The following is a 207,376-nucleotide window of genomic DNA, read 5'->3' on the forward strand; positions in this document are numbered from 1 at the left end:
CCTTCCAGAAGACCCTCTTCACCCTACGCTAGAGATATCACTTGATATCAGCCTACCCCGTAGGATTCAAGTACAGTCTCGTCCCCGATCTAGATGCTTCTACAAAGCGAATTTCATTATGCTCAATGATCTGTTGGCTTCCCATGATTGGTCGGATCTCTATGCTTGCACTGATGTCGATTCGGCTATCTCTATATTTTACAGTACGCTTGATGGCTTCTTTGATACCTGCATTCCTACTCGCTATACCCTATGTTCGAATAAGCCCCCTTGGTTTTCAAGGCTACTTATCAGACTTAATAACATTAAATCTAGGCTTTATAAGAGATTCAAGAAATCTGGAGCATCTGCAGACCTCTCTAAATATCTAATAGCTCGTTCTAAATTTCATCGTCTTAATCAGCTTTGTTATAAAAATTACTTGAGTTGTTGTAAAACCCAATTTTTTAGAAATCCAAAAAAGTTTTACAGTTTCGTAAATTCAAAGCGGAAAACTTCTGGGTATTCTTCCTCATTAACCTTTGGATGTAAAAAAGCTTGCACTGATGACGACGTTGCTGAACTATTTTCTGAATTCTTTAAGTCCACGTATTCATCCAGTGGTTTTCATTCCGGTCAATACCCCTATCGCTTAGATAGCTCGAATTCCATTAGGAATCCTGCTATTGATGGTAATATTGTTCTTCAGAGTCTTCAATCTTTGAAGCCCACCTTTTCTCCGGGACCGGACGGTGTTCCTAGTTGCGTGCTTAGGTACTGCGCCGAAAACATGTATGAGCCTATTTTAAAATTATTTGAGCTATCTCTGGGATCTCCGTCATTCCCGGCACTTTGGAAACAGTTTTTTCTTATACCCCTGCATAAAAAAGGTAGTAGGTCAAAAGTTGAAAACTACAGGGGTATTGCTAAACTTTCAGTCATTCCTAAAGTCTTTGAACAGATTGTTACTAGTCAACTCCAATATCAGTGTTCTAGTATTTTATCTCCATGCCAACACGGTTTTATTCGTCAAAGGTCAACCACTACAAACTTGCTTGTATTCACCTCTATAGTTATGGAAGGATTTTTAGCGTACAAGCAAATGGATGTCATCTACACAAACTTCAGCAAAGCATTTGATACCGTCAACCATGAGTTGCTTATTCATAAGCTTGATTTACTGGGGTTTCCGTTTCACCTATTAATGTGGCTGAAAAGCTATCTTTCTAACCGGACCCAAAAAGTCCTATTCAAGTGCAATCTGTCAGAATCGTTCGGAGTTTCCTCCGGCGTACCCCAGGTAAGTCATCTAGGCCCTTTGCTCTTTGCCCTTTTCATTAATGACTTGCCACAGACAATATTATATTCCATACTATAATTTATGCGGATGATGTAAAACTTTGCTACACTTACTGTCCTACCGATTTGAATTCCTTGGATCTTCTTCAGGCCGACTTGGACTCGTTCCAATGTTGGTCCACAACAAATTTACTAGCTTTAAATTGCTCTAAATGTAAGCATATGATATTTCACCGTGTGAAGCCAGCATTGAAATCTTATGTAATAGATGGTACGCCTTTGGAGCGTATATCTATTGCAAATGATCTAGGTGTCCTTTTTGATCCGAAATTGAATTTTAACATGCATATTTCATCTATAGCCAACAAAGTGTTGGGTTTACTTGGATTTCGTTAAAAGATGGGCTAAAGAGTTCGATGATCCGTACCTCACTAAGGTTCTTTACACATCGCTGGATCGTCCAATACTCGAGTATTGCTCATGCGTTTGGTCCCCTGTTTCTCAAATGCATTTAAAGAGTTTTGAGTCAGTTCAAAAGCAGTTTTTGATATTTGCATTGCGCGGCCTTAATTGGGACTCAAGTCTCCACCTTCCTCCATATAGAAGTAGACTTCTTCTTATTAACCTACCCACTCTGGAAAATCGGAGAATATTACTGGGGGTATTGTTCATCCATAAGCTCATTATTGGAGAAATTGATTCTGCGGACCTCCTCAGCCGCTTGTTTTTTGCGGTTCCCCCTAGAGTATCCAGACACTAGTTTCCTTTCTATTTACCCCTTTGTCGACGAAACTTTGCTAAAAATAATCCTCTTCTTATCTGGTGCGCGCACTACAATGACTTGTATAGCTGTATGAGTCTTGAATGTACTTTTGCCACTATACGTAATGCAATACTTGCCTATCTAATTTAAGAGATACAAGATAATTTAATTTGGCGGCATTTTATTCCTTCCATAAAAGACAGGAACTATCTCGCTTAAGGATGGAGGAACATTTATCAACATGTGTCATTAAGAAGGAACAAGAAAGTACTGTGTTGATTGGAATCTGGTGCATTCCAACAACGTAAAAAACATGCTTTTTCATGAGTCACTGACCGGAATCGTATGCATTCCGGCAGTATAATCTTATGGGTCAGGCATCGAGCTGATTGGAATCCGGTGCGTTCCAACAACACAGGTCATGTTACTTTTTTATGCCTTGTGATGGCGTATCCTCATTACACTACTCTTAGCACTGCCGGATTCCCATGACATGCTGATTGGAATCTTGTTGCATTCCAACAGGAAGATTGGAATCCACTGCATTCCGAAATCATGCTGAGCGGAATCTGATGCATTCCGCCAGTATAAGATTTCGGCATAAGTTCTTATTTCTGCTCATATTTCTTATTATTATTATATTCTGAAATTAAAGGTTAATGTTCATTAATATTTCTTTGTTTGTAATATAAGATTGTTGAAATCTCGATATATCTTAAATTTTATCTTTTGAGTTGTATATTTATATATCTTTTATATTATGCAGTCGACCATAGTTTGTCGTCGACTTTAAATAATAAATAAATAAATATGACCCTAACGGGATTACAAATAAGTTGAAGCTAATTATAAAACCATGTTAATAAGGCAGCAGGCGCGTTGGAGCGAATGAAAAGTTACAAAGAAACATACAGGTAAAGCTAATAAAAGCGTGCTAATAAAAACAATTGATGGAGGTCGGATGGCGGGAGGAGATGGAGAGCACCACGTATCGTTTTTCCAAAATTGGTTAGATCTCGATCTCTATGAGCCAGATACCAAAAATTATTGATTTAGGAGAACATTTATATTGAGTTATAACAATTTATAGATTTTACACCAGAGGGTGAGAGAAAGGAGAAGAGGGACGTAGGTTGTCACTGCTCATTTTGTAAGCCCTCGACTTATTTGACCCATTGAGTTTGTAATATTGGTGAACGTCAATATAGGTAAAGTTATAATGTGTAAACATTATTAAATAGTATTTGTTCGAATGGGTCGTGGGTCCCCTACCCCCCTTTCCATGTTCGAAAAAAATTTCGCTGGTAGACTATTGTCTGTGTCCCAAATTTCATCAAGATCCGTGTAGCCGTTCTGGCGTGATTCAGTCACAAATACGAAAAAATAAAATAATTAAATTATAACTGTTTCTAGGGGGCGGGGACCTCCCCCCTTTTCAAAAAAATATAGCTAGTAGATCCTTCTAGACTATTGGCTAAATATGTGTATTTCATCCAAATCGGTCCAGCCGTTCTTGTGTGATTGAGTCACAAAGACAAAGGTCTGGACAAACATACAAACATACAACATCCAAACTTTCCCATTTATAATATACTAGCTTTTACCCGCGGCCCCGTCCGCAAGGAGAAAATTACATATATGGGATATTCACGTTAGCCTGCTTATCAAGTTATCTGTTTAAAAAGATGTTTCTGTCTAATACATTTTATTTTTGTAATTGAGTAAGAAAAGAACTAAATGAGCTGATAACCTGATAGGATCCCCAAATAATCACGAAATTATCCAGAAAAATCCACGAAATGACCCCGACGCTATCGCGGACAGATCCCGAAAACCATCTAGAAATGCCACGGAAGGGCCTCCAAAAGTTTCCGGAATAGTCCCAAAAAATCCGAAATGACAACGACACGATTCTAGATTTATCCAGAGAACCACAAAGAAATGATGCCTGAAGGGTACCAAAATGATCCCGGAATAGTCCCGAAAAAGTTCCGAAATGACCCTGGCGGACTCCCGGACTGTACTCAAAAACCATCCTGGAAGGGTTCCTAAATTATCCCGACATAGTCCAGAAAAAGCTCCGAAAAAGTTCCGAAATGACCCCGAGGGATCCACAACGGATAGCGAAAACCATAAAGCAATGATTCCGGAAGGGTCCCAAAATGATTCCGAAATAGGCCGAAAATGACCCCGATGGAATCCCGCACTGATCCAAATGTGATCCCGGAAGGGTTTCAAAACTATCCCGAAAAATTAACAAAAAAATCTCAAAATGAATCTCACGGCATCCTGGACGGATCCAGAAATGATCCCAACATGGTCCCGAAATGACCCTGATGGATCCGACAAACTATCAAGAATTGATGCCGGCAGGGTCCTCAAATGATCCCGAAATAATACAGATAAAGTCATGGAATGACCCCTAAATGGTCCCCAAATGATCCCGAAATAGTCCCGAAAAAGTCCCGAAATTACCCTGATGGGTTCCCGTACAGATCCCGAAATCCATCCAGAAGTGATGCCGGAAGGGTCCAAAAATGATCCCGTATTGTCCCCGAAAAAACCCCTAAATGACCCCGACGGGATCCCGGACGGATCCCCAAAACTATCTAGAAATGATGAAGGAAGGTACCCAAAATGATTCCGAAAAAGTCGTGAAATAACCCCGACGGAATTCCGGACGGATCCCGAAAACCATCCAGAAATGATCCCGAAATAGTCCCGAAGAAGTCCCGAAATGACCCTGACGGGATCTCAAACGGCCCCCTAACTGACCCCGCCGGGATCCCGGACAGATCCCGAAATCCATTCAGGAATCATTAGGGCCCAAAATGATTCTGAAATAGTTTCGAAAAAGTCCACAAATTACCCTGACGGGATCCCGGACGAATCCTGAAAACCATGCTTAAATGATCCCGAAAAAGTCCCGAAATGACCCCGACGGGGTCTCGGACGGATCCCCAAAACTATCTAGTAATGATGATGGAAGGTACCAAAAATGATTCCGAAAAAGTCCTGAAATAACCCCGACCTGATTCCGGACGGATCCCGAAAACCATCCAGAAATGATGTCGAAAGGTGCACCAAATGATTCCGACGGGATCCCTTACGGATCCCGAAAACCATGCAGAAATGATGGCGGAAGGGACCCAAATGATCCCGAAAGAGTCCTGAAATGACTCTGACGGGATCCCGTACGGATCCCGAAAACCATCCAGAAATGATGTCGGTAGGTACCCAAAATGATTCCGAAATAGTTCCGAAATGACCCCGTTGGGATCCCGGAAACTATTCAGAACTGATGCCGAAAAGGTCCTCAAATGATCCCGTATTAGTCGAGAAAAAGTGCCGAAATAACCCCGACGGGGTCCCTTACGGATCCCGAAAACCATCCAGAAATGAAGCCGAAAGGTACACCAAATGATCCCGAAATAGTCCCGAAATTACCCCAACGGGATCCCGGATTTATCCCGAAAATTATCCAGAAATGATGCCGGAAAGGTCCTCAAATGATCCCTTAATAGTCCCGAAATCACCCAGAAGGGATTCCCGACGGATACGGGAAACTATCCAGAAATGACGTCGGAAAGTTTCCCAAATGATCCCCAAATAGTGCCGAAATTACCCTGACGGGATCCCGGACGGATCCCGAAAACCATCCAGAAATGAAGGCGAAAGGGTCCCCAAATGATCCCGTATTAGTGGCGAAAAAGTCCTGAAATGACCCCGACGGGATCCCGGACGAATTTCGAAAACCATCCAGAAATGATGTCGAAAGGGAACCCAAATGATCCCGAAAATGTCCCGAAATGACCCCGACGGGATCCCGAACGTATACCGAAAACAATCCAGAAATGATGCCGGAAAGGTCTTCAAATGATCCCTTAATAGTCCCGAAATGACCCTGAAGGGATCCCCGACGGATCCCGGAAACTATCCAGAAATGATGCCGGAAAGGTTCCCAAATGATCCCTAAATAGTGCCAAAATGACCATTACGGGATCTCGGACCGATCCCGAAAACCATCCAGAAATGAAGGCGAAAGGGTCCCCAAATGATCCCGTATTAGTGGCGAAAAAGTCCTGAAATGACCCCGACGGGATCCCGGACGAATTTCGAAAACCATCCAGAAATGATGTCGAAAGGGAACCCAAATGATCCCGAAAATGTCCCGAAATGACCCCGACGGGATCCCGAACGTATACCGAAAACAATCCAGAAATGATGCCGGAAAGGTCCTCAAATGATCCCTTAATAGTCCCGAAATCACCCAGAAGGGATTCCCGACGGATACGGGAAACTATCCAGAAATGACGTCGGAAAGTTTCCCAAATGATCCCCAAATAGTGCCGAAATTACCCTGACGGGATCCCGGACGGATCCCGAAAACCATCCAGAAATGATGGCGAAACGGCCCCCAAACGATCCCGTATTAGTGGCGAAAAAGTCCTGAAATGACCCCGACGGGATCCCGGACGAATCTCGAAAACCATCCAGAAATGATGCCGGAAGAAAACCCAAATTATCCCGAAAAAGTCCCGAAATGACGCCGACGGGATCCCGGACGGATCCCGAAAACCATCCAGAAATGATCCCGGAAGAGCCCCCAAACGATCCCGAAATAGTCCCGAAATGACCCCGTCCGGATCCCGGACGGATCCCTAAAACTATCCAGAAATGATGCCGAAAGGGTCCCAAATGATCCCGTATTAGTCGAGAAAAAGTCCCGGTATGACCCCGACGGGATCCCGGACGGATCCCGAAAACCATCCAGAAATTATGCCGGAAGAGCCCCCAAATGATCCTGAAAAAGTCCCCAAATGACCCCGACATACTCCAGAGAAAGTTCCGAAATTGCTCCGAGGGGATCCACGACGGATCGCGAAAACCATACAGAAATGATTTCGGAAGGGTCCCCAAATGATCCCAAAATGGTCCCGAAAAGACCCTGATGGATCCGGCAAACCATCAAGAAATTATGCCGGAAGGGTCCCCAAATGATCCCGAAATAATACAGAAAAAGTCACGAAACGACACCTAGAGGATCCCCAAATGATCCCGTATTAGCCCCGAAAAGGTCCCGAAATAACCCCAATGGGATACCGGACAAATCCCGAAAACCATTCAGAAATGATGCCGGAAGGGATCCCAAATGATTCCGAAAAAGTCCCGCAATGATTCCGACGGGATCCCGAACGGATACCGAAAATCATCCAGAAGTGATGCCGGAAAGGTCCTCAAATGATCACCTAATAGTTCCGAAATTACCCGTAAGGGATCCTAAACGGATCCCGTAAACCATCCAGAAATGATCCCGATATAGTCCCGAAGAAGTCCGGAAATGACCCTAACGGGATCTCGAACGCATCCCTAAATGACCCTGACGGGATCCCGGATAGATCCCGAAATCCATCCAGAAATGATCTTGGGAGGGACCCCAAATGATTCCGAAAAAGTCCGGCAATGATTCCGACGGGATCCTGAACGGATACCGAAAACCATCCAGAAGTGATGCCGAAAAGGTCCTCAAATGATCACCTAATAGTCCCAAAATGAACCTGACGGCATCCCGGACTGATCCTGAAATCCATCCAGAAATGATCTTGGGAAGGTCCCAAAATGATCCCGAAATAGTCTCGGAAAAGTCCAGAAATTACCCTGACGGGTTCCCGGACGAATCCTGAAAACCATCCTTAAATGATCCCGACCCCGACGGGATGCCGGACGAATCCCAAAAACCATCCAGAAAAGATGCCGGAAGGGACCCCAAATGATCCCGAAAAAGTCCCGCAATTATTCCGACGGGATCCTGAACGGATACCGAAAACCATGCAGAAGTGATGCCGGAAAGGTCCTCAAATGATCACCTAATAGTCCCAAAATTACCCTGACGGCATCCCGGACAGATCCCGAAATCCATCCAGAAATGATCTTCGGAGGATCCCAAAATGATCCCGAAATAGTCTCGGAAAAGTCCAGAAATTACCCTGATGGGATTCCGGACGGATCCCGAAAACCATCCAGAAATGATGCCGAAAGGGTTCCCAAATGATCCCGTATTAGTCGCGAAAAAGTCCCGAAATGACCCCGACGGGATCCCGGACGGATTCCGAAAACCAGCCAGAAATGATGCCGAAAGGGTTCCAAAATGTTCCCGTATTAGTCGCGAAAAAGTCACGAAATGAACCCAACGGGATCCCGGACGGATCCCGAAAACCATCCAGAAATGATGCCGGAAGAGCCCCCAAATGATCCCGAAAAAGTCCCCAAATTACCCCGACGAGATCCGTGACGGATCCCGAAAACCATCCAGAAATGTTGCCGGAAGAGCCCCCAAATGATCCCGAAAAAGTCCCCAAATGACCCCGACGAGATCCCGGACGGATCCCGAAAACCATCGAGAATTGATGCCGAAAGGGTTCCCAAATGATCCCGTATTAGTCGCGAAAAAGTCCCGAAATGACCCCGGCGGGATCCCGGACGGATCCCGAAAACCATCCAGAAATGATGCCGGAAGAGCCCCCAAATGATCCCGAAAAAGTCCCCAAATGACCCCGACGAGATCCCGGACGGATCCCGAAAACCATTCAGAAATGATGCCGGAAGAGCCCCCAAATGATCCCGAAAAAGTCCCCAAATTACCCTGACGAGATCCCGGACGGATCCCGAAAACCATCCAGAAATGTTGCCGAAAGGGTCCCCAAATGATCCCGTATTAGTCGCGAAAAAGTCCCGAAATGACCCCGACGGGATGCCGGACGAATCCCGAAGATCATCAAGAAATGATGCCTAAAGGGACTCAAAATAACCCCGAAAAAGTCCCGTAATGATCCCGGAAACCATCAAGAATTTATCTCTCGAAGGTACGCAAATGATCCCGAAAGTACCCCGACGGGATCCCGGACGGATCCCGAAAACCATTCAGAAATGATGCCGGAAGGGTCCCCAAATGATCGCGAAATAGTCCCGAAATGATTCCGGAATAGTCCCGAAAATGTCTCAAAATAACCCCGACGGGATCCCGGATGGATCCCGAACACTATACAGAAATGATCCCGGAAGGGTCCCAAAATGATCCCGAAATAGTCCCGAAAAAGCCCCGAAATTACCCCGGCGGGATACCGGAACGATCCCGAAAACCATCCAGAAATGATCCTGGAAGGGCCTCGATATAACCCTTACGGGATTACAAATAAGGTGAAGCTAATTATAAAACCATGTTAATAAGGCAGCATGCGCATTGGAGCGAATGAAAAGTTACATAGAAACATACAGGTAAAGCTAATAAAAGCGTGCTAATAAAAGCAATTGCAGGATGGCGAAGGGCGGGAGGAGAAGGAGAGCACCACTGATCGTTTTTAACACGCTTTTATTAGCTTGGCCTGTATGTAACGGAATCTTTGAGCTTAATTTTCACCGGTTTCTAGAAGTCTGATTAATTTGGCATACGTATCAAGGACCGATGACAATGCATTAATGTGATGGTGTGGTGACATAAGGTCAACGCCCATAAGGTCAATTGGCCTTATTACCACTTTGAATGGCCATAAGTTTGATTGAAACTTTGCACACGTATCAAGGCTCGATGCCAATGCAATAATGTGATGGTGGGGTCACATAAGGTTAACGGACATAAGGTCAATTGAACTTGTGACCACCCCAAATGGCCATAAATTTGAAACCTTGCACATAATGCGAAAAACGCATTCCTTTATTAATGATAGAAATGGATGCATGGCACATCTACGAAAGAGCATACTGGAGCCCTGTTTATTACGCTTTTATTAGCTTGACCTGTATCTATATATGTATCTATGTATCCATGTATGTATGTAACGGAATCTGAAGTGGAGCCGAGAGCCCCTGTAATGCAGAGCTCCAAACTAAGTTGCAACTTTTGAAGCATCACTCCATAATAGCTTCCTATCCAGAATGACTCCCAAATACTTGACTTGATCGCTAAACGCTAAGAACGTACCTCCAATTCTTGGCGGTGTAAGATTTGGTACTTTGTTCCTCCTCGTGAAGAGAACAAGCTCGGTTTTGTCCCGCTTAACTTCCAAACCTGTGGTGGGTTGTACTCCTGGAGCAGCTACACGATGTCAGCTGGGTCCGTTGGCGTCGCTGGAACCCAGGCTCTAGCCCTTGAGCGTGAGGGGATATCACGCACCTCCACTACCTTGATGCGCGCGCCCCGAAAATACCACCCCTATCAGAGTGACGGCGGCCCTACAGAGGTTGACCGACCTGTCGTCGTCACAAGCAATTAGCTTGACATTGCCCTGGAACCACCCTGCATCGGTGCAAGATGGCGGTGGACCAGGGTTGGTTTTTTAACCTTAACGGCCACCGTAGCGAGCGCGGTCTCGATCAACTTCCACTGTTGTTTGGGGATTCTGCCATCTTTGCTGCTCTCGTCTATAATGCTAATGATCTACCGACCCTTGGCAATTTCGGCGAAAGACCGCGTCCAGCCTCCCTGTTTCTAGGCCATTTTCGGTGCCGTGGGGTTGGATTCATCCATGGACCGCTGGCGTTTCGAGGTTTCATCACTCTCGACTAAAACTTTTAAAATTACTTGAACTAAAAAATTAAACATAAATAATAGTTTAAAAAAACTAAAAAAACACGCTTTTATAGCAAACCGAACTAAAAAAGAGAAAATAATTTGTAATTAAAAAAAGGTTATATAACAGTAGTAGAAGGTCAAACAATCGTTTATAGTTAATCACCTCAAAATAAAATTATAGTAAAATTTAAGTTATTAACAGAATAATTTAATTCACACTAAAAAGCGTGGGGTGCTTGATATTGAATGTTACAATCATTCTATTGGCAACTATCTGAGAGGAAAGATATGAAATTTAGTCAAATGCACCCCACGCTTTTTACTCTGAATTAAATTATTCTGTTAATAACTTAAATTTTATTTTGAGGTGATTAACTATAAACGATTGTTTGACCTTCTACTACTGTTATATAAACTCTTTTTAATTGAAAACTATTTTCTATTTTTTAGTTCGCTTTACTATAAAAGTGTGTTTTTTTAGTTTTTTTAAACTATAATTTATTTGACTTTTTTCTTTGATTTTTAAGGTTTTTTTCATGACCTACTTAAAAAATGTTCATGTATACCCTGTCCGACTTAAAATTGTCCGCTAAAAACTTTGGCGATAACAGATTTTTGAAAAAAAAAAGAAATATATTTTTTGGGTTTTGAGGAGTGTTTTGGTGAAAAAATTCAATTTTTTGCCAGTTTTTTTTTAAAGGTTTCTTTAGAAACGTGCAAAAGTGTTGCCGATGAAAGCGAAATTGTCTCATAGTTACCATCCCACTTAAAATTATGCGATAGAAACGTTGGCATTAACCGTTTTTAAAAAAATTTATTTTTTTTTTGGTTTTTTGGTCAAATCGATTTTTTTCATTTTCAAGGCTCCAAATCATTTTTTATGTATATGTTTCCGTTAGACCCATCAATAAGTATACCAAAATGATCAGGAGACGAGCTGAGTTGATTTAGCCATGTCCGTCTGTCTGTCCGTCTGTCCGTTTGTTTGAACGCAAACAAGTCCCTCAATTTTTGAGATATCTAAATGAAATTTGGTAATCAGGCATATTTTGATGGGGGATTTTACATTTGTCGGAATCGACCGGATTGGACCACTATAGCATACACCTCCCGTACAACCGATTATTCAATAAGAGGGTTTTCGCCTTGTCTGCGCCATTTCTGCATCATTTTAACAGCTAGCAACATCAAATTTTACCACAAGCTTACGTATTGGGCATAGATGGTTGTCTGAAAAAATCTTCAAGATCGGACATAAAAAATTCTTTAATGGAGTTTTAGAAAACAAAAATTCTCTCAGACAACCATCTATAAGTAAGCTTGTGGTAAAATTTGATGTTGCTAGCTGTTCAAATGAGGCAGAAATGGGGAAAAAACGGCGAAACCCCTATTATTGAACAATTGATTGTATGGGATATGTATTATAAATATGTCCGATATTAACGATTTTTTCAGACAACCATCTATGCCCAATGCGTAAGCTTGTAGTAAAATTTGATGTTGCTAGCTGTTAAAATGAGGCAGAAATGGGGCACAAATGGCGAAAACCCTCTTATTGAACACTCGGTTGTATGGGAGGTATATGCTATAGTGGTCCGATCCGGTCGATTCCGACAAATGTCAAATCCCCCATCAAATGGCGATAGAAACACTTTCTTGGCTGGAGGGTCATCATTCATTCGCATAGGCCTAGCCAGCCCAGCCGCTGCGTTTCAATTCGCTGGACTAAGTTAATGTCTGCATATAGCTCGTACAATTCATCGTTAAATCTTCTTCTCGGTACTCGCCATCGCCAATGCGTAGAGGTCCATAAATCTTTCGAAGAACTTTTCTCTCGAACACTCCCAGAGCCGCTTCATCTGATGTTGTCATGGTCCATGTTTCTGCACCATATAGCAGGACGGGAACGATAGATAACTTGTAGAGTATGATTTCCGTTTGCCGAGAGAGGACTTTACTTTTCAATTGCCTACCTAGTCCAAAGTAGCATTTATTGGCAAGAGTGATTCTTCGCTGGATTTCAGAGTCAAAACTGCGCTTATTTGTATGGCCACTCCAATAGATGTCACAATTTTTTATATTCCTTCTTCCTTGCTTCGTCCAACGCATTCCTTTCATGGCGGTGATGCAAGATTTTGCTTTGACAAGGACATCAACCAGACGGGCATCTGCACCCTGCTAGCCCTTAAACCGGTTATGTCTGAGTGTCCTAGCCAGGTTTTCACATTCTCACATTAGTGGCTACCCAGAGGATACTTGGCCGCAGGCGACCGGAAGTAGTGAGCTGCTTGAACCGTATGCAAAAGAATCGCTCTGGTTATTCCCAGGTGAATGGCGATCAGAAGTTTTCCCCACTTTCGTGGCCTTTTACACATGACTCCATCCACGCACTTTATCAGTCCTTGTTAATGCATTGTCCCAGTTTTTTATATCTCGAAACTTTCGATATCGAAAGACAGATGGAAGACTGGGTATAAGAAGTAAGCGTGATTTCAAATTATTTCCACCTATTTTTTCCATAAACAGTTATTGTTTTAACAACAATGTTCTAATCAAATATTGTGAGAATTCGTGGATAATTTATTAATAATTTGGGAAAGATTTAAAAACGTCGCATCAGGACGGACAATGTGACAGGTTTGTAAATATCTTCAGAGCCTTTTCTCACGGGAGACTGATTCGAATCAACACTCCTCCGAAGTCTGAACCGTTAGAAGCACATTCAGTAAAGGCTATGTCTTTTTTGTTATGCAACATGTCCCAATTGCCTTCCTTGCATAGTTTATTCTGTACACACTTTGTATGTTAGCTTTGGCTCAAGGATTTTTTTTGTTGGTGGTTAAAAGGACTGGTTTCTAGGAATACAATGAGCTTTTTTTTTATTATTTTATTACCTATTATTAGGCCTTGATGAACTGCCTTTATTTAGATCTATTATTTGTGCTTGGCCTCTCAACCTTCTACTATATGTGGAGGTTTTTAATGTATTTAAGTACTTCTTCAGGATTTTTTGTTCAAATCGCGAAGGAAATAAGAGACGCGCTACCTAGGCGGGAGTTTCTCTGCCATAACAGAGCTATGTATACGCAGAACCAGCGTTTCATCCTCCAGCTCACAAAAGTGACGTATTTGTGTGTCGGATAGATTTAACTTACTTAGGTGATGTCGTTGACTATAGTGTCTCGTAAAGTACCCAGTGAGAGTTCTCTCACCTTAGATTAATGAGTGGGCTAATACTTTCATTGCTGGGGGCATAAACGAATTGGTCTGTCTTTGCCCTGGGCATTCAATCCAGTGTTGTCTGAACTATTTTGCTTCCCAGTTACTTATGGCTTTCCTAGTATGTGCATCTGTGAGCTAAAAAAAGGGCTTTAGACCATAGACATAGAATTTACCAAAATTGTTTATTGATATTAATTAGGCGAGGATTTACCTCATTGATATTCAATGTATATGAATAAGGGAGATTTACTAAAAAAGTGGCGGTATTTTCACACATTTTCTAACTATCGAACTTTGCTCCATTATATCAGTTTCATTTGACTGTATATCGTAGTTGAATTCTTTGTTACCAGCAAGCTTGAAAAAACTGTGAAGTGGGCGTGGCCTTCAAACACAATGTAAAAACTAAAAAATAGTTTAAAAAACTAAAAAACACGCTTTTATAGCTAACCGAACTAAAAAATAGAAAATAATTTTCAATTAAAAAGAGTTTATATAACAGTAGCAGGACCTTCTACAACAACACAAGATTAAAAAGCGTGGGGTGCATTCGACTACATTTCATATATTTCCTCTCAGATAGTTGCCAATCGAATGATTGTAACATTCAATATCAAGCACCACACACTTTTTACTGTGATTTAAATTATTCTGTTAATAACTTAAATTTTACTATAATTTTATTTTGAGGTGATTAACTATAAACGATTGTTTGACCTTCTACTACTGTTATATAACCTCTTTTTAATTACAAATTATTTTCTATTTTTTAGTTCGGTTTGCTATAAAAGCGTGTTTTTTAGTTTTTGTAAACTATAATTTATTCCAAAATTGTTTAGATCTTGATCTGTATGAGCCAGATACCAAAAACTATTGATTTACAACATTTATATTGAGTTATAACAATTTATAGATTTTGCACCAGAGGGGGGGGAAGGGGGGTGAGGAGATGGAGGGTGTCACTGCTCACTTTGTAAGCCCTCGACTTATTTGGCCTATTGAGTTTGTAATATTGGTGGTCAGTAAAGGTAAAGTCTTAATGTGTAAAAATTATTAAAAAGTAATTTTTCGAAGGGGTCGTGGGACCCCCACCCCTTTCCATGTTCGAAAAAAATTTCGCTAGTAGACTATTGTCTGTTTCCCAAATTTCATCAAAATCCTGGAAGCACTTCTGGCGTAATTCAGTCACAAAGACGAAAAAATATAATAATTAAATGTTAACTGTTCCTAGGCGGCGGGAAGTTCCCCCTTTTGAAAAACATATCGCCAGTAGATCCTTCTAGGCTATTGGCTATATGTGTGCCAAATTTCATCCACATCCGCCCAGCCGTTCTTGAGTGATTGAGGCACAAAGACAAACGTCTGGACATACAAACATTCAAACTTTCCCATTTATAATATACTAGCGTTTACCGGCATCCCCGTCCGCAAGGAGAAAATTAAACATATGGGCTGTTCACGTTAGCCTGCTTATCAAGTTATCTGTTTAAAATTTTTTTTCTGTCTAATGCATTTTGTTTTTGTAATTGAGTAAAATTCCGAAATTTGCCCGATGGGTTCCCGTACAGATCCCGAAAATATTCCAGAAATGATGCCGGAAAGGTCCCCAAATGATCCTTAATAGTCTCGAAATGACCCCGACGTGATACCGGGCGGATCTACAAAAACATCTAGAAATGATGCGGGAAGGTACCCCAAATGATACCGAAAAAGTCCTCAAATAACCCCCACGGGATCCCGGACGAATTCCGAAAACCATCCAGAAATGATGCCGTAAGGGACCCCAAATGATCTCGATAAAGTCACGAAATGGCCCCGACGGGATCCCGGACGGATACCGAAAACCATCCAGATATGATGCCGGAAAGGTCCTCAAATGATCCCCTAATAGTAACGAAATGAACCTGACGGGATCCCGGACGGATCCCGAAAACCATCCAGAAATGATGCCGAAAGGGTTCCCAAATGATCCCGTATTAGTGGAGAAAAAGTTCCGAAATGGCCCCGACGGGATCCCGGACGAATCCCGAAAATGACCCGTCCGTATCCCGGACAGATCCCGAAAACTATCCATAAATGATGCCGGAAAGGTCCCCAGATAATCCCTAATAGTCCCGAAATGGCCGCGATGGGATCCCGGGAGGACCTACAAAACCATCTAGAAATGATGCCGAAAGTTAACCCAAATGATACCGAAAAGTCCTGAAATTACCCCCACGGGATCCCGGACGAATCCCGAAAAACGTCCAGAAATGATGCCGGAAGGGACCCCAAATGATCCCGAAATAGTCCCGAAATGGCCCCGACGGGATCTCGGACGGATCCCGAAAAATATACTGAATAGATCCCGGAAGTGTCCCAAAATGATACCGAAACAATCCCGAAATTACCCCGACGGGATCCCGAACGGATACCGAAAACCATCCAGAAATGATCCCGGAAGTTTCTCGATATGACCCTGACGGGATTACAAATAAGGTGAAACCAGAGAATTTATACACAATGAGAAGGAGTCTTTTTGGCATCCACTGGTTACTACGATCCATTTGCATGTGACACGTCTTGCACTTCACCACTATTCCCCAAATTCATGTTAACTTAACAGGATGCAAGACGTAACGGAAAATTCTCTTAACGATTTTCTCTGTTAGTCTGTTACTAAAAAATTCTCTGATCAGAGCAAATATGTATAAATATTATCTTCCTCAATTCATGTTACCTCACAATTCATGTTACCGTCTTAATCATTTGCATACAATCTGATGCAATTTTATTCATATCGAATTTCCCCATTTCCATATTGTCTTGTCATCTTCCTCATCTGCATACAATTTTATTTTTCCCTCTTCCTCCCTAACGCCCTATCCTTCTTACTATTAAAATCATATGGTATATGGTTAAGTGCCTTATGCTGCGCGCACAACTTTTATAAACTCTGAGTTCGACTACCGCGTCGACTCCATGATATTTATTTATTTTTATATTTTTTCTGCTTTGGTGGTTGAAAATCAATCAAAATCAATAAAAAGTTTCTTTTTATGTAGCTTATAAAAGAGGGAAGCAGAAAATTTGAAAAAGAGCCCGATTCACCAGGCCATCATAAACATTTGTAGCGTTACTGGAGTAATATAAATTGCATTTGGCATCTCTAATTACTAAATGAATGCTGCTAAGTAAAAAGTACTATACAAACTAAAGAGGATAATAGAGCTATCTCCTTTGTACAACATATAAATATGTTTCCAAGTCAGAAATTACCGTTAGTTATATATATTTCCCACGCACTCACTCACCACTCACCACTCACTACATTGAAATTCATGCCTGTTAGTCTATTAAATGATATAAGCTATTGTGGCACAGCTGTATAGGCACTGAGTTGTTATAGTTAGATTTATTTTTTTTTTTAGCTGAAATTAGAAAAATGCTGATAATGCTCCAAAATAGCAAAATTTTGCCGATAAGCGCGTTTTCTTACAATGCAATATCAAAGCAAAATTTTTTGCAAGAATAAAATAATGTGCTAAAACCATTTGACAAAATCAAAAGCTAACCAAATTCAAACAATTGTTGAATTACTTTAAATTGTTAGAAAATTGTTCTCAAAGCTAAAAAGGGCATTTCAAGACCGTCGAAAACTGGCATGGTAATAGGCGACCATATAAAATAGCAAATGTCGCTAAAATATGCAAGCATTTTACCTAACTTCCATACCCGCCTTCGCCTCATCAACAAGCACAAAAGTCAAACCAGAGACAACATCTTAAAATTTGATTTGGTGTCGATTCTTATTACCAACACATTCAAACATTTCGTCCGGCCTCGTACATATAGGCCAAAACTAACCCAACCTTAGATTTTGGCGAGGAAATCTTACATTCCCGCCTACGTCTCATCAACAAAATCGCAAACATAAGAGGAAGAATAAAAAATCGAAGTCAAACAAAATTTTTATTTCTACTTGGTTCCGCTTACTAACCCATTCACAGTTTCTGTCTGGCCTCGTACATATAGGCCAAAACTACTACAACGTAAGAGAAAAACTTCCATTCCCGCCTACAAAAATTGCCGTGTGTGTGAAATGTATGAAAATAGTTGTTTGGCTTTCGTACGCACATATGCCATTCCTTTTACGCATGAGGCTATACCATACAAAACTTCATATTTCCATTTCTGTTCTGATATTTCGAAGTTTCGAATGAGGAGAAAAAAATCTTCTTTTTCCTCTCCGCCTTCACCCGACCCACAAACAAAATAGCAAAAGCGAAATATTTTTGAGGTCGTTCGCACTTGCTCTGGTACTTGCAAGCGCAATGTATAGAGTTGGGTCGTTTCGTTCTGAACTTGTTTAATTGACCGTGTCTCTCAACTGAACAGGTGAACTAGATCTTCGATTTCAGTTCTATTTGTTCTTTTATTTCGTTTTATATAATGTTATTCTTTCTCTCTTCTCGTTCACGAACATTGTAAATTCATACATACATACATACGTAGAAATTCACAGTGAGCACGAATGTCGATGATGCCACTTATGCGATATCTAATATATAAAATTCTCCTGTCACGGGTTTAGAGGCTTAACTCCTCCGAAACGGCTGAACCGATTCTCATGAAATTTTGTGAGCATATTGGGTAGCTCTGAGAATCGGCCAAGGTCTACCTTTTTTTCGCTACTTGCCTATGGTCTTGAGATCAAAACGTGGACCCGGGTACTCCTAGAATGTTTTTATACAATATGGATATCAGATGAAAGCTGTTGATGAGTGCTATAGTACAGGATAATTTTAATCCAACTGGGAGGCTAGGGTCTCGAGATATAGCCAAAACGTGGACCCGTGTACCCCTAGAATGTGTTTATACAATATGGACATCAAATGAAAGCTGTTGATGATTGCTATAGTACAGGATACTTTTCATACCACTGGGAGGCTAGGGTCGAGATATAGCCCAAAACGTGGACCCGGGTACCCCTAGAATTTGTTTATACAATATGGATATCAAATGAAAGCTGTTGATGAGTGCTATAGTACAGGATAATTTTCATACAACTGGGAGGCTAGGGTCTCGAGATATAGCCAAAACGTGGACCCGTGTACCCCTAGAATGTGTTTATACAATATGGATATCAAATGAAAGCTGTTGATGAGTGCTATAGTATAAGATCATTTTCATACAACTTGGAGGCTAGGGTCTCGAGATATAGTCCAAAACGTGGACCCGGGTACCCCTAGAATGTGTTTACACAATATGGATATCAAATGAAAGCTGTTGATGAGTGCTATAGTACAGGATACTTTTCATACAACTGGGAGGCAAGGTCTCGAGATATAGCCCAAAACGTGGACCCAGGTACCCCTAGAATGTGTTTATACAATATGGATATCAAATGAAAGCTGTTGATGATTGCTATAGTACAGGATAATTTTCATACAACTGGGAAGCTAGGGTCCCGAGATATAGCCCAAAACGTGGACCCGGGTACCCCTAGAATGTGTTTATACAATATGGATATCAAATGAAAGCTGTTAATGAGTGCTATAGTACAGGATAATTTTCATACAACTGGGAGGCTAGGGTGTCGAGATATAGCCAAAACGTGGACCCGTGTACCCCTAGAATGTGTTTATACAATATGGATATCAAATGAAAGCTGTTGATGATTGCTATAGTACAGGATAATTTTCATACAACTGGGAGGCTAGGGTCCCGAGATATAGCCCAAAACGTGGACCCGGATACCCCTAGAATGTGTTTATACAATATGGATACCAAATGAAAACTGCTGATGAGTGCTATAGTACAGGATACTTTTCATACAACTGGGAGGCTAGGGTCGAGATATAGCCCAAAACGTGGACCCGTGTACCCCTAGAATGTGTTTACACAATATGGAGATCAAAAGAAAGCTGTTGATGAGTGCTATATATAGTACAGGATACTTTTCATACAACTGGGAGGCTAGGGTCTCGAGATGTAGCCGAAAACGTGGACCCGGATACACCTAGAATGTGTTTTTACATTATGGGTATCAAATTGAAGCTGTTGATGTATGCTTTAGTACAGAGTAAGTTTTACACCGCTGAGTGACTAGGGTCTCGAGATATAGGCCAAAAATGGACCCGGATACATCTAGAATGTGTTTTTATATTATGGGTATCAAATCGAAGCTGTTGCTGAGAGCTCTAAAGTTCATTGTGATATTCGATTTAGTCGCATCAACCTGGCAAAACTGATAAATATGCATGCGAAGCCGAAATAAATAGAAGAATTAATAATACCCACATACCTATTTACATATGTCCTATTCGATTTGCCTGAAATTTCGTATATAAATTTGCCTATATTAGTATTTACGATGCTTTTTTCGGGGAAATATACTAGATACGGACTGGGACTAGGATTAGGACTAGGACTGGGACTGGGACTGAGACTTGGAATGGGACTGGAACAAAATACATACAACCCTCTGGGACTGGCAATAAGAGATGAAGAAGAAGGAGAAAAACTTGAGAGAAGAGAAAAGAGAGAAGGAGACTGAGGCGAATATGGAGATGAAGCGAAAAATACGGAGGGAGGAGTGAATAAAAATATTAGGAAAAAGTGTAGATGGGTAGGGCTGAGTTAGACGGAAAAAGCTTATTAAAATGTATACAGATAGGCCAAATTTAGGGCAGAACAACGTCTGCCGGGTCTGCTAGTGTGTGTATATATTTATGAAAAACATCTTTTGTAAGAAACTAATTATTACATATATTAAACTTGAAAAGTTCATATTTACAATTTGTGCCTGTACTCTATCAACTTCCTCGATCTTCCGAAATTTGTAACTTTTTTTGAAGTTAATTATACATATGTGCATATATTAACTTATTTATTCATAACACATTTAAATATACCTACACAAAGCATTGCTGCATACACACCCCCAGTGCTTGAAAAAAAGGAACAGATGAACAAAAAGAACGAAAGAACCGAATCTCTGAAATGACCGTAAAAGCGCACCTCTAGCAATGTATTTGTAATTATAGTCCGGGAGGCAGTGACATTTTCGAGCTTGTTATTTTATCATCGTTGGTTTTTTTTTAATAGTAGTTTAATCTGCGTACATGTACGAAACAGCGGTCAGCTGCTCTGGTAGCGGTGGATGTATGCGCTGGAGCGCCTCCCACGCGTAAAAAATCTTTTTAAATAAAAATATATTACCATAGCTGAAACTTATTTTTTTATTAAATTGTATTATAAAATAATGAAAAATGATAGTCAGCTGTTGATATGCAAGTGGAAAATGCATCAGCTGTGAATATAAAGAGTGTAAATAAAAAATAAAAATATTTTACCATCGTTAAAATTTGTTTACATAACAAGAATTATTATTTAAGTGAGGAAAAAGTAAGTCAGCTGGCTGTTAGGCGGGGGAAAGACCGTCAGTTGATGCAATAAACATCATTCGCGGCGAGCGAAACCCAGCGTCCCGCATTGTTTTCTTGGCATCAGCTGACTACTTTTACCTTGCATAACAAGCAGCTGACGAGCATTTTCTTTAAATACATGTTAAATAGTATAACATATTTCATTTTCAACGATGGTAATATTTTATGTACATAAATATTTGCACAATAATGTACGGTACTGGAAGGTCAGTAGCGTGGGGACGCTCTCAGATCGCAAGTAACTGTTCCTCAGTGTACAACGTAAAATCAAAATGTCTAAAGTGCAACGGTTTTGTGGATTTTGTTTGCAAAAATCTGGTAATTTAATAAACTTTAATGAGACAAATTTATTGAAATGCAATGACATCTTAAGTGTGCGTAAAGAAAATAATTTGTCGTCAAAAAATGTAGTATTACCGAAACAAATAAACGACTTTGAATTATACCATGCCAAGTGTTATAGAACATTAACAGCTTTGCCGCCAAAATATCGCAAACGTGAAGAGATTGTGAGTGAAATCGAAGAAAGCGAAGCATCAACATCATCAGCAAAGGAAAATGAGTAAGTACATTGAAAACTACTGAACTGTTAATAAAACATAAATGAAGAATCAAATAAAAAAAAATTTAAATTATTTTGTACTGTTAATTATATTTGTGCATTTAGTTAATCGGATTGCAATATAAATTTAAATTATTTGTGAACATTATTAAGAATTTATAATTACCGTTAAAATAATTGCAAAATATACATTTGAAAGTTTCTTAGTCAAAGCGTATACAGTACGATATACAGCCGAGAGTATACCTGCTTATTTACCTGTGAAGACGGAGAGAAGTGCGTTTAGGGTCTGCTTGAACTCTCTACCTGGAATAACTTTCTGGTTACATTTGCCTCTAAAATCGCTCTCTAAATAATAATAGTTATTTCTTAATGTTTAGTAATATTTTTTTTTAGTAACAGATTTTATTACTAACTATTTTAGTGCATAATAATTAAAATAATTTTTAATTAAAAAAATGTTATATTGAAGGAATTATAAAATTTTACACCTAAGCATATTTTTAATATGTTATGCTTAATTATAATTTTTTAATGATTTTTTAGACAAGAAATGATTCCAAATCCTGCTGAAGATGTTACTATGGAAGAATGTGCGCAAACTGAATCCAATGAAGATGTCCAACAAGAGGAGGAGTTATTAAATGAAACTGTATGTATATTTTGCGATAAAAAACGGAAAAAGGTTAAAAGCCGTGAAGAAATATTACGCATGTGTAACGAAGAAACAGTTGATAATTTAGAAAGTTTAGCTGTCCAATTAGACGATTTGAATTTTTTTAATAAAGTTAGTATTATTCGTAAAAATAATCACATCTATTATCACTCCACTTGCAAAAAAACATATGAAAATAATTTATTTCGCAAAGTCTCGGCAAAACGTGAGGAGACAGACTGGCATAAAGTTAGAAATGTAAGCAAGAAGGCCTATGAAGGAGTGTGCCAATTTATTTCCGAAGATATTATTAAAAAGCAGCAGTCATTTTTTCTTTCTTTTTTACACACACTTTTTATGGGAAATGTTCAAGACGTGAATAAATTAGAGTATTCGTACATAAAGCCATATCACTTGAAAAAACTATTGGAGAATACATTTACAAAGAAAATTGCAAAAGTAGAAATAGACAATAAAAAAATTGTTAAACCTTACGGTGGCAGTTTACTGCGGAGTGATATTTTAAAAATAGAAAAAAATGACGTTTTGGAGAGATCAGCCCTCATTTTTAATGCAGAAGTGAAAAAAATGGAACGTAAAAAGTTGCCCAGTCAGTTAACAGCTACTGATTTAATGAAAGGGAAGTGTAATGTTCCAGAATCGATTATTCAGTTTCATTTAAAATCAATTTCTGGTGGAAATTATCGTCGTGTACGTAGTACTCATTGTCAGCGACTAGCAAAATCATTTTCTGAAGATTACATATATGCGATTTCTAATGGCAACATAAAAACATCAAAGCACATTTCTCTTGGAATAACCATAAATAGTTTAACAAGGAGTAAAAATTTTTTAAATATTTTACACAGATATGGTCACTGCTGTAGTTACACAACAGTAGAGCAGTTACAAACAGAAGCTACTTTCACTTCTTGCCTTCGCACTGATATTTGCCCAGAAGATATTTTTCGTAATAAAAATTTAGGCACTGGATTGGCATTTAATAATTTTGATAGATTTGTAGATACAGCGACTGGAAAAGATACGTTGCATGACACTGTCGGCATTATATTTCAAAATATTAGTAATGTTTCTGAAAGTAGCGGAAGCAATGATGATACTCGCTGCGTTGATGTAGAAGAACCTTCTGAAATTGCAAAGAAAAGACGGAGAACATTTGACGTAGTTACCTCGGAAATAGAAAATTATTCAAAAAAACCGAAGCTTAGTGAATATTTGCAACCTTTAAATAGTCCAATACGGTCGTTTATTCCAGAAAATTTGACATCACTGAAGCAAACAAATACGCCGATGTGGGTTGGTTTCAATAGCCTCATTTTTAACGATCTATCGCCAAAACAAAAAATTTCGTATTTAACAACAATAAATTTTTCACCAACAAACGCAAGTGTTGTATTAGAGATAATGAAACAGTCCCAAAAAGTTGCTTTGGAGAACGATGAAGAGCATATGCAAGTGACATTTGATTTAGCGATAGCTAAAATTGCTCTCCAAATACAGACTTCCGAAAAACCACGTTTCGATAATCTTTTTATACACGTTGGCACATTTCACGTGATGATGGCTTTTTTTAAAGCCGTAGGTAAATTTATTGACAACTGCGGCCTACCAACCATTATGGTCAATAGTGAATTATTGGCGAGAGGATTTGTAAATAGTTTCATCAGTGGAAAGCACTTTAATAGATGCAAACCATTACACACAGTTTTATCAGCTTCTATTCAAATATTGCACTTTGAAAGTTTCCTGGAATTGTGCAACTTTGAATTTACGGATGAGATGAAAAATTACTTAATAAATTTTACCAAAGAAAAATATAGTATGCCAATGTTACAAAATACTGAATTAATAGAATTATTTCAATTGTATGAAACATATAAAAAAGAAACGCTCGAAGGAAAATATGGAAAAACAGCGCAATTTTGCATGATATATATAAATTTAATAGATTACTATTTCATGTTGAATAGCAGCATAAGAGCGGCAAATTTCGAGACATTTCTGATGTTTTACCAAAAATTAGTAACTTATTTTTTATATTTAACTTACAAAATTATTCTCGATATTTGGTTAAATATCATGACAATCTAATGAAGGTGGACGAATCTCATCCTGGTTTAGGAGAACAGTTCCGAAAAGGATCGTTTGGCATCAAGAGGACAGAAAAACCGTTTTCCAGACAACCTGTCGATTTAACATTGGAGCAAACCATAAATGCAGATGCTGCAATTAAGTTAACAGGCATAAGTCACATGACGAATTCTATTGCAGCCCGTCAAAGATGGTGTAAAAGCCACAGTTTTAGATCGACTATAATTGCTTTTGTTATGGAAGAGACAGGCATAAGGAAGCGCCAGGATATTACTGCTGATCTTGAAAAAAATCTTATTCAAAAAAATTCTACGCAAATTTATAAGTTAATTGAAGCGATTAATGAAAATATTAATCCTTTTTAAAATAATATCGATCGTAATTGTTTATTTAACATTTCCACGCGTGAATCAGTACCAGATAATATTGCGACATTTTTATTGAACATCGAGAAGAATGGGAACGAACAGCGAGAAAGATTTATTGAAGAATGCGCTGCAGATAAAAACAGGTTTGAAAAAGTTATAAAACAAAATAAAATTTTAAATTTCAGTAATACTGTACAGAAAAAGAAGATGTCAGTTTCTGGTAAAGTTATAGAAGTCCGTATGGAACGAGATTTATTCGGCCAATTGCTGTCCGTATCTTTACAACAAACTTTAGATATTGATAAAGTCTTGACATATCCATTAACACCTGTACCTTTTTCATTGTGCCATTTAGATTGTAATATTTGTACGACCGCTAAATCAGCTCTTTTAAAATTATTAGAAAAAAAAACGGACAATATACCTCCTGCACATACTAACATCATAGTTTTCGATGGTTTTTTTATTCTCCATTTAGTGAAAGAAGTACCGTTAACGTTTGGCAACGTATCGGAAAAAATTTTGCAAATGTTTCTCATGAACAAAGCCTCTATTGTTACAATAGCATTTGACCGATACATGTTTCCATCCATAAAAGATCATGAGCATATTTTACGAGGAATGAGACGCTCCAACTTTCGCATTACCGGACGTGATCAAATTCGCCCGGCCGACTTCGTAGCTGAGTTAAAAAAATGTTACTTTCAAAGAGGCTTTGGTTAATTCTATTATCGACGATTGGAACAGTGATTACATGGCTCCTTTTATAGCAAATAGGCAAATTTATTTAAATTTTGATAAATGTTATAAATATGAGGTCGTAAATAATTGCGTACAAAGAACGGAAGATTTTAATTTAAATTGTCCAGTGCACGAGGAGGAAGATACAAAAATAGTATATCACATTTGCAAAATAAATTTTGAAGCTAATATTACTATAAGATGATCAGATACTGATGTTGCAATTATAATGCTAGCAAATATGGAAAATACCCATAAAGACGTTAATATTTCAATGGAATTTGGCGTAGGAAATCATCAACGATTCATTAATATAACAAAATTCTACAAAAATTTGGGTCCACAGTTGAGCGCCGCATTACCAGGTTTTCATGCTCTCACAGGTAAAACTGATAAACTGTTCATTAATATTACAAAATATATCTTCTGAAAAATGCTTTTGTTATTAAATATTTAATTCTCTTCTTAGGTTGCGACTTCAATCCAGCTTTCTTTCGAAAAGGCAAAAACCGACCATTTCAGTTGCTACACAAAACACAAAAATATATAGATGCTTTTAAAAAAATTAGTAATATTTCTGAAATAGATATTAACAAAGATTTTTCAACAATTGAGGAATATGTTTGCCGCATATATGGCTTCACAAAGATAAATTAGATTAACAAAGCGCGTATAGCGAGTTTCGTAAAAACTTACAAAATACTGGACAACGATGACGTCTTTCAACTACCAAAAAAAAGTATCGACGGATCTGCAATGCCACCATGCCAATCCGAATTGCGGCAACATTTTCTAAGAACGTGTTACATTGCACATCTCTGGGCTCATGCTTTTTGTAAAAATCCTTCTCCATTTTTTCCAGAAAATTATGGTTGGGAAGAAAAAGAAGAGAAGTACATTTTCAAGTGGTTCGAAGGCACGCAATTGCCATCACAAGTGTCAGAAATTACACTCGACTCAACTGAAGATAATACTGAAGGTATTATATTTTACGTTATATATTTTAATAAACTTTACTTAATAATTAATTTATTAATGTTTATTTTATTTATAGAAAATGATGAGAATCAAATAGACACCTCAGAAGCCTTACCTTCGAGCGACGAGGAGGATAGCGGACAAAGTAATAATGAGTCAACTGATTCGGAAGATGAATAATTATTATGTAAAAAATTATTAATAATTTCATGATCAAAATGTTAATATTGCTGTTCTCTCAAATTAAAATATTTTAATAAAAAGACTTTAGTTTTACAAATAAAAAATAGAATATTTCTCATTTACTGCATATTTTAGAACCTTTGTGTGCAAATATTTAAGCGAATTAAATATTACCATCGCTGAAAATGAAATATGTTATACTATTTAACATGTATTTAAAGAAAATGCTCATCAGCTGCTTGTTATGCAAGGGAAAAGTAGTCAGCTGATGCCAAGAAAACAATGCGGAATGCTGGGCTTCGCTCGCCGTGAATGATTTTTATTGCATCAGCTGACGGTCTTTCCCCCGCCTAACAGCCAGCTGACTTACTTTTTCCTCACTTAAATAATAATTCTTGTTATATAAACAAATTTTAACGATGCTAAAATATTACAATTTTAATTTTTCATTTACACTCTTTATATTCACAGCTGATGCATTTTCCACTTGCATATCAACAGCTGATTATTATTTTTCATTATTTTATAATACAATTAGATCAGAAAACAAATTTCAGCGATGGTAATATAGTTTTATTCCACACGATTTTTTACGCGTGGGAGGAGCTCTACCGCCTACACCCACCGTTAGTGTGCCAGCTGACCGTCGTTTCCTGAGCGTACGCACAACCAACAACCTTATATGTGAAAGCCAAGGGTAGTAACTTTTGTGCCAAAAATGTGTCGCTGCCTCCCGGACTATTATACATGGCCAGTTGATAAGGTCAGAATAAGGTAATCAAAGATTTGAAACGCAAAATATGCAAAAAGGGAAAAAATAGCAAAAAATCGGCGGAATTTTCTATAAACTTGACATTTGCACTTTGTTAGGGTAGAATTAAAAGGGCTATAAAACTGTATACTTGAAATATTTCAAACTACAGAAAACAAAATTCACACTTAATAAATATAATTAACAAATATAATAAGCAAAATGACATCGACTTTTAGGCCTTTGCTTATCCAAAATTCGATATTTTAGTGGGATTTTCCAAAGAAAAAAAAAAAACAAAAGAAAAGCTTTACTTTGTTGAGGCTCAAACCTGAAGCACTTGCAGCCTCAAACGAGTGCCAAAAGAAGTGCGCAAAACATACTGTATTTTGCCTGTTGTCTTATCTGCTACTTAGACTGCGTATACGTATTTGCAACACTGCAAGGCCATTTTCAACCCTCCATTTCCCATTGAAATTAAGCTGTTTTACCTTTTTTAAAATTTCTAAATTAGTTTAATTAAATTCAAATTCATATTACAACATAAAACATGCAAATATATTGCTACAAATAATAACCAAGCGAAAACCAAGCTTTAGGTTGTTATAACGTGGATTTAGTCATTTGCAAAAGATTTAATATTGGGAATAGATGAGAATTTCTACAGGTTAAATGCCACTTTATTTATTTTTCAAGTAATACTTCTTTGTTTACTATTGAACAGGTGAAAAAACAATATTTTTTTTTCACATAAATAGGTGATTAATTGTCAAACCTCACAATTGAAACCTTAATTAATGTGCTTTGTTTGCTTTGTATAAACAAATGACAAAAACTAGAAAAATAATAACTTAAAAATAAAAATGAAATTTCGCAGGGTCGAAAATTATTTTTTTGGGTATGCGTAGTAGAACTTTTTTTCCTGAGGCGTTGTACGTTGTATGGAAAATAAGCAGGAAGAAGCAACCAGCTGTTGGGATAACAACATCTGGTACTGAATTCGCCTTGGTTTTATTTGATAGGTATTTCCAATAATTCACAACAATTTTTCAACTTTTCAATAGGTAGGTAGGTTGAACTGGCCGGTCCATGAGGACCTCACATAGACTGATTGAGTCCGTAGTGTTACCAGAAGTTTGTTTTAACGACCAAACTGAAAAACCCTATCAAAAACCAGGACCTATGTTATAAAATAACTCGGTCCTCTTGGCAAATACTAGAAGCTTCCTAGGACTTAAGCCACTTGCTGCTTCTAGATCTGACAGCTGTATCACTCCTAATAGCTGGAGTCTTAGCCTGGCAAGTGCAGGGCACGAGCACAGAACGTGCTCGATCGTTTCCTCCTCCAACCCGCACTTCCTACATCTGTTATCACTGACCAAGCCTAGTTTAAAGGCATGTGACGCCAGAAGGCAGTGTCCAGTCAGAATACCCGTCATGAGTCTACAGTCCTCTCTTTTTAATGATAGGAGCAACTGTGTTAGTCTAAGGTTGTAAGACCTACACATAATCTTCGACACTTTACAGCCCCGCGCTTGAACCCACGCCTTTCTCGCTTGGTCGATCATGTGCACCTCTCGCATTCGCTTAATCTCGCCCAATCTAATTGGGACATCTACGGAGCAAGCTTCAAGGGATGCGCCCTTTTTAGCTAGTTCGTCCGCTTTTTCATTCCCATCTATTCCCATATGCCCTGGGACCCAATATAGATGTATGCTTCTCCCTGTCCCGATTCTCTCCAGAGACTGCTTACACTCTAACACGCATTTAGATGCTGCGCTATGCGAGATTATTGCCTTAATTGCTGCTTGACTGTCAATATAAAAGTTAACACGGTTGCAGCTTAAACTATTCTCTTCCAGGGTTTCTACTGCTTTGGTTACGGCTAATATTTCCGCTTGGAAAACGCTACAGTAATCCGGCAGCCTGTAGAATCTGCTTATTTCCGGATCAGCGCAGTATACCGCAGACCCTACTCCTTCCACTACTTTAGAACCATCGGTGTACACATGTATCGCCTCGTCCGCCATTTGCGCACCCTTGCGCCAACCGTCCACCTCTATTGTGGCCTTAAGTTCGCCCTCGAAGCGCAGATAGGGAATCATGTAGTCTGTTCGTCGTGTGATTGATGACGCTATACTACTATGGTCATATGGTCGGCGCTCAAGCTGCCCTGAAGCACCAAGCCTGGTTGCGGACGATAACGCTTTGTTCGCTGCTACCAGGTCTACAGGTGTGATGTGCAAAATGACATACAGTGCAGCCGTCGGGGTTGTTTTCAGGGCTCCCGTAATGCTAAGCATCGATAGTCTGCATACCCCCTCTAATTTTTTGAGGTATGTTGTTTTTTGTGTGGCTTTCCACCAAACAAGAACTCCATAGTATAGAATAGGGCTTACAATCGCTGTAAAAACCCAATGAGAAAGAGAGGCCGATAGGCCCCACGTACTCCCCAGCATTCTTTTACATACATAGAGTGCCGTTGAGGCCTTCTTGACCCTCTCCTCCACGTTGAGCTTCCATGACAGCTTACTGTCTAGGATGATTCCTAAATATTTTGTGCAAGGTTTCTCCTGTAAGGTCACCCCTCCTAACTTAGGCCTGGTCCAATTTGGGAACTTGTACCTCTTTGTAAACAAGACCATATCCGTCTTCTCCGCATTGACGTTCAACCCGACATTAGATGCCCAGGTATGAATATCGCGAAGCGCCCGATCCATCAAAGAACTAATCGTTGGAAGGCACTTTCCACTTATGACAATTGCAACATCATCTGCGTAAGCCGTAAGTTTTACGGGTCCCTCATCGAATTGCCTGAGCAGTTGGTTGCTGACCAGCGACCACAGCAGAGGTGATAGCACCACTCCCTGCGGCGTGCCCCTGTCCACTGATTTCGTGGCCTCGTACAATCCCCATTGTGATGTAATCTTTCTGCAATTTAACATGCAGCCGATCCATCTGATTAAGGCAGGATGTACTTTAATGTAATTAAGACCATCCATAATCGCCCATTTTGCAACATTATTGAAAGCCCCGGCAATGTCCGAGAAGACTCCTAGAGCATACTCCTTATATTCCAGGGATTTCTCTATGCTTATTACCACCCTATGCAATGCGGTGTCTACCGACTTGCCTTTAGCGTACGCATGCTGTGTTGTGGAGAGCAGCTTTCCATCCACGTTGGACTTTATGTACACATCTATCAGCCTCTCAAAGGTTTTCAGCAGAAATGATGTTAAGCTAATTGGTCTATAATCTTTGGGATTCACGTGACCGATCTTCCCCGCCTTTGGTATAAAAGGTACACGAGCAGTTCTCCAAGAGTGCGGTACATGATTCAGTCGTATGTACCCATCGAATATTATTTTAGGCCATTCCACGACCGCCATACCATCTGGGCCCAGCGATTTAAACTTAGAAAACGTCTTCACTGCCCACTCGATCTTGGTATCGGTCACTAAGCCCGGCACTGCTAGCTCCGTGATCGAAGTGTGAGTGATGTCAGCTGGCTCCTCTAAACCGTCTCCCGATGGGAAACGTGTATCGAGAAGCACGTCAAGGGATTCCTCACTATTACGTGACCATTCCCCGTTCTCTTTCTTTATTAGTCCCTGGACTATGTTTCCCTTTGCTAGAACTTTTTTCAACCGTGCTGTTTCGCTGGAGCACTCTATGTCCGTACAGAAACCTTTCCATGAGTTTCTCTTCGCCATGGTAATTTCACGCTTGTAGATCCTCAGTAGATCCCTGTACTCGTCCCGAAACGCTTCGCTTTCCGGGGTCTTTGCGAGCTTAAACATTTCTTTTACCTGTCTTCTTAGAAGACTCAGCTCATTGCTCCACCATGGCGGCTTTGCTTTTCCTCTGAATCTTTTTAGAGGGCAAGCTTTGTTATACGCAGTCATAAGCGTCCTTGTTAGGAATTCATTCGACTCCTCCAGTTCCTCTACATTAGCAACCTCTTTTGATTGTCCCAGTTTTGTTTCTACATGTTTCTGGAATTTAGTCCAGTTCGTTGAACTAGGGTTTCTAAAGGTTCCTCCCTTCTCTACCCTCTTTAGGGGGATGCTGGAGCTGATATACGCATGGTCGGAGAAGGATGGTCTATCAAGAACCATCCAATCATACCTTGATATATCACGCTCGGGGCTCAATGTAATATCCAGAACATTGCTGGATGTTGGACCAATGTATATAGGGACATTTCCCCTGTTGGCTATCTCCAAATTGGTTTGCAGGATGTAACAAAACAGAGATTCGGCTCTCTCGTTCGTATCTGCTCTTCCCCACGCATTGTGGTGCGCATTTGCATCTGCGACTATGATCAACCGCCCTTTGCGCCCTTCCTCCTGTACTAGCCATTTGCACTCCATCAGTGGGACCTCCGCAGCATGGGCCATGTAGGAGGACGCCAGGATAAATGCCTGCTTATTCTTTTGCTCAACGGCCACCGCTACGAGATCCTCAGTGGTGTAATTAGGCAGCATATATGAATGCAGCTCTTTCCTTACCATTACTACAGCTCGCACCCGTCCTTCCGTTTGCGCGTAATAAACGCCAAACCCGCGCGCGCTAAGTCCAGAAACCTTTCTTCCCGATGAGAGCCACGGCTCCTGGATCAGCGCCACGTCAAACGAACCCTCCTCAAGGGTTAGGAGGAGTTCGCTCGACGCCACTTTACTGTGTTGGAGGTTTATCTGTAGGACTCGCAGCTCCATTGGGCTGTTTGTCCCCCTCCAGCACCTTCGTCTTGACGTCATCGTCCTCCCCTTGCCCTTTTGGTTTAGAGTATTCGAGGCCCCGTTCAGCCTCTCGTGACTGTTGTGCAGGGTGTTCCTCTGTGCGAGTCACAGCACTATTTAGCGGTTGATTCTTTTCTAGCACGTTCGTGGTGACGTCGGGGACCTCCACCTGTATTTTTTCCCTTAGGCTTTTGGGGTCCTTTTCGACTTCGCCCACCTCTAGCGTGTTAGGGTTTTTATCCTCGGGACTTCTTTTCCTGAGTCGCATGTAAATTTTGCCAGTGCCAAAGGACATTTTACCAAGCTGCGTGTACAAAATATCCTCCGCCTGCTTGTTTATTCGTAAGATGTAGAACTGACCATCCTCGGTAGGCCGAGATACAGTAAGCACCTTCCAATCCTGTGTCGGTATGTTCGGATTCTGATTCTGCAGAAGTCGCAGTGTATCCTCCGACTTCATCACGCATGGTATCCATACCTTAACTTTTGGTACCGTGGGGATTTGCGCTAAATAAACAATTTTGCAATAAATAAAACAACTTTTTAGAATGAGATGAAATGAAATGTCAGACTGTTGCTTAAAAAGAGTCGCCGTGCGTTAATATGATAAGCAAATCTAAAAGATAAGTTGCCGATAATCAGCAAGCAATTTAATTATCGCTTTTGACGTTGTATGACAATTCGTTTTTATTGATTTGACCAAAATTGTCCAAGCGAAAACCAAGCTATAGATTGTTATAACGTGGATTTAGTCATTTGCAAAGGATTTGACGTTGGGAATAGATGAGAATTTCTGCAGGTTAAATGCCACTTTATTTATTTTTCAAGAAATACTTCTTTGTTTACTTTTGAACAGGTGAAAAATATCTTAAAAACAAATTTTTTTTTTTTTTTTCAAATAAATAGGTGATTAATTGTCAAACCTCATAATTGAAACCTTAATTAATGTGCTTTGTTGGCTTTGTATAAACAAATGGCAAAAACTAGAAAAATAATAACTTAAAAATAACAAAATGTTTCCCAATGAACCCATAGCAAAAAATCGTTCTGCGGTCAGTGACTAAAGTTGAAAGGGTTTTGGAACATTCTTTAATTTGTTTGTATCCTTGCACTGATCCCTTTCTTGTTTATAACTAAATCCTTTACTGTACGAATGCATTAGGTATATTAAGTAAACAAATGTAAGCCCTAGATACTAAGGCATTGAGAGCCGGGAATGCCCATCCCTTCACAGCCTTCTTTAGATGTTACCCAACTCAATAATAGATACCCAAATAGATAATAATAATAATAATCACTCATAAGGAACTGCATTATCGTTTTTTTTTTATTTCACCTTCGCTGACAACGCACATTCGTATGTGTAACCCGCAAACTTTCATTATTTCGTCGCTGATCCACAAATGGGATTTGCGTCTTGTCATTGCAATAGTGCCTACACGGAGCGCAAACGTTCGTAATTCAATGAATTTGTACATTGATTTCAATGAAAGCATTCATTAAAAACGTGCCAACGAACAAAATCATAATAATTTAATGATCGATATTCATAAATTGTAAAATTTATGAACGTTATTTATGATTATGAAAGAAATTAACGAACGCTGTTTATAAAAATATTATGAACGGGTTCATAAAATTTAATGAAATTTTTCATAGATTTTGTGAATTTATCCGTAGATTTTAATGAACATATTCATATTTTATATGAATTAGTTCGTAGATTTTAATATATATTTTTTCATAGACTTTAATGCAAGTATTCATAAGCTTTATGAATCTTTTAATAATTTTCACCCCCAAAAAACCAGCAAAATCTTTTATTTGTTTACAAATTCATTTTATTTACCCCAATACAATTATTTACATATTTTTCAAGGTAGTTAATTAAAAAAATAAGGCAAATCTTACAAATACTATATGCAAAAAAACTGATTTAATTTATCACATTGTTTACATATTTCTATTTCCTTAGAATGAGTTTTAAAAATATATATATTTTTTTTGTAAAATTGGTACATACACGGACTAGCGATGAATACTGAGGGTTCAATAATTAATAAAAACTAAATACATAAAATAAGTCTTCTTTAATCCATAGAAATTTGTTTACAAATGCCAAGAAAGAAATTTCAATAAGGGTGCTCAATTTTTACAAGACTATTACTATGGATTAAAGTAGACCTAAAATAAAGTAGTTTCACTCTTCAAGCTCTTGAATGAAAATATTGATTTTGGGAGTTATTTTTCCGCGTGCTTTAGTAAATTTATAAAAATATGTTTGAATAAATGTCCAAAAAGTAGTACTCGCTTTAGGATACTCAACATTAAATAAGTGGAATGACTTAAAGCATACATCGACGCATCAATGAAAGTTCGTAAATAATATTTTGGTATCATCCAAGTATAGGAAAAACTAATCGAATTTTGCATAGTTTTTGTCGCCCAGCGCTAAAATTAGAGCCTGAATGCTCTCACAGTGTTGCTTCAAAAAATGAATATGATCCTCGAGTTGTTGAAGAGTTTGTCCAACGAAAGCAAACGACTCTTGTAAATCTTCAAAAGTGAATCTGCAGATATCTTTTTTTGCCAGCGTTCGTTTTTCTGACTACTTTGACTGTAGGATAAAGATATCCGTGAAGGCACCACAAAGTTTTGAAAACAAATTGTGTTTGGTCTAAAAAATGAAAAATTTTGTGTTTATGTATATGTGTGTATATAATAATGATGTAGACGGAAAGTCGATTAAAATGATCTTTATTTCACGAGCTTCACTTTACATCTGATCTAAACCGAAATTCGAATGGAGCTTATGCCAATGTCCAAAGAGTTAACATTTTCGAATAACGGTATCCTTATAACTAATTAAAGTTAACTTCTCTCTTAATACTAAATTAAGAGAACTTAATACTACTTCTAACACAAGCTCATATGTGTATCCTTCTATACATAACTCCTCCACCCTTAGATGTTTGCGTCTCTGCAAACGTTATCAATAAAAATTAAAAATGTTAACACAGTCTTCTTATTTAAGAAAAGAAATGTTAAAAACAATTCGACAATGGTAAGATATTAAAAAAAATAATAATTTTAGTTACATATATTTTAAAACATTGTTAATATTTCAAAATTCTCTTGTTTCTTTAACTAGTGGTTTGATAATTATATTTTCTTTTCAATTGTGATTTATAATATTTCTTATTTTGCTTAGTAGATGTATCCAAAACATAATTTCCTTCCTTAATATAGTTATCAAGTTCTTTATATTTTGGTTCAGCTTTTGCAATTTTTCTGGTTTTAACAAGGTTATCTTGTTGGTCAGTTGGTTGATTTCTATTTTCGTTAAGCTTATTTATTCGTTTAGCCTTCTCATCTTGATATTTTTTACATAAGTCTTGAATGTAATCTTTGTCAAAATTTTTAATTATAAAATCGATAGGACGTTTCTTTGTTGTAGTGTGAATTGTATTATTGTAAATATTGAATATTTGAAAAAGCTTCTCCTCTAACTCTAAACCTTTCTTCTTTTTATCCACGTTCATTATTCTCAGATGCTCATTTAATGTACCATGCAACCTTTCGATATCGGAATTGCCTGTTTTAAGGTATGGCGTAGTTTTATGAACTTCGATATTATTTTCTTTCAAGAACAAAGCGACAGCACTGTGTAACATACATCTTTCGTTATCAAAAACAATTGTATTCATTCTTCCTAAAAACTGTATACGCTGTCTTAAAGCGTCCAATATCGCTATCCAATTCCTATCATTTAACTTGTGAAAAGTTGCATATTTGGAAAATTTGTCTATTGTGGTTAAAAACATACAATTTCTATTTGGATACCAAATGTCAATGTGCACAATATCATTAAAGTGAGTTGGATTTTTCGTAACTTGATACGGAATTTTTAGTGGTTTTCTATCGTGTTTAGCGAGCTGACAAGTTTTGCAATTATTAATTACTATTGTGATCAATTTATAAAGTTTGGGATAAAAATACCGATCTTTTAATTCGTAAAAAACTTCTTTAATTCCTCTGTGATTGTTTCGAATATGTTCGTTTTCAATTAAACTTAAAATCTCGTCTTTGTCTGTAATTTCTACTAACTTAGTAACTGATCTGTACAAAATTAAGCTGCTGTTTTGAAAATTATTAATATAAATATCTTGAAACTTTATGAAAAGATCATCATCTTCGCAATATATACACATTATGCCCTTTTTCAAAAGTATTTTACTAAATATATTTACTAAATCAGAAGACTCGTTAATGACGACAAAAGTATGACTTTTTTTATTAACAGTTTCTGTAAAAATATTTTCTGTATCACCGTAACTAAGATAAAGTTGGTTTTTGTAATAATTTACACTTTTTTCCGTAATAAAAATGTATTTTAAATTATCCTCAATACCACTGTGGACAGTTGCATCTGTAGAGCGAATATCTATGTTAGTATCAGCAAAATCAATTTGCTCGTTATTAAAAATGTCAACGCTATTGTCGTCGTTTGATTTTCTTAAATATCTGCTTAATGCGTCAGCAACCTTATTATCTTTGCCTTTAATATAGCAAATATCAAAATTATATTCATTTAGAAAAATTTTCCACCTTTGTAATTTCATATTAGGTTCTCTAATATTATGTAACCATGTCAAAGGCTTGTGGTCTGTTTGGATTAGAAATTTTCGTCCATACAAATACGTCCTAAAATATTTCACAGCCCAAATTACAGCTAGAAGTTCCTTTTCAATGGTTGAATATCGTATTTCATGTTCAGCTAAGGTGCGCGAGGCATAACAAACTGGATGATTTTTCTGACTCAATACAGCACCTATGGCAAATTGGGACGCATCCGTGGTCAAAATAAATTTTTCCGCGAAATCAGGTGGCTGTAAAACTGGATCACTAGTCAATAATTTTTTTAAAGATTCAAATGAACTAATATAGTCTTTATTTTTAACGTCAATTACTGCATTTTGCTTTAAAAATTTAATCATCGGTAATGCTACTTTCGCATAATCGCGAATAAATTTCCGATAATAGCCGGTTATACCTAAAAATTGTTTAATTTCTTTCTCAGTTTGCGGTAATTTCATGGAACTAATTGCCTCAATTTTGGAAGGATCGGGTTTGATTCCGTCAACAGAAATGATATGACCTAAGAATTTCGTTGATATTGCAGCAAAATGGCATTTGTCAAACTGTATTTTTAAATTTGATTTGCGTAGCTGATTTAGAACTTTTTGTATAGAGTCGATATGCTCTTGAAATCCAGTAGAAAAGATTAATATATCGTCTAAATATACTACGCAAATTTTATTTATGTATTCCCTCAATACGTAGTTTATTAGCCTCTGAAAGGTGGCTGGAGCAGTTTTCAACCCAAATGGCATGCGATTGAACTCATAGTGACCATCAGCGGTTGAAAATGCAGTTTTTGCCCTATCATCTGGATGAACTTCAATTTGGTGATACCCTTTCGCGAGATCAATTGTACTAAAATAATTACATTTACCTAATTTATCGAATATGTTTTCCATATTCGGAATAGGAAACCTATCATCTACCGTTTGCTCATTTAGCTTTCGATAATCAATAACGATTCGCCACTTTGGAGTTCCGCTGCTATCGATTTTTTTTGGTACAACCCAAAGAGGCGCGTTGTACGGGCTATTACTATGAACTATTATCTTTTGATTTAGCATATCTTTAATTTGCCTATCGACTTCTGCTCTGTGTACAGCAGGATATTTATAAAGTTTGCTGTATATCGGGACATCTGTTTTTGTGATAATCCTGTGCTTAATCTCGTTTGTGAAGGTCAAATTCTCGCCTTCCTTATAAAAAAGATCAGTGTATTTATTTAAAACAGATTTTAGCATCGCCTTATCTTTCGAATTTAAGTGTTCAGAAAATAAACTATTTAAGGACTTTTCATTTTTTTCTTCCTCGCATGTAAAAACCTGTACCAATTCATTATTTAAATATTTATCATAAGAAGATTCTTCTTCTTCGTTGAAATAAATTGGCACACTTGCACTGTCTGTTAACAACATTCTCTTTTTATAATCAAATATTATATTAAGATCAAACAGAATATTATTTCCAATTATGCCATCAAAGTATGTGTGAAATGGTACTTCCAAGAATTGAACAAAAGTATTTGGTTTATTGAATTCTTTAAATAGTGGTATCCTATATAAAGTATTAGTACTGACTTTTTTATTTAATACTTTTAGTGTGAAATCCGGTGAGTCCATTTTCCATTTAGGGCTACAAACTTTAGGGTTTATGACACTGAATTCTGCACCCGTATCAATAATAAATTTAAGTTTTCTTATCTTTGTATTAATTATTATATAGGGTAATCTTCTAGGCTTAGTGCTTGAAAATTTTTGCATCATTTCATTTGTACCTATTTCCATAGACTCGTTATCATTGCGATGTTGAGTATTATTCATGTATGAATTTTGTGAATTATTTGTGTGTCCAAATGTATACCTACCCACGTTTCTGTTACCATTCACTGCTTGCATATTAGAATTATGCGCTCTCCTTGACTGCATAGATGTTTGTGTATTTGGATTTTGTCTCAATTCACGTCCATTTCCGTTTTCGATTTCATTTCCTCTGCTTGGATACTCATTAAAATACCTGTTGTCTTGCATGTGTTGTTGGTGTCTGTTACCTTCCAAATTGTTTCGTACATTTGCTCTGCTTCCGATGTCATTAAAATACCTATTGCTGTCTTGCCTGTGCTGTTGTCGACTTCTGTTATGTTCCACGTTCCTATCTGCGCTTTGTACATTACCTACGTGCTGTGCTCTGTTACTAACAGAATAATGACTGTTGGTTGTGTACATTAAATAACCATTTTTTTTTATAACATCAAAAGCTTCTTTAAGGTTTGATGGATTCCTGCTAATTATAATGCTCTTAACTGGCTCTGGTAAACCATGTTTAAATGTATGTAAAGCAATTCTGGCATTGCTGCTACTATTTATTACTGCATTATTTTCGTTGCTAAAATATAAAGCATTGTTTAACCTACATAATAATGTATTTAATTTTTTGTAAAAATTTTCGATTGTTGAATCACAACGGCAAGTTCTAATTTTATCAATAAGGTCATCTACGGAATCTTTTTCGCCGTGATTGTCAATTAAAATTTGTTTAATATCTGGCCAATTATCCGCATTTCCATTGACCAACAAAGATCTCCTTGCATCACCTACAATTTTATCTTTAACGCTACCCATAATTAAACAACGATAATCTAATGGAAACGAATCGAGAATTGGAACCATCGAATCTATTCTCTGTAGGAAAATTAGGAGCGCATCTCTATCGCCATTGAAACTTGAAATGTTATTAATATTTGCTGTTATTAACTTAAATCTAACATTTATGTCCAGGCCTTCCATTTTCGGTTTCTTGCAGCTTCTTGCCCTTCGAAATTCTAAAAAAATGATGTTTTGATGTTCACTTGATTCCTTCGTGATCGTCGTTAACCTCGGTTGGAACGAATTCGGGAGTAAAGATGAGTTTAAACTTACCAAGTTGTTCGTGTACTTCTCATAAGTCTATGTTGTAGATGTTGCTGCTTCTCAATTTAATTGGCTTCTCTCTACCTATGCTTGCTTGTTGTTGTTTGATTGGAAAAGGAAGTTCTCTGCTCTGATTTACTTTAGCTGGATTGACTGATGAGTTTTCCCTCTAAACGACTTTGTGCCTTTTAAATCTTTGACTATTTTCGAACTTCTATTAAAATTCCTTTGACCTTTAAATGACTTTAAATGATCAATTCACTGAACTTTGGACTGTCCTTTAAATTTTGTTGTAGCTTTTGTTTCTTGTTTTTCGATTTAAAACGCTACTTCGCTATACGGGTTATTATTAACGTTAATTTTTCTGAATTTTTTTTTCACAGCTTTTTGTTAAAATCAATGTTTGAAATTATATAAAGTTAAATGAGCCACAAACTTATACACTTCTTTTGTTTTTCTCATTTCAGTCTGTATTTCAAAATCATACGTTTGGTTTCGTTAAAGTTTTTTTTTTTTTTTTTTTGTTCAAATAACCAACAGCACTTTTGCAATTAAAATATACTTTATTTCTTTCCGAAATTTAAATACATGTGGTTTATTAATAACTAATTTTCCACGAGCCGTAAGTTCAACCGTTGACTGCGCCAATAATGATGTAGACGGAAAGTCGATTAAAATGATCTTTATTTCACGAGCTTCACTTTACATCTGATCTAAACCGAAATTCGAATGGAGCTTATGCCAATGTCCAAAGAGTTAACATTTTCGAATAACGGTATCCTTATAACTAATTAAAGTTAACTTCTCTCTTAATACTAAATTAAGAGAACTTAATACTACTTCTAACACAAGCTCATATGTGTATCCTTCTATACATAACTATATTATGCATCCTCTTAAGAAATACCTTTTTTTAAAATCTTTCTCTTGTTGACAGCTAAGAAAATTGTGGGTATTTGGGAACATTACTGCGAAATCAAGATCGATCTGAAAAAAACATTTAAAGTTTTTGTTAGTAAATTGCAAACATAAAACCTATGATTCAAGATTTATTCACCAGACGATATCCATCAGGTTCCTTATATTCTGGCCACTCGCGAAATATTTGGTGTATGTTTTGAAATTTTGTTTGGGATTGATTTATTCTATAATTGGCGCAAGCTTGCCAAGCGTTTTGAAACTCCTCCGCAGTCAAATTGTCGAACTTCACACGCTGAAGCATTTCTTCAGCACAAATTTCCGGAACTTGAAATGAAATAAAAATTAAATAAACGAAAAATTAGGTAATATACTGCAACACCTACCGCTTTTCTCGACCTCTGGAGACTCCATACGGCGCTGTTTAGCTTCCGAACTGCAGATTTTGATACTTTTTTTTCATGTTGCAAAATTTGGTGTACAGTTTTCCTCTCTTTTCGTTTCGATAGAAACTTAATTTCTCGTTTGGGAAAATTTCCAGAATTTCACCTTCTAAGCAGTGGCTACTTTGAAGTGACATATGGATGTCGTAAATCCTCTTCAAATGTCCAACAAAACCATCAATACTTTCATATTCCTTCTTACACAAAGCACAGATCATTTTATTTCACAAATAAAATACAGATTTTATTTCACAAACAAATGTATGCAGTTCTATTTTACCTTTTTTCACTCAACAACTGATGATGCGAAATTCAGTGACATCAACTTTTGAAAAGTTTCCCCTTTTGTGTAGTTCTGCAGCATAAACACGACGGGATTTGCAACTTTACCCGGATTATTTGCACAAACTAATTGATTGGCAATACTAACACCATCAGTTGTATGAATAAATTCTTTGATTTTATGAAATGTTTCATAAACTCAATGAATAATTTCATAGAAGTTTATGAAAAGCATTCATAAATATTGTTCATAAAGCATAAAAACTGAATTTTGTTCTAAGACTACTTCATGAATTTGCATCCATTACCTTTATGAGCATTTTCATAAATTTCTATGAAATTATTCATTAATTTATGAAAAATTCATTAAAATAAATGAACTTATTCATAAAACCCAGAGCAGAATGTTTATGAACGCTGTTCATGGAAAATTAATGATTTATTTTTATCCGTATATGCATTAGACTGGGTCGATTTATTAACCGATATCGCGCCATCGATTTTTCGATAGGATTTGGGCTAAGGAAAACAAGTTCCACTACGCCTGAGAAATTACATTTTTGGGTCGGACAGGTTATATATATAAAATTTTTTTAGTAGGTCATGAAAAAAACCTTAAAAATCAAAGTCGAAAAAAAGTCAAAAAATGAAATTTCGCAGGGTCGAAAATTATTTTTTTGGGTATGGGTAGTGGAACTTTTTTCCTGAGCACAAATCCTATCGAAAGATCGATGGCGCGATATCGGTTAACTTTCGTCCATACAAATCGACCCACCCTAATTAAATAAAATAAAAGAAGTATTATTTTTTATCAAATAAAAATTTTTCCGTGTTAAATTCGCTGAAAATTTCCTGAAAATTGAAATTAAAACAAAACAAAAACAATAAAAAGCATTGAAAAAGAAATCAAAATAAACATATCTAATGCTTGTTTTTTATTAGGTCAAAATTACTGACATAAAAACTGCAGCTTGACTGACCCTGACTGACCCTGTGGTCAGTTGGGGTCAAAGCCGTTTAATTCTGACACATTACTAACTCAAAGTCGATAAAGGAGTTCATGGTCAAAATCCACGCTAAAATTTTGTGTTCATTTATTTCACAATCTATTTCATTATTTTCCTTTTACACGCTGTGTCATTATATGATGATGGGACGACAGTCGGCAAACGAAAATAAAATGGCAACATGTTAGCAAATGAAATTTTAATGGTAAATGGGCAAGTGTTGTTTTCAAATCGACGGCACACCATTTGTCATTGTATAAAAACCGTTTTTGTTGACATGGTCAAACATTACAGTATTTACCAAATTCAGTTGCATGTCGGAAAAGCGAACTCACTTAAATTTGACACTGCCTTCACTTCATTGATTTCGTCATGGCTTGACTTTTAAAAAATTCATTTTGCATATGGGATAGCCCGAATCCGTATTCTCTTTTTCATTTTATTAGTTAGTGTGCACTTACTTCAACAGAACGTAGGGTTGTTGATTTACGAATCACACAATCATACTTCTAGTCACTAAGTGCTGTAGTGCGTTCCTTTGCAGCAATGTTGTGCGTAGTGTAAAAAATTGTAAGGCTCATTTTTCTTTTAAGTAGCTATTTCATAGAGCTACATTTAAGATTTTTTTTAAAGCAAGTTGCAATCCAATACGTTTAGTATTGTATCAGATTACATCTTTCCGACTTCAATTTATGATATATCTATATCCATATATAAATCTTTTAAAATAAAGTCCCTAATGTCATTGTAGGCCCATCACTTCACACAGAGTGCTCCGATTTTAAAACGGTTTTATGCATTTCAAAGCTAAGCTACGTGAGATTAACATTTTCGATATAATTTGATTATATATATTATAGTGGCGGGGAAAATTTGCAAAATGTCCGGTTCCCGCAACATAAATGGTTAGAGGTTCATCATTATTTGAAAAACACTCTTTCGTTAAAATTTTTTAACATTTAAAATTCTTAAACAAAAGTTAAATTTTTTTGTAATATTTGTGCACTAAAGAGATTTAATCTACTTTTAAATATACTTATAAAGAAGGATGTATGTTTGCATACAACTTATGTACTCCGAAATCATTCTCCGATTTTGATCAAATTTCCAGGTTCGCTTCATGGCAAAGCGAAGAGAATTCCTGTCAAATCCGTTTCTGGAAACGGGACCCAGGAACGATCCATTCCAACTAATTCTATTCACTGTGCGATTTGCCTGAATTAGGTATTTAAGCAGACCTTTGTCTGGATTAGTATTTACGAGACTTTTTCCGGGGAGCGGACCAGGGACTGACTGGGACTAAAACAGGGTCTCCGGCGGGGACTTGTTCTTTGACTGGGGCTGGGACTGTAACTGGAACTGGGGCTGGGAATAAGGGATGGTGAAGAATAAGAACTATAGAGAGAAAAGAATGACGGAGAAAGAAACTGAGAAAGACATGGAGTTAGACGAAGATAGAGAAGAAAATACGGAGAAGGAGAAAGGGACGTATAGAAAGAGAAAGGCAGAGGGACGAAAGAGGGGAGGAAGAGCTAGAGATAAAAGCTTATGAAGATAGATCAAAGTTAGGGCAGAACAACGTCTGACAGGTCTACTTATATTTATAGATAAAAGAGATGAAAATTGACTTTTTTTACTTTTTGGAACTTTTTATGTACTGCTTGCTTGGCTCATTATCAATATATGCAAAAAGTGTACGAATGAGATAAATTAAACAACACGTGTCTCTTATAGGTAAATAATTTAATTTTGTAGCTTATAATTGCGTTTTCAAAACGCTTTACGGAAACTAAAGTAGTATTGTGTGTTACTGAATTATAAAAATCAATAAGTTTTAGAACAAAAATGAATACCCAGCCGAAAAAACGAACGGTGCTGAACGGGGACAAATCGGATGAAGAGCGTGACATTTAGTACTCACGCTTGTACCAGTAGCGCTTAGGGTCGAGCTAGGTTTATATATTTAAATAAATTAATTAAAGGCTGCGACTATTTCAAAACCACCTGCGACTGAGTTAGTTAACAACGCGTTCAAAAGGCAAGTTCAGTGTAGACACTTTTAAAGCATTCATAATTGGTTCAGTCTCCCGATATTCATCCGATTAGCACCAGTTCGGAGGTAGTCATTAAGCGCCTTTTTACCATCTCCAGCTAAGTAAGATCTTATCTGGAGGATAACTACCTATCAGATAGATTCATTTGACACTTATGTTTTGACCAACACAGGGTGACCTACCAAGGGTTAAATCGATAAGTAGGACAATTTTGTACAACTATACATCTTTTGTGAACACACGAAAATTGGCCAAACAGTTAACTTTTTTACAATGTGTGAAGAAATGCTCATTACCGAGATGCGAGTATGTAGAAAATGGAAATTTGTATATGTAAATAAAATAAATGTAAGGCGCGATAACCTCCGAAGAGATCTAAGGCCGAGCTTCTCTTCTAATATGCGTCGTGCTCCTCTTGATTTTCTCTACAAATTGGCCGCATGGGACCTACTTGTTTTATGCCGACTCCGAACGGTATCTGCAGGCAGATGAGTTTTCACTGAGAGCTTTTAATGGCAGAAATACACTCGGAGCGCTTGCCAAACACTGCCGAGGGGCGACCCCGCTTAGAAAAATTTTCTTCTAATTGAAAAACCTTATTTCTAAAATTTTGATGTTGCTTTGCCCGGGATGGGAACCCAGGGCATAAGGTGTGGTAGGCGGAGCACGCTACCATGACGCCACGATGACCGCCAATTTGTATATGTATCTTAAAAAAAAGGGGCGGACCTAAATCTATTGCGAAACTGTCGCTTTGCGTGATTGTATCTCATTTTTTCTGTAGAGTCTATCCAATATTACCCGAACTTAGGCTACTTTCTGTTTTTGTTTTGTTATTTGGAATGGTATAATGTGTTTTGTGTGTGTGTGGAATTTTCGCTGAAAAAATCGGCATAGATTGCAAGTATAAAAGGTGTGAAAAATTTGAATATCACATTGTGAGTTTTAGTGTCGAAGGCGTAAGTGATATTTTGTTGTGATTTATTCAATCTAATACTTTACAAAATGCTGATTGCTAGGTAAGTAACTAAATTATATTATCCTTTCAGAAAAAAAGTGTATTATAAATTAAAAGACATTTTAAGAGTCAAATCGATATATTAGTAAAGCACATACTGCTATACGTCCTTTGGTTTAAATTTAGAGAAATATATACATTCTGTTTTTGAATTTTTCCTGTATTTAAATAAGATATAGCACAGTTAGTGGCATAGGTCCTAGAAAGCTTTATCAAAAGGACGGACTTATTTTATAAGATAGGTCCTGGTTTTAAATATTATTTCTGAGTTTGGCCTTTAAACAAACACAATGGACGCATATAGTATATTTGGGGTCCTCACAGACCAGCTAGTTCAACCTAACATAACCTTATTGAGCCCGCTGAATCTGATTTCTGATAGGCTATTGGCTACATTCAATGCGTTCACACGCAAACTAAATTTTAAAATACCGAGGGGATCGATTCGGCCACGTTATCAAATTGGTGATTTATTTCTGCAGTCGGTTGAAAAACATATCTATGTATGCCTTTGCAAAGTTTTCCTTCCAGATATTTTTAGATAATTTTATCGTCTATCACCAGAAAGTAACTAATTCGATACGTTTTGCAGTTACTACGGCGATATAAACTCATTTCATAAATAATTTGCCAGAATTTTGGCCTCTAAGCAGATATTTAGGCGATCGTTAACTGCAGCGTTTTGAATTTTTCTTTGTTTCGATAATTTATATGGAGAATGGTCCAAACAGAGGTTTTTTGCAAATATTTGCAAAACCCAAAATTTTTCTCTAGTCTATGCATTCGCAGGAACACACTTTTGCACTTTCATTTGTGTTAGAAGCATAGAAAACATATAGTTTTTCTAATTATTGTGAAAAACTTTTTAAACACAACAGCAAAGTAAGTCGGTAAAATATTTTCTAGGATTTCTGAATTTCTGTACCCAAGTGCATTATATTTGTGTAATACAAGAATCTGGTAACACCATTTCTAAATGAAACAAGTAAGGAAGGCTAAGTTCGGGTGTAACCGAACATTACATACTCAGCTGAGAGCTATGGAGACAAAATAGGGGAAAATCACCATGTAGGAAAATGAACCTTGGGTAACCTTGGAATGTGTTTGTATGACATGTGTATCAAACGAAATGTGTTAATGTGTATTTTAAAAGGACGTGGGCCTTAGTTCTATAGGTGGGCGCCTTTTGCAGATATCGCCATAAAGGTGGACCAGGGGTGACTCTAGAATTTGTTTGTGCGATATGGGTATCAAATGAAATGTGTTAATGTGTATTTTAAAAGGGCGTGGGCCTTAGTTCTATAGGTGGACGCCTTTTCAAGATATCGCCATAACGGTGGACCAGGAGTGACTCTAGAATTTGTTTGTACGATATGGGTAACAAATGAAAGGTGTTAGCGAGTATTTTAAAAGGGCGTGGACCTTAGTTTTATAGGTGGATGCCTTTTGGAGATATAGCCATAAAGGTGGACCAGGGGTGACTCTAGAATTTGTTTGTACGATATGGGTATCAAATTAAAGGTATTAATGAGGGTTTTCAAAGTAAGTGGCCTTTAGTTTTATATGTGAAGGCGTTTTCAAGATATTGAATAAAATGTGGACCAGGGTGAGCTGGAACATTATCTGTCGGGTACCGCTAACCGTTTTTGATTTCGCCCTGCAGAACTTTTTCATTTTGTTCTACTTAATATTGTAGGTGTCACACCCATTTTACAAAGTTTTTTTCTAAAGTTATATTTTGCGTCAATAAACCAATCCAATTACCATGTTTCATCCCTTTTTTCGTATTTGGTATAGAAATATGGCATTTTTTTCATTTTTCGTAACTTTCGAGATCGAAAAAGTGGCCGTGGTAATAACCGGATTTCGGCCTTATTTTACACCAATACAAAGTGAGTTCAGATAATTTTTTTTAAGTGGGCGTGGTCGTTCTCCGATTTTGCTATTTTTTATTAAGCATACATATAGTAATAGGAGTAACGTTCCTGCCAAATTTCATTATGATATCTTCAACGACTGCCAAATTACAGCTTGCAAAACTTTTAAATTACCTTCTTTTAAAAGTTGGCGGTGCCACGCCTATTGTCCAAAATTTTACTAATTTTCTAATCTGCATCATAAGTTCAACTCTCCTACCAAGTTTCATCGCTTTATCCATCTCTGGTAATGAATTATCGCACTTTTTCGGTTTTTCGAAATTTTCGATATCGAAAAAGTGGGCGTGGTTATAGTTCGATATCGTTCGTTTTAAATAGCGATCTGAGATGAGTGCCCAGGAACCCACATATCAAATGAGATACCTCAAAACGGACAGACGGATGGGCGGACATGGCTCAATCAAATTTTTTTCGATCCTGATGATTTTGATATATGGAAGTCTATATCTATCTCGATTCCTTTATACCTGTAAAACCAACCGTTATCCAATCAAAGTTAATATACTCTGTGAGCTCTGCTCAACTGAGTATAAAAACAACAATGTTACACGTGTGGCACTTTATATTTTGTTAAGTTTCTCTAGACTTTTTTGACTCTAATTTAAATACATTTTGCTTTCCGTATGTTTCCGCATTCTTGGAGGCTACAAGTCTTCTATTATTTATATTTCCGTGGGAATATATGCAACTGTTTCATCTACCACAAAGTTTTATTAAACTATCAAATGCAACTCAGTTTAAAGTACTCTTACGTACCAAAAAAATGCAACTCTAGACCTGAGATTTGCGAGCGAGGATGTTTGAATTTTGACATTTATCCCTTATTTGACACACTTTGTATTGTACACAATGATTGTGAAAGTATTACATTTTCTCTGTTTTAAATATGAGTCCACACAAATCAAAGTGCCTAACTCCACAAATGGCATTCTTACAAGTGTTTCGTGTATTACACATTAGTCGATCAAATCAAAAGTTTTTAATAAAACAAGCAAGGTTAAGACAAAATAAGGGAAAATCAACATGTAGGAAAATGAACCTAGGGTAACCCTGGAATGTGTTTGTATGGCATGGGTATCAAATGAAAGGTGGTAATGATTATTTTGAAAGGGAGTGGGCCTTTTTTCGCAATAAGGTGAACCAGAGGTGACTCAAGAATGTGTTTGTACGATATGGATATCAAATTAAAGGTATAAATGAGGGTTTTCAAAGTAAGTGGCCTTTAGTTTTATATGTGAAGGCGTTTTCAAGATATCGACCAAAATGTAGACCAGGGAGACCCAGAACATCATTTGTCGGGTACCCCTAATTTATTTATATATGTACGAACAGTATCTTTGCCATGACAACAGAGCACACAGACCTTGCTGCCAACGACCCAAGGCCCCTGGGCTAGAACGACGTCCTCATATGTTGTGCTGTGGCGTAATATTAGCGCGGTCGAAGCTGCCTTAGAGTGGTGCAGGTTTATTTGCAGTACCTGCGCGCTCGTTAACGGTCGGTTTCAGCTTCGACGTCGATCCTCCGCTGTGCTAGTAAAGAACTGGCCCGCAATCTCAGATACCGATAATGTATCGCTCTCGGCATCCGGAGTGCTGAGTGCCAGTTTTATATCGGCCCCATGTCCACTCAAAGTGTTGCACGGGTCCTCGAGATTTGTTGTGGCGGTTGCGGGTTCGCTCGAGGCGGTGTCCCCAATCACCAGATTTTCAGTGAGCTAAGAAGTTCTTAAAAAACAAAAAAGAACTATTAGTCTTGAACGCTGACAAGGGCAACGTAACAGTTCTGATGGAAAAATCTGATTATAATAAGAAATTACAGGAAATGGTAAACGATATTTCCTCACATCGGGTTTTGAAACGCGACCCCACAAACAAGTTACAGGACAAGAATAATGAAATTGTAGAAAAACTTTTTAAAAAAATGTGATAAATATAAAAGAAAAATATAGTCTCCCCAGTAAAACTGCAAATACGCCTAGGTTGTATGGTTTGCTGAAAATCCGTAAAGAGGAAGTTCCACTTAGACCCATATGCTCGTCCGTTAATTCTCCGTCATATAATTTATGTAAATATTGTAACGAATTTAGTGAAACTCCGTTTATTTTACACCTTCTGCTAACGTTCGAACGGCTAAATTGTCGAATAAATAACTCCAATATTTAGTAAGGCAAAATGGTCTTTATTAGATTACTTTGGGAGTAGTACAATTATACTTCACTTCGCAACTGATAGCGTGTTTAAATCAAACTGGTTACTGACTACTCAGCTTTCGCTGCTTTTACACTCTCTGTTGCTTGTTCACCCATTTCTACCAAGGCCTAGTAACTTCGAGAACTTCACGCCTGGTTATCAACCATATATGTACATGTATATTTATAGTTTATAGTCTCTCGCATAGCCATATGCATGTGTATATGTGAGTACCACTTCAGCTGATGGTGAGTATCCCCCCGCTGCCTTGTGTGTGTACATGATGATTGATTTGTTCACGTACATACTGCTTATTATCGGCTTAGTGATAGTAGTATCGCTAAGTGATACTAATATTCGTCACACTGCCCTCCACCCAAGTCTGATCGTCCCGATCAGACAAATTTCTCGATCTAACCGCTGCTAGCCTCTCCAAGTGAATCACCCTTCTATTTCGTGGTTTCCCAATTGTTTGTATGCGGTAGATGACATCACTGATCCTCTTCACAACTCTGTATGGGCCTCCCAAATTGCACCAAAAATTTGGATGGAACACCTTTCCGCCGGTGAGGGTTGTATAGCAGTACCAAATCTCCCTCCAGGAAACCTTCCGAATTATTGTTCTTGTCGTACCTGTGTTTCATCCTACTACTCAATATCCTGGACCGTTCCGTCACACTCTGTTGTTTGGCGAATGAACTACTTCGCAGAGCTTTATCTTGACGGATTGACTTTGCATCCTCAGTATAGTCTTGACAGTTCACAACAGTTCACAGTTCTGGGAAATTCTTTCCTTCGTTTTAGTGAGTCAATTTGGTTTTGTCAATGCCAGTGTTTCTCTCGCAGATATCTTTGATTTTGCTTTATTTGGCCCATTCGTTCCATCAGCCTTTACCTTTGACTTTCGTGGTCTTTGTCGAGTCTCCTCCACAGCACTCGCTTACTTCTGCACCCTTTCTCCAAACTGAAGTAAAGTGGCACATCCTGGTTCTCATAGCGCATAATCCTTCTCTGCATATCGATCCTGATGTCATGGTCAACTAAGAAGTCTACTCCCACTCGTACTGAAATTGTGTACACGTATTTTCCTTATAGCAGAAAATATTCCTAGTAAAAAATAGACGGGATCGGTTAAATACCACGGCAAGTTAGATATAAAACAAGTTTAAAAGGGTCGTAGACTAGAATAATAAGCTATAACTTAGCAAAAAATAGTTTTGAATCAATGATATTTCACGTATCAAGTTTTATTGTAAGAGGAAATGGGGAGACATTTTTTTTAAACGTGCGATGCCACGTGTTATGTAGAAAAGTAATTTATCTGAAATGAAATATACAATTAAAGTTCACGCTGAGTATATAATGTTCGGTTACACCCGAACTTAGACACCTTTACTTGTTATATTTTATATTTACCTTAAAAATCGCTTAGGTATGTACATCTGTTCACTATATATTTCTTATCTTATAAAGCCGATTATTTGGAGATTACGAATGGGATAAGATTATTGTTCAACCCCATTCATGAAAGGTATGAAGTCTTCAGCACAGCCGAAGACAGTCCCGTCCTTACTTTTTTTTTGCGATTTTTCGAAGTGGAATTCCGGTTACAGTTAAGATAATTATTGTGCTTTTGTAGGGTCCTCTCCTTCATTGCCAGGAGGGAGGCGTATCAGTTTGACGAGGGGTCTCGTAACTTGGCCGCGAGGGGTCATGATTTCGACCACTTGAATTCGGTCGTCGGAGCCAAGGTGGACTTTGACCACCCTGCCCAGTCTCCATTCATTCGGGGGAATGTTGTCTTCCTTTATGCTCATCAAATCCCCGATTTTCATATTTGTTTTTGGGTGCCCCCATTTGTTACGTTTTTGGAGTTCGATTAGGTTGATGACCGATGGTGGGTTTTCGCTGGCATCGGGTTGTGGAGGAGCAAGTAGAGCCTCCAATTAGAAAATGCCCAGGCGTTAGCGGTTCCATATCGACTGTATCATTTGAGGATGGGGTTAAGGGTCGAAAATTGAGACAATGCTTAATTCTGCGCAATAGCGTGGCAAAGTCCTCGAATGTTTATTTGGAATTTTGAGATATTTTAGTGAAATGTTTTGTGAAACTTTTGACTCCTGCTTCCCACCATTCCTTTCTACCGTTCTACTGTTTCGGGGCTTTACTAGTATCGCTACCGGGAATGCCTGAAAAAGTTTCCAGTGCCTGGAATCTATGGGAATAATTTGTCCATTTCTTGCCACTTGGAGACTTTTGTCTTATTGTCGACTGTCTGTTCCCAGAGAGCTAAGGTGCTTTCTGGCAGCTTGATCGAGCATAGGTAAGTAATGATGGCATTCCAGTTTGAGATGTCGATCTGAGCGTTTTAAGGTACGCGATACAATTATTGATCTCGCGATGCAGCTTCTTAATTGAGTTACCACACCCGCTCAAAATTTTTTTAAACTAAATAAAATCTTTAGTTAGGTGTTGATCAGGATACTTTAGTTGCGTACCTGTCAGTTAAATTCTTCCATGCTGTGGTGAAAAAGTCGTTTGTGAGTTGGTACTTTAGAACAATTTCCTTTGCTTCCCCCTCAGTCTTTTGAATGAGGTAATACAACCTCTCGGCATTAAGCGGACTCTTGTTGTTGATGTATATGACCGTGAACATGTCCTGGAAAGTTGGACAAGATAGGTAATCGCCCTTAAATACTTCGGTGTCGCAAGTAAGTAAGTAAGTAAGTCGCAAAGAGGCAAGCGGATATTGCGTTCACGCTCGCGCTCTCCTTCGGGTCGAACCTCACTATCTTTTTATATCTTTCATGCAAATGAAATAGTATATTAATTTCGGCACGAATCCTAAAATTGTAAGTTCTTAAAAGAAAATAGATAGACCCACCACTAGGTATACCGAAACAATTAAGATGAAGAGCTGAGTTGTTTTAGCCATGTCCGTCTGTTCGCCTGTCCGTCTGTCTGTTTGTGTGCAAACTAATCCCTCAATTTTTGAGATATCTTAATAAAATTTGGTGAGCGGGTGTATTTAGGTGTCCGATTAGACATTTGTTTGAACCGAACTGATCGGACCACTATAGCATATATCCTCCATACAACCAATTTTTCAGAAAAAGAGGATTTTTGTCATATCTTCCTCAATTTATCAGATTGAAGCTTCAAACTTCACCATATGCTTTCGTATATTACACTTATTGTTGTCTGAAAAAATGGATGAGATCGGTCGTATATATAGCACATATCTCACACAATCGATTGTTCAGATAGGAAACTTTTCGTAATTACTGCCCCATTTTAAGAGCTAGAGGCTTCAAATATCAACACATGCTGCTGTGTGAATAAATGATGGAGCTCGGTTGTATATATAGTATATATCTCATACAACAGATTTTTCAGATAAGAAACTTTTCGCAATTTCAGCCCCATTTTAACAGTTAGAAGCTTCAAATTTCACCAAATGCTCCAATATATAGCATATATTGTTTTCTGAAAAAATCATGGAGATCGGTGGAATACATCTAATATCTAATCTAATCTAATATCTAATCTAATCTAGTCTAATCTAATGTATATTATAAATATGAAAGTTTGGATGTTTGTATGTTTGGATGTTTGTCTAGACGGTTGTCTTTGGGACTCAATATCGAACGAACAGACAGATTTGGATGAAATTTCCACACATGTAGCCAATAGTCTAGAAGGATCTACTAGCAGGAAGAGTTATAATTTAATTATTGTATTTTTTCGTCTTTGTGACTGAATCACGCCAGAATGGCTACACGGATTTAGGACAGAGACAATAGTCTACTGGCGAAATCTTTTTCGACCCCTTCGAATAATTACTTTTTAACAATTTTTACGAATTATAACTTTACCTATACTGACCTTCACAAATATTAAAAAACTCAATGGGTCAAATAAGTCGAGGGCTTACAAAGTGCGCAGTGACACCTTCGAGGCATCGAGACCCTTTCGGGATAATTTCTGGATGGTTTTCGGTATCCGGCCGGGATCCCGTCGTGGTCATTTCGGAACTATTTCGGGATCGTTTTGGGATTGTTCCGGGATCATTTCTGTACAGTTTTCGGGATACGCCCGGGATCCCGTCGGTGTTATTTTGGGAGTTTTTCGGGATTATTCCGTGATCATTTGGGGATCATTTCGGGACTATTTCGGTATCATTTGGGGACTCTTCCGACATTATTTCTGGATGGGGTTCGGGACCCCTCCGGCATCCCGTCGGGGTAATTTGGAGAATATTAATGGTCTATTTCGGGATCAGTTGCGTACCCTTCAGAGATCAATTCTGGATGATTTTCGGGAGCCCTCCGGGATCCCGTCGGGGTCATATCGGGCCGTTTTCGGTATCTTTTTGGGAACCTTCCGAGATCATTTCTGGGTAGTTTAGGGGATCCGCCCGGCATCCCATCTGGGTAATTTCGGGACTTTTTCTGGACTATGTCAGGGTCATTTACGAACTTTTACAGGATTATTTCTGGATGGTTTTCAGGATCCGTCCGGCGTCCCATCGGGATTATTACGGGACTTTTACGGAACTATTTCCGGATAATTTTGGGACCCTTCCGGTATAATTTCTGAAATATTTTTGGGATGCGTCCGGGAACCCGTCGGAGTTACTTCGGGACTTTTTCGGGATCCTCTGGGGATCCTTCCGGTATCATTTCTGGAAAACTTTCGAGATATCGCCAGGGTCATTGCGGGATTTTTTCGGGACTATTTCAGGATCATTTGGGGATCCTACCGGGATCATTTCCGGATGGCTTTCGGGATTCCGCTAGGGTAGTTTCGGGGCTTTTTCGGAACTATTTTGGGGCCCTTCCGGCTTCATTTTCGGATGATTTTCGCGATCCGTCCGGGATCCCGTCAGGGTCATTTCGGGACTTTTTCGCGATGATTTCTGGATAGTTTTCGTGATACATCTGAGATCCCGTCGGTGTTATTTCGGGTCATTTTCGGTATCCCTCCGAGAGCATTTCTGGATCACGTGAAGGTTATTTCGGAACTATTTCGGGATCATTGGGGACTCTTCCGGTATAATTTCTGGACGACTTTCGGGATGCGTCCGGAATCCCGTCGGAGTTATTTCGGGTCTTTTTCGGGATCATCTGTGAATTCTTCTGGTATCATTTCTGGACGACTTTCGGGATCTCATCAGGGTCATTTCGGAAATTTTTCGGGATCATTTGGGGATCCTTCCGGCATAATTTCTGGATGATTTTCGCGATCCGTCCGGGATCCCGTAGGGTCATTTTGGGACTTTTTCGCTATTATTTCTGGATAGTTTTCGGGATACATGTGGGATTATTTCGGGACTATTTCGGGATCTTTTCTGGATGAAATACGTGATCCGTCCAGGTACTAGTCAGGGTCTTTTCGGCATCACTTTGGACTCTTACGGAATCATTTCTGGATAGTTTTCAGGATCCGTCCGGGTATTTTCGGGACTTTTTCGGGTTCATTTGGGGACCCTTCGGTGATACTTTCTTGACGGATTACGAAATCCCGTCGGAGTCATTTCGTGATGGCTCAATCAAATTTTTTTTTCGATACTGATGATTTTGATATATGGAAGTCTATATCTTTCTCGATTCCTTTATACCTGTACAACCAACCGTTATTCAATCAGAGTTAATATACTCTGTGTGCAAATCACACTAAATATAAAATTAAGTAGGTACTTTGTGTGAAGATGCCCAAATGACCCCGAAAAAGTCCTTTAATTACCCTGACGGCGTCCCGAAAACCATACAGTAATGATCCCGAAAAAGTTCCGAAATTACCCTGACGGTTCCCCAAAACCATACAGTAATGATCTCGGAATGGTCCCGAAAAGATCCCGAAAGTCCCGAAAATGTCCCGAAATGACCCTGACGGGATCCCGGACAGATCTCGAAAACCATCCAGAAATGATGCCAGAAGGGTCCTCAAATGATCCCGAAATAGTCTCAAAAAATTCCCGAAGTTACTCTGACGGGATCCCAGACGGAGCCGGAAAGCCATCAAGAAATGATACAGGAAGCATCCCCAAATGATCCCGGAATAGTGCTAAAAATTTTCCGAAATGACCTTTATGGTATCCCGGACAAATCCTGAAATGATCTCAGAAGGGTGCTCAAATGATCTTGAAATAGTCCAGAAAAAGTCACGAAATTACCCCGTCGGGATCCCAGACGGATTCCGAAAACCATACAGAAATGATCCCGAAAGGATCCGCAAATTATCCCGAAATAATCCCGGACGGATCCCAGAAACCATCCAGATATGATTCTTAAAGAGTCCCTAATTGATCCCGAAATGCCCTTGACGGGATCCCAGATTGATCCCGAAAGCCATGCAGAACTGATGCCGGCAAACTTTCCGTCCGTCCGCCCGTCCGTTAGCACGATAACTTGAGTAAATATTGAGATATCTTCACCAAATTTGACACACTAGTTTATCTGGACCCAGAATAGGTATTGAAAATGAGCGAAACCGAATGATAACCACGCCCACTTTTTATATACATATATAAAATTTTGGAAAACACAAAAAACCTGATAATTTAGTAAATAATACACCTAGAATGTTGAAATTTGAAATGGGACTGATATTGAGACACTTGATAAAATTTTGGAAAAACTCCAAATTTAAAAAAATGGGCGTGGTAGCGCCCCTTTTATGACTAAGCCATTTTCTGTTTCGGGAGCCATAATTCGAAGAAAAATTAACATACCGTAACAAAATTGTGTACACGTATTTTCGTTATAGCAGAAAATATGTCTAGTAAAAATGGACGGGATCAGTTAAAGACTACGGCAGCTTAGATATAAAATAAGCTTAAAGGGGTGGTAGACTAGAATAATAAGCTATAACTTAGCAAAAAATTGTTTTGAATCAATGCCATTTCACTTATCAAGTTTTATTATACGAGGAAATGGCGAGATATTTTTTTTAAACGGGCGGAGCCACGTGTTATGTAGAAAAGTAATTTATCAGAAATGAAATGTACAATTAAAGCTCACGCTGAGTATATAATGTTCGTTTATACCCGAACTTAGACACCTTTACTTGTTACACCCAACTGAGCAGAGCTCACAGAGTATATTAGTTAGATAGATATAGACTTAGATAGATATAGACTTCTATATATCAAAATGATCTGGACGTAAAAAGAAATCCATTTAGCCATGTCCGTCCGCCCGTCCGTCCGTCCATCTATCTCTCCGTGAAAACGATAACTTGAGTAAATTTTTAGGTATCTTGATGAAATTTGGTTCCTGGGAACTCATCTCAGATCGCTATTTAAAATGAATGAAATCGGACTATAACCACGCCCACTTTTTCTATATCGAAAATTTCGAAAAACCGAAAAAGTGCGATAATTCGTTATCAAAGACGGATAGAGCGATGAAAATTGGTGGGTGAATTGACCTTATGACAGCAGAATAGAAAATTAGTAAAACTTTGGACATTGGGCGTGGCACCGGCCACTTTTAAAAGAAGGTTATTTAAATATTTTGCAAGCTGTAATTTGGCAGTCGTTAAAGATATAATGATGAAATTTAGCAGGAACGTTAACCCTATTACTAAATGTTTGCCGAATAAAAATTTACAAACTCTGATGACGAACACGCCCACTATAAAAAAAAATGTTTAAAAGTCAAATTATAATAAAAAATTTAATATCTTTAGAGTATATAAGTAAATTAAGTCAACATTCAACTCCAGTAATGATATGGTGCAACAAAATACAAAACTAAAAGAAAATTTCAAAACGGGCGTGGCTCCGCCCTTTTTCATTTAATTTGTCTAGAATACTTTTAATGCCATAAGTCGAACAAAAATTTACCAATCATTTTGAAATTTGGTATTGGCATAGATTCCATGACGATAACTGTTTTCTATGAAATGGGCGAAATCGGTCGAAGACACGCCCAGTTTTTATACATAGTCGACCGTCCTTCCCTTCCGCTCGGCCGTTAACACGATAACTTGACCAAAAATCGATATATCTTTACTAAACTTAGTCCACGAACTTATCTGAACTCACTTTATCTTGGTATAGAAATGGCCGAAATACGACTATGACCACGCCCACTTTTTCGATATCGAAAATTCCGAAAAATTTAAAAAATTCCATAATTCCATACCAAATGTGAATAAAGAGATGAAACATGGTAATTGGATTGGTATATTGACGCAAAATATAACTTTAGAAAAAACTTTGCAAAATGGGTTTGACACCTACCATATTAAGTATAAGAAAATGAAAAAGTTCTGCAGGGCGAAATAAAAAGTCCTTGGAATTTTGCAGGAATATTGTTCGTGGTATTACATATATAAATAAATTAGCGGTACCCGACAAATGATGTCCTGGGTTACCCTGGTCTACCTTTATGGCGATATCTCGAAAAGGCGTCCACCTATAGAACTATGGCCCACTTTCTCTTAAAATACTCATTAACACCTTCCATTTGATACCCATGTCATACAAACACATTCCAGGGTTACCCTAGGTTCATTTTCCTACATGGTGATTTTACTTTATTTTGTCTCCAAAGCTCTCAGCTGAGTATGTAATGTTCGGTTACACCCGAACTTAGCCTTCCTTACTTGTTTTTTAATTAATTTCATTTTTTTTCAGTCTCCTTTGGTCAGTTTTAATTTTTTTGACATCATCATATTTGGTGGCCGGACAAGGTCGAAAGCCAGGATCCTGTCGAACAGATATACAATATTTGCAAAGCGTGGACAGAGAAGACGTGAGTATGAAGTTTTATATACTTAAATAAATTAAGTGTCAGCTCTATGTACATATATAGCTAGGCCAACTTTATAGTACTATACATAGACTTTAAAACCATTTTAAAAGCTTATCGCCGCTGCGCTAAAGAAAACAGTTATGTGTTTTTCTTAAATTTTTTTTTTTTATTGCATATTTTATTATCACTATATAGAGCCCACATTTCTGCATATGCAGTTTTTATACTCAGTTGAGCAGAGCTCACAGAGTATATTAACTTTGATTGGATAACGGTTGGTTGTATAGGTATAAAGGAATCGAGATAGATATAGACTTCTATATATCAAAATCATCAGTATCGAAAAAAAAAATCGATTGAGCCATGTCCGTCCGTCCGTTCGTCCGTCCGTCCGTCTGTCCGTTAACACGATAACTTGAGTAAATTTTGAGGTATCTTGATGAAATTTGGTACGTAGGTTCCTGGGCACTCATCTCAGATCGCTATTTAAAATAAACGATATCGGACAATAACCACGCCCACTTTTTCGATATCGAAAATTTCGAAAAATCGAAAAAGTGCGATAATTCCTTACCAAATACGGATAAAGCGATGAAACTTGGTAGGTGAGTTGAACTTATGACGCAGAATAGAAAACTAGTAAAATTTTGGACAATGGGCGTGGTACCGCCCTCTTTTAAAAGAAGGTAATTTAGAAGTTTTGCAAGCTGTAATTTGGCAGTCGTTGAAGATTTCATGATGAATTTTGGCAGGAACCTTACACTTATTACTATATGCCTGTTTAATAAAAATTAGCAAAATCACAGAACGACCACGCCCACTTTTTAAAAAAAATTTTTTTTTAATTCAAATTTTAAAAGAAAAGTTAATATCTTTACAGTATTAAAGTAAATTATGTCAACATTAAACTCCAGTAATGATATGGTGCAACAAAATACAAAATTAAAAGGAAATTTCAAAATGGGCGTGGCTCCGCCCTTTTTCATTTAATTTTTCTAGGATACTTTTAATGCCATAAGTCGAACAAAAATTTACCAATCCTTGCGAAATTTGGTAGAGGCCTAGATTCTAGGACGATAACTGTTTTCTGTGAAAAAGGGCGAAATCGGTAGAAGCCACGCCCAGTTTTTATACACAGTCGACCGTCTGTCCTTCCGCTCGGCCGTTAACACGATAACTTGAGCAAAAATCGATATATCTTTACTAAACTCAGTTGACGTACTTATCTGAACTCACTTTGTATTGGTGTAAAAAGTGGCCGAAATCCGACTATGACCACGCCCACTTTTTCGATATCGAAAATTACGAAAAATGAAAAAAATGCCATAATTATATACCAAATACGAAAAAAGGGATGAAACATGGTAATTGTATTGGTCTATTGACGCAAAATATACTTTAGAAAAAAACTTGGTAAAATGGGTGTGACACCTACCATATTAAGTAGAAGAAAATGAAAAAGTTTTGCAGGGCGAAATCAAAAGCCCTTGGAATCTTGGAAGGAATACTGCTCGTGGTATTACATATATAAATAAATTAGCGGTACGCGACAGATGATGTTCTGGATTACCCTGGTCCACATTTTGGTCGATACCTCGAAAACGTCTTCGCATATACAACTACCACCACTCCCTTTTAAAACCCTCATTAATACCTTTAATTTGATACCCATATCGTACAAACACATTATAGAGTCACCCCTGGGCCACCTTTATGGCGATATCTCCACCTTAAGAACTAAGGCCCACACCCTTTTAAAATACTCATTAAAACCTTTCATTTGATACCCATATCGTACAAACAAATTCTAGAGTCACCCCTGGTTCACGTTTATGGCGATATCTCGAAAAGGAATCCACCTATGGAACTAACGCCCACGCCCTTTTAAAATACTCATTAACACCTTTCATTTGATACCCATATAGTACAAACAAATTCTAGAGTCACCCCTGGTCCACGTTTATGGCGATATCTCGAAAAGGCGTCCACATATAGAACTAAGGCCCACTCCTTTTTAAAATACTCATTAACACCTTTCATTTGATACCCGTATTATACAAACGCATTCTAGAGTCACCCCTGGTCCACGTTTATGGCGATATCTCGAAAAGGCATCCACCTATAGAACTAAGGTCGACGCCCTTTTAAAATACTCATTAACACCTTTCATTTCATACCCATATTATACAAACGCATTCTAGAGTCACCCTGGTCCACGTTTATGGCGATATCTCGAAAAGGCATCCACCTATAGAACTAAGGTCGACGCCCTTTTAAAATACTCATTAACACCTTTCATTTGATACCCATATAGTACAAACAAATTCTAGAGTCACCCCTGATCCATCTTTATGGCGATATCTCGAAACGGCGTCCATCTATAGAACTTAGGCCCACGCCCTTTTAAAATACTCATTAATACCTTTCATTTGATACCCATATCGTACAAAATAAATTCTAGATTCACCCCTGGTCCACCTTTATGGCGATATTTCGAAACGGCGTCCATCTATAGAACTTAGGCCCACTCCCTTTTAAAATTATCATTAACACATTTCATTTGATACCCATATCGTACAAACAAATTCTAGAGTCAGGCCTGGTCCACCTTTATGGCGATATCCCTAAATGGCGTCCATCTATAGAACTATGGGCCACTTCCTCTTAAAATACTCTTTAATACCTTCCATTTGATACACATGTCATACAAACACATTCCAGGGTTACTCTAGGTTCTTTTTACAACATGGTGATTTTCCCTTACTTTGTCTCCACAGCTCTCAACTGAGTGTGTAATGTTCGGTTACACCCGAACTTAGCCTTCCTTTCTTGTTTTATACTCAGTTCAGCAGAGCTTACAGAGTATATTAACTTTGATTGGATAACGGTTGGTTGTACAGGTATAAAGGAATCGAGATAGATATAGACTTCCATATATCAAAATCATCAGTATCGAAAAAAAAATTCGATTGAGCCATGTCCGTCCGTCCGTCCGTTAACACGATTACTTGAATAAATTTTGAGGTATCTGAATGAAATTTGGTATGTAGGTTTCTGGGCACTCATCTCAGATTTAAAATGAACGATATCGGACTATAACCACGCCCACTTTTTCGATATCGAAAATTTCGAAAAATCGAAAAAGTGCGATAATTCTTTACCAAATACGGATAAAGCGATGAAACTTGGTACGTGAGTTGAACTTATGACGCAGAATAGAAAACTAGTAAAATTTTGGACAGTGGGCGTGGCACCGCCCACTTTTAAAAGAAGGTAATTTAAAAGTTTTGCAAGCTGTAATTTGGCAGTCGTTGAAGGTATCATGATGAAATTTGGCAGGAACGTTACTCTTATTACTATATGTATGCTTAATAAAAATTAGCAAAATCGGAGAACGACCACGCCCACTTTTAGAAAAAAAATTTTTTTAAAGTCAGATTTTAAAAGAAAATTTAATATCTTTACAGTATGTATGTAAATTATGCCAACATTCAACCCCAGTAATGATATGGTGCAACAAAATACAAAAATAAAAGACATTTTCAAAATTGGCGTGGTTCCGCCCTTTTTCATTTAATTTGTCTACTTTTAATGCCATATGTCGAACAAAACTTTACCAATCCTTGTGAAATTTAGTAGAGGCTTAGATTCTAGGACGATAACTGTTTTCTGTGAAAAAGTGCGAAATCGGTTGAAGCCACGCCCAGTTTTTATACACAGTCGTCCGTCTGTCCTTCCGCTCGGCCGTTAACACGATAACTTGAGCAAAAATCGATATATTTTACTAAACTCAGTTCACGTACTTATCTGAACTCACTTTGTATTGGTGTAAAAAATGGCCGAAATCCGACTATGATCACGCCCACTTTTTCGATATCGAAAATTACTAAAAATGAAAAACAAATGCCACAATAATATACCAAATACGAAAAAGGGGATGAAACATGGTAATTGGATTGGTCTATTGACGCAAAATATAACTTTAGAAAAAAAACTTTGTAAAATGGGTTGACACCGACCAAGTAGAAGAAAATGAAAAAGTTTTGCAGGGCGAAATCAAAAGCTCTTGGAATTTTGGAAGGATAACTGTTCGTGGTATTACGTATATAAATAAATTAGCGGTTCCCGACAGATGATGTTCTGGGTCACCCTGGTCCACATTTTGGTCAATACCTCGAAAACGTCTTCGCATATACAACTACCACCACTCCCTTTTAAAACCCTCATTAATACCTTTAATTTGATACCCATATCGTACAAACACATTATAGAGTCACCCCTGGGCCACCTTTATGGCGATATCTCCACCTATAGAACTAAGGCCCACTCCCTTTTAAAATACTTATTATCACCTTTCGTTTGGTACCCATATCGTACAAACAAATTCTAGAGTCACTGAATAGTCAAAAGCCTTTTTTTTTGACTTTGCAGCTTAAGTTGTTGTTGCTGCAATGATATGTATTGGAGGTTGTATTCTAATGCCTCTTAACAGTTCACTTGCACTCACTTAGCACCCTTTTCACCGAACATAAATAAGAACGCCACCACTCGATTGCTATACAAGTACTAACTTTTATTGAATTCATGAAATGCAGAATAGGATATGTGTTTATAAAGAGAGCAAAAATGTATGGTTTACACTAATTAGTTTTTGTACATAAAAAATAGTCATGATAAGTACATAGAAGAGAATAATGTATGTATACTACGTATATATATTAGGGTGACCCAACATCCCGCCCCCGTTGAAAGAAGTTTCAAGAAGGAAGCAATGCAATTTTGTGGATGGGACGCCTTATTATGCCCTTAGATGTCTGCACATCAACTACTCGAACGCGCTTGTCCTTGCCGGGAATGGCAGCTACGAATCTGCCTGTTCTCCAACGCTGCGGAGGCACATTATGTGTGAACGTGAACGTTTGGTTGATCACGAACCCATTTATTGCGTGAATGCAGTTCGCATATATATTCGCGCGACCACTGTCGCCAAAAGTGGTGCTTAACTGCGCTAATGCGCTTCCATCGGTCTATGTTGTGTAGCTCTTTATTTGTTTCCTCATTTCGCTCCGGGATTGCCTTTAATGAGGTGCCAATTATGAAGTGAGCAGGCGTTAGAGCCTCGTAATCATTTGGGTCGCTGGAAAGTGGCGTGAGTGGCCTGGAACTGAGAATGGCTTCTATCTCTATAACTGCCGTTGTCAGTTCCTCATATGCAAGACGCGCATTACCCAGCGTTCGGTTTAGGTGCCCTTTCGCTGATTTTACTGCGGCTTCCCATAGGCCGCCAAAGTGTGGTGCTCTGGGAGGAATGAAGTTGAAGTTTATAAATTCGTTTGAGCAAAAATGTGTAATTTTGTTTTTTGTGTTAGGATCGAATAAAATTGCTTCAGCTCACTACGTTTACGATCAGCGCCACCGAAGTTTGTGGCATTGTCACAAAATATGTCGGTTGGCAAACCTCTTCTGCCTATCATTCGTTTAAGCGCTGCAATGAATGCGTCTGTTGACAAGTCTGAGATGACTTCGATATGTACTGCCTTTGACCAAAGACAGACAAATATAGATATGTACGTTTTGTATGGAGTTTTCCCTCTAATTCGTAGATACGTGCTAACAGGCCCGCAAAAGTCAACAGCACATCGAGAGAAGGGTCGGCAGGGCGTGAGCCTTACGACGGAGAGGTTTCCCATCATTTGTTGCAGCAGCTTTGGACGATATCTCACACAGTGTATGCACGACCGAACAACCCGACGAGCAGCATCTCTAGCATTGATGACCCAAAACCCTAGGCAAATGAGAGCAACTAAAGCTTTGGGTCCGGCATGAAAATTTGTAATGTGTAAATGGCGCATTTCAACAAAGTGACATTTGCTTGGTAATAGTACAGGATGTCGCTGTGTGTGTGGCAGAGCTGTCAATTCGAGTCGGCCGCCCACTTTAAGCAAGTTAAAGCCAAAAGTGTCGCTCATGAACGGATTTACAAATTTGAGCGAATTTTCAGCTGGTTTGCCTTTCTTAGCGCGAAATATATCTTCTGAAAAATATTGTTATTGAATATTCCAAATTATGGACCAAAGCGCGGTTTAAATTTCTTGCGGTGATAAATTTGGAGTGTCGATGATATTTTTGCTTGTTTTTAGTGGTTTTTCTATAAAACCGGAACATCCATGCAATGATACGTACACCAGTCATATGCGAGCTATATTTTGCGATACTTTCAATGATGTAATTCGACTTCTCAGCGCCGAAAAATATAGCCTTGCGTTTTTCTTTGATGATTTCATCCATGTCAGGGCAGGATTGCGAGTTTTCAGGCCAAAATTCTGAGCAACGTTTTAAAAATGGTGGTCCCGAGTACCATATAGATTTTTGGAGCTCTGATACTGTGCAGCCCCTGGACACAATGTCTGCAGGATTATGTTGCGTCGGTACGTGTCTCCAATGGCAATTACTAGTTAACTCTTGTATCTCAGATACATGGTTGCCAACGAAGGTTGATAAAGTGGAGGAATGCATACGTAGCCAATGTAAGACAATTTGCGAATCAGTCTATAAGTAAACTACCAAATCTTGATTAACGAATATATGTCTGACCCTTGAAATTAGTTGTGCGAGCAATTGCGCTCCACAGAGTTCAAGCTTTGGTAGCGATATTTTCTCTGTTGGAGCGATACGAGATTTGGCTGTTATCGCGAATGGAAGAATCGCAAAAACCGTGAAGCTGAGCTGACAAAACAGTAGTTTGTAATCAATAGCGCGGGACCTGCAATAATGACAACGAAGAGAATTCTTTGAGCAAGTTTTGCCAAGCACAATGGAGATTTTGGGGCAACGATTCGTCCCAATTTAGCTTGAGTTACCATAACTCTTGTAAGATGATTTCCGCTGTAACAACCAGCGGAGCAAGGAGACCGAGAGGATCGAAAAGCGACGATGCTAATGACAATACATTGCGTTTTGTCGACTTTTCCGACTTTGGAACCCTGGACAAAAACGAAAATAAAAAAATGTCATTATGTTGGTCCCAAATAATGCCGAGTGCGTTGGTTATTTGAGCATCGTTGATGTTGAGCTCTTTCATTGTTTGGTCATCTACGAATGACTCAACATTCGAGTGCCATTTAGCGAGCTTCATGCCGCCCTCTTCTAAAATAGTAGTAACTTCAAATTTTATTTGTGATGGTTCTTCTAAAGTATTGGCTCCACACAAGAAGTCGTCGACGTAGAAAGACGATTTGATTCCTTCTGCACCTAAGGGAAATTGACTAGTGTAGATGTCTGCTAAGTAGTTCAAACTTCTTACCACAAGATATGAAGCAGTTGCTGTGCCATATGTTACAGTATTGAGTTGATATGTGGCCACATTTTCGTGCTCTGAGTAACGCCATAAAATATATTGAATGCACCGGTCTTGTTCGTCGACGCTGATCTGCCTATACACCTTAACGATGTCCGCAGTAATAACGTAGCGAGGTATGCGAAATTTTAGTAACAGCGTGAACAGATCCTGTTGTATAGTTGGGCCTACCATTCAAATTTCGTTGAGTGACTTCTGTGTAGAAGTTACAGAGGAGGCATCAAACACCACCCGCAACTTTGTTGATGTGCTATTCGGTTTCAGCACACAGTGGTGGGGAATATATAAATGCGGTGCAGTGATATTATGGTTTTTTACAGCGGTCATATGGCCGAGCTCCTCGTACTCACGCATAAAACTAACGTACTGTGCCTTTGTTTCTGGTGAACGTGCCAATCGACGTTCCAGCGCGATGAACCTACGCATAGCTATTTCTCTTGAATTTCCAAGAGACTGTGGACTTTCTTTAAAGGGTAAACGAACAATTACTCGGCCTGTGATGCTGCGTGAAACGGTTTGTATGTAAAATGATTCCCAACTAGCCTGCTCATCAGATAGCGTAGAAGGTGACGGTATTTCATCCAATTTCCAAAGCTTCTCAAGATGTAGATTTATTGACTCTTCGCAGGAAAGCAAACATGCCCGCGAGGATGAGGATATTTGTGAGCCATTGTACTTCCCCGACACTACCCAACACAGCAACGTTTTTTGGAGTGTTGGTAAATTAACGCCTAGTTTTATTTGACCTACAGATAACACATCAAAAAAGGTCTCCGTACCAAGCAACAAATCTATGCGATAGGATAGGATAGGTTAGGTGGTAGCTGCCCTGATAAGGATAGCTTACTTGGACAAAACGAAGGTCCGTTGTGATACCACATACAGCAAAAATAACGGTGACTTAGATCTAGCTACTTAGAGAATCATTGGGTAGTAACGATAAAGCCCCGAATGATACCGATTTCAACTTTGGATAAATCCTCGGGAGATCCAAGTGAGTCGCGACCGAAGTACTTTCGCCTAGTTCTGGCAAAAGCTGGGCAATCAAGCATAAAGTGATTTGGTGATTCCATCTCATCATCCTCCATACAGCTGCAGCCGGATGGATTTTCCAGTATATTGAGACGTACCGCATGGATACCCATGGGACAGTGCCCTGTCAAAACCCCAATGACCATTGATAGGTGAACCTTAGTAAACCCAATTATTTCAGCAGACCTCCTGCCATCCTCTTTCTGCCAGAAAGATCTTGCTACCCTGCAAGACGTGGTGTCCGCCCAACGTTTGTTGAGCTGACTCGAGGCCCAGCTATGGAGGAGCAATCCCCAGGTGGCCAGCGGGATCCCGCAATCCCTACAGCCATCTTCATCCGGTTCAGTTGTACCGATGTGGGCTAAGAGATTCGCTTGACAGTTACCCGGGATATCACTATGGCCCGGGACCCAGATAATCTTAATTGTAAAATAATTCGATGCAATCGCAAGCGAGGTCAGGCACTCCCAGACCGCCCTCGATCGCACTGTTTTTGAGCTCAAGGCCTTGATAGCCTCTTGGCTATCAGAGTAGATGTTAAATTCCCTAACCGTAGTAGCACTGGATAGCATTCCGTCCACCACATCCTTAATCGCAGCAACTTCCGCTTGGAATACACTCCAGTGGTCAGCCAACTTAAACTTGCGGCTTAAATTTAGCTCTTGACAAAAGACCCCCGCACCAACCTTTCCATCCAGCTTCGACCCATCCGTGAACAAGTTATCCGGTCCCATGTCCCAGATAATTCCTCTTCCCCACTCCTCTCTCTCTGGAATGACTGGGGTGAAGGTTTTATAGGGAGCAGTTATCGGCATACAATAGTCCGTTCTGTCCCGGATAAAGTCGAAACTGGTAAGAAGGCTAGAGTGTCCGCGGTCAGAAAGTCCATATCCCACATCGCGAAGCCTGACCAACGACCTTGCCGCGGCCGCTTTTCCCGCAATATCTACTGGGTATATGTTCAGCATGACGTTCAGTGCCAAGGAAGGTGTTGTTCTGAGAGCGCCACTGATACCGATCAGCGCCGTCCGTTGCACCTATACTAACATTTTGAAGGTGCTCGCCGTGTCCAGTGCTTTCCACCAGACCAGCACCCCATATATCAGAATCGGTTTGACCACCATCTCATAAAGCCAGTGTACTACTCTTGGCGAGAGTCCCCATCTCTTTCCGATAGCCCCTCTGCAGCAGTACAAGGCAATGGTGGCCTTTCTGGTCCAATCTTCCACATTGGGTGTCCAGGAGAGTTTCTTGTCCAAAATAATCCCCAAATAGTTAACCCTATCAGAAAGTACCAACGGTACCCCTCCAATTGAGGGAGTTCTGAAATCGGGCAACTTATATCTCCTTGTGAAAAGAACCAATTCCGTTTTTCCCGGGTTGACCGCCAATCCACATGATTCAGCCCACCTAGCCACAGTATCCAGGTAGCCCTGCAGAACATCGCGCACGGTGCCAGGAAATTTGCCTCTGATTAGGATAGCGAGGTCATCTGCATAGGCAACCACCCGACAACCATTGGCGTCCAGCTCCACAAGAAGCTCGTTGACTACCACAACCCAGAGGAGGGGAGATAGGACACCCCCCTGTGGCGTACCCCTCCACACCTTCCTCTTAATTATGGCTCCTCCCCACTCCGCTGCGACAATTCTGCCGCATAGAAGTTTGCTAATAAATTCAACCAGAGTCGCCTCGACTCCTAAACCCACCAGAGCTCTTTCGATTGCCCCCGGTAAGACATTGTTAAAAGCCCCATCGATGTCTAGAAAGGCGCCCAGAGCATACTCTTTGTGTTCTAGGGACCCCTCTATTTGCTTTACAATCGAATGGAGAGCCGTTTCCGTCGATCTGCCCTTGCAATACGCATGCTGTGAAGCCGACAGTAACCCCCGAGTTATCCTTTCCCGTAGGTACAGCTCAATCAACCGCTCAAACGTCTTAAGAAGAAACTACGAGAGACTGATTAGCCTGAAATCCTTAGGTGATACATGCGAGCTTCTGCCGGCCTTCGGAATGAAAATAACCCTAACCGTGTGCCAAGACTTCGGGATATAGTTAAACCTGAGGCAGTTAGTATAGATGATGGCCAACCAGCGGCAGGAAATCCCCAAAGACTTTTGAAGTTGCGCAGGAATGATTCAATCCGGGCCCGGAGACTTATAGGGCTTGAACGACAGTATAGCCCAGGTTATTTGACTTTCCCGTATTGGAATGGCAGGCACTTCTGCATGGTCAACGACCGCCGACCATGCAGGCGAAGATCCCTGCGCAACTGGGACATCGGGAAAATGATTGTCCAGTAAAAGCCTTAGGGACTTCTCGATACTCATCGACCAGTCCCCACCATCATCTCGCAGATACCCCAGAGGAGCGGGATTCCTAGAGAGTATTTTTCTAAGCCGCGCGGATTCATTGCAGCCTTCTACGTTTTCGCAGAAGCTTCGCCATGCATCTCGCTTGGCTATCCTTATTTCATATTTATAAATCCCCAGACTCACCTTATAGAGCTCCTTGTCCGAGGGTAATTAACTCCTCCTGGCTCTGTTGAAGAGCCGCCGACTGAACGCTCTTAGGTCTTCAAGAGAATTCGACCACCAGGGCAGCTTGTCCTTCCCCCTATAAACTTTCGATGGGCAGGACAGCTGAAAGGCGCTATTGCTTGCCGAGGTGAAGTTTTCCACCAGAACGTCTATCTCAGATTCGGACAGGTACGAACTAACGGTAGGCGCCGCAGGCAATAGCTCTCCCAGCTTCCTACAATACAAGTCCCAGTTAGTAATTTTAGGGTTCCTAAAAGATATTTTACCGGGACGTTCTTCGTTCACCGAGAACTGAATATATCGGTGATCGGAGAAGGAGTGCGCGTTGAGAACCCTTCAGCCAGATATCCGACCTTCCAGTTCTCTACTAACCAGGGTGAGGTCCAGGACCTCCTCCCTTACCGCAGTAATAAAAGTCGGGTCATTCCCCCTATTACATATACAAGGTCTCTCATCTACAATAAAAGTAAATAAAGACTCACCTCTAGTGTTGGTGTCCGAGCTTTCCCAGATGCTATGATAGGCATTAGCATCGGCACCGATGATCACGCCAACACCTCTCCGCCTTGCTTCAGCGGTTATTTCGCCCAGTATCGCAGGTGGTGGTCCCGCTACGTCCCCGTGGGGCATGTACGCTGAGAACACCCACATTTCATTACTTCCTCGCTCGAAGCAGACCGTGGTTACGTCAGCATTGCTGAAATTAGAGAGAATAAAAGTTTTAATCTCTTTTTTAACAAGCACACAGGATCTAGGCCTACTTGCCTCCCTATTCACCAAGGTGTTGAATTTTCCAGTCCTTAATCCAGAAATCTTACTTCCGTTACTACTCAGCCACGGCTCCTGGACAAGGACTATATCCACTCCGCCTTTTTCAAGGCAGAGCAATAAATTTTCGGAAGTCGCCTTAGAGTGCTGAAGATTGATATGACGGATTTCCATCAAAACCGCTCTTCTTCCGCACCCCATCCTTGGCGGATTCGTGTTAGTCTTGTCCATTCTAAAAAGCCCCCTCAAGGCCGCTATCCGGAGCCGATTGTGTAGTCGCCCTTCAATGGTCTCGTGGTTATCTATGCTACGCAGGGAGGCCACGCGAGGTTTGACGCATTACCTTATGAGTAATGCGTTCAGAGCCAGACCGGACGCAAAGCGGGAAAATCTTCAACCGCACCTACACCACCAACTTAACGGCGACGGAGCCGGAACGTACCTTGAGGCCCGCCACGGTTTTAACGGGACGTGGGCAGGTGCAGCATTAGCCTACCAGCCGTTTCGATAAGGTTTCACCCCGACCTACTAAGGTGGCAGAATACCGCACCTATGCGATTAGATTTAAAGAAATTTTCATCAGCTAGCGTGGTATTTTCTGGCAAATTCCAAGGTGAAATGTCTATCTCAGTCTCTGGCTGGTACGGTATGTGTAAAGTCACACAAAATGTTAAGGGCAGCTGGTAGTTAGTGAAGCGAGATTTAATGATAGTTAAAGTTTTGTGCTTAATTTTTGTGCTTGATTCCCCAATGCTTAAAATATGAACATTTTGCTTCTTACGTGGCAAGTGAAGTTTTTGTGCGAAACCAGCGGTGATAAGATTGACTTGCGAACAAGAATCGAGCAGTGCTCTACCCATTTGGTACTCTCCACTTTCGTCCCGAACGAGAACAACAGACGTAGCGAGAATCACCGAGTCTTGCGATGGTGTTTCAAGGTGGGTGTGAACCGCAGCCGATGAAGAATTCTGAGTTGATGCCGAGAGTGGTTGAGTTGATGATACGGGCGAAGCCAAAGACGACGATGAAATTGGAGTAGGCGATGCCACAAACCTTTAAATGCCGATGAGCAGTGGGTAACCTTATGGTTTTTCGAGAGGCAGTTTATACAAAGGGAAAGTCTTTTCGCATTGCTGAAACGATCGTTGAATCGTTGACAGGCACCTCCAAGAATATGTTCAGTGCTTGCACAGAGAACACATGTGCGATTGGCACAGGTAAAGGAATAGTTTTGTTTTGTCGACTGCTGCTTACTACCTCTTTTAACAGGCTTATTGTCAAGCTTACCTGCTGTTTCTACAGTAGAATTCGAAGACTCGATGCTTTCAAGAAACTGACAGCGTCTTTCAAGCACCTTAGCACAGTCGTTCCAGGTTGGCAACTTTACAAAATCTAGCGACTCTTTCCACTTTTTTTCAGTACCATCATCCACCTTTGGCATAACAATATATATCACCATGGCATTACAAATATTTTTGCCGTGCCTAAAGATTGCAAGAAATCACGGGGTGCAGAGACGTTGTCAATAAGACTACGAAGTTGAATGCAATTTTGTTTCTTTGTGTGCGGGAGTTCGAAAAGAGTTTCTATATTTTCCATGAAAATGAGCGTTTTATTGTCATAGCGCGATTTCAACCTATTGAGTGCTTTTTGTAATTTTCGTTGCTTACCTGGAATGCCTTGACCGTTTCCAATGCTTGCCCTTGCAAGCAATTTAGAAGGTGATTGAATTTTTCGATGTTGGAAAGGCCAAGCTCACGATCAATTATTTGATTAAACGAAGTGATGAAATTTTTATACTCTGAGTACTTTCCAGTAAATGTAGGCAATTTTAACACCGGCAACTTGGAGTTATAAGTAGGAATCACAACCTGCCTTTCTCCCAATATGCTGCTATTCAAATCCTCACCCAATTGTTCTTGAATAGCAACTTTAACGCCTACATATAAATCTTCCAACTCTCCTCTCATGTTATCATCGGGCTCTAGCTTTTCTATTTGTGTTTGATAACTCATAAGTTGAGTGAAATAAGACTCCAGTATTCCTAAGCGACACTTCAACTCAATAGTTGATAAGCCTTTCTCTCCTCCTTTACCATTTGTCTAGATAATTGTTTTAATACGCGAAATATTCTTTTTTGTGTTGGCTCGTTGCTGCTTGAGTGTGTCCGTCATTCCAATGATGTTTGAGCGAGACTTTGCGAAAAATACAACAACTAGAATAGTGGTACGATACCTCCAACAAAAGAAACGTAGGCTGACAGTCGTACGGAGAAAGAAATATTAAAATGCAGCAAACACTACAAAGCACTCCTATTGCAATGCTAGCAAAGACGCAGCAGAAGAGTTGGCGTAAGGTGCGATGACGTCACTTGCGACAGATGTATGAGTTTCGTTATTTGCAAAGAGCAAATCAGAAAATAGAGTTTACCGGTAACGGTTCGAGAATCGAACTAAGTTCACGTGATGGTGAAAAGGGTCGCGACTGTATTTAACCGAGCGACTGTGATAAAAAACGCATATATGTATGTGCGTGCACTTTATGCGAGAATGTATGATTAAATCAATGTTACACAAATTATTTATTGTTTATTTTAAAGAACACTAGCCCCACGTTGAGCGCCAAAATGAATAGTCAAAAGCCTTTTTTTGACTTTGCAGCTTAATTTGTTGTTGCTGCAATGATATGTATTGAAGCTTGTGTTCTAATGCCTTTTAAAAGTTCACCTGCACTCACTTAGCACCCTTTTCACCGAACATAAATAAGAACGCGACCGCTCGATTGCTATACAAGTACTAACTTTTATTGAATTCATGAAATGCAGAATAGGATATGTGTTTATAAGGAGAGCAAAAATGTATGGTTTACAGTAATTAGTTTTTGTACTTAAAAAATAGTCATGATAAGTACATAGAAGAGAATAATGTATTTATACTACGTATGTATATTAGGGTGACCCAACAGTCACCCCTGGTCCACCTTTATGGCGATATCTCGAAAAGGCGTGCACCTATAGAACTAAGGCCACTCCCTTTTAAAATACTTTTTAACACCTTTCATTTGATACCCATATCGTACAAAAAAATTCTAGAGGCACCCCTGGTACACCTTTATGGCGATATCACGAAAAGGCGTCCACCTATAGAACTAAGGCCCACTCCATTTTAAAATACTCATTAACACCTTTCATTTGATACCCATATTGTACAAACGCATTCTAGAGTCACCCCTGGTCCACGTTTATGGCGATATCTCGAAAAGGCGTGCACTTATAGATTTAAGGCCCACTCCCTTTTAAAATACTCATTAACACCTTTCATTTGATACCCATATCGTAAAAAAAAATTCTAGAGGCAGCCCTGGTCCACCTTTATGGCGATATCACGAAAAGGCGTCCACCTATAGAACTAAGGCCCACTCCATTTTAAAATACTCATTAACACCTTTCATTTGATACCCATATTGTACAAACGCATTCTAGAGTCACCCCTAGTCCACGTTTATGGCGATATCTCGAAAAGGCGTGCACTTATAGATTTAAGGCCCACTCCCTTTTAAAATACTCATTAACACCTTTCATTTGATACCCATATCGTACAAAAAAATTCTAGGCACCCCTGGTCCACCATTATGACGATAGCCCGAAAAGGCGTCCACCCATAGAACTAAGGCCCATTCCCTTTTAAAATACTTATTAACACCTTTCGTTTGATACCCATATTGTACAAGTTAACAAATGTATTAGTTAACCTAGTCCCGAACGTTTAACTTTCATATCGGCTAACAGATTTGCCACCGCTAAGTTAGCAGCAGCTAACATAGTCACAAGCCGAGTTCAAACTTCTACTGGGCTTATTATGTTAGAATACTTGATACAAAAACAAGTACATATCTTCATCGTATGATGCAGGCATGCTTAACGAACGAAACGATATCATTTCGTTACGAAGTCATTTCGTTTCGTTTATTAACGTTAAGAACGACAAATTAACGTTAATTTGACTATCTTAACGTTAATAAACGAAACGAAGTGACTTCGTTTCGTTTATAAGCGTTGATTATCGTAACGAAATGATATCGTTTCGTTCGTTAAGCATGCCTGGTATGATGTGATCAGTGAAAAACATCCAACAACAGTATAGCTATAACAATAGACTAAAGTTACGGTACAACATATTTGCTATTGCATCGACTGTGCGAAGGTCTAAATCAAAAGCTAATTGGTGATAGCAGAACAGTTCCTACCAACAACATCACGGTAGATTGAAAAGAGTTTTGCTGAGCTATGACTTTGGCTTAGGTTTAACAATGTCATACAAATCAATTGTAAATTGTACTCAAATCGATTAACATCGGTAAAATAAAATTAAATATTTTCATATGAAAATTAACGTGTTTAACTTACATAAGCATTCTAGAGTCAACCCTGGTCCACCTTTATAACGATATTCCGAAAAGGCGTCCACATATAGAACTAAGGCCCACTCGCTTTTAAAATACTCATTAAAACTTTTCATTTTCGTACAAAAAAATTCTAGAGTCACCCCTGGCCCACCTTTATGGCGATATCTCAAAAAGGCGTCCACCTATAGAACCAAGGTCCACGCCCTTTTAAAATACTCATTAACGCCTTTCATTTGATACCCATATCGTACAAACAAATTCTAGAGTCACCCCTGGTCCACCTTTATGGCGATATCTCGAAAAGGCGTCCACCTATAGAACCTAGGCCCACTTTCTTTTAAAATACTCATAAACACCTTTCATTTGATACCCATATCGTACAAACAAATTCTAGAGTCACCCCTGGTCCACCTGTATGGCGATATCTCGAAAAGGCGTCCACCTATAGAACCTAGGCCCACTCCCTTTTAAAATACTCATTAACATCTTTCATTTGATACCCATATCGTACAAACAAATTATAGAGTCACCCCTGGTCCACCTTTATGGCGATATCTCGAAAAGGCGTCCTCCCATAGAACTAAGGCCCACTCCCTTTTAAAATACTCATTAACACCTTTCGTTTGATACCCATATTGTACAAACGCATTCTAGAGCCACCCCTGGTCCACGTTTATGGCGATATCTCCAAATACGTCCACCCATAGAACTAAGGCCCACTCCCTTTTAAAATACTCATTAACACCTTTCATTTGATACCCATATCGTACAAACAAATTCTAGAGTCACCCCTGGTCCACCTTTATGGCGATATCTCGAAAAGGCGTCCACCTATAGAACCTAGGCCCGCTCCCTTTTAAAATACTCATTAACATCTTTCATTTGATACCCATATCGTACAAACAAATTCTAGAGTCACCCCTGGTCCACCTTTATGGCGATATCTCGAAAAGGCGTCCACCTATAGAACTTAAGCCCACTCAATTTTAAAATACTCATTAACACCTTTCATTTGATACCCATATAGTACAAACAAATTCTAGAGTCACCCCTGGTCCACCTTTATGGCGATATCTCGAAAAGGCGTCCACCTATAGAACTTAGGCCCACTCCCTTTTAAAATACTCATTAACACCTTTCATTTGATACCCATATCGTACAAACAAATTCTAGAGTCACCCCTGGTCCACCTTTATGGCGTTATCCCTAAATGGCGTCCATCTATAGAACTATGGCCCACTCCCTCTTAAAATAGTCTTTATTAATACCTACCTTGGATTTTTCCCGACCAAGGGCTGTCATTTCAGTGTAACCCCATTTAATTTGTTGCGTCCCTCCCACAAATTGTCATCCTCCCAGCAGATCCTCGCAGCATGACTGCGCAATATTCTCCTGCTCCGGGAGGGTATCGAACCCAATCAAGGACCTGTACCTGACCCCGGTGCAGAGGAATAGTTTTGCTGCGTTTGCCGGAAAATAATCTTTTTAGGACGGCCACACTCTTGTCAATGTGTCACGTTCAATAGATGGTTGCATCGGACAGGATGTTCTGGGCTAGAGCCCAAAACCCGAAGTCCTCATAACTTTTATAAATTTTTTGTGGCTTCTTGCTGATTACGCCCAAGGGCGTCCCGTAGTCTGCGCCCACTTCCTTCTAGCTCCCCACTTCTCAGCAAGCCATAACAAGTAACCACTGCTGCTCCGGCCCCATGGCGCCACCAGCTCATACGATCGCTCCTCCCCCGACGGGTAAGGGGGTAAGAATATACCCACGGTAGGTAATGCTGTCGTAAGAGGCGACTAAAATACCAGATTCAAGGGGTGTGTAGCGCAACCCTTCAGGTTCCCATCGCAATATATAGCTTCTGCAAACCCAATTGTCAACCTCACCTATCCGAGGCGAGGCTCTGGCGACCCCAAGTTCCTCATGGAACTTGAGGGGGGGGGGGCAGGGGATGGCGTGAAGGTTTAATGTGTAAAAGGACCATCACATCGATAACACTCCCCAAAGCCTTCAGGGAGCAACCCTATCGCTACAACAACAACAAGATCGCTCCTCCTCATAACTACAATCTCCGTAGTAGAGTCGGTAGCAATGCCGAGCTTCAGCCCCCGCCCCCTCTTCTTCGCCCCCTATTTCCGGCACTAGCACTCAAGTAGGTCAGAGGAACAAATTCTTAGGTCCCTACCACCTTTTGCACCGTTTGCCAGTACAGAATATATATGGTTGCAACATCTGCCCAATGCAGCTCCTGCCTTGGACGATGCCACTTTCCTAGATGTTCTTGTCTCAGCGACAGCAATCCCCCGACGGGTTTTATCGCGCCATACTGCCAGGCCGCAAATCCAACTACACCGGGTACCCAAATGCTTACCCAGGGAAGTCTAGTCCCAAGGCCAAAACAGCAATTGCGTCCTGGCCTCCCTCAACTCAGACGTAGTCACCAATCACTTACCCCCAGAGTGACGACGTTTACCACGTTGCACTTCAAAATTCTGCAGTTAAACTGTTATGGGTTAACTGGGAAGATCACGGAGATATGTAGTTGATTTCATGAAGCGGCATAACATGCGCATTGCAGCGATCCAAGAGACCAAACATACAGCAAGATCTGCTGAGGACCTGCTCTGGACATAACGTCCACAGAAGAGATCGCGAGAGCGCAAAAGCCCGCGGTCTCACGTTTATCACCCACCACACGGTGCAATATATCCTATTTGATCCCGACATCGGCATTACGTTACCGACTGTCCTACACCCTAAAATCTTGGGTGTGACGTTCGATCAGGATCTACATTTCGGATTGTACCGAAAATCTAGAGCCGTAATAAAATCCCAAAACCTCTTTCCGGCAGCACTTGGGGTAAAGACAAAGAAACGCTCATTACTACTTACAAAGCAATTGGCCGGCCGGTTGCATGCTTCGCGTCCCGATATGGTCGCCAAGCCTAAAGGTTACTCACTGGAAGAAAATACAGGCCTGCCAAAATACTGCTCTCAGAACCGCTATGGCCTGTTTTCTTACGTCCCCAGAACACCACGTACACAATGAGGCGAGAGTACTCCCAAACAGTTCTGTTTCTGTTGAATACCCAGAAACCTGGGCAGCCCAACAGACATCTGATTGATGAAGCTACACCTCCCATGGGCTTAAGGGGTAATCTCCGTAATCATTATGAGGAACTAGCCTTTACCCACGGCCCCGTCCGAAGGGAGAAAATAAAATATATGTGCTATTCCCGTTAGCCTGCTTATCAAGTTATCTGTTTAAAAATTATTTTTGTCTTATGTATTTTAATTTTTGTAATTTAGTAAAAAAAAAGAACTAAATGAGAAGATAAGCTGGAAGGCACGCTTTCATGAATAGTACAATACATTTTTTTCGAATTAAAAAAATACATTTTGTTTTTTAATTAAATTAACTGATATGAAAGGGGTCAAAGAAATACTACTCATAGAACAAAGGAGTGAAACTACAATCAACCAAAAAGAATTTTTTAGATGAAAATAGTGTTGCTTTTTCGGGTATTTAGTTGGTTAAAATATTACAAAAAGTGTAATTATAGTTATAACAGTTCCTTACACGATTATAGAACGAAAAAGCTGTGTTAGATTGAAGATAAAACATACCGAACTTTAATTACGAATAATTAGCAGCAAATCCACGGCCTTAAAAGCTCATAATTTAAAAAGGCATGTGTGCCGAACTACCGGTTGCGAAGAGACCTAAAATGATCCCGGAAAGGTCCCAAGATGATACTAAAATTCCAGCACAAATCCCGAAAATCATCCAGAAATTAACCAGGAGGGGTCCCAAAATGATTCCGAAATAGTCCCGAAAAATTCGTGAAATCTCCCTGACGGGATCCAGAAAACCATCCACAATTGATCCCTGAAGGATCCGCAAATGAATGCGAAATAGTCCGGAAAGAGCCTCGAAAAAACTCCGACGGAATCCCGGACAGATCCCGAAAACCATACAGAAATTATCCCGGAAGGGCCCCAAAATGATCCCGAAATAATCCAGAAAAAAGTCCCAGAAAAGTCCCGAAATAACTCCGCCGGGATCCCGGACAGATCCCGAAAATGACCCACAAATTATCCCGGAGGGGTCCCAAAATTATCCTGACGGGATCCTGCAGGAATCCCGAAAGTCATCCACAAATTATCCCTGAAGTATCTATCCTCAAATGATCCCGAAATACTCCCAAAAAAGTTCCAAAATGTTTTTGACGGAACCCGATATAGCCCTGAAAAAGTTCCGAAAATACGCTGACGGGATTCCGTATCGATCCCGAAAAAAATCCCGAAATAATGCCGGAAGGGTCTCCAAATGATCTCGAAATAGTCCCGAAGAAGACCCGATTTGTCCCTGACGGGATCACGAAAACCATCAATGAATCTGGAGGGATCCAAATGATCCCGGAAAAGTCCCGAAATAACTCCGACGGAATCCCGGACGCATCCCGAAAATCATTCAGAAATTATCACGAAATGGTCCCAAAATGATCACAAAATAGTCCCGAAAAAGTCCTGAAACAACTCCGACGGGATGCGGGACAGATCCCGAAAATCATTCAGAAATTATCAAGGAGGGGTCCTAAATGATTCCGAAATAGTCCGAAAAATTCTCGAAATGGCACTGACGGGATCCCGGGCGGATCCCGAAAACCATCCAGAAATGATGCCGCTAGGTGCCCCAAATGATCCAAGAATAGTCCCGAAATGATCCCGAAGGGATCCCGGACGAATCCCGACAACTATCCAGAAATGATGCCGGAAAGGTTCTCAAAATATCTCTTAATAGTCCCGAAATGACCCTGATCCCGGACAGATCCCGAAAACTATCCAGAGCCGTTCTGGCGTGATTCAGTCGCAAAGACTAAAAAATATAATAATTAAATTATAACTGTTCCTAGGGGGCGGAGACCTCCCCCCTTTTGAAAAATATATAGCTAGTAGATCCTTCTAGACTATTGGCTATATGTGTGCAAAATTTCATCCAAATCGGTCCAGCCGTTCTTGCGTGATTGAGTCACAAAGACAAACGTCTGGACAAACATCTTCACATCCAAACTTTGCCATTTATAATATATACTAGCCTTTACCCACGGCCCCGTCCGCAGGGAGAAAATAAAATATATGTGCTATTCCCGTTAGCCTGCTTATCAAGTAATCTGTTTAAAAATTATTTTTGTCTTATGTATTTTAATTTTTGGTATTTAGTAAAAAAAAAGAACTAAATGAGAAGATAAGCTGAAAGGCACGCTTTCATGAATAGTACAATACATTTTTTTCGAATTAAAAAAATACATTTTGTTTTTAAATTAAATTAACTGATATGAAAGGGGTCAAAGAAATACTACTCATAGAACAAAGGAGTGAAACTACAATCAACCAAAAAGAATTTTTTAGATGAAAATAGTGTTGCTTTTTCGGGTATTTAGTTGGTTAAAATATTACAAAAAGTGTAATTATAGTTATAACAGTTCCTTACACGATTATAGAACGAAAAAGCTGTGTTAGATTGAAGATAAAACATACCGAATTTTAATTACGAATAATTAGCAGCAAATCCACGGCCATAAAAGCTCATAATTTAAAAAGGCATGTGTGCCGAACTACCGGTTGCGAAGACACCTAAAATGATCCCGGAAGGGTCCCAAGATGATACTAAAATTCCAGGACAGATCCCGAAAATCATCCAGAAATTAACCAGGAGGGGTCCCAAAATGATTCCGAAATAGTCCCGAAAAATTCGTGAAATGACCCTGACGGGATCCAGAAAACCATCCACAATTGATATCTGAAGGATCCGCAAATGATTGCGAAATAGTCCGAAAAGAGCCTCGAAAAAACTCCGACGGAATCCCGGACAGATCCCGAAAATCATACAGAAATTATCCCGGAAGGGTCCCAAAATGATCCCGAAATAATCCAGAAAAAAGTCCCAGAAAAGTCCCGAAATAACTCCGCCGGGATCCCGGACAGATCCCGAAAATGACCCAAAAATTTTCCCGGAGGGGTCCCAAAATTATCCTGACGGGATCCTGCAGGAATCCCGAAAGTCATCCACAAATTATCCCTGAAGTATCTATCCTCAAATGATCCCGAAATACTCCCAAAAAAGTTCCAAAATGTTTTTGATGGAACCCGATATAGCCCTGAAAAATTTCCGAAAATACGCTGACGGGATTCCGTATGGATCCCGAAAAACATCCCGAAATAATGCCGGAAGGGTCTCCAAATGATCTCGAAATAGTCCCGAAGAAGACCCGATTTGTCCCTGACGGGATCACGAAAACCATCAATGAATCTGGGGGGATCCCCAAATGATCCCGGAAAAGTCCCGAAATAACTCCGACGGGATCCCGGACGTATCCCGAAAATCATTCAGAAATTATCACGAAATGGTCCCAAAATGATCGCAAAATAGTCCCGAAAAACTCCCGAAATAACTTCGACGGGATCCCGGACAGATCCCGAAAATCATGCAGAAATTATCAAGGAGGGGTCCTAAATGATTCCGAAATAGTCCAGAAAAATTCCCGAAATGGCACTGACGGGATCCCGGACGGATCCCGAAAACCATCCAGAATTGATCTCCGAAGGGTCGGCAAATGATCCCGAAAAAGTCACCCGACCCGAAAAAGACCCCGACGGGATCCCGGATGGATCCCGAAAACCATCCAGAAATGATGCCGCTAGGTGCCCCAAATGATCCCGAAATAGTCCCGAAATGATCCCGAAGAGATCCCGGACAGATCCCGAAAACTATCCAGAAATGATACCGAAAGGGTCACCAAATGAGCCCGTATCAGTCGAGAAAAAGTCACGAAATGACCCCGACGGGATACCGAAAACCATCTAGAAATGATGCCGGAAGGTATCCCAAATGATCCCGAAAAAGTCCTAAAATGACCCCGACGGGTCCCGGACGAATCCAGAAAACCATCCAGAAATGATGCCGGAAGGGACCCCAAATGATCCCGAAAAAGTCCCGAAATGACCCCGACGGGATCCCGGACGGATACCGAAAACCATCTAGAAATGATGCCGGAAGGTACCCCAAATGATCCCGAAAAAGTCCTAAAATGGCCCCGACGGGATTCCTCACGGATCCCGAAAACCATCTAGAAATGATGCCAGAAAGTACCCCAAATGATCCCGAATTAGTTCCGAAATGACCCCGACGGGATCCCGGAAGGATCCCGAAAACCATCCAGAAATGATGCCAAAAGGGACCCCATATGATCCCGAAAAATTCCCGAAATGACCCCGACGGGTTCCCGGACGGATCACGAAAACCATGCACAAATGATGACGGAAGGGACCCCAAATGATCCCGAAAAAGTCCCGAAATGACCGGACGGGATCCCGGACGGATACCGAAAACCATCCAGAAATGATGCCGCTAGGTGCCCCAAATGATCCCGAAATGACCCCGTCGCGATCTCGGACGAATCTCGAAAATTATTCAGAAATGATGCCGGAACGGTCTTCAAATGATCCTCTAATAGTCCTGAAATGACCCTGACGGGATCCCGGACGGATTCCGAAAACCATCCAGAAATGATTACGGAGGGGACCCAAAATAACCCCGAAAGGTCCTGTAGTTATCCCGGAAACCATCAGGAATTTATCTCTCAAAGGTACGCTAATGATCCCGAAAATACCCCGACAGAATCCCGGACGGATCCCGAAAACTATACAGAAATGATCCCGGAAGGGTCCCAAAACGATCCCGAAAAAGTCTCGAAATAGTCCGGAAAAAGTCCCGAAATGACCCCGGCGGGATCCTGGACGGATCCCGAAACCATCCAGAAATGATACCGGAAGGGTTTCGATACGACCCTAACCATGTTAATAAGGCAGCAGGCGCGTTGGAGCGAATGAAGATTTACATTGAAACATACAGGTAAAGCTAATAAAAGCGTGCTAATAAAAACAACTGAAGGAGGGCGGATGGCGGGAGGAGAAGGAAAGGACCACTGTTCGTTTTTCCAAAATTGTTTAGATCTCGATCTGTATGTGCCAGATACCAAAAACTCTTGATTTTGGAGACAATTTATTTTGAGTTATAACAATTTATAGATTTTACACCAGAGGTGGAGAGAAGGGGGAGGGAGACGGAGGGTGTCACTGCTCACTTTGTAAGTCCTTGACTTATTTGACCCCTTGAGTCTGTGATATTGGTGAAGGCCAGTATACGTAAAGTTATAATGTGTAAAAATTATTAAAAAGTAATTGCTCGAAGGGGTCGTGGGACCCCCACCCCTCTTTCCATGTTCGAAAAAAATTTCGCTAGTAGACTACTGTCTGTTTCCCACATTTCATCAAAATCCGTGTAGCCGTTCTGACGTGATTCAGTCGCAGAGACTAAAAAATATAATAATTAAATTATAACTGTTCCTAGGGGGCGGGGACCTTCCCCTTTTGAAAAATATATAGCTAGTAGATCCTTCTAGACTATTGGCTATATGTGTGCAAAATTTCAGCCAAATCGGTCGGCCGTTCTTGCGTGATTGAGTAACAAAGACAAAGGTCTGGACAAACATCTTCACATCCAAACTGTGCCATTTATAATATATACTAGCCTTTACCCGCGGCCCCGTCCGCAAGGAAAATTTTAAATATATGGGCTATTCGCGTTAGCCTGCTTATTATCTGTTTAAAATTTTGTTTTCTGTCTAATGCATTTTATTTTTGTAATTGAGTAAAAAAAAGAACTAAATGAGGATCCCAAATGATCCCGAAATTATCCAGAAAAAGCTACGAAATGACCTCAACGGTATCGCGGACGGATCCCGAAAACCATCCAGAAATGTCCCGAAAGGGTCTCCAAAAGTTCCCCGAATAGTCCCAAAAAAACCCGAAATGAGAGCGACACGATTCTAGACGTATCCAGAGAACCACACAGAAATGATCCCTGAAGGTGTTCCAAAATGATGCCGAAAAGGTTCCAAAATGACCCTGACGGGCTCCCGGGCGGATCTCAAAAACCATCCAGAAAATATCCAGGAAGGGTTCCTAAATTATTCCGACTAACTCCAGAAAAAGTTCCGAAATGGCTCCGAGGGGATCTACGATGGATCGCGAAAACCATACAGAAATGATTCCGGAAGGATTCCAAAATGATCCCGAAGTCCGGAATTGACCCAGATGGGATCCCGCACAGATCCAGAAATGATCCCGGAAGGGTGCAAAAACTATCCCGGAAAAGTAACAAAAATTCCCGAAATGGCTCCTACGGCATCCCGGACGGATCCAGAAATGATCTCGGAAGGGTCCCCAAATGATCCCAAAATGGTCCCGAAATGACCCTGATGGATCCGGCAAACCATCAAGAAATTATGCCGAAAGGGTCCCAAAATGATCCCGAAATAATACAGAAAAAGTCACGAAACGACCCCTAGGGGATCCCCAAATGATCCCGTATTAGCCCCGAAAAGGTCCCGAAATAACCCCGACGGAATCCCGGACAAATCCCGAAAACCATCCAGAAATGGTGCTGGAAGGAATCCCAAATGATTCCGTAAAAGTCCCGCATTGATTCCGACGGGATCCCGAACGGATACCGAAAATCATCCAGAAGTGATGCCGGAAAGGTCCTCAAATGATCACCTAATACCAAAATGACCCTGACGGCATCCCGGACTGATCCCAAAATCCATCCAGAAATGATCTTGGGAAGGTCCCAAAATTATCTCGAAATAGTCTCGGAAAAGTTCAGAAATTACCCTGACGGGTTCCCGGACGAATCCTGAACGCCATCTCTAAATGATCCCGAAAAAGTCCCGAAATGACCCTGACTGGACCCCGAAAGGATCCCGAAAACTATCCAGAAATGATGCCGAAAAGGTCCTCAAATGATCTCCTAATAGTTCCGAAAAGACCCTGACGGGATCCCGAACGGATCCCGACAACTATCTAAAAATGATGCCGAAAGGGCCCCCAAATGATCCCGTATTAGTCGAGAAAAAATCCCGAAATGACCCCGACGGGATGCCGGACGACCCCCAAAAACCATCCAGAAATGATGCCGGAAGGGACTCCAAATGATCCCGAAAAAGTCCCGCAATAATTCCGACGGGATCCTGAACGGATACCGAAAACCATCCAGAAGTGATGCCGAAAAGTTCCTTAAATGATCACCTAATAGTCCCAAAATGACCCTGACGGCATCCCGGACAGATCCCGAAATCCATCCAGAAATGATCTTGGGAGGGTCCCAAAATTATCCCGAAATGTCTGGGAAAAGTCCAGAAATTACCCTAACGGATCCCGGACGAATCCTGAAAACCAATCTTAAATGATGCCGAAAATGTCCCGAAATGACTCTGATGGGACCCGGAAAGGATCCCGAAAACTAACCAGAAATGATGCCGGAAAGGTCCTCAAATTATCTCCCAATAGATCCGAAAAGACCCTGACGTGATCCCGAACGGATCCCGACAACTATTCAGAAATGATACCGAAAGGGCCCGCAAATGATCCCGTATTAGTCGAGAAAAAGTCCTGAAATGACCCCGACGGGATGCCGGACGAATCCGAAAAACCATCCAGAAATGATGTCGGAAGGGACCCCAATGATCCTGAAAAAGTCCCGCAATTATTCCGACGGGAATCTGAACGGATACCGAAAACCATTCAGAAGTGATGCCGGAACGGTCCTCAAATGCTCACCTAATAGTCCCAAAATGACCCTGAGGGCATCCCGGACAAATCCCGAAATCCATCCAGAAATGATCTTGGGAAGGTCCCAAAATGATCCCGAAATAGTCTCGGAAAAGTCGAGAAATTACCCTGACGGGTTCCCGGACGAATCCTGAAAGCCATCCTTAAATGATCCCGAAAAAGCCCCGAAAGGGTCCCCAAATGATCACGAAATAGTCCCGAAATGATTCCGGAATAGTCCCGAAAATGTTCCAAAATAACCCCGACGGGATCCCGGACGGATCCCGTAAACTATACAGAAATGATCCCGGAAGGGTCCCAAAATGATCCCGAAATAGTCCCGAAAAAGTCCCGAAAACCATCCAGAAATGATCTTGGGAAGGTCCCAAAATGATCCCGAAATAGTCTCGGAAAAGTCGAGAAATTACCCTGACGGGTTCCCGGACGAATCCTGAAAGCCATCCTTAAATGATCCCGAAAAAGCCCCGAAAGGGTCCCCAAATGATCGCGAAATAGTCCCGAAATGATTCCGGAATAGTCCCGAAAATGTCCCAAAATAACCCCGGCGGGATCCCAGACGGATCCCGAAAACCATACAGAAATGATCCCGGAAGGGTCCCAAAATGATCCCCAAATAGTCCCGAAAAAGTCCCGAAATTACCCCGGCGTAATCCCGGACCGATCCCGAAAACCATACAGAAATCATCCCGGAAGGGTCTCGATATGACCCTTACGGGATTACAAATAAGGTGAAGCTAATTATAAAACCATGTTAATAAGGCAGCAGGCGCATTGGAGCGAATAAAAAGTTACATAGAAACATACAGGTAAAGCTAATAAAAGCGTGCTAATAAAAACAATTGATGGAGGGCGGATGGCGGGAGTAGAGGAGAGGACCACTGATCGTTCCTCCAAAATTGTCTAAATCGTTCTGTATGTACCAGATACCAAAAACTATTGATTTAGGAGAAAATTTAGATTGGGTTATAACAATTTATGGATTTTACACCAGAGGGGGTGATAAAGGGGGGCGGGCGGAGGGTGTCACTGCTTACTTTGTAAGCCCTCGACTTATTTAACCCCCTTAAGTCTGTGATATTGGTGAAGGCCAGTATACGTAAAGTTATAATGTGTAAAAATTATGAAAAATAATTTCTCGAAGGGGTCGTGGGACCCCCACCCCTCTTTCCATGTTCGAAAAAAATTTCGCTAGTAGACTACTGTCTGTGTCCCAAATTTCATCAAAATCCGTTTAGCCATTCTGGCGTGATTCAGTTGCAAAGACGAAAAAATATAATAATTAAATTATAACTGTTCCTAGGGGGCGGGGACCACGCCCCTTTTGAAAAATATATAGCTAGTAGATCCTTCTAGACTATTGGCTATATGTGTGCAAAATTTCATCCAAATCGGTCCAGCCGTTCTTGCGTGATTGAGTCACAAAAACAAACGTCTAGACAAACATCCAAACATCCAAACATCTTAACATCCAAACTTTCCCATTTATAATATACTAGCCTTTACCCGCGGCCCCGTCCGCAAGGACAAAATGAAATATGTGGGCTATTCACGTTAGCCTGCTTATAAAGTTATCTGTTTCAAATTTTTTTTCTGTCTAATGCATTTTATTTTTGTAATTGAGTAAAAAAAAGGACTTTATGAGCTGATAACCTGATAGCATCCCAAAATGATAACGAAATTATCCAGAAAAGGCCACGAAATGACCCCGACGCTATCGCGGACGGATCCGGAAAGCCATCCAGAAACGCCCCGGAAGTGTTTCCAAAAGTTCCCGAAGTAGTCCCAAAAAACCCGAAATGACAACGACACGATTCTAGACTTATCCAGAGAACTACACAGAAATGATGCCTGAAGGGTACCAAATTGATCCCGAAATAGTCCCGAAAAAGTTCCGAAATTACCCTGACGGGCTCCCGGACTGATCTCAAAAACCATCCAGGAAGGGTTCCTAAATTATCCCGACATAGTCCAGAAAAAGCTCCGAAAAAGTTCCGAAATGACCCCGAGGGATCCACAACGGATAGCGAAAACCATAAAGAAATGATTCCGAAATAGGCCGAAAATGACCCCGACGGAATCCCGCACGAATCCAAATGTGATCCCGGAAGGGTTTCAAAACTATCCCGAAAAAGTATAAAAAAAAACTCAAAATGAATCTTACGGCATCCTGGACGGATCCAGAAATGATCCCAACATGGTCCCGAAATGACCCTGATCCGGCAAACGATCAAGAATTGATGCCGGAAGGGTCTTCAAATGATCCCGAAATAATACAGGTAAAGTCATGGAATGACCCCTAAGTGGTCCCCAAATGATCCCGAAATAGTCCCTAAAAAGTCCCGAACTTACCCTGATGGGTTCCCGTACAGATCCCGAAATCCATCCAGAAGTGATGCCGGAAGGGTCCAAAAATGATCCCGTATTGTCCCCGAAAAAGTCCCTAAATGACCCCGACGGGATCCCGGACGGATCCCCAAAACTATCTAGAAATAATGAAAGAAGGTACCCAAAATGATTCCGAAAAAGTCGTGAAATAACCCCGACGGAATTCCGGACGGATCCCGAAAACCATCCAGAAATAATCCCAAAATAGTCCCGAGGAAGTCCCGAAATGTCCCTGACGGGATCTTAAACGGCCCCCTAACTGACCCCGCCGGGATCCCGGACAGATCCCGAAATCCATCCAGGAATCATTTTGGCCCAAAATGATTCCGAAATAGTTTCGGAAAAGTCCACAAATTACCCTGACGGGATCCCGGACGAATCCTGAAAACCATGCTTAAATGATCCCGAAAAAGTACCGTACTGACCCCGACGGGATCTCGGACGGATCCCCAAAACTATCTAGAAATGATGAAGGAAGGTACCCAAAATGATTCCGAAAAAGTCCTGGAATAACCCCTACCGGATTCCGGACGGATCCCGAAAACCATCCAGAAATGATGCCGAAAGGTACACCAAATGATCCCGAAATGATCCCGGCGGGATCCCTTACGGATCCCGAAAACCAAGCAGAAATGATGCCGGAAGGGACCCAAATGATCCCGAAAGAGTCCTGAAATGACCCTGACGGGATCCCGTACGGATCCCGAAAACCATCCAGAAATGATGTCGGTAGGTACCCCAAATGATCCCGAAATAGTTCCGAAATGACCCCGTCGGGATCCCCGAAACTATTCAAAACTGATGCCGGAAAGGTCCTCGAATGATCCCGTATTAGTCGAGAAAAAGTCTCGAAATGACCCCGACGAGGTCCCTTACGGATCCCGAAAACCATCCAGAAATGATGCCGAAAGGACCACCAAATGATCCCGAAATAGTCTCGAAATGACCCCGACGGGATCCCGGACTAATCCCGAAAATTATCCAGAAATGATGCCGGAAAGGTCCTCAAATGATCCCTTAATAGTCCCGAAATAACCCTGAAGGGATCCCCGACGGATCCGGGAAACTATCCAGAAATGACGCCGGAAAGGTTCCCAAATGATCCCCAAATAGTGCCGAAATGACCCTGACGGGATCCCGGACGGATCCCGAAAACCATCCAAAAATGATGCCAAAAAGGTCCCCAAATGATCCCGTATTAGTCGAGAAAAATTCCCGAAATGACCCCGACGGGATCCCGGACGAATCCCAAAAACCATCCAGAAATGATGCCGGTAGGTATCCCAAATGATCCCGAAATAGTCCCGAAATGTCCTCGTCGGCATCCCGGACGGATCCCGAAAATTATCCAGAAATGATGCCGGAAAGGTCCCCAAATGATCCCCTAATAGTCCCGCAATTACCCTGATGGGGTCCTGGACGGATCCCGAAAACCATCCGGAAAGGATGCCGAAAGGGTTCCCAAATGATCCCGTATTAGTCGCGAAAAAGTCCCGAAATGACCCCGACGGGATCCCGGACGGATCCCGAAAACCATCCAGAAATGATGCCGGAAGAGCCCCAAATGATCCCGAAAAGGTCCCCAAATGACCCCGACGAGATCCCGGACGGATACCGAAAACCATCCAGAAATGATGCCGGTAGGTACCCCAAATGATCCCGAAATAGTCCCGAAATGACCCCGTCCGGATCCCGAAAACTATCCTGAAATGATGCCAAAAGGGTCCCCAAATGATCCCGTATTAGTCGAGAAAAAGTCCCGGAATGACCGCGACAGGATCCCGGACGGATCCCGAAAACCATCCAGAAATGCTGCCGGTAGGTATCCCAAATGATCCCGAAATAGTCCCGAAATGTCCTCGTCGGCATCCCGGACGGATCCCGAAAATTATCCAGAAATGATGCCGGAAAGGTCCCCAAATGATCCCCTAATAGTCCCGCAATTACCCTGATGGGATCCTGGACGGATCCCGAAAACCATCCGGAAATGATGCCGAAAGGGTTCCCAAATGATCCCGTATTAGTCGCGAAAAAGTCCCGAAATGACCCCGACGGGATCCCGGACGGATCCCGAAAACCATCCAGAAATGATGCCGGAAGAGCCCCAAATGATCCCGAAAAGGTCCCCAAATGACCCCGACGAGATTCCGGACGGATACCGAAAACCATCCAGAAATGATGCCGGTAGGTACCCCAAATGATCCCGAAATAGTCCCGAAATGACCCCGTTCGGATCCCGAAAACTATCCTGAAATGATGCCAAAAGGGTCCCCAAATGATCCCGTATTAGTCGAGAAAAAGTCCCGGAATGACCCAGGATCCCGGACAGATCCCGAAAACCATCCAGAAATTATGCCGGAAGAGCCCCCAAATGATCCCGAAAAAGTCCTCAGATGACCCCGACATACTCCATAGAAAGTTCCGAAATTGCTCCACGACGGATCGCGAAAACCATACAAAAATGATTCCGGAAGGATCCCAAAATGATCCGGAAATAGTCCGGAAATGACCCAGATGGGATCCAGCACAGATCCGGAAATGATCCCGGAAGGGTCCAAAAACTATTCCGAATAATTAACAAAAAATCCCGAAATAGCTCCTACGGCATTCCGGACGGATCCAGAAATGGTCTCGGAAGGGTCCCCAAATGATCCCAAAATGGTTCCGATATGACCCTGATCGATTCGGCAAACCATCAAGAAATTATGCCGGAAGGGTCCCCAAATGATCCCGAAATAATACAGAAAAAGTCACGAAACGACCCCTATAGGATCCCCAAATGATCCCGTATTAGCCCAGAATAGGTCCCGAAATAACCCCAACGGGATCCCGGACAAACCCCGAAAACCATCCAAAAATGATGCCGGAAGGATCCCAAATGATTCCGAAAAAGTCCCGCAATGATTCCGACGGGATCCTGAACGGATACCGAAAATCATCCAGAAGTGATGCCGGAAAAGTCCTCAAATGATCACCTAATAGTCCCGAAATGACCCTTAAGGGATCCTAGACGGATCCCGTAAACCATCCAGAAATGATCCCGATATAGTCCCGAAGAAGTCCGGAAATGACCCTAACGGGATCTCGAACGCATCCCTAAATGACCCTGACGGGATCCTGAACAGATGCCGAAATCCATCCAGAAATGATCTTGGGAGGGACCCCAAATGATTCCGAAAAAGTCCCGCAATGATTCTGACGGGATCCTGAACGGATACCGAAAACCATCCAGAAGTGATGCCGGAAAAGTCCTCAAATGATCACCTAATAGTCCTAAAATGACCCTGACGGCATCCCGGACTGATCCCGAAATCCATCCAGAAATGATCTTGGGAAGGTCCCAAAATGATCCCGAAATAGTCTCGGAAAAGTCCGGAAATTACCCTGACGGTTTCCCGGACGAATCCTGAAAACCACCCTTAAATGATCACGAAAAAGTCCCGAAATGACCCTGACGGGACCCCGAAAGGATCCCGAAAACTATCCAGAAATGATGCCGGAAAGGCCCTCGAATGATCTCCTAATAGTTCCGAAAAGACCCTGACGAGATCCCGAACGGATCCCGACAACTATCTAGAAATGATGCCGAAAGGGTCCGCAAATTATCCCGTATTAGTCGAGAAAAAGTCCCGAAATGACCCTGACGGGATCCCGGGCGAATCCCAATAACCATCCAGAAATGATGCCGGTAGGTATCCCAAATGATCCCGAAATAGTCCCGAAATGACCTCGTCGGCATCCCGGACGGATCCCGAAAATTATCCAGAAATGATGCCGGAAAGGTCCCCAAATGATCCCTTATAGGCCCGAAATTACCCTTATGGGATCCCGGACGGATCCCGACAACCATCCAGAAATGATGCCGAAAGGGTTCCCAAATGATCCCGTATTAGTCGCGAAAAAGTCCCGAAATGACCCCGACGGGATCCCGGACGGATTCCGAAAACCAACCAGAAATGATGCCGAAAGGGTTCCCAAATGATCCCGTATTAGTCGCGAAAAAGTCCCGAAATGACCCCGACGGGATCCCGGACGGATCCCGAAAACCATAGAGAATTTATGCCGAAAAGGTTCCCAAATGATCCCGTATTAGTCGCGAAAAAGTCCCGAAATTACCCCGACGGGATCCCGGACGGATTCCGAAAACCATCCAGAAATGATGCCGGAAGAGCCCCCAAATGATCCCGAAAAAGTCACCAAATGACCCCGACGAGATCCCGGACGGATCCCAAAAACCATCCAGAAATGATGCCGGAAGAACCCCCAAATGATCCCCATAAAGTCCCCAAATTACCCTGACGAGATCCCGGACGGATCCCGAAAACAATCCAGAAATGATGCCGAAAGGGTCCCCAAATGATCCCGTATTAGTCGCGAAAAAGTCCCGAAATGACCCCGACGGGATGCCGGACGAATCCCGAAGGCCATCCAGAAATGATGCCTAAAGGGACTCCAAATAACCCCGAAAAAGTCCCGTAATGATCCCGGAAACCATCAAGAATTTATCTCTCGAAGGTACGCAAATGATCCCGAAAGTACCCCGACGGGATCCCGGACGGATCCCGAAAACCATCCAGAAATGATGCCGGAAGGGTCCCCAAATGATCGCGAAATAGTCCCGAAATGATTCGGGAATAGTCCCGAAAATGTCTCAAAATAACCCCGACGGGATCCCTGACGGATCCCGAAAACTATACAGAAATGATCCCGGAAGGGTCCCAAAATGATCCCGAAAAAGTCCCGAAATTACCCCGGCGGGATCCCGGAAGGATCCCGAAAACCATCCAGAAATGATCCCGGAAGGGCCTCGATATGACCCTTACGGGATTACAAATAAGGTGAAGCTAATTATAAAACCATGTTAATAAGGCAGCAGTCGCATTGGAGCGAATGAAAAGTTACATAGAAACATACAGGTAAAGCTAATAAAAGCGTGCTAATAAAAACAATTGATGGAGGGCGGATGGCGGGTGTAGAAGGAGAGGACTACTGATCGTTCCTCCAAAATTGTCTAGATCTCGATCTGTATGTGCTAGATACCAAAAACTATTGAAGTAGGAGAAAATTTATATTGAGTTATACCAATTTATAGATTTTACACCAGAGGGGGTGATAAAGGGGGAGGGGCGGCGGAGTGTTTCACTGCTTACTTTGTAAGCCCTCGACTTATTTGACCCCTTGAGTCTGTGATATTGGTGAAGGCCAGTATACGTAAAGTTATAATGTGTAAAAATTATTAAAAAGTAATTGCTCGAAAGGGTCGTGGGACCCCCACCCCTCTTTCCATGTTCGAAAAAAATTTCGCTAGTAGACTACTGTCTGTGTCCCAAATTTCATCAAAATCCGTGTAGCCATTCTGGCGTGATTAAGTCGCAAAGACGAAAAAATATAATAATTAAATTATAACTGTTCCTAGGGGGCGGGGCCACGCCCCTTTTGAAAAATATATAGCTAGTAGATCCTTCTAGACTATTGGCTATATTTGTGCAAAATTTCATTCAAATCGGTCCAGCCGTTCTTGCGTTATTGAGTCACAAAGACAAACGTCTGGACAAACATCCAAACATCCAAACATCTTAACATCCAAACTTTCCCATTTATAATATACTAGCCTTTACCCGCGGCCCCGTCCGCAAGGAGAAAATGAAATATGTGGGCTATTCACGTTAGCCTGCTTATAAAGTTATCTGTTTAAAAATTTTTTTCTGTCTAATGCATTTTATTTTTGTAATTGAGTAAAAAAAAGAACTTTATGAGCTGATAACCTGATAGGATCCCAAAATGATAACGAAATTATCCAGAAAAAGCCACGAAATGACCCCGACGCTATCGCGGACGGATCCCGAAAACCATCCAGAAACGCCCCGGAAGTGTTTCCAAAAGTTCCCGAAGTAGTCCCAAAAAAACCCGAAATGACAACGACACGATTCTAGACTTATCCAGATAACCACACAGAAATGATGCCTGAAGGGTACCAAATTGATCCCGAAATAGTCCCGAAAAAGTTCCGAAATTACCCTGACGGGCTCCCGGACGGATCTCAGAAACCATCCAGAAAATATCCAGGAAGGGTCCCTAAATTATCCCGACTAACTCCAGAAAAAGTTCCGAAATGGCTCCGAGGGGATCCACGATGGATCGCGAAAACCATACAGAAATGATTCCGGAAGGATTCCAAAATGATCCCGAAATAGTCCGGAATTGACCCAGATGGGATCCCGCACAGATCCAGAAATGATCCCGGAAGGGTGCAAAAACTATCCCGGAAAAGTAACAAAAAATCCCGAAATGGCTCCTACGGCATCCCGGACGGATCCAGAAATGATCTCGGAAGGGTCCCCAAATGATCCCAAAATGGTCCCGAAATGACCCTGATGGATCCGGCAAACCATCAAGAAATTATGCCGAAAGGGTCCCAAAATGATCCCGAAATAATACAGAAAAAGTCACGAAACGACCCCTAGAGGATCCCCAAATGATTCCGTATTAGCCCCGAAAAGGTCCCGAAATAACCCCGACGGGATCCCGGACAAATCCCGAAAACCATCCAGAAATGATGCCGGAAGGAATCCCATATGATTCCGTAAAAGTCCCGCATTGATTCCGACGGGATCCCGAACGGATACCGAAAATCATCCAGAAGTGACGCCGGAAAGGTCCTCAAATGATCACCTAATAGTCCCGAAATGACCCTTAAGGGGTCATGGACGGATCCCATAAACCATCCAGAAATGATCCCGATATATTCCCGAAGAAGTCCCGAAATGACCCTGACGGGATCTCGAACGCACCCCTAAATGACCCTGACGGGATCCCTGACAGATCCCGAAATCCATCCAGAAATGATCTTGGGGGGGACGCCAAATGATCCCGAAAAAATCCCGCAATGATTCCGAGGGGATCCTGATCGGATACCGATAACCATCCAGAAGTGATGCCGGAAAGGTCCTCAAATGATCACCTAATACCAAAATGACCCTGACGGCATCCCGGACTGATCCCAAAATCCATCCAGAAATGATTTTGGGAAGGTCCCAAAATTATCCCGAAATAGTCTCGGAAAAGTTCAGAAATTACCCTGACGGGTTCCCGGACGAATCCTGAAAGCCATCTCTAAATGATCCCGAAAAAGTCCCGAAATGACCCTGACTGGACCCCGAAAGGATCCCGAAAACTATCCAGAAATGATGCCGGAAATGTCCTCAAATGATCACCTAATAGTTCCGAAAAGACCCTGACGGGATCCCGAACGGATCCCGACAACTATCTAGAAATGATGCCGAAAGGGCCCGCAAATGATCCCGTATTAGTCGAGAAAAAGTCCCGAAATGAACCCGACGGGATGCCGGACGAATCTCAAAAACCAGCCAGAAATGATGCCGGAAGGGACACCAAATGATCCCGAAAAACTCCCGCAATAATTCCGACGGGATCCTGAGCGGATACCGAAAACCATCCAGAAGTGATGCCGAAAAGGTCCTCAAATGATCACCTAATAGTCCCAAAATGACCCTGACGGCATCCCGGACAGATCCCGAAATCCATCCAGAAATGATCTTGGGAGGGTCCCAAAATTATCCCGAAATAGTCTGGGAAAAGTCCAGAAATTACCCTGACGGATACCGGACGAATCCTGAAAACCAATCTTAAATGATGCCGAAAAAGTCCCGAAATGAACCTGATGGGACCCGGAAAGGATCCCGAAAACTAACCAGAAATGATGCCGGAAAGGTCCTCAAATGATCTCCCAATAGTTCCGAAAAGACCCTGACGGGATCCCGAACGGATCCCGACAACTATCCAGAAATGATACCGAAGGGGCCCGCAAATGATCCCGTATTAGTCGAGAAAAAGTCCCGAAATTACCCCGACGGGATGCCGGACGAATCCCAAAAACCATCCAGAAATGATTTTGGAAGGGACCCCAATGATCCCGAAAAAGTCCCGCAATTATTCCGACGGGAATCTGAACGGATACCGAAAACCATCCAGAAGTGATGCCGGAAAGGTCCTCAAATGATCCCCTAATAGTTCCGAAATGACCGTGACGGGATCCCGAACGGATCCCGACAACTATCCAGAAATTATGCCGAAAGGGTCCGCAAATGATCCCGTATTAGTCGAGAAAAAGTACCGAAATTACCCCGACGGGATCCCGGACGAATCCCAAAAACCATCCAGAAATGATGCCGGTAGGTATCCCAAATGATCCCGAAATAATCCCGAAATGACCTCGTCGGCATGCCGGACGGATACCGAAAATTATCCAGAAATGATGCCGGAAAGGTCCACAAATGATCCCCTAATAGTCCCGCAATTACCCTGATGGGATCCCGGACGGATCCCGAAAACCATCCAGAAATGATGCCGGAAGAGCCCCCAAATGATCCCGAAAAAGTCCCCAAATGACCCCGACGATATCCCGGACGGATCCCGAAAACCATCCAGAAATGATGCCGGAAGAGCCCCCAAATGATCCCGAAAAAGTCCCCAAATGACCCCGACGAGATCCCGCACGGATCCCGAAAACCATCCAGAAATGATACCGGAAGAGCCCCAAATGATCCCGAAAAAGTCCCCAAATGACCCCGACATACTCCAGAAAAGGTTCCGAAATGGCTCCGAGGGAATCAACGACGGATCGCGAAAACCATACAGAAATGATTCCGGAAGGATCCCAAAATGATCCCGAAATAGTCCGGAAATGACCCAGATGGGATCCCGCACAGATCCAGAAATGATCCCGGAAGGGTCCAAAAACTATCCCGGAAAAGTAAAAAAAAATCCCGAAATGGCTCCTACGGCATCCCGGACGGATCCAGAAATGATCTCGGAAGGGTCCCCAAATGATCCCAAAATGGTCCCGAAATGACCCTGACGGATCCGGCAAACCATCAAGAAATTATGCCGGAAGGGTCCCCAAATGATCCCGAAATAAAACAGAAAAAGTCACGAAACGACCCCTAGAGGATCCCCAAATGATCCCGTATTAGCCCCAAAAAAGTCCCAAAATGACCCTGACGGGATCCCGAAAGGATTCCGAAAACAATACAGAAATGATGCCGGAAAGGTCCTCAAATGATCCCCTAATAGTCCCGAAATGACCGTGACGGGATCCCGACAACTATCCAGAAATGATGCCGAAAGGGTCCGCAAATGATCCCGTATTAGTCGAAGAAAAGTCCCGAAAGGACCACGACGGGATCCCGGACGAATCCCAAAAACCATCCAGAAATGATGCCGGTAGGTATCCCAAATGATCCCGAAATAGTCCCGAAATGACCTCGTCGGCATCCCGGACGGATCCCGAAAATTATCCAGAAATGATGCCGGAAAGGTTCCCAAATGATCCCCTAATAGTCCCGAAATTACCCTAATGGGATCACGGAGGGATCCCGAAAACCATCCAGAAATGATGCCGAAAGGGTTCCCGAATGATCCCGTATTAGTCGCGAAAAAGTCCCGAAATGGCCCCGACGGGATGCCGGACGGATCCCGAAAACCATCCAGAAATGATGCCGAAAGGGTTCCCAAATGATCCCGTATTAGTCGCGAAAAAGTCCCGAAATGACCTCGACGGGATCCCGGACGGATCCCGAAAACCAGCCAGAAATGATGCCGGATGAGCCCCAAAATGATCCCGAAAAAGTCCCCAAATGACCCCGACGAGATCCCGGACGGATCCCGAAAACCATCCAGAAATGATGCCGGAAGAGCCCCCAAATGATCCCGAAAAAGTCCCCAAATGACCCCGACGATATCCCGGACGGATCCCGAAAACCATCCAGAAATGATGCCGGAAGAGCCCTCAAATGATCCCGAAAAAGTCCCCATATGACCCCGACGAGATCCCGCACTGATCCCGAAAACCATCCAGAAATGATGCCGGAAGGGTCCCCAAATGATCGCGAAATAGTCCCGAAATGATTCCGGAATAGTCCCGAAAATGTTCCAAAATAACCCCGACGGAATCCCGGACGGATCCCGTAAACTATACAGATATGATCCCGGAAGGTTCACAAAATGATCCCGAAATTGTCCCGAAAAAGCCCCGAAAGGACCTCGATGGGATCCCGAAGGATCCCGAAAACCATCCACAAATGATCCCGGAAGAGTCCCAAAGTGATCCCGAAAAACATACAGGTAAAGCTAATAAAAGCGTGCTAATAAAAACAATTGATGGAGGGCGGATGGCGGGAGTAGAGGAGAGGACCACTGATCGTTCCTCCAAAATTGTCTAGATCTCGTTCTGTATGTACCAGATACCAAAAACTATTGATTTAGGAGAAAATTTAGATTGAGTTATAACAATTTATGGATTTTACACCCGAGGGGGGTGATAAAGGGGGGCGGGCGGAGGGTGTCACTGCTTACTCTGTAAGCCCTCGACTTATTTGACCCCTTGAGTCTGTGATATTGGTGAAGGCCAGTATACGTAAAGTTATAATGTGTAAAAATTATGAAAAATAATTTCTCGAAGGGTCGTGGGACCCCCACCCCTCTTTCCATGTTCGAAAAAAATTTCGCTAGTAGACTACTGTCTGTGTCCCAAATTTCATCAAAATCCGTGTAGCCATTCTGGCGTAATTCAGTCGCAAAGACGAAAAAATATAATAATTAAATTATAACTGTTCCTAGGGGCGGGGACCACGCCCCTTTTGAAAAATATATAGCTAGTAGATCCTTCTAGACTATTGGCTATATGTGTGCAAAATTTCATCCAAATCGGTCCAGCCGTTCTTGCGTTATTGAGTCACAAAGACAAACGTCTGGACAAACATCCAAACATCCAAACATCCAAACATCTAAACATCCAAACATCCAAACATCTTAACATCCAAACTTTCCCATTTATAATATATATTAGATATTAGATATTAGATATATTAGATTAGATTAGATTAGATAACGGCAAAAATTGCATGCATTTCCCTACCGCCGAAAGCAAATTTGAATCATGTTTGAAAGCAGCTATGTGCTATAAAACGGCGCAAATATTTATCACGTCGTAATGGGTTAAAAATAATGATTTTTTCCTTCACACATCAATAACGTACTTTCCATAAAATATTTCAAAATACGACATTTGCAAAATTTTGCAAATGGACACCAGAAATAAGTTTTTTTGATCTCCTGAAAAGTTACTGAAAAACACATAACTGTTTTTGTGAGCGCAGCAACGTTATGCTTTAATTATTTACAGTTCGAAGGTATCTGGTATATGCAACGTGGAATGACCCTCGACGAATCTTGGGATTTCCGCTGCCGAAGAATGAATTTCACGTATTTATATACAAGGCCACATGAAACGGCGTATAGAGCAGAAGAATTCAAAATAAGTAATCTATGGTAAGTATTTTTAATTGCAGTCAAATCTTTTGGTTTTAGTTGAAAGTTATGTTGTCTTTTATGTTGTTGATTTTTCGATAGGGTGCAAAAGTGAAGACTTTTGTCAAAAGAAACTTTTCTCAAATACCAAGTGCATAGGTAAAATATTAGTTTCCCTTTTCGTTCTCAAAAAATAGCACTGAAGATGGCACAACACCGAACCCGGTTCGTTTTCAAATCAAATTTGACAAGGAATGATGGAAAATTGTTCCAATATACAGCAATTACTTGAATTGGAACGATTTCCCGCCATTCCTCGTCAAGTTTGGTCCGGAGACAAACCGGTTTCGGCGTTCGCCATCTTTAATGCAATTTATCGAGAACGAAACAAGAAAAACAATTGGACTATAAAATTTAATTTTGAAAAAAATTTTTTTCAACCCAAATGACTACACTTTTCTTTATATTGGAACGAATTTCGGGGAAATTCCGCTTATTTCAAACTTTCTGCTAACGTTCGAATCGCTAAACTGTAGAAAAATTCACTGCAATTTTCAGTATTTCAAAGTGGCCTTTCTTTAGATTACTTGGGGAATAGTACAATTATACTTCAATATCAAGTACTTAACAAAAGCGTGTTTAACTCAAACTGATTACTCGTTCGTCAGCTTGCGCTGCTTTTATTCTATCTATTGTCTCTTCCGCATATTTCTCCAAAGGTCTAGACGTTTCACCTTTGCAACTGTTGTATCTCCTGCTTGGTTACCAGCTATATATGCACATGTATATTTGTAGTTAATGCTTTTCTACTGGTCGTATGCGTGTGTATGTATGAGTAACTACTTCGGCGATGACTACATCTGTGTGTGTGGAATATCTCTTCGTCGCCTTTATGTACACGTGTAAATGGATTAAATTGATGTTTTCGTGTACACAAGAGTGGCAGCTTGCTTTATTGTTGTTGTGCCTTTATTTACTAACAGTCTAGTTATGCTAAAATTCGCCACACTGCCCTCCACCTAAGTCGGCTCGTCCCGATCTAAACACTGCCAGCCTCTCCAAATGAACCACTTTCATTTTCTTTCGTGGTTAGCCAATGGTTTGTATGATGCAAACTACATCGTTGATTCGTTTTACAACTTTGTATGGGCCTTCCCACTTACACTGTAATTTCGGAGACAAACCATTTTTTCGTTGTGGGTTGTATAACAGCACCAAATCTCCTTCCCGAAAGCCTTCTGAATTAATTGCTTTATCATGCTTTCATCTTGTCACTCATAATCTTGGTTCGTTGCCTTACAACATCGTGTATTTCCTTCATCTCTTCCTCCAAGACGCCAGTGGATTTCTTGGTATTTCTCTCCGAATCGGCATTTATCCCAAACATCAAATCAGCTGACAGTCGAAGGTCATTGCCAAAAATTGCGGCCCATTGTTTCATGCACTGCCGATAGGTAAGCGATCAAGAATAATGATATGTATGTATCCCACTCTTTATGGAACTTGTCCACTACTTTCCTCAAGCGCTCGTCCAAGGTTCTATTGTATCGTTCCACCATACCAACGGACTGAGGATGCAATACAACTGTATCCGTGTTTTTCGAATGCTCAATGTCTTATACCTTTCTTGGAACACAGCTGCTTCAAAATTCCTGCCTTGGTCACAATATAACTCCATTGGTACACCTCCATCCCAATTGTTTGCAAACACTTCTGATACTGTTTCAGCTTCTTGATTTGGGATTGGGTATACCTCTGGCCATTTGCTAAAGTAATCCATAACCACCAGTACATATTTGTTTCCGCGGTTGCTAGTAGGAAATGGAACTGCGATATCCATAGCGATCCTTTCAAATGGTGCACCTGAGTTATATTGCTTCATCTGGCCACGACTTGGGGATTCGGGCCCCTTCGCTCTGCTGCAAACCTCGCAGTTGGCAAACCACTCCATGACCGACTGACGGCAACAACCCAATAGAATATCTGCTTAATTTTCTCAAGCGTCTTCGTGATCCCCAGATGACCTCCACTTGGGCCATTATGTAGCTCGTTGAGAACGTCAGGAATCCTTTTCCTGGGGACAACTACTAGTTTCCTCTTACGTTGACCATCCTTTATCCAAACTGTTCCAATATGACTTCGCAATAGGACTCTCTGCTGACATCTCTTTATTTGGTTTTCGTTTCTTTCAAGCCCTCGCATAACATGTGACCGATCTGTATCTTCTTGCTGACACTTCCTTAGTTGTTCCATGGCCCCTTCATCCGAACACATTATAGTCATAAGCCGGATATCTATGATGTTTTCCTTAGCCTCAGCTTTCGAACAGTGTTTGCATTCCAAATTACATGGTCTTCGTGACATTGCATCGGCATTCCCATGGGTACTACCTTTCCGATGCTCAATGTAAAAGTCATAGCTTTGTAGTCGCCCGATCCACCGTGCCAATTGACCTTCTGAATAACGGAACTGTAGGAGCCATTTCAACGCGATCTGTCCTGATGCGGAATCGCTGCCCGTAGAGGTACTTGTGAAAATGTTTAATGCACTCTACCAATGCCAGCAACTCTCTGCGTGTAACGCAATAGTTCTTCTCTGGTTTTCCAGTTCGTCGGCTGAAATCTCCTGTCCTGCTATAGCATATTCACTGGCATCTGTATCTAGAATAAATGTTGCTCCTGCAATCGGATATGCCAACATTGGGGCAGTGCACAAACGCTCTTTCAATGTTTGGAGGGCCACTTCTTGCTCCTTCTTCCATTCAGAAGCTTTATCTTTTCTTGTAAGCTCATGGAGGCTATGGGCTACGCTTGCAAATTTTGCTACAAATTGGCGGTAATATGTGCACAGCCAAAGGAAACTTCTCAATTCAAGCAGGTTATGTTGCCTTGGCCAATCCTTTACAGCCTCTATCTTTTCGTTCGCAGTGTAGATGCCCTCTGTCGTTACCTTGTGAACCAAATAACTTACTTCCTTTTTAAACAGCGAACACTTTTTGGCACTTAGTTTCAGACCAGCGCCAGGCATTGTCTGGAAAACTTCCTCTCAGTTCTTAAGATGTTCTTTAAAGTTCTTTCCCTATTCGATAGTGTCGTCTAAGTACACTAAGCATGTTTTCCAATGTAGTCCTTTCAGTACCTGTGTAAAATATATTAAATTATTTATTTGGGTGGAGGCACCATACCCCTAAATATTTAAACAAGATTATTTAAGGAGGTGGCGCCCTTGAGTGCCGAATACCGAATCTTCGTTATTAATAAAAACTTCATCGTATTTACACATAATTCTTATGCGCTACTTAGTTACTACATAAACATATACATATTTACTCTTAATTCTTACATTCTTACTAAGTCTAACAAAATAACAAAAGTCATGTAGCCAAGCGTATGCATACACATTCGTACACACATTCATAAGTTGCTTCAATGCACTTGCTGAAAGCGTGTGAAAATGTTGGAGTAGAGGAATACGCGGTGTCTGCAAATTCTTAGTTACAGACTAAACAACTTAGACACCGCGTATGTTATGTGTGTAGATATGTATGCAGTCACTTTGGATACATTACACCTGATCCATAAATCTTTAAAAAGTAGCTGGTGCATTACATAGTCCAAAGGACTGTAAATTTCCAAAGACTAGCACCGACACTGAAGGCTGTTTTCTCTTTGTCTTCCTCCTTCACTTCCACTTGCCAGTAGTCGCATTTCAAGTCCAGTGTGGAAAACCATTTCGTACCAGAGAGCGAGTCCAGAGTGTCGTCAATTCTTGACAATGGGTAGCTATCCTTTTTCGTAACGTCATTCAACTTCCGGTAGTCCACGCAAAACCTCATTTTTCCATCCTTCTTCTTCACAAGTACCACCGTTGGCTCAATGGACTAGCTGTCGCTTATTTCTTGTATGATTTGACTCACAACTTTCCCCTTCGCCAGTGAAAGACTACGAGGAGCTTGACGGCTCGGCCTCGCATCTCCAGTCCCAATTTGATGTTTCACAACATTGGTGCGGCCTGGATTGGAGCCATCTTGGTCAAATATATTTGCGTACTTTAGGAGCAGTTGATTTGCCTTATTCTGATAGTCTTCCTCTATACCCCCCGTCAATGCCGTGATGTCATTTGAAAGATCAATGTTGCTTGTTGAAACATTTTGCTGGATCTACTCACAGTTAATAATTACATCAGCCTCTTGGCATCTTCCCAATATAGTATCAGTTTGAATGGTGACTTGAACTCATTGAGTACTCGTACCGGAATTCGTCCATCTTGTTTAGTTGTACCCAGGGTTTTTCCTACAAGTATTTTCGTTGTTGATTTGTTTGCTGCCTCGACAGCCCACTATTTGTTTGTTCCACAATCTCCATCAATCTTTGCCCAGATGACCCCCTCCGTTTTTGGTGGTATTTACTGATTCTCCTCCACCAGCACTTGTTGACTGCTGTAGCCTTTTTCGTAGCCAAAATTAAGTGGCACATCCATGTTCTTATATCGCATCGTCTTGCTTTGCATGTCTATCTTGATGCCTTGGTCGATTAAGAAGTCCACTCCAATTATGATTGCATCAACAATCTCTGCCACTACAAAATTCTGTAGTACCGTGACGTTCCCAATTGCGACTTCACATGCTACTTCTCCTAGAACCTGGGTGTCTACTCCAGTGGCTGTAACCAATCTTGCTCCATGCAATGGTCTTATCTTCTCGTTGTCTAAATCCGATTGAAAGATGGAATGAGATGCACCCGTTTCTACAGTCAGTAAACGTTCCCTTCCAACCCCACGTCTCCCGTTGGTAAGATTGCTGGACCTTATTCCAATTTGCGAGATAGAGATTATGGGGCGTTCAATTGCGGGAGATAGCTGTCACTCCTTGCCGCTGACTCGCTTTAGTTTAACGATTGAGTAAACTTGGAGATTTGCTTATCTCCTTCAGTTCTGCGTTTGCGGCCACCCACATTGTTGGAACTATTAGGACCGGTGCTGCGATGACGTAGAATGTGAGCTGGGTTGCCGCACTTGAAACATTTCATAACTCCGGCATTTTTTTGTTGTCATCCCGTCAGTGCTTCCAAAATTATGTCTACCCAATCTGGCTTTTCTACTTCCACGCGATGAGCTTTGTATGCGGGCTTACTCAAAAGTGACGCTGTTTCCTGAGTCAGTGCATGGGATACAGTTTCAGAAAATGTTGGCTTTGGATTTGCGTATGTAGCTCGCTTCGTTTCCACGTCCCGTATGCCATTTATAAAGGTCTGGATTTTTACCCTCTCGATGTATTCCACGGTTGCGTCCACATTTGCTAAATGGGTCAGCCTTTCGACATCCGACGCAACTCCTGCAAAGTCTCATTCGCTTTTTGGTAGCAGTTTTGCAACTCAATTTGGTATATCTGTTTCCTATGCTCGCCTCCGTAACGTCTCTCAACAGCGGCCATTAATGCTTCATAACTGTTCCGTGCGTACTCTGGAATAGTCTGGTGTGAGATGTCAGCGTGCGACAACATCGCGAGCCTGCGATGGCTGGAAGAAGTGGTTCCAAACCTCCAAAGGTGAGGCACGAACGCGCGGTTTGTGGTGGTGGATAAAGCTCAAATTCCAACGGTACCAAAAGTTAAGGTGTGGGTATCCACGCATGGTAGCGTGATGTCGTCGGAGGATACACTTCGACTTCTGCAGAATCAGAATACGAACATACCGGCAAAGGATGGGGAGGTACTTACTGTATCTCGGCCTACGGGGGAAGATCAGTTCTACATCTTCCAAATAAACAAGCAGGCGGAGGACAATATACGCAGCTTGGCAAAATATTCTTTGGTATAGGCGAAATTTACATGCGACTCAAGAAAAGAAGTCCGAGGATACAAATCCTTACACGCTAGAATTGGACGAAGTCGAAAAGGACCTCAAAAGCCAAAGAGAAAAAGGACAAGTGGAGGTAGCCGACGGCACCACAAAGGTATTAGAAGAGGACCAGCAGCCAAATGGTGCTGCGAGTCGCACACCCTGCACAACAGTTACAAAAGGCTGAAGGGGGCTTCGAATACTCTAAACCAAAAGGGCATGGGGAGGACGACGACGTCACGACGAAGGTGCTGGAGGGGGACAAACAGCGCAATGGTGCTGCGAGTCCTACAGATAAACTTCCAACACAGTAAAGTGACATCGAGCGAACTGCTGCTAACCCTTGAGGAGCGCTTGGTTTGGCGCTGATCCGGCAGCCGTGGCTCTCATCGGGAGGAAAGGTTTCTGTAGTAATGGTAAGAAAACAGCTGCATTCATATATGATGCCTAATTACACTACTGAGGACCTCGTATCTTTTTGATATCAAAAAGTTTCATAAATTTTGTTTTATTTATATAATAGCGGTATTTATGTATAAATTGCCATGCAATGTGAAAAGCAAAATTTTTGTTTTGATCTGCGTACAGCGCTTAATAATTCAAAAATGTCAGCCTTCGATTTCAAAGTATTTTCGAAAGTATGTATGTATTCCGTTTTTAAATACTTTTTTATTTTTTATTTGGTACTTTTATCATCACTGGGTGTGTACATTTCATGCTTATATAATTTTAATAAAACAATCAGGCCTGTTCTGAATTCCGATTCCGATCAATTTTTTCGGAATCGAAATGGATTGGTGTTCTCAATTTCGATTCCAACCAAAAATTATCGGTTTGAAAAGTATTGCCTCTGAGCAGTCGGAATGAAAATTAATTGACCGATTATACACAAATGTTGCGAGATTTGTCTTTCAAATCATTTTTTTTTAATTCTTCATTTTATTTGGAAGAGTTGTGTGTATTTTTTTGTTTAAATTTGAGTTAAATTGGCATAATAAATCTTTCTTTAAAAACTTCTATCAAGAAATCTATTAGGCAAACAAATCGATGCTGATCGAAATGAAGTCGACCTATTCTGAATTCCGACCCAGCGCATTTTTACGATTCGCACGCACAATAGCACATCTTCTTGCGTCTGCGCATCCAAAAACCATATCTGCAGGCATTTTTTAATTAAAATAAAATTTTATGATACTTAAACCAAAACACATACGCGAAATTGAGAAAACCAATCCATTTCGATTCCGAAAAAATTGATCGGAATCGAAATTTAGAACAGCCTGATAAACAAAAACAGCTGATTAAACTGATTACCGAATCGGAATGAAAACGATTCGAAATCGACTTCGAATCGATTTTTTACAATCAGAATTGAGAACACCAAATATAAACCGAGTCGAAATCAATGTCGTTTTACTTTTCATTCCGAGTCGGAATTCAGAACAGGCCTGAATGTAATAATAGCAATGTAAATAAATGTTATATTTAAAGACACTTTTTTCAAAAAATGCACATTCGTTTTGGCTTTGCAAAATTTGATATATATAATATTTCGTTTGAACAAAAATGGCACATTCGTGACTTTGGCATTGTAACGACGATATATGATGGCGCACTTATTTTTAGCGCTGCTTCGTGTTCGACTTCAATTTCAACTTCGTCTTCGAATTTGGCATCAACCAGAGAGGATAGATAGAATAAGTGACGTCATTTCATACTTTTTGCGAAATTTATTTGTAATGTCCCATTTGAGGGGTAATTTCATGAGGTATTTTTGATTGTTTTAAAGAATTGTATTAATTAAGCAATTCATCCTCTTTCCAACAATCACAATATATATTAATATACACTTCTTAAAAATGTGTAGAAGCCAATTTTCTAATACCCGCCAATCAGGTACATCTACTATATATATGTCTGAATGTATGTCTGTATGTATGTTTGGACTTGCAGCCTAAACCGCAGAATGGAATCGAACGAAATTTTGCCATGACATACCCTGACTGCGTCAATCTATGGTAGGCTATATAAAAAAAGTGTTCGACAAGGGGGCGTGGCACCTCCCATACAACTGAAATTATTCGTAGTCAATATATCTGAAAGTATTAAGGCTAGACGACTGAAATTAGGTGAGTGGTTATATGAGACCAATCCCTACCCCTCCGGAAAAGCTGGGTATAACGAAAAATAAAAATGTGTAGAAGCCAATTTTCTAATACCCGCCAATCAGGTACATTACAAATAAAAATTGAAATGACGTCTCTTATTCTATCTATCCTCTCTGAGGATATCTTTGTCATTGTTGAAACTTGGCTGACTCCAGATTTTTTGATGGCTAATTCTTCGATCCCAATTTGTTAGTCGTTTTCCGTAAAGACAGGGATGCAGGAAAAACTGGGCGTTCGCGAGGTGGAGGTGTATTTATTGCAGTTCAACGCAAGTGTAATACTTCCCTAGTTCAGCTGGATAATAACGATTCCCTACTTGACCAGCTCTGTGTTAATGTTAGTGGCTCTACGTACTCCGGCTCTCTATTCGTGATGGCATCTTATATTCCGCCGAATAATTCTGAAGATCTTTATAAAGCTCGTGCTGACAATATTTCGTCTGTAGTTCTTAATAAGCCTTTGAGACTTATTTTTTAGATAACATGCTAAGCTTAAATTTACTACAAATCAATAACTTCACTAAAATTGACAGAATATTAGATTTTATATTCCTCAGTGATAATATTAATTTTAACATATCCGAATGCCATGCACCATTTGCTCCGTCGGATATGCATCATACTACTATTGTTCTTAAACTTGAGTTTTATTAGTTTTGTGTACCCTCTATAAATGATGATATCGCTTTTAATTTTGCACGGTGCGATATGTCTATCCTTAACCATGTTTTCTCGGAAATTAACTGGGCTGATCTTTTTTCCTCCTCAGATGTTAGCGTTTCCTATGAAATATTTATATCAACGCTTTTTGACCTATGTTTAAGGCATGTTCCAGTCTTTAACAAAGCGTTTAAAAAAATTGAGGAATTTGCGAAACAAATACTACAAAAAGTTTAGTCAGACCAAGAGTCTGTCCTTTTACGAGAAGTATCAGCAGTATCTAAAGGAGTTTAACTGTCTGGATAAGTTTCTTTACACAAACTATATTCTTAGCTTTCAGATAAACATTAAGTCCCATCCTAAAACAATTTGGAATTTTATTAAATCTAAAACGACATGCTCCTCGGTTCCTGCTTTTGTCTTTTACCAATATAATGTAGCTAAAAATCCTAGTGCGGTATTGAACCTGTTTGCGGACTCTTTTAGTGTTAATTTTGCATTCTATGATGATGCCCCTTCTTTCTGATTTAAATTCTTCTCTGGATTTCGGTTCAATGTCAATTTCATGTGACGATATCTCAAGTGTTATTACTAAATTAAAGCAATCGGTCAAGACAGATTCTGATGGTCTCTCAAGTGCCTTGATTAAAGGTTGTCCGGCCTTAGTTTTGCCTCTTGAGATCCTGTTGACATATTAACTTTAGTGCGGGGAGCTTATTGATGCTTGGAAACTTGCATCGAAAACTCCTATCTACCAATCTGAAAATAAGAGATATGTCTATAACTACAGACCTATATCAAAGCTCACTACTGTTTCGAAGTTATTTGAATGTGTTGTAAAAGACAAGTTATACTTTTCAGTGAAGAGCCTAATTTGTGCCAAGTAGCATGGTTTTGTTGCGGGACGTTCGACGGTCCCAATCTAGTGGAGTTTAGTGAGTATTGTATATCTGCTTTTGCATCTGGATACCAGGTAGATTGTGCTTATTCTGACTTCTCCAAAGCTTTAGATAAGGTATCACTTATTCATAAACTTTCCTGTCTTGGTTTTCGCTCAATTTTTCTGCAGTGGCTAAAATCATATTTAATTAAAAGATGGTGTATTGTCTGTACTGATGGTGTATCATCCGATCCTTACGTTGCGACTTCCGGCGTTCCGCAAGTCAGTATGCTTGGACCCTTGGTCTTTGTCCTGACGTATCTCAAAAAACATCCAGAAAATATCCAGCAAGGGTTCCTTAATTATCCCGACGTAGTCCAGAAACAGTTCCGAAATGGCCCCGAGGGGATCCACGACGGTTCGCGAAAACCATACAGAAATGATTCTGGAAGGGTCCCAAAAGTATCCCAAAATAGTGTGGAAATGACCCCGATGGGATCCCGCACGGATCCAGAAATGATCCCGGAAGGGTCTCAAAACTATCCCGGAAAAGTAACAAAAAAATCTCGAAATGACTCCCATGGCATCACGGATGGATCCAGAAATGACCTCGGAAGGGTCCCCAAATGATCCCAAAATGGTCCCGAAATGACCCTGATGGATCCGGCAAACCATCAAAAAATGATGCCGGAAGGGTCCCCAAACGATATTCAATTCAATTCAATTTATTTAATTTGTACAAGTGAGACTATTGTCTCTTAAAGTACATCGATATTTGGATCTGTGTACAATATAATAATGTGAGTATAACAATATTTATATTAATACTAGCAGACCCGGCAGACGTTGTTCTGCTCTAAATTTGGCCTATCTACATACATTTTAATAAGCTTTTCCGTCTATCTTTGCCCTACACTCTTTCCTAATATTTTATTCCCTCCTCCCTCCGTCTTTTTCGCTTCATCTCCATCTTCGTTTCATTCTATCTCTTTCTCAGTCTCCTTCTCTCTTTTCTCTTCTCTCAAGTTTTTCTCCTTCTTCTTCATCTCTTATTGCCAGTCCCAGAGGGTGGTATGTAATTTGTTCCAGTCCCACTCCGAGTCTCAGTCCCAGTCCTAGTCCTAATCCCAGTCCCAGTCCGTTTCTGGTATACTTCCCGGAAAAAGCATCGTAAATACTAATATAGGCAAATTTATATACGAAATTTCTGTCAAATCGAATAGGCCGTATGTGAATAGGTATGTGGGTATTATTAATTCTTGTCTTTATTTCGGCTTCGCATGCATATTTATCAGTTTTGCCAGGTTGATGCGACCAAATCGACTATCGCAATGAATTTTAGAGCTCTCAGCAACAGCTTTCATTTGATATTCATAATACACACACATTCTAGGGGTATCCGAGTCCATGCTTTAGCCTATATCTCGAGACCCTAGTCACCCAGCGTTGTGAAACTTACTCTGTACTAAAGCACACATCAACAGTTTCAATTTTATACCCATAATATAAAAACACATTCAAGGTGTATTCGGGACCATGTTTTTGCCTATATCTCGAGACCGTAGTCACCCAGCGGTGTAAAACTTACTCTGTACTAAAGCATACATCAACAGCTTCAATTTGATACCCATAATGTAAAAACACATTCTAGGTGTATCCGGGTCCACGTTTTGGCCCACATCTCGAGACCGTAGTCACCCAGCGGCACAATATTTACTCTGTACTAAAGCACACATCAACAGCTTCAATTTGATACCCATAATATAAAAACACATCCTAGTGTTACCCTGATCCACGTTTTGGCCTATATCTCGAGACCCTAGTCACCAATATGAAAACTATCCTGTACTAAAGCACTCATCAACAGCCTCGATTTGATACCCACAATGTAAAAACATTGTCTAGGCGTTCACGGGCCCACGTTTGGCGAATATCTCCAGACCTTAGTCACCAAGGGGTATGAAAATTATCCTCTACTAAATCACTCATCAACAGCTTTGTTATTTTTCTTATCCATATTGTATAAACACATTCTAGGGGTACCCGGGTCCACGTTTTGACTAATATCTCGAGACCCTAGTCACCCATGGTTATGAAAATTATCCTGAACTATAGCACTCATCAACAGCTTTCATTTGATATCCATATTGTATAAACACATTCTAGGGGTGCCCGGGTCCATGTTTTGGCCTATATCTCGAGACCCTAGCCTCCCAGTTGTATGAAAATTATCCTGTACTATAGCACTCATCAGCAGCTTTCATGTAATATCCATGTTGTATAAACACATTCTAGGGTTACCTGGGTCCACGTTTTGATCTCAAGACCCTACGCACGTAGCGAAAAAAAAGGTAGACGGTGGCCGATTCTCAGGCCTACCCAATATGCTCACAAAATTTCATGAGAATCAGTTCAGCCGTTTCGGAGGAGTTCAGCCTCTAAAACCGTGACAGAAGAATTTTATATATTAGATAAAAGAAATAACAGAAATTAATTAATATAAAGAAATAACAGAATATAATAATATAATATAAAAGAAATAACAGAAATAGACAATGTAGATTCGAGAAAATAGCTAGAATAGTGTTTTTCGTATATCAAAAAATTCAGACAAAGCCAATTTAAAGCGCGATGCATTGGCTAATTTTTAATAAAATTAGGTAATGAGTTCCACACTTTGATAGTACTGACAAGGAACGTCCTTGATGATGAGAGATATTTATGGCGTGGAACGATGAGGTTACAGGTTCTGTCAGATCTAGCAAAACATAAATTTCGGAATAGGTATTCTGGTTGTTTTTTATAAAATAATTTATTCAGGAAAATTAGATTGCGATAGCTTAGGAAGGTAGTAAGACTGCAATCAAGTATTTTAAACGAAAACTCTGATATGTGGTCAAATTTACGCTTCAAGTAGATATATCCTGCACAATTGTTCAATGCAAGTTGTAGCTTATTTCTAGACCAAACTAATCCATCACCAAACACTAACCCTCCCAACAAAATGAAAGGAACTATTAGTGATCTGACTAACATTAATTTGACATTTGGAGGAATGAAAGCAGCTGTGTACCACAATTTCCTTAACACAAAATAAATTTTTGATAAAACGTAGTTAATATGATCAACACAGTTAAAATTGGAATTTAGTTTGAACCCCAAACTACTAACGACCGACCCATACTTAATGGTAATATCCTGTAGTATAACCGATGGCAAATTCTCTACTAGTTGCGGAGTGTGCGAAATGCAAATAGCTTTTGTTTTAGACGCATTTAGATTTAAATTATTATCACTCGACCAGAGAGAAGAGATGCTTCCGAGATCCTCGTTCATCGTACAAACCAAATCTTCAGATAAGCCAATAGGGCGAGATAAATATATTTATGTCAAAGGCTTTCGAAAAATCTAAAAGTGACATCACAGTCAAATCACCCCTATCGTAGGCAGGGCGGATGTCTTCAGTTACCTTGAGTAAAGCCGTCGCACAATTATGGCTTGCTCTATAACCAGACTGGCATTCTGAGAGAAGGTTGTTCTTATTGAGGTGTTCGGTGATTTGGGCCACCACTAACTTTTCCCAGATTTTAGAAAGAGAGGGTAATATGCTTATCGGCCGTAAATCCATTGGCAAAACAGCCGATGGCTTTTTAGCAATAGGAATAACTTTTACTATCTTCCAAGCATCGGGAAAAGTTGAAGTCGTTATCGAAAAGTTAATAATATGTGTTAACGTTGAAACAATGTTGATTACAATAAGTTTTACAACCTAAGGCTTATACCGTCGTCACCAACGGCATTGGACTTTATTGAGAATAGACTTCTCATGACATCATCCTCTGTAACTCCGAAAAATTGAAATTTGTTATTATCTGGTGTGTACATCACATTTTCATTAAGTTTGAAATTTTGATTATTTATATACTACTCGACTGTAAAAAGTAGTCATTGATGGAGTCAGGGTCCAAATCGCTTTTCGAATCATTTTTACATGCAATCCCTATTGATTTGAGATTATTCCACAAGTTCTTGGTTGGTAAATTCGTGTCAAGCTTTGTTTGAAAAAAAAGTCTTTTAGAATTTCTTACTGTGAGTGTAGCATGATTTCTGGCCAGACGATAATATTGCCAGTTTTCATTTGTGGGATGTTGCTTCCAGCTTTGATAGCCAGCAGAACCTCTTTTGTGAACCACGGCTGTTTATTTGTTTGGGACTTTACCGCCTTTAGAGGTACATATTTAGTAAATAGGTAATTTAAAAGAAACATGAAATAACTGAGTTTTTAGTTAATATCTGAAAACATCCATACGCGGTTCCAATGTAAAGAATCAGCTTCGCACATTAGTTCAGAGAGATTAAGTGACTTAAAATCCCTATAATAAAATTGTGTTTCGGTATTGCAATTAAAATCTATATCATACGATATAAACAACATATCATGATCCGATATTCCCGCAACTGAGAACTGGTCAAAATAAAGTACACTGGAACGGTCCGAGGTACATATAATAAAAATAAATTTGCAATTTGGTGAAAATCTAGTAGGAGGTTTATTGACAACGTCTAAGCCAGCGGAATACAAATTATCCGTTAATGTCATTGACCTCAAGTCATTGTTTAATAGGTCTGTGTTAAAGTCACCACAGACCAAAATATGTTCATATTTGTATATAAATTCAGACAATTTTAGGAAAAAATTGTCTAGCTTATGGAATTTACTGGGGTTGTACACACACACAACTAAATACTTCTCTAGTGCATCACTAACTTCTAAAATCAAGTACTCAACAGGATCATTTTCGTTGGATTTGAAGATAACCTGATGTCTCAGCGATGTTTTACAATATATGGCAACACCTCCACCTCTTGCCCCAGTTTTCCTATCATTCCGTGCCAATGTGTAAGAGTGTAGTTTATAAAATTCATCCTCAATATCCTCTCAAAACCAAGTCTCAGTCACACAAAATATGTCAATTTTTGTATTTTGCAAAATTTGGTTCATGTAATGAAGTTTCAGTAAATTATGACTACGTGCATTTATGTGGCAAAGCTGCAAACCTGCATAACTGTTGCTTACAAGGGTTAAAATGGTCTTGAGACATTCGTTGTCAGTACTCAGATACTCATTTTCACTGATCATTAGGACTAATGCACTTAGCGCTGCGTAATGGGCTTTGGTTTGTAGAATTGAAATTAATAAAGAAAAGAGGAATTTGCAAATGATAAACATACATATTTGAAAAAGTAAGAGAGAAAGATAAAAAAGTAAATGTAGTAATAAACATAAATATTAATCCCATGCTTGCGTCGTTGTAGAAATTCGTCATCATTGTTTGCCTTCGCTGACAAGAGCATTTATATCTTCTCTGCTTTTCACCAGCTTCGCCTCCGTTTTTCTCTGCACTCTCACGTATACTCTGCCTCTAATGCTAAAAGCAGAAGATAATGAACCCTGACGCTTCAGCTGTGTTGCGTGTGCATTATCTCTCTGTTTCGCTTGGTTAAACATTCATGCACGAAAATTTTCCCATAGCTAATCTCATCAACATCAGAGAGAATTAAGGATCTTTTTTTGGTCTTCACAAAAGTAGATATAGCTTTAAGCAGTTGATTTCTATCGTACGCTGAGTTAAGTTTAATTATAACAAGCACATAATCATTATTTCAATTTTTGTGTTTGATTGAGCGCATATGGAAAGCTTGACGAATGGCTGGCGTCTCATAACTAATTGCTTCACACAGTTTGATGAAAATTTCTTTAACATTGTCATTATTTAAATAAGGTATACCATTTTTCCTCAAGATCCTCAATTTCCTCACGCAATGCATCAACCTTGGTTTTGAGAAATGCAAACTCAGTTTGTGGATTTTCGACACCCGCTACTCTTTGTTCACATCTTCCTATTCTATCTTTCGCATTCGCTAACTCACCCGTAAGCTCGCTCATTCTTTGCATAACTCTATTCTCCATTGATTGCATTGACTCATTAATATGTTTAATAATATTTTCTTCGTGCGTTTTGAGTTTTTGTTCCCACATTTCATTTATGTGTTCAATGATATTTTTTTCATGCTTTTCGAGTTTTTTCTCCCATATTTGCATAAGCTGTTCGGCTGATATACTCTTGCATTTTTCGATACCGAAATAATACAAAAAAATCTCGAAATGCCTCCTACGGCATCACGGATGCATCCAGAAATGGCCCCTAAAGGGTCCCCAAATGATCCCGAATTTACCCCGAGGGCTTCCCGTACAGATCCCGAAAACTATCCAGAAATGATGCCGGAAAGGTCCTCAAATGATCCCCCTAATAGTCCCGAAATGGCCCTGATGGCATCCCAGACGGATCCCAAAAATCATCCAGAAATGATGCCGAAAGGGTCCCGAAATGATCCCTTATCAGTCGAGAAAAAGTCCCGAAAAGACCGCGACGGGATCCCGAACGGATCCCGAAAACCATCTAGAAATGATGCCGGAAGGTACCCCAAATGATCCCGAAATAGTCCCGAAATGACCTCGACGGGATCCCGAACGGATCCCGAAAATCATCCAGAAATGGTACCGAAAGGGTTCTCTAATGATACCGTATTAGTCTAGAAAAAGTGCCGAAATGACCCAGACAGAATTCCGAAAACCATTCAGAAATTATGCCGGAAGGGACCCCAAATGATCCCGAAAAGGTCCTGAAATGACCCCGACGTGATCCCGGACGGATCCCGAAAACCATCCAGAAATGAGGCCGGAAGGGACTCCAAATGCATGATAAGCTCTCTTTTAGAATATGATGTGTTGGTTCTAACTGAGACATGGCTCAATTCAAATTTTTTCGATGCTGAATTTTTTGACATACGCTGTTATGATGTTTTTCGTAAGGACAGAGATCCTATTAAAACTGGCTGCAAGAGAGGTGGAGGTGTGTTAATAGCAGCCCGGTGCAATTTGCATGCGTCATTTTGTGAATTGCGTGATAACGACTCCCTCCTCGATCAACTTTGTGTCCGTTTGTGTGGTTCCACTGGTTACCTCTATATTTGTGTTTCTTATATTCCGCCATTGAGTGATGAATGTGTCTACAAATCGCATATTGACAACATTCTCTCAATTCATCAAGACATTGGTAACAATCAATTATGCGTTCTTGGCGATTTCAATTTGAGCTCTGTTAACTGGAATTATCTTGATAACAATTCCTACTTAACTGCTGTAAATATTACAAGTGCTATTGAATCTTATGTCATAGATAACTTTTTAAGTATCGGCTTAACGCAAATTAATGATTTATGTAATAAGCTGCATCGCTTTCTGGATTTGATTTTCATAAGTAATGAATTGAATTTTGTGTTATCGCAGGCTGCAACTTGTATATCACCTGCTAATTTGCATCATATCCCGATCTTATTGGAAGTTGAATTTTTAGAATTTTTCAAATCGTCTACCTCTATGACCAAACCGTCATTTAATTTTGATCGTTGCAATTTTAATGCTTTTGATGCAGAGTTGAACAACATTGATTGGGACTCCGCGTTTAAAAATAAAGAAGTTGCAACCTGCTTCAGTATCCTTAAGAGCTCTCTGGCAGCTTTGTGTCATAAATATATCCGTGCTATTAAGAGTAAATTATATAAGTTTCCTTGGTACTCGGCAGAGCTTAAGCATCTGAAAAATTTGAGAAATAAGTTTTTCAAAAAGTACAAAGCCACAAAAAGAGCCAACTTTTTTGAGTTGCATGCTTATTACAATAAAAAATTTAATGATTTGAATAAACTTTTATATGACAATTATATTAATAACTTTGAGAAAAACATTAAGAATAATCCTAAAAAGTTCTGGGCTTATGTTAAATCGGAAAAAAATGTATCGAGTATTCCCAAAACAGTGTACTACAACAATGTCTCAGCCTGATCGATCAGTGAGGCTGCCAATCTATTTGCGAACTTCTTTTCATCGAACTTTGTATCAGATGAGGACTTGACTGTAAACGACCTAGATGCGTTACGTGTTAGCCTCAACGATAAACCGTGTTCTTCTATTGATTTTGGATCTTTGGTATTATCTGAAGTGGATGTCATCGAAGGTTTAAAGAGTGTCAAAGACTCTTCGCATACCGATGTTGACGGGCTTTCCATGAAACTTTTGAAAAATTGTACCTCGATGGTAAAACCTCTCATGCTTATTTTTAATCTGTCCCTAGCTTCAGGGGTTTTCATTGATGATTGGAAAAGCACTTCTATTACCCCTATTTTTAAAAGTGGAAATAAAAATGATATTTTAAATTATAGGCCTATATCCAAGTTGTCGTCTGTTGCCAAGCTATTTGAATGCATTGTAAAAGAGAAACTTTATTTTCATGTGAAACATATAATTTGCGCAAATCAGCATGGATTTGTGGCAGCACGCTCGACAGTTACCAATCTTTCAGTCTTTACTGAGGATTGCCATTCGTGCTTTCGTAATGGTCTTCAGCTTGATACGATTTATACTGATTTTTCTAAGGCGTTTGACAAAATTTCTCACGTAATCCTCATTGAGAAACTTGCATTCCTGGGTTTTCATTCCAGTATCCTCAAATGGATAAAATCTTATTTACATAACAGGAGTTGCATGGTTGCTATAGATGGGGCATTCTCGGATCCATTCATTGCTACATCTGGTGTACCTCAAGGTAGCATATTAGGTCCTTTATTATTCATCTTGTTTATTAATGATGTTTCTTTTTGTTTTAACTCGTCTAGATTTCTCTTATATGCCGATGATCTTAAAATATATTCTGAAATAAGTGACTCGCGTGATTCATCGGCGCTTCAAAGTGAACTTAATAAATTTTTAGATTATTGCGCCTTGAACAGGCTTTATATAAATATTAACAAGTGTTTCAAAGTAACTTACTCTAAAATGGTCAAGCCTTTGGATACTTGCTACTGGTTGGCGGACTCGTGCCTTTCTGAGGTTAATGAAATTAAAGATCTTGGCGTGTATTTTGATAGCAAACTAAATTTTACTACTCATTTAAACTACATAATTACAAATTCTTTTGGAACACTTGCCTTTGTGAAACGCCACTCTTCTAATTTTTCAGACCCATATACCTATAAGCTTTTGTACTCGGCTTTTGTCCGTTCTAAAATGGAATACGCAGCTGTCATTTGGAGACCATACCATTCAGTCCACATAAATCGTCTGGAGAAAGTCCAAAAGTGCTTTGTTCGTTTTGCTTTACGCTCTCTTAACTTTACTGAACCGATTCCGTCGTACGTTGCTCGTTGTCGATTAATTAGTTTGGTATCGTTATCCGATAGGAGAACGCTATTATCGGTTACATTTATTATGGATCTTGTTTCTGGCAGGATAGATTGTCCTTCCTTACTTCAGCTAGTTAACTTTAATGTGCCCTGCAGAAATTTACGAAATTTTGTTGGTTTTCGTGTTGGATTTAACAGAACAATCTATGGTGCTAACGCTCCCTTGAATAGAATTATGTCTGATTACAACTATTTCTCAAATTTTCTGGATTTAGATTTTACGTATACCAAATCGGTTATACAGTTCAAACTAAAAACCTATTTTTTAAGTAATACTTAATTTACATTAGTTGTACTATATTCTTAAGTGTCTGCTGTATAATAGACATACAAGTAAATAAATAAATGATCCCGAGAAGGTCCTGAAATGACCCAGACGGGATCCCGGACGGATCTTGAAAATGATGCCGGAAGGGACCATAAAGGATCCCAAAAAAGTCTCGAAATAACCCCGGCGGGATCCCGAAAGGGTCGTCTAATGATACCGTATTAGTCCCGAAATGACCCCGACGGGATCCCGGATGGATCCCGAAAACCATCTACAAATGATGCCGGAAGGAACCTCAAATGATCCCAAAAAAGTCCCGAAATGACCCCGATGGGATCCCGGACGGATACCGAAAACCATCCAGAAATGATGCCGGTAGGTACTAGAGATATACGCCGCCGATTTTAAGACTGTTTAGGCCATTTATTGTTAATGTCGAAAATTGGTCGGATATGATCGAAAATGGTATCAACGGTTGCGCATCGCTGCCAGTTATAAGAAACTAATTGCCAAATTTAAATCTTTCTAACTTTTCGAAAGTTATTTAAAAAAACAGGCACTTTCAACGCTAGCTTAACACGGACTTATTAAAACAAAACACTAAAAGAAGAGTTACATTATAAATTTATATTCTCATTTTGGACATTTTTTTCCAAAAAATTAATAATGAACAATCAATTCAAATAAAATTACCCAAGGCGAATTTGTTCCCTTCCGGCATCATTTTTGGATGGTTTTCGTGATCCGTCCGGGATCCCGTGAGGGTAATTTCGGGACTATTACGGGATCATTTGAGGACCTTTCCGGCATCCTATCTGGATGGTTTTCGGTATCCGTCCGGGATCCCGTCGGGGTCATTTCGGGACTTTTTCGGGATCATTTGGGGTCCCTTCCGTCATCATTTTTGATGGTTTTCGGGATCCGTCCGGGATCCCGTGAAGGTAATTTCGGGACTATTAGGGGATCATTTGGGGACCTTTCCGGCATCCTATCTGGATGGTTTTCGGTATCCGTCCGGGATCCCGTCGGGGTCATTTCAGGACTTTTTCGGGATCATTTGGGGTACCTACCGGCATCATTTCTGAATGGCTTTCGGTATCCGTCCGGGATCCCTTCGAGGTCATTTCGGGACTTTTTGGGGTTCCTTCCGGCATCATTTCTGGATGGTTTTCGGGATACCGTCGGGGTAATTTCAGGGCATCATTTCTGGATGGTTTTAGGGATCCGTCCGGGATCCCATCAGGGTCATTTCGGGACTATTAGGCGATCATCTGGGGACCTTTCCGGCATCATTTCTGGATAGTTTTCTGGATCTCGTCGGGGTCATTTCGTGATTATTTCGGATCATTTGGGGACCCTTTCGGCATCATTTCTGGATGGTTTTCGGAATCCGTCCGGATCCCGTCAGGGTCATTTCGGGATTATTAGGAAGATTATTTGAGGACCTTTCCGGCATCATTTCTGGATAGTTTTCGGGATCTGTACGGGAACCCATCGGGGTAATTTCGGAACCTTTTCGGGACTATTTCGGGATCATTTGGGAACCCTTTAGGGGTCATTTCATGACTTTTTCTGTATTATTTCGGATCATTTGGGGACCCTTCCGGCATCATTTCTTGATGGTTTGCCGGGTCCTTCAGGGTCATTTCGGGACAATTTTGGGATCATTTGGGGACCCTTCCGAGGTCATTTTTGGATACGACCGTGATGCCGAAGGAGTCATTTCGAGATATTTTTGTTACTTTTTCGAGATAGTTTTGGGACCCTTCGGGGATCATTTCTGTTGGTTTTCGCGATCCGTCGTGGATCCCCTCGGGGTCATTTCGGAACTTTTTCTGGAGTATGTCAGGATAATTTAGGAACCTTTCCTGGATATTTTCTGGATGGTTTTTGAGATCCGTCCGGGAGCCGTCAGGGTCATTTCGGAACTTTTCCGGTACTATTTCGGATCATTTTGGTACCCTTCACGGATCATTTCTGTGTGGTTCTCTGGATAAGTCTAGAATTGTGTCGTCGTCATTTCGGGTTTTTCGGGACTATTCCGTGATCATTTCGGGACTATTTCGTGATCATTTAGGGACCTTTCCGGCAACATTTCTGGATGGGTTTCGGTATCTGTTCGGCATCCAGTCGGGGTATTTTCGGGATCATTTGCGTACCTTTGAGAGACAAATTCTTGATGGTTTCCGGGATCATTACGAGACTTTTTCGGGGTCATTTTGGATCCCTTCCGCCATCATTTCTGGATGGTTTTCGGGATCTCGACGGGGTCATTTCGGGACTATTTCGGTATCATTTCTGCATAGTTTCCGGGGTTCGTCCGAGATACCGTCGGGGTAATTTCGGGACTTTTCTCGACTTATACGGGATCATTTGGGGACCCTTTCGGCATCATTTCTGGATGGATTTCGGTATCCGTGATCCGTGATGGATCCGGCAAACCATCAAGAAATGATGCCGGAAGGGTCCCCAAATGATCCCGAAATAAAACAGAAAAAGTCATGAAATGACCCCTAAAGGGTTCCCAAATGATCCCGAAATAGTCCCGAAAAGGTTCCGAAATTACCCCGATGGGTTCCCGTACAGATCCCGAAAACTATCCAGAAATGATGCCGGAAAGGTCCTCAAATAATCTTCCTAATAATCCCGAAATTACCCTGACGGGATCCCGGACGGATTCCGAAAACCATCCAGAAATGATGCCGAAAGGGTCCCCAAATGATCCGAAATAATCACGAAATGACCCCGACGGGATCCAGAAAACTATCCAGAAATGATGCCGGAAAGGTCCCCAGATGATCGCCTAATAGTCCCGAAATGACCCTGATGGGATCCCGGACGGATCCCTAAAACCATCCAGAAATGATGCCCTGAAATTACCCCGACGGTATCCCGAAAACCATCCAGAAATGATGCCGGAAGGAACCCCAAAAAGTCCCGAAATGACCTCGAAGGGATCCCGGACGGATACCGAAAGCCATTCAGAAATGATGCCGGTAGGTACTCCAAATGATCCCGAAAAAGTCCTGAAATGACCCCGACGGGATCCCGGACGGATACCGAAAACCATCCAGATAGGATGCCGGAAAGGTCCCCAAATGATCCCCTAATAGTCCCGAAATTACCTTCACGGGATCCCGGACGGATCCCGAAAACCATCAAAAATGATGACGGAAGGGACCCCAAATGATCCCGAAAAAGTCCCGAAATGACCCCGACGGGATCCCGGACGGATACCGAAAACCATCCAGATAGGATGCCGGAAAGGTCCTCAAATGATCCCGTAATAGTCCCGAAATTACCCTCACGGGATCCCGGACGGATCACGAAAACCATCCAAAAATGATGCCGGAAGGGAACCCAAATGATCCCGAAAAAGTCCCAAAATGACACCGGACGGATCCCGAAAACCATCCAGAAATGATGCCTGTACGTACCCCAAATGATACCAAAAAATTCCCAAAATAAACCCGACGAGATCCCGGACGAATCCCGAAAACCATCCAGAAATGATGCCGGAAGGGACCCCAAATGATCCCGAAAAAGTCCTGAAATGATCGCGACGGGATCCCGGACGGATACCGAAACCCATCCAGAAATGTTGCCGGAAAGGTCCCTAAATAATCGGAAATAGTCCCGAAATGATCCCGGAATAGTCCCGAAAATATCCCAAAATAACCCCGTCGGGATCCTGGACAGATCCCGAAAACCATCCAAACATGATCCCGGAAGGGTCTCCATTTGACCCCAACGGGATTACAAATAAGGCGGAGCTAATTGTAGAACCATTTTAATAAGGTAGCAGGCGTGTTGGAGCCAATGAAGAGTTACAAAGAAACATACAGGTAAAGCTAATAAAAGCGTGCTAATAAAAACAATTGATGGAGGGCGGATGGCGGGAGGAGAAGTACCGCTGCTCGTTTTTCCAAAATTGTTTAGATCTCGATCTGTATGTGCCAGATATCAAAAACTATTGATTTAGGAGAAAATTTATATTGAGTTATAACAATTTATAGATTTTACACCAGAGGAGGAGAAAGGGAGGGGGGGAGGGGGGAAGCGGATGGTGTCACTGCTTACTTTGTAAGCCCTCGACTTATTTGACCCATTTGAGTTTGTAATATTGGTGAAGGTCAGTATACGTTAAGTTATACCGTGTAAAAATTATTAAAAAGTAATTATTCGAAGGGGTCGTGGGACCTCCGCCCCCCTTACCATGTTCGAAAAAAATTTCGCCAGTAGAGTATTGTCTGTGTTCCAAATTTCATCAAAATCCGTGAAGCCGTTCTGGCGTGATTCAGTCACATATACGAAAAAATACAATAATTGAATTATTACTGTTCCTAGGGGGCGAGGACCTCCCCCCTTTTCAAAAAAATATAGCTAGTAGATCCTTCTAGACTATTGGCTATACGTGTGCCAAATTGCATCCAAATCCGTCCAGCCGTTCTTGCGTGATTGAGTCACAAAGACAAACGTCTGGAGAAACATACAAACATAAAAACGTTCAAACTTTCCCATTTATAATATACTAGCCTTTACCCGCGGCCCCGTCCGCAAGGAGAAAATGAAATATGTGCGCTATTCACGTTAGCCTGCTTATAAAGTTATCTGTTTAAAATTTTTTTTCTGTCTAATGCATTTTATTTTTGTAATTGAGTAAAAAAAAGAACTTTATGAGCTGATAACCTGATAGGATCCCAAAATGATAACGAAATTATCCAGAAAAAGCCACGAAATGACCCCGACGCTATCGCGGACGGATCCCGAAAACCATCCACAAACGCCCCGGAAGTGTTTCCAAAAGTTCCCGAAGTAGTCCCAAAAAAACCCGAAATGACAACGACACGATTCTAGACTTATCCAGATAACCACACAGAAATGATGCCTGAAGGGTACCAAATTGATCCCGAAATAGTCCCGAAAAAGTTCCGAAATTACCCTGACGGGCTCCCGGACGGATCTCAGAAACCATCCAGAAAATATCCAGGAAGGGTCCCTAAATTATCCCGACTAACTCCAGAAAAAGCTCCGAAAATGAAAAAGTCTTGAAATGACCCCTAAAGGGTTCCCAAATTATCACGAAATAGTCCCGAAAAAGTTCCGAAATTACCCCGATGGGTTCCCGTACAGATCCCGAAAACTAACCAGAAATGATGCCGGAAAGGTCCTCAAATGATCTCCCAATAGTTCCGAAAAGACCCTGACGGGATCCCGAACGGATCCCGACAACTATCCAGAAATGATACCGAAAGGGCCCGCAAATGATCCCGTATTAGTCGAGAAAAAGTCCCGAAATGACCCCGACGGGATGCCGGACGAATCCCAAAAACCATCCAGAAATGATGCCGGAAGGGACCCCAAAAAATCCCGAAAAAGTTCCGAAATTACCCCGAAGGGGTCCCGGACGGATACCGAAAGCCATCCAGAAATAATGCCGAAAGGGACCCCAAATGATCCCGAAAAAGTCCTGAAATGATCGCGACCAGTAACGATGCCGCAAGGGTTCCCAAATAATCTCGTATTAGTAGAGAAAAAGTCCCGAAATGACCAAGACGGGATCCCCGACGGATACCGAAATCCATCTAGAAATGATGCTGGAAGGGACCCCAAATGATCCCGTATTACTCGAGAAAAAGTCCCGAAATGACCGCGACGGTGTCTCGTACGAACCCCGAAAACTATGCACAAATGATCCCGAAATAGTCCCGAAATGACCCCGTCGAGATCCCCGACGGATTCCGGAAACTATGCAGAAATGATGCCGGAAAAGTCTTCAAATGATCCCCTAATTGTCCCGAAACTACCCTGACGGGATCCCGGACGGATACCGAAATCCATCCAGAAATGATGCCGAAAGGGTCCCCAAATGATCCCGTATAAGTCGAGAAAAGTCCCGAAATTACCCCGAATCTATCTCGGACGAACCCCGGAAACTATGCAGAAATGATACCGAAATAGTCCCGAAATGACCCCGTCGAGATCCCGAAAACCATCCAGAAATGATGGCGGAAGGGATCCAAAATGACCCCAAAAAAGTCTCGTAATGATCCCGGAAACCATCAAGAATTTGTCTCTCAAAGGTACGCAAATGATCCCGAAAATACCCCGACTGGATGCCGAACAGATACCGAAACCCATCCAGAAATGTTGCCGGAAAGGTCCCTAAATGATCACGAAATAGTCCCGAAATGATCCCGGAATAGTCCCGAAAAACCCGAAATGGCGACGACACAATTCTAGACTTATCCAGAGAACCACACAGAAATGATCCGTGAAGGGTACCAAAATGATCCCGAAATAGTACCGGAAAAGTTCCGAAATGACCCTGACGGGCTCCCGGACGGATCTCAAAAACCATCCAGAAAATATCCAGGAAAGGTTCCTAAATTATCCTGACATACTTCAGAAAAAGTTCCGAAATGACCCCGAGGGGATCCACGACGGATCGCGAAAACCAAACAGAAATGATCCCCGAAGGGTCCCAAAACTATCTCGAAAAAGTAACAAAAATATCTCGAAATGACTCCTTCGGCATCACGGTCGTATCCAAAAATGACCTCGGAAGGGTCCCCAAATGATCCCAAAATTGTCCCGAAATGACCCTGATGGACCCGGCAAACCATCAAGAAATGATGCCGGAAGGGTCCCCAAATGATCCCGAAATAATACAGAAAAAGTCATGAAATGACCCCTAAAGGGTTCCCAAATGATCCCGAAATAGTTCCGAAAAGGTTCCGAAATTACCCCGATGGGTTCCCGTACAGATCCCGAAAACTATCCAGAAATGATGCCGGAAAGGTCCTCAAATAATCTTCCTAATAATCCCGAAATGACCCTGACGGGATCCCGGACGGATTCCGAAAACAATCCAGAAATGATGCCGAAAGGGTCCCCAAATGATCCGAAATAATCACGAAATGACCCCGACGGGATCCAGAAAACTATCCAGAAATGATGCCGGAAAGGTCCCCAGATGATCGCCTAATAGTCCCGAAATGACCCTGATGGGATCCCGGACGGATCCCTAAAACCATCCAGAAATGATGCCCTGAAATTACCCCGACGGTATCCCGAAAACCATCCAGAAATGATGCCGGAAGGAACCCCAAAAAGTCCCGAAATGACCTCGAAGGGATCCCGGACGGATACCGAAAGCCATTCAGAAATGATGCCGGTAGGTACTCCAAATGATCCCGAAAAAGTCCTGAAATGACCCCGACGGGATCCCGGACGGATACCGAAAACCATCCAGATAGGATGCCGGAAAGGTCCCCAAATGATCCCGTAATAGTCCCGAAATTACCCTAACGGGATCTCGGACGGATCACGAAAACCATCCAAAAATGATGCCGGAAGGGAACCCAAATGATCCCAAAAAAGTCCCAAAATGACACCGGACGGATCCCGAAAACCATCCAGAAATGATGCCTGTACGTACCCCAAATGATACCAAAAAATTCCCAAAATAAACCCGACGAGATCCCGGACGAATCCCGAAAACCATCCAGAAATGATGCCGGAAGGGACCCCAAATGATCCCGAAAAAGTCCTGAAATGATCGCGACGGGATCCCGGACGGATACCGAAACCCATCCAGAAATGTTGCCGGAAAGGTCCCTAAATAATCGGAAATAGTCCCGAAATGATCCCGGAATAGTCCCGAAAATATCCCAAAATAACCCCGTCGGGATCCTGGACAGATCCCGAAAACCATCCAAACATGATCCCGGAAGGGTCTCCATATGACCCCAACGGGATTACAAATAAGGCGGAGCTAATTGTAGAACCATTTTAATAAGGTAGCAGGCGTGTTGGAGCCAATGAAGAGTTACAAAGAAACATACAGGTAAAGCTAATAAAAGCGTGCTAATAAAAACAATTGATGGAGGGCGGATGGCGGGAGGAGAAGTACCGCTGCTCGTTTTTCCAAAATTGTTTAGATCTCGATCTGTATGTGCCAGATATCAAAAACTATTGATTTAGGAGAAAATTTATATTAAGTTATAACAATTTATAGATTTTACACCAGAGGAGGAGAAAGGGAGGGGGGGAGGGGGGAAGCGGAGGGTGTCACTGCTCACTTTGTAAGCCCTCGACTTATTTGACCCATTGAGTTTGTAATATTGGTGAAGGTCAGTATACGTTAAGTTATACCGTGTAAAAATTATTAAAAAGTAATTATTCGAAGGGGTCGTGGGACCTCCGCCCCCTTACCATGTTCGAAAAAAATTTCGCCAGTAGAGTATTGTCTGTGTTCCAAATTTCATCAAAATCCGTGAAGCCGTTCTGGCGTGATTCAGTCACATATACGAAAAAATACAATAATTGAATTATTACTGTTCCTAGGGGGCGAGGACCTCCCCCCTTTTCAAAAAAATATAGCTAGTAGATCCTTCTAGACTATTGGCTATACGTGTGCCAAATTGCATCCAAATCCGTTCAGCCGTTCTTGCGTGATTGAGTCACAAAGACAAACGTCTGGAGAAACATACAAACATAAAAACGTCCAAACTTTCCCATTTATAATATACTAGCCTTTACCCGCGGCCCCGTCCGCAAGGAGAAAATGAAATATGTGGGCTATTCACGTTAGCCTGCTTATAAAGTTATCTGTTTAAAATTTTTTTTCTGTCTAATGCATTTTATTTTTGTAATTGAGTAAAAAAAAGAACTTTATGAGCTGATAACCTGATAGGATCCCAAAATGATAACGAAATTATCCAGAAAAAGCCACGAAATGACCCCGACGCTATCGCGGACGGATCCCGAAAACCATCCAGAAACGCCCCGGAAGTGTTTCCAAAAGTTCCCGAAGTAGTCCCAAAAAAACCCGAAATGACAACGACACGATTCTAGACTTATCCAGATAACCACACAGAAATGATGCCTGAAGGGTACCAAATTGATCCCGAAATAGTCCCGAAAAAGTTCCGAAATTACTCTGACGGGCTCCCGGACGGATCTCAGAAACCATCCAGAAAATATCCAGGAAGGGTCCCTAAATTATCCCGACTAACTCCAGAAAAAGTTCCGAAAATGAAAAAGTCTTGAAATGACCCCTAAAGGGTTCCCAAATTATCACGAAATAGTCCCGAAAAAGTTCCGAAATTACCCCGATGGGTTCCCGTACAGATCCCGAAAACTAACCAGAAATGATGCCGGAAAGGTCCTCAAATGATCTCCCAATAGTTCCGAAAAGACCCTGACGGGATCCCGAACGGATCCCGACAACTATCCAGAAATGATACCGAAAGGGCCCGCAAATGATCCCGTATTAGTCGAGAAAAAGTCCCGAAATGACCCCGACGGGATGCCGGACGAATCCCAAAAACCATACAGAAATGATTTTGGAAGGGACCCCAATGATCCCGAAAAAGTCCCGCAATTATTCCGACGGGAATCTGAACGGATACCGAAAACCATCCAGAAGTGATGCCGGAACGGTCCTCAAATGCTCACCTAATAGTCCCAAAATGACCCTTAGGGCATCCCGGACAAATCCCGAAATCCATCCAGAAATGATCTTGGGAAGGTCCCAAAATGATCCCGAAATAGTCTCGGAAAAGTCCAGAAATTACCCTGACGGGTTCCCGGACGAATCCTGAAAGCCATCCTTAAATGATCCCGAAAAAGCCCCGAAATGACCCTGACGGGATCCCGAAAGGATTCCAAAAACTATCCAGAAATGATGCCGGAAAGGTCCTCAAATGATCCCCTAATAGTTCCGAAATGACCGTGACGGGATCCCGAACGGATCCCGACAACTGCCGAAAGGGTCCGCAAATGATCCCGTATTAGTCGAGAAAAAGTCCCGAAATGACCCCGACGGGATCCCGGACGAATCCCAAAAACCATCCAGAAATGATGCCGGTAGGTATCCCAAATGATCCCGAAATAATCCCGAAATGACCTCGTCGGCATCCCGGATGGATACCGAAAATTATCCAGAAATGATGCCGGAAAGGTCCACAAATGATCCCCTAATAGTCCCGAAATTACCCTGATGGGATCCCGGACGGATCCCGAAAACCATCCAGAAATGATGCCGGAAGAGCCCCCAAATGATCCCGAAAAAGTCCCCAAATGACCCCGACGATATCCCGGACGGATCCCGAAAACCATCCAGAAACGATGCCGGAAGAGCCCCCAAATGATCCCGAAAAAGTCCCCAAATGACCCCGACATACTCCAGAAAAGGTTCCGAAATGGCTCCGAGGGAATCAACGACGGATCGCGAAAACCATACAGAAATGATTCCAGAAGGATCCCAAAATGATCCCGAAATAGTCCGGAAATGACCCAGATGGGATCCCGCACAGATCCAGAAATGATCCCGGAAGGGTCCAAAAACTATCCCGGAAAAGTAACAAAAAATCCCGAAATGGCTCCTACGGCATCCCGGACGGATCCAGAAATGATCTCGCAAGGGTCCCCAAATGATCCCAAAATGGTCCCGAAATGACCCTGATGGATCCGGCAAACCATCAAGAAATTATGCCGGAAGGGTCCCCAAATGATCCCGAAATAAAACAGAAAAAGTCACGAAACGACCCCTAGAGGATCCCCAAATGATCCCGTATTAGCCCAAAAAAGTCCCAAAATGACCCTGACGGGATCCCGAAAGGATTCCGAAAACAATACAGAAATGATGCCGGAAAGGTCCTCAAATGATCCCCTAATAGTCCCGAAATGACCGTGACGGGATCCCGACAACTATCCAGAAATGATGCCGAAATGGTCCGCAAATGATCCCGTATTAGTCGAAAAAAAGTCCCGAAAGGACCACGACGGGATCCCGGACGAATCCCAAAAACCATCCAGAAATGATGCCGGTAGGTATCCCAAATGATCCCGAAATGACCTCGTCGGCATCCCGGACGGATCCCGAAAATTATCCAGAAATGATGCCGGAAAGGTTCCCAAATGATCCCCTAATAGTCCCGAAATTACCCTAATGGGATCCCGGACGGATCCCGAAAACCATCCAGAAATGATGCCGAAAAGGTTCCCAAATGATCCCGTATTAGTCGCGAAAAAGTCCCGAAATGACACCGACGGGATCCCGGACGGATCCCGAAAACCATCCAGAAATGATGCCGGATGAGCCCCAAAATGATCCCGAAAAAGTCCCCAAATGACCCCGACGAGATCCCGGACGGATCCCGAAAACCATCCAGAAATGATGCCGGAAGAGCCCCCAAATGATCCCGAAAAAGTCCCCAAATGACCCCGACGATATCCCGGACGGATCCCGAAAACCCTCCAGAAATGATGCCGGAAGAGCCCTCAAATGATCCCGAAAAAGTCCCCATATGACCCCGACGAGATCCCGCACGGATCCCGAAAACCATCCAGAAATGATGCCGGAAGGGTCCCCAAATGATCGCGAAATAGTCTCGAAATGATTCCGGAATAGTCCCGAAAATGTTCCAAAATAACCCCGACGAGATCCCGGACGGATCCCGTAAACTATACAGAAATGATCCCGGAAGGGTCCCAAAATGATCCCGAAATAGTCCCGAAAAAGTCCCGAAATTACCCCGGCGTAATCCCGGACCGATCTCGAAAACCATCCAGAAATGATCCCGGAAGGGTCTCGATATGACCCTTACGGGATTACAAATAAGGTGAAGCTAATTATAAAACCATGTTAATAAGGCAGCAGGCGCATTGCAGCGAATAAAAATTTAGATAGAAACATATAGGTAAAGCTAACAAAAGCGTGCTAATAAAAACAATTGATGGAGGGCGGATGGCGGGAGTAGAGGAGAGGACCACTGATCGTTCCTCCAAAATTGTCTAGATCTCGTTCTGTATGTACCAGATACCAAAAACTATTGATTTAGGAGAAAATTTAGATTGAGTTATAACAATTTATGGATTTTACACCAGAGGGGGAGATAAAGGGGGGCGGGCGGAGGGTGTCACTGCTTACTTTGTAAGCCCTCGACTTATTTGACCCCTTGAGTCTGTGATATTTGTGAAGGCCAGTATACGTAAAGTTGTAATGTGTAAAAATTATGAAAAATAATTTCTCGAAGGGTCGTGGGACCCCCACCCCTCTTTCCATGTTCGAAAAAAATTTCGCTAGTAGACTACTGTCTGTGTCCCAAATTTCATCAAAATCCGTGTAGCCATTCTGGCGTGATTCAGTCGCAAAGACGAAAAAATATAATAATTAAATTATAACTGTTCCTAGGGGGCGGGGACCACGCCTCTTTTGAAAAATATATAGCTAGTAGATCCTTCTAGACTATTGGCTATATGTGTGCAAAATTTCATTCAAATCGGTCCAGCCGTTCTTGCGTTATTGAGTCACAAAGACAAACGTCTGGACAAACATCCAAACATCCAAACATCCAAACATCCAAACATCTAAACATCCAAACATCCAAACATCCAAACATCTTAACATCCAAACTTTCCCATTTATGATATATATTAGATACTAGCCTTTACGCGCGGCCCCGTCCGCAAGGATAAATTTAAATATATGGGCTATTCGCGTTAGCCCGATTATTATCTGTTTAAAATTTTGTTTTCCGTCTAACGCATTTTATTTTTGTAATTGAGTAAAAAAAAGAACTAAATGAGCTGATAACCTGATAGGATCCCAACTGATCCCGAAATTATCCAGAAAAAGCTATGAAGTTACCCCCACGCTATCGCGGACGGATCCCGAAAACCATCCAGAAATGCCCCGAAAGGGTCTCCAAAAGTTCCCCGAATAGTCCCAAAAAAACCCGAAATGACAGCGACACGATTCTAGACGTATCCAGGGAACCACACAGAAATGATCCCTGAAGGTGTTCCAAAATGATCCCGAAAAGGTTCCGAAATGGCCCTGACGGGCTCCCGGGCGGATCTCAAAACCCATCCAGAAAATATTCAGGAAGGGTCCCTAAATTATCCCGACATACTCCAGAAAAAGTTCCGAAATGGCTCCCAGGGGATCCACGACGGATCGCGAAAACCATACAGAAATGATTCCGGAAGGATCCCAAAATGGTCCCGAAATAGTCCGGAAATGACCCAGATGGGATCCCGCACAGATCCAGAAATGATCCCGGAAGGGTGCAAAAACTATCCCGGAAAAGTAACAAAAAATCCGGAAATGGCTCCTACGGCATCCCGGACGGATCCAGAAATGATCTCGATAGTTCCCCAAATGTTCCCAAAATGGTCCCGAAATGACCCTGATGGAACCGTCAAACCATCAAGAAATTATGCCGAAAGGGTCCCAAAATGATCCCGAAATAATACAGAAAAAGTCACGAAACGACCCCTACAGGATCCCCAAATGATCCCGTATTAGCCCCGAAAAGGTCCCGAAATAACCCCGACGGGATCCCGGACAAATCCCGAAAACCATCCAGAAATGATGCCGGAAGAAATCCCAAATGGTTCCGAAAAAGTCCCGCATTGATTCCGACGGGATCCCGAACGGATACCGAAAATCATCCAGAAGTGATGCCAGAAAGGTCCTCAAATGATCACCTAATAGTCCCGAAATTACCCTTAAGGGGTCATGGACGGATCCCATAAACCATCCAGAAATGATCCCGATATAGTCCCGAAAAAGTCCCGAAATGACCCTGACGGGATCTCGAACGCACCACTAAATGACCCCGACCGGATCCTGAAAGCCATCTCTAAATTATCCCGAAAAAGTCCCGAAATGACCCTGACTGGACCCCGAAAGGATCCCGAAAACTTTCCAGAAATGATGCCGGAAAGGTCCTCAAATGATCTCCTAATAGTTCCGAAAAGATCCTGACGGGATCCCGAACGGATCCCGACAACTATCTAGAAATGATGTCGAAAGGGCCCGCAAATGATCCCGTATTAGTCGAGAAAAAGTCCCGAAATGACCCCGACGGGATGCCGAACGAATCCCAAAAACCATACAGAAATGATGGCGGAAGGGACACCAAATGATCCCGAAAAAGTCCCGCAATTACTCCGACGGGATCCTGAACGGATACCGAAAACCATCCAGAAGTGATGCCGGAAAGGTCCTCAAATGATCACTTAATAGTCCCAAAATGACCCTGACGGCATCCCGGACGAATCCTGAAAACCAATCTTAAATGATGCCGAAAAAGTCCCGAAATGACCCTGATGGGACACGGAAAGGATCCCGAAAACTAACCAGAAATGATGCCGGAAAGGTCCTCAAATGATCTCCCAATAGTTCCGAAAAGACCCTGACGGGATCCCGAACAGATCCCGACAACTATCCAGAAATTATACCGAAAGGGCCCGCAAATGATCCCGTATTAGTCGAGAAAAAGTCCCGAAATGACCCCGACGGGATGCCGGACGAATCCCAAAAACCATACAGAAATGATGTCGGAAGGGACCCCAATGATCCCGAAAAAGTCCCGCAATTATTCCGACGGGATCCTGAACTGATACCGAAAACCATCCAGAAGTGATGCCGGAAAGGTCCTCAAATGCAAACCTAATAGCCCCAAAATTACCCTGACGGCATCCCGGACAAATCCCGAAATCCATCCAGAAATGATCTTGGGAAGGTCCCAAAATGATCCCGAAATAGTCTCGGAAAAGTCCAGAAATTACCCTGACGGGTTCCCGGACGAATCCTGAAAGACATCCTTAAATGATCCCGAAAAAACCCCGAAATGACCCTGACGGGATCCCGAAAGGATTCCGAAACCTATCCAGAAATGATGCCGGAAAGGTTCTCAAATGACCCCCTAATAGTCCCGAAATGACCGTGACGGGATCCCGAACGGATCCCGGCAACTATCCAGAAATGATGCCGAAAGGGTCCGCAAATGATCCCGTATTAGTCGAGAAAAAGTCCCGAAATAACCCCGACGGGATCCCGGACGAATCCCAAAAACCATCCAGAAATGATGCCGGTAGGTATCCCAAATGATCCCGAAATAATCCCGAAACGACCTCGTCGGCATCCCGGACGGATACCGAAAATTATCCAGAAATGATGCCGGAAAGGTCCACAAATGAGCCCTAATATATCCGAAATTACCCTGATCGGATCCCGGAAGGATCCCGAAAACCATCCAGAAATGATGCCGAAGGGGTTCCCAAATGATCCCGTAGTAGGCGCGAAAAAGTCCTGAAATGACCCCGACGGCATCCCGGACGGATCCCGAAAACCATCCAGAAATGATGCCGGAAGAGCCCCAAATGATCCCGAAAAGGTCCCCAAATGACCCCGACGAGATGCCGGACGGATACCGAAAACCATCCAGAAATGATGCCGGTAGGTATCCCAAATGATCCCGAAATAGTCCCGAAATGACCTGTCCGGATCCCGGACGGATCCCGAAAACTATCCAGAAATGATGTCGAAAGGGTCCCCAAATGATCCCGCATTAGTCGAGAAAAAGTCCCGAAATGACCCCGACGGGATCCCGGACGGATCCCGAAAACCATACAGAAATGATGCCGGAAGAGCCCCCAAATGATCCCGAAAAAGTCCCCAAATGACCCCGACATACTCCACAAAAAGTTCCGAAATTGCTCCGAGGGAATCAACGACGGATCGCGAAAACCATACAGAAATGATTCCGGAAGGATCCCAAAATGATCCCGAAATAGTCGGGAAATGACCCAGATGGGATTCCGCACAGATCCAGAAATGATCCCGGAAGGATCCCCAAATGATCCCAAAATGGTCCCGAAATGACCCTGATGGATCCGCAAACCATCAAGAAATTATGCCGGAAGGCTCCCCAAATGATCCCGAAATAAAACAGAAAAAGTCACGAAACGACCCCTAGGGGATCCCCAAATGATCCCGTATTAGCCCCGAAATAGTCCCAAAATGACCGTAACAGGATCCTGAAAGGATTCCGAAAACAATCCAGAAATGATGCCGGAAAGGTCCTCAAATGATCCCCTAATAGTCCCGAAATGACCGTGACGGGATCCCGACAACTATCCAGAAATGATGCCGAAAGGGTCCGCAAATTATCCCGTATTAGTCGAGAAAAAGTCCCGAAATGACCACGACGGGATCCCGGACGAATCCCAAAAACCATCCAGAAATGATGCCGGTAGGTATCCCAAAAGATCCCGAAATAGTCCCGAAATGACCTCGTCGGCATCCCGGACGGATCCCGAAAATTATCCAGAAATGATGCCGGAAAGGTTACCAAATGATCCCCTAATAGTACCGAAATTACCCTGATGGGATCCCGGACGGATCCCGAAAACCATCCAGAAATGATGCCGAAAGGGTTCCAAAATGATCCCGTATTAGTCGCGAAAAAGTCCCGAAATGACACCGACGGGATCCCGGACGGATCCCGAAAACCATCCAGAAATGATGCCGAATGATCCCGTATTAGTCGCGAAAAAGTCCCGAAATGACCCCGACGGAATGCCGGACGAATCCCGAGGACCATCCAGAAATGATGTCTAAAGGGACCCAAAATAACCCCGAAAAAGTCCCGTAATGATCCCGGAAACCATCAAGAATTTATCTCTCGAAGGTACGCAAATGATCCCGAAAGTACCCCGACGGGATCTCGGACGGATCCCGAAAACCATCCAGAAATGATGCCGGAAGGGTCCCCAAATGATCGCGAAATAGTCCCGAAATGATTCCGGAATAGTCCCGAAAATGTCCCAAAATAACCCCGACGGGATCCCGGACGGATCCCGAAAACTATACAGAAATGATCCCGGAATGGTCCCAAAATGATCCCGAAATAGTCCTGAAAAAGTCCCGAAATTACCCCGGCGTAATCCCGGACCGATCCCGAAAACCATCCAGAAATGATCCCGGAAGGGTCTCGATATGACCCTTAGGGGATTACAAATAAGGTGAAGCTAATTATAAAACCATGTTAATAAGGCAGCAGGCGCATTGGAGCGAATAAAAAGTTACATAGAAACATACAGGTAAAGCTAATAAAAGCGTGCTAATAAAAACAATTGATGGAGGGCGGATGGCGGGAGTAGAGGAGAGGACCACTGATCGTTCTTCCAAAATTGTCTAGATCTCGTTCTGTATGTACCAGATACCAAAAACTATTGATTTAGAAGAAAATTTATATTGAGTTATAACAATTTATAGATTTTACACCAGAGGGGGTGATAAAGGGGGGCGGGCGGAGGGTGTCACTGCTTACTTTGTAAGCCCTCGACTTATTTGACCCCTTGAGTCTGTGATATTGGTGAAGGCCAGTATACGTAAAGTTATAATGTGTAAAAATTATTGAAAAATTATTTCTCGAAGGGGTCGTGGGACCCCCACCCCTCTTTCCATGTTCGAAAAAAATTTCGCTAGTAGACCACTGTCTGTGTCCCAAATTTCATCAAAATCCGTGTAGCCATTCTGGCGTGATTCAGTCGCAAAGACGAAAAAATATAATAATTAAATTATAACTGTTCCTAGGGGGCGGAGACCACGCCCCTTTTGAAAAATATATAGCTAGTAGATCCTTCTAGACTATTGGCTATATGTGTGCAAAATTTCATCCAAATCGGTCCAGCCGTTCTTGCGTTATTGAGTCACAAAGACAAACATCTGGACAAACATCCAAACATCCAAACATCTTAACATCCAAACTTTTCCATTTATAATATATATTAGACTAGCCTTTACCCGCGGCCTCGTCCGCAAGGAAAATTTTTAATAAATGGGCTATTCGCGTTAGCCTGCTTATTATCTGTTTAAAATTTTGTTTTCTGTCTAATGCATTTTATTTTTGTAATTGAGTAAAAAAAAAGAACTAAATGAGCTGATAACCTGATAGGATCCCAAATGATCCCGAAATTATCCAGAAAAAGCTACGAAATGACCCCAACGCTATCGCGGACGCATCCCGAAAACCATCCAGAAATGCCGCGAAAGGGTCTCCAAAAGTTCCCCGAATAGTCCCAAAAAACCCGAAATAAGAGCGACACGATTCTAGACGTATCCAGAGAACCACACAGAAATGATCCCTGAAGGTTTTCCAAAATGATCCCGAAAAGGTTCCGAAATGACCCTGACAGGCTCCCGGGCGGATCTCAAAAACCATCCAGAAAATATCCAGGAAGGGTCCCTAAATTATCCCGACTAACTCCAGAAAAAGTTCCGAAATGGCTCCGAGGGGATCCACGATGGATCGCGAAAACCATACAGAAATGATTCCGGAAGGATTCCAAAATGATCCCAAAATAGTCCGGAATTGACCCAGAAGGGATCCCGCACAGATCCAGAAATGATCCCGGAAGGGTGCAAAAACTATCCCGGAAAAGTAACAAAAAATCCCGAAATGGCTCCTACGGCATCCCGGACGGATCCAGAAATGATCTCGGAAGGGTCCCCAAATGATCCCAAAATGGTCCCGAAATGACCCTGATGGATCCGGCAAACCATCAAGAAATTATGCCGAAAGGGTCCCAAAATGATCCCGAAATAATACAGAAAAAGTCACGAAACGACCCCTAGAGGATCCCCAAATGATCCCGACGGGATCCCGGACAAATCCCGAAAACCATCCAGAAATGATGCCGGAAGGAATCCCAAATGATTCCGTAAAAGTCCCGCATTGATTCCGACGGGATCCCGAACGGATACCCCGAAATGACCCTTAAGGGGTCATGGACGGATCCCATAAACCATCCAGAAATGATCCCGATATAGTCCCGAAGAAGTCCCGAAATGACCCTGACGGGATCTCGAACGCACCCCTAAATGACCCTGACGGGATCCCGGACAGATCCCGAAATCCATCCAGAAATGATCTTGGGAGGGACCCCAAATGATCCCGAAAAAGTCCCGCAATGATTCCGAGGGGATCCTGATCGGATACCGAAAACCATCCAGAAGTGATGCCGGAAAGGTCCTCAAATGATCACCTAATAGTCCCGAAATGACCCTTAAGGGGTCATGGACGGATCCCATAAACCATCCAGAAATTATCCCGATATAGTCCCGAAGAAGTCCCGAAATGACCCTGACGGGATCTCGAACGCACCCCTAAATGACCCTGACGGGATCCCGGACAGATCCCGAAATCCATCCAGAAATGATCTTGGGAGGGACCCCAAATGATCCCGAAAAAGTCCCGCAATGATTCCGAGGGGATCCTGATCGGATACCGAAAACCATCCAGAAGTGATGCCGGAAAGGTCCTCAAATGATCACCTAATGCCAAAATGACACTGACGGCATCCCGGACTGATCCCAAAATCCATCCAGAAATGATCTTGGGGAGGTCCCAAAATTATCCCGAAATAGTCTCGGCAAAGTTCAGAAATTACCCTGACGGGTTCCCGGACGAATCCTGAAAGCCATCTCTAAATGATCCCGAAAAAGTCCCGAAATGACCTTGACTGAACCCCGAAAGGATCCCGAAAACTATCCAGAAATGATGCCGGAAATGTCCTCAAATGATCACCTAATAGTTCCGAAAAGACCCTGACGGGATCCCGAACGGATACCGGAAATCATCCAGAAGTGATGCCGGAAAGGTCCTAAAATGATCACCTAATAGTCCCGAAATGACCCTTAAGGGGTCATGGACGGATCCCATAAACCATCCAGAAATTATCCCGATATAGTCCCGAAGAAGTCCCGAAATGACCCTGACGGGATCTCGAACGCACCCCTAAATGACCCTGACGGGATCCCGGACAGATCCCGAAATCCATCCAGAAATGATCTTGGGAGGGACCCCAAATGATCCCGAAAAAGTCCCGCAATGATTCCGAGGGGATCCTGATCGGATACCGAAAACCATCCAGAAGTGATGCCGGAAAGGTCCTCAAATGATCACCTAATGCCAAAATGACACTAACGGCATCCCGGACTGATCCCAAAATCCATCCAGAAATGATCTTGGGGAGGTCCCAAAATTATCCCGAAATAGTCTCGGCAAAGTTCAGAAATTACCCTGACGGGTTCCCGGACGAATCCTGAAAGCCATCTCTAAATGATCCCGAAAAAGTCCCGAAATGACCTTGACTGAACCCCGAAAGGATCCCGAAAACTATCCAGAAATGATGCCGGAAATGTCCTCAAATGATCACCTAATAGTTCCGAAAAGACCCTGACGGGATCCCGAACGGATCCCGACAACTATCTAGAAATGATGCCGAAAGGGCCCGCAAATGATCCCGTATTAGTCGAGAAAAAGTCCCGAAATGAACCCGACGGGATGCCGGACGAATCCCAAAAACCATCCAGAAATCATGCCGGAAGGGACACCAAATGATCCCGAAAAAGTCCCGCAATAATTCCGACGGGATCCTGAGCGGATACCGAAAACCATCCAGAAGTGATGCCGAAAAGGTCCTCAAATGATCACCTAATAGTCTCAAAATGACCCTGTCGGCATACCGGACAGATCCCGAAATCCATCCAGAAATTATCTTGGGAGGGTCCCAAAATTATCCCGAAATAGTCTGGGAAAAGTCCAGAAATTACCCTGACGGATCCCGGACGAATCCTGAAAACCAATCTTAAATGATGCCGAAAAAGTCCCGAAATGACCCTGATGGGACCCGGAAAGGATCCCGAAAACTAACCAGAAATGATGCCGGAAAGGTCCTCAAATGATCTCCCAATAGTTCCGAAAAGACCCTGACGGGATCCCGAACGGATCCCGACAACTATCCAGAAATGATACCGAAAGGGCCCGCAAATTATCCCGTATTAGTCGAGAAAAAGTCCCGAAATGACCCCGACGGGATGCCGGACGAATCCCAAAAACCATCCAGAAATGATGTCGGAAGGGACCCCAATGATCCCGAAAAAGTCCCGCAATTATTCCGACGGGAATCTGAACGGATACCGAAAACCATCCAGAAGTGATGCCGGAACGGTCCTCAAATGCTCACCTAATAGTCCCAAAATGACCCTGAGGGCATCCCGGACAAATCCCGAAATCCATCCAGAAATGATCTTGGGAAGGTCCCACAATGATCCCGAAATAGTCTCGGAAAAGTCCAGAAATTACCCTGACGGGTTCCTGGACGAATCCTGAACGCCATCCCTAAATGATCCCGAAAAAGCCCCGAAATGACCCTGATGGGATCCCGAAAGGATTCCAAAAACTATCCAGAAATGATGCCGGAAAGGTCCTCAAATGATCCCCTAATAGTTCCGAAATGACCGTGACGGGATCCCGAACGGATCCCGACAACTATCCAGAAATTTTGCCGAAAGGGTCCACAAATGATCCCGTATTAGTCGAGAAAAAGTCCCGAAATTACCCCGACGGGATCCCGGACGAATCGCAAAAACCATCCAGAAATGATGCCGGTAGGTATCCCAAATGATCCCGAAATAATCCCGAAATGACCTCGTCGGCATCCCGGACGGATACCGAAAATTATCCAGAAATGATGCCGGAAAGGTCCACAAATGATCCCCTAATAGTCCCGAAATTACCCTGATGGGATCCCGGACGGATCCCGAAAACCATCCAGAAATGATGCCGGAAGAGCCCCCAAATGATCCCGAAAAGTCCCCAAATGACCCCGACGAGATCCCGCACGGATCCCGAAAACCATCCAGAAATGATGCCGGAAGAGCCCCAAATGATCCCGAAAAAGTCCCCAAATGACCCCGACATACTCCAGAAAAGGTTCCGAAATGGCTCCGAGGGAATCAACGACGGATCGCGAAAACCATACAGAAATGATTCCGGAAGGATCCCAAAATGATCCCGAAATAGTCCGGAAATGACCCAGATGGGATCCCGTACAGATCCAGAAATGATCCCGGAAGGGTCCAAAAACTATCCCGGAAAAGTAACAAAAAATCCCGAAATGGCTCCTACGGCATCCCGGACGGATCCAGAAATGATCTCGGAAGGGTCCCCAAATGATCCCAAAATGGTCCCGAAATGACGCTGATGGATCCGGCAAACCATCAAGAAATTATGCCGGAAGGGTCCCCAAATGATCCCGAAATAAAACAGAAAAAGTCACGAAACGACCCCTAGAGGATCCCCAAATGATCCCGTATTAGCCCCGAAAAAGTCCCAAAATTACCCTGACGGGATCCCGAAAGGATTCCGAAAACAATACAGAAATGATGCCGGAAAGGTCCTCAAATGATCCCCTAATAGTCCCGAAATGACCGTGACGGGATCCCGACAACTATCCAGAAATGATGCCGAAAGGGTCCGCAAATGATCCCGTATTAGTCGAAAAAAAGTCCCGAAAGGACCACGACGGGATCCCGGACGAATCCCAAAAACCATCCAGAAATGATGCCGGTAGGTATCCCAAATGATCCCGAAATAGTCCCGAGATGACCTCGTCGGCATCCCGGACGGATCCCGAAAATTATCCAGAAATGATGCCGGAAAGGTACCCAAATGATTCCCTAATAGTCCCGAAATTACCATAGTGGGATCCCGGACGGATCCCGAAAACCATCCAGAAATGATGCCGAAAGGGTTCCCAAATGATCCCGTATTAGTCGCGAAAAAGTCCCGAAATGACCCCGACGGGATCCCGGACGGATCCCGAAAACCATCCAGAAATGATGCCGAAAGGGTTCCCAAATGATCTCGTATTAGTCGCGAAAAAGTCCCGAAATGACCCCGACGGGATCCCGGACGGATCCCGAAAACCATCCAGAAATGATACGGGATGAGCCCCAAAATGATCCCGAAAAAGTCCCCAAATGACCCCGACGAGATCCCGGACGGATCCCGAAAACCATCCAGAAATGATGCCGGAAGAGCTCCCAAATGATCCCGAAAAAGTCCCCAAATGATCCCGACGATATCCCGGACGGATCCCGAAAACCATCCAGAAATGATGCCGGAAGAGCCCCCAAATGATCCCGAAAAAGTCCCCATATGACCCCGACGAGATCCCGCACGGATCCCGAAAACCATCCAGAAATGATGCCGGAAGAGTCCCCAAATGATCGCGAAATAGTCCCGAAATGATTCCGCAATAGTCCCGAAAATGTTCCAAAACAACCCCGACGGGATCCCGGATGGATCCCGTAAACTATACAGAAATGATCTCGGAAGGGTCCCAAAATGATCCCGAAATAGTCCCGAAAAAGTCCCGAAATTACCCCGGCGTAATCCCGGACCGATCCCGAAAACCATCCAGAAATGATCCCGGAAGGGTCTCGATATGACCCTTACGGGATTACAAAAAAGGTGAAGCTAATTATAAAACCATGTCAATAAGGCAGCAGGCGCAATGGAGCGAATAAAAAGTTAGATAGAAACATACAGGTAAAGCTAATAAAAGCGTGCTAATAAAAACAATTGATGGAGGGCGGATGGCGGGAGTAGAGGAGAGGACCACTGATCGTTCCTCCAAAATTGTCTAGATCTCGTTCTGTATGTACCAGATACCAAAAACTATTGATTTAGGAGAAAATTTAGATTGAGTTATAACAATTTATGGATTTTACACCAGAGGAGGAGATAAAGGGGGGGGGGGGGGGCGGGCGGAGGGTGTCACTGCTTACTTTGTAAGCCCTCGACTTATTTGACCCCTTGAGTCTGTGATAGTGGTGAAGGCCAGTATACGTAAAGTTATAATGTGTAAAAATTATGAAAAATAATTTCTCGAAGGGGTCGTGGGACCCCCACCCCTCTTTCCACGTTCGAAAAAAATTTCGCTAGTAGACTACTGTCTGTGTCCCAAATTTCATCAAAATCCGTGTAGCCATTCTGCCGTGATTCAGTCGCAAAGACGAAAAAATATAATAATTAAATTATAACTGTTCCTAGGGGGCGGGGACCACGCCCCTTTTGGAAAATATATAGCTAGTAGATCCTTCTAGACTATTGGCTATATGTGTACAAAATTTCATCCAAATCGGTCCAGCCGTTCTTGCGTTATTGAGTCACAAAGACAAACGTCTGGACAAACATCCAAACATCCAAACATCCAAACATCCAAACATCTTAACATCCAAACTTTCCCATTTATAATATATATATTAGATATTAGATTAGATATATTAGATTAGATTAGATTAGATTAGATTAGATTAGATATTAGATTAGATAGATTAGAATTAGATTTTTCCAGAGCAATTAAATTCTGCAGCTAGTATAATTTTCACCAGCAACGTATTAAAGAAATCGCACGATAGAGGGTCACCCTGTCTGAAACCTCGTTTAGTTTCGAACGATTCGAATAGGGTTTTCCCAATTCTGACTGAGCTGATGGTGTTGCTCAACGTCAGTTTTGCGGGCAAACCAAAAAACATTTTTCCCAGGCGCAAGAAAACCTCACTACGTCACTGATCGTCCGAGGTCTTGTTTTTTAATCTGGTTATTGATATTCTGATTTCGTCGTAGTTGGGTGGAGGAACATAAGTTCATCGATTGCGGGCTCAAAGTTGGGCGATAGGTACATCGCTGTCTCCATTTGGAAGGTCAGAGAAGTGTTCCCTGCACAATCTAAGTGTTCTCTGAACATCGGTTAAAAGGTAACCGTTTTCATTCTGACAGTATTTTACCCCGGACTAAGAACTTTTCGTCTGTCGTCGAATTTGTTTGCTAAAATTTGCAGGCGCCATTCGTGGTGACTAACAGCTCATGCTCCTCGCACTCATGCCTTTCTGCCTATGCTTTTTTCCTCCTGCAAAGGCGTCTCACTTCCTCTTTAAACTCTCAGTAGCGTTCACATACTCTTCTTGTTGTTTACTTTGAAAATATAAACAGCAGCTTAACACATTTTTTCACAATTACTAGCGAAACCACAATTTCTAGCATCGGAGCACTTAAATTCCCTTCGAATTGTGAAGGACAATTTCGAATTACATATAGCGAAACAGGTATGTTATTATAATCATATCTTTCTAAGAAATTTAAACTATACATTTTATTTATATTTTGCAGCTAATCCCGGAACTGAAGAGATTGATTGGAGAAATCTTAGGTACAAAGTTCTAACTCTTGATTTACAGAAACTTATCATCTATGCCTGCCAGAATTTTCCATCGGGTTCAGAGCACGCTGGTTAGTAAGTTTTGATTTGAATAAGCATTTCGATTTTTGTGTGTGTCCGAACGCCGCCAGACCAGGTTCTTATTAAGCATGTTCGTCACCGAAAGCGAATGGTCTGCAAGATCATTTGAGCGATATAAATACAAATAGAAGCGGTTTTCTTATTGGTGGAAAATCAGTTGTACAATTCTTATTTTACTAAAACTTATTTCCGCCGACTTATTCTCATTATCTATGCCATAAAGGCAGTAAAGAAAATATACGAGCACACGCTAATACGACTCTCTCACATACAGGACATGTATTTTAAAATGTATCGCAATGTATAGTTGATCTGGCCGATCCGTGAGGACGTCAAATAGGATGAATGAGCCCGCCGTTTTTTACTAATTATTTTTATTTTTATAAGTTTTTTTCTAAAGTTACATATTTCTTTCTTCTTTTAAATAAATTTTTTTTACCAATATTCTTTACTAATTTTAATGAAATCAAGGCTTCTTTCTACTTTGTTACATTTTCACAAATTTTATGAATTTTTTTGTTCTTGTTACTAATTACTTGTTTTTATTTTTTATACTCATTTGAAAAAATTACTTAGTTTTATACTCAGCTGTACTTGTACGCAGAGTATTATAACTTTGATTGGATAACGGCTGGTTGTACAGGTATAAAGGAACCGACATAGATATAGACTTCCGTATACTCGTACCAAAATCATCAGTGTCGAAAAAAATGTGTCCGTCCGTCCGCCCGTCGATGCGTTAACACGATAACTTGAGTAAATATTGAGATATCTTCACCAAATTTGGTACACGAGCATATCTGGACCCAGAATAGATTGGTATTGAAAATGTGCGACATCGGATGATAACCACGCCCACTTTTTATATATATAACATTTTGGAAAACACAAAAATCCTGATTATTTCGTAAATAATACACCTAGAATGTTGGAACTTGACGTGTGAAAATTTTAAAAACTTTTTTAAAATGGGCGTGGTACCGCCCACTTGTGATAAAATCAATTTTACAAATATTATTAATCATAAATCAAAAATCGTGAAACCTATCGTAACAAAATTCGGCAGAGAGGTTGCCTTTACTATAAGGAATGCTTTGAAGAAGAATTAACGAAATCGGTAAGGGATCACGCCCACTTTCATATACAAGATTTTTAAAAGGGTCGTGAACTAATAAAATAAGCCATATCGTTGCAAAAAATAGCTTTATATGAATAGCATTTCATTTCCCAAGTTTCGGGAGCCATAACTCGAAGAAGAATTAGTTCAGAATAGAACCATGTGTACATATATATTATTGTGCAGCCTAGTAACAATATTAAGAACACAAAACAAACAACAACAGCATTTCAAGTGTACAGCTGGGTATGTATTGTTTGGTTTCACCCGAACTTAGACTTCCTTACTTGTGTTTACTAATTATTTCCAAAAAAGTTCTTTGTTTATTTATTTTACTACTTCTAAATAAAAAAGTTATTTTTCGAATTTTTTTTATCAAATATCTGTACTCGTTTTAATTAAATCAAGTTTTTATCAAAACCTTTTCTATTTTTCTTTTTATTAACAAGTTTTATAAGTTCTTAAATTTTTTTACTCCTTTATGGCTACTTATTTTTATCAAATACATTTTTAATAATTTATCAAACTACTTGTGCTTTTCATCATATTGTGGTGAACTAAATAAAGTAAACAGAAATCAGCTGTTTAGTGCAAGAATCGTGAAATGGAAAAAACGTAAGAAAAAAACATAAGTAAATATTGTTCATTACTTTTTGTAACAAATATTTTAAAATCATAATTTTTCAAGGAAATCAAAAGTGGAACGTGCTACGCATGAGCAATTGGAGCGATATGTCTCATTTTATGCTGCTAACCCCGAAATGGGAATAGGAAAAAATAATCCGCTGGATTTTTGGGGGTTATTTCGGCATGGCTTTAGGGACTCCCTCGGGTCATTTGGGGGTCATTCCTGGATCATATTGGGGACTCACTCGGGGTCATTTAGGGGTCGTTCCGGGATGTTTATGGGGACTCCCTCGGTATATTTCCGGGGAGGTTTTGGCGACTCCGTCGGGTTCATTTGCGGGTCGTTCCGGGATCTTTTTGGGGACTCTCTCGGGGTCATTTGGGGCACATTTTGGGATGGTTTTGGGGACTTCTTCGGGGTAATTTAGGGTACCTTCCGGGATGGTTATGAAGACTCCCTTGGGGTGATTTGGGAGATATTCCGCGATGGTTTTGGGGACTCCCTCGGGGTCTTTTAGGGGTCGTTCTGGGATTTTTTTGGGGACTTCCTCGGGGTCATTTGGGGGACATTCTGAGATGATTTTTGGGATTCCATCGGCGTCCCTTGGGGTAATATGGAGGACCTTCCGGAATGGTTATGGGGACTGCCTCGGGTTAATTTGGTGGACATTGGGGACTCCCCAAAACCATCCCGGAAGAACCCTAATTACCCCGAGAGAGTCTCCGAAAAGATCCCGGAACGACCCCCAAATGACCCAGGGAGGACCCCGAGAGAGTTTCAAAAACAACCCAGAAATTACCCCCAAAATCCAATTAAGGAGGATCTTCGCACAATAATACCAAAAGTAATAAATCTTCTTCCATTTTCTCTCGATCGCACAATAAGAGAATTCTAGTTTAAATTTATCCGTATAAATTAAATTATCAAGAGCGTTTGACTTATTGACAATTTGTCAGCGAAAAAGCTTTTTATTTTTTACATAAAATAGCAATTATTTACTTGATAAATTGTCAAACTTGACAAATAAGCAATATGGTGAATTTTTCCAAGTGCACAGAATAGGGCTTTTAATTTATTTTGTGGAAGCCTTCGGCAGCATAGGAGAGAAGAGAAAAGTAGCGCCAATACTATTACAATAAGTTTCAATTGGCAATTTTTCCGAGAAAGGAACAGAACAAAAATTCTCAAAAGTTGTAGAAAAATTTGGTTCCCAATTTGATTCTCTGCATTGCTCATTCATCATGTTTGTGATGGGTTTGGGAATTCTAATTAAAAATCCCAAATTAACGTTAGCCTTGTTCTCATATCTAACACGTTAGCTCTAAAAAGAAACTCAAACAACAATTGGTAGGCAAGTTTTTAATATGAGATTTTCACCAACTCTCAAATTAACATTAAGCAAAAGACAGCTGTAGTGTTGGGCTTCGTGTATTATGTATTTGCAATATGTTTAAGCTATTTTTTCTACAAAATATTGGAATGCAGAAAAAACAAAGACACTGAACATCGTAATAATTTCGTTAACAAACCAAATTCCAAAAGGGATGTGGGTAAATCATTCCCACACTTATCTTCAACATAGTCTTTGAACCAAAAGTCTACATAATGGATAAAAGTTCAACAATCCATTTCTTCCTTTAATAAAATTTGAAAAATGCTGCACAAATGGACGAACGTAGTCACAATTTTACATGCCATTCAAAAACCACATATAAACATATTTATAACATTATTTTCTCTTCCAAAATTTAGAACTCGTTTGGGTTTATACACGACATATCAATCCATGGCGTAATATTGAACTACGGTACATACAGGCTTTAACGGAGAAAGGGATTAACGTAGAGGGACTCCATCGTATCTATCACGGGGAGTGCGGAAATTATGAAATCCAACGAGCTGCAGGAGCTGTGTATATTATAATCTAGTTTTCATTTGTAATTGTCAGAAACTTTATTATAAAACTGAAAATGTTTGAAACTGATTACAAAATAGAGAATTATGAAATATTTTACATTTGTAATTTGTTTGTTCGGTAATTCTATTGACACTTTACGATATGGCTAGACAGCGCATTGCATAGGGTGGTAATAAGCATAGAGAAATCCCTGGAATATAAGGAGTGTGCTCTAGGAGTCTTCTTGTACATTGCCGGGGCTTTCAATAATGTTGCAAAATTGGCGATTATGGATGGTCTTAATTACATTAAAGTACAGCCTGCCTCAATCAGATGGATCGGCTGCATGTTAAATTGCAGAAAGATTACATCACAATGGGGATTGTACGAGGCCACGAAATCAGTGGACAAGGGCACGCCGCAGGGAGGGGTGCTATCACCTCTGCTGTGGACGCTGGTCATCAACCAACTGCTCAGGCGATTCGATGAGGGGCCTGTAGTACTAACGGCTTACGCAGATGACGTTGCAATTGTCATAAGTGGAAAGTGCCTTCCAACGAATAGTTCTTTGATGGATCGGGCGCTTCGGGATATTCATACCTGGGCATCTAATGTCGGGTTGAAAGTCAATGCGGAGAAGACGGATATGGTCTTGTTTACAAAGAGGTACAAAGTCCCAAATTTGACCAGGCCTATGTTGGTAGGGGTGACCTTACAGGAGACAATAAGCTATCATGTAAGCTCAACGTGGAGGAGAGGGTCAAGAAGACTTCAACGCCACTCTATGCATGTAAAAGAATGCTGGGGTGTACGTGGGGCCTATCGCCCTCTCTTTCTCATTGTGTTTTTACAGCGATTGTAAGCCCTATTCTATACTATGGAGTTCTTGTTTGGTGGAAAGCCAGACAAAAAACAACATACCTCAAAAAATTAGTGGGGGTATGCAGACTATCAATGCTTAGCATTACGGGAGCCCTGAAAACAACCCCTACAGCTGCACTGTATGCCATTCTGTACATTCCACCTGTACACCTGGTAGCAAAGAACAATGCATTAACGACCGCAACCAGGCTCGGTGCCTCGGGGCAGCTAGAGCGCCGACCATATGGCCATAGTAGTATAGCGTCATCAATCACAAGACGAACAGACTACCTGATTCCCTATCTGCGCTTCGAGGGAGATCTTAAGTCCACAATAGAGGTGGACGGTTGGCACAAGGGTGCGCAAATGGCGGACGAGGCGATACATGTGTACACCGATGGTTCCAAAGTAGTGGAAGGAGTAGGGTCTGCTGTATACTGTGCTGATCCGGCAATTAGCAGATCCTACAGGCTGCCGGATTACTGTAGCGTTTTCCAAGCGGAAATATTAGCCGTAACCAAAGCAGTAGAAACCCTGGAAGAGAATAGCTTAAGCTGCAAGCAGCAATTAAGGCAATAATCTCGCATAGCACAGCATCTAAGTGCATGTTAGAGTGTAAGCAGTCTCTGGAGAGAATGGGGACAGAGAGAAGCATACATCTAAATTGGGTCCCAGGGCATATGGGAATAGATGGGAATGAAAAAGCAGAAGAGCTAGCTAAAAATGTCCCATCCCTTGAAGCTTGCTCCACTGGGCGAGATTAAGCGAAAGCCAGAGGTGCACATGATCGGCCAAGCGGGAAAGGCGTGGGTTCAAGCGCGGGGCTGTAGGTCTTACAACCTTAGACTAACAAAGTTGCTTCTATCATTAGAAAGAGAGGACTGTAGACTCATGACAGGCATTCTGACTGGACACTACCTTCTGGCGTCACATGCCTTTAAATTAGGCTTGGTCAGTGATAGCAGATTTAGGAAGTGCGGGTTGGAGGAGGAAACCATCGAGCACGTTCTGTGCTCGTGCCCTGCACTTGCCAGGCTAAGACTCCAGCTGTTAGGAGTGACACAGCTGTCAGATCTAGAAGCAGCAAGTGGCTTAAATCCTAGGAAGCTTCTAGTATTTGCCAAGATGACGGAGTTATTTTATAACATAGGTCCTGGTTTTTGATAGGGTTTTTAAGTTTGGTCGTTAAAACAAACTTCCGGTAACACTACGGACTCAATCAGTCTATGTGAGGTCCTCATGGACCGGCCAGTTCAATCTAACCCAACCTTACGATATGGCTGATCTAAGGTTGGCGATTACGAAATTGTATCGCGATAAACACGAGCTGTGAAAATATAGAAAGCAGCTTATTATGAAGATGGAAAAGGTTTGGGATTTAATTGAAGGTCCTGTTCGTTAATCTGGAGATGCCTCATGGAAGCAAAGATACACGAATGCTTCAATTATTATTGGATTGACGGTTGAAGATACGGAAATATTTCGGATGAGGTTAGGTTAGGTTGAACTGGCCGGTCCATGAGGAAATAAAAAAAAGATTCAATGAGTCCGTAGTTTTACCAGAAGTTTGTTTTAACGAACAACTGACAGACCCTATCAAAAACCAGGACGTATGTTATAAAATAACTCCCTCCTATTGGCGTATACTAGAAGCTTCCTAGGACTTAAGCCACTTACTGCTTCTAGATCTGACTGCTGTATCACTCCTAATAGCTGGAGTCTTAGCCTGGCAAGTGCAGGGCACGAGCACAGAACGTGCTCGATCGTTTCTTCCTCCTACCCGCACCTCCGACATATGCTATCACTGACCAAGTCTAATTTAAAAGCATGTGACGCCAGAGGGCAGAGTCCAGTGAGAATACCCGTCACGAGTCTACAGTCCTCTCTATTTAATGATAGAAGCAACTTTGTTAGTCTAAGGTTGTAAGACCTACAAATAATCTTCGACGCTTTACAGCCCCGCCCTTGAAACTACGCCTTTCCCGCTTGATCGATCATGTGTAGCTCTCGCCTTCGCGAGATGCCTTTGGGCGAGATGCCCAGTCTAATTGGGAGCTTCAAGGGATGCACCCTCTTTAGCCTGTTCATCCGCTTTTTCATTCCCATCTATTTCCTTATGCCTTGGGACCCTATATAGATGTATGCTTCTCCCTGTCCCAATTCTCTCCAGAGACTGCTTACACTCTAACATGCATTTAGATGCTGTGCTATGCGAGATTATTGTCTTAATTGCTGCTTCACTGTCAATATAAAAGTTAACACATACAGTTGCAGCTTAAGCTATTCTCTTCCTGGGTTTCTACTGCTTTGGTTACGGCTAATATTTCCGCTTGGAAAACGCTAGAGTAATCCGGTAGCCTGTAGGATCTGCTTATTTCCGAAACAGCACAGGATACCGCTGACCCTACTCCTTCCACTACTTTGGAACCATCCGTGTACCCATGTATCGCCTCGTTCGCCATTTGAGCACCCTTGCGCTAACTGGCCACCTCTATTGTGGCCTTAAGATCTCCCTCGAAGCGCAGATAGGGAATCAGGTAGTCTGTTCGCTTTGAGATTAATGACGCTATACTACTATGGCCGTATGGTCGGCGCTCAAGCTGCCCCGAGGCACCGAGCCTGGATGCAGTTGTTGACGCTATGTTCCTTGCAATCAGGTCTAAAAGTGGAATATGCAGAATGGCATAATCAAGTTATCTGTTTAAAAATTTGTTTCTGTCTAATGCATTTTATTTTTGTAATTAAGTAAAAAAAAAAACTAAATGAGCTGATAAGGGAAGGGAATAGGAAGGGTCTGCAAAAGCTCCCGGAATAGTCCCAAAAAAACAAAAATGTCAACGACACGATTATCCAGAAACCAAACAGAAATGATCCCTGAAGGGTACCAAAATGATCCCGAAATAGTCCCGAAAAAGTTCCGAAATGACCCTCACGGGCTCCCGGACGGATCTCGAGCACCATCCAGAAAATATCCAGGAACGGTCCCTAAATTATTCCGACATATGAGAATAAGTTCCGAAATGACCCCGAGGGGATCCACGACAGATCGCGAAAACTATGCAGAAATGATCCCGGAAGGCTTCGAAAATCATCCCGAAATAGTCCAGAAAGGTCCCCGACGGGATCCCGCACGGAAAGTAATGATTACACTACTCGACAAAAAAAATCTCCAAAAATAAAATAGGCCTTTCCTAAAGTAAAATTTTCTCCTGATTCCGAATATGACTTCCATTTTCCTGTGGCAGATCTGGTTTCCGAGATATCGTTGAAAATATGAAAATTTTCATTTTTGCAGAACACTACTTCATATAGGTACGCCAAAAATTTGTATTGTGACGAATATGAGTGACGCTAAGTGATACTCACATCCCTAGTCTTATGCTAAGTAAATAAAGTCACAACAACAATAAAGCAGACAGTCACTTTTATCTACATAAACGAATCAATCATTATGTCTACACATATGTAGGTACACGCAGCTGAGAGCAACGCACAAGCATATGCAGATATCTTATCTGACACGCTCCTAAAGGTATGCAATTGTGATTGTGGAAGTGTCGCTCACACATACAAGCGCATGGGGTATATGAGAAGTAACTAAGTAAATTCTGGAAGCGCCTATAAGATGCAACGAGGAAATCACAGAGTATAACAGCACCAACGGTAGAGGCGCGAGAATTTAGTTTTCAGTTAAGCCCGCTATATGTCGGTTTCATTTGAGCTAGCAATCAGTTTGGTTATTAAGTAAGCTATTCGTTGCAAAGTATAAGTGTTATTGTGAAGTACTTTAATAAAGGCCATTTTTCCATTATTCAATATTGGAGTTATTTATTCAACAGTTTAGCGATACGAACGTGGGTAGAAGATTGCAAATAACGGGAATTGCAGTAAAATCGTAACAATTAGTGTCAGAAGAGGAATTGTTGAATAAATTCCAGAGGACAACAAGGACAATGCAAAGTTCAGTGAATTGTTATTGTGAAGTACTTTAATAAAGGCCATTTTTTCATTATTCAATATTGGAGTTATTTATTCAACAGTTTAGCGATACGAACGTGGGCAGAAGATTGCAAATAAGGGGCATTGCAGTAAAATCGTAACAATTAGTGTCAGAAGAGGAATTGTTGAATAAATTCCAGAGGACAACAAGGACATGGCAAAGTTCAGTGAATTGTTATTGTGAAGTACTTTAATAAAGGCCATTTTTCCATTATTCAATATTGGAGTTATTTATTCAACAGTTTAGCGATACGAACGTGGGCAGAAGATTGCAAATAAGGGGAATTGCAGTAAACTCGTAACAATTAGTGTCAGAAGAGGAATTGTTGAATAAATTCCAGAGGACAACAAGGACATGGCAAAGTTCAGTGAATTGTTATTGTGAAGTTCTTTAATAAAGGCCATTTTTCCATTATTCAATATTGGAGTTATTTATTCAACAGTTTAGAGATACGAACGTGGGCAGAAGATTGCAAATAAGGGGAATTGCAGTAAAATCGTAACAATTAGTGTTAGAAGAGGAATTGTTGAATAAATTCCAGAGGACAACAAGGACATGGCAAAGTTCAGTGAATTGTTATTGTGAAGTACTTTAATAAAGGCCATTTTTCCATTATTCAATATTGGAGTTAGTTATTCAACAGTTTAGCGATACGAACGTGGGCAGAAGATTGCAAATAAGGGGAATTGCAGTAAAATCGTAACAATTAGTGTCAGAAGAGGAATTGTTGAATAAATTCCAGAGGACAACAAGGACATGACAAAGTTCAGTGAATTGTTATTGTGAAGTACTTTAATAAAGGCCATTTTTCCATTATTCAATATTGGAGTTATTTATTCAACAGTTTAGCGATACGAACGTGGGCAGAAGATTGCAAATAAGGGGAATTGCAGTAAAATCGTAACAATTAGTGTCAGAAGAGGAATTGTTGAATAAATTCCAGAGGACAACAAGGACAAGGCAAAGTTCAGTGAATTGTTATTGTGAAGTACTTTAATAAAGGCCATTTTTCCATTATTCAATATTGGAGTTATTTATTCAACAGTTTAGAGATACGAACGTGGGCAGAAGATTGCAAATAAGGGGAATTGCAGTAAAATCGTAACAATTAGTGTCAGAAGGGGAATTGTTGAATAAATTCCAGAGGACAACAAGGACATGGCAAAGTTCAGTGAATTGAAGATCAAGCAACTGAAGAATAAGTTGGTCAGCCGTGGATTGAATACAACCGGCAATAAACTCGAACTTCAGGCACGACTACGAGAGGCAATGGAATTAGAGGGAATTAAGAGTATGTCTTTCATCTTGATGGCGAGGAGACAAGAAAAATTTAAGAGAGAAGCGAAACTCGCAGACAGTTACCAGCACAGACTTGAACATGATATTGGCTGCAATATCTGCACAAACATCGACAGTAACAAAATGCCGTCGCAAATATCATCCCAACTGGAGGCACAGGAGGCACGCATTTCAGAAATGTCGTCACAAATGTCATCTCAACTGAAATCACAGGAGACAAGCATTACATCCAAGCTGGAATCTCAACTGGAAGAACAGAAAACATATATGGCATCCCAACTGGAACAGCAAAAGACATATATGACATCTCAGTTGGCTGAGCAGTTGAAAGCACAGGAGGCCCGCATATCCACACAGCTGGAGGCACAAGAGATAAGGGCAACATCGAAGCTGGAGGCCCACGATACAAAAATTGTACAGTTTGGGGAAAAAATCGAGGCCGAGGTGGATGCTTTGAGAGGACGTATCGAGCAGTTGCAACTAAATCGCCCAGCAGTTTCAACAAGTAATCCAAAAGTAAAAACTCCATCTTTTGACGGTTCTGTTCCTTTCCAGGTCTTCAAGCTACAGTTTGAGAAGATCGCAGCACTGAACAACTGGAATGCGGAAGATAAAGTTGCTGCACAGTTCGTGACATTGAAGCGGCCAGCAGCCGAAATCCTACAGACGATTCCCGAAGGAGAGCGGAACAATTATGAAGCATTGATGGCTGCTGTAGAAAGGCGTTATGGAAGCGAGCATAGAAAACAGATATTCCAAATTGAGTTGCAAAACCGCTACCAAAAAGCAAATGAGACATTGCAGGAGTTTGCTTCAGATATTGAAAGATTGGCTCATCTTGCAAATGCGGAGGCACCCGTGGAATACACTGGAAGGGTAAAGATTCAGAGCTTTATAAATGGCATACGGGACGTCGTAACAAAGCGAGCTACATTCGCAAACCCAAAGCCAACATTCGCAGAAACCGTGTCGCAAGCTCTGATTCAGGAAACAGCGTCGCTTCTGTGTAACCTAGTTTTCAAAGCACGCCGTGTGGAAGTGGAAAGGCCAGAGTGGGTAGACGCAATATTGGAGGCGCTGAAAGGATCGCAAAAGCGGAGTGGAAGAGTTATCAAATGCTTCAAATGCGGAAAGCACGATCACATTGCACGTCATTGCGATCTTGGTCCTAATAATTCCAACAATGCGGGTGGCCGTAAACGCAAAGCTGGAGGAGACGAGCAAGAGCGTGTCAGTTGTAAAGAACGAAAACTTGCCCCAGCTATTGAATGTCCTGTGATATCTGTGTCGCAAATTGGTAGAAAATCGAGCAGTCTTACCGTCAGAGGGAATGTGGATGGCAAAGAACGTGTACTGACTGTAGATACGGGCGCATCTCATTCCTTGATCCGATCTGACTTGGTCAACAGGAGAGTAAAACCGTTACCTGGAGCAAGGTTGCGTACGGTCACTGGCGAGTATAACCAATTCCAGGGAGAAGTGATATGTGAAGTCTTGATTGGAAAGGTCACGGTTCTACACAAATTCGTTGTGGCGAAGGTCGTTGAAGAAGTCATATTGGGAGTGGACTTCTTGGTTGACCATGACATCAATATCGATATGCAGAGAAGTGTGATGCGTTATGAGAACCAGGATATACCACTTAACTTCAAGTTTGAGAAAGGGTTCAGTGGTAATCGAGTAATGGTGGAGAAGACTCAACAAAGGCCACGAAAGCCAAAAAAAAAAGGTTGATGCATCGAATGGGCCAAATAAAGCGAAATTAAAAGTACCTGCGAGAAAAAGACCGTCATCGACAAACCCTAATGGACGCACGACTGAAAGAATTTTTCAGAAAGAATGCAAGGGTGGTTTCAAGCCAGCGCGCACTACTGTTGTGAAACGTCTAGACGATAATGATGATGCAAAGCCAATCCGTCAAGTGCAAACTCTGCGAAGAAGTTCATTGGCCAAACAACAGAGTGCGAGGGAACGATCTAGAATAATGAGTAGTAAGATGAAACGCAGGTACAATGAGAATAAAAATTCGGAAGGTTTCTTGGAGGGAGATTTGGTACTGTTAAACAACCCTCACCGGCGGAAAGGTGTTCCAGCCAAATTTCGGCGCAGTTGCGAAGGCCCGTACAAGGTTGTGAAAAAGATCAGTGATACCATCTACCGCATACAAAGCATTGGGAAACCACGGAGTTGAAGAGTGGTACATTTGGAGATGCTAGCGGCGTTTAGATCGGGAGATTTGCCTGATCGGGACGATCAGACTTAGGTTGAGGGCAGTGTGACGAATATGAGTGACACTAAGTGATACTCACATCCCTAGTATTATGCTAAGTAAACAAATTCACAACAACAATAAAGCAGACAGTTACTTGTATCTACATAAACCAACCAATCATTATGTCTACACATATGTAGGTACACGCAGCTGAGAGCAACGCACAAGCACATGCAGATATCTTATCTGAAATGCTCCTAAAGGTATTCAATTGTGATTGTGGAAGTGTCGCTCACACATACAAGCGCATGGGGTATGAGAGAAGCTATAAAAATTATACATCTGTAATTGTAGCTGAGAAATTTATAAGTAACTAAGTAAATTCTGGAAGCGCCTAGAAGATACAACGAGGAAATCACAGAGTATAAAAGCACAAACGGTAGAGGCGCGAGAGTTTAGTTTTCAGTTAAGCACGCTATCTGTCGGGCAATAGATCAGTTTCATTTGAGCTATCAATCAGTTTGGTTATTAAGCAAGCTATTCCTATTCGTTGCAAAGTATAAGTGTTATTGTGAAGTACTTTAATAAAGGCCATTTTTCCATTATTCAATATTGGAGTTATTTATTCAACAGTTAGCGATAAGAACGTGTGTAGAAGATTGCAAATAAGGGGAATTGCAGTAAAATCGTTACAGTATTTTTCACTCTTTCGTTTTAAGCTGTAGAACTATACATTATACTAATTCCCATAAACATTTCTTGCCTTCACCTCCTTCCAGTATCTTCAGTAATTTGGCCACTATGACGTCACTTATTTTAGCTGCGAAAGGTTGGCGGAATAAGTTGAAAAGTTTACATAATTAGTAGCTAATTTGGTGCAAATTAACTGCGAGAAGAAAAAATTTATAGCTTTACAAATTTTTTTTTATGAGATTCTGCGCTAAATTAAGACTGAAGTTAGCGAAACCCTTCGACGAAAGGTTGGCGGAATAAGATGAAAATTTTGTATAATGTGTACCTAATTTAGTGCAAATTAACTGCGAGAAAAAAATGTATAGCTTTACAAATTTTTTTTATGACATTCTGCGCTAAAATAAGACTGAAGTTAGCGAAACCAATCGGCGAAAGGTTGGCGGAATAAGTTGAAAATTTTACATAATGAGTAGCTAATTAAGTGCAAATTAACAGCGAGAAGAAAAAATTTATAGTTTTACAAATTTTTTTTTATGAGATTCTGCGCTAAATTAAGACTGCAGTTAGCGAAACCAATCGACGAAAGGTTGGCGGAATAAGATAGAAATTTTGTATAATGTGTACCTAATTTATTGCAAATTAATGCGAGAAAAAAAATTTATAGCTTTACAAATTTTTTTTATGACATTCTGCGCTAAAATAACACTGAAGTTAGCGAAACCAATCGGCGAAAGGTTGGCGGAATAAGATGAAAATTTTACATAATGAGTAGCTAATTAAGTGCAAATTAACTGCGAGAAGAAAAAATTTATAGTTTTACAAATTTTTTTTTATGAGATTCTGCGCTAAATTAAGACTGCAGTTAGCGAAACCAATCGACGAAAGGTTGGCGGAATAAGATAGAAATTTTGTATAATGTGTACCTAATTTATTGCAAATTAATGCGAGAAAAAACAAGTAAGGAAGGTTAAGTTCGGGTGTAACCGAACATTACATACTCAGTTGAGAGCTATGGTGACAACATAAGGGAAAATAACCATGTAGGAAAATGAACCGAGGGAAACCCTGGAATGTGTTTGTATGACATGTCTATCAAATGAAAGGCTCTAAAGAGTATTTTATGAGGGAGTGGGCCATAGTTCTATAGGTGGACGCCATTTAGGGATATAGCCATAAAGGTGGATCAGGGTTGACTCTAGAATGCGTTTGTACGATATGGGTATCAAATGAAAGGTATTAATGAGTAATTTGAAAGGGCGTGGACCTAAGTACTATAGATGGACGCCTTTTCGAGATATCGCCGTAAAGATGGACCAGGGGTGACTCTAGAATGCGTTTGTACGATATGGGTATCAAATGAAAGGTGTTAATGAGCATTTTAAAAGGGAGTAATCCTTAGTTCCATAGGTGGGCGCCGTTTCGAGATATCGCCATAAAGGTGGACCAGGGGTGACCCTAGAATTTGTTTGCACAATATGGGCATCAAACGAAAGGTGTTAATGAGTATTTTAAAAGGGAGTGGGCCTTAGTTCTATAGGTGGACGCCGTTTCGAGATATCGCCATAAAGGTGGGCCAGGGGTGACTCTAGAATTCGTTTGTGCAATATGGGTATCAAACGAAAGGAGTTAATGAGTATTTTAAGAGGGAGTGGGCCTTAGTTCTATAGGTGGACGCATTTTCGAGGTATCGCAATAAAGGTGGACCAGGGGTGACTCTAGACTTTGTTTGTACGATATGGGTATCAAATGAAAGGTGTTAATGAGTATTTTTAAAAGGGAGTGGGCCTTCGTTTTATAGGTGTTCGCCTTTTCGAGATATCGCCATAAAGGTGGACCAGGGGTGACTTTAGAATTTGTTTGTATGATATGGGTATCAAATGAAAGGTGTTAATGATTATTTTAAAAGGGCGTGGGGCTTAGTTCTATAGGTGGACCTCTTTTCGAGATATCGCCATAAAGGTGGACCAGGGGTGACTCTAGAATTCGTTTGTGCAATATGGGTATCAAACGAAAGGAGTTAATGAATATTTTAAGAGGGAGTGGGCCTTAGTTCTATAGGTGGACGCCTTTTCGAGATATCGCCATAAAGATGGACCAGGTGTGACTCTAGAATGCGTTTGTACGATATGGGTATCAAATGAAAGGTGTTAATGAGTATTTTAAAAGGGAGTAATCCTCAGTTCCATAGGTGGACGCCGTTTCGAGATATCGCCATAAAGGTGGACCAGGGGTGACCCTAGAATTCGTTTGTGCAATATGGGTATCAAACGAAAGGAGTTAATGAGTATTTTAAGAGGGAGTGGGCCTTTCTGGACCAGGGGTGACTCTAGACTTTGTTTGTACGATATGGGTATCAAATGAAAGGTGTTAATGAGTATTTTTAAAAGGGAGTGGGCCTTCGTTCTATAGGTGTTCGCCTTTTCGAAATATCGCCATAAAGGTGGGCCAGGGGTGACTCTAGAATGAGTTTGTACGATATGGGTATCAAATTAAAGGTATTAATGAGAGTTTTAAAAGGGAGTGGTGGTAGTTGTATATGTGAAGGCGTTTTCCAGATATCGACCAAAATGTGGACCAGGGTGACCCAGAACATCATCTGTTGGATACCGCTAATTTATTTATATATGTAATACCTGCCAAGATTTTAAGGGTTTTTTATTTCGCCCTGCAGAACTTTTTCATTTTCTTCTACTTAATATGGTAGGTGTCACAATCATTTTATAAAGTTTTTTCTAAAGTTATATTTCAAGTCAATAAAACAATCCAATTACCTTACCATATTTCATCCCTTTTTTCGTATTTGGTATAGAATTATGGCATTTTTTTCATTTTTCGTAATTTTCGATATCGAAAAAGTGGGCGTGGTCATAGTCGGATTTCGTTCATTTTTCATACCAAGATAAAGTGAGTTCAGATAAGTACGTGAACTGAGTTTAGTAAAGATATATCGGTTTTTGCTCAAGTTATCGTGTTAACGGTCATGCGGAAGGACAGACGGACGACAGTGTATAAAAACTGGGCGTGGCATCAACCGATTTCGTCCATTTTCACAGAAAACAGTTAACGCCATAAAATCTATGCCCCTACCAAATTTCAAAAGGATTGGTTAATTTTTGTTCGACTTATGGCGTTAAAAGTATCCTAGACAAATTAAATGAAAAAGGGCGGAGCCACGCCCATTTTTAAATTTTCTTTTATTTTTGTATTTTGTTGCACCATATCATTACTGGAGTTGAATCTTGACATAATTTACTTATATACTGTAAAGATATTAAATTTTTTGTTAAAATTTTACTTTAAAAAATTTTTTTTTTTAAAGTGGGCGTGGTCCTTCTCTGATTTTGCTAATTTTTATTAAGCGTACATATAATAATAAGAGTAACGTTCCTGCCAAATTTCATCATGATATCTTCAACGACTGCCAAATTACAGCTTGCAAAAGTTTTAAATTACCTTCTTTTAAAAGTGGGCGGTGCCACGCCCATTGTGCAAAAGTTTACTAATTTTCTATTTTGCGTCATAAGTTCAACTCATCTATCAAGTTTCGTCGCTTTATCGGTCTTTTGTAATGAATTATCGCAGTTTATCGGTTTTTCGAAATTTTCGATATCGAAAAAGTGGGCGTGGTTATAGTCCGATATCGGTCATTTTAAATAGCGATCTGAGATGAGTGCTCAGGAACCTACATACCAAATTTCATCAAGATACCTCAAAATTTACTCAAGTTATCGTGTTAACGGACGGACGGACGGACATGGCTCAATCAAATTTTTTTTCGATCCTGATTATTTTGATATATGGAAGTCTATATCTATCTCGATTCCTTTATATATGTACAACCAACCGTTATCCAATCAAACTTAATATACTCTGTGAGCTCTGCTCAACTGAATATAAAAATTATAGCTTTACAAATTTTTTTTTATGACATTCTGCGCTAAAATAACACTGAAGTTAGCGAAACCAATCGGCGAAAGGTTGGCGGAATAAGATGAAAATTTTACATAACGAGTAGCTAATTAAGTGCAATTTAACTGCGAGAAGAAAAAATTTATAGTTTTACAAATTTTTTTTTATGACATTCTGCGCTAAAATAAGACTGAAGTTAGCGAAATCAATCGGCGAAAGTTTGGCGGAATAAGATGAAAATTTTACATAATGCGTAGCTAATTAAGTGCAAATTAACTGCGAGAAGAAAAAATGTATAGCTTTACAAATTTTTTTTTTGAGATTCTGCGCTAAATTACGACTGAAGTTAGCGAAACCAATCGGCGAAAGGTTGTTGGCGGAATAAGTTGAAAATTTTACATAATGAGTACCTAATTTATTGCACATTAACTGCGAGAAGAAAAAATGTATAGCTTTACAAATTTTTTTTATGAGATTCTGCGCTAAAATAAGACTGAAGTTAGCGAAACCAATCGGCAAAAGGTTACCGGAATAAATAGAAAATTTTACATAATGAGTACCTAATTTATAGCAAATTAACTGCGAGAAAAAAATTATAGCTTTACAAATTTTTTTTATGACATTCTGCGCTAAAATGAGACTGGAGTTAGCGAAACCAATCGGCAAAATGTTAGGGGAATAAGTTGAAAATTTTACATAATGAGTACCTAATTTATAGCAAATTAACTGCGAGAAAAAAATTATAGCTTTACAAATTTTTTTTATGACATTCTGCGCTAAAATGAGACTGGAGTTAGCGAAACCAATCGGCAAAATGTTAGGGGAATAAGTTGAAAATTTTACATAATGAGTACCTAATTTATAGCAAATTAACTGCGAGAAAAAAATTATAGCTTTGCAAATTTTTTTTATGACATTCTGCGCTAAAATGAGACTGGAGTTAGCGAAACCAATCGGCAAAAGATTACCGGAATAAATAGAAAATTTTACATAATGAGTACCTAATTTAGTACAAATTAACTGCGAGAAGAAAAAATGTATAGCTTTACAAATTTTTTTTATGAGATTCTGCGCTAAAATAAGACTGAAGTTAGCGAAACCAATCGGCAAAAGGTTACCGGAATAAATAGAAAATTTTACATAATGAGTACGTAATTTAGTGCAAATTAACTGCGAGAAGAAAAAATGTATAGTTTTACAAATTTTTTTTTATGACATTCTGCGCTAAAATAAGACTGAAGTTAGCGAAATCAATCGGCGAAAGTTTGGCGGAATAAGATGAAAATTTTACATAATGCGTAGCTAATTAAGTGCAAATTAACTGCGAGAAGAAAAAATGTATAGCTTTACAAATTTTTTTTGAGATTCTGCGCTAAATTACGACTGAAGTTAGCGAAACCAATAGGCGGAAGGTTGAAGGAATAAGTTGAAAATTTTACATAATGAGTACCTAATTTATTGCAAATTAACTGCGAGACAAAAAATTATAGTTTTACAAATTTTTTTTTATGACATTCTGCGCTAAAATAAGACTGAAGTTATCGAAACCAATCGGCAAAAGGTTACCGGAATAAATAGAAAATTTTACATAATGAGTACGTAATTTAGTGCAAATTAACTGCGAGAAGAAAAAATGTATAGCTTTACAAATTTTTTTTATGAGATTCTGCGCTAAAATAGGACTGAAGTTAGCGAAACCAATAGGCGGAAGGTTGAAGGAATAAGTTGAAAATTTTACATAATGAGTACCAAATTTATTGCAAATTAACTGCGAGACAAAAAATTATAGTTTTACAAATTTTTTTTTATGACATTCTGCGCTAAAATAAGACTGAAGTTATCGAAACCAATTGGCAAAAGGTTTGCGGAATAATTTGAAAATTTTCTATAACGAGTACGTAATTTATTGCAAATTAACTGCGAGAAAAAAAATGTATGGCTTTACTAATTTTTTTTTATGACATTCTGCGCTAAAATAAGACTGAAGTTAGCGAAACCAATCGGCGAAAGGTTAGCGGGATAAGGTGAAAATTTTACCTAATTTAGTGTAAATTAACAGCGAGAAAAAAAATTTATAGTTTTACAAAATTTTCTTTTATGATATTCTGCGCTAAAATAAGACTGAAGTTAGCGACACCAATCGGCGAAAAGTTGGCGGAATAAGTTGAACATTTAATATAATGAGTACCTAATTATTGCAAATTAACTTCGAGAAAAAAAATGTATAGCTTTACCAATTTTTTTTTATGACATTCTGCGCTAAAATAAGACTGAAGTTAGCGAAACCAATCGGCGAAAGGTTGGCGGGATAAGGTGAAAATTTTACCTAATTTAGTGTAAATTAACAGCGAGAAAAAAAATTTATAGTTTTACAAAATTTTCTTTTATGATATTCTGCGCTAAAATAAGACTGAAGTTAGCGACACCAATCGGCGAAAAGTTGGCGGAATAAGTTGAACATTTAATATAATTAGTACCTAATTTAGTGCAAATTAACTGCGAGAAAAAAAATGTATGGCTTTACTAATTTTTTTTTATGACATTCTGCGCTAAAATAAGACTGAAGTTAGCGAAACCAATCGGCGAAAGGTTGGCAGGATAAGGTGAAAATTTTGCCTAATTTAGTGTAAATTAACAGCGAGAAAAAAAATTTATAGTTTTACAAAATTTTCTTTTATGATATTCTGCGCTAAAATAAGACTGAAGTTAGCGACACCAATCGGCGAAAAGTTGGCGGAATAAGTTGAACATTTAATATAATGAGTACCTAATTATTGCAATTTATAAATTTGTTTTTCTCGCCGTAAAGCTAAAAAATTTTTTTTTTCTCGCTGTTAATTTGCAAGAAATTAGGTACTCATTATGTAAAATTTGCAACTTATTCCTTCAACCTTGCGCCGATTGGTTTCGCTAACTTCAGTCTTATTTTAGCGCAGAATGTCATAAAAAAAAATTGGTAAAGCTATACATTTTTTTTCTCGCAGTTAATTTGCAAGAAATTAGGTACTCATTATGTAAAATGTTCAAGTTATTCCGCCAACCTTTCGCCGATTGGTTTCGCTAACTTCAGTCTTATTTTAACGCAGAATCTCATAAAAAAAAATTTGTAAAGCTATACATTTTTTTTTTCGCACTTAATTTGCATTTAATGAGCTACTAATTACGTAAAGTTTTCAACTTATTCCGCCAACCTTTCTCCGCTAAAATAAGGGACGTACCGCTTTGCCAAAAAACGTTGAAAAATTTTGAGAAGAAAAAGAAATTTTTTTACAAAATTTCAGATTTAAACACTTTAAAATCGGAATAATTCTTCGGAGGAAAAAACGCTAGCCACCCTATGTTATAGGTAATTTAACTACGAAAGTTTAAAGCATACCAGTACAAGAATCGGACGTGCCATTGAGACTATAGCCCCGTTAACTTGCAAGCATCTATCCTACAATTTTTTATAGAGACAATTTTTATTCAAACTACGTTTTAATTTTTTTATAACGTTTTATTATAGACATATGTTTGCACGTTAAACTGTATTCAATTGAGTAATATGAGTATAAATCAGCAATTCAGTAAAAAACAACAACGACAGCAACATTTAATACATACATATCTACATCTAAAAAAGTCAAATTGAGCGATTTTACCGTGGTGGTCAATAGTGAGGGACGTGGGTACTTTTAACTATCCGTTTATAATTATCTGGGTTTGTCTCCCGTATTATTGTCCAGCAATAATCTCCCATCATTTCTTCATTCCAAAAACCTTGGTAACGCTTTTCAAAAATCATGAGGTCTTGGTGAAGCCTTTCACCCTGTTCATCACTTTCAGAACCTAGGTTTGCGGGAAAATTATCTAAATGTGAATGCAAAAAATGCATTTTGAGGACATGTTGCATTTCATAACACTGTAGTTTTTCAACATGGCTTTGACCATCTCTCTATAGTTGGGATCTTTGTTGTTGCCAAGAAATCGCCGCTGCTTCTACTGATGATAAATGATTCGCAAAATTTTCGTCTTTCAGCAACTTTCTAATTTGCGGACCAACAAATATACCTTCTTTTAATTTGGCTTGAGTTATTTTAGGGAAAAATTTTGTTAGGTACTGGAAGAATGGCGCGTCCTTATTTAAATCCTTTACAAAATTTTTCATTAATCCTAATTTGAAGTGAAGTGCTGGCAAAATAACTCGTTCGGGATTTACTAAAGGCGGGTTTGCGATATTGAAGGCACCTGGTTCGTATTCAGCTCTTGGTGGCCAGTTTTCCTGAATATAATGGATTTCTCTAGCACGGCTGTCCCAAAGACAGAGAAACCAGCAATATTTAGTGAAACCTCCTTGAAGTCCGAGAATTATAACTACAACCTGGGATGTATTTCATATACTATTGTTACAATATTAGCAACACTAAAGGGTACTGCCATCTTTAAGCCGTTGCTAAACAGTGATATCATGCACATCCATAAATCAATCATTATGTATCTATATAAACGAATCAATAATTGCGTCTACACTTATGTACGTATACGAGCAGCGGAGAAGCAACGCACAGACATACATATGTCTTACCTGAGTTGCTCACAAAGAGGGCAATAATTTGTGCAAGTGCAGTAAATTCGTTACAGTTGGTGTCGGAAGAGGAATTGTTGAATAAATTCCGAAGATTGGGAATACAACTTGGACATGGAAAAGTTGAGTGAATTGAGGATACAGCAACTGAAAAAGGAGTTGGAGCACCGTGGATTGAATACAACCGGCAATAAGATCGAACTTCAAGCACGGCTATGAGAGGTGATGGAGTCGCAAGGAATTGATGTGGACGAGTATGTCTTTTATCCTAATGGGGACAAGACAACAACAAAAATTGAAGAGAAAAACGAAACATCGCAGACAGTTACGAGCACAGACTTGAACATGATTTTGGCTGCAATATCTGCACAAACATCGACAGTAACGTCAATGTCGTCGCAAATGTCAGAAGTGTCGTCAGAAATAACATCGAAGATTGAAGCACAAGAAACGCGTATGTCAGAAATGTCGACACAGATTACATCAAAGATGGAAACACAACTGAAAGAACAAGAGGCACGCATACCAGTACAACTCGTAGCGCAAGAGGTGCGTATATCATCAAAACTAGAAGCGCGTATGGACGAGAAAATAACGCAGTTTGAGGAAAAAATCGAAGCCGAGGTGGATGCTTTGAGAGGTCGTATACAAGAGTTGCAATTAAATCGCCCATCTGTTTCAGCAAGCAATCCAAAGGTAAAAACACCAAACTTTGACGGTTCTGTTCCTTTCCAGGTCTTAAAGCTACAGTTTGAGAAGACCGCAGCAGTGAACAACTGGAATGCTGAAGATAAAGTTGCAGCTCTATTCGTAGCATTGAAGGGGCCAGCAGCCGAAATCCTACAGACGATTCCCGAGCCGAAGGAGAGCGGAACAACTATGAAGCATTGATGGCTGCTGTCGAGAGACGTTTTGGAAGCGAACATAGAAAACAGATATTCCAAATTGAGTTGCAAAACTGCTACGAAAAAGCAAATGAGACATTGCAGGAGTTTGCGTCAGATATTGAAAGATTGGCTCATCTTGCAAATGCGGACGCACACGTGGAATACACTGAAGGGGTAAAAATTCATAAATGGCATACGAGATGTGGAAACGAAGCGGGCTACATATGCGAATCCAAAACTAACTTTTGCTGAAACGGTATCGCATGCACTGAAACAGGAAACAGCCTCACCTCGCGTGGAAAGGCCAGACTGGGTAGACGCAATTTTGGAAGCATTGAAGGGTACGCAGCAGAAGAATAATGATGCAGTCAAATGCTTTAAGTGTGGAAAGCCAGGGCATATTGCGCGTAATTGCAACACCAACTCTAACAGTACCAATAATTTGGGTGATCGTAAACGCAGAGCAGAAGGAGATGAGCAAATCTCCAAGACCACTCAATTGTTAAACTAAATCGAGTCAGCCGCAAGGGGCGACAGCTGGCTACCGCAATTGAATGCCCCATAATCTCAATCTCGCAGATTGGAAGAAGATCGAGCAATCTTACTGTTGGAGGACATGTGGATGGAAAGTAACGTTTACTGACTGTAGATATGAGCGCATTTCATTCCATCATTCGAGCGGATTTAGTCAACAAAAAGATAACACCATTGCTTGGAGCAAGATTACGTACAGCCACGGGAGAGGACACCCAGGTAATTGGAGAAGTAGAATGTTAAGTAGCAATTGGGAACGTCACGGTACTATACAATTTTATAATGGCAGATATTGTTGATGAAACCATAATTGGAGTGGACTTCTTAATCAACCAAGGCATCAAGATCGATATGCAAAGCAAGACGATGCGATTTAAGAACATGGATGTGCCACTTAATTTCGGCTACGAGAGGGGCTACAGTTGTAAACGAGTGCTGGTCGAAGAGAGTCAGCAAATACCACCAAAATCCGTAGCAGTCATCTGGGCAAAGGTTGATGGAGATTGTGGGACAAAAAATTGTGGGTTGTCGAAGCAGCAAACAAATCAGCACTGAACATACTTGTAGGAAAAACCCTGGTTATGACAAAACAAGATGGACGTAATCCGGTAAAAGTACTCAATGAGTTCAAGTCACCATTTAATTTGACCAAAGGAGCTATTTTGGGAAGATGTCAAGAGGCTGAAATAGTTATTAACTGTGAACAGCTCCAGGAACACGCTTCATCTAGTAATACTGATCTTTCAAATGACATCACGGCATGGACGCAAGGGCTAGAGGAAGCCTATCAGAATAAGGCAAAGCAACTGCTCCTAAAGTACGCGTATATATTTGACCAGGATGGTTCCAAACCAGGCCGCACCAATGTTGTGAAACATCAAATTGACACTGGAGATGCGAGGCCGATACGTCACGTTCCTTGTAGTGTTGGCGAAACGGGAAATTGTGAGTCAAATCGTACAAGAAATGAGCGACAGCGGTGTCATTGAACCATCAGCTAGTCCATGGAGCTCACCGGTAGTACTTGTAAAGAAGAAGGATGGAAAAATGAGGTTTTGCGTGGACTACCGGAAGTTCGGTGACGTTACGAAAAAGGCCCATTGGCAAGAATTGACGACACTCTGGACCCGCTCTTTGGCACGAAATGGTTTCCCACACTGGACTTGAAAAGCGGCTACTGGCACGTTGAGGTGAAGGAGGAAGATTAGGAGAAAACAGCCTTCAGTGCCGGTGATGGCCTTTGCCAATTTACAGTAATGCCTTTTGGACTTTGTAATGCACCAGCTACTTTTGAGAGACTCATGGACCAGGTACTGAAAGGGCTACATTGTAAATATGCTTGGTGGACCTGGACGACATCATCGTATTGGGAAATAATTTGATGAACATTTTAAGAACTTGGAGGAAGTTTTCCAGAGAATTGTTGGCGCTGGTCTGAAGTTAAGTCCCAAAAAGTGTGCGCTGTTTAAATAGGAAGTAAATTATTTGGGTCACAAGGTAACGACAGAGGGAATCTGCACTGCAAACGAAAAGAGAGAGGCTGTAAAGGATTGGCCAAGACCACAGAACCTACATGAATTGAGAAGTCTCCTTGGGTTGTGCACATATTACCGCCGATGTGTACCAAATTTTTCCAGCGTAGCCTATAGCCTCCATAAGCTTACAAGAAAAAATAAAGCTTTTGAATGGAAGAAGGAGCAAGAAGTAGCTTTCCAAACATTGAAAGAGCATTTGTGCACTGTCCCAATGTTGGCATATCCGATTCCAGGAGCAACGTTTATCCTAGATACAGATGCGAGCGGATATGCTATAGGAGGTGTTTTGTCACAACTGGTTGATGGACAGGAGAAGGTAGTTGCATATTACAGTCGTTCGATTGGAAAACCAGAGCGGAACTACTGCGTTACGCGGGGAGAGCTGTTGGCATTGGTAGAGTGCATTAAATATTTTCACAAATACCTTTACGGCCAGCGATTCCGTGTCAGGACAGATCACGCAGCGTTAAAATGGCTTCTGCAGTTCCGTAATCCGGAAGGACAATTGGCACGGTGGATCGACCGACTACAAAGGTATGACTTTTCCATTGAGCATCGGAAAGGTAGTACCCATGGAAATGCCGATGCAATGTCACGAAGACCATGTAGTTTGGAATGCAAGCACTGTTCAAGGGCCGAGGCTAAAGAAGACATTATAGATGTCCGGCTAATGACTATAACGTGTACGGATGAATGGGACAAGGAACAACTAAGAAAGTGTCAGCTAGAAGATACAGATCTGTCACATGTTATGCAAGGGCTCGAATGAAACGAAAGACCAAGCAGAGAGGCGATGTCAGCAGAGAGTCCCATTGCGAAGTCATATTGGGCACAGTGGAACAGTTTAGAATTGATATCCGGTTGCCTTCATCAAGTATGGGAGAGTGAGGATGGTCAATGCAAGAAGAAACTGATAGTTGTTCCCAGAAAAAGGATTCCTGACGTGCTCAGCGAGCTGCATAATGGTCCAAGTGGAGGTCATCTTGGAATCACGAAGACGCTCGAGAAAATTAAGCAGGGATTCTATTGGGTTGGTTGCCCTCAGTCGGTCACCGAGTGGATTGCCAACTACGAGGTGTGCAACAGAGCGAAAGGGCCCAAAACACGAAGTCATGGCCAGATGAAGCAGTATATTTCAGGTGCACCATTTGAAAGGATCGCCATGGATGTCGCAGGTCCATTTCCTACTAGCAACTGCTGAAACAAATACGTACTGGTGGTTATGGATTATTTCAGTAAATGGCCAGAGGTATACCCAATCCCACACCAAGAGGCAAAAACAGTAGCAGAAGTGGTTACAAACGAATGGGTTGCAAGGTATGGTGTACCAATGGAGTTACATTCTGACCAAGGCAGGAATTTTGAATCAGCTGTGTTCCAAGAAATGTGCAAGAAGTTGGGCATTCGAAAAACACGGACAACTGCATTGCATCCTCAGATCGATGGTATGGTGGAACATTTCAATAGAACATTGGAAGAGCATTTAAGGAATATTGTAGACAAGTACCATAAGGACTGGGATACACACATATCATTATTCTTGATGGCCCACTGATCGGCAGTATATGAGACAACGGGCCAAACACCCGCAAAGGAAATGTTTGGCAATGACCTTCGACTGCCAGCTGATTTGAAGTATGGGATAGATGCCGATGCGGAGAGGAATGTTAAGAAATCCACTGGTGTCTTGGAAGAAGAGCTGAGAGAGATACACGATCTGGTAAGGCAACGAGCAAAGATTATGAGTGACAAGATGAAAGCGAGGTACGATAAAGCAATTAATTCGGAAGGGTTTCAGTAAGGAGATTTGGTGCTGCTATACAACCCACAACGAAAAAAAGGTTTGTCCCCGAAATTGCAGTGTAACTGGGAAGGCCCATACAAATTTGTAAAACGGATCAACGATGTAGTGTTCGCATACAAACCATTGGCAAACCACGAACCAAAATGAAAGTGGTTCATTTGGAGAAGCTAGCAGCGTTTAGATCGAGAGATTTGTCTGATCGGGACGACTTAACTGGAGGGCAGTGTTACAATATTACCAACACTAAGGGGTACTGCCATCTCTAAGTCGATGCTAAACAGTGATATCATGCACATCCATAGATCAATCATTATGTATCTACATAAACGAATCAATAATTGCGTCTACACATATGTACGTATACGAGCAGCGGAGAAGCAACGCACAAACACATGCATATATCTTATCTGAGTTGCTCACAAGAGAGGGCAATAATTTGTGCAAGTATTACTCAAATGAGAAGTTATAAACGTAGTTGTGGCTGGCGATTTTGTAGCTGATAACTAACTAGTAAGTTCTGGAATGGAAAAGCCTAGAAGTATGCAATGAGAAATCAAAACGTATAAAAGGCGCAACAGTAGAGGCGAGAAGTCAGTTTCATTTGAGCTATCAATCAGTTTGGTTATTAAGCAAGCTATTCGTTTCAAAGTATAAGTGTTATATTGTGAAGTACTTTAATAAAAGGCCATTTTTCCATTATTCAATATTGGAGTTATTTATTCAACAGTTTAGCGATACGAGCGTTGGCAGGAGATTGCAAATAAGGGTAATTGCAATAAATTCGTTACACTATTTATTTTAAATTGTACCACCGAAACTGCTTACCTTTAAATCCGCACAAATATTCCAATTAAATAGTTTATATTGAATGAGCTCAAGTAAATTGGATATGCTTAAATAAGTTTCTTTTGTGTTCTCAGAATGTGCCACTGGTATTAACGGTAACGAAATTCCTATATGGAGTAATGCTGCTTTTAAACTATGCTTTGAACTGTCTATAAACAAGCGTCAATCATCCACTTTATTTTCTAATTTTAGTGCTTCAAATAAACCTTGAACATCATTGCAGTAGCAAATATTTTCACTTTTAGTAAAAAAAGAAGAGAAAGTCTTGTGTCTATTTCGAAATTTGGAAGTATTTGTCGAAGGGCCCAGGGTACCCCATTGCTGCAAACGAGATCCTAGAACTTCGCTATCAAATTTCGATAATTTCAAATCTCTGGCCAAGTCATTAAGTTCGGCTTATGAGACTCGATGTGGGACCTCTTCTTCTTGTTCACTATCCGAATGATCTGCTTCGGAGTCACTTTCGCTTGAGGCTTCACAACTTACAGGCGGTCTAGGTATGGGTAAGGTATGGTCATGTAGTTTTGTTTTTTCAGCTGATGCCACATTTGGATAACTTATTAATCTCCTCTTTTTTCTCGTTTTACCTTTAAGATCTATCACGCAAAAATAACACTGGTCGTGGTTAAAGGGTTCAGTCCACATCATTGGAACGCCAAACTTCATGTTATGACCTTTACCCGATACCCATCTTATTAAAGTTAATCTACAGGAGGCGCAAATAAAATGAGGTGTCAAATATTTATCGCGATTTTTTACACGGAAACCGAAATAATGATAGTATGCATCTTTGACAGAATTAGTTATTTTCCGAGCTGAGTTTCCGAAAATATAATGTCCGCAAATAAAGCAAAAATCATCCGGATTATTTTTATACTCAGTTGAGCAGAGCTCACAGAGTATATTAAGTTTGATTGGATAACGGTTGGTTGTACATATATAAAGGAATCGAGATAGATATAGACTTCCATATATCAAAATAATCAGGATCGAAAAAAAATTTGATTGAGCCATGTCCGTCCGTCCGTCCGTCCGTCCGTTAACACGATAACTTGAGTAAATTTTGAGCTATCTTTATGAAATTTGGTATGTAGATTCCTGGGCACTCATCTCAGATCGCTATTTAAGATGAACGATATCGGACTATAACCACGCCCACTTTTTCGATATCGAAAATTTCGAAAAACCGAAAAAATGCGATAATTCATTGCCAAAGGCAATTAAAGCGATGGAACTTGGCAGATGGGTTGAAGTTATGACGCAGAATAGAAAATTAGTAAGATTTTGGACAATGGGCGTGGCACCGCCCACTTTTACAAGAAGGTAATTTAAAAGTTTTGCAAGCTGTAATTTGGCAGTCGTTGAAGATATCATAATGAAATTTGGCAGGAACGCTGCTACTATTACTATATATGTGCTAAATAAAAATTAGCAAAATTGGATGAAGAACACGCCCACTTTTTAAAAAAAAAAATTTTTTAATTCAAATTTTAACAAAAAATTTAATATCTTTACTGTATATAAGTAAATTGAGTCAAAATTCAACTCCTGTAATGATATGATGCAACAAAATACAAAAATAAAAGAAAATTTCAAAATGGGCGTGGCTCCGCCCATTTTCATTTAGTTTGTCTAGAATACTTTTAATGCCATAAGTCGAACAAAAATTTACCAATCCTTCTCAAATTTGGTAGGTACATACATTCTATGACGGTAACTGTTCTCTGTGAAAATGGCCGAAATCGGTGTAAGCCACGCCCAGTTTTTATACACAGTCCACCGTCTGTCCTTCCGCTCGGCTGTTAACACAATAACTTGAGCAAAAACCGATATATCTTTACTAAACTTAGCCCACCTACTTATCTGAACTCACTTTATCTCGGTATAAAAAATAGCCGAAATCCGACCATAACCACGCCCACTTTATCGATATCGAAAATTACGAAAAATGAAAAAAATGCCATAATTCTATACCAAATACGAAAAAAGGGATGAAACATGGTAACTGGATTGGTTTATTGACGCAAAATATAACTTTGGAAAAAATTTTGTAAAATGGGTGTGACACCTACCATATTAAGTAGAAGAAAATGAAAAAGTTCTACAAGGCAAAATCAACAGCCCTTGGAATCTTGGCAGGAATACTGTTAGTGGTATTGCATATATAAATAAATTAGCAGTACCCGACAGATGATTTTCTGGATCACCTGGTCCACATTTTGGTCGATATCGCGAGAACACCTTCACATATACATCTAAGGGCCACTCGCTTTTAAAACCCTCATTAATACCTTTAATTTGATATCCATATCGTACAAACACTTTCTAGAGTCACCCCTGGCCCACCCTAATGGCGATATCTCGAAAAGGCGTCCACCTATAGACCTAATGCCCACTCCCTCTTAAAATGCTCAGTAACACCTTTCGTTTGATACCCATATCGTACAAACATTCTAGAGTCACCCTTGGTCCACCTTTATGGCGATATCTCGAAAAGGCGTCCACATATAGAACTAAGGATTACTCCCTTTTAAAATACTCATTACCACCTTTCATTTGATACCCATATCGTACAAACACATTCTAGAGTCACCCCTGGCCCACCCTAATGGCGATATCTCGAAAAGGCGTCCACCTATAGACCTAATGCCCACTCCCTCTTAAAATGTTCAGTAACACCTTTCGTTTGATACCCATATCGCACAAACATTATAGAGTCACCCCTGGCCCACACTAATGGCGATATCTCGAAAAGACGTCCACCTATAGACCTAATGCCCACTCCCTCTTAAAATGCTCAGTAACACCTTTCGTTTGATACCCATATCGCACAAACACATTCTAGAGTCACCCCTGGCCCACCCTAATGACGATATCTCGAAAAGGCGTCCACTTATAGACCTAATGCCCACTCCCTCTTAAAATGCTCAGTAACACCTTTCGTTTGATACCCATATCGTACAAACATTCTAGAGTCACCCTTGGTCCACCTTTATGGCGATATATCGAAAAGGCGTCCAGCTATAGAACTAAGGATTACTCCCTTTTAAGATACTCATTACCATCTTTCATTTGATACCCATATCATACAAACACATTCTAGAGTCACCCCTGGCCCACCCTAATGGCGACATTTCGAAAAGGCGTCCACCTATAGACCTATTGCCCACTCCCTCTTAAAATGCTCAGTAACACTTTTCGTTTTATACCCATATCGTACAAACATTCTAGAGTCACCCCTGGCCCACCCTAATGACAATATCTCGAAAAGGCGTCCACCTATAGACCTAATGCCCACTCCCTCTTAAAATGCTCAGTAACACCTTTCATTTGATTCCCATATCGTACAAACACATTCTAGAGACACCCCTGGTCCACCTTTATGGCGATATCTCGAAACGGCGGCCACCTATGGACTAAGGATCACTCCTTTTCGAAATACTCATTAACAGCTTTCCTTTGATACCCATATCGTACAAACATATTCTAGAGTCACCCCTGGTCCACCTTTATGGCGATTTCTCGAAAAGGCGTTCACCTATAGAACTAAAGCCCATTCCCTTTTAAAAAACTCATTACCACCTTTCATTTGATACCCATATCGTACAAACACATTCTAGAGTCACCCCTGGTCCACCTTAATGGCGATATCTCGAAAGGGCGTCCACCGATAGACCTATTGCCCACTCCCTCTTAAAATGCTCAGTAACACTTTTCGTTTTATACCCATATCGTACAAACATTCTAGAGTCACCCCTGGCCCACCCTAATGACAATATCTCGAAAAGGCGTCCACCTATAGACCTAATGCCCACTCCCTCTTAAAATGCTCAGTAACACCTTTCATTTGATTCCCATATCGTACAAACACATTCTAGAGACACCCCTGGTCCACCTTTATGGCGATATCTCGAAACGGCGGCCACCTATGGACTAAGGATCACTCCTTTTCGAAATACTCATTAACAGCTTTCCTTTGATACCCATATCGTACAAACATATTCTAGAGTCACCCCTGGTCCACCTTTATGGCGATTTCTCGAAAAGGCGTTCACCTATAGAACTAAAGCCCATTCCCTTTTAAAAAACTCATTACCACCTTTCATTTGATACCCATATCGTACAAACACATTCTAGAGTCACCCCTGGCCCACACTAATGGCGATATCTCGAAAAGACGTCCACCTATAGACCTAATGCCCACTCCCTCTTAAAATGCTCAGTAACACCTTTCGTTTGATACCCATATCGTACAAACACATTCTAGAGTCACCCCTGGCCCACCCTAATGACGATATCTCGAAAAGGCGTCCACTTATAGACCTAATGCCCACTCCCTCTTAAAATGCTCAGTAACACCTTCCGTTTGATACCCATATCGTACAAACATTCTAGAGTCACCCTTGGTCCACCTTTATGGCGATATATCGAAAAGGCGTCCACCTATAGAACTAAGGATTACTCCCTTTTAAGATACTCATTACCATCTTTCATTTGATACCCATATCATACAAACACATTCTAGAGTCACCCCTGGCCCACCCTAATGGCGACATTTCGAAAAGGCGTCCACCTATAGACCTATTGCCCACTCCCTCTTAAAATTCTCAGTAACACCTTTCATTTGATACCCATATCGTACAAACAAATTCTAGAGTCAGCCCTGGTCCACCTTTATGGCGATATTCCTAAATGGCGTCCATCCATAGAACTATGGCCTACTCTCTCTTAAAATACTCTTTAATACCTTCCATTTGATACACATGTCATACAACCACATTCCAAGGTTACCCTAGGTTCATTTTCCTACATGGTGATTTTCCTTATTTTGTCTCCATAGCTCTCAACTGAGTATGTAATGTTCGGTTACACCCGAACTTAGCCTTCCTTACTTGTTACATTTAAAATCTCCTTTGCAACAAGCCATTTCGTAAACACATCTACCGATATAGTATGTATAAATTTGCACTACAATTTGCAAAACAAAATTTACAACAAACAGTAGTGACAATTAAATACTTGATGTCTTTTTAAATTTATTAGACCCTAAGGTAGAGTGACCAAATTAAATGTCTCGTCAATTTTATCAAAGTACTACTAAAATTTTAGGATAGACGCTTGCAAGTTAATGGGGCTATAGTCTCAACGGCACGTTCGCTTGTTGTACTGGTATGCTTAAAATTTTCGTAGTTAAATTACCTACAATATAGGAGGGCTAACTTTTTCCGTCCATAGAATTTTTCCGATTTTAAAGTGGTTAAATCTGAAATTTGCAAAAAATTTCTTTTTTTTCTCAAAATTTTTTCAATGTGGTAACGAACAATAAAACACTCTAATTAGCCCGTGTGCTAATTTCCAGCAACCGATGTAACTAAGTCCGTTTAAAGAAAACCACTTGGCACTTTTTGCTGATTTTAAATTCTTTATTGATTTACCGACGGTAATATCGCGAGGGTATGCGTATGAGCGCAAAATTTGACTGACTTTACTTTAATATTTCAATTACCAAAAAGGTGTATATTTACTTATTAAATAAATTACATAGGTAAAGACTTTAACAAAGGAAATTAGAAAACAATGAAATCAAGAAAAAATAAAATAATAGAAAATATTGAAACCAATAAGTGGACTGTAACAATTGACTGCGTAGCGGTAGAATCGTATGATGCTGCTGGCATTGAACTTGCATTCGCTTTGTATGTAAGTTAAGGATTCTTTTATTGAGAAATCCAAAAAAATATATTTTTAGGGTCTTTACGACCTTTATTGAGTCACATCAAAAGTATAACTAACTTTACAAAAATCATTAACTTATAACTACGCTTAATTAATTGGCCGACTCCGCTGGCGTTGCTGCTGCGTTTTGCTATTCCGCGAATTAGCCAACTTTAGTTGCGCATGTTGGGCTTCCTGTTTAAATGAATTGGAGCTTTAATTTGCTGACGTCGCGTCTGGCAATTTTGTGGGAAAGTATTGAACTTCCGCTCTAAATAAATTCAAGCTAATTTTGCTGTCATTGCTTCTTGAGCTTTTATGTGAAATATTGTGCAACGAGAGTTGCATATCCGCTTTACCTGTATTTATTATTGCTTATTAATCATTTATTGTTGTAGCAATTGTTAACATATGCCATGTTAACACTTCTCCTCTTAAAAACGTTCGTCCCGAGCGTTGTCAAAAATAAGGTAAGTTATTAAAATTTATGTAAGTGGGCTGCTCGTTTGAAAAATCTTTGATCTCACCTAGAGTGATGCTTGGTGCAGGTATCTGGTTAATGTCAAGATTTGATGAAATTACTATCTTGTTTTTGGACTTCTTCCAGAATTTGCAAAAAATTATTATGATGATTAAAGTAGTCACAACTGCTCCAAGTGAAAGTGAGCTGTTGGATATAGTTGCTACTTTAAGAAGATTTATTCTGTGTATATTCTCTATGTGTAACTCTTTTAGAGCCTTGAGGGAGAGTAACTCAATTCGATTCCTTTCGATTGGTGCAGGTTGCAAGACTGCTGGGATAGCGGGAAATGGTACTATGTCATAGTTAATGTACGTTTGACTATTAATTTGCAGCGTTGAATTATGAAAGTTGATAAGTTGTGTTCCTGATATATTCTTAAGCTCGCCGTCTGTGAATATCTGTCCTTTAAAGCCATTAAGGAGTAATATACCGGATTTTATTTCTTCGATTTGGGGAATGTGGTGGCCGTTGCTTTTAGTGCAAGTTGAATTAAGACTACTTATTATCCTAGGCATACAAGTTTTATTACTTATGTCAACTAAATGATTCTGTCTACAAATTTCTATTTTCTTATAGCTATCGCAAAGTTTTTTTATTCCGTAAATTTCTTTTTTTTCCTCTTAATATTTTTTCGAATTCTATATCAATTATAGTGTTGTCTGCTTTTACAACAGGTCTTAAAATAATTTTTTGAAAATTTTCTTTAATAACTAGTGGTATTTTTACCAAGTAAAAAATTGTCATATTTTGACTAATAACATTTATATTGGCAATCTCTAGTGCCTCTTCCGCATTTTTAAACGGTATTTTCTCATGTTCGAGTTTTTCCATAGCAATTTCAATTTCAATTTTATTTAACAATAGTGTATTCAATATGTCTTTTTTCGCCCACTGTATGGCGTATTTAATATTCGTCAATTCTTCCTTAATTAATCTTATTCTATTTTGCAAGTTGGTTATTGTTTCGTTTTCTACATAAATATCTTTCCTTATGTTATTAAAGAGATTATTTACTATATTTGTAATATTATTAATTTTTTCATTGAAAAGTTCATTTATAATTACTTGTTTATTATTATTATTGTTAATTTCGTTAAGATTATTTGTTATTACTTCAAGGTCTTCATGATCTGGGCTTCTGGCGATGCATTTCCATGCCGTCCCTAAAATGTTTATAGATCTCTTTTGTTTCTTTTCAATTGGTTTGATCGTGTCTAATATCTGGAGGGATTGGGTTAGCTAGTGTATTAAGGTGGGATACAGGATGTTATCCTTAGGTATGTCCGATGAAATAAATTTGTACATGTCTGTCAAAAATTGTTCGTACTTATTGAGGTCAATTATATGTATAAGCCTAAAGGCACCGTTCTGTATTTTTACTAGTCCGTCATTAATCGTCACTAGTTGCGAGTTCGTATAGTCGTAAATGTCTACTGTCGCAGTGGCACAGTAAATTAACAGGAGTCTGAAAATGAAAGGGTACGTTTATTGATTTTCACATATACGGTTTCTCCTGGGTGAAAAATCTTTATGGGATGCCGGGTTTTATTATGATAAGAAAGATCTTTAAGCTGTTTATTTCTTAACTCGGAGATGTTTTCTTCCCTCGCTCTTTCGAATTGGCTTGGGTCAGTAGAGACTGTTCTCCCGAAAAACACCTCTATTGGTTTCTTTTTTGTTGTTGAGTGAATTGTATAATTATATTCGTAGACAGAGTTGTCGAGAAGTTCGGCGAATGAAGAGAAGGTGCGTTCTGCTTTTAAGCAACGCATTATTTCTGTGAGGGTCGAGTGGAATCGTTCCACTTGACCGTTAACGGAACTGGTATAAGGCGGTGTTTTGAAAACTTGTATGTTTAAAGTGTCCTCCATTAAAAATCTTATGGAAGCTGAGTTCAGGGATGTTTCGTTATCTATTATGACATATTCGGGTACGCCAAATTGAAAAAGTATTTCACGGAGAGGTTCTTTAACGTGTTCTATTGCCCTGGATTTAAGTATTTTGGTTTGAGCGTATTTTGAAAATTTGTCTATTGCTGTCAGGACTATGTTTCGGTCGGTCATGTAAATGTCGATGTGCAAAATTTGTCCTGGGAATTGAGGTATGGGAGTTTCTCCTAATTTTGGTTTACTGGGGTGTCTATCATATTTATTTTCTTTACAGGTTGAACATTGTTGAATTATTCTTTTAATTTTTGTAGTCATAGATGGGAAGTAGAAATTTTCGAGAATTTGAATTTTATTTTCTCGACAATTTCTGTGAGCTCTTTTGTGGGTTTTGATTATGATTTCTTCCTGTTCTTGTTCGTCTGTCACGTCCTGGACTTGCAGTTGTGTAAACCTGATCTTATAGTTGCTAAAGTGGATTGGGTATATTTCCTGAATTTTTCCAATAATTCGTTCTTCTGTTTTAATACAGTTAACTACGGAGGGGTTGAGGTATCTTTTAAGGCGGTCTATCAAAATTTCTGGGCTATAGTCGGGTTCCTCTAAAATGTGCCTGTGGTAAGTGGGAAATATTATTTTAAATTGGTACGTTGAAGTTTCACCTACTTTCAGAAATAGCTGATTTTTGAAAACATTTATTGGGATTTCGACGTGAGGAATTAAATTATCCGATGAACTCTCGTCACTATGTTGAGTTGAGATAAGGAATTAATTGGTTCAGGTGGTATTCTTGAAAGGGCGTCAGCTACAACGTTAGTTGTGCCAGGTTTGAAGTGGAGTTCGTGATTATATTCCTCTAAAATGGATTTCCAGCGTTTCATTTTAGAGTTGTTGTTTTTATTGCTAAGAGCCTGAGTGAGGTGTTGATGATCTGTAAATATTTTTACTTTTGCTGAGCCGTAAAGATAGTTCCTGAAATTGTTTAGGGCCCATATTATAGCTAAAAACTCTTTCTCGTTTGTAGCATAGGCTTCTTCTGTTTTTTTGAGTGTTCTTGAAATGAATGCGATAGGTTTTTTATCCTGAGAAAGGACTGCACCAATCGCATAGTTAGAGGCATCGGTTGTTAAATGGAAATCTTTGCTGAAGTCGGGGTATGCGAGTATAACATCGTCAGACATAAGGGATTTTTTTATTTTATTGAAAGCATCTTTTCCTTCTTCATTTAATTCGATATTTATTTTAGCTGATTTGCTTTTAGATATACGCCCTTCTTCCCCTCTTAAGAGTATCGTTAGGGGTTTAGCCAACATGGCGTAATCTTTAATGAAGCGGCGGTAGTAGCCGGAAAGGCCTAAGAATGAGCGAAGTTGCTTAATGGTTTTTGGGTAAGGTATTTTTGATATTGCTTCAACCTTTGCGGGGTTTTTTGTAATTGCTCTTGAGGAAATAATGAATCCTAGGAACTCTACAGAGTCCTTGAAAAAATGGCATTTATCGAGTTGGATCTTCATGTTAGAGTCTTCTAGAGTTTTAAAAATTTGCTGTAAGTGGAGAGCGTGCTCTTCTTCAGAGTTGCTGAAGACGACTATGTCATCGATATAGACGTAGCATAGTTTGCCGATGTGATGACGAAGAATGTCATCTAGGGTTCGCTGGAATATTGACGGGGCATTTTTGAGTCCGAATGGCAATCTCGTGAACTCGTACTTGCCATTATTGATTGAGAAAGCCGTTTTCTCAATATCGGATTCCTTGAGCGGGATCTGATGAAATCCGCTTTTTAGGTCTAACACGGAAAAAATTTTTTTTCCCGAGCTGAGACAATACTTCATTTATCTGAGGTATTGGGTAGCGGTCTGCTACAGTAATCGCGTTAAGCTTGCGATAGTCGATAACGACTCGATACTGCTTGTTGCCTTGGGAGTCAGGCTTTTTCGCTACCACCCAAACGGGTGAGTTGTAAGGTGACCTTGATGGTGACATGTTGTCTTCCTTAAGGTCAATTTTGTTAATTGATCCCGAAGCTAACTGTTTTATCCTAATTCTTGTGTTTCCTTTTATTTCCATAAAGTCATCCTTGACGTGGATCACAGCTTCGAGTTCCTTGAGGCTGTCGTTTCCGAGGATACCATGGAAGGATTTTAATGTGGGGAGGAGGTAAAATTTCAATTTGTTATCGGCGTTAAAAAGATTGAGATAGGTGTGTTCTTTGATTTCGATGTCTCCCGCTATTGATTTTGCAAAAAAAATTTTGTCGTTTCTGATTGGATTGGGAACAATGGAGGGCTGTATATAGTTTTTTGTAGATCCTGTATCTATTAAAAATTTTACAGTTTCTCCACTCTTCAGTTTGCACTGGAAGTAAGGCAGCGAAGAGTGGTTCATCCTAAAAAATGTAGGTCTGTTGTGTCTAGGTAATTGTCCTTGTGTTGTTCCTCGCAGTTGTCAGGAGTGGTATAAGTTTCGTCGTTGTAATAATCTGCATTTCTCTGGTCGTCAGGTCATGGTAGGGGAATATTCCTCAGGTTGGTCGGCATCTATATGGAAGTTCCTTTGGATTTTGTTTGGGGGAACTGGTGCTGGAGGGTTTCCGATAGGGGGTCTTTTGTTAGTTGGGTCATTTGGACGCGGCCTATTCATATAATTTATGTTGCGCGTTCTTAGCGACTGGTCTATATCCATGGGTTCTGGACGGGGCTGAGGCTTCTGAAAGGGCCTCGGTGGTGGATAGTTTGGTTGCTGACCATAATGATTAGCTGGTTGTGGACGTTGGCTTTGACCACTTACCTGTGGTGGTTGGTATGGGTTGGTTGCGTACAACCTGGGTTGGGGCATGTATGCCAATTCTGGGTAGAATTCATTATTTAGCCTTCTAGGAGGCAAAGGTGGTCGAAATTCCTGCGGCTTTCTCCCTTGGCCATTATTGCTTAGAGCATAATGTGACCTGAAATTCTGATTTTCTAGTTTAAGGCACAGGTGGAGTGTCTGAGGGAGGTCCGCCGGTTCTCTCATTCCCAGGAGTCTGGGGAGATCTCCTTTGAGGCCACGGACAAAAGTGTCTAGGGCTTTATCCCTATAAGTGCGGGTTAGTAGGTGCATGGCTTCTGTGCCGACTTCCATGCAGCCTAGTTTATTTAATATTAAGGACAAATGAGAGTATACCCGTTGGTAAAACTCTTGGATCGTAAGGTTACCCTGTACGAGTGAAGTCATTTGGTACTCGAGGGTACCAAGGTCGCGCTTGTCCGCGTAATGGAGTGTCAGGCATTTTGATATGGCCTGCCAGTCTAATGGAGTGTTGTACGACTCCAGGGCGACATCGGCGTTGCCCACAATTTTATTTCGTATGACATTAAGTATGCCATAGTATTTGGGAGTTCCTCTTTGAGGCTCGTATATTTGGAGGATTCTGTCCACACTTTTCCTCCAAGATGTGAATTCTCCTGGGTTTCCAGAGAATTCCCGAAGACATCTTACGACATCCGGAATTTTGTCAAGTTCGGAAACATTACCGGTTAAATTTGTATCGATTGTAATGTCCGTAAAGTTCGAAAAATTCGCGTTAGGATTTAGGGCGGCTTGAACTAGGTTCCGCCCCTCGGTTTTCAGGATGTTGGTGACAAGTCCTGAGACAATATTTGTAAGTTCTTCCATTGAAAACGCATTGGGGTTACGAGGAGCTTGCTGACCAGAAGGTGCAGCTGGAGCTTGGGGTGCGTTCAAGATTGGTGGACGAACGAGGTTGTTTGGATTCATTTCAACTGTTAAATTTATTTGATATAATTAATTTCTTTTATTACTAGTGAAATTCAATGAACCGAACCAATTGAAAATCTAAAGTATAAAACCTTTCTTTAAGTTTTTCACAAGAATAAATTTATCACTTCTTTCTTCTTCTTATTTAAATTTTGGTAATTGATTCACTTTTATCATAAAATTTTCTCGGTGTTGTCACTAATTATTCACAAAGGGTTAATTCTACACTCTTTTTATTTTACTTTTTATCAATCTAGCTCTCAATAGAGGCTTGTTACTATTCCTAAAATTTTAATTCTAAGGCGAATACTTTTTTCGCAGATTTTGCTTTGCAATTTTTCCTTTATCCAATAAAATTTCTCAAATTAATTTTTCATTTTACTTTTAACTTCAAAATAAGATTTTTTTTTCAACTACACTTTTCAAATGATTTCCTTAGTAATCTAGTATTCATTTACTTAAAAAAATTTTTATTTCACAAATTTTTTCACTTACTTATTTCTAAACTTAACTTACATTGCTAGCTTCTCCATTTTTTTGGGGAAGGTCCTTCGCGTACCGGCTGACGACTGGGCGTCTCCTTTTTGTCCTTGGTCGGTCTACTGGGGGGGCCGATATACGCTGCTTCTATCCTCTGGCCTCGGTTGCTGCTTTCGTTGCTTTTTCGTTTTTCCTTTTCTTAACTTATTCCACTCGAATATTGCACGCTTTCTTATTCGCGCGATTTTACACGGTTTTTTGTTTAGTGTTTTTCGGAACGGAATCTAAAGGATTTAATCACTACTTTTACAACCCGCGAACAACCGTAAGCCCCACGTTGGGCGCCAGTTAAGGATTCTTTTATTGAGAAATCCAAAAAAATATATTTTTAGGGTCTTTACGACCTTTATTGAGTCACATCAAAAGTATAACTAACTTTACAAAAATCATTAACTTATAACTACGCTTAATTAATTGGCCGACTCCGCTGGCGTTGCTGCTGCGTTTTGCTATTCCGCGAATTAGCCAACTTTAGTTGCGCATGTTGGGCTTCCTGTTTAAATGAATTGGAGCTTTAATTTGCTGACGTCGCGTCTGGCAATTTTGTGGGAAAGTATTGAACTTCCGCTCTAAATAAATTCAAGCTAATTTTGCTGACATTGCTTCTTGAGCTTTTATGTGAAATATTGTGCAACGAGAGTTGCATATCCGCTTTACCTGTATTTATTATTGCTTATTAATCATTTATTGTTGTAGCAATTGTTAACATATGCCATGTTAACATGTACATAGGGATAGGCATACATATGTAAATATGTATGTACGCTTGTTATTAGGCAAATGCATGCTAGTGAGCGCTCAACAGCTTTAGTAGGCTATGCAGTTATTCAGGCCTGTTCTGAATTCCGATTCCAATCGAAATGGATTGGTGTTCTCAATTTCGATTCCGACCAAAAATTATCGTTTTGAAAAGTATTGCCTCTGAGCAGTCGGAATGAAAATTAATTGGCAGATTAAACACAAATGTTGCGATATTTGTCTTTCAAATAATTTTTTTTTAATTCTTCGTTTTATTTGGAAGAGTTATGTGTAGTTTTTTGTTTAAATTTGCGTTAAATATGCATAATAAATCTTTCTTTAAAAACTTCTATCAAGAAATCTATTAGGCAAAGAAATCGATGCTGATCGAAATGAACTCGACCTGTTCTGAATTCCGATCCAGCGCATGCGCAGTATTATTCGAAAAACTCATTATTGCCATGTGTAGAGAAAAAATATTCGAGTGCCATATTCGAAGAACATAAAATCTAAGCACTTTTATTTTTGGTCCTATGTTTGTTACTCTATTGGCATTATATGAGGTATTATAATAATAATTGTTATTATTTATAATTATTATAAAGTAATTGCTAAAATACATCAAAGTAATACAATTTTCGAAAATATTTTCGTCCAATGAATTTGTCACTATAAAAAGTACGACTAATGGCAACCCTTCGATCAGCTGATATCTATTGCATTGTGTATCATACGAAGTGTGATAAAAATAAATATCTTACAAATAATTGGGAAAAACAAGAGATTTTGTAATGTAAGTATTCATTTGGCAGTTTTACTTTGCTTTAATTTGTTCCAAATATGGATATATATATGTATGTACATATATTTCAGGGGAAAGAAGCGAAACCCAAAGCAGGAAGAAATCCTCTTATCCTTTATGCAAGGCAACGAAGCCATTGCTAAAGGTTTCACTAAAGGGGACAGAGTGGATGTAGAAGCAAAATGGGGTGAACTAACAAAGTCCCTGAATGCTGTTGGTCCTCCGTGCAAAGATTTGGCTGGTTGGAAAAAGGTAAGAAAGTTTGTTTGGTTATTCTTTACTTTAGCTCCCAACGGCTAAGACTCAGCAAAAAATTTGGGAAAAGGGATGGAAAGACGCGTTTTGACCGTATCAATAATTGGAAGTACATTTTTTTGTTTCTGTGAACATTTATTGGCACCTTTCTGAGTTGGCTGCATTCGGCCACGATTTAAAAAAAAATAACCCATAACCGATCCATCACCGGCTACGCGATATTCAGTATTGCTTTGCAGAACAGCTTTCGTTAGTAGTGCAGTTTACAGTACCCACCCTAAAGTTGGGCCAAAATATCAAGTGAGGTGTCAAAAGACGCGTATTAATCTCGAGAACAATAATCCGAAGGCGGAAAAGAAAAATTTTATCTCTGTAGGGAGATATTTGCAGTTGAAGTTGGCGATTTTAATGTGGTTGTTGTGGTTATACCCACAAAAAAAATTGTGCATCACCGTGGCGGTAGCCACGGTTATACCACACACCCGGACTTGGCATGGCGTAGCCCAGGGTTATTTTTTATAAGCGCGGCCGAAGGCCGCCAACGCAGAAAGGTGTTCTGCGCAAAAATACTATGGATCCCACCCCCGGTTTCGGAGGGACCCGGGGTCTTTTTTCGGTTTTTCGTTAGTATCTTTTGAACGGGTAAAAAAAGTTAACTTCCGCTTTCGGATTCTTGATGTAGACGTGAATACGCGTCTTCTGATACCTCACTTGGCACTTTTGGCCAAAATTTCGGTGGGTACCGTAAACTGCACTATTACCCAGCTTTCTGCACTTTTCGGAACACTCTAAATGTGTGACTACAACAACCAATAAAAATTACGGAGTGTTGAACTTTGATTACAAGTATCTCGACAGAAATAAAAAATCGCCTTCGGATTATTTATAAGGTCAAACCGCGTATTTTTTGTATAAATCCCCCGGCATTTCTGAACGTGTTTTAGCAGTTGCGTACTGTCGCAGAGAATAATCTAAATCTCGATTGCAATTCGCTTATTGTAGTAAAGAATTGTGGAGGTCCACACCAAAAATACACGATTCCAAAAATGTTTAAAATTGACTTTTAAATGCACATCCCTTTCCCTGGCGCCCGCTGCTACTACTGAGCTCAGTTCATTCAAAAAAACTTTTTTCAATTTACTTAAAATTATAAATAAGTGAATTGTGCTTTTCTGGTGTGGACCTTCACAGTTACTCTTTGTTTTCTTTTGGTTTTATTTCAACTCTTTTTACAGTCTTGGGTCGATTGGAAGTCCACTATAAAGAAAAAGTTGTCAGATAACCGGCGCGAAGTGAATTCAACTGGTGGTGGACCATATTCCCAGCAGCCTATTTCACCGACTGAAGAAGCGATTGCGGTGCTCTGTAGCCTATATAAATCCGTGAATGGTATGGATGGCGTCAGACGCTATGGACCCTCACAAGCTCCAACTACAAGCAGCAACCGGGAAGTCCCAGGTGACGGCGCTGAAAAGTCTGCTGATGAAAGCAGCGACAGCATTGCAGAGTCAACCACAAATAAAGCTGCTACAATTGAGCCACGAAATACATCGCGTGCACGTCGGCGATCTATTGACACTTTTGAGAAAATGTGCATTGAGCAAAATGCTGCATTTGATCGGATTGCCCGTGCATTCGATGAACTGCTAACATTCAAGAAAAAAGAATTGGAGATTAAAGAGCAGGAGGAAAAGGAGAGAAAAAGACATAACGAAAGATTGGAGGAAATAGAGATGCTGAAGTTGGAAACTTTACGAAAATTTTTGTAATTGCAATGCTAAACCAATGCTGTGAATATCGATCTCTATATGTACATTAGGGTGTCCCTTATTTCCCAAGTTGTTTATAAGCAGCACCCGCAAAATTTTGGTTAAGGCCTCATAACTAATTTAAGAACCAGAAAATTTATTAATTTTTATTATTACTATTAATTTTGTAGAAGTCAATGGATTACAGGTATTTTTTTTTAGCAATTTTCGCCTACTTTGGCTTCAGTAAAATTATTTTAATAATTTTTTTATAAATGTATATGTTAGTGAGTGTTAAAAAATTTGTAAATATTAGTTTACAAATTACACAAAAATTTAAATAATTTTCGGAAAAACTTTTACGTTTGTAGTACTAATCTTGAGTCTATAAAAAAAAATTTTGTAAAGTTTTTGCAAATTTTGCATAAAGTGTTAACTTTTAATTTACTGTTTGTGTAATATACATATACCCCATTTCATAATCATAAGGTCACTCACGTAGACATGTTCCAATTAAATTAATTGCCAGTTAGGAGCCGTTCAAATCTGCGTCCTAAACTTTTTAAATATTCTTTTAAAGAAAAAAATTTCTAAAAATTAAAATAGATTTTCGCAGACTTAGGAGTTATATCCCTAGAATCTAGAATTTGATGGAGTTTCGGTTTTTTGATTTGAAGTATTTCAAAAAAATGTCAACGTTTTTCAAAACTTTTTTGAACTTATTTAAAATTTTTTATTTAAGGCGTATATTTGCAAGGCTCCTAACTTGGAATTAATTTATACAAAAATTAAAATTTAAACGAAATGATAAACAAAATAAGAACATTTTAATATGAGTGACCTTATAATTATGAAATTGGGTATATATTTGCATATATTTGAATAGAAAATTAGGAAACATAATTTTACTGAAGCCAGGGCTGAAGAAAATTGCAGGAAGTTGCCTATACGCAGGCTTTGGTTTGGATAGAGATTCGAATCACGAATCAGAAGCATCTTTGAATTGAACGGAGAATCAAATCACAAGCAAAATTTTTCTTTTATTTGAACAAATTATTAAAGACACGAATAAAACGATTGTCAATTTAACACTTTAATTTGACCAGCAGTGTACCTGTAAAAATACATGTATATATTTCAGGGACGTTCTTGTTTCAAGAGGAGCCATTAATAATAATACGTAGTTATTGGAATAAAAGTTATAAATCACCATTATCAATATAATCAATTTATTTTACCAAAACTAATAAATATGAGAATTTTTTTACAGAGTGGTGGAAAATTATGGGGGGGGGGGGGGGGGGGGTGGGAATATCAGAGGAAAAGGAAGAGGAGTTAGGAATGTCAGAAGCAAAAGACTAAGGAGTGTGTGATGAAAAGTGAGAGGAGGAAGGTGGAGAAAATAGGAAGAGAAAACTCAAGACCCTGAGAATGAGGTTTCCGCAAGGAAAGTGCGAGCGACCTCATTCCTCATCTCTGCTCCATCTATAATGACCTGCTCAATTGGTTCATGCTCCTCTTCGGTTTCAGCATTTCTCTCTGGAATTTCGTGATTTCTATCATCTTCGTTGCTTGGAACGTTACGCTTGCGGCAAATGTTGTGTAGCGCAGAACAAACATTGATAATCTGCGCAACAAACTGTGGATCATAGTGCAGAGTTCCTTGCAAGCAACGAAACCGACTTTTCAATAACCCTATAGTACGCTCAACCATATTACGGGCTGTAGCATGCTTTTTATTGTATACATGTTCCATGGATCCGTGTTGTGGGTTCCTGTATGGTGTCAACATAAAACTTTCCAGGGCATAGCCAGAGTCCGCCAAAATCCAAGAATTTTCGGTACGATTATTGATGTAGAATTGTCTCACGTCACTTTGATTCCAAATGAAAGAATCATGGCACGAACCAGGGTGACTTGCATCTACTGCTATTATTTCCATATTGTAATTGCAAACCTGTAAGACATTTCATGATTTCTAGCCAAATATTGTAATATTTTATAACATACTATCATAACATTAACGCTGAAATATCCCTTTCTATTGAAAAAGAGGGACTCGTCCACTGCTGGCTTTATTATTTTCACGTGAGTGCCATCTACACAACCAATGACACCCGGAAAATTAAATTGCCTGTAGAAATATTGCTTGGTTCGATCCATCTCCACAGCAGACATATTCAATTGAATATTCTCTTCACAAATACAGTTCTCCAATTCCTGGATTGTATAGTGTAATATCTTCGAAAAACTATTTCTGCCAACGTTTATGTCCTGATCCTTAGCTACAGCCAGTTGGTATGATCCAGTAGCTAAAAATCGGAGTGTAGCCGCTAGTTGCGTAGTTGGTGAAATAAGAGGATGTCTTTCTGCCAACTTGTTGCCTATTTTGCCGAGGAGTATTTTAAAAATATCCTTGTTCACGCGGTATGACTCCACAAATCTAAAAATTCCCAATTAGTACTTGAGCTTATACACTATCTTGAGAAATTTTGAATGGTACATTGGATAACTAGAGTTATTCTCGAGTCGACGAAAACGTTACAGAATTATGCTAGTGATCGGCATGGGGATATCAAATTCAATTCCCGGTATAATTATATTATAAAAGTAGATTAAAATTCAGTCTGATACTAGCCCTTAAATTATAATTTCGGAACGCCATACCTCTATCAACTTTAAGAAAGGTGACTGCAGTGGCTTCACCGAATTTACGGATAACGTCTTTGCTAATCTACCCAATTTATGTTGCGCAATAAAATTAACCAAAATGGCTAGGCGGCGAGACGCCTTCAATTTTGTCGCCGCACTTAGTGGGCAGAAACTGCAAGGAAACTGCACTCACTACTGGGTGTCATCTTATGACTCTGCTTTTATGTAATCCTTTAACGTTAACGATAAGACCACAAATATAGCTATCCAATATTCCTCTGTAGGGTGTAGATACTACCTCCATCCAGCAATTTTATTTAAGTATACATACTTGCAGTCCAGGTGCCTAAAGATATTCACACGGGATCTTAGCTCCCGATTTTTACGATTCGCACGCACAATAGCACGTCTTCTTGCGTCTGCGCATCCAAAAACCATAGCTGCAGGCATTTTTTAATTAAAATAAAATTTTATGATATTTAAATCAAAACACATAAACAAAAACAGCTGATTAAACTGGTTATCGAGTCGGAATGAAAACGATTCGAAATCGACTTCGAATCAGTTTTTTACAATCGGAATTGAGAACACCAAATAGAAAGCGAGTCGAAATCAATGTCGTTTTACTTTTCATTCCGAGTCGGAATTCAGAACACGCCTGATTATGTATTAAATATGATGTTATGTTGAAGTAGTTGAATGAATTCCGGCGTATGACAATATCGCAGAGGTTCCCAAGTAGTTATTACGATGCAATAAAGTAGTCTGCGGTTCCCAAACATACCGCCACCCCTGAACGACGCGTTCAGAAAGGCAATGCCGCTACCTTTGAAATTGGACGCTTGTATTATCCTTTTCTCGTTTTGATGGTAACCACACGTACTAGATCATCATCTCCTTTGTGCACTTCGACGATGCGTCCTAAAATCCACTTTGATGGTGGGGGATTAGGTTCTTTCAATACGACCAATTTGCCGATTTCAAGATTAGTAGTGGACTGTTGCCATTTATTCCTCTGTTGTAAAGAGGTTAAGTACTCAGTATGCCAGCGTTTACAAAAGCCTTGAACCATAGCCTGCACATGGCGCCAATGTTGTTTTAATTTAAAATTTGTAGTTAAAGCAGATGGCTCAGGCATACATGTATACGGTTCGCCAATTAAAAAATGTGCCGGAGTAAGAGGATCGAGATCTGTATCAGAAATGCTGCACAGAGGTCGTGAATTTAAAATAGCTTCGCTTTGACATAGTACCGTGCTGTATTCTTCGAACGTAAGTAGGCTGTCTCCAATCACTATTCTCAAATGTAATTTTATAGATCGTACTCGAGTTTCCCACAATCCTCCAAAATGTGGTGCTGTGGGTGGGATGAAATGCCAATTAACGCCTTCTTTTGCTAAGGATTGAGCCACTTCTGCCCGATCTCCATGAAATATTGAGAGCCGTTGAAGTTCGTTCATAGCTCGTTTCGCACCGTGGAAGGTGGTACCATTATCGGAATAAAGGCCACTGGGCTTTCCTCGGCGTGCAATAAATCTGCGAAAAGAAGCTAAAAAAGCATCGGTTGTTAAATCACTCACCAATTCGATGTGTAGGGCCTTAGTAGACAGACAGACGAATATGGCAAACCAAGCTATACCAATTTTTGGATTTCGCGTTTTTGAGTACTTTATGCGTACAGGGCCAGCGTAGTCAAGTCCGCAATGTAGAAAACACCGACTGGGCTGAACTCTTGTTGATGGTAGATTACCTATAAGTTGAGTGCTGGTTGCTCTTCTTTGCAAGAAACATGTTTTGCAACCAAATATGACCTTCCTTACTAAGTTTCTGCAGCCCAAAATCCAAAATTGGTGACGAACAAGAGCGAACGTCGCTTCGACACCTGCGTGCATATTGATTTCGTGCGTATGTCTTACGATGAGTAGCGAAATTTTGGCGTCTTTAGGTAGTATAATCGGAAACTTTATATTGTAATTTATATCTGCATGTTCCATGCGACCACCATTCCGAAGTACACCTGATTCGTCTAGAATGGTGAACACCGGATCAGCGTAGATTTGCAATGTAGTTGTTGTAAATTTTGTAATTGATCAATGTCTTTAAAGAATGCATGAGCTTGCGCCCTTTTAGTAATTGGATTCTAGCTTGTTGGAGCTCGTATGTAGATAAAAACGAGTCACAGTAACCCTCTCGACGACGGCGTGCTTTGTTGATAAATCTTATGCAATATGCGACTATACGTGTCAATCGCCACCACGAAGATATTTTTGAGCTTAGCAACAACAGCGGATTATCAATTTCGTTGGTACATAATACTATCGCCGCCTTACGATTTTCCTCTACGAGTACCAACGGGTTCGATGACGATATATTGAATTTAGTGTTAGAAGGCCACGATGGTTCAGGGAGTGCTAACCAGCTGGCCCTGACCACCAAAGCGTATGCTCAATTAGCTCTGTAGGTAGAATACCACGAGAGGCACAGTCAGCAGGTTGTCTTCGAATCGAAATGTCTCCATTGACTTCGAGGAATTACGTCTAAAATTTCTGTGGTTCTGTTGCTAACAAACGTAGCCCATTTCCTCGGTGGAGCGGAAAGCCAATGAAGAACTATCTCCGAATCCGTCAAACAAACAATATTTGAAATTGTTAAAGTTAACGAGTCCTTGACGAGAGTGATCAGCTTCGTTAGCAACAATGCGGCGTTCAATTCAAGCCTTGGAACTGATATTAGTTTCAGCGGCGCCACACGCGTTTTTGCTGCTATCAATTTTATGGCGTAGGAGCCTTCAGTGTGCACGCGACACTATACAACAGCAGCACAAGCCACGGTTGATGCATCTGAAAATCCAAGAATCTCCATAGGCTTTGAAGGTTATGAAATGTATCGTGGTATCTGTAATTGTTTTAAATGATGGAGCTCCCCCATATAATTGCACCATCGTTTGCATAAGGCCTCCGGTAGTGGGTCATCCCAACCAAGGCCGTAACACCAGGACTCCTGGAATAAAACTTTAAAAAGAACCACAATAGGTGCAACCATACCTAATGGATCGTAAATCTTCGAAGTTTCTGGCAACACCATTCGCTTCGCAGGTTTCGGCTCAATTACAGGATCACCAATATTCAAAAATAGCTGATCGCTAGACAGATTCCAATGTAGCCCCAGAATTTTTACAGATGTTTCAGATGTTTGAGAGTGTATGGCAATTGGATTAAATTCGCAGATTGCTTTTGGTAAAGTTTCAAGCAGAGGCCAACAATTTGAGCTCCACTTTCTCAAGTTGAAATTAGCTTTTGATAAGAGTTCTATATGTTCGTTCTTCAAAGCTATCAGATCTTCGACGGTGTCGCATCCAGTGGGTATGTTATCTACGTATGCGTCGTGCTCAAGAACGCGTGAAGCATTGGGATATTCTGCTTTGTAGTCTTCCGCAATTTGTTTTAAAACTCTCAAAGCCAGAAAAGGAGACGGGGCAAGCCCATAAGTAACAGTTAGCAATCGGTAATGTTGAAATTTAGCTGTTTGTTCATGCCTCAGTACAATGCGTTGCTAATCAGTATGTTCTGGATGCACCCTTATGCCGCGGAACATTTTCTCAATATCGGTTGCGAACACATAACAATGCTGGCGGAAACGTAAAAAGACACCAAACAAATCGCGTTCAATTGGTGGACCAATATGTAACCGATCATTCAATTAATACCCGGAGGAATATTTAAGCGAACCATCAAAAACTACACGGCATTTGTTTGTTGAACTGTCAGCCTTAAGTACGGGATGATGTGCTAAATAAAAACGTATTGAAGCACTCACATTAATATGCTGCTCTGGAATCAATTCCATGTGTCCCAACTGAATATATTCATGTAAAAATGCTGTGTATTGTTGTTTTAGCGCAGGTTGACGTTGCAGTTTGGCATCCATACTATTAAGGCGTGAAATAGCTTGCGGCAAAGTGTCATCGATGGGTTTGATATCGGCTTTAAATGGATATTTGACCACATATGTCACATTCTCAGCTCGTTGCACTGTTGAAGAAAAATACTTTTCTACCGGATCGTGATCGGTGATTTTACTCTTCGATGATTGTAAACTATCCATTTCTAAAAGTGATCGAACCAGGTAATCTAAATCTTCCCACGCGTGATTTACTGACACCTGACTTGGACACACTGCCTCAGATAAACATGACCCAGTGATTACCCAACCGAATGAACTATTTAACGCAGTCAAAGTCTGATTGTTTAATTGTATCTTTTCACCCGTTAAAATCTTCCAAAGTTGATCAGAACCAATGTCGATTGGACCAGGAATTCCGTAAGTTGGATCTGCTAATGATATTGATTTATTTGCTTACGGGTTTGCTCACATAAATGAATTGATTGAGGTGGTAGTATTGAAGTCAGCTTCTGAAGAATAAGGGCTTCAACCTCAACATTATTTTTGTTATTTGCAGAGAGTAGTGTAAGAACTACACGACCTCGAGTATTGCCGACGCTTTTCGACGATAGCCCTACAATTGGAACAGGGCATGTTTGCGCTCTACGCCTACCAACTGAACAAATGCTTCTGTAACGAATGAATCTGTTGACCCAGTGTCAATCAGCATTCGAAAATTTACCACAGTGCCCCATTTATCACTCACCCTAGCAAGAACGGTGGGTAAAATTGTTTGCGATGAGACTTTGACCTTTTGAATTGTATGATTACTCACAATAGGTTGAACTGCACTATTTTTGCTACTTGTTGCATTTTCAACATTGGCTACACTTTGTCTTTCTAAATCTTTGGGCTTGGCATTATTTTCAAAATGTAATAAAGTAGGCAATTAAAGCATAATTTCTTATTTTTCACAGTCACTCGTCTGGCATTAACATCAAGTGCGTTAAACTTAGGGCAATAAGTTAGCGTGTGTACATCTGTGAATTGCATTACACACTGATTACTGTGCTTCACTTTTGATGAATTTGCAAAATGTACTACGGCAGCCCGCCGACCTGTTGAATGAGTACTAGGTTGGCATGATTCCAGGGAATCACATCGGCGAATTAAAAATTGCAGCAACTCTCCAAATGTCCGTTCCGTTATAGCGTCGTTGGTTGCAGTTGAGAGCATTAAGTCATCGAATGACTTGACATCTGCTCCGTCAGTTATTTTCCGCAAAGAATTCGCATTTGCCGTGTGGCAAGTAGAAACAAATAAAAAGGATTGAATAAACGATCGTACGATAAGCGGTTTACGATCATACCGCTGTGTCAGACGATCCCATGCCTCCAAATAATTTGCATCTGTCATCGCCAAACGCTTCACCAGCTGCAAGGCTTCTCCAGCTAGGTAGGACTTCAAATAATGAAATTTTTGTGTCGGTGTTAGATTATTCTTTTCATCGATGGCACCCGTAAATAAATCCCTGAACGAGGGCCAATCTTGATAACTACCGGAAAACGTTGGTACTTGGATTTTTGGTAAGTGGATATTCGAAATATTTTGTCTTTCAGCAGCTTGTTGACTAGCCAACTTGTTGATCGAATCTTCATTCGACGCACCTGGCAGGTCTCGAGTCTTGCCTTTCAGTGCGGTAGACAGCAATGCATGAGCCGTAAAATACTTATCCTCGTAGTCCAGTATGTCGTCTACTGGATCTACGAACCCTTCTTGACCCTCGTACTAGTAGAGCTGCTTGCTCAATTCAGACAACTCACTAAAACTTAGCTCTAGCTTTTGTAAGCGATTTGCCAAGAGCTCCGCGTTGACTGTGTCCTCAATATTTATAATATGCACGGGATATGGTTGCCTTAGCCCAACCACGCCTTCTCGTAAAAACATTCATTTTGTTAATTTAAATTTAAATATTTTATAAAAATTTCAAGTAGGTATTTCACTATTTGCAGTTAGTTATTTTTTCTCAAATGAACGACCCTATGTTGCAACGTCTTAACTTTTTTCGTTTTGATATAAAAATGAGCTATTGAATTATTGTTTTACTATTTTATCTCCATTATAAGACCTTTTCCCCACTTTCACAATTTAAAGCAGTTAGCTTTTTTTGTATTTATTTTACAAGGTTTCAAATGATTTTGTTTTTTTTTTGCAAATGAACTAGGTATTTACAAATGCGATGTAAAAATTTTTCTCAAATAAAACACATAGCTATTTTATTTGTTTTATGATTTAGATATAAGAAAGTATCGCCACTTTCACAGTTTAGTTTTTAGATAACTTGTTCCAAAATGAAATTTTTAATTTTTTTCTCAAATACACTATATCTGTAGTTTTTTGATATAACCGATTAAGTTTTCCTTGATTAGATTCACAATCTTTTAAATGATGATTTGCAAATTCACAGTTTTTGTTATTTTTATCGTTCGCACTTGACTGATTCCCACGCGAATCAGTTTTCAAATATCAATATTAGAGACCGGAACCCGCTTGATCCGGCTCAAAGGACCAAATTTTTTAATGGTAACGAACAATAAAACACTCTAATTTCCAGCAACCGATGTAACTAAGTCCGTTTAACTCTTTCGGCGGCAATGGTTTAATTTTTGTACCATATATTTTAGATATTTTCCGCGACGGTGGTACATTTTTCGTACCACATATTTTTTACGTTATCACTTAAGTCTCAAAGGTTTAAAAATTGAACCGCACTTGATAACGGGACAATAAAGCAATAATGTTCGCAGAAATATTGTCGTTTTGTGCAAATGGCGTAGTTTATGTACCTTTTATGGTCAGTAAAGCAACTTTTGTGCAACGCAGTGGATGGTTATTGAAAAAATTAAGAAAAACTAGTTTTTTATAAAATAATTATAAAAATTGATGTTTTTTGGACAGATATATTGCTATGGTTTGTATTTTCATGTTTTGGAAATAATATTACAACATAATTTTTGCTGATAGTGTATTTTGTTGTGGTACTTATATTGAACCATCACTACGTAAGGTATTTTTTTCATTGGAAATTATTTTGCTTATTATTTGTAAAAGAAATATGAATCAGCCACATAATGTGCAGCACAATGAAAAAACAAATAAGAACAGATTGGATTTGTGGAACATACAATGTACCATTGTGTTTATCAAAGAATAAAAGATGCTTCCAAGATTATCATAAAGGTAGTTCAAGTTGCCATGGTCTATAAATTGAACCACTATAAAATATTATTTTTAACAAAAATATAAATCATCTAAGAATTTTTTATGAATTCATTTTAAGTTTTGATCATTTTTTTTTTTAAATGAAAACATTTAATTAAAAAAAAAAAAAAGTTCTCTGCTAAACAAGGGGGTAGAATTTTTCTTGAATCTTTGCCGCTGAAAGGGTTAAAGAAAACCACTTGGCACTTTTTGCTGATTTTAAATTCTTTATTGATTTACCGACGGTAATATCGAGACGGTATGCATATGAGCGCAAAATTTGACTGACTTTACTTTAATATTTCAATTACCAAAAAGGTGTCTATTTACTTATTAAATAATACGATGGAACAAAGTAGTCTGCGGTTCCCAAACACAAGGTTTTTTTGGCATAGTGGCCAAACTACTGAAAATACTGAAAGAGGTGAAGGCAAGAAATGTTTATGGGAATTAGTATAATGTATAATTCAACGCCTTAAAACGAAAAAGTGAAAAATACAAATTTTTGCCGTACCTATATGGAGTAGTGTTTTGCAAAAATGGGAATTTTCATATTTTCGCCGATATCTCTGAAACTAGATCTGCCACAGGAAAATGAAAGTCATATTCGGAACCAGGAGAAAATTTCACTTTATGAAAGACATATTTTATTCTTGGAGACTAAAGTTGATCAGAATTTGTTGAGTAGTGTTATTTTTGCTTTTTTTTATTTTAAAAATTTTTTTTTTGATTTTTTTTGATTTTTTTCCGCTTTGTTGAAAGATAAATTTTCGTTTTTTGCATGCATACAAGTACAAGTGCGTACAAGTAAGCCCTTATCGAGGCGAATATATACATGCAACATATAGGGCAACTAGTATATGGGCGTTGATTCAAATATATTCTCATTATATAAAATAATAATGGTTTCATACTTAAGTCAAGCTATTTTTGTTTTGTATCTAAAATTAATATATCTGCTATTTGGATTAAGTTATGGCTATGCACTGATTGTTTTGTAATCGAAGTTTATCATATTGTTCGCTTTATTTTAATAATATTGGTTTTATATTATCGCCACTATGTGAGCGTTCTTCGTTCCATTTAGAAAGCTTTATCATATATAGGCATTTTTCTTTGTTAACACTCAATTAAAAACTCAAAATTTTTGTTTTCCGCCTTCAGATTATTAATACTGAGGGCACGTATTAGCAGCCGACCGCTGTTATAGACTTTTAAAATGTATATATTGTACCGTAGTACAAGGCCTCAAAACATTCTTCCTAATTCTTACTTTTTTATTTACAGCAGACTTTAGATTTTTTTTGTTCACATACATATTTTTTTATTTTGCCACCACTGTCCTTACTTCAAAACACTAACTAACACCGCCCATGTCAAAAACATAGGTTTTTTCGAACCGATTTATCTACTTATCTGAGCAACATGCCGCTCTAAAGCTACTTCCGAAAAGAATTCTCCTTCTTTTCCTTTTGGACTTCAACACTGAAAAGTCGTGAATTTAAGCCGTCAGAAAAATTTGCAGAGTCTAGTTGTTCGGGTAAATTTTCAAAGTTATATAGTTTTAAAGTTTTAAATCAGAGTGCAGTGATTAATAGACTTGTGACAGATTTGCCAATATAAAGTACGCCTTTTCACGCCGAGTGTTAAAAAGTTATAATTTTTTTTATAACCACTATGGCACATTTTTTTGAAGCTATATAAAGTTTATAATTTGTGATTTCACATCTAGGTTAACAGATCCGACACCCGTGCGAATTCAAACTTAATATTAATTCATAAATTTGCCTCCGGTAACCGGCATACTTTGAGTCCAAATTTATAAGGAGAGATACATGGTAAGTGTCCACATTTTTATTAAATAATAGAAATCCCTTTTACCCCTCTTATTGTGATATATATGTGGTGCAAATAATTTGAACATACATCTAAAAGAGCTGTACCTTTTTCATCCGCAGATTTTCCGTAAAAACCACATTTTCTGCAAATTCATTTGCCATCAATTTTATATCATATACATGTGGGTTGCTTGTGAATTTAAATTTTAAATTAAATTATTCAAATTTCCTGACATGTCTTGGGATTATGTTAGAAACCTCCGACGATGATGAAAACTGGCCATTTTCAAAATGTCAGGAAATTTGAATAATTTAATTTAAAATTTAAATTCGTTTTAGTAATATAGATAATAGATTAGTAATACATATAGATACATAAAATGTATGTAGAAATATAGAAATCGAACTCGAACTCAAAAATAAGTATGAATAAGAATCAAGTTATGTTTAGAAACATTGATTCGTATGCCTAAAATGTCGCTAAGAAATAGTAAATTATAATTGAAATTTTCTCATAAAAATTTTTTTTTGAAATCACTAAATGTATTCAATATAAGCAAATAGGCTAAAAGAAACCCCCTTTAGGCCCCTTATTTTGAATACCCACTGTAGTTTGAATTAGCCAAATTTGAATAGTTGGTAATATGTAACACCTTCTCATAAATTTAACTAGCCAAACCGCAAATTATCATATTTTTGTTGTTATTGTTGCACAGCATTCTCTTGAACCTGTGCACTATACATACATGTGCAGTGTTGCCAGGTTAGACTTTTCGAGGCTAGGTTTAACCTTTTTTTTTGCCTTTAGCCTCGAAATTTTGGGTTTAGCTTCGTGATTTTTTCTCGCCTTTTTTACTCCGAATGTATTTTTAATAATTTCTAAAATAAAATACTTTCAATAGTTCCTGTGAACACCTAATACCTAATAATATGAGTTCTCTACAAAAGATTAATTCTTTTTCTGCTGAAAATTCGTTGAAAGTTTCAAAGCCAGATGTATTTTCTTACTTTGAAAAAGAGAAGTATAGTTATTCTTCAAGTCAAATAGCATTAATAGAGCTGCAGTGGCGAAAACTTATAACAATACAATGGAAAAATGTACACTCCACCATGGAATTTTGGTCGGAAGTCCGAGAACATAAAAATGCATTAAACGAACCTCCGTTTTTAGAACTTGTCGAAATCATATTTAGTTTTTTAGTATTACCACTCAGTAACGCGGAGGTTGAAAGAATTTTTAGTGGCATGAAAATTCTGAAAACTAAATTAAGGAACAAACTAAAAATTAAAATGCTTAATGCACTGCTTAATATTAGATGCTCGTTAAAACGCTTATCTAAATGTTGTAAGGATTTTGAAATGATGATCTCATATTTATGGTAAATAGCCAAACTTTATACGCAGACTTAAGCTCTTCTGATTTTTCAGACGGGGAATATTTTATATAAATAATTAGTTTGTAATATTTTTTTTATGTATATACATATATGCAATCATTTAAAGTAATTTCATGTGCTAGTCAAGGAACATGTGCCTGATATGTTTTGAAAGAAGAAGTTATGTTTATAAGTTTTTATTTACAAATGTGTAAACTAAAATATAAAAAAAAAATTTTATGAATTAACCAAAAAAATTTCTGGCCGTTTTTTAGCTAAATTTTTTTCTAAATTTAGCTTTTTCTAACCTTTTTTTTTGCCAGTCTAGCCTCTTGTTTTGTCATCACCTGGCAACACTGTACATGTGAGTGAAGTGGACATGTTCTAGAGAGCTGTATGATGCGTTTGAGAGTGCTATATGATGCCATCTAAAGAAATATTGTTCGGTGCAACCATTATGGAATTTGTAGTTATTTTTGTATGATCTTTAACGCGAACATTTATACATATTCTTCTTTACTGAGAGTGATTTAAAATATTTTTACATTTGCGGTTTGGTAATGTTTTAAGTGATTTTCTTTTGCAAATTAAAAATCATTAATTGTGTTAGTTGGTTTAGAAAATATTTTAATTCTTGTTTAAGGAATGATAACCCATTTCCCCAAGCAAGAAGGCCTTCGGCGCTAGGTAGAAATGCTATATACTTGTAAAATGAATTTAGTTACTCACGTATATACATATGTACCTAAATATATTCACCTATTTTCAACATATTATTTTGTTAACAACTTTTTTTCTTTATTGCATATTTATACAATGATGTGCCTTTACATACATATGTATGCAAATATATAAGTTGCCATACATATACATATGTACATATATTGGATTTAGTCGTCTTTTCAACTAAATTTTTTTTGTTGATACTACTTTTTTTATATATGCGTACATAAATGCACACATACACATTTACATACATACGTATATCAAAATTATGTTTGTTGAGTTCTAAGATATAAATTTACGATTCGCGTAAAGACTAATTATAGTTTACCACATCATTTCTTTTTTTATACTTTCTTTTATAATAATTTTCTTGGATGATGAATCAAAATAAATCTCACAAATTAAGTTTAGGTTAACTAAACTAAGAAACGAATTGTATAATGGATTGAATTTGTTTTAAATAATAATAATTCATAATGGGTAACTAATTTGTTTGATTTGGTTTGAGACACCGGAGTTAGTGGTAATGTATTGCGGCCAAAGGTAGGGTGGGTACAGAGGCAGCCACCAAATGTTGCAACAACGAGCTGCCAGCCATAAGGGTAAGTTGAGGGTGTCGTATTAGTGAAGTGTGGCATGCAAATGCGTAGGTTTGCTTCTTTTTTTTTCTGTGTGAATATCCCCAGCGTGCAAAAATAATTATCGTGTTTGACCATTGACTGGGGAGAGCAGTGCTGTGCAGTGATCGCGTTATCGAATCCACGAAGCTGAAGCTCCGGGCCTAAACGCCAGTGCACACGCCGTGGTCATTGCACCTTGCCACAAGCACTGCAGCTCTTTCGTCCTTGAATGTGCCTGTAGCACACTCAGTCAATGAAGATCATAACAAAACAATAAAAAAAAAAATTCTCGGCCCACTCCGGGATTAGTGGGGATGATTGCAGAATTGATTGAAGTTTTTTATGAGAAAAAAAGGGCGAAATTCGAAAAATCTCGAAAAACTGAAAAATTATAAAAAAAAACTTTAAGAATTTTTTTGAATTTTTTCCCAAAAGTACATTTAAAAACATATTTTTTTTTAAAAAAAGATCCCAAACTGTCAATTTTTGCAAAAGTTATAGCATTTTGAAAACAAAAACGGTGCTTTTTTTAAAATTCATAACTTTTTTTGAGTTGGATGAAAAAATTTGAAAAACTTCTGAAAAACGTCTTTCGTAAGCTAGAAAAAGAAGAAAAACTTTAACCCAATTCTAAAGGTGTCGGGTTCAAAATTGGTCGAAATGGGATGGAATACCCCATATATGTTCTTGGAAAATATCCAACCATGTCGAAAAAAATAATGTATGATAGGCAACCAAATGTGTCCATTGTTATAGGAAATATCCACCGAATCATAAGGAAATAAAAAGAAGTTTAAATCTAATGTACATGGACATATGTATGTAAATAAATTTATTTGGGATATAACAACCTTTGGGTAGACAACTGATCATGATGATGAATGACAACTTAGAGGATCGCTCCAGTTGGAAGTGAAGCTATCAACCTAAGTAGTATTACTCATACATATTGTTTGAGCATATTGTTTAGTCGTAAAACAATACGCACTCCCCCGCAAGTATTCGTCGCATACATCTATAGACCCGATAATTTGTAGGTGGGTATGTATGTACCCTTATGCCTAAATAAGCGCTCACGATATACCGTTACATCCAGCAATGTACTTGTATGTACTAAATAATCAGTGCATAGCCATAACGTTATCCAGAATAGTGGATATATTTATTTTTGATATAACAAAATTGGCTAGACTTAAGGATGAAACCATAAAGAATCGTTGCTAAATGAAAGCTTTTTGATGCCAACCTATGAATCCAACATTTTTTTACATATTGTCTGGGCAATTAGAAAAACCGCCGTTTTCGATCCTACATTATTTTATATAATGAGTGTAGTAAAATATGCACATGCGTGTATACATACCGGAGAATATGTTTAGATCAACGTCCATATACCATTCGCCCTATATGATGATGTATATATTCGCCTCGATAAGCGCTTACGATTTACTATTGCATTTTAAAATGTACTTGTATGTAGAAATTATTCCGTGCATGCAACAAAGGAGAATTTTTCTTTCAACAAAGCGGAAAAATAATCAAAAATAATCAAAAAAAAAATTTTTAAAAATCAAAAAATTCAAAAATAATAAAAAATAATAAAAAACCAGTAAGGAAGGTTAAGTTCTGGTGTAACCGAACATTACATACTCGGTTGAGAGCTATGGAGACAAAATAAAGGTAAAATCAACATGTAGGAAAATGAACCTAGGGTAACCCTGGAATGTGTTTGTATGACATGTGTATCAAATGCAAGGTATTAAAGAGTATTTTAAAAGGGAGTGGGCCTTAGTTCTATAGGTGGACGCCTTTTCGAGATATCGCCATAAAGGTGGACCAGGGGTGACTCTATAATGTGTTTGTACGATATGGGTATCAAATTAAAGGTATTAATGAGAGTTTTAAAAGGGAGTGGTGGTAGTTGTATATGTGAAGGCGTTTTCCATATATCGACCAAAATGTGGACTAGGGTGACCCAGAACATTATCGGTTGGATACCGCTAATTTATTTATATATGTAATAATTTTAAGGGTGTTTTATTTTGCCCTGCAGAACTTTTTCATTTTCTTCTACTTAATATGGTAGGTGTCACAACCATTTTATAAAGTTTTTTCTAAAGTTATATTTCGCGTCAATAAAACAATCCAATTACCTTACCATGTTTCATCCCTTTTTTCGTATTTGGTATAGAATTATGGCATTTTTTTCGCAATTTTCGATATCGAAAAAGTGGGCGTGGTCATAGTCAGATTTCGTTCATTTTTCATACCAAGGTAAAGTGGGTTCAGATAAGTACGTGAACTGAGTTTAGTAAAGATATATCGATTTTTGCTCAAGTTATCGTGTTAACGGCCATGCGGAAGGACAGACGGACGACTGTGTATAAAAACTGGGCGTGGCATCAACCGATTTCGCCCATTTTCACAGAAAACAGTTAACGCCATAAAATCTATGCCCCTACCAAATTTCAAAAGGATTGGTTGATTTTTGTTCGATTTATGGCATTAAAAGTATCCTAGACAAATAAAATGAAAAAGGGCGGAGCCACGCCCATTTTTAAATTTTCTTTTATTTTTGTATTTTGTTGCACCATATCCTTACTGGAGTTGAATCTTGACATAATTTACTTATATACTGTAAAGGTATTAAATTTTTTGTTGAAATTTTACTTTAAAAAAAAATTTTTTTTAAAAGTGGGCGTGGTCCTTCTCCGATTTTGCTAATTTTTATTAAGCGTACATACAGTAATAAGAGTAACGTTCCTGCCAAATTTCATCATGATATCTTCAACGACTGCCAAATTACAGCTTGCAAAAATTTTAAATTACCTTCTTTAAAAAGTGGGCGGTGCCACGCCCATTGTCCAAAATTTTACTAATTTTATATTTTGCGTCATAAAAACTGTTAAAGATAAACAATGTAGTTTCTTAGTAGTTTTCTTTTTTGAGTCATAAGCCACCTTTTCATAGGCCGGGTCACATATATTTAAAATTTAAGATGGTTAAAAAAATTTAGATTGTTTTTGTTATACTCAGTTGAGCAGAGCTGAACAGAATATATTAACTTTGATTGGATAACGGTTGGTTGTACAGGTATAAAGGAATCGAGATAGATATAGACTTCCATATATCAAAATTATCAGTATCGAAAAAAAATTTGAATGAGCCATGTCCGTCCGTCCGTCCGTTAACACGATAACTTGGGTATATTTTGAGGTATCTTGATGAAATTTGGTATGTTGGTTCCTGGGCACTCATCTCAGATCGCTATTTAAAATGAACGATATGGGGCTATAACCACGCCCACTTTTTCGATATCGAACATTTCGAAAAATTGAAAAAGTGCGATAATAAATTACGAAAGACGGATAAAGCGATGAAATTTGGTAGGTGAGTTGGTGAGAACTTATAACGCAGAATAGAAAATTAGTAACATGACAATGGGCGTGGCACCGCCCACTTTTAAAAGAAGGTAATTTAGAAGTTTTGCAAGCTGTAATTTGCCAGTCGTTGAAGATATCATGATGAAATTTGGCAGTAACATTACTGCTATTTCTATATGTATGCTTAATAAAAATTAGCAAACCACGCCCACTTTAAAAAAAATTTTTTTTCAAGTCAAATTAAAAAAAAAAATTAATATCTTTACAGTATATAAGTAAATTATGTCAACATTCAACTTCAGTAATGATATGGTGCAACAAAATACAAAAATAAAAGAAATTTTCAAAATGGGCGTGGCTCCGCCCTTTTTCATTTAATTTGTCTAGGATACTTTTAATGCCATAAGTCGAACAAAAATTTGATTGAGCCATGTCCGTCCGTCCGTCCGTTAACACGATAACTTGAGTAAATTTTGAGGTATCTTGATGAAATTTGGTATGTAGGTTCCTGGGCACTCATCTCAGATCGCTATTTAAAATGAACGATATGGGGCTATAACCACGCCAACTTTTTCGATATCGAACATTTCGAAAAATTGAAAAAGTGCGATAATAAATTACGAAAGACGGATAAAGCGATGAAATTTGGTAGGTGAGTTGGTGAGAACTTATAACGCAGAATAGAAAATTAGTAACATGACAATGGGCGTGGCACCGCCCACTTTTAACAGAAGGTAATTTAGAAGTTTTGCAAGCTGTAATTTGCCAGTCGTTGAAGATATCATGATGAAATTTGGCAGTAACATTACTGCTATTTCTATATGTATGCTTAATAAAAATTAGCAGACCACGCCCACTTTAAAAAAAATTTTTTTTCAAGTCAAATTAAAAAAAAAAAGTTAATATCTTTACAGTATATAAGTAAATTATGTCAACATTCAACTTCAGTAATGATATGGTGCAACAAAATACAAAAATAAAAGAAATTTTCAAAATGGGCGTGGCTCCGCCCTTTTTCATTTAATTTGTCTAGGATACTTTTAATGCCATAAGTCGAACAAAAATTTACCAATCCTTGTGAAATTTGGTAGGACGATAACGGTTTTCTGTGAAAAAGGGCGAAATCAGTTGAAGCCACGCCCAGTTTTTATACACAGTCGACCGTCTGTCCTTCCGCTCGGCCGTTAACACGATAACTTAAGCAAAAATCGATATATCTTTACTAAACTCAGTTCAGTAACTCACTTTGTATTGGTATAAAAAATGGCCGAAATCCGACTATAACCACGCCCACTTTATCGATATCGAAAATTACGAAAAATGAAAAAAATGTCATAATTCTATACCAAATACGAAAAAGGGATGAAACATGGTAATTGGATTGGTTTATTGACGCAAAATATAACTTTAGAAAAAACTTTGTAAAATGGGTGTGGCACCTTCCATATTAAGTAAAATAAAATGAAAAAGTTCTGCAGCCCTTGGAATCTTGGCAGGGATACTGTCCGTGGTTAGGTTAGGTTAGGTTGAGTGGTAGCTTCCCTGATAGGAGAAGCTCACTTGGACAACATGACGGTCCGTTGTGATACCACATATAATAAACTAAACTAACGGTGACGTAGATATAACTACTTAGAGAATCGTTGGGTAGCAACGATAAAGTTCCGAATGATCCCGATCTCAACCTTGGATAGCTCCTCGGGAGATCCAAGTGAGTCACGACCGAAATACTTTCGCCTAATTCTGGCAAAAGCTGGGCAGTCAAGCATACAGTGATTTGGTGATTCCACCTCATAATCCTCCATACAGCTGCAGCAGGATGGAGTTTCCAATATATTGAGACGTACCGCATGGATACCCATGGGACAGTTCCCTGTCAAAACGCCAATCACCATTGATAGGTGAGCCTTAGTGAACCCAATTATTTCAGCAGACCTCCTGCCATCCACTTTCGCCCAGAAAGATCTTAATACTCTGCAAGACGTAGTGTCCGCCCAACGTTTGCTGAGCTGACTCGAGGCCCAACTATGGAAGAGCAATCCACAGGTGGCTAGAGGAATCCCGAAATCCCTACAGCCATCTTCATCCGGTTCAGTTGTACCGATTCGGGCTAAGAGATCCGCTTGACAGTTACCCGGAATATCACTATGGCCCGGGACCCAGATAATCTTAATTGTAAAGTAATTCGGTGCAATCGCAAGTGAGGTCAGGCACTCCCAGACCACCCTCGATCGCACTGTAGTTAAGCTCAAGGTCTTTATAGCCGCTTGGCTATCAGAGTAGATGTTAAATTCCCTAACCGTAGTAGCGCTGGATAGCATTTCATCCACCGCATCCTTAATCGCAGCAACTTCCGCTTGGAATACGCTGCAGTGATCAGCCAACTTAAACTTGCGGCTTACATTTAGCTCTTGACAAAAGACCCCACCCCGCCAACTTTCCGTCCAACTTCGACCCATACGTGAAAAAGTTAACCGGTCCCATGCCCCAGATAATTCCTCTTCTCCACTCCTCCCTCGAGGGAATGACTGGGGTGAAGGTTGTATAGGGAGCGGCCACCGGCATGCAATAGTCCGTCATGTCCGAGATAAAGTCGAAACTAGTAAGGAGGCTAGAGTGTCCGAAATCAGAAAGCATATAACCCATATCACGAAGCCTGACCAACGACCGGGCCGCGGCTGCCTTTCCCGCAATATCTACTGGATGTATATTCAGCATGACATTCAGTGCCAAGGTAGGTGTTGTTCTCATAGCGCCACTGATACCAATAAGCGCCGTCCGTTGCACTGACACTAACATTTTGGAGGTGCTCGCCGTGTCCGGTGCTTTCCACCAGACCAGCACCCCATAGAGCAGAATCGGGTTGACCACCATCTCATAAAGCCAGTGTACTACTCCTGGCGAGAGCCCCCATCTCTTGCCGATAGCCCCCTGCAGCAGTACAAGGCAACCGCGGCCTTCCTGGCCCTATCTTTCACATTGGGCTTCCAGGACAGCTTCTTGTCCAGAACAATTCCCAAATATTTAACCCTGTCAGTAAGTACCAACTGTACCCCTCCAATCGAAGGAGTTTTGAAGTCGGGTATCTTATATCTCCTTGTAAAAAGAACCAATTCTGTTTTTCCCGGGTTGACCGCCAATCTACATGATTCAGCCCACCTAGCCACAGTATCCAGGTAGCCCTGCAGAACATCGCGCAGGGTGCCCAGAAATTTGCCCCTGACTAGGATAGCGAGGTCATCTGCATAGGCAACCACCAGACAACCATTGGCTTCCAGCTCCACAAGAAGCTCGTTCACTACCACAACCCAGAGCAGAGGCGATAGGACACCCCCCTGTGGCGTGCCCCTGCACACCTTCCTCCTAATTATGGCCCCTCCCCGCTCAGCTGCGACAAATCTGCCGCATAGAGCCGCTTCGACTCCTAAACCCACCAGAGCTCTTTCGAATGCCCCCGGTAAAACATTGTTAAAAGCCCGCTCGATGTCTAGAAAGGCACCCAGAGCATACTATTTATGTTCTAGAGACCCCTCTATTTGCGACCAGTTCCCACCATCATCTCTCAGATACCCCCGAGGGGCGCGATTCCTACAGAGTATTTTTCTAAGCCTCGCGGATTCATTGCAGCCCTCTATGTTTTCGCAGAAGCTTCGCCATGAATCTCGCTTGGCTATCCTTATTTCATATTTATAAATCCCCAGACTCACCTTATAGAGCTCCCAGTCCGAGGGTAGTTTACTCCTCCTGGCTCTGTTAAAGAGCAGCCTACTGGACGCTCTTAGGTCGTCGACGGA

The 207,376-nt window shown here is 40.2% G+C and overlaps 3 protein-coding genes across 3 annotated transcripts; all 3 read left to right on the forward strand.

Annotated features, from left to right (window-relative positions):
- The first annotated feature begins 21,534 nt into the window (after positions 1-21,534).
- Positions 21,535-23,767, forward strand: LOC137235643 (uncharacterized). The gene is made up of 3 exons (XM_067758555.1): positions 21,535-21,824; positions 22,371-22,476; positions 23,349-23,767. Exons 1-3 carry the CDS (start codon positions 21,535-21,537, stop codon positions 23,364-23,366), a joined length of 414 nt encoding a protein of 137 aa, XP_067614656.1. The 3' UTR covers positions 23,367-23,767.
- Positions 23,768-45,504: 21,737 nt separating this feature from the next.
- On the forward strand, positions 45,505-146,861 carry LOC137250429 (uncharacterized). Its single transcript, XM_067783226.1, has 6 exons — positions 45,505-45,624; positions 58,397-58,514; positions 98,903-99,048; positions 142,817-142,899; positions 142,964-143,083; positions 146,591-146,861. The coding sequence occupies exons 1-6, from the start codon at positions 45,611-45,613 to the stop codon at positions 146,764-146,766; spliced, it is 657 nt and encodes a 218-aa protein (XP_067639327.1). The 5' UTR covers positions 45,505-45,610; the 3' UTR covers positions 146,767-146,861.
- Positions 146,862-183,739: 36,878 nt separating this feature from the next.
- LOC137238922 (uncharacterized) lies at positions 183,740-186,772 on the forward strand. The gene is made up of 3 exons (XM_067763946.1): positions 183,740-183,833; positions 183,914-184,094; positions 185,333-186,772. Coding segments are annotated over exons 1-3 (717 nt in total). The 5' UTR covers positions 183,740-183,831; the 3' UTR covers positions 185,867-186,772.
- Positions 186,773-207,376: the final 20,604 nt, after the last annotated feature.

Source organism: Eurosta solidaginis, chromosome 1, assembly GCF_040869045.1.
Source record: "Eurosta solidaginis isolate ZX-2024a chromosome 1, ASM4086904v1, whole genome shotgun sequence".
In the NCBI taxonomy this organism is placed as follows: domain Eukaryota; kingdom Metazoa; phylum Arthropoda; class Insecta; order Diptera; family Tephritidae; genus Eurosta; species Eurosta solidaginis.

Coding starts and splice junctions, on each gene's coding strand:
- LOC137238922 (XM_067763946.1), top strand. Junction 184,095..185,332: donor ATTTGGCTGGTTGGAAAAAG/GTAAGAAAGTTT, acceptor CTCTTTTTACAG/TCTTGGGTCGATTGGAAGTC.
- LOC137235643 (XM_067758555.1), top strand. CDS start 21,535: ATGTCTAAAGTGCAACGGTTTTGTGGATTTTGTTTGCAAAAATCTGGT. Junction 21,825..22,370: donor TCATCAGCAAAGGAAAATGA/GTAAGTACATTG, acceptor ATGATTTTTTAG/ACAAGAAATGATTCCAAATC.
- LOC137250429 (XM_067783226.1), top strand. Junction 58,515..98,902: donor AAAGCGTGGACAGAGAAGAC/GTGAGTATGAAG, acceptor AATTATTTACAG/TTCGAAGGTATCTGGTATAT. Junction 99,049..142,816: donor TTCAAAATAAGTAATCTATG/GTAAGTATTTTT, acceptor CACAATTACTAG/CGAAACCACAATTTCTAGCA.